Genomic DNA, 288358 nt, shown 5'->3' on the forward strand with positions numbered 1-288358 from the left:
TGAGAGAAGAAAGATGGAGGAGAAAGACAAGAAGAAAATTCCTTCTTCTTTGATGGCAGATGCAGCCTGAGACTGCATGGTCAGAGCAACAGCACCATCTCCATGTACAAAGGTTGGGCGGGCGCACCACATACTGTGCAAAAACTCCCTATACCATGGAATCTATTGAGAGCATGGGGAGGCGTGATGGCTTAATACCTTTCCCCATTTTATATACATAAAAATCACTTCCTGGTTTGCTCACATATCTCTCTGTACCACCTAAGCGATGTAAGCTCTGCTGCTACTGTATACCATGTATCAGCATTGAGCAATGTAACATCAGCTAACTTCCCTTATTTTCCTTTCTATGTCATGCCATTCTGCAGCTTGAATTCTGCCGTTCTGATGAATTTCACATACCTTATACCTTCTAAAATTCTTCACGTACTTAACACCTTCATGTTCTACCACTATCTGGTTGGCTGTTTTCTCATCAGGAAGTAAAAGACCCTCCTGTTGCTTGGCCACCTTATTCCCCATTGCAAAAAGAAAAACAAAAAAAAAAAACACAACAAAAAACTTTAAACAAATGGGTATACAAAAACACAAAAAATAATAAAATAAATTAAAAAAATAAATAAAAAAAGAAACACTTCCAAAATATTGTGCAAGATGTTGAAATCAAAACATAAAAAAACCCATCAAAAACTCGGTACACGATCCAAAACTCAGGATCTTTACAGAAAAGGAAAAAAAAACCTTTAAAGCAAAAAAGTGAAGAGGCAGAAAAGAAAAGAAACTTTGAAAAACAAAAATAAAATTAAAACGGCTTCTCTTCTCCCCCCTTTTTTTTCTTATTTCTGTACTCTGCGCCCACGTTGGGCGCCATTTGATATGGAAATTTGGGTTGGATAAATCTATCCCGTGTGTGCTGTGGCCGTTCCCAATAAGACTGAGTATTTTGAGCACTCATCAAGAATGAGTCTGTACACGATTGTGACAGGAAAGCATTTCATCAATACTGACCTTTTATTTCCTGATACATAGTTTTATAATTACATATAGAAAGGAGTGGTTAGGGGTGGTTAGTTAATTAACATATTGTCTAGCTCCTCTGTTATTGGTTATCTGAATATATATGGAATATTGTGATTAATGCACATATGAATGCTGATTAAGCAACTAAAATGAAGTTCTCTGCATCTGGGACAAAGTTGAGACATTTCATCAGCACTTAATACATCTGGAGTTCTTCTGCTTTTCAGGTGGAAAACACCAAACAGTCTATCTGGCTTATATTAGTTTATATCAGCCATTTTAAGCCATTGATTATAATGTATATAGATATATTTGCGTTTATATGAGTATATATGGTTATAGAGGAGTATACATGCAAGTGAGATCTACATGATATAAATATTTCTATCACATCTGCAGCAAAATCCGCAACGTGTGCACATAGCCAAATAAGGTGGAAAATGCATAAAAAAACACAGCAAACATGCAATGATCAGAGAAAATTGTTATTGAATCTTGTGGTGTGAACACATGCAGATGACATGTTCAAAAAGGAGTAAAACAAATGTAGCATTTATGCTATTTGTGAACAACGTTACATTTTTACTATGTTTTATTGGGTTTAATGAAGAAAAAATATTAACCTCCATTTTTTAAAGCCATTTACAGATCACCATTTACTGATCACTGTGTTGCACAGGTGACTGCAATTACAGGAACACAAAATATGTCTGCGTTATTTGCTGATTTGTGATGTTTATGTATTTATTTTACAGTATATTAAAAAAATTACATGTTGTAATTGTTTTTTATAATTTTGTTTAGTTATTTTATAGGGAAATTTTTTTTTGCTAGAGTACAGGTACACAGAAATGCACTGGTATATAAAGATGTATCTCTATGTATCAATGCAATCTACCTATGAGGTGAAAGCCTTTAATGCACATTGAAGTACAGAAAATCCCACCTCACTTGTGAGTGGAGGCTGTGGATCATTGCTTTTTCTACTGCCTACAATGATGCAGGATGGGGGTTCAAATCCAAGGGAGATCAAATCTCAACAAAATAAAAGAATTGTTTAATTAAATGTAAGTATTGCGTATAGAGAGATGCCGGCCCTGTCTTTCGAGTAGGCCGGGGTCACACTTGCGAGTTCAATGCAAATACCCGGCACTGCCGCACACTCTGGTCCGAACCGCTGGCTGCAGTGCCGGGTATTGATGCGACTTTCTCGCATTGAACTCGCAAGTGTGACCCCGGCCATAGGATAAGCTACAGTGCAATGAAGATGTCAGGAGTGAAGATATCGCAAGGAGTGAGTGGAAATCCGGACGTAGCCCTAAGCGCCCTCAAATCAAGACAGTCCTGCTGGATCCGGGAAGAGTGGGAGCTATGCCTAAAACTCCTTGAAATGTTGCAAAGTCGAAGTTGTGCAACCATTTAGTGACTTTTGCTGTTTTTACACTACTCCGGGACAGCTCTGCCAAAAAGTGAGTACAGCTGGGGCTGGATAGGGTGTCATCAAGGGAGCCTGTCAAATGTATAATAATGTTCACCATAAAAGTGACCCCTGGCTGGAGTAACATTTCTGGCACTGGTGTACAGTAGTTCAAGGATTAGCAAATATGCTGCATATGCATGGTTACTAGAAAGGGAGGAGTACCCAGTGTGATGACATAGCAGGGTAGCTCCATTAGTACATACTATAGACCTGCTAAGTTATTTTACAAAGTTTAGATTATCACTTAACCTCTTAACAATGTGCAACATACATTTTCGTCATAGATCAATAAGGAATGTATGAAGCAGGCTAAGCAGCTGCACCTGTCTAATGCCAGGCTGATGCCAGCTGTATTTCGTGGGCCAGTCTCACACGTCCAGATAATTCCGGTACCGGAAAAATCGGCACCGGAATTATCCGTGTCCGTGTGTCCGTGTGCATACGTTGAACATCAGTGTGGCACACGTGCGGCAGCCGTGTGCCGCCCGTGTGCCGACTGAGGACCACACGGACCGTGCAGGAGACAGCGCTAAAGATAAGCGCTGTCCCCTGCGTGCGGTGCTGGAGCCGGTATTCATCCCTTCTTCCCAGCAGCGTTCGCTGGAAAGAAGGAATGAATAATCTTTTTTTTAAATTTATTTTTGTTTTTAAAATAAAGTTGCCGGTAATCTGCCCCCATTCCCCCCCCCCCCCCCCCCCACTCGCTGGCATTAAAATACTTACCCGGCTCCCTCGGCGCTTACATCCTCTCAGCGTCGCAGCTCTTTCCGTATGAGCGGTCACATGGAGCCGCTTATTACAGTATTGAATATGCGGCCCCACCCCTTAAAGTAGCGCTGTCTCCTGCATGGCACACGGAATGCACACGGACAACATCCGTGTGCGGTACGTGTTTTACACGGACCCATTGACTTTAATGGGTCCGTGTGATCCGTGCGCTCCCACGAACACTGACATGTCCGTGAAAACACGCTGACATGTGCAGAGACACATTGATTTTAATGTGTCTACGTGAGTCAGTGTCTCCGGTACGTGAGGAAACTGTCACCTCACGTACCGGAGCCACTGACGTGTGAAACCGGCCTTAGTCAGTGTCTGCCTATTAATCACTTAAAGAGGACCTGTCAGCAGGATTGTGCTGAGTAAGGCCGGCCTCACACTCAGCGTATAAAAATACAGTCCGTTATTTACGGCCATAATACGCAGAAAAGTCCCCAAAATAGTGGTCCGTATGTCATCCGTAGGCCGTGTGTGTCAGCGTATTTTGCGCATGGCATCCTCCGTATGTAATCCGTATGGCATACTGCGCGATTTTCTTGCAGGCTTGCAAAACCGACATACGGACATACAATGGATCCATGTGCTCAAAAAAATCGTAAAAACATATATACTGTCTGTATATATATGTCAGCGAGACACATATATATATATATATATATATATATATATATATATATATATATATATACTAGCTATTGAACCCGTTCTACGCCCGGGTGGCGAGCATTTATATTGGTATATGGTCTCCATCATGTGCTGCTGCCATCCTGCGCCCGTTCTGTCATGTGCTGCTGCCATCCTGCGCCCGTTCTGTCATGTGCTGCTGACATCCTGCGCCCGTTCTGTCATGTGCTGCTGCCATCCTGCGCCCGTTCTGTCATGTGCTGCTCCCATCCTGAGCCCGTTCTGTCATGTGCTGCTCCCATCCTGCACCCCCGTTCTGTCATGCGCTGCTGCCATCCTGCGCCCGTTCTGTCATGCGCTGCTGCCATCCTGCGCCCGTTCTGTCATGTGCTGCTCCCATCCTGCGCCCATTATGTCATGGGCTGCTGCCATCCTGCGCCCGTTCTGTCATGCGCTGCTGCCATCCTGCGCCCGGTCTGTCATGCGCTGCTGCCATCCTGCGCCCGGTCTGTCATGCGCTGCTGCCATCCTGCGCCCGTTCTGTCATGCGCTGCTGCCATCCTGCGCCCGTTCTGTCATGTGCTGCTGCCATCCTGCGCCCGTTCTGTCATGTGCTGCTGCCATCCTGCGCCCGTTATGTCATGCGCTGCTGCCATCCTGCGCCCGTTCTGTCATGTGCTGCTGCCATCCTGCGCCCGTTCTGTCATGTGCTGCTGCCATCCTGCGCCCGTTCTGTCATGTGCTGCTGCCATCCTGCGCCCGTTCTGTCATGCGCTGCTGCCATCCTGGGCCCGTTCTGTCATGTGCTGCTGCCATCCTGCGCCCGTTATGTCATGTGCTGCTGCCATCCTGCGCCCGTTCTGTCATGTGCTGCTGCCATCCTGTGCCCGTTCTGTCATGCGCTGCTGCCATCCTGCGCCCGTTCTGTCATGTGCTGCTGCCATCCTGCGCCCGTTCTGTCATGCGCTGCTGCCATCCTGCGCCCGTTCTGTCATGTGCTGCTGCCATCCTGTGCCACTATTGTATTATATGCCCCCCATAAGACGCTCCAGTGTGTATGCCCCCGTATGCTGCTGCCATATAAAAAAAAATAAATACCATACTCACCTATCGTCCGGCTCTACTGCAGCAGGAATCGGCGCCTGCGCAGTCCGCGCTCTCCGGCGCCATTTTCTTGAAGACACACCTGCAGTGGAGCCGGAGTGTGTCTTCAAGAAAATGGCGCCGGAAAGCGCGGACTGCGCAGGCGCCGATTCCGGCAGCAGGAATCGGCGCCTGCGCAGTCCGCGCTTTCCGGCGCCATTTTCTTGAACACACACTCCGGCTCCTCTGCCTGTGACTGGACTCTGTCACAGCAGAGGAGCCAGGAGACGGAGCCGCACGCAGCGCTGGAACGGAGGACAGGTGAATATACTTACCCTCCCTCCTGGCGCGTCCACGGTCCCTGACTCTCCGGTGGAGATCGCGGTATGCGTTCAGTGCTTACGCATACCGCGATCTCCTGGGAGCGTCACTCTGTGGGGGCCAGACTGCGCCGGCGCTTGCGCCTGCGCAGTCTATAAAGGCTTCGGACAGAGTGACGCTCCCAGCGTTATATTATAGATATACAGGTCCTTCTCAAAAAATTAGCATATAGTGTTAAATTTCATTATTTACCATAATGTAATGATTACAATTAAACTTTCATATATTATAGATTCATTATCCACCAACTGAAATTTGTCAGGTCTTTTATTGTTTTAATACTGATGATTTTGGCATACAACTCCTGATAACCCAAAAAACCTGTCTCAATAAATTAGCATATCAAGAAAAGGTTCTCTAAACGACCTATTACCCTAATCTTCTGAATCAACTAATTAACTCTAAACACATGCAAAAGATACCTGAGGCTTTTATAAACTCCCTGTCTGGTTCATTACTCAAAACCCCCATCATGGGTAAGACTAGCGACCTGACAGATGTCAAGAAGGCCATCATTGACACCCTCAAGCAAGAGGGTAAGACCCAGAAAGAAATTTCTCAACAAATAGGCTGTTCCCAGAGTGCTGTATCAAGGCACCTCAATGGTAAGTCTGTTGGAAGGAAACAATGTGGCAGAAAACGCTGTACAACGAGAAGAGGAGACCGGACCCTGAGGAAGATTGTGGAGAAGGACCGATTCCAGACCTTGGGGAACCTGAGGAAGCAGTGGACTGAGTCTGGTGTGGAAACATCCAGAGCCACCGTGCACAGGCGTGTGCAGGAAATGGGCTACAGGTGCCGCATTCCCCAGGTAAAGCCACTTTTGAACCATAAACAGCGGCAGAGGCTCCTGACCTGGGCTACAGAGAAGCAGCACTGGACTGTTGCTAAGTGGTCCCAAGTACTTTTTTCTGATGAAAGCAAATTTTGCATGTCATTCGGAAATCAAGGTGCCAGAGTCTGGAGGAAGACTGGGGAGAAGGAAATGCCAAAATGCCTGAAGTCCAGTGTCAAGTACCCACAGTCAGTGATGGTGTGGGGTGCCATGTCAGCTGCTGGTGTTGGTCCACTGTGTTTCATCAAGGGCAGGGTCAATGCAGCTAGCTATCAGGATATTTTGGAGCACTTCATGCTTCCATCGGCTGAAATGCTTTATGGAGATGAAGATTTCATTTTTCAGCACGACCTGGCACCTGCTCACAGTGCCAAAACCACTGGTAAATGGTTTACTGACCATGGTATTACTGTGCTCAATTGGCCTGCCAACTCTCCTGACCTGAACCCCATAGAGAATCTGTGGGATATTGTGAAGAGAAAGTTGAGAGACGCAAGACCCAACACTCTGGATGAGCTTAAGGCCGCTATTGAAGCATCCTGGGCCTCCATAACATCTCAGCAGTGTCACAGGCTGATTGCCTCCATGCCACGCCGCATTGAAGCAGTCATTTCTGCCAAAGGATTCCCGACCAAGTATTGAGTGCATAACTGAACATTATTATTTGTTGGTTTTTTTGTTTGTTATTAAAAAACACTTTTATTTGATTGGATGGGTGAAATATGCTAATTTATTGAGACAGGTTTTTTGGGTTATCAGGAGTTGTATGCCAAAATCATCAGTATTAAAACAATAAAAGACCTGACAAATTTCAGTTGGTGGATAATGAATCTATAATATATGAAAGTTTAATTGTAATCATTACATTATGGTAAATAATGAAATTTAACACTATATGCTAATTTTTTGAGAAGGACCTGTATATATATATATATATATATATATATATATATATATATATGTATATATATATGCAGTACAGACCAAAAGTTTGGACACACCTTCTCATTTAAAGATTTTTCTGTATTTTCATGACTATGAAAATTGTACATTCACACTGAAGGCATCAAAACTATGAATTAACACATGTGGAATTATATACTTAACAAAAATTGTGAAACAACTGAAATTATGTCTTATATTCTAGGTTCTTCAAAGTAGCCACCTTTTTCTTTGATGACTGCTTTTGCACACTCTTGGCATTCTCTTGATGAGCTTCAAAACATAGTCACCGGGAACATAGTCACAATCTTAAAGGAGTTCCCAGAGATGCTTAGCACTTGTTGGCCCTTTTGCCTTCACTCTGCGGTCCAGCTCACCCCAAACCATCTCGATTGGGTTCAAGTCTGGTGACTGTGGAGGCCAGGTCATCTTTCGTAGCACCCCATCACTCTCCTTCTTGGTCAAACAGCCTGGAGGTGTGTTTGGGGTCATTGTCCTGTTGAAAAAAAAATGATGGTCCAACTAAATGCAAACCGGATGGAATAGCATGCCGCTGCAAGATGCTGTGGTAGCCATGCTGATTCAGTATGCCTTCACTTTTGAATAAATCCCCAACAGTGTCAACAGCAAAGCACCCCCACACCATCACACCTCTTCCTCCATGCTTCACGGTGGGAACAAGGCATGTAGAGTCCATCCGTTCACCTTTTCTGTGTCGCACAAAGACAAGTTGGTTGGAACCAAAGATCTCAAATTTGGACTCATCAGACCAAAGAACAGATTTCCACTGGTCTAATGTCCATTCCTTGTGTTCTTTAGCCCAAACAAGTCTCTTCTGCTTGTTGCCTGTCCTTAGCAGTGGTTTCCTAGCAGCTATTTTACCATGAAGGCCTGCTGCACAAAGTCTCCCCTTAACACTTGTTGTAGAGATGTGTCTGCTGCTAGAACTCTGCGTGGCATTGACCTGGTCTCTAATCTGAGCTCCTGTTAACAAATGATTTCTGAGGCTGGTGACTCGGATAAACTTATCCTCAGAAGCAGAGATGATTCTTGGTCTTCCTTTCCTGGGGTGTTCCTCATGTGAGCCAGTTTATTTGTAGCGCTTGATGGTTTTTGCCACTGCACTTGGGGACACTTTCAAAGTTTTCCCAATTTTTCAGATTGACTGACCTTCATTTCTTAAAGTAATAATGGCCACTCGTTTTTCTTTACTTAGCTGCTTTTTTCTTGCCATAATACAAATTCTAACAGTTTATTCAGTAGGGCTATCAGCTGTGTATCCACCAGACTACTGCACAACACAACTGATGGTCCTAACCCCATTTATAAGGCAAGAAATCCTACTTATTAAACCTGACAGGGCACACCTGTGAAGTGAAAACCATTTCCGGTGACTACCTCTTGAAGCTCAACAAGAGAATGCCAAGAGTGTGCAAAGCAGTCATCAAAGCAAAAGGTGGCTACTTTGAAGAACCTAGAATATAAGACATAACAAAAAAGTGTGAAACAACTGAAATTAAGTATATAATTCCACATGTGTTAATTCATAGTTTTGATGCCTTCAGTGTGAATGTACAATTTTCATAGTCATGAAAATACAGAAAAATCTTTAAATGAGAAGGTGTGTCCAAACTTTTGGTTTGTACTTTATATATTAATATTTCATACAGCGCTAGATAGCTTAAAAGCCAGTAATGCAATTGCCGGCTTTTCCTATCTCCTTCTCAAACCCGACATGATATGAGACATGGTTTACATACAGTAAACCATCTCATGTCCCTTTTTTTGCATATTCCACACTACTAATGTTAGTAGTGTGTCTGTGCAAAATTTGGGCGCTCTAGCTATTAAATTAAAGGGTTAAATCGCAGAAAAAATTGGCGTGTGCTCCCGCGCTATTTTCTCCGCCAGAATGATAAAGCCAGTGACTGAGGGCAGATATTAATAGCCTGGAGAGGGCCCATGGTTATTACGGGAATGGGAAGAGAGTGGCCAAGTTCCAGAATAGGCGCATCTTCCAGATGTGCCTTTTCTGGTGTGGCTGGGGGCAGATATTTTTAGCCAGGGGGGGGCCAATAACCATGGACCATCTCCAGGCTATTAATATCTGCCCTCAGTCACTGGCTTTACCATTCTGGCGGAGAAAATTGCGCGGGATATGATATGATATGCTCGTGTCCTAAGGCGGGGTTCATGTATGTGGTGCTCTGATTAGATATTCATAATGCAGACTGCTGACAGGTCGCTGCTCTCTCACTGACCTGCCCCCTAGTTTGCATAATGAATATACTAATGTATGCATTTGAAAAAAAACATGTCACTTCATCAAAATAGCGGCGCCTGCGCACTATCACTTGTCAGTTAGTGCCTATTGTATTGCTGTGCTTTTTCAAGCCGGATGTGCGGCCGAAACGTTGCTATCGTATCATGGCTGGAATAAAGATTTTGTCTACTGGATAACACCCGTTTTCCAGGAGGGTTCCCTGGACTTAGAACGAGCGCCCTCAGGAGTGAATGCTGTTGGTCATTTGTATGCTATATGAGCATTAGCATCTATCACGTTCCTAAAGATGCTACTGCACAAGCGCCTGTGCCAGCTCCTTGTTGCTGCAGCCAAAAAAAAAAATCACACTACTTCAACATGGCGCAGTTGGCTGCACCTGCGCATTAGCATCTATTGTGTACTGATAGATGCTACTGCGCAAGCACCTTGTTGCTGCGGCCAAAAGAATTTACACCAGGGGTGTCAAACTTCATTCCTCGAGGGCCGCAAACCATGCGTGTTTTCAAGATTTCCTTAGCATTGCACAAGCTGCTGCAATCATTATGTGTGTAGGTGATTAAATTATCACCTGTGCAGTACAAGGAAATCCTGAAAACATGACCTGTTTGCAGCCCTCGAGGAATGCAGTTTGACACCTCTGATTTACACTACAACAAAATGGAGGCGGAGGCGGCGCATGTTAAGTAGCATCTCTCGCATACCACAAGCTACTGTATCACCACCCTGAGATGTGATACGACAGATAAAAAGGACACCAGTTGTCTCATTCATTTTCTGTGTACTAAAGAGCTGGAAAAGACTGTTCTGTTTTGTTAACCTCAGCAGTTTATGGAGTTTTAAGAAACCAGCCTGGACATTTTAGTGAACCCACTTCCTTGCCTACTAGTGATGAGCGAGTGTACTCGTTGCTCGGGTTGTCTCCGAGTATTTGTAAGTGCTCGGAGATTTCCTTTTTGTTGACGCAGTTGCATGATTTCCTGTCCTGGCCGCACCTTCAACTGTATGAGCGGTCAAGTGGGGCTGCTCATGTACAGTAATGAATATGCGGCTCCACCCCTATGGGAGGTGGAGCCGTATATTCATGACTGTAATCGGCCGCCCCACGTGACCGCTCATACAGTAGAAGGTGCGGCCAGGACAGGAAGCAGCGCCAGCCAGCGAGGGAGCCGGGTGAGTATTTTAAGAACAGCGGGCGGGCGCACAGGGGGTGGGAGGGGGGTGGGGACATGGATCTTTATTGTAAACATGAGAAACAAAAAAAAGGAATATTCATATCTTCTCTACAGCAAACGCTGCTGCAGAGAAGATATGAATGGCGGCTTCAGCACCAGTGGGGGGGACAGCGCTTACTGTAGCGCTGTCTCCTGCACGGCACACGGACTGCACACGGACAACGTCCATGTGCGGTACGTGTTTTAAACGGACCCATTGACTTTAATGGGTCCGTGTAATCCGTGCGCTCCCAGGAACACTGACATGTCTCTGTGTTTGGCACACGGAAACACGGTCGGCAAAAAATCAATGACATCTGCACAGATGCATTGATTTCAATGTGTCTACGTGTGTCAGTGGCTCTGGTACGTGAGGAAACTGTCACCACACGTACCGGAGCCACTGACGTGTGAAACCGGCCTAAGGAGAAATGTTACCCCTTAGACCCCAGTCCATAAGGAGAACATAATTTTACCTCTATACAAGTCACTAGTTCGACCACACTTAGAATAGTGTGCACAGTTCTGGTCTCCGGTGTATAAGAAAGACATAGCTGAACTAGAGCGGGTGCAGAGAAGAGTGACCAAGGTTATTAGAGGACTGGGGGGTCTGCAATACCAAGATAGGTTATTACACTTGGGGCTATTTAGTTTGGAAAAACAAAGGCTAAGGGGTGATCTTATTTTAGTGTATAAATATATGAGGGAACAGTACAAAGACCTTTCTGATGATCTTTTTAATCATAGACCTGAGACAGGGACAAGGGGGCATCCTCTACGGCTGGAGGAAAGAAGGTTTAAGCGTAATAACAGAGGCGGATTCTTTACTGTAAGAGCAGTGAGACTATGGAACTCTCTGCCGTATGATGCTGTAATGAGTGATTCAATACTTAAATTTAAGAGGAGACTGGATGCCTTTCTTGAAAAGTATAATGTTACAGGGTATATATACCAGATTCCTTGATAGGGTTTTGATCCAGGGAACTAGTCTGATTGCCGTATGTGGAGTCGGGAAGGAATTTTTTTCCCCAATGTGGAGCTTTACTCTTTGCCACATGGGTTTTTTTTGCCTTCCTCTGGATCTACATCTTAGGGCATGTTAGGTTAGGCTATGGATTGAACTAGATGAATTTAAAGTCTTCCTTCAACCTTAATACTGTAACTATGTTACTAATTTTCTCCTGCTATCCTTGTGAAAATGAAAGAATATGCTGCTAAAACAACAGTTTTGGGAGAAAAAAAAGTTTTCTTTTTCATGGATCAACATTGCAAAATTCTTGGGATTCAAGGTTCTCACCACACATTTAGATAAATTCCTTAAGGGGTCTAGTTTCAAAAATGGGGTGGTCAATTGTGGGAGGTTCTCACTGTTTAGGCACATCAGGGGCTCTCCAAACACAACATGGTGTCCACTATGATTCCAGACAATTTTGCGTTCAAAAAGTCAAATGGTGCTCCTTCCCTTCCGAGCCATGCCGTGCTCCCAAACAGTTTTCCTCCACATATGAGGTATCTGCATTCTCATACAAAATTGCACAACAATTATTGGTCCATTTTTTCACCTGTTACTCTTGCAAAAATACAAAATTTGGGGCTAAAAGAACATTTTTTTGGAATTTTTTTTATTTTTTGTTTTTTTGGTTTTACGGCTCAACGTCTTAAATTTCTGTGAAGTACCTGGGGGTTCAAGGTGCTCATTACACATCTAGACAAGTTCTTTGAGGGGCCTAGTTTCCAAAATGGGGTCAATTGTAGGAGGTTCCATTGTTTAGACACATCAGGGGTTCTCCAGTTGCGACATGGCATCTGCTAATTGAGATAGCAAATTTTCCATTCAGAAAGTCAAACTGTAAGATGCACCAATTCTGGCACTTAGCTTCTCTTTTCCCATTGCCCTGTAGCGGTGGCATATGGGGTAATAAGAGGTTAATTAATCGATATGGACCGGACAACCCCTTTAATAAAAATGTCAGCATAGTGTGCCAAAACAAGCCCTCACATGTCACTATGGATCCAAGAGTAAATTGGTTACAAGTCTCATAGTGATAAATACTTTTTTTTGTGTGCAAATTTCACAATTTTTTATCACTACCAAAAAAACAATATAAAACTGAACAAGTTCGACATCACCATAATTGTACTGGCCTGTACAATAGTGTCCAGGAAATATTTATCACACAATGAACACTGTAAAAACAAAACCCAAACAAAACAACAATGACAATTGTGTTTTTTTTCACTATTTTGCCGCACTTGAATTTTTTTTCCCACTTTTCTGTACAAGGTAGTAAAATAAATTGTTTTTCAAAGCTACAACTCAACCTGTTAAAAACTAGCTTTTTTCTCTCCTCGGGCAAATTTTTCTTGGTCCCCGCACAATATTGTTCCTCCCCTGGTAAAGTCTTTTTGCTGCTAGGGAAAATTATTCTTCTTCCCAGGGCAAGTTCTTTTTGCTCCTGGTGCAAATTTTTTCTGCTCCCCAAACAAATTTATCTTGCTTGCTGTGCAAATTCTTTTTCTTTCCTGGACAAATTATTTTTACTCCCTGCGAAAATCTTACAGCTCATTGCTAATTCCTCCCTGGGCAATTTCATCTTGTTCCTCTAGGCAAATTCATCATATTCCCCAGGCAAACTTTTTTTTTTGTCTCTGGGCACATTCTTCTTACTGTTACTGGGGATGTACATTATGTTAAAAAAAATGTGATAATGGGGAAACAGCTCACTGTCTCAAGAATTAGCCTTGCTACTAGTGCACTTGGAGTGCCCGCAGGGCCTAGGGGTACTCGGTACCGGGTCCGGTCATCGTTAAAGGGGTGGTCACGGTGGCAGCGACCCCGGCCTGTGGCTCTGGGTGCCCAAATTAAAGGAAATGTCTTTAAAGGGGTTTTTAGAATAAGAAATGTTCGTTACGCCACCTGTGGTCAGAGGTGACCGACGCTGCTTAAAGGGGTCCTCTGGGGAGTGTTGGCACTGCAGCAAGGATGGTATGGCTTCCCACAGGTGAAGCTGGGGTCCCCAGGGCTCCCAGTGTAGTAGGGACAGATAGTAGATGGTGTAGAAAGAACTAGAGGACACAAGGTTGCAGTCTCTTCACCTCTTTACTGGTGTAAGGCAGCAACAGTCCAGGGTACTGGTACGGTCCGGCCGGCTTGGAAGCGACTCAGGAATCCCCCTAACCAGGTGGGGTTGGAAGCCTTCCCTTCTGCCCTTTGTTGTAGTCCCTTGCTGCCTTAGGCCTCACACAAGGTCCTCATGTTCTCTCTGTCCCCCTTGCTGGTAGGACACTAACCGCATGGCAGGTAACTCGAGCCTTTTTACAGAGTTTCTCAGGATGACTCTTGGCTCTATCCGTTACTGTGCCTTCGGGTGTTAATGGTGGACATGCGACCTGCAATCTCCTTTCCGCCGGTCTCTGCCGTAGGGCATAGAGATACCCCCACAACCTCAGTCTTTCAGCTACCGGAATTCTGCGCTTCAGCGTGTAGGAAGCTCAGTTGCAGCTTCCCTCTAGCTCTTTACTTCTCCTGTGCTTCTCTTCCCCTTTCAGTCTCCTACAGACTGCTCTATTCTCGTTCCTTCCAGAAGCTGCAGCACCTCACGTGGCTGCACGACCCCAGCTTTCCTATCAGACTCTCTCTGTCTGCTTCCACTCTCTTCACTCTCCTCTTACCATCTGACAAACTCCTCCCCAGGTCAGAATACTGTATATATATATCTAGGAAAGCTCCCCTGAAACCAAGTTCAAAGCTCCCCCTTCTGGCCTGGAGTCAGAACAGTGTTGAATGTGCTGAATACCTGTTAAAGGGATCCTTCCTCGCTTCCAAGCATGACATCATTCTCCCGTGAGGAAAGCAATGCCACTGTAACAACCTGTTACCTGGGGTGTTACACACTAGTGTGCGGAGTCTTTCACTTTCTACCTGTCCATGTATATTCAGGGATATTTTTTTACCTATCCTCCACATGTAGTGCAGGGTATGTCACTCTCTACCTTCCTATCACTTTCTATATGCCCTCCGTGGGTAGTACTGTGTTATGAACAGGTGATTCAGAACCACAATGGACCTAGTGGTTAAGAGCACACAAAGTGACCTGATAGTTACTAACATAGGACGAGCTCTGAGACGTGGAAACTCTGCTGACTGCAATCCCTAATCCTATCATACCACACTAGAGGTAGCCGTGGATTGCGCCTAACGCTCCCTATGCAACTCGGCACAGCCTGAGAAACTAACTAGCCCTGAAGATAGAAAAATAAGCCTACCTTGCCTCAGAGAAATTCCCCAAAGGAAAAGGCAGCCCCCCACATATAATGACTGTGAGTTAAGATGAAAATACAAACACAGAGATGAAATAGATTTAGCAAAGTGAAGCCCGACTTACTGAATAGACCGAGGATAGGAAAGATAGCTTTGCGGTCAACACAAAAACCTACAAACAACCACGCAGAGGGGCAAAAAGACCCTCCGCACCGACTAACGGTACGGAGGTGCTCCCTCTGCATCTCAGAGCTTCCAGCAAGCAAGAAAAACCAATATAGCAAGCTGGACAGAAAATATAGCAAACAAAAGTAACACAAGCAGAACTTAGCTTATGCAGGGCAGACAGGCCACAAGAACGATCCAGGAGAGAGCAAGACCAATACTGGAACATTGACTGGAGGCCAGGAACAAAGAACTAGGTGGAGTTAAATAGAGCAGCACCTAACGACTTAACCTCGTCACCTGAGGAAGGAAACTCAGAAGCCGCAGCCCCACTCACATATACCAGCGGAAGCTCATAGACAGAACCAGCCGAAGTACCACTCATGACCACAGGAGGGAGCTTGACCACAGAATTCACAACAGTACCCCGCCCTTGAGGAGGGGTCACCGAACCCTCACCAGAGCCCCCAGGCCGACCAGGATGAGCCAAATGAAAGGCACGAACCAGATCGGCAGCATGAACATTAGAGGCAAAGACCCAGGAATTATCTTCCTGACCATAACCCTTCCACTTAACCAGGTACTGAAGTTTCCGTCTCGAAATACGAGAATCCAAAATCTTCTCCACTATATACTCCAACTCCCCCTCAACCAAAACCGGGGCAGGAGGATCAACGGATGGAACCACAGGTGCCACGTATCTCCGCAACAATGACCTATGGAATACGTTATGGATGGAAAAAGAAGCTGGAAGGGTCAAACGAAAAGACACAGGATTAAGAACCTCAGAAATCCTATATGGACCAATGAAACGAGGCTTAAACTTAGGAGAGGAAACTTTCATAGGAATATAACGAGATGACAACCAAACCAAATCCCCAACACGAAGTCGGGGACCCACACAGCGCCTGCGGTTAGCGAAACGTTGAGCCTTCTCCTGAGACAATGTCAAATTGTCCACCACATGAGTCCAAATCTGCTGCAACCTATCCACCACAGTATCCACACCAGGACAGTCAGAAGACTCAACCTGCCCTGAAGAGAAACGAGGATGGAAACCAGAATTGCAGAAAAACGGCGAAACCAAAGTAGCCGAGCTGGCCCGATTATTAAGGGCGAACTCAGCCAAAGGCAAAAAAGACACCCAATCATCCTGATCGGCAGAAACAAAACATCTCAGATATGTTTCCAAGGTCTGATTGGTTTGTTCAGTCTGACCATTTGTCTGAGGATGGAAAGCCGAGGGAAAAGACAAATCAATGCCCATCCTAGCACAAAAGGCTTGCCAAAACCTCGAAACAAACTGGGAACCTCTGTCAGAAACGATGTTCTCCGGAATGCCATGTAAACGAACCACATGCTGGAAGAATAATGGTACCAAATCAGAGGAGGAAGGCAATTTAGACAAGGGTACCAAATGGACCATCTTCGAGAAGCGATCACAAACAACCCAAATGACCGACATTTTTTGAGATACGGAGAGATCCGAAATAAAATCCATAGAGATATGTGTCCAGGCCCTCTTTGGGACTGGCAAGGGCAAAAGCAACCCACTGGCACGAGAACAACAGGGCTTAGCCCGAGCACAAATCCCACAGGACTGCACAAATGAACGCACATCCCGCGACAGAGACGGCCACCAAAAGGATCTAGCCACCAAATCTCTGCTACCAAAGATTCCAGGCTGACCAGCCAACACCGAACCATGAACCTCAGAGATAACTCTACTCATCCATTTATCAGGGACAAACAGTTTCTCCGCTGGGCAACGGTCAGGTCTTTTAGCCTGAAATTTTTGCAGCACCCGCCGCAAATCAGGGGAGATGGCAGACAAAATTACCCCCTCCTTGAGAACACCCGCCGGCTCAGACAACCCCGGAGAGTCGGGCACAAAACTCCTAGACAGGGCATCCGCCTTCACATTTTTAGAGCCCGGAAGGTACGAAACCACAAAGTCAAAACGGGAGAAAAACAGCGACCAACGAGCCTGTCTAGGATTCAACCGTTTGGCAGACTCGAGATAAGTCAAGTTCTTATGATCAGTCAAGACCACCACGCGATGCCTAGCTCCTTCAAGCCAATGACGCCACTCCTCGAATGCCCACTTCATGGCCAGCAACTCTCGATTGCCAACATCATAATTACGCTCAGCAGGCGAAAACTTCCTGGAAAAGAAGGCGCATGGTTTCATCACCGAGCAATCAGAACTTCTTTGCGACAAAACAGCCCCTGCTCCAATCTCAGAAGCATCAACCTCGACCTGGAACGGGAGCGAAACATCTGGTTGACACAACACAGGGGCAGAAGAAAAACGACGCTTCAACTCTTGATAAGCTTCAACAGCAGCAGAAGACCAATTGACCACATCAGCACCCTTCTTGGTTAAATCAGTCAACGGTTTAGCAATACTAGAAAAATTATTGATGAAGCGACGATAAAAATTAGCAAAGCCCAGGAACTTTTGCAGACTCTTCAGAGATGTCGGCTGAGTCCAATCATAAATGGCCTGAACTTTAACAGGGTCCATCTCGATAGTAGAAGGGGAAAAAATGAAACCTAAAAATGAAACCTTCTGAACACCAAATAGACACTTTGACCCCTTCACAAACAAAGAATTCGCACGCAGGACCTGGAACACCATTCTGACCTGCCTCACGTGAGACTCCCAATCATCCGAGAAGACCAAAATATCATCCAAGTATACAATCAGGAATTTATCCAGGTACTCTCGGAAGATGTCATGCATAAAGGACTGAAACACTGATGGAGCATTAGAAAGCCCGAATGGCATAACCAGGTACTCAAAATGGCCCTCGGGCGTATTAAATGTTGTTTTCCATTCATCGCCCTGTTTAATGCGCACAAGATTATACGCACCACGAAGATCTATCTTGGTGAACCAACTAGCCCCCTTAATCCGAGCAAACAAATCAGACAGCAGCGGCAAGGGGTACTGAAATTTGACCGTGATTTTATTTAGAAGGCGGTAATCAATACAAGGTCTCAGCGAACCATCCTTCTTGGCCACAAAAAAGAACCCTGCTCCCAATGGCGACGACGACGGGCGAATATGACCCTTCTCCAAGGATTCCTTTACGTAACTCCGCATAGCGGCGTGCTCAGGCACAGACAAATTAAACAGTCGACCTTTAGGAAACTTACTACCAGGAATCAAATCGATAGCGCAATCACAATCCCTATGCGGAGGTAGGGCTCTGGACTTGGGCTCATCAAATACATCCCGGTAATCCGACAAGAACTCTGGGACCTCAGAAGGGGTGGATGATGAAATAGACAGAAATGGAACATCACCATGTACCCCCTGACAACCCCAGCTGGACACAGACATTGATTTCCAATCCAATACTGGGTTATGGACTTGTAGCCATGGCAACCCCAACACGACCACATCATGCAGATTATGCAACACCAAAAAGCGAATATCCTCCTGATGCGCAGGAGCCATGCACATGGTCAATTGGGTCCAGTACTGAGGCTTATTCTTGGCCAAAGGCGTAGCATCAATTCCTCTCAATGGAATAGGATACTGCAAGGGTTCCAAGAAAAACCCACAGCGCCTAGCATACTCCAAGTCCATCAAATTCAGGGCAGCGCCTGAATCCACAAATGCCATGACAGAATAGGATGACAAAGAGCAGATCAAAGTAACGGACAAAAGAAATTTCGACTGTACCGTACCAATGGTGGCAGAGCAAGCGAACCGCTTAGTGCGCTTAGGACAATCGGAGATAGCATGAGTGGAATCACCACAGTAAAAAAACAGCCCATTCCGTTGTCTGTGTTCTTGCCGTTCAGCTCTGGTCAAAGTCCTATTGCATTGCATAGGCTCAGGTTTATGCTCAGATAATACCGCCAAATGGTGCACAGTTTTAAGCTCACGTAAGCGTCGATCGATCTGAATGGCCAAAGACATAGACTCATTCAGACCAACAGGCATAGGAAATCCCACCATGACATCCTTAAGGGCTTCAGAGAGACCCTTTCTGAAAATTGCTGCCAGAGCACATTCATTCCATTGAGTGAGCACAGACCACTTCCTAAATTTCTGACAATATATCTCTACCTCATCCTGACCCTGACACAGAGCCAGCAAGATTTTCTCTGCCTGATCCACTGAATTAGGTTCGTCATAAAGCAATCCAAGCGCCAGGAAAAACGCATCAACATCACGCAATGTCGGATCCCCTGGCGCAAGGGAAAATGCCCAGTCTTGAGGATCGCCACGTAATAAAGAAATAATGATCTTTACTTGTTGAACTGGGTCACCAGAGGAGCGGAGTTTCAAAGCCAGAAATAGTTTACAATTATTTTTGAAATTCAGAAACTTAGCTCTATCTCCAGAAAATAACTCAGGAATAGGAATTTTAGGTTCTAACATAGGATTCTGAACCACTAAATCTTGAATGTTCTGAACACTTATAGCGAGATTATCCATCAAAGAGGACAGACCTTGAATGTCCATGTCTACACCTACACCAGCGTGATTCAGAACCACAATGGACCTAGTGGTTAAGAGCACATAAAGTGACCTGATAGTTACTAACATAGGACGAGCTCTGAGACGTGGAAACTCTGCTGACCGCAATCCCTAATCCTATCATACCACACTAGAGGTAGCCATGGATTGCGCCTAACGCTCCCTATGCAACTCGGCACAGCCTGAGAAACTAACTAGCCCTGAAGATAGAAAAATAAGCCTACCTTGCCTCAGAGAAATTCCCCAAAGGAAAAGGCAGCCCCCCACATATAATGACTGTGAGTTAAGATGAAAATACAAACACAGGGATGAAATAGATTTAGCAAAGTGAGGCCCGACTTACTGAATAGACCGAGGATAGGAAAGATAGCTTTGCGGTCAACACAAAAACCTACAAACAACCACGCAGAGGGGCAAAAAGTCCCTCCGCACCGACTAACGGTACGGAGGTGCTCCCTCTGCATCTCAGAGCTTCCAGCAAGCAAGAAAAACCAATATAGCAAGCTGGACAGAAAATATAGCAAACAAAAGTAACACAAGCAGAACTTAGCTTATGCAGGGCAGACAGGCCACAAGAACGATCCAGGAGAGAGCAAGACCAATACTGGAACATTGACTGGAGGCCAGGAACAAAGAACTAGGTGGAGTTAAATAGAGCAGCACCTAACGACTTAACCTCGTCACCTGAGGAAGGAAACTCAGAAGCCGCAGCCCCACTCACATATACCAGCGGAAGCTCATAGACAGAACCAGCCGAAGTACCACTCATGACCACAGGAGGGAGCTTGACCACAGAATTCACCTGCTTTTCATGTGTAGTGCCAGGCCTGTTGTTGCTCTTTACCTGGCATGCATGTGTAATTTGGGGTTTGTCACTCTCCTTCTGGCCTCCATTACTAGTACTCCTTTCATTTCTACCTGGCTTCCACAATGTAGTGTGGGATCTGTCACTTTCTACCTGACCTCAATATGTAGTGCGGGGTCTGTCATGGTCTACCTGGCTTCCATATGTAGTGCTGGGTCTGTCCCACTCTAGCTGTCCTCAATGTCTAGTACTGGGTCTGTCGTACTCTAGATGTCCTCAATGTGTAGTACTGGGACTGTCCCACTCTAGCTGTCCTCAATGGGTAGCACTGCGTCTATCGTACTCTAGCAGTCCTGAATGTGTGGTACTGGGTCTGTCCCACTCTAGCTGTCCTCAATGTGTAGTACTGGGTCTGTCGCACTCTAGTTGTCCTTAATATGTAGTACTGGGTCTGTCGTTCTCTAGCTGTCCTCAATGTGTGGTACTGGGTCTGTCCCACTCTTGCTGTCGTCAATGTCTAGTACTGGGTCTGTCGCACTCTAGTTGTCCTCAATGTGTAGTACTGCATCTGTTGCACTCTAGCTGTCTTCAATGGGTAGTACTGCATCTGTCGCACTCTAGCAGTCCTCAATCTGTGGTACTGGGTCTGTCCCACACTAGCTGTCCTCAATGTGTAGTACTAGGTCTGTTGTACTCTGGTTGTCCTTAATGTGTTGTACTGGGTCTGTCGTACTCTAGCTGTCCTCAATGTCTAGTACTGGGTCTGTCGCACTCTAGTTGTCCTCAATGTGTAGTACTGGGTCTGTCGCACTCTAGCTGTCCTTAATTTGTAGTACTGGGTCTGTCGCACTCTAGCTGTCCTCAATGTGTAGTACTAGGTCTGTCATACTCTAGTTGTCCTCAATGTGTAGTACTGGGTCTGTCGCACTCTAGTTGTCCTCAATGTGTAGTACTAGGTCTGTCGTACTCTAGTTGTCCTCAATGTGTAGTACTGGGTCTGTCACACTCTAGCTGTCCTGTCATGATCCCAATGGCAGGGGATCACAAAAGGACAAGCACAAAAAACAAAACAAGCTCTAGGGTGATGGAAACTGAGCTGACCGCGATCCTGAACCTCAACACACAACTAGCTGTAGCCGGGGAACGTGCCTACGATGATTCTAGACGTCTCGCGCCAGCCGAAGAACTAACTTTCCCTATTAGAAGAAACACAGACCGCTCTTGCCTCCAGAGAAACACCCCACAGAAATAGCAGCCCCCCACATGTAATGACGGTGAAATGAGAGGAAAGCACATACGTAGTTATGAAAACAGATTCAGCAAAATGAGGCCCGCTAAAGCTAGATAGCAGAGGATACAAAAGTGAACTGCGCGGTCAGCGAAAAACCCTACAAAAAACCATCCTGAAATTACTTGAACTCATGTTCCAACTCATGGAACATGAGGAGTAATATCAGCCCACTAGAGCAACCAGCAAAAAGGAATCACATATCTGCAAGCTGGACTAAGACAAAAATTAAGCAAAACGTGGAACAGGAAAATCAAAAACTTAGCTTGTCCTGAAGAATACAGAAGCGGGAAGCAGAGGTAACAAGACACACTGATTACATTGATAGCCGGCGAGGAAATGACAAGAAAGCCAGGTTAAATAGGAAACTCCCATATCCTGATAGAACAGGTGGACACCAGAGACCGCAGAGAACACAAGTCACCCAGTACCATCTGTAACCACCAGAGGGAGCCCAAAAACAGAATCCACAACACTGTCCTCAATATGTAGTACTGGGTCTGTCGCACTCTAGTTGTCCTCAATGTGTAGTACTGGGTCTGTCGCACTCTAGCTGTCCTCAATGTGTAGTACTGGGTCTGTCGTACTCTAGCTGTCCTCAATGTGTAGTACTGAGGCTGTCCCACTCTAGCTGTCGCTACACTTTGAATAGATCCGTTCAGTGTTCCTATTCAGCAGCCTCCGTGGCAAAAAACAGTTGATTGATGGGGTTGTTGGGTGTCAATCCCCCAGCCAATATGCATAGGATATTTTCCCACTATGTGTACAACAGAAATATTCTGTTTTGTATAAGCATGTGCTTTGGTTTTTGGGTGCACGTACTTTCACCTTTATTTTTTCAACTTTTTGCAACTTTTGGTATTTTCTGTGCGTTTTTGTGCATATACAATAAAAGTGTATGTGTGTGTTATTTCATATGCATATATATATATATTACCATTACATCAATGACCACAGTGTTGTTTCTCAACTTGACTTTCGTTTTTTCTTTCTTTGTATTTTTGTTCAAATTTTTCGCCACTTTGTGATAATAGGTCCACAAATATAAAAATGACACCCATTGTTTCTACACAATTTTATGCACACTTTGTTGCTCACATTTACACTCGTGATATTTCTTGGTGTGTGTTTTTTTTTGTTTATCCAGATTACATATACTGTTATACACTCACTTTTACTCTTATTTTATACATTTTTTTTTACCCTCTCTTTTTATGTGTCTTGGCACATCCAATAAACTTACTCTTTCGCATTCTTACACTTACTTTGTTCACACACAATGCTTTGTTTATTTTTTTTATATTTATATTCACATTTTTTATTCTATTGACAAATACAATGCACAGCTTAGACACTTATTGTGTTATACACATTTTTTATTTTTATTTTATTTACACTTTTTTTCTGTTACCTTTTATTTAGATATGATTATTCATCATTTATTTATGTACTTCAATTTATTCATTATAGTTTATTGTTGTTTTTTTTTCTTTGTGCCCAGAATTTATTTGTGCTCCTCACATTGCCTTAGGCCGGTTTCACATTTGCGGTTGTGTCCACAGCGTTTCATCCGCAATAATCCGCATGCGTTGTGTATTCCTATGTTTAACATTAGGAACGCAAGGGTCTGCGTTTGATTGCGTTTTGCCATGCGTCGTTTCGTCTGCGTTTCGGCGCGGTAAGTGCTACATGTAGTAATTTTGGCGGAGTCAATTTGCCGCCTAGAAACGTATGCGGTTGTTAGCGGTACAAATGCGGCAAAAAAATGCACTGCTGTCTATGTGAACTGTTGTGAATTCTGTGGCAGAGCTCACTCCTGTGGTCACAAGTGGTACTTCGGCTGGTTCTCTCTGTGAGCTTCCGTTGTGGAGGAAAGTGGTACTGCGGCTTCTGAGTTTCCTTCCTCAGGTGATGTGGTGAAGTCGTTAGGTGCTGCTCTATTTAACTCCACCTAGTGCTTTGATCCTGGCCTCCAGGCAATGTTCTAGTATTGGACCTGTTTCCTCCTGGATCGTTCCTGTGGCCTGCTGCTCTGCATAGCTAAGTTACTCTTTGCTATTTGTTTGCTGTTTTTTTCTTTCCAGCTTGTCAATTTGTTTTTTTCTGCTTGCTGGAAGCTCTGGGACGCAGAGGGTGTACCTCCGTGCCGTTAGTTCGGTACGGAGGGTCTTTTTGCCCCTTTGCGTGGTTTTTGTAGGGTTTTGTGTTGACCGCAAAGTTACCTTTCCTATCCTCGCTCTGTTCAGAAAGTTGGGCCTCACTTTGCTAAATCTATTTAATCTCTACGTTTGTCTTTTCATCTTAACTCACAGTCATTATATGTGGGGGCTGCCTTTTCCTTTGGGGTATTTCTCTGAGGCAAGGTAGGCTTATTTTCTATCTTCAGGCTAGCTAGTTTCTCAGGCCGTGCCGAGTTGCATAGGGAGCGTTAGGCGCAATCCACGGCTGCCTTTAGTGTGGTTGGAGAGGATTAGGGATTGCGGTCAACAGAGTTCCCACGTCTCAGAGCTCGTTCTTGTTTTTTGGGTTATTGCCAGGTCACTGTATGTGCGCTGACCTCTATGTCCATTGTGGTACTGAATTACCTTTCATAACAGTGAACGCATGCGGTCGCAAGCACATGCGTTTGCTTGCGTTCGTTAACGCATGCGTTGCACCAGAGAAAAACATGTCTAGACACTGATAAGCCACCCCCCACATACAAGGTGATAAAGGGAGGGAGTGGACAGTTGCAGGTCACTATGCAGCAGACAGAAAACCAGACCAGACGAAAGCATCTTGGAGGAAACAAGACTAAACAATGTGAGTATATCCTAGCCAATGCCTTTATTTTCTATTTTCTGTCTCTACATGTTCTAATTTCTTCCATTTCTTTCTTTCTGCATGCATCAGAATGTCGTCTTCTTCTGATGAGGAGCAACGTCCTGGGCCTTCTGAAGTCGAACATGTCAGTGAAGTGAGTACTCCCCTCCTCAGATTGGTAAGTATTCACTGTCACATCTACACATATGACAATTTTTTTTCTTCATTTCTTTAGAGCACATCTTCTACTGCGGCAGAGGCTGGGCAGGAGCAGCGGAGTCACGGTCGGGTGGCAAGGCAGCAGCGTGTACATATACAAGGCTAACTGTTTACTACATCCTCACTTTAGTATTCTTGAATCTTCCTTTCTTTACTTTCCTCTTTCTTTACATTTTTCTTCTGGACGTCTTTTGTATCTTGAATTTCCTTATTCATGCCATTTCTCATCCTCTGTTTTCTTTCTTTTCCTTATGTTAATGTATCCAACATTAATGTCTTTATTTAAGTTTTAGGTTCCAGAACGGGATGAAGACCTCATAGAAAATGACCTCCTAATCTCCCTGGTCCAGGAGCGAGTCCCGTTGTGGGACACCCGGGTTCCACAGCACTCGGACAATGTGACGATCCGGCGCCTATGGAATGAGGTGGCCAAAGCGATGTGGGATGGCTGGGACAATGCCCCTACTCGGGTCCGAAATGCATTTTATAAGTATTGCAATGCAGAGAAGCAGCAGAGACCTTGGCCGTGCTCACACAACTGTGTGTGATGAGAGAAACTCTCAGGAGTTTTATAAATTTATAAATTTTTTTGGTTTTATAAATTCTCCCTTAAAAAAAAAGGGAGATTAATATTGGCCTTTGGGCTTGTGTGCCAGTCCTAAGCGTGCCATCTCTCTCTGTCTCTCAGATAGTGGGCCATAGAAAGCCTATTTATTATTTTTTTTATTGGGTTTATAAATTTTCCCTGGAACAAAAAAAAAAAAGTATTAAATATTGGCCTCTGGGCTTGTGTGCCACTCCTGACTCCTGTGTGTGTCATCTCTCACTCAGTGGGCCATAGAAAGCCTTTTTTTGTTTTATTTGTTTTCTAAATTCTCCCTGAAAAAAACATTTTATTTTATTTGGTTTCTAAATTCTTCCTGAAAAAATCATTTTATTCTATTTTTTTTTTCCTAAAGTCTCCCTGAAAAAAAAAAAAAAAAACAAATCAGTGGGAGATTAATATTGCCCTTTCTGCTTGTGTGCCAGTCTTGACTCCTGGGTGTGCCATCTCTGTCTCTCCAATTGTGGGCCATAGAAAGCCTATTATTTTTTTTAGCTTGATTTGGGTTCCAAAATCTACCTGAAAAAATCACTACATCAATCAGTGGGAGATAAATATTGGCCTCTGGGCTTGTGTGCCACTCCTGACTCCTGTGTGCGTCATCTCTCACTCAGTGGGCCATAGAAAGCCTTTTTTTGTTTTATTTGTTTTCTAAATTCTCCCTGAAAAAATCATTTTATTTTATTTGGTTTCTAAATTCTTCCTGAAAAAATCATTTTATTCTATTATTTTTTTTTCCTAAAGTCTCTCTTAAAAAAAAAAAAAAATCAAATCAGTGGGAGATTAATATTTACATTTGTGCTTCAGTGACAGTCCTGCGTGTGTGGCATCTCTCTCATTTGTTGCCACCAACAACAGAGTGTGTAACATTGTGCCTGATTTTCGTTGTGGTCTCACTCACCTGTAAAGGGGTAGCTAAATCATACTGAAGTTATAGCTCACCGTGTAATTTGTGTGACAGCAACAAATACCGTTAGTTTGTTTACGTTTTTAAAACAATGAGGAAGTATGGTGGAAGAGGTCGTGGCCGGGGGCGTTCATTGTCAGCTGGTAATGAGGGTAGTGGTAGTGGTGGAGCATCAGCTGGTCGTGGGAAAAAAAATATTGCACCTAAGTCTGGAGCTGTGGAGCCAGGTTCGTCGTCTGGCTACACAAGGCCTCGAACGCTCCCTTTTCTGGGAGTAGGAAAACCGCTTTTAAAGCCGGAGCAGCAAGAGCAAGTTTTGGCTTATCTTGCTGACTCAGCCTCTAGCTCTTTTGCCTCCTCTCGTGAAACTGGTAAATGTCAAAGCAGCGCGTCGTTAGTGGATGTTCACGGTCAGGGACAAGTCGCTTCCTTGTCCTCTTCAGCAAAAACAACAACAGAGAAGAATGCAGCAGGCGACACAACGGGTTACTCCATGGAGCTCTTTACACATACCGTCCCTGGCTTAGAAAGTGAAGCAGTTAACAGTCCATGCCCATTACAAGTTGAATCTGACATGGAGTGCACTGATGCACAGCCACAGCCAGACTACTATGCTGGTCCTTTGACTCAGACCACAACATTGCCCTCGCAGGGTGCTGATCAAGAATCAGACCCTGATGAGACTATGTTGCCCCATCACGAACGCTATACCACCGACCGACACGGTGACACAGACGAAGTTGCACACGAGCTACAAGAAGAGGTAATAGATGACCCAGTTCTTGACCCCGATTGGCAGCCATTGGGGGAACAGGGTGCAGGCGGCAGCAGTTCTGAAGCGGAGGAGGAGGGGCCGCAGCAGGCATCAACATCGCAACAGGTTCCATCTGCCGGGCCCGTATCTTGCCCAAAACGCGTGGCAAAGCCAAAACCTGTTGGAGGACAGCGTGGCCATCCGGTTAAAGCTCAGTCTGCAATGCCTGAAAAGGTATCCGATGCTAGAAAGAGTGCAGTCTGGCATTATTTTAAACAACATCCAATTGATCAGCGCAAAGTCATCTGTCAAAAATGTTCAACTACCTTAAGCAGAGGACAGAATCTGAAAAGTCTCAATACAAGTTGCATGCATAGACATTTAACCACCATGCATTTGCAAGCCTGGACTAACTACCAAACGTCCCTTAAGGTTGTAGCACCCTCGGCCAATGAAGCTAGTCAGCAACGCAACATCCCTTCCGGCAGTGTAGGGCCACCATTTTCCGCACCACCTGCAGTATCTGTGCAGGTTTCTTTGCCAGGCCAAAGCAGTCAGGGTCAGGGAATCACCAGTTTCGTAGTAGGAAACACTGCATCTAGGGCACCGGTGGCAACAATACCATCTCCCACCGTCTCTCAGTCTGCCATGTCCACCGGCACCCCCGCTAGTTCCACGATCTCCAGCTCTCCAGTCCAGCTCACCCTACATGAGACTATGGTTAGAAAAAGGAAGTACTTAGCCTCGCATCCGCGTACACAGGGTTTGAACGCACACATAGCTAGACTAATCTCGTTAGAGATGATGCCCTACCGGTTAGTTGAAAGCGAAGCTTTCAAAGCCCTGATGGACTACGCTGTACCACGCTACGAGCTACCCAGTCGACACTTTTTTTCCAGAAAAGCCATCCCAGCCCTCCACCAGCATGTTAAAGAGCGCATCGTCCATGCACTCAGGCAATCTGTGAGCACAAAGGTGCACCTGACAACAGATGCATGGACCAGTAGGCATGGCCAGGGACGTTACGTGTCCATCACGGCACACTGGGTAAATGTGGTGGATGCAGGGTCCACAGGGGACAGCATGTTTGGGACAGTTCTGCCTAGCCCACGGTCGAGGAAACAATTGGCTGTAGCCGTTCGCACCCCCTCCTCCTCCTCTTCGTCCTCCTGCAGAAGCGAGAGCTCGTCCACAGACCGCAGTCGCACAACCACTCCATCCGCAGCTGCCACTGTTGCACACCAGGTCTCCCATTTTGGGGCAGCTACTGGCAAACGTCAGCAGGCTGTATTGGCTATGAAGTGTTTGGGCGACAACAGACACACCGCGGAAGTTCTGTCCGAGTTCTTGCAGAAAGAAACGCAGTCGTGGCTGGGCACAGTAGATCTTGAGGCAGGCAAGGTAGTGAGTGATAACGGAAGGAATTTCATGGCTGCCATCTCCCTTTCCCAACTGAAACACATTCCTTGCCTGGCTCACACCTTAAACCTGGTGGTGCAGTGCTTCCTGAAAAGTTATCCGGGGTTATCCGACCTGCTCCTCAAAGTGCGTGGACTTTGCTCACATATCCGCCGTTCGCCCGTACACTCCAGCCGTATGCAGACCTATCAGCGGTCTTTGAACCTTCCCCAGCATCGCCTAATCATAGACGTTGCAACAAGGTGGAACTCAACACTGCACATGCTTCAGAGACTGTGTGAACAGAGGCGGGCTGTTATGTTTTTGTGGGAGGATACACATACACGGGCAGGCAGTAGGATGGCAGACATGGAGTTGTCAGGTGTGCAGTGGTCGAAGGTACAAGACATGTGCCAAGTCCTTCAGTGTTTTGAGGAATGCACACGGCTGGTTAGTGCAGACAACGCCATAATAAGCATGAGCATCCCCCTAATGCGTCTGCTGATGCAAAGTTTGACGCACATAAAGGATCAGGCGTCTGCAGCTGAGGAAGAGGAAAGCCTTGATGACAGTCAGCCATTGTCTGGCCAGGGCAGTGTACAGGACGAGGTAGCGGGCGAAGAGGAGGAGGAGGACGAGGAGGATGATGGGGATGATTATATTTTTAATGAGGAAGCTTTTCCGGGGCCACTGGAAATTGGTGGCGCGGCAAGGCCGGGTTCTGGTTTTTTGAGGGACACAAGTGACGTGGATTTGCCTGAAACTGCCCCTCAACCAAGCACAACCGCAGATTTGAGAACTGGAACTTTGGCCCACATGGTGGATTATGCCTTACGTATCCTCAAAAGGGACACACGCATAACTAAAATGATGAATGATGACGATTACTGGTTGGCCTGCCTCCTTGATCCTCGCTATAAAGGCAAATTGCAAAATATAATGCCACATGAGAACTTGGAACTAATATTAGCAACCAAACAATCAACTCTTGTTGACCGTTTGCTTCTGGCATTCCCTGCACACAGCGCCCGTGATCGTTCTCACACGAGCTGCAGGGGCCAGCAGACCAGAGGAGTTAGAGGGGCAGAAATCAGAAGTGGCGTTGGCCAGAGGGGTTTTCTGACCAGGTTGTGGAGTGATTTTGCTATGACCGCAGACAGGACAGGTACTGCAGCATCAATTCAAAGTGACAGGAGACAACATTTGTCCAGTATGGTTACAAACTATTTTTCATCCCTTATCGATGTTCTCCCTCAACCGTCATTCCCATTTGATTACTGGGCATCAAAATTAGACACCTGGCCAGAATTGGCAGAATATGCATTGCAGGAGCTTGCTTGCCCGGCAGCTAGTGTCCTATCAGAAAGAGTATTCAGTGCTGCAGGTTCAATACTAACAGAAAAAAGGACTCGTCTGGCTACCCAAAATGTAGATGATCTAACCTTCATTAAAATGAACCACAACTGGATTTCGAAATCTTTTGCCCCACCTTGCCCGGCTGACACCTAGCTTTCCTATGAAACGGTCTTGCCTGTGGACTATTCTGAATGCCTTTTCCAATCTCGTAATTTTCTGCACCTGATTGTCCAGCATACGACATGTTTACACCTCACTAAATGGCCAAACTCCCCACACGGGGCCGTGGTATCGACACTTGGCGACAGCACCCGTGAGAGTGCAGTTTGTCTGAAGAGGTGGGTGAGCCCGCTTTTGGTCGACGGCACTGCCACTGGGTCCCTCCTAGTACAATAAAGTGTCTCTGGCGGTGGTGGTGCGCACCCAAAGTCAGACACACCGTTGTAATATGAGGGGCCCTGGGCCTGTACCGCCGGCCACAAGACAGTTTCCCCCCACCCCAGCTCAAACAGTGCTCTACCACTTGCAAAATTATCTCACAGCTCCACCAATGTTTAGTCTATGCGCTGACATCCTTCAATGCCTGCCACTGACAATACCATTGTATTGACATTTTTGTTATGTTAGGCCTTCGATGCCTGTCTGCGGTCACTCCTTCCACTAGGCCTCCACTGACCACACCACTGCTGCCCGTGTACCCCTGGAACCAATTTAAAATTGCCTACAGCCATGTGTTATTATTTTAGGCCTTCGATGCCTGTCTGCGGTCACTCCTTCCACTAGGCCTCCACTGACCACACCACTGCTGCCCGTGTACCCCTGGAACCAATTTAAAATTGCCTACAGCCATGTGTTATTATTTTAGGCCTTCGATGCCTGTCTGCGGTCACTCCTTCCACTAGGCCTCCACTGACCACACCACTGCTGCCCGTGTACCCCTGTAACCAATTTAAAATTGCCTACAGCCATGTGTTATTATTTTAGGCCTTCGATGCCTGTCTGCGGTGACTCCTTCCACTAGGCCTCCACTGACCACACCACTGCTGCCCGTGTACCCCTGGAACCAATTTAAAATTGCCTACAGCCATGTGTTATTATTTTAGGCCTTCGATGCCTGTCTGCGGTCACTCCTTCCACTAGGCCTCCACTGACCACACCACTGCTGCCCGTCTACCCCTGGAACCAATTTAAAATTGCCTACAGCCATGTGTTATTATTTTAGGCCTTCAATGCCTGTCTGCGGTCACTCCTTCCACTAGGCCTCCACTGACCACACCACTGCTGCCCGTGTACCCCTGGAACCAATTTAAAATTGCCTACAGCCATGTGTTATTATTTTAGGCCTTCGATGCCTGTCTGCGGTCACTCCTTCCACTAGGCCTCCACTGACCACACCACTGCTGCCCGTGTACCCCTGTAACCAATTTAAAATTGCCTACAGCCATGTGTTATTATTTTAGGCCTTCGATGCCTGTCTGCGGTCACTCCTTCCACTAGGCCTCCACTGACCACACCACTGCTGCCCGTGTACCCCTGGAACCAATTTAAAATTGCCTACAGCCATGTGTTATTATTTTAGGCCTTCGATGCCTGTCTGCGGTCACTCCTTCCACTAGGCCTCCACTGACCACACCACTGCTGCCCGTGTACCCCTGGAACCAATTTAAAATTGCCTACAGCCATGTGTTATTATTTTAGGCCTTCGATGCCTGTCTGCGGTCACTCCTTCCACTAGGCCTCCACTGACCACACCACTGCTGCCCGTGTACCCCTGTAACCAATTTAAAATTGCCTACAGCCATGTGTTTATATTTTAGGCCTTTGATGCCTGTCTGCGGTGACTCCTTCCACTAGGCCTCCACTGACCACACCACTGCTGCCCGTGTACCCCTGGAACCAATTTAAAATTGCCTACAGCCATGTGTTATTATTTTAGGCCTTCGATGCCTGTCTGCAGTCACTCCTTACAATATGCCTCCACTGACCACACCACTGCTGCCCGTGTACCCCTGGAACCAATTTAAAATTGCCTACAGCCAGCCCAATTTTTTTATTTTAGGCCTTCGATGCCTGTCTGCGGTCACTCCTTCCACTAGGCCTCCACTGACCACACCACTGCTGCCCGTGTACCCCTGGAACCAATTTAAAATTGCCTACAGCCATGTGTTATTATTTTAGGCCTTCGATGCCTGTCTGCGGTCACTCCTTCCACTAGGCCTCCACTGACCACACCACTGCTGCCCGTGTACCCCTGGAACCAATTTAAAATTGCCTACAGCCATGTGTTATTATTTTAGGCCTTCGATGCCTGTCTGCGGTCACTCCTTCCACTAGGCCTCCACTGACCACACCACTGCTGCCCGTGTACCCCTGTAACCAATTTAAAATTGCCTACAGCCATGTGTTATTTTTTTAGGCCTTCGATGCCTGTCTGCGGTCACTCCTTCCACTAGGCCTCCACTGACCACACCACTGCTGCCCGTGTACCCCTGTAACCAATTTAAAATTGCCTACAGCCATGTGTTATTATTTTAGGCCTTCGATGCCTGTCTGCGGTCACTCCTTCCACTAGGCCTCCACTGACCACACCACTGCTGCCCGTGTACCCCTGGAACCAATTTAAAATTGCCTACAGCCATGTGTTATTATTTTAGGCCTTCGATGCCTGTCTGCGGTCACTCCTTCCACTAGGCCTCCACTGACCACACCACTGCTGCCCGTGTACCCCTGGAACCAATTTAAAATTGCCTACAGCCATGTGTTATTATTTTAGGCCTTCGATGCCTGTCTGCGGTCTCTCCTTCCACTAGGCCTCCACTGACCACACCAATGCTGCCCGTGTACCCCTGTAACCAATTTAAAATTGCCTACAGCCATGTGTTATTATTTTAGGCCTTCGATGCCTGTCTGCGGTGACTCCTTCCACTAGGCCTCCACTGACCACACCACTGCTGCCCGTGTACCCCTGGAACCAATTTAAAATTGCCTACAGCCATGTGTTATTATTTTAGGCCTTCGATGCCTGTCTGCAGTCACTCCTTCCACTAGGCCTCCACTGACCACACCACTGCTGCCCGTGTACCCCTGGAACCAATTTAAAATTGCCTACAGCCATGTGTTATTATTTTAGGCCTTCGATGCCTGTCTGCGGTCACTCCTTCCACTAGGCCTCCACTGACCACACCACTGCTGCCCGTGTACCCCTGGAACCAACATCAGAAAATATAAAAATAAGTATTTTGCTTATAAAAAAGAAAATACTGGAGAGATATCAAATGCAGACATTTTAACATTAAAAACAAACACATACAACAAAAATCTGGTACAGTACTAAAAATGGCCACCAGCTACAATAACTTTCTCCTGCAAGTAGTTAACTGAAAGGTTTTTTCAATTTTAAACACAGATATGGCATCCACCGAGTGTTGTCCTGTCGCGTCTTCTTTATATTATTGCCAAGAAGATGCAAAACAATGAAAATAATAAAATCATTATTTACCAAAAAAATAGAGTAAGTCAAAACCACATTGCAAATAAACATTCATTACAAATAAAGAAGCAGGGCGCGTCCGAGGGTGAGTATATACCTAATAAGAATATAATCACCCTCGGACGCGTCCTGCTTCTTTCCGACAGCCTTCCTTCCTAAGAATCAGCCCTTCCGTGGTGTAGAGAGAGGGTTTGTTACACTCCAAGGTGTTCCCCAGGTTGCCTTTCCTGAGCTTCGATCTTCCGGCTCTCGTTTAGTAGTTGTTGGAAACTACGCTGCATTGGGCCTACAAATTGGGTATGGGGTGTAGAGAGATGGTGTGTTCCACTCCAAGGTGTTCCCCAGGTTGCCTTTCCTGAGCTTCGATCTTCCGGCTCTCGTTTAGTAGTTGTTGGAAACTACGCTGCATTAGGCCTACAAATTGGGTATGGGGTGTAGAGAGATGGTGTGTTACACTCCAAGGTGTTCCCCAGGTTTCCTCTCCATTGCTTCGATCTTCCGGCTCTCGTTTAGTAGTTGTTGGAAACTACGCTGCATTAGGCCTACAAATTGGGTATGGGGTGTAGAGAGATGGTGTGTTACACTCCAAGGTGTTCCCCAGGTTTCCTCTCCATTGCTTCGATCTTCCGGCTCTCGTTTAGTAGTTGTTGGAAACTACGCTGCATTAGGCCTACAAATTGGGTATGGGGTGTAGAGAGATGGTGTGTTACACTCCAAGGTGTTCCCCAGGTTTCCTCTCCATCGCTTCGATCTTCCGGCTCTCGTTTAGTAGTTGTTGGAAACTACGCTGCATTAGGCCTACAAATTGGGTATGGGGTGTAGAGAGATGGTGTGTTACACTCCAAGGTGTTCCCCAGGTTTCCTCTCCATTGCTTCGATCTTCCGGCTCTCGTTTAGTAGTTGTTGGAAACTACGCTGCATTGGGCCTACAAATTGGGTATGGGGTGTAGAGAGATGGTGTGTTCCACTCCAAGGTGTTCTCCAGGTTGCCTTTCCTGAGCTTCGATCTTCCGGCTCTCGTTTAGTAGTTGTTGGAAACTACGCTGCATTAGGCCTACAAATTGGGTATGGGGTGTAGAGAGATGGTGTGTTCCACTGTAGAGAGATGGTGTGTTCCACTCCAAGGTGTTCCCCAGGTTTCCTCGCCAATGCTTCGATCATCATGCTCTCATTTAGTAGTTGTTGGAAACTACGCTGCATTAGGCCTACAAATTGGGTATGGGGTGTAGAGAGATGGTGTGTTACACTCCAAGGTGTTCCCCAGGTTTCCTCTCCATTGCTTCGATCTTCCGGCTCTCGTTTAGTAGTTGTTGGAAACTACGCTGCATTGGGCCTACAAATTGGGTATGGGGTGTAGAGAGATGGTGTGTTCCACTCCAAGGTGTTCTCCAGGTTGCCTTTCCTGAGCTTCGATCTTCCGGCTCTCGTTTAGTAGTTGTTGGAAACTACGCTGCATTAGGCCTACAAATTGGGTATGGGGTGTAGAGAGATGGTGTGTTCCACTGTAGAGAGATGGTGTGTTCCACTCCAAGGTGTTCCCCAGGTTTCCTCGCCAATGCTTCGATCATCATGCTCTCGTTTAGTAGTTGTTGGAAACTACGCTGCATTAGGCCTACAAATTGGGTATGGGGTGTAGAGAGATGGTGTGTTACACTCCAAGGTGTTCCCCAGGTTTCCTCTCCATTGCTTCGATCTTCCGGCTCTCGTTTAGTAGTTGTTGGAAACTACGCTGCATTAGGCCTACAAATTGGGTATGGGGTGTAGAGAGATGGTGTGTTACACTCCAAGGTGTTCCCCAGGTTTCCTCTCCATTGCTTCGATCTTCCGGCTCTCGTTTAGTAGTTGTTGGAAACTACGCTGCATTAGGCCTACAAATTGGGTATGGGGTGTAGAGAGATGGTGTGTTACACCCCAAGGTGTTCCCCAGGTTTCCTCTCCATTGCTTCGATCTTCTGGCTCTCGTTTAGTAGTTGTTGGAAACTACGCTGCATTAGGCCTACAAATTGGGTATGGGGTGTAGAGAGATGGTGTGTTACACTCCAAGGTGTTCCCCAGGTTTCCTCTCCATTGCTTCGATCTTCCGGCTCTCGTTTAGTAGTTGTTGGAAACTACGCTGCATTGGGCCTACAAATTGGGTATGGGGTGTAGAGAGATGGTGTGTTCCACTCCAAGGTGTTCTCCAGGTTGCCTTTCCTGAGCTTCGATCTTCCGGCTCTCGTTTAGTAGTTGTTGGAAACTACGCTGCATTAGGCCTACAAATTGGGTATGGGGTGTAGAGAGATGGTGTGTTCCACTGTAGAGAGATGGTGTGTTCCACTCCAAGGTGTTCCCCAGGTTTCCTCGCCAATGCTTCGATCATCATGCTCTCGTTTAGTAGTTGTTGGAAACTACGCTGCATTAGGCCTACAAATTGGGTATGGGGTGTAGAGAGATGGTGTGTTCCACTCCAAGGTGTTCCCCAGGTTTCCTCGCCAATGCTTCGATCATCATGCTCTCGTTTAGTAGTTGTTGGAAACTACGCTGCATTAGACCTACAAATTGGGTATGGGGTGTAGAGAGATGGTGTGTTCCACTCCAAGGTGTTCTCCAGGTTGCCTTTCCTGAACTTCTATCTTCAGGCTCTCATTAAATTGTGGTTAAACGGAACAACTGCATTTGGCGTACTAGTTGGTTTGGGGCCTACTATCGGTGTCTGCCGCTCCTTGCTGTTCTCCTGGTTTCCTGTCCTGAAATTCCGTTTTCAGGCGCTCGTTAAGTAGTTGTTAATGTTAGACTGCATTTGGCCTACTAGTTGGGTTGGGGCCTACTATCGGTGTCTGCCACTCCTTGCTGTTCTCCTCCACTGAACAAAGCTGTGCCGCCTGTTTACTACTGTTGCCAATTTTGAACTGCATTTCGACTACTTACTGATTTGGGCCTACTCTCTGTGTCAGCCTCTCATTCCAGTTGTCCTCCACTGCAATGCCCCCTGATTAGTCCTGTGTTACCAATTTTGAACTGCATTTAGCCCACTTTATTCTTTGGGCCTATATCTGTGTTTCCTCCTCATCCTGCCCATTGCCCAGCCAGTGATAGATGAGTCTGCTGGTACATTGACCCATAATGCAACATTTCCCGTGCACGCTACACTGCAAGATTGTGACCCTGCTGAAAGTCAGGTCCCCCTTCCCGCATACCATACCACCTTACACGGGGACAAACAGGAAGGTGCAGATGAAAGTGCAGGTTCCTTCATCAGGTGGGGGGAGGAATACTAGTTGGCGAAGTCACTGGCACAGGGCCTCTCATGGTACGCAAAAGTGTTGCTGCCGGTGGGAGGCGCCCCCGCCGTGCAAACACACCGCTGTACTTTGAGGGGCCCTGTGCCAGTGCCAATGCCAACGAGTGGGCCCCCCCTGCTTGCTCAGGTTCACAGCACTTGCAAAGTTGAAATACTTACCTCTCCCTGCTCCACTGCCGTGACGTGGTCCAGATTTCCTGGGCCCACTAATTACTTGAACCAGCCCTACCCACCACAACTTTAGCCAAATGACCCCCAATTTCAAATGCCTTCCAATTATTATAAGGTAAATTACGCTTGACAAGCTTCATTAAGAAGAATGGATGGTTTTGACATTAAAATGGGCACTCTAGGTGTTTTCCTGGCCCCCACTCACTGCCGACTATGCTGCCCCATTGACTTGCATTGGGTTTCGTGTTTCGGTCGATCCCGACTTTACGTCATAATCGGCCGATTTCACTCGACCCGACTTTTGAGATAGTCGGGTTTCGCGAAACCCGGCTCGACTCTAAAAAGGTCAAGGTCGCTCAACTCTAGTGCCTAATAAAATGCAGAAAGAAGACAATCGGTAAATGGAGCAGGGGGGAAAGAGGAGAAAGAGGGCATATGTAAGAAAGGTACTTACAAAAAGCGCCGCCACAGCTTGCGTTATAGAGAATGGAGGTAAAATAGAGCTGTGAGGCAGAAAATAAAGGGTATGGATCAGAACCTGCAAAGGGTATCTGAAAGCTAGAGGCCATATATATGTGTGACATAAATAAGGGAAAAAGTAGGTACCTTAGTTAGAGTGCTGTAATGGTGGGGCAATGGCCGCACATCAGGATGTAGCACCCACAAGCTATAGAAAAAAAAAAAAAAAGGGGGGTAAATGCGCCATATAGTTCAAAGGAGTGGCAGCAGGCCAATATGTAGTAACAGTGGGTGAGTAGATGTTACCTGAAAGCGCTGGTGTTCGGGGTGAGGGGCACTGCCTCCAGACACGGTATCCACCGCTAGTCTGAGGAGTGTATAGCCCCATGTGTTTAAATAACCCAGGGAGAGGAAGCTAGGTGAATGGGGGGCGGGACCGCCGAATCAGATGTGACAAAGCACAGCTGTGTGAGAGCTGGGAGAAGGTGTAAATGTGGATTAGCAGCACAGTATGTGTTCCACATAATGTGCAGAGCACACAAGGGGACTAAAAACACAAGGGGGAGTGTAGTATTTGCACAAACTAGCATGCAGAAGATGAAGGACCGGACTAAATGTATTAATAAGGTGTAGTCCTATATAAGATAAATAATGATGAAACATGGGGAAGAAAAAACTCGAAAAAAAAAAAACAAAAAAAAAAACCTGCACATACAGGTCCTTCTCAAAAAATTAGCATATAGTGTTAAATTTCATTATTTACCATAATGTAATGATTGCAATTAAACTTTCATATATTATAGATTCATTATCCACCAACTGAAATTTGTCAGGTCTTTTATTGTTTTAATACTGATGATTTTGGCATACAACTCCTGATAACCCAAAAAACCTGTCTCAATAAATTAGCATATTTCACCCATCCAATCAAATAAAAGTGTTTTTTAATAACAAACAAAAAAACCAACAAATAATAATGTTCAGTTATGCACTCAATACTTGGTCGGGAATCCTTTGGCAGAAATGACTGCTTCAATGCGGCGTGGCATGGAGGCAATCAGCCTGTGACACTGCTGAGATGTTATGGAGGCCCAGGATGCTTCAATAGCGGCCTTAAGCTCATCCAGAGTGTTGGGTCTTGCGTCTCTCAACTTTCTCTTCACAATATCCCACATATTCTCTATGGGGTTCAGGTCAGGAGAGTTGGCAGGCCAATTGAGCACAGTAATACCATGGTCAGTAAACCATTTACCAGTGGTTTTGGCACTGTGAGCAGGTGCCAGGTCGTGCTGAAAAATGACATCTTCATCTCCATAAAGCATTTCAGCCGATGGAATCATGAAGTGCTCCAAAATCTCCTGATAGCTAGCTGCATTGACCCTGCCCTTGATGAAACACAGTGGACCAACACCAGCAGCTGACATGGCACCCCACACCATCACTGACTGTGGGTACTTGACACTGGACTTCAGGCATTTTGGCATTTCCTTCTCCCCAGTCTTCCTCCAGACTCTGGCACCTTGATTTCCGAATGACATGCAAAATTTGCTTTCATCAGAAAAAAGTACTTGGGACCACTTAGCAACAGTCCAGTGCTGCTTCTCTGTAGCCCAGGTCAGGCGCCTCTGCCGCTGTTTATGGTTCAAAAGTGGCTTTACCTGGGGAATGCGGCACCTGTAGCCCATTTCCTGCACACGCCTGTGCATGGTGGCTCTGGATGTTTCCACACCAGACTCAGTCCACTGCTTCCTCAGGTTCCCCAAGGTCTGGAATCGGTCCTTCTCCACAATCTTCCTCAGGGTCCGGTCTCCTCTTCTCGTTGTACACCGTTTTCTGCCACATTGTTTCCTTCCAACAGACTTACCATTGAGGTGCCTTGATACAGCACTCTGGGAACAGCCTATTTGTTGAGAAATTTCTTTCTGGGTCTTACCCTCTTGCTTGAGGGTGTCAATGATGGCCTTCTTGACATCTGTCAGGTCGCTAGTCTTACCCATGATGGGGGTTTTGAGTAATGAACCAGGCAGGGAGTTTATAAAAGCCTCAGGTATCTTTTGCATGTGTTTAGAGTTAATTAGTTGATTCAGAAGATTAGGGTAATAGGTCGTTTAGAGAACCTTTTCTTGATATGCTAATTTATTGAGACAGGTTTTTTGGGTTATCAGGAGTTGTATGCCAAAATTATCAGTATTAAAACAATAAAAGACCTGACAAATTTCAGTTGATGGATAATGAATCTATAATATATGAAAGTTTAATTGTAATCATTACATTATGGTAAATAATGAAATTTAACACTATATGCTAATTTTTTGAGAAGGACCTGTACATACACAATTGCACTTACACACACACACACACACACACACACACATACACACACACACACACACACACTGGCCAGTAATAACGGTGGAGATGTAAAAGCGGGCTGCACCAAAAATTGCAGTAGAAGAAGAATCAATAGGATATGCTAAAAATGCAGAAGGGAAGAACGAAGGTGGAAAATGCAGTAAAATAGAAAAATGCTGAATGAAAAGGTGGCACAATAAGTGAAACACAACATGTTGAACCATAGGTGAAAAATGAGACGCCTGTGGAGAGAAGAGAATGACTATGGACACATAGGTAATCCGTGGTGTGATTACATCAAGAACAAAGTAAGGCGTGATGGATTGTCCTCGGGTAGAAACTAGACTGGTTGAGTGACAAGGTCTCGAGTGGAAGGCCGTGATGTGCCCATCAGATAAATTAGTAGAGGCGACTCTAAGGAAAACAGAAATAGATGTTAGGATAAACACATACTACATCTCTTAAAGACCGTACATCATACATAAGGCATAAACAGTCAAATTAGGTAAATGCAGTTAATTCATATTCTCTGTTCAATCCCTTGGGTGATAACGTGTCTAGTGTATGTATCCAAAATGCTTCTCGCTTTTTAAGGCTCAAAATTCTGTTGCCACCACGGCGTGGGGGTGGTACCTGTTCCAGAACCAGAAATTTCAACTGGGAGATGTTATGTCCCATTGAGGCAAAGTGATGGGGTATTGGTAGGAGAAGATTATTGCAGCGAATGGTCGATTTATGCTTAGACACCCTATCACGGACAGATTGAGATGTCTCGCCTACATATAGCAAGCCGCAAGGGCATTTTATGACGTATACCACATAAGCTGAATTGCATGTGAAATGGCCCTGTATTTTAAATTCTTTTCCGGAATATGGGTGTGTGATTCTATCCCCTTTAAGAACATTATTGCATTGCGCACAATGCAAGCATGGAAAGGTCCCTACCCTAGGTTTATGCAAAAACTGTTGTCGAGACGTGGTACATGAGCCAATATCCGCCTTGACAAAGGTGTCCCTTAGACTAGGGGCCCTCTTAAAACACGACAAAAAAGGTTGCTTAAATTCTGGAACTTCAGGGTAGGCGGTGGAGAGTATGGACCAGTTTCTGCGTATGGATTTATGCAGCCTATATACCGAGGGGTGGAACGAGTGTACAAACGGGATCCGTTTAGTATTATCTCTTTTTTGTGTGTTTGGTGTCAGTCTGGATTTCTCTAAAAGGGGAAGTGGGTAGCCCCTAGCCTGAAATTTATGCGTCATTTCACGGATACCCGACTCTCTAACCTCAGTATCGGACACAATTCGTTGTACCCTCTGGAATTGTGCCCTGGGAATCGACTTCTTAGTCGAAGGGGGGTGGAGACTCCTGAAATGTAAGAGGCTGTTACGATCCGTACTTTTTGAGTATAAGTCGGTACTCAAGACACCCTCCGGGTTTTTGATAACAAGTGTGTCCAAGAAATTCATCCTCACGAGATCGTAATTAATGGTGAAGCCAATGCCCGGCCAAGAGGTATTAAGTACTTCAAAGAAAACGTGGAGGGTCTCTGTGGAGCCACGCCATATACAGAAAACATCATCAATGTATCTCTTCCATATAATGACATTATCCAGGAAGAGAGGGTTCTTATAGATGATGCTTTCCTCAAAATCGATCATATAGGCGTTAGCATACGGAGGGGATGCGTACGATCCCATCGCGGTCCCCCTTACCTGTAAATAAAAAGTTTCTTGGAAAAGAAAAAAGTTAGACGTCAGTATCAATTTGAATAGGTCAGTACAAAGGGAAATCTGGTCAATGTCCATTTCCGTCTTTTCTAGCAAACGTCGTACGGAATCAATACCCTCAATATGGGGTATTGAGGTGTATAAGTCCCTAACATCAAGGGTCACCAAAAGGGCGTCAGTCGGAATTGAATGTGTATCACGGATAAGATGGAGGAAGGCGCCTGTATCCAAGAGAAAGGATTTGGATTGTTGTATCAGTGGGGTAAGAATTCTTTCAAGGTACTTTGCGATAGGGGACAATAGAGAATCTGTGGAGGCCACAATGGGCCTCCCGGGGGGATTATTCAAGTTCTTGTGGACCTTGGGTAATGTATAAAAAACTGGGATAATTGGGTTGGGATGTGTCAGGTAAGTACAGGTTTTCTGGTCCAGAATCCCAAGGCTCATGTATTTATGTAGTATTACCTCAATTTCGTGATGGATGGAATAAGAAGGGTCTCTATCCAGTGGCTGATAGACTGACGTGTCACCTAGTTGTCGTGTGATTTCTGCTAAATACATGGTTTTGTCCATAATGACCAGTGCTCCACCTTTATCGGCTGGTTTAATTACAATTGATTTGTCATCTTGTAGGTTTTTAAGGGAGTGTCTCTCCTCAACAGTAAGGTTGGATGGATAAAAGAGTGTACCTTTCTCCACATCATCTTTAAAGGATAGAAACGAGTCATGTACAAAATCAATAAAGGTTTCCACAGCATGGGAGGAGCGTGGAGGTCTAAAATGACTCTTCGATCGTAGCCCTAGACTAGAGGAAGATAGGAGCCTAGGGTTACATACAGTGGTACTACTATCACCAGTACTGGGTGTGGTAGAGAAATATGCTTTCAGTCTTATCAGGCGGAAAAAACGCTGGAGGTCCATGTCCAAGTCAAATGTCCGGCATCGATATGAAGGACAAATTGAGAGGCCCTTCTGTAAAAGAGAATGTTCTGCAACATTTAGGGTTCTGGAAGAGATGTTGATTACCAGATTTTCCATACCTTCGATCTGGTGGTCCGTCCTGAGTCCTGATTTCTTCTTTGATTTCTGTCCCCGTCTTGTTTTCTTCTGGGATATCGGCGCTGACCTAGAAAAGAAGGGGGAGGTAGCGAGGTAGAGGGTCCCTGTTCGAGATCCGATCCCGAGGTAGAGAGATCTGATGATATGGGTTGTTGGGCCCGTGTGTTCATGCGCCAAGAGCTGTCCTGCCATCGGTAGACTCTGTTATATTTATAATCTTCAGCGTCTCTCGCAAATTTATTGCGCTTCCTTGTCTCGATGTCTCTCTTATGGCGGTTGATGCGTTCCTGGATCTCAGCTTTGAGGGAGCTCAGTTCCTCAGGTGTACCGGTAGTGGACAATTGGGCTTCAATCATTTTGATTTTTTCTGAGTTGTCAGCAATAGCCCGGTGAAGATGCTCTACTGTCAGGGTGATCAGATCCAGAGAACACTTGTTAAGAATATGCTCAAATTTAGCGCAATAATCAGGTGAATCTCTGAAGAGTGTGGGGCGCAGAGGAACCCGTAAACCTCTAGGTTTGGCCTGCTGCCACTCCTTTGAACTATATGGCGCATTTACCCCCTTTTTTTTTTTTTTTTTCTATAGCTTGTGGGTGCTACATCCTGATGTGCGGCCATTGCCCCACCATTATAGCACTCTAACTAAGGTACCTACTTTTTCCCTTATTTATGTCACACATATATATGGCCTCTAGCTTTCAGATACCCTTTGCAGGTTCTGATCCATACCCTTTATTTTCTGCCTCACAGCTCTATTTTACCTCCATTCTCTATAACGCAAGCTGTGGCGGCGCTTTTTGTAAGTACCTTTCTTACATATGCCCTCTTTCTCCTCTTTCCCCCCTGCTCCATTTACCGATTGTCTTCTTTCTGCATTCTATTAGGCACATTCTGTGCATCCCTGCTCTTTCTGAACCCAGCCCTACGGGCTTCTAACGGCACGGTACTTTTTTGTTCCCTTTTTGCTTTCTTCTTGCTATATTGGTCCTCACAACAACTCACTATCACCTCATTTGGCACTGAGCGGAGCTATTTGCTATATATCCACTGCCTTCATATATTTACTCAAATATGATCGTTTATGATGTCCTCATTGTTATCGGCTTTATATGTTTATATGATATTTTGTTTTTTTGTCATTTGTATATACTTTCGTTGTTTTGTACTGGTTGTACTTTTTATTTTGTTTATTTTGTTATGACTTTGTAGTGACTGATGAAAGTCCTTATGGACTGAAACGTTTCGAGTGCTACAAATAAATCAAATCTTTCGCCGCTTAAGTTGAGTGCTAGACTTCTTTCTATTTGTATTGAAGGTCTGGGAACCTAGTCTAAGCACCACAGTATAGCTGTGCACACGGTGTTTTCTCTCACATTTACACAACATTGTCCTGCCATGACACACGTCCAATATCCGAATCAAAAAAGGCAGCAAATTGGTCCCGCATGTGGCCAACTTCAGCTGTTGACCACAGTGGGTGATGCTGGTAATCGGGCAGTGGGTGTGCAACTGGTTCATCCAGTTCAATGTTGGGCCGCTCCTTAGCCATTATGTAATTGTGCAGAAACACACAGGCTTTGACCACCTCGTCGACTGTCTCCATTTTTAGATTAATGGCTGATGCAAGAATGCGCCATTTTGAGACTAGAATACCAAAGGTACACTCTACTGTTCTTCGGGTCCTGGTCAGTCTGTAGTTAAAAATCCTTTTAGTGTGGTTCAAGTCCCGACTGGAATATGGCTTCAGTAGGTTTTCACACATCTGAGAGGCCTCATCCCCAACCATAATAAATGGCATTGGTGGACCTTGATTGTTGGGGAGAGGTCGTGGCCGTGGAAAATTAAAATTTTTGCCATACACACGGCGGCCCATATCTTAAAAGTCTGGAAATCATTGCCACGGCCAAAAGCTCCAATGTCCACGGTGATGAGGCAACAGTCCGCATCGGCTATTGCCATGAGTAGGGTTGAGCGAAACGGATCGTTCATTTTCAAAAGTCGCCGACTTTTGGCAAAGTTGGGTTTCATGAAACCCGACCCGATCCCTGTGTGGGGTCGGCCATGCGGTACGCGACTTTCGCGCCAAAGTCGCGTTTCAATGACGCGAAAAGCGCCATTTCTCAGCCAATGAAGGCGAACGCAGAGTGTGGGCAGCGTGATGACATAGGTCCTGGTCCCCACCATCTTAGAGAAGGGCATTGCAGTGATTGGCTTGCTGTCTGCGGTGTCACAGGGGCTATAAAGGAGCGTTCCCGCCGACCGCCATCTTACTGCTGCTGATCTGAGCCTAGAGAGAGGTTGCTGCCGCTTCGTCAGAAGAAGGGATAGCGTTAGGCAGGGTCCATTAACCACCAAACCGCTTGTGCTGTAGCGATTTCCACTGTCCAACACCACCTTTTGTTTGCAGGGACAGTGGAAGCTACATTTTTTTTCCTCAGCGCTGTAGCTCATTGGGCTGCCCTAGAAGGCTCCGATAGCTGCATTGCTGTGTGTACGCCGCTGTGCAAACCAACTGCTTTTTTCAAAGCACAAATCCTGTTGTTCCTTCCTTTCTGCACAGCTATCTTGTTTGTTTGTCCACACTTTTTATTTAATTTGTGCAGCAGTCCACTCCTTATTGCTGCCTGCCATACCTGGCTGAGATTACTGCAGGGAGATAGTAATTGTAGGACAGTCCCTGTTTTTTTTTTTTTTTCTTTTTTTTTAATTCTCCCTAAAAAAATAAGTTGTGGGAGATTAAGATTGGCATTTCTGCTAGAGTGCCATCCCTGTGTGTGCCATCTCTCTCACATAGTGGGCCATAGAAAGCCTTTTCATTTTTCTGTTTTTTTTGTGGGGTTTATAAATTCTCCCTGAAAAAAAAAAAACAGTGGGAGATTAATATTGGCCTTTGGGCTTGTGTGCCAGTCCTGAGTGTGCCATCTCTCTCTCAAATAGTGGGCCATAGAAAGCCTATTAATTTTTTTTTTTATTTTGTTTCTAAAGTCTCCCTGAAAAAATTAAAAAAAAATCAGTGGGAGATTAATATTGCCCTTTCTTCTTGTGTGCCAGTCTTGACTCCTGGGTGTGCCATCTCTCTCTCTCTCAAATAGTGGGCCATAGAAAGCCTTTTTTTTGTTTTTTTGATTGGGTTTCTAAATTCTCCCTGAAAAAAAAAAAAATCAGTGGGAGATTAATATTGCCCTTTCTGCTTGTGTGCCACTCCTGACTCCTGGGTGTGCCATCTCTCTCTCTCAACTAGTGGGCCATAGAAAGCCTATTTTTTTTTTTATTTGGTTTCTAAATTCTCCCTGAAAAAATCATTTTTTTAATTTGGTTTCTAAAGTCTCCCTGAAAAAATAAAAAAAAAATCAGTGGGAGATTAATATTGCCCTTTCTGCTTGTGTGCCAGTCTTGACTCCTGGGTGTGCCATCTCTCTCTCTCAAATAGTGGGCCATAGAAAGCCTATTTTTTTTTTTTTATTGGGTTTCTAAATTCTCCCTGAAAAAATCATTTTTTTTAATTTGGTTTCTAAAGTCTCCCTGAAAAAATAAAAAAACATCAGTGGGAGATTAATATTGCCCTTTCTGCTTGTGTGCCAGTCTTGACTCCTGGGTGTGCCATCTCTCTCTCTCAAATAGTGGGCCATAGAAAGCCTATTTTTTTTTTATTGGGTTTCTAAATTCTCCCTGAAAAAAATCATTTTTTTTTAATTTGGTTTCTAAATTATTCCTGAAAAAACCTTTTTGTTTTTTTATTTTGCTTCTAAAGTCTCCCTGAAAAAATCAAAAAATAAAGTGGGAGATCAATATTGACATTTGTGCTTGAGTGACAGTCCTGCGTGTGTGGCATCTCTCTCATTTGGTGCCACCGAAAACAGAGTGTGTAACATTGTGCCTGATTTTCCTTGCGGTTTCACCCACCTGTAAAGGGATATCTAAATCATACTGAAGTTATAGCTCACCGTGTAAGTTGTTTGACAGCAACAAATACCGTTACTTTGGTTACGTTTTTAAAGCAATGAGGAAGTCTGGTGGAAGAGGTCGTGGCCGTGGGCGTTCATTGTCAGCTGGTAATGATGGTAGTGGTAGTGGAGCATCAGGTGGTCGTGGGAAAAAAAATATTGCACCTAAGTCTGGAGCTGTGGAGCCAGGTTCGTCGTCTGGCTACAGAAGGCCTCGAACGCTCCCTTTTCTGGGAGTAGGAAAACCGCTTCTAAAGCCGGAGCAGCAACAGCAAGTTTTGGCTTACCTTGCAGACTCAGCCTCTAGCTCTTTTGCCTCCTCTTTTGAAACTGGTAAATGTAAAAGCAGCGCGTCGTTAGTGGATGTTCACGGTCAGGGACAAGTCGCTCCCTTGTCCTCTTCAGCAAAAACAACAACAGAAAAGGATGCAGCAGGCGACACAACAGGTTACTCCATGGAGCTCTTTACACATACCGTCCCTGGCTTAGAAAGTGAAGCAGTTAACAGGCCATGCCCATTACAAGTTGAATCTGACATGGAGTGCACTGATGCACAGCCACAGCCAGACTACTATGCTGGTCCTTTGACTCAGACCACAACATTGCCCTCGCAGGGTACTGATCCAGAATCAGACCCTGATGAGACTATGTTGCCCCGTCACGAACGCTCTACCACCGACTTACACGGTGACACAGACGAAGTTGCGCACGAGCTAGAAGAGGAGGTTATAGATGACCCAGTTGTTGACCCCGATTGGCAGCCATTGGGGGAACAGGGTGCAGGCGGCAGTAGTTCTGAAGCGGAGGAGGAGGGGCCGCAGCAGGCATCAACATCGCAACAGGTTCCATCTGTCGGGCCCGTAGATGGGACAAAATGCGTGGCAAAGCCAAAAACTGTTGGAGGACAGCGTGGCCATCCGGTTAAAGCTCAGTCTGCAATGCCTGAAAAGGGATCCGAGGCTCGAAAGAGTGCAGTCTGGCATTTTTTTAAACAACATCCAATTGATCCGCACAAAGTCATCTGTCAAAAATGTTCAACTACCTTAAGCAGAGGTCAGAATCTGAAAAGTCTGAATACAAGTTGCATGCATAGACATTTAACCACCATGCATTTGCAAGCCTGGACTAACTACCAAACGTACCTTAAGGTTGCAGCATCCTCGGCCAATGAAGCTAGTCACCAACGCTACATCCCTGCCGTCACTGTAAGGCCACCATTTTCCGCACCACCTGCAGTATCTGTGCAGGTTTCTTTGCCAGGCCAAAGCAGTCAGGGTCAGGGAATCACCAGTTTCGTAGTAGGAAACACTGCATCTAGGGCACAGGCGGAAACAATACCGTCTCCAACTGTCTCTCAGTCTGCCATGTCCACCGGCACACCCGCTAGTTCCACGATCTCCAGCTCTCCAGTCCAGCTCACCCTACATGAGACTCTGGTTAGAAAAAGGAAGTACTTATCCTCGCATCCGCGTACACAGGGTTTGAACGCCCACATAGCTAGACTAATCTCGTTAGAGATGATGCCCTACCGGTTAGTTGAAAGTGAAGCTTTCAAAGCCCTGATGGACTACGCTGTACCACGCTACGAGCTACCCAGTCGACACTTCTTTTCGAGAAAAGCCATCCCAGCCCTCCACCAGCATGTTAAAGAGCGCATCGTCCATGCACTCAGGCAATCTGTGAGTACAAAGGTGCACCTGACAACAGATGCATGGACCAGTAGGCATGGCCAGGGACGTTACGTGTCCATCACGGCACACTGGGTGAATGTGGTGGATGCAGGGTCCACAGGGGACATCAATTCCGGGACAGTTCTGCCTAGCCCACGGTCTAGGAAACAGTTGGCTGTAGGCGTTCGCACCCCCTCCTCCTCCTCCTCGTCCTCCTGCAGAAGCGAGAGCTTGTCCACAGATCGCAGTCGCCCAACCACTCCATCCGCAGCTGCCACTGTTGCACACCAGTTGTCCCATTATGGGGCAGCTACTGGCAAGCGTCAGCAGGCTGTATTGGCTATGAAGTGTTTGGTCGACAACAGACACACCGCGGAAGTTCTGTCCGAGTTCTTGCAGAAAGAAACGCAGTCATGGCTGGGCACAGTAGATCTTGAGGCAGGCAAGGTAGTGAGTGATAACGGAAGGAATTTCATGGCTGCCATCTCCCTTTCCCAACTGAAACACATTCCTTGCCTGGCTCACACCTTAAACCTGGTGGTGCAGTGCTTCCTGAAAAGTTATCCGGGGTTATCCGACCTGCTCCTCAAAGTGCGCGGACTTTGCTCACATATCCGCCGTTCGCCCGTACACTCCAGCCGTATGCAGACCTATCAGCGGTCTTTGAACCTTCCCCAGCATCGCCTAATCATAGACGTTGCAACAAGGTGGAACTCAACACTGCACATGCTTCAGAGACTGTGCGAACAGAGGCGGGCTGTAATGTTTTTGTGGGAGGATACACATACACGGGCAGGCAGTAGGATGGCAGACATGGAGTTGTCAGGTGTGCAGTGGTCGAAGATACAAGACATGTGTCAAGTCCTTCAGTGTTTTGAGGAATGCACACGGCTGGTTAGTGCAGACAACGCCATAATAAGCATCAGCATCCCCCTAATGCGTCTGCTGATGCAAAGTTTGACGCACATAAAAAATCAAGCGTCTGCAGCAGAGGAAGAGGAAAGCCTTGATGACAGTCAGCCATTGTCTGGTCAGGGCAGTGTACAGGACGAGGTAGCGGGCGAAGAGGAGGAGGACGAGGAGGATGATGGGGATGAGTATATTTTTAATGAGGAAGCTTTTCCGGGGCCACTGGAAATTGGTGGCGTGGCAAGGCCGGGTTCTGGTTTTTTGAGGGACACAAGTGACGTAGATTTGCCTGAAACTGCCCCTCAACCAAGCACAACCGCAGATTTGACAACTGGAACTTTGGCCCACATGGCGGATTATGCCTTACGTATCCTCAAAAGGGACACACGCATTACTAAAATGATGAACGATGACGATTACTGGTTGGCCTGCCTCCTTAATCCTCGCTATAAAGGCAAATTGCAAAATATTATGCCACATGACAACTTGGAACTAATATTAGCAACCAAACAATCAACTCTTGTTGACCGTTTGCTTCAGGCATTCCCAGCACACAGCGCCCGTGATCGTTCTCACACGAGCAGCAGGGGGCAGCAGAACAGAAGTGTTAGAGGTGCAGAAATCCGAAGTGGCGTTGGACAGAGGGGTTTTCTGACCAGGTTGTGGAGTGATTTTGCTATGACCGCAGACAGGACAGGTACTGCTGCATCAATTCAAAGTGACAGGAGACAACATTTGTCCAGTATGGTTACTAACTATTTTTCATCACTTATCGATGTTCTACCTCAACCGTCATTCCCATTTGATTACTGGGCATCCAAACTAGACACCTGGCCAGAATTGGCAGAATATGCATTGCAGGAGCTTGCTTGCCCGGCAGCTAGTGTCCTATCAGAAAGAGTATTCAGTGCTGCAGGTTCAATATTAACCGAAAAAAGGACTCGTCTGGCCACCCAAAATGTTGATGATCTAACCTTCATTAAAATGAACCACAACTGGATTTCAAATTCTTTTGCCCCACCTTGCCCGGCCGACACCTAGCTTTCCTATGAAAAGGTATTGCATGTGGACTACTCTGAATGACTTTACCAATCTCGTAATTTGCAGCAGCTGATTGTCCAGCATACGACATGTTTACACCTCCCTAAATGGCCAAATTCCCCACACGGGGCCGTGGTATCGCCACTTGGCGCAAGCACCCGTGAGAGTGCTGTTTGTCTGAAGAGGTGGGTGTGCTCGCTTTTGGTCTACGGCACGGCCACTGGGTCCCTCATAGTACAATAAAGTGTCTCTGGCGGTGGTGGTGCACACCCAACGTCAGACACATTGTTGTAACATGAGGGGCCCTGGGCATGTACCGCCGGCCACAAGAGAGTTCACCCACCCCCAGCTCAAACATTGCTCTACCACTTGCACAATTATCTCTCACAGTTACACCTATGTTTAGTCTATGTGCTGACATCCGTAAATTACTGCCACTGACAATACCATTGTGTTGACATGTATGATGGTACTTAACATAGTCAGGGGCAGTGTCCTATATTTACCCAAGTAAATACTTTGTGCCAAATTACTAGGTCTGAAACTACGCAGAGGAGCCAAACCCTGTACCTAATGATTGCACCCTTTTGGTTTTTCTTTTGCGAGACATTAACATGTATTGATTTTTTGGGACTACTAAATGGCAGACACTCATTACAATCGGCCGCCGCTGACAACACCAATGGTGCCCACTGCCTGTGTACCCCTGCAAGAGAATTCAAAGTGCCTACAGCCCAATGTTATTATGTTAGGCCTTCGAAGCCTGTCTGCGGTCCCTCCTTCCACTAGGCCTCCACTGACCAGTCTACTGCTGCCCGTGTACCCCTGGAACCAATGTTAAAGTGCCTACCGCCCTAATTTATTATGTTAGGCCTTCGAAGCCTGTCTGCGGTCCCTCCTTCCACTAGGCCTCCACTGACCAGTCTACTGCTGCCTGTGTACCCCTGGAACCAATGTTAAAGTGCCTACAGCCCAATGTTATTGTGTTAGGCCTTCGAAGCCTGTCTGCGGTCCCTCCTTCCACTAGGCCTCCACTGACCAGACCACTGCTGCCCTTGTACCCCTGGAACCAATTGTAAAGTGCCTACAGCCCAATTTTATTATGTTAGGCCTTCGAAGCCTGTCTGCGGTCCCTCCTTCCACTAGGCCTCCACTGACCTGTCTACTGCTGCCCGTGTACCCCTGGAACCAATGTTAAAGTGCCTACAGCCCTAATTTATTATGTTAGGCCTTCGAAGCCTGTCTGCGGTCCCTCCTTCCACTAGGCCTCCACTGACCAGTCTACTGCTGCCCGTGTACCCCTGGAACCAATGTTAAAGTGCCTACCGCCCTAATTTATTATGTTAGGCCTTCGAAGCCTGTCTGCGGTCCCTCCTTCCACTAGGCCTCCACTGACCAGTCTACTGCTGCCTGTGTACCCCTGGAACCAATGTTAAAGTGCCTACAGCCCAATGTTATTGTGTTAGGCCTTCGAAGCCTGTCTGCGGTCCCTCCTTCCACTAGGCCTCCACTGACCAGACCACTGCTGCCCTTGTACCCCTGGAACCAATTGTAAAGTGCCTACAGCCCAATTTTATTATGTTAGGCCTTCGAAGCCTGTCTGCGGTCCCTCCTTCCACTAGGCCTCCACTGACCTGTCTACTGCTGCCCGTGTACCCCTGGAACCAATGTTAAAGTGCCTACAGCCCTAATTTATTATGTTAGGCCTTCGAAGCCTGTCTGCGGTCCCTCCTTCCAATAGTTCTCCACTGACCAGACCAATGCTGGCCGTGTACCCCTGGAACCCAGCTGAAAGTGCATGGAGCCTCCTTTTTTTCTTTGTTTTATATTTAGAAAGCCCAGATGAACTACGCTGTACCACGGTTCAAGCTACCCAGTCGAAATTTCTTTTGCGAGAAAAGCCATCCCAGCCCTCCACCGGCATGAAAAAGTCTGCATTGTCATAGCACTCAGGCAATCAAACAGTAGAAAGGTGCACCTGACAAGAGACGCATGGACCAGTAGGCATGTCCACAAAAAGTTACGTGTCCATTACGGCGCACTGGGTTAATGTGTTGGATGCATGGTCCACAGGGGTCAGCCTACAAAGTCTGTCTGCAGTCCCTAATTCAAATTGTCCTCCGCTGACCACACCACTGCTGCACGTGTACCCCTGGAACCAATTTTAAAGTGCCTACAACCTAATTTTGTTATGTTAGGCCTACTACGCCTGTCTGCGGTCCCTCCTTCCAATTCTCGTCCACTGACCACACCACTGCTGCCCGTGTACCCCTGAAATCTATTTTTAATTGCATAGAGCATCCTTTTTTTAATTGTAGGCGTACAAAGTCTGTCTTCGGTACACTATTGAAATTGTCCTCCACTGACCGGAGCAATGCTGCCTGTGTACCCCTGTAACCTTTTTTAAACTGCAGTGAGCCACATTTTTGGTTTAAGGCCTACTACCTGTGTCTGTCTGCGCCACTCAATACAGCTGTCCTCCTTTGAAAAAAGCAGAGCGTCAATAGTCTTGTTTTCAGCCTCTAGGAATTTGAAAACTGCATTGGGGCTACTACTTTGGTAGGGCCTACTAAAGGTGTCTGCCGCTCCAAGGTGTGCCCCAGGTTTCCTCTCCATTGCTTCGATCTTCCGACTCTCGTTTAGTAGTTGTTGAAAACTACACTGCATTAGGCCTACAAATTGGGTATGGGGTATAGAGAGACGGTGTGTTACACTCCAAGGTGTTCCCCAGGTTTCCTCTCCATTGCTTGGGTCTTCCGACTCTCGTTTAGTAGTTGTTGAAAACGACACTGCATTAGGCCTACAAATTGGGTATGGGGTGTAGAGACGGTGTGTTCCACTCCAAGGTGTTCCCCAGGTTTCGTCTACATTGCTTCGGTCTTCCGACTCTCGTTTAGTAGTTGTAGAAAACTACACTGCATTAGGCCTACAAATTGGGTATGGGGTGTAGAGACGGTGTGTTCCACTCCAAGGTGTTCCCCAGGTTTCCTCGCCATTGCTTCGATCTTCCGACTCTCGTTTAGAAGTTGTAGAAAACTACACTGCATTAGGCCTACAAATTGGGTATAGGGTGTAGAGACGGTGTGTTCCACTCCAAGGTGTTCCCCAGGTTTCCTCACCATTTCTTCGATCTTCCGACTCTCGTTTAGTAGTTGTTGCAAACTACACTGCATTAGGCCTACAAATTGGGTATGGGGTGTAGAGACGGTGTGTTCCACTCCAAGGTGTTCCCCAGGTTTCCTCTACATTGCTTTGGTCTTCCGACTCTCGTTTAGTAGTTGTTGAAAACTACACTGCATTAGGCCTACAAATTGGGTATGGGGTGTAGAGACGGTATGTTCCACTCCAAGGTGTTCCCCAGGTTTCCTCTCCATTGCTTGGGTCTTCCGACTCTCGTTTAGTAGTTGTTGAAAACTACACTGCATTAGGCCTACAAATTGGGTATGGGGTGTAGAGACGGTGTGTTCCACTCCAAGGTGTTCCCCAGGTTTCCTCTCCATTGCTTGGGTCTTCCAACTCTCGTTTAGTAGTTGTTGAAAACAACACTGCATTAGGCCTACTAGTTGGGTTGGGGCCTTCTATCTGTGTCTGCCGCTCCTTGCTGTTCTCCTCCAGTGAACAAAGCTGTGCCGCCGGTTTACTACTGTTGCCAATTTTGAACTGCATTTAGAATACTTACTGATTTGGGCCTACTCTCTGTGTCAGCCTCTCATTCCAGTTGTACTCCACTGAACAAAACAATGCCCCCTGGTTAGTCCTGTTACCAATTTTGAACTGCATTTAGCCCACTTTATTCTTTGGGCCCATATCTGTTTCCCCCTCATCCTGCCCATTGCCCAGCCAGTAATAGATGAGTCTGCTGGTACATTGACCCATAATGCAACATTCCCCGTGCACGCTACACTGCAAGATTGTGACCCTGCTGAAAGTCAGGTCCCCCTTCCCGCATACCATACCACCTTACACGGGGACAAAGAGGAAGGTGCAGATGAAGGTGCAGGTTCCTTCATCAGGTGGGGGGAGGAATACTCGTTGGCGACATCACTGGCACAGGGCCCCTCATGGTACGCAAAAGTGTTGCTGCCGGTGGGAGGCGCCCCCGCCGTGCAAACACACCGCTGTACTTTGAGGGGCCCTGTGCCAGTGCCAATGCCAACGAGTGCCCCCCCCCCCGCTTGCTCAGGATCACAGCACTTGCAAAGTTGAAATACTTACCTCTCCCTGCTCCACTGCCGTGACGTGGTCCAGATTTACTGGGCACACTAATTACTTGAACCAGCCCTACCCCCCACAACTTTAGCCAAATGACCCCCAATTTCCAATGCCTTCCAATTATTATAAGCTAAATTACGATTGACAAGCTTCTGTAACAAGAATGGATGTTTTTGCCATTAAAATGGGCAGTGTAGGTGTTTTCCTGGCCTCCCCTCACTGCCGACTATGCTCCCCCATTGACTTGCATTGGGTTTCATGTTTTGGTCGATCCCCGACTTTTCGCGATAATCGGCCGATTCCACTCGACTCGACTTTTGAGATAGTCGGGTTTCGCGAAACCCGGCTCGACTCTAAAAAGGTCAAGGTCGCTCAACTCTAGCCATGAGCACAACAGAAAAATATTTTTTATAATTGAAGTACTCCGATCCTGTTCTGGCTGGTTTGATAATGCGGATGTGCTTTCCATCCACCGCTCCCAAACAGTTGGGGAAATCACACACACTCCATTTTTCCGCAATTCCAATCCACATGTCCAAGGTGTGTAGGGGTATAAACTCATCCCGAAGAACGTTCCACAAAGCCCGGCAGGTGTCCACAACTAATCCGGACAGGGTGTATATTCCAAGCCGGTATTGGAAGTGGAGGGATGATAAACTCTCTCCGGTTGCCAGAAATCTGGAAGAAAACAATAAATAAAAAACAGTTACAATCAATTCTATTTATGCTGTTGTCATGCTAAAGACATAAAGGAAAATACAAAAAAAAATGTCTGAACACCCAAAATTAGCACTGGCATTGGTTTAGATTTGTTACGTACCTTAATGTAACCAGCAGACGTTCCTCTGGTAGAATCGCTCTACGGAGCTGGGTGTCCTGTCTCCGTATGGCTCCTTGGACATTACCAAGCAAATTGCAAAACGAGTCTTGCGACATCCTTGTATATTCCGGGAATTTGTCCGGGTTGGGATTAAGCTCGCCATACAGAGTGTGATAGGCTCCACATCTCTCACGTAATTCAATAATGGGGTATCTCCAATAACGCTTACGACATCTCCTTCTCCATCTTTCGCGATTTCTGTCTTGCTCCCAAGCAAACGAACAGGCAAGAAACAGCCTGATACTTAAATTCAGGTTGAAATAAAAGCTCTCCATGCGAAGATCCATCATGACACAGGAGCAAAATCTGAAGATTTCAGCTGTTCAAGGGTCTATATAAAGATATCCCATAATACACGCCCTCTGTTGTCACATTGGCGGTGTCTGGTTATCTAGATTTTTGTCTTGTAAAATTTGTCACCATGCGCACCAAAAACGCAAACGCAGGAAAAAACGCATATAAACGTGTGCAAACTCTGTTTTTTTTAACCGCATGCGTCTAAAAAACGCCGCATTTGTACGTGTTTATATGCGGTTTTTCCTGCACTTGCGGATGCGGATTAAACGCTGCGGATTCTATCGCAAATGTGAAACTAGCCTTAGAGTGTCCTCCCTCTTTCAAATATTTAGAATTGAGAGTCCTCAGTGGTTGATACCTTTTAATGGCTAACTGAAAAGATGGTAACAAATCGCAAGCTTTCGAGACTACTCAGGTCTTTTCATCGGGCATAGACTCATAGAAATTCTGAAGAATCACATATTTATGTCTCCCTCTGTCAGACATTGTGCCCACTATATGCCTCTCCTTGTATTAACAGTGTTTTACAGTGCGCCTGTTCTGACTGCCTGATCTCCATAGTAATGTGTCCTCTGACGTGTATTGTTCACACCTACATCCTGAAGCGTCCAATGACATGTCTCCTCCACACTATGTCTCTTGTGGTGTGCGCTCGCTCTGGCCGCCTGGTGTCTGGTCCTAGGATGCGTCGCCATGGAGACATCTCTTGCTACATGTCTCCATCCTGACGTATCAAATGGGGGTGTGTGGACTGGTGACGTGGGACCCTGAGCTCTGCACATCTGGCTTCCGGTTCTGCCAGTATGAGCGCCATTCTCCCAATTGCCACCTTTATTGGCAAGTCCTGCTATTAAAGGACCAGGCTTCCACCCTATTCCCTAAACCCCGACCCAGGAAGAAGCTAAACGTGAAACATGCGATAGGTTTCTCACTATTGTCATTAAGGTTTGTACTTTTTATTTGTGTGATCTTTTATTTGACTGTCCTTTATGTACCTGTTATTGTCTATTTTGCCTCTGGTATGTGTATGATCTAACGTGCTATATTGCTTGTACTCACCTCACTTAACCCCTTCCCGACCTGTGACACAGCGTATGCGTCATGAAAGTCGGTGCCAATCCGATCTGTGACGCATATGCTGTGTCACAGAATGATCGCGTCCCTGCAGATCGGGTGAAAGGGTTAACTCCCATTTCACCCGATCTGCAGGGACAGGGGGAGTGGTAGTTTAGCCCAGGGGGGGTGGCTTCACCCCCCCCCGTGGCTACGATCGCTCTGATTGGCTGTTGAAAGTGAAACTGCCAATCAGAGCGATTTGTAATATTTCACCTAAAAAACTGGTGAAATATTGCAATCCAGCCATGGCCGATGCTGCAATATCATCGGCCATGGCTGGAAACACTTATGTGCACGCACCCCACCCCACCGATCGCCCCCCCAGCCCTCCGATCTGTGCTCCGCTCCCCTCCGTCCTGTGCTCCGCTACCCCGTCCGCTCCCCCTGTGCTCCAATCACACCCCCTGTGCTCCAATCAAACCCCCCGCACTCCGATCACCCCCGCACAGCGATCCCCCACCCCGTGCTCCAATCCACACCCCCCACCTGTGCTCCGACGCCCCCCCGTGCCCTGATCTTCCCCCCCCTTATACTTACCGAGCCTCCCGGGGTCCGTCCGTCTTCTTTCCAGGGCGCCGCCATCTTCCAAAATGGCGGGCGCATGTGCAGTGCGCCCGCCGAATCTGCCGGCCGGCAGATTCGTTCCAGAGTGAATTTTGATCACCGATATAGGTTATCTCTCAGTGATCAAAATAAAAAAATACTGAATGCCCCCCCCCCTTTGTCACCCCCATAGGTAGGGACAATAAAAAAAATAAAGAATTTTTTTTTTTCCACTAAGGTTGGGGTAAGAACTAGGGTTAGGGGTAGGGTTAGGGGTAGGGTTAGGGTTCGGGATGTGCACACGTATTCTGGTCCTCTGCGGATTTTTCCGCAGAGGATTTGATAAATCCGCAGTGCTAAACCGCTGTGGATTTACCGCGGTTTTTCTGCGCATTTCACTGCGGTTTTACAATTGCGATTTTCTATTGGAGCAGTTGTAAAACCGCTGCGGAATCCGCAGAAATAAGCGACATGCTGCGGAATGTAAACCGCTGCGTCTCCGTGCAGTTTTTCTGCAGCATGTGTACAGCGATTTTTGTTTCCCATAGGTTTACATTGAACTGTAAACTCATGGGAAACTGCCGCGGATCCGCAGCGTTTTCCGCAGCGTGTGCACATACCTTTAGAATTAGGCTATGTGCACATGGTGCGGATTTGGCTGCGGATTCGCAGCGGATTGGCCGCTGCGGATTCGCTGCAGTGTTCCATCAGGTTTACAGTACCATGTAAACATATGGAAAACCAAATCCGCTGTGCCCATGGTGCGGAAAATACCATGCGGAAACGCTGCGTTGTATTTTCCGCAGCATGTCAATTCTTTGTGCGGATTCCGCAGCGTTTTACACCTGTTTCTCAATAGGAATCCACAGGTGAAATCCGCACAAAAAACACTGGCAATCCGCGGTAAATCCGCAGGTAAAACGCAGTGCCTTTTACCCGCGGATTTTTCAAAAATGGTGCGGAAATATCTCACACGAATCCGCAACGTTGGCACATAGTCTTAGGGTTAGGGTTGGGTTGGAATTAGGGTTGTGGTTAGGGTTAGGGGTGTGTTGGGGTTAGGGTTGTGGTTAGGGTTACGGCTACAGTTGGGATAAGGGTTAGGGGTGTGTTGGCGTCAGAATTGAGGGGTTTCCACTGTTTAGGCACATCAGGGGGTCTCCAAACGCAACATGGCGCCACCATTGATTCCAGCCAATCTTGTATTCAAAAAGTCAAATGGTGCTCCCTCACTTCCGAGCCCCGACGTGTGCCCAAACAGTGGTTTACCCCCACATATGGGGTACCAGCATACTCGGGACAAACTGCGCAACAATTACTGGGGTCCAATTTCTCCTGTTACCCTTGAGAAAATAAAAAATTGCTTGCTAAAACATCATTTTTGAGGAAAGAAAAATGATTTTTTATTTTCACGGCTCTGCGTTGTAAACGTCTGTGAAGCACTTGGGGGTTCAAAGTGCTCACCACATATCTAGATAAGTTCCTTGGGGGGTCTAGTTTCCAAAATGGGGTCACTTGTGGGGGGTTTCTACTGTTTAGGCACACCAGGGGCTCTGCAAACGCAACGTGACGTCCGCAGACCATTCCATCAAAGTCTGCATTTCAAAAGTCACTACTTCCCTTCTGAGCCCCAGCATGTGCCTAAACAGTGGTTTACCCCCACATATGGGGTATCAGCATACTCAGGAGAAACTGGACAACAACTTTTGGGGTCAAATTTCTCCTGTTTCCCTTGGGAAAATAAAAAATTGCGGGCTAAAAATCATTTTTGAGAAAAGAAATTTTTTTTTTTTTTCATGGCTCTGCGTTATAAACTTCTGTGAAGCACTTGAGGGTTCAAAGTGCTCACCACACATCTAGATTAGTTCCTTTTGGGGGTCTAGTTTCCAAAATGGGGTCATTTGTGGGGGATCTCCAATGTTTAGGCACACAAGGGCTCTCCAAACGCAACATGATGTCCGCTAATGATTGGAGCTAATTTTCCATTTAAAAAGCCAAATGGCGTGCCTTCCCTTCTGAGCCCTGCCGTGCGCCCAAACAGTGGTTTACCCCCACATATGGGGTATCTGCGTACTCAGGACAAACTGGACAACAACATTTGTGGTCCAATTTCTCCTATTACCATTGGCAAAATAGGAAATTCCAGGCTAAAAATCATTTTTGAGAAAAGAAAAATTATTTTTTATTTTCATGGCTCTGCATTATAAACTTCTGTGAAGCACCTGGGGGTTTAAAGTGCTCAGTATGCATCTGGATAAGTTCCTTGGGGGGTCTAGTTTCCAAAATGGGGTCACTTGTGGGGGAGCTCCAATGCATAGGCACACAGGGGCTCTCCAAACGCGACATGGTGTCCGCTAACAATTGGAGCTAATTTTCCATTCAAAAAGTCAAAAGTCACGCCTTCCCTTCCGAGCCCTGCCGTGTGCCCAAACAGTGGTTTACCCCCACATTTGAGGTATCAGCGTACTCGGGAGAAATTGCTCAACAAATTTTAGGATCCATTTTATCCTATTACCCATGTGAAAATGAAAAAATTGAGGCGAAAAGAAATTTTTTGTGAAAAAAAAGTACTTTTTCATTTTTACGGATCAATTTGTGAAACACCTGAGGGTTTAAAGTGCTCACTAGGCATCTAGATAAGTTCCTTGGGGGGTCCAGTTTCCAAAATGGGGTCACTTGTGGGGGAGCTCCAATGTTTAGGCACACAGGGTCTCTCCAAACGCGACATGGTGTCCGCTAACGATGGAGTTAATTTTTCATTCAAAAAGTCAAATGGTGCTCCTTCCCTTCCGAGCCTTACCTGTGCCCAAACAGTGGTTTACCCCCACATGTGAGGTATCGGTGTACTCAGGAGAAATTGCTCAACAAATTTTAGGATCCATTTTATCCTGTTGTACATGTGAAAATGAAAAAATTGAGGCTAAAATAATTTTTTTGTGAAAAAAAAGTACTTTTTCATTTTTACGGATCAATTTGTGAAGCTCCTGGGGGTTTAAAGGGCTCACTATGCATGTAGATAAGTTCCTTGGGGCGTCTAGTTTCCAAAATGGGGTCACTTGTGGGGGAGCTCCAATTTTTAGGCACACGGGGGCTCTCCAAACGTGACATGGTGTCCGCTAGAGTGCAGCCAATTTTTCATTCAAAAAGTCAAATGGCGCTCCTTCCCTTCCAAGCCCTGCCGTGCGCCCAAACAGTGGTTTACCCCCACATATGAGGTATCCGCGTACTCAGGACAAATTGGACAACAACTTTCGTTGTTCAGTTTCTCCTTTTACCATTGGGAAAATAAAAAATACTTGCTGAAAAATCATTTTTGTGACTAAAAAGTTAAATGTTCATTTTTTCCTTCCATGTTGCTTCTGCTGCTGTGAAGCACCTGAAGGGTTAATAAACTTCTTGTATGTGGTTTTGTGCACCTTGAGGGGTGCAGTTTTTAGAATGGTGTCACTTTTGGGTATTTTCAGCCATATAGACCCCTCAAACTGACTTCAAATGTGAGGTGGTCCTTAAAAAAAATGGTGTTGTAAATTTCGTTGTAAAAATGAGAAATCGCTGGTCAAATTTTAACCCTTATAACTTCCTAGCAAAAAAAAATTTTGTTTCCAAAATTGTGCTGATGTAAAGTAGACGTGTGGGAAATGTTATTTATTAACTATTTTGTGTCACATAACTCTCTGGTTTAACAGAATGAAAATTCAAAATGTGAAAATTACGAAATTTTCTAAATTTTCACCAAATTTCCGTTTTTATCACAAATAAACACAGAATTTATTGACCTAAATTTACCACTAACAGGAAGCCCAATATGTCACGAAAAAACAATCTCAGAACCGCTAGGATCCATTGAAGCGTTCCTGAGTTATTACCTCATAAAGGGACACTGGTCAGAATTGCAAAAAACGGCAAGGTCTTTAAGGTCAAAATAGGCTGGGTCATGAAGGGGTTAACATTATGTCTTGTGTCTGTACAGAGGAATAATTTGATTTTTTTGCACTGCATTTTATATTTATGGCCACTAGGTCATAATGATTAGTCATTTTCTGCTGCACTGTACTTTGCCATTATGACCACTATATCCTTTGGGTATATTACATTTTTATATATTAACCCCTTCATGACCTTGGGAATTTCAGTTTTTCCGTGTTCGCTTTTTGCTCCCCTCCTTCCCAGAGCCATAACTTTTTTTATTTTTCCATCAATATGGCCATGTGAGGGCTTATTTTTTTGCGGGACGAGTTTTACTTTTGAACAACATCATTGGTTTTACCATGTCGTGTACTAGAAAACGGGAAAAAAATTCCAAGTGCGGTGAAATTGCGAAAAAAGTGCAATCCCACACTTGTTTTTTTTGTGGCTTTTTTGCTAGGTTCACTAAATGCTAAAACTGACCAGCCATTATTATTCTCCAGGTCATTACGAGTTCATAGACACCAAACATCAATAGGTTACGTTTTATCTAAGTGGTGAAAAAAAAAATCAGGTTAATGCTTTTTTTTATTGATCGGGCGATTCTGAACGCGGCGATGCCAAACATGTGTAGGTTTAATTTTTTTTATTGTTTTATTTTGAATGGGGCAATGAGGTGATTTAAACTTTATATTTTTTGTATTTTTTTCACTTTTTTTTTTACATTTTTTTTTTTTTAAACTTTTGCCATGCTTCAATAGCCTCCATGTGAGGCTAGAAGCTGGCACAACTGGATCGGCTCTGCTACATAGCAGCGATCATCAGAAGCAGAAATACAGGCTTGCTATGAGCGCCGACCACAGGGTGGCGCTCACAGCTAGCCGAGATCAGTAACCATAGTGGTCTCAAGGACCACTATGGTTACAATGCAGAAGCATCGCTGACCCCCGATCATGTGACGGGGGTCGGCAATGCGCGCATTTCCGGACGCGCGGCTGGAAGTGGTAGTTAAATGCCGCTGTCAGCGTTTGACAGCGGCATTTAACTAGTTAATAGCGGCGGGTGAATCGCGATTTCACCCGCCACTATTGCGGGCACATGTCAGCTGTTCAAAACAGCTGACATGTCCCAGCTTTGATGCGGGCTCACCGCCGGAGCCCGCATCAAAGCGGGGCATCTGACCTCGGACGTACTATCCCGTCCGAGGTCAGAAAGGGGTTAAATTGGAGAAAAAAAAAAAGACTTAAAGCCGCAATGCTCCTCTGGGAAATATGCAAATAGTCTCTTCAGAGAGGAAGAGGACTAGAACTCTAATGCCACCTATTGGGTGTAGCAATCCTAGCAGTCAAATTGTCTCTTCAGAGAGGAAAAGGATTAGAATTCTAGTGTCACCTATTAGAAGTAACAATCCTAGAAGTCACTGTCGACCCTTTAACAAACCTTGTAACATGACTTAGGATAAAAGCCAAACCAGAATCTCCTCTCATGCAGCCAGACCTGATCTCACAGTTGCACTGATGAGGGGCAGTACCCTGAAACACAGTGTCTGAAAATTGAGATTCTGATTTGGCTCTTATCCTAAGTCATATGACAAGGCTCCTTAAAGGGCAGAAAGGCCGTACTGGGCCCCTGGCCATCAAGGGAGGCCGCCATGACGGGGTCATGTGCGAGCATTGGAGCCATAGGGGCAAATAGGGCATTACGGGGTTAAAAGTGCTGCGATGTTAGTTTTTGAATTGGGGAGGGGGCGGGATCAAAAGGGGAGGATAGGAGGAGCTGAGGGATGAGAGCCTTAGGTCGGTTAACAGGGAAAAAAACGCCAATTTCACGTCACTTGGCTGGAGCGTTCACTCACCTGAACGAAGCTCCCACCCACCCTCCCTTATTTTCTGGGTTGGTAAATTTGTTATTCTTTTCTCTGGGGTTGTTCATGGTATGTTAAGGTTTTACGTGAAAGGTAATTTCTGTCATAGCAGTAAGGTGGGGGAGGGAGGTCCTCGAAGTTGGTGGAAAGGGGATGGCGGATTGCAGGGGGGGGGGGGATCTCTATTGGTCCTGGACTCCCCCTGAGTGGATTATGAGTGGATGTGGTTGATCATTCCGTGGAACGGATAATTATGGGACTGCGTTTTTGTTGGTTTTGGCCGGGCTGGTCATTATCTGCCTCCGAGCTGGTGCTTTGCGGCTGGGGTTAAGACTAAGCCTGGAGGCCAAAAGGAATAGAAATTGGAACATTGGAAATGCTTAATTTGTGGCTTCGCGGACCACCCCTTCCTAGTTTGGGATGTTGTTTAATTTTTTGTAATTGTATGTTTATAAAAGGCTGCTGTGGCCATTTAATCCAAAATCTGGTGTAATGTCATTTTTGGGTGTTTACAATTAATTCTATCATAGGTTGGGGGGTGGTTTAAATAAAAGGATTTTGAAGAAAGTGTTTAGTCATCAAAGGCGTTTGTGAGTCAAGTGTACCGCACGCGTCATGACATTGACTTCTAGGATTGCTACTTCTAATAGGTGGCATTAGAATTCTAATCCTTTTCCTCTCTGAAGAGACAATTTGCATATTTCCCAGAGGAGCATTGTGGCTTTAACTCCGGAGTCACACTAGAGAGGAATACGGACGAGTGCTATGCGAGAAAAAAAATTGCATAGCACTCGGACCAATGTTAATTTATGGGGCAGCTCCTATCATCCGATATTTTCTCGGCCGTGTTATACATGTGAGTGAAATCGCAGCATGCTGAGATCTGCACCGGATTACGGCTGAGACTCGCCGATGCAAGTCTATGGGTGAGAGAAAAACTCACTCACCACACGGACCAGCAGTGTGACTTGCGAGAAATACGCACCGGTGTCCTTTGAAAGCTGGCAATTCAGCGGGGTGTACGGTAAAATCACACTGACAGGTTACAATAGAATATAAATATACACATATTTATGTCACTTTCCCACACTCAAGAGTTCACCTCGGGTCAGGCTGGGAGGCTGCGCTGACTTCACTGATGCTGACGCCGGCAGCTCCTCATTCATTCCCCAGTAGTTTACAGCCGGGCCGGCCACATTAGCACCCCTCCCCATTGTAAACTATATATTCCCCAGATATGCATTACGGCGTGGGACTGACTGTACGCTGGACACGTATGGGTATATTGTTGTCTTTTAATTTTTTATGTATTACAGGAGATCGAGGGCATCACTTGGATTGGCAGAAGAATAAAGAAGGCAAAATGGTGTGTTCTTTCATTTCCTTAAAATGCTTTATTCTGCATGTGTGTGTTTATTTAACCCCTTAAACTTTAAGATTAGTAATGGATAGGTGTCTTATTGACACCTCTCCATTACTAAGCCAGGCTTAATGTCACCTTACAATACAAAGGTGACATTAACCCCTTACTACCTGATACACCACGGCTACAAGGCAGTGGGAAGAGATAGGCCCAGTGCCTTTTCTGGGGTGGCTGGGGGCATATGTTTTCAGCCGGAGGGGGGGGGGGAGGGCAATAACCATGGTCCCTTTCTAGGCTATTAATATCTGTCCTCAGTCACTGGCTTTCCCTCTCTGGCACAGAAAATTGCCAGCTTTTTCCGTGAATACATTCTTTTAGTAAATACATACAGGTCCCAAATTTTACACACACATACTGTACTACTTACAGTAGTAGTCTTTGACATCTATAAATCTATCTGTTCTGCAATGGTTTACTGTCTGTATACCATGTCTCCTATCCTGCCGGCTTCTGCAATGATTTTATAGAAGCCGACAAATGAATTATCGGCTATTCTTCTACCTCTCTATGAAAAATATATGTGATATATATACTGTATATATATATACATACATATATTTTATATACACACCTATTCTACGTGTATATATCTATTCTATTTTATACTGTACGTGGCAGATCATTTGTCGGCTTTTAATCTATATATATATATTTTTTTTTGAAGATTGTTTTAATACCAATGTTTACAGTAGTGTTTTACAATGCGATTTTAAAATGAGCTTTTACATAGAGAGGACTGCTGTATGTAAAAGCTCATGTTAAAACAGCATTGCATACGGATGCCATACGGATGTCACACTGTTACTAGATGCGAGGAAATCACATCCTCGCATTGCAAACAGATTACATACGGATCACTGTTAGGGAACATTTGTGCTATTCTCGGCCATCAAAATCAGATCGATCTTTTTATACGGCAAGTGTGACTCTAGCCTAAGTCTCCTCATCTCGGCATGTTTAACATGTCACTCTCCAGAAGGAGAAACATTACTACTTGGATCACCTTTAGGGTTTTTTGTTGCGTTTTTTTTTCCTCTGTCCATGCTAATGTCCTTGGATTTTCAGCAGCAAAAATGCAGCAAATAATGATACCTGCATTTTTTCAGGACCCATTCAAGTCAATGGGTGAAAAAACGCATCAAAAACGCTGAAAGAAGTGACATGCTCTATGTCCAAAAAACGCAGCAAAGCACAAAATACCGATCAAACAAAAAACCAATGTGTGTGCATGAGATTTCTGAAATCTCGTAGGCTTTTCTGGTATTGTAAAAAGCAGCAGGAAATTAGCATAAAAAGCGCAGCAAAACGCCCTGTGTGAACTTACCCTTATATTTCCAAATTCCTTCTATTTTTTTCCCATTCCTTTTGCAAGCATCAAAAACTGCATGTGTAATCTAATCTTTTACTGTCCCTTCTCTCTGCACCTGTTACTACCTTTGGCCCAAAAACTGCAGAAAAAATGGTATAAATCCTGCATGTGTGAATGGAGTATTCTGTCCTTTTTCAGCTGTCTTTATCATTGTTACACAGGTTGTCAGTCAGTCTTATTGCGGTCCCTTGTCAGGCTATGATTCATGTGGACTTCGGCAGATTCACTAAAATTTAGATTTTTTTATTAACCATTCATTTCAAACTTCACATCATCCATGGTGAAAATAACTTGTACATGTTGTACTTCTGAAACATGTCTAAGTATCACGGGGAACATGCAACCCATACCATCCACTCAAATGTGAATCACCTCAGTAAGTCTAGTTGTGACCTTCCCTATAGGATTTTGTTCTGGCTTTGTATGCTCGGCTCAATACCCTGTTCCTCCCTGTTATTATGCTTATCCCTTTCTTTACACTGTGTCTTAGGCTTTATTCACACATCAGTATTTTTGATCAGTAATTTGCCAGTATTTGTAAGCCAAAACCAGAACTGTCTCCAATACACAGAAGAGGTGTCTATGTTTCAATTATACTTTTTCCCTATAAGCTCCAATCCTGGTTCTGGCATATAAACACTGATGTAAAATGCCGACCATATATAGACTGTGTGACTAAGCCTTTACTGTTATTTTATGCAGTAGATGAATCAGTACACATGGACTGCACATCCAAAATGCAAACATTCATCCATTGCAGCTAAGCAAACATTTACAAAACTGAACTCGAGGTTCTTAGTTTAGTATTTTGATCAGACTGTATGAAGTGCACTGCCACGTCACGGTGAACCGCTCGGTGGGTCCCTTTTGGATGTGCGGTCCATGTCTTTTACTCCAGGCCTGTTATATTATGTTCTGACCCTATATGGATTTGATGGCACTGACATGAATGGTTGACTTCATTGTTTGCCTCATAGCTCTAACATTCTAATAATTTATCTTAAAAGGGTTTTTCCACTACCATTAAAGAGTTTATGAAGGGTAGGAATTCATATAATAAAAAGAAGCAATATTTATCCGCTTCCGCCCTAGTGCTATACCTCGGTCTCCACTGGATAGAGAAGCGATAACATCCTAAAATTAGTCACCTGACTGCTGACACTACTGATTGGCTGCAGGATCAGATGACTTGTGGTCAGGGTGTCATCAGTTCCCATCCCAATGTGGTGGAATATAACAGAAAGTTCTTTTTCACTTTCTTTAAGGCCACGTTCACACATCAGTATTTGTAAACCAAATCACGAGTGGAACAATCAGAGGAAAAGTATAGTAGAAACATATGCACAACTTCTGGATTTATCACTCACTCCTGGTTTTGGCTTACAAATACTGATGTAAAATACTGACCAAATACTGGACGTGTGAGCATGGGCTAAAAAGGATTTCTACCAACGGAGGATTGGTGAATACAAATATCTATTAAGATTACTAAGCTATAAACCATCATAGTAAACCTGCTAGGATATGGTAAAACATTATGATAGGTGGGGACCACCTCTGGGACCGCTGCCAATCAAAAAATCTGAGTAGGTTACCAAGGAGTGGGGGAAAATGGATGCGAATATGACTACTGGGTCCAACTATAGAGGGTTTCTAGTCAACAGCCATAAAATCAATAATTGGTTGTGATTGTGGACCTTCCCTTTAAACTGTATAAAACATCCTATCATCTTGACATTACCTTTATAATACACGTAGGCTGCGGTAGATCACATTCTTGTAGAAGAGCAGAAAGTACTTAGCAGAACAAGTAAATGTGTAAAAAGTACAAATATATTTTATTTCCCCTTGCACAGTTTTTTGCTCCCATGTAATAAATTGTAAACATTCTTCCATTCCACGCCATGGATATATTGTTATTCGGTTGGAGATTCACTACAATGTTACATTTTAATAAGCTTTTAGACTGTAAAAAGTAAGGATCATTGTAGCGGGAACCCAAGATACAGCCTTTAAAGGGACTCTGTCACCTGAATTTGGCGGGACTGGTTTTGGGTCATATGGGCGGAGTTTTCAGGTGTTTGATTCACCCTTTCCTTACCCGCTGGCTGCATGCTGGCTGCAATATTGGATTGAAGTTCACTCTCTGTCCTCCGTAGTACATGCCTGCACAAGGCAATCTTGCTTTGCGCAGGCATGTACTATGGAGGACAGAGAATGAACTTCAATCCAATATTGCAGCCAGCATGCAGCCAGCGGGTAAGGAAAGGGTGAATCAAACACCTGAAAACTCCGCCCATATGACCCAAAACCAGTCCCGCCAAATTCAGGTGACAGAGTCCCTTTAAAGAGTTGTCCTGTCACAACCTACTGAAGACCTACCCATATACTGGGTCATCCATTTAAAATCGGTGGGGGTGGGACACCCAGGACCTCTGGCAGCTTGATGTAGACATTAAAATGAGCTGAACTGCACAGTTCCATACAATTTGCAGAGGCCAATGTTGGGTACCCAAGATCACCTCCTGTTTCCATAAGGTTGGTTTCTTTCATGGTCCAGGTACAGACTGCTTTTCTGGTTCGGCCACGTTTTTCCTAACCCGATCTCAATATCCTCATTGACATATATGAGACTGCTTAGTTCGGGACAGATGCTCAGCTGATCCGTGCTTGGACCATGAATTTTAGACATGTAAAACAGGCCTAAATAAGAGATGATCTTCACCCTGCTTTTTGCAATTTGATAAAGTATCCTAACTATATGCCCAGATAGCTCCTTTAACAAATGTACATTAAGAATGATATTAAGTATATAGTCATCTTTTATCCTACTAATTTGCTTCAGGCATCCAAAGGATTGACTAAACACAACAGATCTGTTATTTTTTTCAGAAAAAATTATGGAAAGGTGTCCAGAAACATGAGATCACGGTCAGCTATTCTTCCCAACGCCCTCATTCATACAAGCTCTGCTCACTGCTAGGCGCCTCTGGCATGACTTAGTCCCTGTGGGGGACATGTTAAAACTCAACATGCCCAATATCTGCCTTGGTTCAGTCGGGCAGTCACGACAAGTTCAACTGACCTCTCTTTGAAGCATTTGAGCACCATAAAGTGATATTTCAGTTAATAGATGTTATCAGTTATCCACAGGAAGAATGATTCCTACTAGATCGGCAGGGGTCCAAGCGATAACACCCTCATGGATTGTCAGAATGAGGGACTTGTGTTCCCACTTTGGCTAGAGCAGCATAGAGTATAATATCGATAGAGATAGCCGAAGTCAGCCACTTCTGGCAGTAACAGACTGAATAGAATGGCCCTCAAGTTCCTTTTCTAGCAATCGATGGGGGTCATAGTATTTGTACCCCAACAGATCTAGTAACTCTCTTTCAAATGCGATACCAGTTTAGTATTGGTTTATTACCTGATGGATGACGTGCTAACAAATCTATATATCTACCATTAATGTTGTGGATTGCGTGGTGACCGGAATCTAAGAGTCAGGAGCAGGACCTGGGCTCAGCTGTAAATCTATGCAACTTGGAATGTTTCCTGTGCATTATGTTATCTGTCAGTTAATAATGTAATCACTGATCGCACTCTCCAAGAATAACGATATCTTCGTCTTTGTATAAAATAGATAACACAAATATAATAATGCAAATGTCCAGTTCTGATGTATGTATCCTGGTCCCAGCAACGTCTTCGGAGTCTTCCCCGCTGCAGATCATCTTCTCATTGTTTGCCTTTTTATCTGAGACTAGAACAGTAAGAGGACATATTAAGAATGGAAGCGCTGTAACCAAAGATATATGTAGCTACTGTATGCCTGTGCAGTAACAAAAGAGCAGAGGGAGTTTTCCAAAGTGGGAAGTGTTCGGCATCCTGCTGCAGGGAAGCGGGGTGGGAATACTAATTATGAGGTCATATATTATATACCGTAGGATATATGGGTGTATGTGTCTCCTGCAGCTCAGTACTATGTATAGAGGTGTGCAAGAGGGACGTTTTCCAAGACTAAACTATGTACAGCTGGGAGTAACCAAATGACAGAGCTGATTAAACCCCTGACGAAGGCAGGACCGAAACACGTGTTGGGGCGAGTGCGCACCCCCTGGGGACCATTACTGCTTCCCTGTATAGGTTTGACCCTTCACACTAAATACCTGTCTGCACATGGCCATGATGGCTACTCATTATAGTTTATAATGTGCTGACTGGATTGTGGGATGAATTGTTCGCTATACAGAGTATGTACTGCTTTACTGTTTCTTATCATGAAAGACATATTTATATGCATTACATGTCCTTTTCTAAGGCAAATCATGATCTATCCTTGGCCACATGCAGTCATACCCAGGGTCATGTGCCATTGTTTTTTGCAATGGTTTTTGTTATATGTGTGTCACCCCCTACACCTTATTTGTAACTGTACAACTAATAAATCGAGTATAATTATTTATATTATTGACCATAGTATCGTTTCTATTCCTTGCTTCCATGTTATATGACGATAGGTCCTTATTAGTCCACGTTACATTTACATGGCCCCAGGCGGTGTATAATGTTATTAGCAATTAGCATTCACTTGCCATGTGTTTGGGTCATAAGAGCTCCATTTATAATGGGTATATAAAACCAGACAAGAGAAAGTGTATGCATAAAAATTGGGATCACCACACCAATACAAAAATAATAAGCAAAATACAACTTTATTAAGGGAACATCATACAAAACACATAAAAACATTTAAAAACCCCATAATGTGACCTGGGGTAACGGGTCCATACAGATAACAGATAAATGCTATAACACAGCAAACAACATTGTACAGCTCATATGCATCAGTAAATAAATCACAAAGTCAATATTCCCAACATATGGGCATGATATATTATAATGTACTACCACACACCAAATCCAAGATCCTGTATATCTTACCCTCCCTAAGTATACTGACCTTGAGGAAGACGCTAGAGGCGTCGATACGCGTGGGTCTTAAACAACTGCACAGCCTGGTCCTGCTTTAGTGCCACTTTACCTATTCTGCTAGGATCCATACCACTGCCTAACCTATTTAGGGAGGGTAAGATATACAGGACCTTAATATCAGGGGCTAGGGATTCAGATGTCATTTACTATTTCTTGAGGGGAATTTTATTATCTTTTGTCTCTCCTCTGGACCCTTTTTGTAGGGGGCATTATTACGTGTGCCTGGATTTATTCCAGGATCTTGGATTTGGTGTGTGGTAGTACATTATATTATATCATGCCCATATGTTGGGAATATTGACTTTGTGATTTATTTACTGATGCATATGAGCTGTACAATGTTGTTTGCTGTGTTATAGCATTTATCTGTTATCTGTATGGACCCGTTACCCCAGGTCACATTATGGGGTTTTTAAATGTTTTTATGTGTTTTGTATGATGTTCCCTTAATAAAGTTGTATTTTGCTTATTATTTTTGGATTGTTGTGGTGATCCCAATTTTTATGCATACACTTTCTCTTGTCTGGTTTTATGTCATATGAAGTATGCAGGTGGTGATCCCCTAAAAGTGTACTATATATGCAGATGGTGCCCGCTCATTAAGTGTGTTTTTGGTTATAATGGGTATATGTGGCATCCGGGAAAAAAAACAGAAACCAGGCGTACTGGAAACAGGGACAAGAGAAGGGGCCTTAGAGGAAGTACAATGGAAGACTATGTTCACACACACTGTTTTGCACGGTTTTTAACTGCAGTTATCTTATACAAATAAAAAGCTGCTTTTTACAGTAAAACCTATGAGACGTCAGCAATCGTTTTTTTCCTGCTTGAATTTGAGAACTTCCTTTTTTTAAAAAAAATCAAATGAGAAAGTAAAAAAATGTTCGTTTTTGGTGAATAAAACGAACATTATTAAAAAGAACACATGTAATCCGCACCTAAAAAATACTGCAAATAACACAACAAAAATTCCACAAAACAGGTGTTTTGAACGCAGCGATTTTACTGCCAAGAGGGCAGGTTTCGGCTGCAGAAAAAAAAAAGCAGCAAAAACACTGTGTGAGAACATAGCCTAAGAATTCATTATCGGTCACTTCATATGAACTGTTTTCAAGATTTGTAGCAAGAGCCAAGTAAGACTAGAGTCAAAAGCCATTTGTGTAAATTCACCATTACTTACCATTTTCCACCTTATTATCTTTATCCATTCGTCTGCTTCGGCCCCAGTCTTCGCACACAGGTAATACGTCCTCAGAGGGAACACTAAACTACAAGGAAACAGCAGGTACTTTGCCATTATCTTAATGAAGAAGTTGGGCGGAACTGACTATTTTTACTAAATCCTTAATCTCATATTTATCAATCTAAAGTTGCCAAAATTCTGGAGTAATTTGCACCAAAAAAACTCATCACTTGCACCATATTTATAATTAATTTAAGACACTTTTTACAACTTGTCAGACTAGGGGCTTGGACACACTGAAAAGGGAGTACAGATTATGGGGAAATAAGCATGGCTTCTTGTGCGGCACAATGGGTAAAATAATGCGGCAAAATTATGGCGCACAGTTGTCACATTGTCTGGGCTCAATCAGACGTCAGTTTTTCTCGTACGAGATCTATCTGCGATTTTCGCGGATAGCGCTTGTACATGTTATAGTCTATGGAGCTGTTCACAAAATCACTGAGACTTGTCCGATTATTTGAGAATGCAAGTATATGGGTCCGTGAAAAAAATTGGACGGCAATCAAATGCCATCCGTGTGTGTTGTCCATTTTTCAGACTTTTTATTATGAGAAGCTTTCGAAACCTCCATTTTTTTTTTATCAGAGAAAGATTTTGGTGAAACTCTGACGAAACACTGATGAAAGTCTGATTAAAAGCATTGATGAAACTCAGACTGTTATTTGTATATGAGAAAATCACTGACGTCTCAAAGAGCCCTTAACCGGCTCAGAGGTGATGTGAACGTAGACAAGTCAGTCTTAAAATCAGACAGATTTCTCAAACAGCATGCATCAACGCTTTGATAAAATTGACACATTTTACGTCTAGTTTAGTCTAAGTTTGTACCTTTGAAGAATGAGCTTTTATAAATATGCCCCATTGTGTGTGTGGGACTTCTGAAGGTGGCCCAAATATGCCATTTCTAAGTTTATTCTTGTAAGAGGCACAGGACTGCAGTCGTGGGTGAAAGGCTGCCGTTCTCCCACACCCTGGCCCCCTACTAACAAATAGTGTCCTGTCTGTCTTATGGTTTGGGTGACTTTTGGGTTTGTAGTCTCCGCTGTACTTCCCATTTACCAACTATCCTTATTACTTTATCTTATTCTATACTCTTTCCTAATGTTCTTATCCTGATGCTTTCCCCATCCTTAGCACATTGATACACTGCCAAAAAATAGATTTAAGTAATAAACAGGAATCATCCATCCTGTTCCTCTCCATTAAACCGTTATGAAACTATATAAGCATTCCACAGCATTATTTACATCCGTTACAAAAGCGTACCCATATTATTAGGAAAGGACGAAGAGCATGCCTGTCCCTGACATACTCTTACGTTCTCAACATTAAAAAAATGTAAATTGGTTGTAAAAACATGCAACTTTCCAATTTACTTGCTATTAACCCCTTAACTACCAAAGGTATTTTCGGTTTTGCTCCCCTTCTTCCCACAGCCATAAATTTTAATTTTTTGGTCAATGTGGCCATGTGAGGGCTTGTTTTTTGCCAGACGAGTTGTACTTTTTAACACCACCATTGGTTTTACCATGTCGTGTACTAGAAAACGGGAAAAAAATTGCAAGTGCTATGAAACTGCAAAAAAGTGCAATCCCACAGTTTTTTTTTTTTTTTACCATGTTCACTAAATGCTAAAACTGACCTGCCACTATGATTCTCCAGGTTTATAGACACCAATCATGTCTAGGCTCTTTTATTTAAATGGTGAAAAAAAAATTCCAAAGTTTGTAAAGAAAAAAAAAATTGCGCCATTTTCCGATATCCGTAGCGTCCCCATTTTTCATGATCTCAGGTTGGGTGGGTTATTTTTTGTGTGCTGAACTGGTGTTTTTAATGATACCATTTTGGTGCAGATACGATCTTTTGATTGCCCGTTATTGCATTGTAATGCAATGTTGCGGTGACTCAAAAAACCCCCCCTAATTTGGGGGTTTTGATTTTTTTTTAATCTCGTTACGCCGTTTAGCGATCGGATTATTTTTATATTGTTAGATTGGGAAATTCTGAATGCGGCGATACCAAATATGTGTATATTTGAATATTTTTTTAATTGTTTTATTTTAAATGGGGCGAAAGGGGGCTGATTTCAACTTTTATTCATATTTAAAAGATTTTTTAAAAATTCATTTTCTACTTATGGCATGCTTCAATAGTCTCCATGGGAGACTAGAAGCTGCCATAATCCGATCGGCTCTGCTACATACAGGCGATGATCAAATCGCCTGTATGTAGAAGAATTGCTCACTTGCTATGGGCGCCGACCACCTGGCAGTGCTCATAGAAATCCGGTAGTGACAACCATAGAGGTCTGCTGGAGACATCTGGTTGTCATGCCAACCCATCGGTGACCCGCAATCACGTGACAGGGGTCACCGATGGGCGGGATTTCTGTCACTATTGCCGGATGCGCGAGTTAAATGCCGCTGTCAGAGACGGACAGCGGCATTTATCTAGTTAACAGCTGCGAGTGGATCGTGATTCCACCCATGGCTGTTAGAGGCACATGTCAGCTGCTCAAAATAGCTGACATGTTCTGGAAAAGATGTGGGCTCAGCGCCGGAGCCCACATCAAAGGGGGAAGAGTCCGACATCGGCGTACATTTACACCCGATATCAGAAAGGGGTTAACAGTTCTCTCTGTTCTCAAGAAAGCGGGATTTTAATATAGTTTACTGCTATTGTCTATCAGAGGTGGTTGGTCTCATAGGTAAAAAGGGCAACACCTGAAAATCTGCCCAGCTTCAGGGCGCCTGTTCTCCAATGCTGCAGAGGTAAAACTGACTGTGCGTGCCCATGGGAGAGTGCACACTTTGGGCAGCAACTTAGCTGTGCCACTGCTCTGAATTGTCAATAATCAGGGGCGCACTGGGTTAACAGTCTTATAATTGGGAATTTAGTTATGTTCAGAATGAGTCAATCACATTTAAAGTCATGTTAAAGGGGTTGTCAAGTCCAAATCGATAAGTCTTCAGTGACTCTGTGTGACTGCGGACCTATGACTCCCCCCAGCGCACGCACAGTCATCTGTGTGCGAGTGTGCAGCACGCATCTAGTCCATGCTGCTGATAAAAAACTGACATGTCTGCGGGTTCTTCACATGGACACACTGTGTTGGTGAAAAACCTGACATGTGCGCACCACCATTGAATACAGTGGGTGTGCACATGTCTGTACTTGCAGTCCTAATAAAGCGGATGTGTGAAGAAAGCCTAAGGAGGAGTGGGCAAATATTGCCAATCTACATGTGCCATGTTGATAGACTCCTACCGAATGCTGTTGTGGCACCCCTAGGGGTATTTGCCACAAAAATAGTTACTGACACTAAATACAAATATTAAGATAGCAAAACTGCACTACCACCTCCGGCCAGAAGGGGGAGCTCCAGAGACTCCCCTTGATCCATTCTGGTCTGAGAGAAGAACTGGCAGTTGGGCTAAGGAGCTGAAAGTGAGAGGTCATACAGCTGAATTTCTAACAGCCCTGTGACTGTTTCCAGGCCTAAATCACTGGCCTGAGGAGAAGAGGGACAGAGAAAAAGGACATTGTGAGAACCGGGTAGCATTAATCACTACCCAGAAAAGGCGCAAAGACGGATACCGGATCCGTGGCTGTATTCATTATATATAATACAGCAGCCGGAAAAACGTGAGGTGATATCAGCTTCACTAGGGCCGGACGCAGCAACAGATACAGAGTTCAGCGGTACTCCTGGAGGGGGTAAGCCGATAAAAGGACTCGGGTTGCCCGTTGAACCAGGACCCGGAGGGGACAGATTGGGCCGGAAGCCAGTTCACATACAGCAGCAGGGCCACATAGAAACTGCGTACAATAAGAGGCGAAGACCCCGGCAGGGTCAAAGTAATTCAGAATTCCCATACAGACTCCGGTGACAGGACTGGTTGTAAATCCCTTTATGTTGAAGTAAACTGGTTAAACGTTTCAGTGCCTCAGACTTTCATTTGGACAATAGCTATCTATCCAGGATCAGGATCATCACCGCTGAGAGAACCTGCTGCTGATCAAGTAAGTGCCTGTCCCCTCACGATACCCCTTACACTGTGCATTGCCTGAGGCCACAGCACCGGGTCAAGCCACCCGTGACATACCCCTCAAGAGACAGACCCCATTGGTCCGGTGCTGGGTACCCCGGTCTCCTGCGCGTCACACTGTAAAATTCAAAGGGTGTAAAAAGTATAAGTTTAAGGGCGTGCATATTTATGCAGCTCCATTATTTTTATTTCTTTTTCTACCCAAAAAGATTTCTGTTTATTTTTTAATAGATTTGTACACAGTATGGGTGACATTAAAGGTTAAAAAAGGTGAAATTATTCTTTTTCCAGGAATGTGTACACTATTTATGTATTTTAAGGCAAGATCATTATTGAAATGGCGCATGGTTGTTACAATTTTTCCGGTGACACCAAGGAGTCTGTGAATGTGAAAATTTCATAAAAGGTTCATGGTTGATCACCAGTTTATTGACATAAATTGAAGAGTCGTATCAAGAGTTATTAGTACAAAACAGTGATAAAGGCAATATATTAAGTACATACCAAAAACAATTCACTTTTGCCTGTGAGTAGTCGAATTGTACTGCACTACACTCATTAAGGTCCAGTGTCTTTATTGGCTCTTGGGACTGCAAAAAAAGAAAAAGAGTAAAAAAAGACACTTTTACCGTTATAGCATAGAAATAATAGTGGCAGCTCTAAATGTAATAGTAATTTGACCATCTATAATATAACGCTGGGAGCGTCACTCTGTCCGAAGCCTTTATAGACTGCGCAAGCACCGGTGCAGTCTGGCCCCCACAGAGTGACACTCCAAGGAGATCGCGGTATGCGTAAACACTGAACGCACACCGCGATCTCCAACAGAGAAGCAGGGACCACCAGGAGGGTAAGTATCGGCTATATTCACCTGGCCCCGTTCCATCGCTGCGCGCCGCCATCTTCCGGGTCCTCTGCCTGTGACGTTCAGTTCAGAGGGCGCGATGACACGCTTAATGCGCCCTGCCCTCTGACTGACCAGTCACAGCCAGAGGAGCCGAATGATGGCGGCGCGCAATCATGGCGGTGAAACGGGGCCAGGTGAATATAGCAAGTGCTGGGGGGCCTGAACTAGCGGCGATACCGGCACCTGACCCCCACAGCGCGCCGGAGTCCCCGCCTGCTCAGGCCCCCCAGCACTCGGCGCCCAGCGACGATAGGAGAGTATGGTATTTTTTATTTTTTTTCATATATTGCAGCAGCATACAGGGCATATACCAAGGAGCTTCTTATGGGGCCATAAACCATAATGGAGCAGTGTACGGGGGCATATACAATGGAGCATCTTATGGGGCCATAAACCATAATGGAGCAGTGTACGGGGGCATACACTATGGAGCATCTTATGGGGCCCATAAACCATAATGGAGCAGTGTACGGGGGCATACACACTGGAGCGTCTTATGGGGGCCATAAACCATAATGGAGCAGTGTACGGGGGCATATACCATGGAGCATCTTATGGGGGCCATAAACCATAATGGAGCAGTGTACGGGGGCATATACAATGGAGCATCTTATGGGGGGCCATAAACCTTTATGGAGCAGTGTACGGGGGCATATAATATGGAGCATCTTATGGGGCCATAAACCATAATGGAGCAGTGTACGGGGGCATATATTATGGAGCATCTTATGGGGCCATAAACCATAATGGAGCAGTGTACGGGGGCATATACCATAGAGCATCTTATGGGGCCATAAACTATAATGGAGCAGTGTACGGGGGCATACACTATGGAGCATCTTATGGGGGCCATAAACCATAATGGAGCAGTGTACGGGGGCATACACACTGGAGCGTCTTATGGGGGCCATAAACCATAATGGAGCAGTGTACGGGGGCATATACCATGGAGCATCTTATGGGGGCCATAAACCATAATGGAGCAGTGTACGGGGGCATATACAATGGAGCATCTTATGGGGCCATAAACCATAATGGAGCAGTGTACGGGGGCATATACCATGGAGCATCTTATGGGGCCATAAACCATAATGGAGCAGTGTACGGGGGCATACACTATGGAGTATCTTATGGGGGCCATAAACCATAATGGAGCAGTGTACGGGGGCATACACAATGGAGCATCTTATGGGGCCATAAACCATAATGGAGCAGTGTACGGGGGCATATACCATGGAGCATCTTATGGGGGCCATAAACCATAATGGAGCAGTGTACGGGGGCATATACAATGGAGCATCTTATGGGGCCATAAACCATAATGGAGCAGTGTACGGGGGCATATACAATGGAGCATCTTATGGGGCCATAAACCATAATGGAGCAGTGTACGGGGGCATATACAATGGAGCATCTTATGGGGCCATAAACCATAATGGAGCAGTGTACGGGGGCATATACCATGGAGCATCTTATGGGGCCATAAACCATAATGGAGCAGTGTACGGGGGCATACACTATGGAGTATCTTATGGGGGCCATAAACCATAATGGAGCAGTGTACGGGGGCATACACAATGGAGCATCTTATGGGGCCATAAACCATAATGGAGCAGTGTACGGGGGCATATACCATGGAGCATCTTATGGGGGCCATAAACCATAATGGAGCAGTGTACGGGGGCATATACAATGGAGCATCATATGGGGGCCATAAACCTTTATGGAGCAGTGTACGGGGGCATATAATGTGAAGCATCTTATGGGGCCATAAACCATAATGGAGCAGTGTACGGGGGCATATACCATGGAGCATCTTATGGGGCCATAAACCATAATGGAGCAGTGTACGGGGGCATACACTATGGAGTATCTTATGGGGGCCATAAACCATAATGGAGCAGTGTACGGGGGCATATACAATGGAGCATCTTATGGGGCCATAAACCATAATGGAGCAGTGTACGGGGGCATATACCATGGAGCATCTTATGGGGGGCATAAACCATAATGGAGCAGTGTACGGGGGCATATACAATGGAGCATCTTATGGGGGCCATAAACCTTTATGGAGCAGTGTACGGGGGCATATAATGTGAAGCATCTTATGGGGCCATAAACCATAATGGAGCAGTGTATGGGGGCATATACAATGGAGCATCTTATGGGGCCATAAACCATAATGGAGCAGTGTACGGGGGCATATACCATGGAGCATCTTATGGGGCCATAAACCATAATGGAGCAGTGTACGGGGGCATATACAATGGAACATCTTATGGGGCCATAAACCATAATGGAGCAGTGTACGGGGGCATACACTATGGAGCATCTTATGGGGCCATAAACCATAATGGAGCAGTGTACGGGGGCATACACACTGGAGCGTCTTATGGGGGCCATCAACCATAATGGAGCAGTGTACGGGGGCATACACTATGGAGCATCTTATGGGGGCCATAAACCACAATGGAGCAGTGTACGGGGGCATACACACTGGAGCATCTTATGGGGCCATAAACCATAATGGAGCAGTGTATGGGGGCATATACAATGGAGCATCTTATGGGGGCCATAAACCATAATGGAGCAGTGTACGGGGGCATATACCATGGAGCATCTTATGGGGCCATAAACCATAATGGAGCAGTGTATGGGGGCATATACAATGGAGCATCTTATGGGGGCCATAAACCATAATGGAGCAGTGTACGGGGGCATATACAATGGAGCATCTTATGGGGCCATAAACCATAATGGGGCAGTGTACGGGGGCATATACAATGGAGCATCTTATGTGGCCATAAACCTTAATGGAGCAGTGTACGGGGGCATATACCATGGAGCATCTTATGGGGGCCATAAACCATAATGGAGCAGTGTACGGGGGCATATACCATGAGCATCTTATGGGGGCCATCAACCTTTATGGAGCAGTGTATGGGGCATATACTATGGAGCATCTTATGGGGGCCATAAACCTTTATGGAGCAGCGTATGGGGCATATGGATGGGAGCAGCAAATTAAAGAATGGTGGCGCAGGATGGGAGCAGTACATGACAGGATGGGGACCCAGGATGGGTGCAGCACATGACAGGATGGGGGCGCAGGATGGGAGGAGCACAAGACAGGATGGGGGCGCAGGATGGGTGCAGCACATGACAGGATGGGGGCGCAGGATGGGAGCAGCACATGACAGGATGGGGACGCAGGATGGAGCAGCACATACCAGGATGGAGACCATATACCAACATAAATGCTCGCCACCCGGGCGTAGAACGGGTTCAATAGCTAGTAAATATATATGGTTACATATAAGGTATTTCAATGTGGATAGTTATTTGCAGCATAGTCCAGTATATAATATATATACAGTGTAAGTGCAGCGCCCCAGGGTCCTGGTCGTTGCAGTAATATCATTCTCCTCTAGGGGGGACTGACCAACACCAACACACAACACATTTCATACTCCAGTCCACCAGGGGGAGCTATGCTCCTATTTATTAGGGAACTCTTGATAATTAAGTAAAACTGGTGGTCTGGAGAGGAAGTTAGTCAGTTGCTGGCTGAGCTTCGGCTCAGGTAGTTGGTCCCTGATAGGGGTAGGAGGCTGCCAGAGGCCTAGACAGAAAGCCACGGAGCTGCGCCTGCCCCACGTGCGGCAGTTCCTAAGGAAGAGACACGAACAGAGAACTGTATTGTAGAGAGTGAGAAGAAGTCTTAGCAAAAGGAGAGGAAACCAGAAGGAGTTCTGCCCTACATAGGCTGCCTCCTTCTGAGGCGCAGGATCCCGGTAGCCAGAACACCGAGGGAGCAACAGTCCTTTATGCATTGCTCCAGAGACCCGCAGGACAGCTAATTTCACGTTACCTGCCCACCCTATTCCCAGGAGGCAAGGTGGCACCCACGAGAGGCTGGGGCATGATAGAGTCCCTGAAAAAAGCCTCACGCCACCAGTCATACGGGTTTGTCCTATCCATCTGGGGGACAGAGAGATACATAACATCTAGAACATCTACAACAGTTGTGAGGACCTTATGAGAGGCTCAGCAGTAAAGTACTACAACACCCAGGCGCTAGAGCAGGGGTCTCCAACATGTAGCTCGGGAGCCACATGTGGCTCGCGGTCCCAGGAATTATGGCTCGTGACTATCTGCCAGGTTGGTGCATTAGGTCCAGGTCTAGCAAACAGGTATGAAGAGTACATATCAAAATTGTGAATTTTTGAGTAGCCCAGCACAGAAGATCAGATCTGGATGCACATATACTGGTCTTAGGGGTTTAGAGATGTTTTAGGTATGGTACACTGAAGGATGATACTACCTATTAGAGGAGGTTCTTGAAGCTGGATGCAACAGCGTGTTAGGAGTCCTTTATTGGGATAATACTGAATTGGGGCATAGTGGGAACCCCTGGATCTCAGTGTACTGCTTTGGAGTGATTTCTGTGGAAAATGTTCGGTTATCATTATACCCATAATGGTGGCTTTGGTTGACATGACTTTGAGGGGGACAGAAGCAGAATGTTGCTCGTGACCACCTCTCAGAGCTGAATGTGGCTCTCAAGGTCAAAAAGGTTGGGGACCGCTGCGCTAGAGGAAGGCTACTGATTTCCACCTGGATAAGGGGACTCTGGATTTGCCTCCAAACCAGCCGGACTCTGCCTGCCCTGTGATCTGGTGCTCTGGACTGTGGATGCTGAAGTCTTCAGTAAAGGTAAAGAGACTGCAACCTTGTGTCCTCGTTCTTCATTGCGCCTCACACATCCACCACCTACATACTGGGAAGCCCTGGGGATACACTTCACCTGTGGGAAGGTATACCATCTAGCTGCCATAACATCACCCCAGCAGACCCCTAAGCAGCGTCGGTCACCCTGACTGAATACCACAGGTGGCGTCACGAACATATCCCTTTAAAGACCTTTCCCTTTTATATGGACCTCCCGAGGACCGGGTCAGCCACAGTGTCATCCCCCTTGAGAACCAAAGAACCCGGTACCGAGTACCCCTTGCCCTACACGGGGGCGATCCATCTATACACGTGTATATGCATCTACATATTTTATAAATCAATTTGTGCGTATTTTATATATTATAGTACGGTTATTGCCTTATTATTATTATATAACATGGAAAGTGAGTTAACAAAAGAAAAATTTAAATCAAATCAATAATTGGGGTCACCACTTTTTGTCTTCAAATCAACATCAATACTTCCAAGTACACTTGCACACAGTTTTTGAATGTACTCTGCAACACTGCAGGGAAGTGTTTCCAAACATCTTTGAGAGCTAACCACATATCTTCTAAGGATGCCTTCCACAAATCCCTCTGTCTTTTCAGGACAGAACTGCTAATATTGAAAACAAGGCTCTGTGGATGCCATATCATCACTTCCAGGACTCCTTGTTCTTATTTTTTTTTCTCTTTCAAATTTTGATTTATCAGTCCAGCGTGCCTGCTGCCATTTTTCTGCACCCAGTTCCTATGTTTTTGCGCAGAATGGTTTGAATGTGGAAGGTTCAAGAGGTGGCGGCCAGGCTAGGGTGGAGCCTGGGTAGAGTTTCATGGGGGCCCCGAAAATGTTGCCAGTATGGGGCCCTGAAATTCCTAGTGGCAGCCTGGCACCAAAATACCTTGCCCCGGCCCCGCCTATGAGGCTGCAGAGCTCCGGTCAGGAGAACTGCTACCAGTCTGTGCATCTCAATCAAAGTTTGGATTCTGATAAAAGGATGTGTGAAACTGTGATGAGGCTTAAAGAGGTTGCCCACTACCTTTACATTGATGGCATATCTTTAGGACAGGTCATCAATGTCTGGCAGGGGTCCGGCACCCCCACTGATCAGCGGTTATCGGTGGCGGCCGCCGGCTGGAAGTACTTGCTTGTAGTGCTGGCCGTTAACTTTCAGTGGCCGGGGCTTGTTACTGCACATCCGCCTCCTGTTGATTTGTATAGGAGGCGGATGTGCAGTACCCTGCGACGGTCACTACAAGTAGACGGCCAGCACTGCAAGCAACTACTTACATCCGGCAGCCACCACCGATAACAGCTGATCGGCGGGGGTGCCGGACCCCAGACACGCATTGATGACCTATCCTAGGTAAAAGTAGTGGACAACCTCTTTAATATTTTGAATCCAGAGCAGGGCTCTTGCCGGAGACTACCATAGATGTGTATAATCATTACTTTTCTGCTATTGAAGCTAATCCTTTACTAGTGAGGTCTACACTTTTGGATCAACTTACCAACTGTTCCTTATAATATTTCAGCTCGTTCCGTGTCAGTATAAACCATCTGGTTTTCCAGCTCTATCAGACATAAGAGGAGAATTGTCACATTGTTGCAATTAATAGATACAAGTAAAACTCCATGGCTTAGATTCGTCACAGAGAAAAAAGCGTTTCAGCAGAAGGAACACAACACTCACAACGACTGATGGCCTGCAGCAAAAATATCACGGGGTGAAAGATTACATTTCAGCCTGTTCTAATGATGATGGCCAGCAGTTTTACTCTTTCACCACTGATAATATATGTGCAAGTGCGAAAACATAATATACTTCTTAGCCGTAGACTTAAAAGCAGGAACCTGAAACTTAAGATCAGACTTATGTCTAAGAGGTTCCCGAATCTCCAATAGGCATGAAATTGCTAGATATGTTGTATTGGATTTAAGAACGGATACTTGAATAGAGAAATTGTGGATTAATTACAGCACACAGCAGAACACAAATGCATTTTAAGGGAAGTCATGATCAATTTTTTTGTGTTACATTTACAGTACTTTTTTTCTTAATTTTGACAATTTTTTTTTTCATAAATCCATATACGTAAAGTAATCTACCATTGCAAATTTTTTAACACTGGTCACTGGGGCTTTGTTTTAGACTCATGTTTCCTGTCCTTTCACAAAGGGTTTTCACCAGCCTCCTTATCGATGGCAGGATTACAAAGACGGGTAACATGTTTATACATAGAATATAACAAATAAACGACTTCACAGACCTTTGCACAAGCTCATTAGACGCTTCTCTATAAAAGACGGTCAGGTCCAACCAATGTGACTATGTACAGGTGTTATTTCCTACAACAGCAAGTTAGTCTAAAAAAAAAACCCCTAGTGACCAGTGTCAAAACTGCAAGATTTGTATTGTTAGTTTTTTTTTATACAGATTGTGATACGGCAAAGAGACACTTACAAAACTAAAAACACAAAACAAAACCTTTAAGCAATATGTTATTTTCTTATTATAGCTTCCCATTAAAGGCGTATTCCAATTTACAAAAATGATCACTTGACTTTTCAATATGTGATAATTGTTAGATTGTTGTGAGTACAATCTAAAACCAGAATGGAGGACTTCTGTTTCTTATTTTTCCTGGTTTTCCTTTGACAGCAAGTGGATTGGAGCAGCCAGTCACATATGTGTCCTACCCATTCATTCCTTGACTGTTACAGTAATTATGAAATGCTGAGCTTAAATGGACACTGTCACCTGAATTTGGAGGGAACAATCTTCAGCCATGGAGGCGGGGTTTTGGGGTTTTTGATTCACCCTTTCCTTACCCGCTGGCTGCATGCTGGCTGCAATATTGGATTGAAGTTCATTCTCTGTCCTCCGTAGTACATGCCTGCACAAGGCAATCTTGCCTTGCGCAGGCGTGTACTATGGAGGACAGAGAATGAACTTCAATCCAATATTGCAGCCAGCATGCAGCCAGCGGGTAAGGAAAGGGTGAATCAAAAACCCAAAAACCCCACCTCCATGGCTGAAGATTGTTCCCTCCAAATTCAGGTGACAGTGTCCCTTTAACTGCTTTTATTAGTTTCATAACTTTCAAGCAGCAGAAGCTTCTCCATTTAAGTACAATTATAATTATGCAGTGGATAGCTGTACATTTTTGTAGACTGGATACCCCTTTAAAGGCTTTATCTAAATACTGCATCATACACTGTGAGCTACTTGGAATCAAGATTATTACCTTTACACGTCCGCCTTGTTTTGTAAGATAACCTTCTTTTGTTCCCAGCTGAAAACAGAAACATATATAAATTATATTTACTAACTTAAAGGGTTTCTACAAAAATGCTAATTCAAACAGTAGCCAGTCCTAGTTACGTGTCAGGACGGGCTGCAGTCTAAAGAAACACTGCTCCATAGATCTGTGTCTCAACTGACAGAGGATCTGCAGTGTAAAACACACATAACAGTGAGCTGCCAGAAAAAGTCTATGACAGGGATAACAACAAATATTCTCATCGACTGAGTGAGCACAGACAATTTTTTTGTTGCAGCCTCAGTCCTCTGTGCTCAGTCAGCCAAGAAGATTTATTTCTTCTCCTGTTAAACACTCCTCCGGATGTTTACAGCTATGATGCTGTTATTTCTGCCTACTATTATGCTACAGGAAAGATATATATTTTTGTACTATCTTTGTACTATTATGCTGTGATTTGTGTTTTGTGATACTGCTCCTCTGTTATTGAGACACAAAGTTTTGGGAGCAATGTTTCTTCAGACTGCAGCCTGTTATGCCTCAGGATTCCATTTAGTGTGTTCAATTTGCTATTTTGCCAATCCTATTACTCTGCAGGGTCTTCTATTTAAACGTCATTGCTTTATCTGTTCCCTGCTGGTGATAGCTTACAACTACCCAGTTTGATGGTGAAGGAGTAGTGCTTATTTGTGACTGTTAGTTGGCGTTTTCTCTAGGAGTTTTCTTCATGGTTTTTGTAGTGTGTGTATTTCTTTATCTCCCATTTGGTTGGTCGCTCTTACTGTTCCCTTGTTTTCCACTTTGTCGTTGCTTGAACGTTTTTGTATGATTGCAGTTTGCTTTCAACCTAGTCTGTTTCCCCAGTCTGTCCAGTTTGTGCTATCCATTTATCATCAGTCCCATACCTTCCTGGCTGGGGGAGGAATTAGCTCAGTGTGCATTCAGGAGCATAGTAAGGTTGGAGACCCAGGCCTCTCTACCTTCAAGAGTACCCCTTGGACAGGGATAGTAATTTAAAGGACAATGTGATTTATTACTAAAGGTTACTACGTAATTAAGAATTCAATAAATTCAATTCTTAGGCTGTACGGATTTTTCACGTTTTTTCTGCGTTTTTCGCTATAAAAAAAGCATACATTATGCCTCCCATCATTTAGAATGCATTCCGCAATTTTTGTGCACATGATGCGTTTTTTCCGCAAAAAAAAACGCATCGCGGTAAAAAAAGCAGCATGTTCATTAATTTTGCGGATTTCCTACTATATCATTGCATTGGGAAATCTCTGGGGGAAAAAACGCAAAAAAAAAACGCATGCGGATTTCTTGCAGAAAATGTCCGGTTTTGCTCAGGAAATTTCTACAAGAAATCCTGAACGTGTGCACATCGCCTTAATCTGTAGAACACATGTCCACATATTAATGGAGCTTTGGATAAAGCCATGAAATCAATAGTCTGCAAGCAATCAGTGAGAATGCAATCATGAAATACCTGTATACCTTAACAATTTAAGTCCCAGGCAATTTTTCATTTTTTGCATTTCCGTTTTTCCCTCTCCTTCTTCCATAACTTTTTTATATTTCCGACAATATGATTATGATGATTGTATGTTGTCTTTTAAAACCACAACTCATCCCACAAAAAGTATGTCACCATATAATGTACACTGTAAACAAAATTCAAAAATCAATGTTAGCATTGCGTATTTTTCACCAATTCACAGCACTTGGAATTTGCTTCCTGTTTTTTTCAGTACATTGCATGGTAAAATGATGATTGTATGGTAAGCTGCCACTCATCCCACAAACACAAAGCCCTTTACCCACACAATACACTGAAAAACAGGAGTGCTGTGAATTGGTGAAAAATGTGCAATGCTAATATTGAGCTTTGGATTTTGTTTTTACAGTGTACATAATATGGTAAAAAAAATAAACTTGCAAAGATTTTTTTGTCCATTTAAGTGGTGTCCTGTAACATTTTTTCTATGTTTTAAATTTTTTTTTTTGGAGGGGGGAAGGGATTTGAACCTTTGCTAGTTCGATCACTTATACTTTATACTGTAATTTCAAAGTATCGCAGATTATAGTTAAAATCATGGTCTCCAATTGAGCTTAGTCTTTGGCTGAGATTCACAGGATTAAACATATAGCAGTGATAGGGGGCTTCAGTATCCCCTGACTGCTATGGCATCCATCTGTGCGTCGCAATAGTATCGCTGGGGGCTTATGGGAGCACCAGCCAGCATTCCATTTAAACGCCAGTGTCGGAGATGGACAGCCGTAACAGCAGCAATTCGAGCTCAGCTCCGGTTGCTGCTGTTAGGCAGAGATACCGGCTTTGAATATTTCCTACATCTACCACACGTGGAGAGAGCTCACGCTCATCTCCTGCTCTCTCTCCACATGATGTCACTCCCGCAATCACACACACATGTGATCATGCATTTAGGGTTTTAAAAGAAAACATGTAATCACCAATCCACAGAACAGGTGACAACTTATTTATCGCTTTGGGTCCAATTACTGTGACTTACACCGATCAGCAGCAAGGGGTTTGTATGTTCTCTCCGTATTTGCGTGGGTTTCCTCCAGGTTCTCCGGTTTCCTCCCACATTCCAAAGACATACTGATAGGGAATATAGAATGTGAGCCCCATCGGGGACAGTGATGATAATGTGTGCAAACTGTAAAGCGCTGCGGAATATGTTCTCCCTATTAGAATAGAGTAGCAGTGCGCACTCCCTACCATCACTCCATTCATGGTTTGCAGGACTGCCGCAAATACCGGAGCACTCGGCAGCCCAATAAAGAATGAATGAAGCGGAGGTAGAGTATACATACTGCTGCTCAATTCTTACTGTGATAAAAGGATAAACGTTATTCTGTGCTCAATAATACTGATAAGTACGATATCCTGTGGGCAGGGGATAACTTGCTGTCATTGAGCAGTCCCTTGAAGGAAGACCTGTCATTATCCCACAAGAAGATGCCCATAGAACAGTTTAGGACCATGTCCGCTTGGCTCAAAAACCTAAATTTCCATTTTGGGAAAAGGAGGCCATATCTCAAGAATGAAGAACACCATCACAAGATTCAGGAGGACAGTGGCATTTACACCAGGTGATATCCAGATTTATGACAAGTTGCCTTTAGGACCGGTGTTCTCAAGTGATAGCATGTACTTACAGAAGGGGCCAGAGGCACCAGGTCGTTCTCAGAGCGTCCCGTCTGCATGGCAGTATGAACTCTGACAGATTCGTATATTGATGGCTCTTCTACTGCTCGAGGATATGGGTATTTCAATAGGATTAAAGTGCCTGCAGTGAAGAAGAGAACCACACGTCAGTCTCCGTGCCCGCCGAGGTTCATCTTGGAGCAGTATGAAACTCTACAAATCTTCAAAAACTCAAAACCTTAATATTTCTGCTCAGTTTCAGCACCAAAAAGGATTTGGGATGTTTTGGCTCAGTTTCCGCTTGATCCCTGCTCCAAAACTTCCTAAAACAAACTGCACCATAATAGATGAAACCATCTGCTGCAATCATAAATGTTTCCAGCAGATGGCAGCACGGCACACAGTTTACCTATGCCAATATTTACATGCTACCACTGCACGATTTGCCAACATAATTTTTTTCTTTCTTACAACTTGTCTAAAAATCACAGACAGCCAACATTCTTCACTAACATATTTGAAAACCATCATAAATCAATAACATTTTAAATCATAGATATCTACAGCGTATAACAATATGCACACTGTGAAAGTATTTACTACGAACTGCACAATGGTGAAAATAGCTGTCAAAATATTCTGTATCTCCAGCTTTCAAAAATAAAGACACATTAATTTTCTTCAAGGGAATAAGCAGGCAGGTTTTTGCTATGTACGGTAATCTGAGGACATTACGAGGTAGGGGTTAAAACACAGAATTCAACGATGTGTCACATGTCAGGCTGTGTGCTGTGGTTTACTTACACTGAAGGTTTTATCACCAGGACATTATCATTGGTGTGACTAGCTGGCGCGAGGGCACTTGTGCAACTGCACCCCCTTCTGTAATAAGCAGCTTACTGTCTATTGACGTTGTATATACAAAGCCTGGTGTGGGCAGGGTTAGCTTCCTCAGCCCTGCTGCATTGCTATAGCTATTGTGTCAAGACTGCTGCACCCAGTAAACTAAGTGATACATCATTGGATTTAGGGTCTCTTTTCCTACACTATGCTGCTCTCAGATGAGGTAGCAAAACCGACAGATTCCCTTTAAGGCGAAGGGAAAAATGCCCTGTTTTTACCGACTGGCTTTCTGCACGGTTGGCAACACTGCCCCCAAACTACCCACCAGCATCACTCTGGTGCCATCTTGAAAACACATTTTAAGTAAAGATTAATTTCTTGCGAATTATACATCCAGTAATCAATGACATATTTCATTAGAGTGGGAACAAGTGAAACAGTAAACACGATTATGCTATAAATCTTGGCACTGAAATATAATACTAGTAATGGAAATAATATTACATGGCTTTGTATGGATTAAAGCTCTCCTTGGAGCAGAAACTGAACTATAAGCCATTAACAATGTTGTGACCTGATTGTTTAGTGACAGATTGAGAAAATTAGTGAAGATATTTAATGAATTAATAAATTATTTCATTTCCTGCTGTCTCTGACAGTAGAATGGGCCTTTCCGAGCTGGTAAGGGTTAACAGGCAGGCAGTTGGAGAAAGCAACTTTCACCTCTAGGAATCAACTTCACATTGGAACCTCCTGAAGTGCAGAACAAAATTAGTAGCGGCCGACAGCTGCTTTGTGACCTGTGTGCAATGAGTGTGATGGCCGCCCAGTCCCCGTCCAACAGGTGCCTACGCTATCTGCTGGCAGCTCGTAACCCGCAGCCAGCCACTGGGGCTTGGGAGAGAAACCACTCACTCAATGCCGGGGTTGATCCTCTCTAAAGCAGCATTTCAGCGGAGAAGCACGGTGTCCCGAGACCGATAGGAGGCAAATGGATTCTCAGGGCGAAACGTAATACTCTGCCGACCCGAAAGAAAAAATCCTTGGACTATGTTCTAATGGCTTCAGCACGCCAACGCTTAACTAATATGTTTTAGCATGACATTTCTATTGTTCCTATTACATGCCCCAAACAGTCACTCGTTATGTCTTAATGAAGGGTATCGTCTCATTTCCTTAGCACAGATCCACCCTAAGACTCCAACTAATCTTGTGAAAAGCCAATTGCTTTAATAAGTCTACTTTCTAACTATGCGAGGAAATCAAGTGATCTCCGCTAAACTTGGTGCAAGCTTAAAATGTTTAGATTTTTAGGATCTGAAAAGGTTTATTCGCATTATTATAGCGCCAGGATGTCATGGACTTCAGTTTCCCGCACCTCTGGCGGCAATGATGTTAGGGGGGGGGGGGAAAGATGTGGCATGTTGAATTTCAGAGGCAAAGAAAAAAAGAACACATCTGCTCAACCCTGTCCAGGTATTGGTCAATCTAAAAAAAGGTGCAGTGCACGAATAGAAACCACAGGTCGGCTCCCGGGTGAAAATCATCAGGTAGAAGGCAGAAAGACATCCCGCAAGCACAGTGGAAAGGGCTATAAAAACATTTGTTTGCAACTATTAAAATATCAAAAGGAGAAAAACAAAAAAAGAAACAGACTAGGCCTACATGTTTCAAGCAATAGGACTCGGCTTGAAACGCGTAGGCTTAGTGGGTTTTCATTTTTTTTCCCCGTTTGATATTTTAATAGCTATTAACCTCTTCCCGAAATCTTCCCCTCTGCGGGGGGCTGCATTCCCACAAACCACCATACATATACTTCTTAAATCAATCGTGCGGGCTCACACTGAGTGCCGCCACAATCAAATGCGGGTGTCCGCTCTATAGGAGAGCTGACACCCTGCAGCACTGCGCTTGTTTAACCCCTTTGATGCCGCTGTCAATAGCGACAGCGACATCGATGGCCATCGCATTGCAAAATCACAAAATACAAAATAAAGAACAAAAAAAAATATGAATCCAATTAATGCATTTATTTACCGTATGTAAAAACGAAAGCAAAAAAAGCTGACATTTGGTATCACCGCTTCCAAACAACCCAACCTATAAAACTGTCACACTACTTATCCCCTTCAGTAAACACCGTAAAAACAAAAAAAAGGCAAAAAACAATATTTTATCATCATGCCACCAAAGAAAAAGTGAAATAAAAACGCGATTAAGATGAATGCGAATAAAAATGGTATTTCTGAAAAAGCCATCTTGTCCCACAAAAAAGAAGCCGCCATACAGGTCCATCAGCGGAAAAACAAAAATATTACAACTCTCCAATAAAAGAAAGGCAAAATATTTTTTTTCCTAAAAAATAGTTCTATAAATTAGTATTTATTCTGTAAAAGCAGAAAAACATAAAAAAAACTATATAAATGTGGTATCGCTGTCCTGAGGAATAAAGCTGCCTTATTGTTTTTTTTTCACACACGAAACGGCATAAAGAATAAACCCCCCAAAAATTACTGAATTGCTGTTTTTTGTTCATTCTGCTTCCCAAAAATCGGAATAGAAAGTGAAAAAAAAAACAAAGCCCTCACATGACTGTTGGCAGAAATATGTAAAAATTATAGCCATCAAAGTCTGGGGAGGCAAAAACTTGTTTTTGTAATAATAAGTGTCTTTTAGTTTGTGACAAAACATAAAAACCCCGACATGAATCTGTTATAGCTGTAATTTCTCTGAAGAATAAAGTCGTCTAATCACTTCTACCGCATGAGGAATGGGGTAAAAAAGAAATAAACCAATTCTTCACCAGCTGTTCATTTTTTCACTCTGACTCCAAAAGATCGCAGTAAGGCTCAGCGCACATTTATACTGCGCTCTACGATGAGCGCTTTCACTGGGGTTTCCAAGTAAATCTCTGAAATACGTCATTCAGACAGAACCTCCAATGGAAGATAGCCTATATTGAGGCAGATGGTGATACTGTGGATGCCGTCTAACTTGTCATCTGGTGTTATGCGTCTTTTTAGGCGTGCATAAAAGCATGGTCCGCCACAGTTTTGTGCACTTCTAAAAAGAAGGGCAATGCTGAGCAGAGGCCAGCCTCTGCTGTCTCACTAGAGTGAGTGGAGATTTAGGAAACCCCGATATAAGTGCTCAGCGTAGAGCGCCGGATATATGCGATCCCAAACATTATGTGTAAATTGTTGCCAATAAAAGCTTCAACTCAATCCACAGAAAAAAGTCCCCAATCAGGTGGTCAGTCATCTGAAATATAGGGGGCTTCCACGTTACTGGTAGTGCAAATGCTCTGGAAAAGTGAAATGGCTCCTCGTCCCCCCCAAAAATACAGTAAATTCTCCGCTCCCAAATTCAAATACCCCCCTCCCTTCTGAGCCCCAGTGTGCCTAACCACAATTAGCGTCCATGTTTGGCATTTCTGTAGCGATGAGAGCTTGATTAATTTATGGGTGCATGCCTCCAGAAGCATGAGCTGGGAACAATGTACTTGGCACAACAACTTACTGGTGACTACAAAGTACTGGACATTACAACAGCAGGTTGCAATTTTCACTCAGCAAAATCCACTGCTGCTTGCTTCTGGAAAACACCCATGGAGTCAAAATAGTCAATAAACCAGTAGATAAAGTTCCAAAGAGGTATCATTTCCAAAATGGGGTCAGTTGAAGAGGGATCCTGCTCTTCTAGCAATTAGGGGCTCTGTATATGGAGTCTGCAAACTATTCTAGGAAAATCTGCCTTCCAGGAGGCAAATAGCATTCTGTCCTGCCCGAGTCTCTTCGCAAGGCTAGTACTGTACAGCCACATATGGGGTATTTCTACATTCAGCAGAAATTGTGGGACACATTTTGGTTCCATTTTTATTTATTTCCTCTTGTGGAAATACACAATCTGGGGCTAAAAGAAAATTTTGGTGGTCAAAATGTAATTATCTTTTCTTCACTGCCCAATGGTATAAAATTCTGTGACATATGGAGTGTCCCGGTAGGGCAGTGGGGTGCTCGGTACCGAGTCCTTCGGTTCTCAGGGGGGATGTCACGGTGGCTGACCCGGCTTGTGTTCCTCAGGAGGTCCGTTGAAAAAGGTGGAAAGGTCTTTAAAGGGATAATGTTCATGACGCCACCTGTGGTATTCGGTCAGGGGGACCGACGCTGCTTAGGGGTCCGCTGCGGTGATGTGATGGCAGCTAGATGGTAGACCTTCCCACAGGTGAAGTGTATCCCCAGAACCCACAGTGTAGATGGTGGATGGTGTGAGGCGCAGTGAAGAACGAGGACACAAGGTTGCAGTCTCTTTACCTTTACTGAAGGCTTCAGCGTCCACAGTCCAGAGCACCAGATCACAGGGCAGGCAGAGTCCGGCCGGTCTGAAGGCAAATCCAGAGTCACCCCATCCAGGTGGAAATCAGTAGCCTTCCTCCAGCGCCTAGGTGTTGTAGTGTCTTCCTGTTAAGCTTCTCGGTAAGGTCCTCACAACTGTTGTAGATGTTATGTCTCTCTCTCTGTCCCCCAGATGGATAGGAACAAACCCATATGACTGATGGCCTGAGGCTTTTTACAGGGACTCTAGCACGCACCAGCCCCCACAAGTTGCCACCGTGCCTCCTGGGTATAGGTCGGGCAAGTAACGTGGAATTATCTGTCCTGCCGGTCTCTAGAGCAAGGCATGGAGACGATTGCTCCTTCGGTGTTCCGGCCACCGGATTCTGCGCCTCAGAAGGAGGCAGCCTTTTACAGGGCAGAACTCCTTCTGGTTTTCCGGTTTTCCTCTCCTTTTGCTATCTTTTCTCAGCCTCTACAATACAATTCTCGTTCGTGTCCTTCCTTAGGATGCTGCCACACGCCGGGCCGACGCAGCTCCGTGGCCTTCTGTCTAGGCCTCTGACAGGATCCCACCCCTGTCAGGGACCCTCCTGTCTGCAGCTGCTAGATGTTCCTCCTTTCCACTGGCTGCCTAACAGGTTCTGCCTGGGTCAAGCCCAGTCAGCTTCTCACTAACTTCCTATACAGAAAACCAGTTTTACCTAATTGTGAAGAGTGCCCTACTAGATAGGGGCATAGCTCCCCCTGGAGGACTGGAGTGTGAAGTGTGTTGAATGGTTTGTGATACCTGGTAAAGTGATCTCCTTTATTGCCTTCAGACATAACATCACTCCCCCTGGTGGAAGAATGACATTACTGCAACGACCAGGACCCTGGGGCGCTGCACATATCTGTGGCATCAACACGCTCACTGCACCTCTAGATGAATTCATTTAGAGGTGTAGTTTGTAAATGGGGTAACATAGTAACGTATAGTTTTTTTTTTTGCTGTTCTGGCACCTCAGGGGCTCTGCCAATGTGACATGGCACTCTCAAATCAGGCCAGCAAAATCTGAACTCAAATAAGGTGCTTCTTCCCTTCTGAGATTTGCGCTGTGCCTCAAAAGTAGTTTTTCACCACATATGGGGTATCTGTGTACTCAGGAGAAATTGCACAACACATTTTGGAAATTGCACAACATATTTTTCTACTGTTTCTCTTGTGAAAATAAAAATTTATTTTCACAAGCTATCCTTGTGAAAATTACCGTAAATTTTTTGGGACTAATAAAATATTTATAAGGGAAAAATATTTTTTTTTCATTCTCACTGATCAACGTTGTAAAATTCTGTGAAGCACCTGTGAGTTGAAGGTGCTTACCACATTTCTAGATAAATTCATTGAGGGGTCTAGTTTCTAAAGTGGGGTCAATTGTAGGGGAGTTTAAAATGTTCAGGCACATCAGGGGCTCTCCAAATGCAACATGACACCCACAGACCATTCCATCAAAGTCAGCTTTCCAAAATTTTCTCTTCCTTTCTGAGCCCTGCCATGCGCCTAAATAGTAGTTTCCCCCCATATATGGGGTATCTGTATACTCAAGAGAAATTGCTAAACAAATTTTGGAAATTGCACAACATATTTTTCTACTGTTTCTCTTGTGAAAATAAAAATTTGGGGCTAAAAACATTTTTCTGGGAAAAATTTGATATTTTTTTATATTTTTATTTTCACAGGTCTACATTATAAACTTGCAATGACACACAGTGTGTGTCACCTGAGAAGCCTAGGGGGCGCTTGCTGGGGGGCTGGAACCAAGTGCAGGGAGTGTGAGAGCTAAAGCCCGCAGTGTGCACAGGACCTGACACTAAACAGTCACGTGATTGCAGGGGCAGAGCAACCATGCATAAGGATGGATAAGCAACTGAGAGGGCGGAATATGGGGCACAAAACGTAAACATAGTCAAGTGGAGAGCCAAGGGTCAAAGCCAAACGAAAGCAAGGTAACTAGGGATGATACAGCAAGTGAACCGAGATGAGCCAAGGGGTCAGAGAACCAGGAAGGACAGGGCAGTACAGAGCAGAACACAGAGGTATAAGTCAGGGGACGAACCGGGTCATACACAGAAAAGCTCACACGCAGAAAGGCACAACAATAACAGATGAATAACCTGGGTCAGCAATCTAAGCTGAGTAAACGGAAGTATCACTGACACTGGACCTAGGAACTACCAGCATTAAATAGCCACCCTAGCAATAAAGAGGCGAAGCATCTTAACCCTGATCTGCCCAGGATGGAGCCAGAACCCTCCCCCCCCATCCTGAGTCATGACAAAACTTTTGTGAAGCAGAAGTGCTCAAGGTGCTCACCACACATCTAAATACATTGCATGAGTGGTCTAGTTTCCGAAATGGGGTAACTTGTGGGCGTTTCCATTGTTTAGGCACATCAGGGGATTTCCATACACGACATGGCATCCGCTATTGATTCCAGTAAATTTTGCATTCAAAAAGTCAAATGGTGCTCATTCCCTTGGGAAAATATAGAAATTTTGGTCTAAAGTTTTGTGTAGTTAAAATGTTCATTTTTTCCTTCCACATTACTTCAGTTCCTGTGAAACACATGAATGGTTAATAAACTGTGAATGCGATTTTGAGTATCTTGAGGGGTGCAGTTTTTAGAATGGTGTCACTTTGGGGTATTTTCTGTCATATAGACACCTCAAAGTCACTTGAAATGTAATGTGATCCCTAAAAAATATGGTTTTGTAAATTTTGTAAAAATGAGAAAGCACTGGTCAACTTTTAACTCTAACTTCCTAACAATTTTTTTTTCAAAATTTCTGCTGATGTAAAGTAGATATGTGAGAAATGTTATTTATTAACCATTTTATGTGCCATAACTCCCTGATTTAAGGGCATAAAAAAGTGTGGTCATGACATACTGTTATGGGGAAGCTACTGCTGACAGTGTTATATGGGTAGTATTCCCCATCCTGGTGTATATCCCCCATCTTGACATATATGTCCCCATCCAGGTATACATGGCCACCATGCCCATCCTGGTATACATTGCAATGCTCACCGATGTATGCTGCTAAGATGTCAGTACCCCCCTGATGAATATTATTATGAAACGTTGGGAGACATCAGCTCTAGAGGGATTGAGGAACGGAGTGCTACGTTGCACTTATCAAAGAGAAGGATCCCTGGCACTCTGAAAAGGCACCGCTGGGAAGACCCGGTCCCATGGATGAGTATAAACCTTAACATATTTTGATATAAATCCATTCGATGCACCAATTGAACATATACCTACCAGTGTATTGAGAGGGGTATATATGTATTCCGGAAGCATCTATGGTTTAATAACATGAGAGAGGTTTCTGTATTCCTCTGTTTATTTGTGGAGCATGCGTTTTATGTGTAAACACCATATGCAGTAATAAGTGACAGCAAGAGGATCCGCTGTGTTTTCTGGGTATATGCCAGCATGTACATTGGTTTGTTGGTCTAAACCAGACGGATTTTGGTCACATTATTAGGTTAACTGTGGGGTGAAATTTATAGCACTCTTTCCGTGTTCAGGGAAGGTGCTGAAAGAAAAAACGCCCCTCAGAGGTAACAAGCAATAATAAAGGGGACTGATGTAGTATCTCCATTATCTGCTATACCCAATAAAGGGCTAAAATTCTACTAACCCTGGGAAAGAGGCATATGTGTGGTTTGCCAAGATTTTCTTACGGTTTTATGTTTTGCACTATGTTGTGAGCACCGGCACTTTGTAACCACGTGGTAATATAGTGATTTTAGCGTATAATAATAAAAGCTATGTTTTAATAGTATTTTCTAACCAGCTGCAAATATCTGTAGACTATACGGGTTGTATTACAATATTGTCCTTCGCTGATAAAGATATACATTGCCCCCAACCCATCCTCCTATACATGGCAACCATCCCCATCCTGCTATACATGGCCCCCATCATGCTGCACACATAAAAAATAAACAATTCTACTTACCTCCCCTCCCTCACAGCGGCGTCCTGTCCTGATGCTAGCAGCTAATATCATGTGCAGAATACTCACTGCACTCCACACCCATGATTATGGGCGAGCAGTGAATATTCATCTTCTTTAATGGCAGACACAAGGTTAGCTGCAGCTGCCGGCTCCTGCAGTGGCTTGGTGATCATGTGTGCCCGCTATCAAAGAGAATGAATATTCACTGCTCACCCCTAATCCCGGGCATGGAGCGCAGTGAGTATTAATTCCATTTAATAGCAGGCACATGTGATTGCCCGGCGGCTGCGGCTAACACTGTGCCCACTATTAAAGAAAATGAATATTTTATGGCACTGCCACTCTCTCTATACACGTGTATGGAGCGAGGCCATGCCCTCAAGTCAGACACACCCACTTGCCGGCCGCGTCACTAGATAGGGTGCAGCCTCCACTCCATACAAGCGTATGGAGCGAGGCCGCGCCCACTTGGCGGGAGTATGTATAACTCATATGTACCCTCTGTCTGAAACAGCATGCGTGCGATGGGGGAGTCATAAGTCTGCAGTCACACAGAGTGATTGCAGGCGTATCGATTTTGTATACTGTAAACATCAGGTTTTAAAATACGGATCTGTGTGTCCAATTTATGAGACTCGGCAAGTCCTATTACATCTGTTTTCACATTAGAATTAAAATTTTAAAAAAATTGATGAGGATTCATTAAAACTGGGCGAATAGCTGAAAACGTACTTTTACTTCAATGTTCCATTCGTGTGTCATCCATTTTGAAACTGACCCACTGTGTCGATGGCCCAGATTCATCAAGACCGACATTGTTCAGGTGTGCCTGTGAAGTGTGCTGGTGCCTCCGTACGCCTCGCCACCAACTTTACTACCGTAAGAAAATGGAGTAAGATTTATAATGTAAGGTATGCCACAGGTTGTCATGAATTTGACAAGTGGGCGTCACCATTCTCCATCACGGCTTGCTTCGGCCAATATTCGCCCATTTTGGTGAAGTTGGCCAAAACTGGTGTGAAAAATCAAAAGTCGTAAAAATTGTTCTGCATTGAGCAAAAATGTTGAGAGTGAGACTTTTCAAAGCATTTTTTTTGAACAGCAGAATTCTGATGTAATCACTTTGATTATTGAGGGTATGTGAACACGTTGCAGATTTTCTGCAGATCTGCGTTTTTTTCCGCGCAGAAACGCTGCAGATCTGCAAGTGAATTATAGTACAATGTAAATCAATGGCAAAAAAGAAACACTGTGCTAATGGTGCGGAAAAATCTGCACTGAAAACGCAGAAGATTAAAAAAAGGAGAACGTCACTTCTTTTGTGCGGATCTGCAGCGTTTCTGCACCCATTCCATTATAGAAATCCGCAGGGGTAAAAACGCAGGAAATCCGCACAGAATCCGCAGTAAATCCGCAGGAAAAAACGCATCAAATCTGCACCTGCGTTTTCTGCAAATCTGCAACGTGTGCACATACCCTAAGGGCCATAGGATAAACAAAAGTTCAGTCTACACCCATCAGGCTTTAAAAAAAAAAAAAGAGGAGGCAAAACAGATGACAAATGAGAGAAAAACGGACCGTTTTACACCGATGAAAAAATGAAACGTGTAATCGTATACTATGTTGCTCTTATCGGAGTCTGATCACTCACTTTGTTTTATAATCAGAGAAATTTTGCAATGGAGATCTCTGCTCATTTTGTTGTCCGCTGCAAAATCTCACATTATACTGGATTTCTGTCCTAACGGCCAAATTATCACAGCGATTGGGGCAACATATACCCCAACATATACCCTGCTCCGAAGTGTCTAGAATTTCATTGATTTTAAGTACCACGATCAATGTGATTGAGAGCCTATATGGACTGATCATATAACTTATGGTTAATTTAAACACCCCAGGCTATTAGACCATATTCCTTGTTTTTTAGGGCGCCCTCGGTATGTGTACTAATACAAACTAATATACTAGTAATGGTAATTTCATTCTTTTCTGAATTTCTAAAGAACTTGCTTCTGTACAGAAAAATTTCCAGCATTGTGTAACGCTGTGATAAACCATTTTCTTCCCTTTTCTCAGAAATTAGACAACCATTATTCACCACAGATGTACCACAATGCAAAAAAGGAGCCAAAGACTGACTGATGAGCAAATAGCGTAGCTGTCCATTTAATTCCAGCTTATGGTATTCAGACGGGTGTATTATAACACCACGACCACATCCCCTGTGACCTACATTCTGATCCGTAGAACCAGAGGGTCCAAGTGATATACCGTACATACAAACCGTTAAAGAGAACCTGTCAGTTTCCCCAGGCCTCCCAAACCGCCCCCATGTCTTCACTCATCCCTTACTATACTTTCATTCAAGCCCCTTATGGTGGCTTCTTGCTTTGCCTAGCACCATTAAATCGGTTTTAGAACTTGTACTGTGGTATGTTAATTAGTGGCTGACTAGTGGTTGGGGAGTTTTCCTCCTCAGACTAAGGGCACATGCGTATTTTCGGACTGAATGCGATCGAACAAAACATCGGACCGCACTCGAACCATAGTTGTTCTCTGAGGCCGTGCACATGTCCAAAGAAAAAAGTCCCAACATGCATGATTTCCATCGGATATTGGGATTTCGCCCAGCCATGTAAGTTAATGAGACAGTGGGAAACATCGGACTGCGCTCAGATGATATCTCCGATGCGACTTTCATTGGCTGACAGAATGGAGAAGATGGAAGCATTTTTTTTTACCTACTTCACATTTGAAAAAATTAGATCGCACTGATAAAATTCTGATCACAGAGTGTGATTCACATAATCGTCCGGTTCTCTCGGATGAGAGAAAATACTGTGGTGTGGCCCTGGCCTCATCCCCACTAATCATGTTATCACATACCTGTGGGCGTGAGAGAGATGATTTGCAAGAGCGCGGTCGTCACCAATTCTTTGCAAATCTCTGCCTCCCCGACTATGCCCACTACAGGTAGGTGGTTACGTAGGACACAGCCAGCCACGAGAGTCCTGCATCACCACTGCCCCCTGGGCATGCGCAGTGCGCTGATGAGCCTAGGGTGCATACTCCCAGCTTACTGCGTGTTGTCAAGGAGGCAGACATTTGCAAAGACTCAGCCGTGAGTAAACTTAGGATTAGTCTGGGGGAAAAACGCCCCCACGCCTAGTCCTCTTACTATTTAGCATATCACCACCGCAATTATAAAAATGAGTTTATGGTGATAGACGAAGCAATAGGACATCCAAAGGGGATTGTTTGAAAGTTTATTAAGGGTTGAATGAAGACATGGGAGTGGTTTAGGTGGCCTGAGGAAGCTGACAGGTTACCACCGTCTGAAATAGGTCTGTAGTATTAAAGGGACTGTCCTGTGAATAACACCAATATACAATCGGTCATTAATAATTCTGGTGCTTTTTACTTTGGCACTACATTTATCCATGGCTTCTTCTCTAGAAAAGAGACTAAACTGTCAGCATTGTGGTGCATTTGCCATAGCTATTCTGATCCAGTAAGTCCAGTCTTGGTAGTCACAAATTCCCGATAGCCCAGTCAGACTGCCTGTATATTCTTGCAATTTTGTCGGATCTCGATTAACCTCTTTAAACAGCTTCTTCCTTATTTTCAAAGTGTATGTGATGTAATCACTAAATTCAAGGTATCCATCATGACAGGTTAAACAGGCCTCATAATTGGAATGACTTGATGACACCTGCTGTAAAGAATTTTCATTCTGAGTGAGTGTATTGTTGTCATTGTTGCTCCAGGTTTACGAGGATGTTTGCATAGATTACTACATCTGCAATTAACGCAAGGTCTGTGGCTTGTGCTTGTCCACGAAGAACAAAAATAAGTCTCCGGCATTTGCCATTAGAATAAACCACATTCTAGGCAGTGTTCCTTTTTGTGTTCTTCTGAATGGAAACGTGTAGTAGTCTGTTTATTCAGATACAGAAATGGGCTCTTGAATATGCCAAAAAAGACACTATTTTGATATATTCTTTGAGGCCTATGGATATGTCTGATATATGCACCAGGAGCTTTTACAGTTCATACACTTAACATGAATTAAAGATCAGATGTGAACTAAATATTTCATTTTGTGGTGTCCGGCCATCTAATGTGCTTGCGGGGTCTCCTGACCCAACCTCAGTAGATAACATAAGCATAAATAAGTGTCAGGCAGGTTGAATGCTAAAATTGGATCCCTTTGTTCTCCGGAGCCCCCCACAGTAATAACGAAAGAGCCGGGAGCCCTGTCCAGCTAAGCACCGCACACCAGCCTAAGAGCCAGGGCAGAGTTCAGGACTGTTTGCTGCTGCCCTAGTAATCGGACTGTGGTCTGCAGTACCCCGCCGGAGAAGCAGCGCCCCAGTGGTTGTCGGTGTTTCAGTCTTGGCAGGAACAGGCAGCATGCAGCATAGAGAGAAAAGTGCAGCTTCGAGGTGCCGTGTGCTTCGTGACCATAAGTACAGCGCACGTGCCGCAAAGAGAGAACAGAGTACTGGATAGACACTTGTAACCCAGCTTACCAACATATACTTTCCCGCCCACGGGAGACCCCGATTGTGCTGCAGCCTTGTTTGCTCCGGCCGCATATGGTCATGGACTAGGGACTCAGTGGAAGGTACCGGACACCGACAACTGCTGCCAGAAGATAAACTACAGATATCAGCAGGACATTCTTGGACAAGCACCACACCATCTGTTTTTGGCGCTACTGTCTTTCAAGCAGCATCTACAGTCGGTGAAACTTCTGACACAATAAGTGCACAAAGGAACTGCCATTACTGAATCTACTGTTTTTCAACCATGCATATCCTTTTGCCATTTAACTGTTCATTCTGCCATGTTACTGTTTATTTCCCCGTTAACTGTTTGCCTCCCTGCGTGGAGCATTCCCCTGTTAAAGTAAAACTGTTAACCCTTGCTCTGCCTCCTGTCCGTCACTGCATCCCGCAACCTTCTTACGGGCACAGTGAGGGAAATGTAAACATTCAAGTAACTTTTCAGAATGTGTTGTCATGTGTGTACATAAGGAATGACACCATCTCTTGCCATTATCTGCCTTGCATCCTGTATTTTTGATCAGTTTTCCCCTACGCAAGTCCTGTCTAAATGGTTATTGATTCTGAGCTATTAGGACTAGCTGCTATGTTGTCTTCCATACACTAAACACAGAGGGTTTTGTTTCCTGCTCTTTTTTTTCCTTTGTTAGTGCACACACAAGAGGCATGGATGACATTATACAGCAGTACTGACTAGTGTAGCTGTGAATCCAGTTGTGGTGAGATAAATTACTTGTTCCTCTTGAGAAAGATGGAGTTGGGCTGTTTTTTTCAGAGTTAATAAAGAGCTCAGGAGGCGGGAGCAGGGGGATGGGTCAAAGTCTGAAAAATGGAGAAAGAAGCGGTTTTCTCTGAGTAGATGCACTACTAGGTTTCTGATATTGTATTCACTTGTACTATTGATCTATGAAAAGTACAATTCAAATGTGCAGTCTATTTTTATAGCAGACAGTACACAGGTCCATAGAGTTTAACAGAACTATTTACATATTTTTTTCATGGATCCATATCCATTCTGTTAAACATTTTCTCCTCTGGTCCAGTTTTGTGGATTAGCCACTACCATTCAAGTCTATGCTGAGCCATTAAAAATTTAAGACATCTGTTTTTTAACACCTTTCCATCTATATTTAACTGTTCCTTTGCTAAGTGACCATGAAGAAAAGGTCCACTCCTTATTTGGGCTTTTAAATGGTGGAACATGACATGTTAATATGCAAATGATGAAAAAAAAAATGGAAAGAAAATTTTGAAAACATCTTGATTTACTCAATATCAAATATGAGTGCCATGTGTAGACAAAGACACAACTACATGACTTGGCTGCTATCAATGAGATTATTAATGGTTGAAAATCATAAAGGTCCGCTGCTGGCAGCTGCCTTTGCAATTCCTTACCAATGATGTCCCAGATGTGCTTGGTGGGAGACAAGCCCAGAGCTGCTGCAGGCTATGTTAGAACATTTAGGCCACACAGGCTGCGTTCATATTTAGGAGTGTATTTGCAATTTTCTGTCCACAAGTTTCTTAAAGCCTAATTACACTGCTCGATTATAGTGAACGACTGCACCTAAGAACATTAATTTCCCATTAATCATGCAGTTTAAACAGGCTACTGTTCACCCAACCAATGAGAAAAATGTTGGACAAAGGGATGTGTAAACAGGACTCACGCTGCCAAAAGAAACAGTGGACATCTGAAATGGGGTGTGTTGGTTGATGCTGAAGCGTGTGGCCGATTGGAGTTCATTTAACACTGCACGTCGCCCAGTGTAAACAGAGCTTTACAAAGCCTTTCAACCTTTGATTGTATGTAGTACTGCAGATAGAATAATCCCTGTACTGTGTGGCGTTTTAAGACAGCGTGAGAACAATAGAATGTACCAACACAATAAAACATTACCAGATCCAATGAGGCATACCTGATTCGCTTCCAATCAAGGGCTGATTAGCAAAATGTTCGATAAAATCTTTTACAGATAAGAATTCATTGAATCCGAACTTGATTGATGTCCCACACTGATGGACTTGAAAATGTTTAACAGAGTCCTTGGCCCTAAAATAGAGGCAGCCAGAAGGTTGTGAGTATATTTTCATTGCTTGGAGAACATATTATAAATGCATGTAAATTCAGTATCCACATATACAGTACCATCAGTTTTGCTGTTTCCATGGTTATTCATTTTTAACATGACGTTATTTGTATGGGGAACATAATAAAAGGCAAGAGATAGTGATGTAACTTAAAGGGAACTTGTCAGCAGGATTGTGCCCAGTAACCCTACACACAGTGTCAGTTCGGTGCCGTTATACTGATTAAAATGATACCTTGGTTGATGAAATCAGTCTTGTGGTTGTTGTTTAATCTTTATTTTCAGCTTTCAGTTAATGAGATTCTTATGCTTCAGGGTAGCGTGTGTGCGTGTGTGTGTGTGTGTGTGTGTGTGTGTGTGTGTGTGGGGGGGGAAAGGATTTCATGTTGAGCTCTGCTTAGATATTCATCTGCATGGCTTATGACAGGTCACTGATCCCTCACTGACCTGCCCCTTATTTTACATAATGAATACAATAGGTTTTGAAAAAAAAAAAAAAAATGTACATGCAGCAGGCTGGCAGTGACGCTTGCGCAGTAGCATGATCCCATGTATAATGTCCATGTATTTATTTCATTTGGTGATATACATGTATTCAGAAAAAAAAAATTATCTCTCAAGATGGCGCTGGCCGCGCCTGCGCAGTAGCATCCATCTGCGATCCAAAAAGCAGGAGAATCTCATTAACTGAAAATAAAGATTAAACAACAACCACAAGACGGATTTCATAAACCAATGTATCATCGTAATCAGTATAACGGTGCCGACCTGACACTGTCAGTAGGTTACTGTGCACAATCCTGCTGACAAGTTTCCTGTAAAATCTACCAGTATTAATCTCAAAAATGATTTTTAGGTGGGTTATGAAGGGTGAATACCAACAATATAAACCACTGTGGGAAAATTAATTAACATGAATAATATTATAAATAACAAAACAATTCATACACATTCACCACTAATTTGACAGTATCACACTACAGAACAATTAGTCTCTGATAATATTTAAGCGAATCTGGCATTAGAATTCATCATGATTCATCGTACAATGTACAGTAGCATGCAAAAGTATTGGCACTCCTGGTCAAAATTACTGTTATTGTGAACAGCTAAGCAAGTTGAAACTGAAAGGGCTGAAGTTAAAGAGAACACATTTCCTTTGTATTTTAGACAAAAAAATATATATTTGTCATTTTTCCATTTTAAAAATTACAAAAAGGAAGGTGGGTTGATGCAAAAGTTTGTGCACTCTTGGAGATTTGGGTGCGCAGATCATTTTGACCAAGGATTTAAACCTCAATTAGCCTGTTAGGGTTATGGCTTGGTCACCATCATAGTTGGGAGAGTCTAGATAATGGAAATTTCCCAGCTTTATAAAAACCCAGCCTTCTCTAACCTTTTGTCAAAATACTGCAGCCATGGGTTCTTCTGAACAACTGCCTAGCACTCTGAAAACGAAAATGGTGGAGGCAGACAAAGCAGGAGAAAGCTATAAAAAGATAACAGAGTTTTCAAGTTACCCTTTCCTTAGTTCAAAAAGTTATTAAGAAATGGCAGTTAACAGGAACAGTGAAGGTCAAGATAAGGTCTGGAAGACCAACCAAAATTTTAGTGAGAGCTGCTTGTAAGATTGCTATAGAGGCAAATCAGAACCTAAGCTTGACTGCAAAAGACCTTCAGAAAGATGTAGCAGACTCTGGACACCTGCACAAATATGGCCTTCATGGAAAAGTCATCAGAAGAAAACCTCTCCTGCTTCCTCACAATAAAATTCAGTGTCAGAAATATGCAAAAGAACACCTAAACATGCTTGATGCATTTTGGAAACAAGTTCTGTGGACCGATGAGGTTAAAATATAACTATTAGGCCATAATGATCAGAGGAACGTGTGGAGAAAAAAAGGGCACAGAATTTCAGGAAAATAACATCTTGCCAACCATTAAGCATGGGGGTGGATCATTCATGCATTGGGGTTTTGTTGCGGCCAATGCCATGGGGAACATTTCATGGGTAGAGGGAAGATTTGATTCAATGAAATGTCAACAAATTCTTGATGCAAACATAACACCATCTGTAAAAAAGCTGAAGTTGAATAGAGGATGGTTTCTACAAATAAACAATGATCATAAACACACATTAAAATCCACAAAAGACTACATCAAAGGCGCAAGCTGATGGTTTTACAATGGCAGTCACAGCCCCTGATCTGATCATCATTGAAAATCTGTGGCTTGATCTCTAAATAGCAGTGTATGCGAGACGAACCAGGAATCTCACAGAACTGGAAGAATTTTCCAAGGAAGAATGAGGGATTTTCACCCAAACAAAAATGGAAAAACTCTTGTCTAGCTGCAAAAACCATTTACAAGCTGTAATGCTTTCAAAATAGGGTGCTACTTGGTAGTAACCATGAAAGGAACCCAAATGATTACATCAGTCCAATTTACTTTTTGTAATTTTAAGGCTGTGTACACACGTTGCAGATTTCTCGCGTTTTTTTCACATTTTTTTGCTATAAAAACGCATAAAAAATGCATACATTATGCATCCCATCATTTAGAATGCATTCTGCAATTTTTGTGCACATGATGCATTTTTTTCCACGAAAAAAATGCATCGCGGTAAAAAATGCAGCATGTTCATTAATTTTGCAGATTTTTCGCGTTTTTCACGCTATTTAATGCACTGGGAAGCTCCGGAAAGAAACGCGGCAAAAACGCGCAAAAAAAGTCTGGTTTTGTTAAGGAAAATTCTGCATAAAATCCTGAGTGTGTGCACATAGCCTTAAAATGTAAAATATGACAACATATTTTTTTTGAGTAAAAAACAAAGGAAATGTATCAACTTTAGGTCATTTAGAGATAATTTCATCTTCAACTTGCTTAACTGTTCACAATAACAGTATCGTATATACTCGAGTATAAGCTGACCCGAGTATAAGCCGAGGCACCTAGTTGTGTCATGAAAAACTTGGAAAATGTATTGACTCAAGTATAAGCCGGGTATGCATTGTCCCCTAATCCCCATCCTTGTCTGCATGGCTCCTCATCCCTATCTTTGTTTGCATGGCTCCTTATCCCCTTCCTTGTCTGCATGGCTCCTCATTCTTGTCCCGGTCCTAGTATGCATGGCTCCTCATCCCCAGCCTTGTATGCATGGCTCCTGATCCCTGTTCTGTTATGCATGGTTCATCATCCCTATCCTTGAATGCATGGCCCCCCTATGAGAAAAGCATAAAAAAAAACAACCTTCTACTTACCTTTTCTGTGCGCCCTCGCAGCATCCTGTTCCATATTCCAGCAGCCGAGCGATCACGTGACTCTGTTCATTAAGGTAATGAATATTCACCTCTCTCCACTCACCGGGAACATGTGATCCTTGCCGCAGGAGCTGCTGGAAGACTGTACAGTATGCTGTGAGGGTGCACACTGAACTGAGGGAAGGCAAATAGGAGGGTAGTGTTTTTTTGTTGCTTTTTTTGTTTTTGTTTTTTAACAGCTGCTGGAAGACAGCGGCTACGGCTGTAACTGTGCGTGCTATAAGAGAAATGAATATTCATTACCAATGTAGTGAATATTCATGTCTCTTTAGCAGTGGGCACAGTTACAGCCACAGCCGCTGGCTCCTGCTGGCTGTGACCCGCTGCTCCCCCTCCCCCACCATAAACTGGGACAATAACTCGTGTATAAGTCGAGGGGGAGTTTTCAGCACAAAAAAAGGTCTGAAAAACTCTGCTAAATACACGAGTATATATGGCAATTTGTGGTGGTCCTGAAGAAGGAGTCAGATGGACTTTGAAATGCGTGGACATTATACCACTTTCTCCTGAGATCATTTGGATAGTGTTTAAATCAGCAACGCATTTTCATAAACCTTTTCTACTCTGGTATCTCTCTGGCATGGAGTAGAGGCATTGGTGTAGCAGTTGGAGAGGAATATTATCCTGGCTGCTGCATTCAGAACAGATTGGAGATGGGAGAGTTTAGTAAGAGGGAGATCGATCTGTAGAGAGTTGCAGTAGTCCAGAAGAGGACAAATAAGAGAAACAGTAAGAGTTTTTGCAGAGTCAAAGGCATGAAAATGTCAAATTCTAGAGATGTTTTTGAGGTGTAGGTAATATGAACGAGCAATTGATCAGATGTGGGGAATGAAGGAAAGATCTAAGTCAAATATAACCCCAACACAGCAGGCATGCTTCAGGGGTGTAATGGTAGAACACGGAAATGGCAATATTGGGTATAGGTAGCTTAGTAGAGGGAGGAAATACAAGGAGTTCAGTTTTTGACATATTCAGTTTTGGATATAACGAGGACAATGTTAGAGGTGACGGAAAGAATCACCGGTATTTTGTAGTAATTCAGGGGTGATGTCAGGAGAAGATGTGGCTATTCCTACCTCTCCCTATTGCTACCACTGAGCAGGGTCGGTTTTTCATCTGAGCTAAGGATTCACTGGATACTTCAACATGGGTGAGCTGGACCACGCTTTTTTACTCTCAGTATCTGTCAGATCCTCTGTTTAACATATAATGTATGTTGGAACTTTTTGCAGTGTATACATCTTAACCACTTCCAGACCTTCCACTGTACTTAAAAGTCGGCACTTGTAGGGCTGTGAGGGACGAGGGAGACTATTTTGAATTTATTAATTCAAGCCCAATAGATTACCCAGAGATCCCCTTCTGCCCCCGGACCTGTGGCTCCAACCTATGGGATGAGTACACAAATTCCCAAAACAAAAGGGATGTGCCACATGGCCAGAGAAGAGGCCAAATGTTAATTAAGGCGAGGTGGAACAAAGCTGGGACCCCCTGCTGTCTTTTGTGCAAGGCGGCCAACATCAATCAGCTATCAATGGAAAGCATAGACACTTGGGCACCAAAACCTACAGATGAATTATTATTAGTAGTACCATGCACCTCAGGGTTAAAGGGAACCTGTCACCTGAATTTGACGGGACCGGTTTTTGGTCATATGGGCGGAGTTTTCGGGTGTTTGATTCACCCTTTCCTTACCCGCTGGCTGTAAGTGCTGTGTAAACATGTACAGTGCAAAATGTGTGTTAAAAAGGCAAGTGCCCCTAATGGTATGGTCACTGAAGTTCCTAACAACCAGAGCGACAGTGCTCCAAGTTGTATAAATTTAATAAGTAAATAACACTGATGGCAATTGCATAGTGCAAGGAATATATAATAAAGGGTATGGAGGATCAAGTGTTAGACTGCTTGTAGTTAGCAACACATAGCAGTATACTTAATAAAGGATGTATAAAAGAATGAACAGTCCATGAGACATGCCTGCAAACATAAGGCTTACCTAGTGATGTCCAGAGCCCCGACGCGCGTTTTACCCTGTTTCCTCAGGAGGCGTGGGAATTAGAAGAGGTAGTGGGTTGAGTCTTATATCCATGTGTATGGAATATGAAGTGCGTGGCAAATGTGAGAGAAATACTGTATGGTCTAAAAAGCTATACAAATTTTTATCGTTCAGATATGAAGTAATTTTTGCACTTTTTTTGTGACGCATGGGGCTTCGTTATTATTGTCACTTATGTCTTATTTTTGCTGATATCAAGCGATAGTGTAAAAATAACTGAAATAAGTGTGTTTTTTCCCCCTCTTCACGACCACATATGGTTACAAAAATATGCTCCGCATTATGTAATAAACATTTTCTATATCAGACATTGGGTGGGGGGGGGAGGTCGTAACAGGGAATTAAATTGATAGTGCCATTTATTGACTTTTTACCTGTCTTTTTTCCCCATTTACTTTACACATTGCTCCCACTGTAAGATCAACAAAGACCTCTTGTGGGGTGGGGGGGGGGGGGGCAGTTAAATATTGCTGGCATATTACCCTTAGTTACAAGGAAAATGCAGCCTCCTAGCTCCTTAGCAGAGCTGTCTTGGTCTCCTATAAAGGAGCAGTTCCTGCTCCCTTGCTATAGACACTGATCACATTGCCACTCTATATGTAGGAGAAAGCGCCAGCAGTTACTTCCTATTACTGATTACACAGCAATCTATAACACTGTGTACACAGTGATGGAGAAGGCACAGAGGGTAATAAGCTGTGTAAGGCCGGCGTCACACTTAGCGTAATAAAAATCTGTCCGATTCAGCCGAGAGTCGCACGAGTCTTCTCCTTATGGTTATCCGTGTGTAATCCATTTGCAATGCGATTTCCTCACATCTATGTATCCGTATGACATCCGTATGCAATGCAATATTAACATGAGCTTTTACATACAGCAGTTCTCTATGTCATTCACACATCGTTTTAAAACGAAATATTCTTCAAAACACACACATTACACACACATATATATATATATATATATATATATATTGCACAGAAAGATAGAAGAAAAGCTGGTAATGCATCAGCCGGCTTCTGTAAAATCACTGCAGGAGCCGACAGGATAGAAGAGATGGATTACATACAGTAAATACATATAGAATAGGTAGATATATAGATGTCAGTGACAAATACAATTAGTACAGTGTAAGTGCAAATTACTGGACATGTATTTAATTAATAAAAGATTATTTTTGGGAAAAAAATGGCGTGGGCTCCCGCGCAATTTTTGCAACCAGCAGAGGGAAAGCCAGCGACTGGGGGCAGATGTTTATAGCTTGGGAAGCTCCATGGGTTTAAATACCCATGGAGCTTCCCAGGCTATTAATATCAGCTCACAGCTGTGTGCTTAGCCTTTACTGGCTATTAAAATAGGGGAACACCCCCCAAAACGGCGTGGGGTCTCCCTAGAATTAATAATCAGCAAAGGCTATGCAGACAGCTGTAGAATGAAATTAATAGCCTAGAAGGGGCCATGGATATCCCCCCCCCCCCCGGCTAAACATATCAGCACTCAGCCACCCAGGAAGTGTGCATCTCTAAGATGCGCCAATCCTGGCACTTAGCCTTGCTCTTCCCACTTGCCCATTAGAGATGGCAAGTGGGGGGCTTCCTAAGCGTTTAAAATGGTCCCTTAGTCTGTTTCGGTAGGCTCCTCAATCATGGGGAAGACTGCTGACTTGACAGATGTCCTGAAGGCAGTCATTAACACACTCCCAAGGAGGGTAAGCCAAAAAAGGTCATTGCTAAAGAAGCTGGCTGTTCAAAAAGTGCTGCATCCAAGCATATTAATCCAAGCATATTAATGGAAAGATGAGTGGAAGGAAAAAAGTGTGGTAGAAAAAGGTGCATAAGCAACCGGGGTAACTGCAGCCTTGAAAGGATCATTAAGAAAAGGCCATTCAAAAATTTGGGGGAGATTCACAAGGTGTGGACTGCTGCTGGAGTCATTGCTTCAAGAGCCAACACACACAGATGTATCCAGGACATGGGCTACAAGTGTCGCATTCCTTGTGTCAAGCCACTCATAACCAATAGACAACGCCAAATGCATCTGACCTGGGCCAAGGAGAAAAAGAACTGGACTGTTGCTCAGTGGTCCAAAGTGTTGTTTTCAGATGAAAGTACATTTTGCATTTCATTTGGAAATCAAGGTCCCAGAGTCTGGAAGAAGTGTAGAGAGGCCACAATCCAATTCCTTGGATATCTGTTTTATATAGTTCAACTTCCTTTTCCTGTAGATCTGTTGACAATTCTTTTGCTTTCTCCATGACTCACAATCGAGAAATGTCAGTGGCTGGATGAAAGATGCAACAGTCTGTCTGGATCCCAGAAACTCACTCAGCTGCAAGTGCACACACACTGATTACAAGCAAACAGGTCACAGGTGAGGATGTTACCTTTAGTAGCCATTCAAACCATTTTGTGTCAACTTCTGTGCATGTTATCAGGCCAGAATTACCAGGGTATGTGAACTTTTGATCATGGTCATTTGGATGTTTTGGGTTGTCATTATGATTTAAAAAGAGAAAGCACAATAGTTTCACAATAAATGGCTTCACCCAACCATTAATCATGAGTGGAGAAAAAGTATTGGTGTCATCTTTCATTTACTCTGAAAAAAGGCAAAGAAAGCAAAAATTCTGCCGGGGTATGTAAACTTTTGAGCACAACTGTAGTTTCTCAATGCCAGGGGCTATGCCCTATAACAATGCCAACTATAGTACTCCCATAATAGTGTTCAAGTAAGAGCACAAGTGTGGTCACAGGGCAGGACTCAAGAGAAAATGATTTTAAAATCTAGCAGGAAACTTCTAAAAGTTACCCTGACACTTTAATATAGATTTGCAGAGTAATCACATTAGGACTAAGACTTCTAATTTTCTGGCAAGGAAGTATCTGGTTTTAAAAGTTTTGATTATTGCAAAGCAACACTGTGCATTTATTTAAGTCATTTTGCATTTAAAAAAATGCCGTCTTACTTCTTATAGGAATTCTTTTAGCCATAGGCAAAATAGAATACATTGCTATGTATGGCTGCTGTGTTGGAAAGTGTTAAAATAACAGCATTGCCTATGCATACTTGTGCTTTTTAGCTGGTTGATCACACGGTGTTCAGAGGTCTCTTGTACCGCCTATCACATACATGGAGCAGTGAGTTGACAGTTTCCTACTCCACTGTTCAGACCAGATAGATACTGAAGGACCTGTAAAGCCTTTCAAGTCACATGAAATTCTCATGTCATGTGACTGGCAGAAGATACCTGAGGAACAGGACCATAGGCAAGTGGGATGCTTGTGTGGACACTGGGGGATTCATACTATGTGTGGGGGCTTCATACTGCTTGTTGGGGGCTGTAAGGGTATCACACTATATTGTGTGGGGATCATCAAGCTTTGTAGAGGCATTGTAATGTGTGGGTGTGTACTGTGAGGGGTTCATTTTTTGTGTAGGGTCATCTTACTGTGTGTGTGTGTGGGATTGTGGGGTCATCATACTGTGGTGGGGGAAATGTGGGGGCATCATACTATTTGGAGAGTTGTGGGGGGACATTATATTGTGTGTGTGGCCAACATACTGTGTGGTGGGCTGTGCGGCATCATACTATTTGGGAATCTTACCAAGTGGGATGATCAAATCATACTGTATGGAGTTGACTGTTGGGGCATAATACTCTTTGTTGGTGGTGACGGTTCGGGCATCTTACTATTGTGGGATACTTAACTAGGATAAATATTTATGTGTGATCATACTTGTTTAAGCATAAAGCCCCTTTGAACACTATACGAAAGTAGTTTTGAAAATGCATCTGCTTTACAATTTTTAAACTATGTATTTATTTAGCCAAAAATGTCTCCTAAATACAAACGCTTGGACACGGTTAAGTCCGGTGGACGGCACAGCATATAACTAAGACAGGATGGAAAAACGAAGGGAAGGACCTAACGGTAGGGAGTGGGGGGGTGGGACACATCCTGACACCAACCTGTGCCTGTTCATAAGCTTCCCTAATGCCTTGTGCGGGTCCTTCCCCCCGCTGCGGTCACGTGCCTAGTCCCGGTCACCTCTATGTACTACATGTTCTCTATATATGAAGAGAATGGTAAAACCAAAAACACTCAGTTTGAAAAAATGTTTGCAGTAATCCGCAAGTGCTAGTAAAAGATGTAAATAACAGGGTATTTGGTTGATACGTTTTTTGCAAAAAATGTATACTAAGCTGCTCTACCAATCTTCACGGTATACCCATATCAGAGCAGTCCTAACTAATGTATGCAATCCCTATCTGATGTATTTAAAAACCTGATCATCTGTACATTACCTGTGTGAACAGGGTTCAGAGAGGAAAAATCCATGTGTGCATACAGGGTAGAACAGCTTTTGTGCAGCTAGCCCAAGAGGAGTGGTGGAACTCCCCAGTCTTGTAGACACAAGAGAACAATTATGGAAACAGGAACACATGGGCTACCTGCACAGAGAACAAGTCTGTAAGAACATGTTCACACACCACCAAGAAACCAGAAGACACAAAAGAGAATGGTAAAACCAAAAACACTCAGTTTGAAAAAATGTTTGCAGTAATCCGCAAGTGCTAGTAAAAGATGTAAATAACAGGGTATTTGGTTGATACGTTTTTTGCAAAAAATGTATACTAAGCTGCTCTACCAATCTTCACGGTATACCCATATCAGAGCAGTCCTAACTAATGTATGCAATCCCTATCTGATGTATTTAAAAACCTGATCATCTGTATATAACCTGTGTGAACAGGGTTCAGAGAGGAAAAATCCATGTGTGCATACAGGGTAGAACAGCTTTTGTGCAGCTAGCCCAAGAGGAGTGGTGGAACTCCCCAGTCTTGTAGACACAAGAGAACAATTATGGAAACAGGAACACATGGGCTACCTGCACAGAGAACAAGTCTGTAAGAACATGTTCACACACCACCAAGAAACCTGAAGACACAAAAGAGAATGGTAAAACCAAAAACACTCAGTTTGAAAAAATGTTTGCAGTAATCCGCAAGTGCTGGTAAAAGATGTAAATAACAGGGTATTTGGTTGATACGTTTTTTGCAAAAAATGTATACTAAGCTGCTCTACCAATCTTCACGGTATACCCATATCAGAGCAGTCCTAACTAATGTATGCAATCCCTATCTGATGTATTTAAAAACCTGATCATCTGTACATTACCTGTGTGAACAGGGTTCAGAGAGGAAAAATCCATGTGTGCATACAGGGTAGAACAGCTTTTGTGCAGCTAGCCCAAGAGGAGTGGTGGAACTCCCCAGTCTTGTAGACACAAGAGAACAATTATGGAAACAGGAACACATGGGCTACCTGCACAGAGAACAAGTCTGTAAGAACATGTTCACACACCACCAAGAAACCTGAAGACACAAAAGAGAATGGTAAAACCAAAAACACTCAGTTTGAAAAAATGTTTGCAGTAATCCGCAAGTGCTAGTAAAAGATGTAAATAACAGGGTATTTGGTTGATACGTTTTTTGCAAAAAATGTATACTAAGCTGCTCTACCAATCTTCACGGTATACCCATATCAGAGCAGTCCTAACTAATGTATGCAATCCCTATCTGATGTATTTAAAAACCTGATCATCTGTACATTACCTGTGTGAACAGGGTTCAGAGAGGAAAAATCCATGTGTGCATACAGGGTAGAACAGCTTTTGTGCAGCTAGCCCAAGAGGAGTGGTGGAACTCCCCAGTCTTGTAGACACAAGAGAACAATTATGGAAACAGGAACACATGGGCTACCTGCACAGAGAACAAGTCTGTAAGAACATGTTCACACACCACCAAGAAACCTGAAGACACAAAAGAGAATGGTAAAACCAAAAACACTCAGTTTGAAAAAATGTTTGCAGTAATCCGCAAGTGCTAGTAAAAGATGTAAATAACAGGGTATTTGGTTGATACGTTTTTTGCTTTTGATTACTGCAAACATTTTTTCAAACTGAGTGTTTTTGGTTTTACCATTCTCTTTTGTGTCTTCAGGTTTCTTGGTGGTGTGTGAACATGTTCTTACAGACTTGTTCTCTGTGCAGGTAGCCCATGTGTTCCTGTTTCCATAATTGTTCTCTTGTGTCTACAAGACTGGGGAGTTCCACCACTCCTCTTGGGCTAGCTGCACAAAAGCTGTTCTACCCTGTATGCACACATGGATTTTTCCTCTCTGAACCCTGTTCACACAGGTAATGTACAGATGATCAGGTTTTTAAATACATCAGATAGGGATTGCATACATTAGTTAGGACTGCTCTGATATGGGTATACCGTGAAGATTGGTAGAGCAGCTTAGTATACATTTTTTGCAAAAAACGTATCAACCAAATACCCTGTTATTTACATCTTTTACTAGCACTTGCGGATTACTGCAAACATTTTTCAAACTGAGTGTTTTTGGTTTTACCATTCTCTTTTGTGTCTTCAGGTTTCTTGGTGGTGTGTGAACATGTTCTTACAGACTTGTTCTCTGTGCAGGTAGCCCATGTGTTCCTGTTTCCATAATTGTTCTCTTGTGTCTACAAGACTGGGGAGTTCCACCACTCCTCTTGGGCTAGCTGCACAAAAGCTGTTCTACCCTGTATGCACACATGGATTTTTCCTCTCTGAACCCTGTTCACACAGGTAATGTACAGATGATCAGGTTTTTAAATACATCAGATAGGGATTGCATACATTAGTTAGGACTGCTCTGATATGGGTATACCGTGAAGATTGGTAGAGCAGCTTAGTATACATTTTTTGCAAAAAACGTATCAACCAAATACCCTGTTATTTACATCTTTTACTAGCACTTGCGGATTACTGCAAACATTTTTTCAAACTGAGTGTTTTTGGTTTTACCATTCTCTTTTGTGTCTTCAGGTTTCTTGGTGGTGTGTGAACATGTTCTTACAGACTTGTTCTCTGTGCAGGTAGCCCATGTGTTCCTGTTTCCATAATTGTTCTCTTGTGTCTACAAGACTGGGGAGTTCCACCACTCCTCTTGGGCTAGCTGCACAAAAGCTGTTCTACCCTGTATGCACACATGGATTTTTCCTCTCTGAACCCTGTTCACACAGGTAATGTACAGATGATCAGGTTTTTAAATACATCAGATAGGGATTGCATACATTAGTTAGGACTGCTCTGATATGGGTATACCGTGAAGATTGGTAGAGCAGCTTAGTATACATTTTTTGCAAAAAACGTATCAACCAAATACCCTGTTATTTACATCTTTTACTAGCACTTGCGGATTACTGCAAACATTTTTTCAAACTGAGTGTTTTTGGTTTTACCATTCTCTTTTGTGTCTTCAGGTTTCTTAGTGGTGTGTGAACATGTTCTTACAGACTTGTTCTCTGTGCAGGTAGCCCATGTGTTCCTGTTTCCATAATTGTTCTCTTGTGTCTACAAGACTGGGGAGTTCCACCACTCCTCTTGGGCTAGCTGCACAAAAGCTGTTCTACCCTGTATGCACACATGGATTTTTCCTCTCTGAACCCTGTTCACACAGGTAATGTACAGATGATCAGGTTTTTAAATACATCAGATAGGGATTGCATACATTAGTTAGGACTGCTCTGATATGGGTATACCGTGAAGATTGGTAGAGCAGCTTAGTATACATTTTTTGCAAAAAACGTATCAACCAAATACCCTGTTATTTACATCTTTTACTAGCACTTGCGGATTACTGCAAACATTTTTTCAAACTGAGTGTTTTTGGTTTTACCATTCTCTTTTGTGTCTTCAGGTTTCTTGGTGGTGTGTGAACATGTTCTTACAGACTTGTTCTCTGTGCAGGTAGCCCATGTGTTCCTGTTTCCATAATTGTTCTCTTGTGTCTACAAGACTGGGGAGTTCCACCACTCCTCTTGGGCTAGCTGCACAAAAGCTGTTCTACCCTGTATGCACACATGGATTTTTCCTCTCTGAACCCTGTTCACACAGGTAATGTACAGATGATCAGGTTTTTAAATACATCAGATAGGGATTGCATACATTAGTTAGGACTGCTCTGATATGGGTATACCGTGAAGATTGGTAGAGCAGCTTAGTATACATTTTTTGCAAAAAACGTATCAACCAAATACCCTGTTATTTACATCTTTTACTAGCACTTGCGGATTACTGCAAACATTTTTTCAAACTGAGTGTTTTTGGTTTTACCATTCTCTTTTGTGTCTTCAGGTTTCTTGGTGGTGTGTGAACATGTTCTTACAGACTTGTTCTCTGTGCAGGTAGCCCATGTGTTCCTGTTTCCATAAATGTTCTCTATATACACCAGCTAGTGCACTGGCCAGCAAGGACGCTAGCCTCGCCACTTCAGATGGTAACACACAAAGGAAGACACAAATGGGACAGACAAAAAGAAAACTACCAAGCATAGGCTCTGCTGCTAAGCTACACAGCAGCAGAGTAAACGACACCAGGATAGCTGAACTCCCACAACAGCAACACCACCATCACAGCCTGGTCTGCATAGAACAAAAATTCTATAACCGACGATCAGCTGATTGGTCAAGTGACTATTTAAAGGAAGGTGGGAGTGGTTGCAAACTAACATCAGCTGATCAGCCTAAAAGACAATTTCCATCAAGAGACGGACAATAACTCTTGCTGGACCAAAGGGAAAAAACAACACTTAAAGGGACACTGTCACCTGAATTTGGAGGGAACAATCTTCAGCCATGGAGGCGGGGGTTTTGGGTGTTTGATTCAACCTTTCCTTACCCGCTGGCTGCATGCTGGCTGCAATATTGGATTGAAGTTCATTCTCTGTCCTCCGTAGTAAATGCCTGCACAGTGCAATCTTGCCTTGCGCAGGCGTGTACTATGGAGGACAGAGAATGAACTTCAATCCAATATTGCAGCCAGCATGCAGCCAGAGGGTAAGGAAAGGGTGAATCAAAAAACCCAAAACCCCGCCTCCATGGCTGAAGATTGTTCCCTCCAAATTCAGGTGACAGTGTCCCTTTAAATTTCAGCAGACTCAGAGCTGCCACAAATCCCTTAATGATTTGTGACATTGGGGTTGTTTTACAATGCTACATCTAATATATAAAGCTGAATGTGTGTGTGTGTATGTGTGTGTGTGTGTATGTATGTCCGGGATTGGCATCTGCACCTTCGCAGCTACAGACACAAAATTTTGCACAGTCACACATCTGGACCCCGAGAGCATCATAGGCTATGTTGTGAGGTGAAATTTTAACCCCGCGCTTTCCAATTCACCAAACAATTTTGCCCCTATCTACATAAGGGGGAAAAAGTGAAAGGAAAAGTGTTGGAGGCGTCGCAGCTACAGCCACAAAATTTTGCACAGTCACACGTCTGGACCCCGAGAGCGTCATAGGCTATGTTATGAGGTGAAATTTTAATCCCGCGCTTTCCAATTCACCAAACAATTTTGCCCCTATCTACATAATGGGGAAAAGTGAAAGGAAAAGTGTTGGAGGCAAATTGACAGCTGCCAGATGTGAACAAAGGGGACTTAAAGAGTGAGAGCGAGGTGGGGCCCCGACATGGGATACTCACCACACACGGGGATATGAACACACACACAAAATGCGCCACACACTACCACGTGCTTGAACACATATTACCCTCAGCACACATTTCACCACACATACACCAACCTCGCCACATAAAAGTCGAAACACAAAAGTCGCTGCTCAGAACTCGCCACCCGCAAAACTCGCCACATGCAAAAACTAAAAATTGACAGCTGCCAGATGTGAACAAGAGGGACTTAAAGAATGAGAGCGATGGCGCCAAAGAGTATATACCGTACAGTTGCTAAGGTGGGGACCCGAAATGGGATACTCACCACACACGGGGATATGAACACACACACAAAATGTGCTTGAACACATATCACCCTCAGCACACATTTCACCACACATACACCAACCTCGCCACATAAAAGTCAAAAACACAAAAGTCGCCGCTCAAAACTCGCCATGCGCAAAACTCGCCACATGCAAAAACTAGGCTCACGCAAAACTCAACACAAGTGCAAAACTCACCTCATGGAAAACTGGCCACACGCAAAACTTGCACACGCAGAAAAATTGCCACATGCACAAAAGTTGCAACACATGCAAAAGTTGCCTCACACAAAACTTGCACATACTCAAAAGGCACCAGACATAAAACTCACCACGCGCAAAACTCGCCATGCGCAAAACTTGCTGCACACAACTTGCTACACTAACCTGTCACATGCAACTCGACACACAAAAAGTTGCTACACGCATGTTGCCACACAAAACTCATCTCACAAAAGTCGCTACATGCATGTCGCCACACGCAACTCAACACACACAACTTGACAAACGAAACTCGCCCTAAAACACACACAAGTCTGGTATTATCCTTCAAAAATAAAAATCTGATTAATAAGCAGACAAACTACAAGAGCAACAAATGTACCATATAGGAAATACGGCAGCTGTCAGTCACATGACCTGTCTATTATGTGTATGTGTGAGCTAATATATACTGCCAGGAGGGAGGGCTTCCTGTTGGCTGGGGATTTATCAGGCTACCAATTTAGCTTACAAATACTGAGGTAAAAATACTGACCAAATAACGTGTGAATGCGGTCTAATACAGGAGGAGATGACACACAGGTATATACTATATACAGGAGAGATGGCACACATATATACTATATACAGGAGGAGATGACACACAGGTATATACTATATACAGGAGGAGATGACACACATATATACTATATACAGGAGGAGATGACACAGATATATACTATATACAGGGGAGATGACATACAGGTATATACTATATACAGGAGCAGATGACCTACAGGTATATACTATATACAGGAGGAGATGACACACAGCTATATACTATAAACAGGAGCAGATGACCTACAGGTATATACTATATACATGAGGAGATGACACACAGGTATAAACTATATACAGGAGCAGATGACCTACAGGTATATACTATATACAGGAGGAGATGACATACAGGTATATACTATATATAGAAGGAGAAGACATACATGTATATACTATATTTAGGAGGAGATGACATATAGGTATATACTATATACAGGGGAGATGACACACAGCAGGTATATACTATATACAGGAGATGACATACAGGTGTATACTATACAGTATATAAGGGAGATGACAAACATGTATATACTGAGGTGAAAATGAGAGGTGTGAGGTGAAAATGAAAAGGCGTGATTGCAAAATGAGAGGAGTGAGGGAAAATAGTGGAGTGATCGGAAAATGACAGATGTGAGGTCGAAATGACAAGTGTTAGGGGGGAATGAGAGGAGTGAGGGAGAAAATGAGAGGTGTGAGGGAGAAAATGAGAGATGTGAGGGGGAAAATGAAAGATGTGATTGGGAAAATGAGAGGCATGATGGGAAAATAAGAGAAGTGAGGTGCTATAACTAACCACAGATATTTTCTATGCCCAGGCAACGCCGGGCTCTTCAGCTAGTATACCATAAATTGCAAAATAAAGTACAACACATTTTCAATGTTCTTAATGTGCTGTAGGGTTTCACTCTCTCTGGTAGGCATCAGTTCTTAAGTACAGTTCACACAGGAAAAGACAGGCTGGAGCGAGCCGCCCGCCCCCCTCCCCCGGGCGGCGTACGTGGAAGCCGCCATGACAGGGGGTTTGGAGCAGGAAGAGGGGGGCGTGGGGTTCGTTCCAGGGGGAGGGGTATCTGCCGGCGAGGGGTATTGTGGGAGCGGGGGGGAGGTGAGGTTCACTTCCCGCTCTGCGGAATCGAGAGCAGTAGCGAGCGCTGGTACCTGCGCCGAATATGGCGGAGATCGACCGGGTGCTGACACAACTGCGAGCGGCGGCGGCGTCGCAGCCTCCCGGCTGGCTGGAGGCACAATTGACAGGCATCCTGGGCGGCAGCAGCGGCGCTGTTCCCCCCGATCCATCGGCGGCTGGGCCCGGTGAGCGGCGCTCTAGGCGCGTGCGCCCCCCTCAGCGGCTATCCCCGGATGCTGCCCCGGCGCCGGCGCAGGAGCCCCTCATGGGACCCTCCGGGCCGCGTGCCTGCGTGCAAGCGCCCCAGCAGGCCGCGGTCCGGGAGGAATCCACCCGCTGCGCTGGGGCCTGCGGCGGCATTTGGGCCCTCTCTCTCACCTACCCGGGGGGTTGGGCCCACGCGCGCCAGAGCGGCTGCAGGACGCGGAGTGAGCACGGCGGGCCGCGGCGGTTATGCCTGTCCCGGGCGGCCTGGTTCCGGCGGCACCACGAGACGGCGGGGGAGCATCCCAGCGGCAGGCGGCTCCCCAGACTCGGTGGGGCTGCCAGGCTCAGCCGGGGTACGTCATTCCCCCCATGCAGCTGCGACCGGGCCCACACCTACCCATGGGATGGCGGCAGCTGGCAGCGTTGCGGACGGCGGGTCCGGGCCCGACGGATTCCTGGCAGCCTCCTGGAGCAACGGGGTCGGCACGGTCCCCACTGCAGGGGTCGGAGCAGCTGGAGCAGTGAGGAGCAAGGTCCACGTCCGGGTGGACGCACAGACGGCTTCGAGTGCAAGAGACGGCGGGACAGCGACAGCGGCTGGGGGGACCGGAGCTCCCCTGCAGCCTGGTGAGAACCATTCCATGTTTTGTTTGTCCCCGGCGTTGTCGACGCCAACCATGACTTCGGGGGATCAGGTTGGGGGGTATGTGGAGCGGGGGGGCGGATATGAGTCGTGAGGGGGTGAGTGAGTTGTTGTCGGGGGTGCGGGAGTTGTTGTCACGGTTGAGCAGTGGTAGGCCAGGGCCGTCCCCATTGTCAGCTTGGGTCGGATCGTCCGACTCGGGGTTAGCGTTGTTAGATGGCGGTTCGGGTGAACAGAGTAGGTCGGCCGTGCTGGTCTCGGTGTCCGTACAGATGGAGAAAGAGAAGGAAGGGGGCATTCGGCTAGATGATAAGGCACGTGGTGAGGTGTATGTGTGCTTTGAGGGGCCGTTGGGGGCGCATTTGAAGAAGGAAGTGCGCGAGAAGATTTGGAAGGATGAGTATGTGGAGATGTTTTCACTGTTACCACTGGAAAAATTTAACTTGGACAAGAGTAAAAAAGAGGATAGTAAGAAGGAGGATGACGAAAAGCGGCGATGGCGCCTTATTCCTCAGACGTTTGTGAACTGGCTTCAGGCATTTGCGATTTTGGCAAGTGTTATTGGCGAAAAAGCTCCCGAGAATTGCTCAGCCTTGTTTTGTTATATGGATTCCATAGGGGAGGCGCATAGAGCCTATGGTGGTCAAGCATGGTTACGATACGATGAGCAGTTCCGGCAGCGGAAGGCGGTTCGTCCAGCGATCAGATGGGATCAGAAGGACATCGGCTTGTGGTTGCGTGTGATGGCACCAACGAAGTTTGGTCACTCCTTTCAAGGGGGGGCCGGAACTTCCGGCCAAGGCTCTGGGCAGGGTTCCTCTTCAGGAGCCGGGGGTCAGGCGGGTCAATCCGGCAGTCAGAAACATGGCGTGTGTTGGCAGTTCAATGAGGGCCAGTGTAAGTTCGGGGCAACTTGCAAGTTCAAGCATTTGTGCTCGCACTGCAATGGCGCCTCACACGGAGCCTCCAAATGTTTTAAGAAGAAAGGGAAGCCAGAGGGTAATCCCAAAGGATGCGATGGCCCCCTATCTAGATAGGTACCCCGATAGGGAGAGGGCAGAGTTACTTTGGGCCGGGTTTGATGTTGGCTTTTGTATACCGGCCCCGGGTTTTGCGGTACCACCGACGTTGAAGAATCTTAGATCGGCTGAGTTGCATGCATCGGTCGTGTCTGAAAAGTTGGGCAAAGAGGTGGCGTTGGGTAGGATGTCAGGTCCGTTTCCCACTCCCCCCCTTTGGATGATTTGGTGGTGTCACCTTTGGGCGTAGTGCCAAAGAAGGAGCCGAATAAGTTTCGGCTCATTCAGCATTTGTCATACCCGAAGGGGAGGTCAGTTAATGATGGGATTGATCCCGAGCTTTGTTCGGTGGTTTATACGTCGTTTGATGAGGCAGCCAGGTGGGTGCGCAGTTGTGGTAGGGGTGCATTGTTGGCCAAGACCGATATTGAGTCGGCCTTTCGTTTGTTGCCTGTTCACCCCGATAGCGTGAGGTTGTTAGGCTGTTATTGGGACGGCGGGTTTTATGTTGATCGATGTTTGCCGATGGGCTGTTCACTGTCATGTGCTTATTTTGAGGCTTTCAGTTCCTTTCTGGAGTGGGCGGTGCGGGATGTGTCCGGTTTGGACTCGGTAATTCATTATCTGGATGATTTCTTGTGCATTTCCCCTGATCAGTCTCAATGTTGTGAGGTCCTGTTAAGGACGGTTGTTTGGGTCGCGGAGCGCTTTGGGGTCCCGTTGGCACCGGGCAAGATGGAAGGTCCATGTATGAGCTTGTCCTTTTTGGGTATTGTCATCGATTCTGAGATGTGGGAGTTTAGGTTACCGGTTGACAAGGTGTTGGGTCTGAGAGACGAGGTGGCCCGTGCTAGACGGTTGAAAAAATTGCCACTGCGCGATGTGCAGTCGCTTTTGGGGAAGTTGAATTTTGCGTGTCGAATTATTCCCATGGGGAGAATTTTTTCACGAAGACTGGCCAGTTCTACAGCCAGGGTCACTGCCCCGCATCATTTTGTGCGTTTGTCGGCCGAGCACAAGGCTGACTTGGAGGTTTGGGACCGTTTTTTGGCGTGTTACAACGGGCGTTCGTTGTTGATGGAGGAGGCAGTGGGCAATGCTGATTTGGACTTGTTCACTGACGCCTAGGGCGGTATTGGTTTTGGGGCCTTTTTTGGGGGCCATTGGTGTACGGCCAGATGGCCGGAAGCCTGGTTTGAAACAGGTTTAGTGCAGGACATCACGTTGTTGGAAATTTTCCCGATCTTGGTGGCGGCGCAGCTTTGGGGCGATGATTTTCGGAACAAAAGGGTGCGTTTTAACTGTGATAATATGGCGGTTGTGTGCGCCATTAACAGTTTGACGACGGCGTCTCCCCCGGTGATTAGAGTTCTTAGGCAGTTGGTTTTGTCTTGCTTACACCTGAATGCTTATTTCACAGCTTCACATGTGCCCGGTGTTAATAACTGCATTGCCGATTCTTTGTCTCGTTTCCTGTGGGAGCGTTTTCGGTCGCTGGCGCCAGATGCCGAGGAGACGGGCCTGGAATGCCCGGCGGAACTCTGGAGCGTGGTGTCCGGGCTGCAGAGCCTTTAATTCAAGCGTCCTTGGCTCCGAGTACGTGGTCGGTTTATCAGGCGGTATGGAGCAGTTGGGAGAGTTGGCTGGCGGCTTGCGGAGCTGCGAGTGCGGGTTCGGACCAGGTGGGGGCATTGTTATTGTGGTTGAGACAGGGGGCGGATCAGGGATGGTCGGCAGCGAAGGTGGATAGGACGATAGCGGCTTTAGCCTTTGGTTTCAGGCTACGTGGTCTTCAGGACGTGACAAAGTTCTTTCTGGTGAGGCAGGCGGCGAAGGGGCTGAGAAGATCATGCAGCCGAGGTGATTGTAGACGCCCGGTGTCCTTTGAGATGTTGAAGCGGTTGGGGTTCTGGTTGGGTGATGTATGCGTTTCCAGCTTTGAGGTTGCGCTGTTTCGCTTAGCCTTTTCGTTGGCCTTTTACGGAGCGTTGAGGATAGGGGAGTTGGTCTCACCCACTACGGTTCGTCAAGGGGGCCTGTGGGCGGGGGACGTTTTTGCTTCCGAGGGGTCGCTGCAGTTTTGGATTCGGAAGTCTAAGACGGATCAGATGGGGCGGGGCAAAAAAGTAGTTTTGGGTGCTGTTTCTGGTTCTGTTATGTGTCCGATCCGGTGCTGGCAGGCTTTTGATAGGTGTCACCCGCGTCGTGACGGGCCTTTGTTGCGTCACGAGGATGGGTCTTTCCTGTCCAAATATCAGTTCGTAGCAGTTTTTCGGCAGTGTTTAAAGGCCATTGGGGTAGATTCTGCCAGGTTCGCTTCTCATTCTTTCCGGATCGGGGCTGCCACCGAGGCGGCAAGAAACGGATTGGCTCCCGAGGTGGTGCAAAGGATTGGGCGGTGGGAATCCGGCCGTTATCGGAGTTACGTGAGGCCTTGAGCAGTTGGGATTGGTTTGATCTTTTGTTTGTGTTGGCGATTGTCTAAGTTGTTTATGTTTTTCAGGTTCATCCTCGATGTTGGTGTGGGTTGTCGGCCACTCATATGTGTACTGGGGCGCGAGACGGGCCGACGTCAGACAGGATGGAAGACAGCTCGGGTTTTCCAGGGACGTGGCCGTCATCAGGTGGTTGGGGTTTCGGGGTTTAGGTTGGAACAGAGTCCTGGAGGAAGTACATAATGGCATTCGACTGGACAGGCCTCCTGATATTTTGGTTCTGCACGTCGGGGGAAACGACTTGGGTACTCGTCCGTGTCGGGAGTTGATCCGGGACATTAAACACGACATGCTCCGGTTATGGGTTTCGTTTCGGGAGATGTCCATAGTGTGGTCAGAGATTGTTCCTCGGACATCTTGGAGGCACGCCAGGTCGGTGGAAAAGATAAATAAAGCCCGAATTAAGGTTAATCGGGCCGTGTCGGGTTTTGTTGTGCGGAACGGTGGTATGGCCGTGCGCCATTTTGAGTTGGAGCGTGGGGGGGACCAATTCCTTTTAGGTGACGGGGTTCATCTGAATGCGGTGGGCATGGATTTGTGGGCTCTGGGGTTGCAGTCTGGAATTGAGCGGGCCATAGCGGTTAAGGTTGGTGGGGTCTCGAGTACTTGAGGGGGTCAAGTATCCTCGTGGTGGCGGGGGGAGGGGTCCTTGGAGTTGGTGCTAAATTGGCCTGGGGGGTCCGTCGGGATACGGATTCTCCAGTTGGTTTAAGTATTGGTTGCGGGTCTGGTGATTTGGGGGAATCTTGGTAACGGTGGGCCAGATTCCTAAGTTGGAAGTGGACAAGGGTAACCCTTCGGGGTATTTTTGGTGCTCTCGAGCCTGTGGGGTAACGGCTGAGAGTAATCTACGGTTGGTCTCTTGTCCACTTGTTTATACTATGGGTGACACCAGATTTTTAGCTTCAAGGACCCCTTCCCAGCTCATTTATGGTTATATGTTTTGTTTGTTATAATAAAGGCCGCTGTGGCCAATTATATCCAATTTGAGACTCATGTCGTTATTCGGAGGTTGGGAAGGAAAAGGGGGTCGGTGATCCCTTGGGAAGGCACTTAATCAGGGTAGTCGACAATACCAATGTCATGCAGTTTGAATTGCTTTCCACAGGTTGCACAGCACTAAAACTCAAACATGAATCCCTAGATAACTAAACAGAGACACCCTGGCTACTCATACATGGCTGAGCTATCCCCAGCTTGGTCAAACAAAACCGCTATTGTCCATTGCAACCACTGATACTGGTGGTTTTCTGCACACAGCCTGTGCAGACTCTTCTCAAAGAGGGATTCTGACTTGTCTCTCCTTTCAGCTTCAAGACACATCCAGTCTGGTCAGCCTACCTGCGCTGATGGACTCAGATGAACACCTAAGCTTGTTTATATGCAGGGTCAGCCAAGTACACTAATCAAAGCCTGCAGAGCTAGTATTTAACCCTAGATTATCTGGAGTTTCTACAGTGCCTAGTAAAATAAAGAAGCATTCTTAGACCCTAGACCAGATCTTCCACTAGGATTATGTCTCCCAATGATTGTATGATATCGTTTATGTTAAGTGAACGCTGAAGTCTATCCCAAACTGAGAAGGCTGCAGGCCATCAGCAGCCACTGATGGGCTACAGCGCTCATGTGACATAAGTAATAGCTGGTGATTACATGTGATATTTAACTATTACTAAACTTATGGTGCTTGTCGATTGTGTTAGAAGTTAAACATACACGGTTCTTATTAAATTTTAATACAGGTAAACATTTAATAAACATTGAGGCCTATTTTATAAAAAACAGTGTATTGTCTGTAAATATATATATATAAAAAATATACACACACACACACACACACAGTTATATGAAAAAGTTTGGGCACCCCAATTAATCTTAAGCTTAATGTTTCATAAAAATTGTATTTTTTGCAACAGCTATTTCAGTTTCATATATCTAATAACTGTTGGACACAGTAATGTTTCTCCCTTGAAATGAGGTTTATTGTACTAACAGAAAATGTGCACTCTGCATTCAAACAAAATTTGACAGGTGCATAAGTATGGGCACCCTTATCATTTTCTTGATTTAAATACTCCTACCTACTTTTTACTGACTTACTAAAGCACTTTTTTTGGTTTTCTAACCTCATTGAGCTGTGAACTTCATAGCCAGGTGTATGCAATCATGAGAAAGCTACTTAAAGTGGCCACTTGCAAGTTGTTCTCCTGTTTGAATCTCCTCTGAAGAGTGGCATCATGGGCTCCTCAAAACAACTGTCTAATGATCTGAAAACAAAGATTATTCAACATAGTTGTTCAGGGGAAGGATACAAAAAGCTGTCTCAGAGATTTAACCTGTCAATTTCCACTGTGAGGAACATAGTAAGGAAATGGAAGAACATAGGTACCGTTCTTGTTAAGGCCAGAAGTGGCAGGCCAAGAAAAACATCAGAAAGGCAGAGAAGAAGAATGGTGAGATCAGTCAAGGACAATTCTTGCTGCAGATGGTGTCACTGTGCATCGGTCAACTATACAACGCACTTTGCACAAGGAGAAGCTGTATGGGAGAGTGATGTGAAAGAAGCCGTTTCTGCAAGCACGCCACAAACAGAGTCAGCTGAGGTATGCAAAAGCACATTTGGAGAAGCCAATTTCTTTTTGGAAGAAGGTCCTGTGGACTGATGAAACCAAGATTGAGTTGTTTGGTCATACAAAAAGGCGTTATGCATGGCGGCCAAAAAACACAGCATTCCAAGAAAAACACTTGCTACCCACAGTAATATTTGGTCGAGGTTCTATCATGCCTTGTGGCTGTGTGGCCAATGCCGACACCGGGAATCTTGTTAAAGTTAAGGGACGCATGGATTCCTCTCAGTATCAGCAGATTTTTGACAATAATGCTCATGATTCAGTGACAAAGTTGAAGTTACACAGGGGATGGATCTTTGAGCAAGACAATGATCCAAAACACCGCTCCAAATCAACTCAGGCATTCATGCAGAGGAACAATTACACTGTTCTGGAATGGCCATCCCAGTCCCCAGACCTGAATATCATTGAACATCTGTGGGATCATTTGAAGAGGGCTGTCCATGCTCGGCGACCATCAAACTTAACTGAACTGGAATTGTTTTGTAAAGAGGAATGGTCAAAAATACCTTCATCCAGGATCCAGGAACTCATTAAAAGCTACAGGAAGCGACTAGAGGCTGTTATTTTTGCAAAAGGAGGATCTACTAAATATTAATGTCACTTTTCTGGTGGGGTGCCCATACTTATGCACCTGTAAAATTTTGTTTGAATGCAGATTGCACATTTTCTGTTAGTACAATAAGCCTCATTTGTAGGCAGAAACATTACTGTGTCCAACAGTTATTAGATATATGAAACTGAAATAGCTGTTGCAAAAAAAACAATTTTTATAAAACATTAAGCTTAAGATCTATAGGGGTGCCCAAACTTTTTCATATATATATATATATATATATATACACACACACACACACACATACATATATAAAATGTACCTTAATTTAAGGATAGGCATTAGGCTTCCATGGCTGGGGTTTATAGACTCATACTTATGGTGCTACTATCAATTTCGTGACAGCACAATGAAATGTGAATCATTTCTCTTGAAGAAGCCTGCCATCAGTTAACGTAATAAAAGTACAATTATATACTGTCCCTCTCTCTTTTCCATAGAAATATGAATATATGAATTACTGTTTTACCAATGTCTGTTCTGAGTGTCATTAGTCAGCTCCGACTATATCCTTCCTATATCCATTGGGTCAGACAAGTCTCGCTGTTACCCAATTTCCACAGTCTATGGTTACAAAAGATAAGCCTCTCAAGTATGTCTAAACCAATACGAGTGTAAATAAATCTTGGTGATGATGCTGCTAGCAGAACATTACACTGTAGCAGCAGGATCTATTCATGCCATATTACTTAACCCTAGCAAAAAAAAAAAAAACAACACAAAAGAAAACCAGCCATGCCTCCCAATACCTGGATACATACTAATGAACTGCAGGACGCAGCAAGCCCTCATGAAGAAAGGTGGATGTAGCACAAGTGCAAAATATTGATGTACAACCATTCACACACCTATCATTTTTGGGGATGGGGTGGATGCCTAGTAGTAACCCAGTTTCATGGATCCGTGTAGTACACCACGCTCGTGTCACCATTAGGCTGTAAGTCTGCATGTAATATGCGGTAAATCGGCATGGGGCACTACACATGTGTGACTGGTACTTTATACAGTTTGACCAGGAGATACATGTTGTGTATATTTTTGTAGGGTTTTGTTTTTCCCACATTACTAGTAGTGTCAGACTGTAGCCAAAGTGGCACGTAGTCTAATAAGGAACCTGTCTGGAGATTCATGCCACTAAAACCGTGGGCATCACAAATCTAGAACAGGCTCCCTCACTGGAAATATCTAGTGACTTCTCCCTGCCCACCTCTGTATCATTGGCAGGTCTCTCCTTACTCATGTATAGAGAGAGACCAGTCAGTCTAGCTGGGAGACGCTGGTGGTGACCAGCCTTGGTGACTAGGCTCCTTGCTCCCAGCCTTGCTTCTCAGAAATGCTTTTCCAAGTAAAATATACTGTAGGTAAACATGGTCTCATAACGTGTTATCCGAGCACGCTCTGGTGTTATCCGAGCTTCTGGGCATGCTCGTATATTATGTTTGAGTCTCTACGACTGCATGATTTGTGGCTGTTAGTCAGCCTCACCACATGTGGCACATGCGTAGCAGCTGCCTAACAGCCACCAATTATGCAGCTGCAAGGAGTCAAACATAATATACAAGCACTGCCAGATGCTCGGATAACACCAGAGCGTGCTCGGATAACACGTTATACAAACACGTTCCATCATCACTAGTAGGTAACTGAAAATAAGGTAGATTCCAACAGCAACTACTGACGGCTAATAGATGGTGGTTCTAAAATGAGATCCTAGAATCCATAAGCTGAGTTCACAGTTGGCAATGATGCAGTACCATAAAACAGATATAGGTCCGGACAGGCAGCGATCCAAAAGTGATAAAAAAAAATAGTCCAGGTAAAACAGCAACAAATACCTTCACGTATAAACCAGATACAAGGCTAACCAGGTTGTTTTTAGCAGATTTATCTGCCTAGAGGTTGTCCCATTATAATTTTGTGTCTGGTCCTAGTGGTCAGTGGCATCGTCAATATTCCAGGACATGTTTGTCGGCGACACAGATTGCATCTAAGAAGGTGGCTGACAGCAGAATATATGGCCCATAATGATAAGTCCCACTAATCAATGGCAGCCAACAAATTACTCTGCAAGAATGTATCCGTTTTTATCTATGGTGCAGATTTCAGAAATCTCGTGCACAGTTTTTTTTCCTGACCGAGTTGGAAAATTGCAGCGTTTTTTTTTTCAATCTGCAGCATGTCACTCTTCTTTCAGCGTTATTTTTTTCACCATAGAAAGCAATGAGAAAGTGAAAAAACTGCTGCAACCATGTATTTGTTTCTGTTTTCTGTGTTTTTCGTGAATAAATCTAACATTACTACACATGTACTGTGCGCAAATGAGACATTCAATCTGTAGAAAACAGCAAAAACACACCAAAAAAAAAAAATCAGCAAAAATGCAGCATAACAGGTTTTTTTGTTAGCAGCTTCATTGCTGCAAAGAGAGCAGGTTGTGCCAGCAGGAAAAAAAACGCAATGTGTGAACATAGCCTTAGAAGGCTCCAGGAGAATCTGTAAAGCACCTCTATCGCCAGGTCTTTGCTGCCATGTCATGCTTGTCTTTTCAGCTTTATCCCTCCATGCTAAGGCTACTAGTTATAATGAACAAGCAGGGTACAGGCTTGGGTAAAATGATCCCTGATTAATCACATACTGTTACTCTTTATAGACGCTTCATTATAAAATCATTTCAGTACTATACATGCCATCGGACATATCTGAAAATCGGGAACTGGCAACCAAGATTAGACACATTGAAGAATGTTTACTTATACGGGTATTCCCTTCTCCAACTTCCCATCCTGATATGTAGTAGGTGTAATAATAACATTAGCAAATACTTCCAATTAGAATTGTAGCATAGTTCTCCTGATTCAATATGTCACTTGCCCCATGTGCAGGGCATTGCTGTAGCTTAGGTATCTATGGTTACGACCACTCAGTGACAGCGGTTATTAATCGTAACCATAGATACCTAAGCTACTGCAATGCCCTGCACATAGGCTAAGCAACATAGCGAATCAGAAGGACTAGGTTACATTCCTAATTGGAGGCATTTGCTAATATTACGATTATCACACCTACTACAAATTGTGATAGGATCTTGGACATGGGAATATGCCTTTAAATTTACTGTACTGTATATCTATGTACTCCACTTAGTACACCAATGTGCGTTATTTTGTGAAGACATCCATCCATATCGACCTGCACTCAGTCACTGTACCTACCTCACTGACAATGAGTAGACATTTTCCTTTGAGTCGCTGTTCCTCAGGAGATAACTCCCATCCTGGCCATTTGTAAGCAAAAGTGCTTCTGCTGCATGTCGGGACAGATTGTCATGGAACCACCTGGTTAAAAAATAAATTGGGAGTTAGGAACCTGCAGTTTGTAACATGCGGACAGCTATTGTTGATACATCCACATTACTTGATTTCAAGGCAGCTGACAAAGTGAAGTCTGCTATGAGATTAACCATACTTAACACTAAAGAGGAAACAAGACTGACGCGTCACCGGAAGACATGATGACATACCGTGAAACCTTCTTTTGCAAGATCGTTAAGTTTTAGGTAAATAAACAGATCATTGCAAAAGTTACAAGTTTGCACTTACACATACAGATGTCTGATCAATTTCTATTTCTATCCAATCAGACCAAATCTGTGTGAGTATAAACAGGTATATGTAAGACAAGTACATAAGGCATAGAAAAGGTTTATATTGTAGGGCAAGAGGAAGAAGAGAACATTTGTTGGCATAAATAACCAATTTCATCATCGGACTGGTCAGAAATCAGTGTGTGAACACATCTTTGAATTCTTCACAATTTTTTTTCATTTACGCTGTGTTCCAATGTCTGACCAGTTTTAAAGGGAACCTGTCACCCCGAAAATCGTGGGTGAGGTAAGCCCACCGGCATCAGGGGCTTATCTACAGCATTCTGTAATGCTGTAGATAATCCCCCGATGTTACCTGAAAGAGGAGAAAAAGACGTTAGATTATACTCACCCAGGGGCGGTCCCGCTGCTGGTCAGGTCGGATGGGCGTCTCTGGTCCGCTGCGGCGCCTCCCATCTTCATTCCATGACGTCCTCTTCTGATCTTCAGCCACGGCTCCGGCGCAGGCGTACTTTGTCTGCCCTGTTGAGGGCAGAACAAAGTACTGCAGTGCGCAGGCGCCGGAAAGGTCAGAGAGGCCCGGCGCCTGCGCACTGCAGTACTTTGTACAATTCTGACCACTGTCCCTTTATGAGGTTATAACTCTGGAACACTTCAACGGATCCTGATGATTCTGACATCGTTTTCTCATGACATATTGTACTTCATGATAGTGGTAAAATTCTCATTTTTACAACACCATTTTTTTTTAGGGACCACATCACATTTTAAGTCATTTTGAGGGGTCTATATGATAGAAAATAATGAAGTGTGACACCATTCTAAAAACTGCACCCCTCAAGGTGCTCAAAACCACATTCCAGAAGTTTATTAACCCTTCTGGTGCGTCACAGGAATTTTTGGAATGTTTGAAAAAAAAAAATGTTCATTTTTTTTTTTTTTTTTTTACAAAAAATTTACTTCAGCTCCAATCTGTTTTATTTTACCAAGGGTAATAAAAAGTTGTTGTACAATTTGTCCTGAGTACCCCGATACCCCATATGTGGGGGTAAACCACTGTTTGGGCGCATCGCAGAGCTTGGAAGGGAAGGAGCACCATTTGACTTTTCAATGCAAAATTGGCTGGAATTGAGATGGGACGCCATGTCGCATTTAGGGACCCACTAATGTGCCTAAACATTGAAACCCCCCACAAGTGACACCAATTTGGAAAGTAGACTCCCTAAGGAACTTATCTAGATGTGTGGTGAGTAGAGTTGAGTGACCTTGACCTTTTTAGAGTCGAGCCGGGTTTCGCGAAACCCGACTATCTCAAAAGTCGGGTCGAGTGAAATCGGCCGATTATGACGTAAAGTCGGGATCGACCGAAACACGAAACCCAATGCAAGTCAATGGGGCAGCATAGTCGGCAGTGAGTGGGGGCCAGGAAAACACCTAGAGTGCCCATTTTAATGTCAAAACCATCCATTCTTCTTAATGAAGCTTGTCAAGCGTAATTTACCTTATAATAATTGGAAGGCATTTGAAATTGGGGGTCATTTGGCTAAAGTTGTGGTGGGTAGGGCTGGTTCAAGTAATTAGTGGGCCCAGGAAATCTGGACCACGTCACGGCAGTGGAGCAGGGAGAGGTAAGTATTTCAACTTTGCAAGTGCTGTGAACCTGAGCAAGCAGGGGGGGCCCACTCGTTGGCATTGGCACTGGCACAGGGCCCCTCAAAGTACAGCGGTGTGTTTGCACGGCGGGGGCGCCTCCCACCCGCAGCAACACTTTTGCGTACTATGAGAGGCCCTGTGCCAGTGACGTCGCCAACTAGTATTCCTCCCCCCCACCTGATGAAGGAACCTGCACTTTCATCTGCACCTTCCTCTTTGTCCCCGTGTAAGGTGGTATGGTATGCGGGAAGAGCAACCTGACTTTCAGCAGGGTCACAATGTTGTTGTGTAGCGTGCACGGGGAATGTTGCGTTATGGGTCAATGTACCAGCAGACTCCTCTATCACTGGCTGGGCAATGGGCAGGATGAGGAGGAAACACAGATATAGGCCCAAAGAATAAAGTTGGCTAAATGCAGTTCAAAATTGGTAACACAGGAATAACCAGGGGGCATTGCAGTGGAGGACAACTGGAATGAGAGGCTGACACAGAGAGTAGGCCCAAATCAGTAAGTAGTCGAAATGCAGTTCAAAATTGGCAACCGTAGTAAACAGGCGGCACAGCTTTGTTCAGTGGAGGAGAACAGCAAGGAGTGGCAGACACCGATAGTAGGCCCCAACCCAACTAGTAGGCCAAATGCAGTCTAACATTAACAACTACTTAACGAGCGCCTGAAAACGGAATTTCAGGACAGGAAACCAGGAGAACAGCAAGGAGCGGCAGACACTGTTAGTAGGCCCCAAACCAACTAGTACGCCAAATGCAGCTGTTCCATTTAACCACAATTTAACGAGAGCCTGAAGATAGAAGCTCAGGAAAGGCAACCTGGAGAACACCTTGGAGTGGAACACACCATCTCTCTCCACCCGATACCCATTTTGTAGGCCTAATGCAGTGTAGTTTTCTACAACTACTAAACGAGAGTCGGAAGATCGAAGCAATGGCGAGGAAACCTGGAGAACACCTTGGAGTGTAACACACCATCTCTCTCCACCCCATAGCCAATTTGGAGGCCTAATGCAGTGTAGTTTCCAACAACTACTAAACGAGAGCATTAAGATCGAAGCTCTGGAAAGGCAACCTGGAGAACACCTTGGAGTGTAACACACCATCTCTCTCCACCCGATACCCATTTTGTAGGCCTAATGCAGTGTAGTTTTCTACAACTACTGAACGAGAGTCGGAAGACCGAAGCAATGGCAAGGAAACCTGGGGAACACCTTGGAGTGTAACACACCATCTCTCTCCACCCCATACCCAATTTGTAGGCCTAATGCAGCCTACTTTCCGACAACTACTAAACGAGAGCATGAAGATCGAAGCTCAGGAAAGGCAACCTGGGGAACACCTTGGAGTGTAACACACCATCTCTCTACACCACGGAAGGGCTGATTCTTAGGAAGGAAGGCTGTCGGAAAGAAGCAGGGCGCGTCCGAGGGTGATTATATTCTTATTAGGTATATACTCACCCTCGGACGCGCCCTGCTTCTTTATTTGTAATGAATGTTTATTTGCAATGTGGTTTTGACTTACTCTATTTTTTTGGTAAATAATGATTTTATTATTTTCATTGTTTTGCATCTTCTTGGCAATAATATAAAGAAGACGCGACAGGACAACACTCGGTGGATGCCATATCTGTGTTTTAAATTGAAAAAAACTATCAGTTAACTACTTGCAGGAGAAAGTTATTGTAGCTGGTGGCCATTTTTAGTACTGTACCAGATTTTTGTTGTATGTGTTTGTTTTTAATGTTAAAATGTCTGCATTTGATATCTCTCCAGTATTTTCTTTTTTATAAGCAAAATACTTATTTTTATATTTTCTGATGTTGGTTCAAGGGGTACACGGGCAGCAGTAGACAGGTCAGTGGAGGCCTAGTGGAAGGAGGGACCGCAGACAGGCTTCGAAGGCCTAACATAATAAATTGGGCTGGCTGTAGGCAATTTAAAATTTGTTCCAGGGGAACACGGGCAGCAGTGGCCTGGTCTGTGTAGTAGTAGTGGAAAGAACGGGCCGCAGACAGGCTTCGAAGGCCTAACATAACAAAAATTGGGATGTAGGCAATTTACAATTGGTTCCAGGGGAACACGGGCAGCAGTAGACAGGTCAGTGGAGGCCTAGTGGAAGGAGGGACCGCAGACAGGCTTCGAAGGCCTAACATAACAAATTGGGCTGGCTGTAGGCAATTTAAAATTGGTTCCAGGGGAACATGGGCAGCAGTGGCCTGGTCAGTGTAGTAGTAGTGGAAAGAACGGGCCACAGACAGGCTTCGAAGGCCTAACATAACAAAAATTGGGCTGTAGGCAATTTAAAATTGGTTCCAGGGGAACACGGGCAGCAGTAGACAGGTCAGTGGAGGCCTAGTGGAATGAGTGACCGCAGACAGGCTTCGAAGGCCTAACATAAGAAAAATGTCAATACAATGGTATTGACAGTGCCAGGCATTGAAAGATGTCAGCGCATAGACTAAACATTGGTGGAGCTGTGAGAGAAAATTTTGCAAGTGGTAGAGCACTGTTTGAGCTGGGGGGGGGGGGACTGTCTTGTGGCCGGCGGTACAGGCCCAGGGCCCCTCATATTACAACGGTGTGTCTGACGTTGGGTGCGCACCACCACCGCCAGACACTTTATTGTACTATGAGGGACCTAGTGGCAGTGCCGTCGACCAAAAGCGGGCACACCCACCTCCTCAGACAAACAGTACTCTCACGGGTGCTGGCGCCAAGTGGCGATACCACGGCCCCGTGTGGGGACTTTGGCCATTTAGGGAGGTGTTAACATGTCGGATGCTGGACAATCAGGTGCTGCAAATTACGAGATTGGAAAAGTCGTTCAGAATAGTCCACAGGCAAGACCTTTACATAGGAAAGCTAGGTGTCAGCCGGGCAAGGTGGGGCAAAAGATTTCGAAATCCAGTTGTGGTTCATTTTAATGAAGGTTAGATCATCTACATTTTGGGTAGCCAGACGAGTCCTTTTTTCTGTTAGTATTGAACCTGCAGCACTGAATACTCTTTCTGATAGGACACTAGCTGCCGGGCAAGCAAGCTCCTGCAATGCATATTCTGCCAATTCTGGCCAGGTGTCTAATTTGGATGCCCAGTAATCAAATGGGAATGACGGTTGAGGGAGAACGTCGATAAGGGATGAAAAATAGTTAGTAACCATACTGGACAAATGTTGTCTCCTGTCACTTTGAATTGATGCAGCAGTACCTGTCCTGTCTGCGGTCATAGCAAAATCACTCCACAACCTGGTCAGAAAACCCCTCTGGCCAACGCCACTTCTGATTTCTGCCCCTCTAACACCTCTGGTCTGCTGGCCCCTGCAGCTCGTGTTAGAACGATCACGGGCGCTGTGTGCAGGGAATGCCAGAAGCAAACGGTCAACAAGAGTTGATTGTTTGGTTGCTAATATTAGTTCCAAGTTCTCATGTGGCATTATATTTTGCAATTTGCCTTTATAGCGAGGATCAAGGAGGCAGGCCAACCAGTAATCGTCATCGTTCATCATTTTTGTTATGCGTGTGTCCCTTTTGAGGATACGTAAGGCATAATCCGCCATGTGGCCCAAAGTTCCAGTTCTCAAATCTGTGGTTGTGCTTGGTTGAGGGGCAGTTTCAGGCAAATCCACGTCACTTGTGTCCCTCCAAAAACCAGAACCCGGCCTTGCCGCGCCAACAATTTCCACTGGCCCCGGAAAAGCTTCCTCATTAAAAATATAATCATCCCCATCATCCTCCTCGTCCTCCTCCTCCTGTTCGCCCGCTACCTCGTCCTGTACACTGCCCTGGCCAGACAATGGCTGACTGTCAACAAGGCTTTCCTCTTCCTCAGCTGCAGACGCCTGATCCTTTATGTGCGTCAAACTTTGCATCAGCAGACGCATTAGGGGGATGCTCATGCTTATTATGGCGTTGTCTGCACTAACCAGCCGTGTGCATTCCTGAAAACACTGAAGGACTTGACACATGTCTTGAATCTTCGACCACTGCACACCTGACAACTCCATGTCTGCCATCCTACTGCCTGCCCGTGTATGTGTATCCTCCCACAAAAACATAACAGCCCGCCTCTGTTCACACAGTCTCTGAAGCATGTGCAGTGTTGAGTTCCACCTTGTTGCAACGTCTATGATTAGGCGATGCTGGGGAAGGTTCAAAGAACGCTGATAGGTCTGCATACGGCTGGAGTGTACGGGCGAACGGCGGATATGTTAGCAAAGTCCACGCACTTTGAGGAGCAGGTCGGATAACCCCGGATAACTTTTCAGGAAGCACTGCACCACCAGGTTTAAGGTGTGAGCCAGGCAAGGAATGTGTTTCAGTTGGGAAAGGGAGATGGCAGCCATGAAATTCCTTCCGTTATCACTCACTACCTTGCCTGCCTCAAGATCTACAGTGCCCAGCCACGACTGCATTTCTTTCTGCAAGAACTCAGACAGAACTTCAGCGGTGTGTCTGTTGTCGCCCAAGCACTTCATAGCCAATACAGCCTGCTGACGTTTGCCAGTAGCTGCCCCATAATGGGAGACCTGGTGTGCAACAGTGGCAGCTGCGGATGGAGTTGTTGTGCGACTGCGGTCTGTGGACGAGGTCTCGCTTCTGCAGGAGGACGAGGAGGAGGGGGTGCGAACGGCTACAGCCAACTGTTTCCTAGACCGTGGGCTAGGCAGAACTGTCCCAAACTTGCTGTCCCCTGTGGACCCTGCATCCACCACATTTACCCAGTGTGCCGTGATGGACACGTAACGTCCCTGGCCATGCCTACTGGTCCATGCATCTGTTGTCAGGTGCACCTTTGTGCTCACAGATTGCCTGAGTGCATGGACGATGCGCTCTTTAACATGCTGGTGGAGGGCTGGGATGGCTTTTCTGGATGTCGACTGGGTAGCTCGTAGCGTGGTACAGCGTAGTCCATCAGGGCTTTGAAAGCTTCGCTTTCAACTAACCGGTAGGGCATCATCTCTAACGAGATTAGTCTAGCTATGTGGGCGTTCAAACCCTGTGTACGCGGATGCGAGGCTAAGTACTTCCTTTTTCTAACCATAGTCTCATGTAGGGTGAGCTGGACTGGAGAGCTGGAGATCGTGGAACTAGCAGGGGTGCCGGTGGACATGGCAGACTGAGAGACGGTGGGAGATGGTATTGTTGCCGCCGGTGCCCTAGATGCAGTGTTTCCTACTACGAAACTGGTGATTCCCTGACCCTGACTGCTTTGGCCTGGCAAAGAAACCTGCACAGATACTGCAGGTGGTGCAGAAAATGGTGGCCCTACACTGCCGGAAGGGATGTTGCGTTGATGACTAGCTTCATTGGCCAAGGGTGCTACAACCTTAAGGGACGTTTGGTAGTTAGTCCAAGCTTGCAAATGCATGGTGGTTAAATGTCTATGCATGCAACTTGTATTGAGACTTTTCAGATTCTGCCCTCTGCTTAAGGTAGTTGAACATTTTTGACAGATGACTTTGCGCTGATCAATTGGATGTTGTTTAAAAAAATGCCAGACTGCACTCTTTCTAGCATCGGATACCTTTTCAGGCATTGCAGACTGAGCTTTAACCGGATGGCCACGCTGTCCTCCAACAGGTTTTGACTTTGCCACGCGTTTTGGGCAAGATACGGGCCTGGCAGATGGAACCTGTTGCGATGTTGATGCCTGCTGCGGCCCCTCCTCCTCCGCTTCAGAACTGCTGCCGCCTGCACCCTGTTCCCCCAATGGCTGCCAATCGGGGTCAAGAACTGGGTCATCTATTACCTCTTCTTGTAGCTCGTGTGCAACTTCGTCTGTGTCACCGTGTCGGTCGGTGGTATAGCGTTCGTGGTGGGGCAACATAGTCTCATCAGGGTCTGATTCTTGATCAGCACCCTGCGAGGGCAATGTTGTGGTCTGAGTCAAAGGACCAGCATAGTAGTCTGGCTGTGGCTGTGCATCAGTGCACTCCATGTCAGATTCAACTTGTAATGGGCATGGACTGTTAACTGCTTCACTTTCTAAGCCAGGGACGGTATGTGTAAAGAGCTCCATGGAGTAACCCGTTGTGTCGCCTGCTGCATTCTTCTCTGTTGTTGTTTTTGCTGAAGAGGACAAGGAAGCGACTTGTCCCTGACCGTGAACATCCACTAACGACGCGCTGCTTTTACTTTTACCAGTTTCACGAGAGGAGGCAAAAGAGCTAGAGGCTGAGTCAGCAAGATAAGCCAAAACTTGCTCTTGCTGCTCCGGCTTTAAAAGCGGTTTTCCTACTCCCAGAAAAGGGAGCGTTCGAGGCCTTGTGTAGCCAGACGACGAACCTGGCTCCACAGCTCCAGACTTAGGTGCAATATTTTTTTTTCCCACGACCACCTGATGCTCCACCACTACCACTACCCTCATTACCAGCTGACAATGAACGCCCCCGGCCACGACCTCTTCCACCAGACTTCCTCATTGTTTTAAAAATGTTACCAAACTAACGGTATTTGTTGCTGTCACACAACTTACACGGTGAGCTATAACTTCAGTATGATTTAGCTACCCCTTTACAGGTGGGTGAGACCACAACGAAAATCAGGCACAATGTTACACACTCTGTTGTTGGTGGCAACAAATGAGAGAGCTGCCACACACGCAGGACTGTCACTGAAGCGCAAATGTAAATATTAATCTCCCACTGATTTGTTTTTTTTTTTTTTTTTTTAAAGGGAGACTTTAGAGAAAAAAAAATAATAAAAAAAAATGATTTTTTAAGGAAGAATTTATAAACCAAATAAAATGAAATGATTGTTTCAGGGAGAATTTAGAAAACAAATAAAAAAAAAAATAGGCTTTCTATGGCCCACTGAGTGAGAGAGGACGCACACAGGAGTCAGGAGTGGCACACAAGCCCAGAGGCCAATATTTATCTCCCACTGATTGATTTATTGATTTTTTCAGGTAGAATTTAGAACCCAAATCAACCAAAAAAATAAATAAATTGGCTTTCTATGGCCCACTATTTGTGAGAGAGACGGCACGCTTAGGACTGGCACACAAGCCCAAAGGCCAATATTAATCTCCCACTGATTGATTTATTGATTTTTTCAGGTAGAATTTAGAACCCAAATCAACCAAAAAAAAAATAGGCTTTCTATGGCCCACTATTTGTGAGAGAGATGGCACGCTCAGGACTGGCACACAAGCCCAGAGGCCAATATTAATCTCCCACTTTTTTTTTTTTTTCCAGGGAAAATTTATAAACCCAATAAAAAAAATAATAAATAGGCTTTCTATGGCCCACTATCTGAGAGAGAGAGATGGCACGCTTAGGACTGGCACACAAGCCCAAAGGCCAATATTAATCTCCCACTGATTGATTTATTGATTTTTTCAGGTAGAATTTAGAACCCAAATCAAGCAAAAAAATTAATAGGCTTTCTATGGCCCACTGAGTGAGAGATGGCACACACAGGAGTCAGGAGTGGCACACAAGCCCTGATGCCAATATTTTTCTCCCACTGATTGATGTTGTGATTTTTTCAGGTAGATTTTGGAACCCAAATCAAGCAAAAAAATAAATAGGCTTTCTATGGCCCACTGAGTGAGAGATGACACAGACAGGGATGGCACTCTAGCAGAAATGCCAATCTTAATCTCCCACAAAAAAAAAAAAAAAAAAAAAAAAAAAAAAAAAGGAACTGTCCTTCAATTACTATCTCCCTGCAGTAATCTCAGCCAGGTATGGCAGGCAGCAATAAGGAGTGGACTGATGCACAAATTAAATAAAAAGTGTGGACAAACAAACAAGATAGCTGTGCAGAAAGGAAGGAACAAGAGGATTTGTGCTTTGAAAAAAGCAGTTGGTTTGCACAGCGGCGTACACACAGCAATGCAGCTATCAGGGAGCCTTCTAGGGCAGCCCAATGAGCTACAGCGCTGAGGAAAAAAAAAAATGTAGCTTCCACTGTCCCTGCACACCGAAGGTGGTGTTGGGCTGTGGAAATCGCTACAGCACAAGCGGTTTGGTGGTTAATGGACCCTGCCTAACGCTATCCCTGCTTCTGACGAAGCGGCAGCAACCTCTCCCTAAGCTCAGATCAGCAGCAGTAACATGGCGGTCGGCGGGAACGCCCCTTTATAGCCCCTGTGACGTCGCGGACAGCAAGCCAATCACTGCAATGCCCTTCTCTAAGATGGTGGGGACCAGGACCTATGTCATCACGCTGCCCACACTCTGCGTTTACCTTCATTGGCTGAGAAATGGCGCTTTTCGCGTCATTGAAACGCGACTTTGGCGCGAAAGTCGCGTACCGCATGGCCGACCCCGCACAGGGGTCGGATCGGGTTTCATGAAACCCGACTTTGCCAAAAGTCGGCGACTTTTGAAAATGAACGACCCGTTTCGCTCAACCCTAGTGGTGAGCACTTTGACCCACCAAGTGCCTCACAGAAGTTTATAATGTAGATCTGTAAAAATAAAAAATAATATTTTTTCACAAAAATGAAATTTTCTCCCCCAATTTTTTATTTTCCCAAGGAGAAGAAATTGTACCCCAAACGTTGTTGTGCAATTTGTCCTGAGTACGCCGATTCCCCATATGTGGGGGTAAACCACCGTTTGGGCGCATGGCAGAGCTCGGAGGGGAAGGAGCGCCATTTGGAATGCAGACTTAGATGGAATGGTCAGCAGGTGTCACAATGCATTTGCAGAGCCCCTGATCTACCTAAACAGTAGAAACCCCCCACAAGTGACCCCATATTGGAAATTAGACCCCCCAAGGAACTTATCTAGGTGTGTTGTGAGAACTTTGAACCCCCAAGTGTTTCACTACAGTTAATAACGCAGAGCCGTGAAATACAAAATAATTTTTTTCCACAAAAATTTGTATTTTCCCAAGGGTAACAAGAGAAACTGGACCCCAGAAGTTGTTGTCCAATTTGTCCTGAGTACGCTGATACCCCATATGTTGGGGTAAATCCCTGTTTGGGCGCACGGGAGAGCTCAGAAGGGAAGGAGCACTGTTTCACTTTTTCAACGCTGAATTGACTAGAATTGAGATTGGACGCCATGTCGCGTTTGGAGAAACCTGATGTGCCTGAACAGTGGAAACCCCCAATTCTAACTGAAACCCTAACCCAACCACACCCCTAACTCCAAAACACCCCTAACCCAAATCCCAACCATAACCCTAACCACACCCCTAACCCTAATCCCAACCGTAAATGTAATCCAAACCCTAACCCTAGCCCTAACCCTAATGGGAAAATTGAAATAAATACATTTTTTTATTTTTCTTTAACTAAGGGGGTGATGAAGGGGGGTTTGATTTACTTTTATAGCAGGTTTTTTAGCGGATTTTTATGATTGGCAGCCGTCACACACTAAAAGACGCTTTTTATTGCAAAAAATATTTTTTTGCAATACAACATTTTGAGAGCTATAATTTTTCCATATTTCATTCCACAGAGTCATGTGAGGTCTTGTTTTTTGTGGGACGAGTTGACGTTTTTATTGGTAATATTTTCAGATATGTGACATTTTTTGATCGCTTTTTATTCTGATTTTTGTGAGGCAGTATGACCAAAAAACAGCTATTCATGAATTTCTTTTGGGGGGAGAGCGTTTATACCGTTCCGCGTTTGGTAAAATGTATAAAGCAGTTTTATTCTTCAGGTCAGTACGATTACAGCAATACCTCATTTATATCATTTTTTATGTTTTGGCGTTTTTATACGATAAAAACTATTTTATAGAAAAAATAATTATTTTTGCATCGCTTTATTCTGAGGACTATAACTTTTTATTTTTTCTCGGATGACGCTGTATGACGGCTCGTTTTTTGCAGGACAAGATGACGTTTTCAGCGGTACCATTGTTATTTATATCTGTCTTTTTGATCGCGTGCTATTCCACTTTTTGTTCAGCGGTATGATAATAAAGCGTTGTTTTTTGCCTTTTTTTTACGGTGTTCACTGAAGGGGTTAACTAGTAGGACAGTTTTATAGGTCGGGTCGTTACGGACGTGGCGATACTAAATATGTGTACTTTTATTGTTTTTTTTTATTTAGATAAAGGAATGTATTTACGGGAACAATATATATTTTTTCTTTATTTAGGAATTTTTTTTTTACACATCTAAATATATATATATATATATATATATATATATATATATATATATATATATATATATATATATATATATATGTATATATATATATATTTTTTACCTTATAACATTGCCCCGGGGGGAACGTCATGTTATTAGGGTAGATCACTGATCTGACACTTTGCAGAGCACTGTGTCAGATCAGCTATCTGATATGTAGGGCTGCAGGCTTACCAGCGCTTGCTCTGAGCAGGCGCTGGTAAGCCACCTTCCTGCAGGACCCAGATGTAGCCCCGCGGCCATTTTGGATCCAGGGCCTGCAGGGAGGAGACGCTCGGTACAAGGTGAGCACATCGCCTTGTACCGAGGGTCTCAGGGAAGCCTGCAGGGAGCCCCTCCCTGCGCGATACTTCCCTATGCCCCTGGAACACTGCGATCATGTTTGATCACAGTGTGTCGGGGGTTAATGTGCCGGGGGCGGTCCTTGACTGCTCCTGGCCCTTAGTGCTGGATGTCAGCTGACAACCGGCCATGCTCCCCCCGTGAGCGCGGCCGATCCACTATGACGTACTATCCCATCCCTGGGAATTAAGTCCCAGGTCACCTTGACGGCATAGTATGTCATATGGGATTAAGGGGTTAAAGCATAGTCTGCCAATCTGTTCTTTTTTGTGATACAAATGTAACAATGAGAGGGATCTGTTAAAATGCTAATCTATCATGTAGGAGTATTTTAGTTGCTTGCTGCTGTAGTTTAAGTCATTTATGTGGAGAGACAGATCTGCTTCCCATTAATGAAGCCTGAATAAGGGCACATTGGGTAGAATTTGTCACAAGGGAAATTTTAAAGTCAGTTTTGCTTGAGCTAGGTTGTCTTAATTTATACCAATGTGTGGCACCCCAGGAGTCCGGTTGCCACAATGGCATTGCCTACCTCTTGGGGGGGTGAGGTCATGCCTGGATGCAAGGAGGGATCCTCTTATCAGGTAATACAAACATACAACACCTTCCTAACTCCAGACCAGAAGGGGGAGTTCTAAGCCCGGTTTCAGGGTAGCTTCCATTAAAGTTCTGGTCTGGAGGCAGGGTTAGTGAGTTTAGTGTGAGACACTGAAGGGAAAGGAATCAAGAGATGACCCTGGGGTCTGGAGCTACGATTGGGCTCACCCCAAGATAAAGCGCAAAGGGACTGGACACCAGAGTCTATGGTTTGAGAGGATTTCATACTCAGCCACAGAATCCAGAGGGCAGGAGATTCCAAGTCTCCTGGCCCCAACTGATATCCAGAGGCAACACAGCAGGTCAGGAGCCTGGTGCTGCCAGTGAGAAGGCAATGCCCAAGACAGGCTCATGCTGTCAGCCATACGGATTGGAAGTACAGACACTAAGAGGACTTGTGCAGAACTTCAGGCAGCAAGGGTCAGAGTACAAAGTGCAGAAGGAAGGCCTCCGAACCCACCTACTTAGGTGGATCCCAAGCTGTTTCCAGGCTGCCCGGACCATCACCACCTGCTACCTGTACCCTGGACTATGCCTGCATTTCATCAGTAAAAGGCAAAGGATACTGCTACCTCTGTGTCCCTTAATTATTTCCTGCACCCTCAGTCCTGTCAACATCACCATATTACAATCTAAGTGCCCTGGGACTAAAGCTCTGCCTGTGGAGAGCTGTACCAACACTGCTTCATCACCATCAGCCCCAGCGGTTTCTTCAAGCAGCATTGGCTAACATCTCTCATTTGCCGAATACCACAGGTGGCGTCACGAACACTTATCCCATAAACTTTAATCCCCGTTTATTCGATGCCCAGGGGCATGGACCGGGTCACTGCTGCCGTGACACGTCCCCTTTAAGGACCGGCCCGGTACAGAGTATCCCCATGGCCTCAGCGGGCGCTCCAACTGTTTAATATATTTGGGACATTTTTAGTTATAACATTTCTGTCTAGAACGTTTTTTCTACATTTTATGTCACCTCTCCACACTAGTGAAAAATAAAACAAAAAAAAAATCATGACTCATAAATCTGATAATTACCCTTTTGTATAGCTAACTGTACCCACTTTCTCATCCATTTTTAAAAGTATTGAGAGTGACATAAAAATACAAAAAAGAAACACATTTTTGGACAAAAAGGATAAGATTTCCTGCAAATTAGTAAATGTTTAATACCAAATAAATCTTAATCAATAGAACGGTGAATCTTTGCTGTGTCTCGCTTGTAAGACACTGAAAGCGGACTCATCACCCTGTCACCAAGTATGGTGCTAGAATGTCGCGTGGCATGGCCCCTCTGTTAATTTGTGTAATATGCTGTTCCACTTAACCCCCTTACAGGAGAACATGTCCCTGTGACTCTAGGGCTTTCGACTCTTTCCACTTGGAATCATGCTTAGTGCACTAGTTCATGTTACTCGTATATTATCTGATCCTCTTCATTACCGCATTCTGTGTATTCTATATATACTGTGTGTCCGGTGAAAGTGCTAATTATACAAATACTGCAGCAGTACCCTTAGTTAGGGGCAATGGTGGGTTAATAGCGGCAGACCACACGGCCGCTATGAGCACCGTGAGTCGGGGGACCCGATGCCAGCGGCAGCACCCCTCTGAACAACATTGCACTTCTATCCAGGATACCGATGCAGTTGAAAGTAATATTGAGGGAGAATGTGTCAGCTCCCTCCTCCACCATTCTCCCTGTGTGTCCGACGTATCAGCTCAGCGGGCGCGATAACGTCACTATATAAATAAAATGCAAATAAAATTTCTTGGCATTCAATGCAATTACGGTAATTAATGCAATTTATTTGAAGAGGATTCTTTACTGTCAGGGCAGTGAGAATCTGGAATTGCTTGCCTGAGGAGGTGGTGATGGCGAACTCAGTCGAGGGGTTCAAGAGAGGCCTGGATGTCTTCCTGGAGCAGAACAATATTGTATCATACAATTATTAGGTTCTGTAGAAGGACGTAGATCTGGGGATTTATTATGATGGAATATAGGCTGAACTGGATGGACAAATGTCTTTTTTCGGCCTTACTAACTATGTTACTATGTATGTAAAATTCTACATTTTTGTAGAATTAATGATTTTTTTTTTTTTTTATTGAGTTGCGGGAAAAATTAATGGAACCCAGAGAACACAAATGTCAAAAGATCCAATCATGTCCAGTGCTAGGTTAGCCACAGTGCCCTACATTAGTGTCACCAGCTATGGTGCTCTCTGTTAATGCTGCTAGCTACAAAATCTCCCAATTAGAATTCCCTTAATTTGGGGCTTTTCTGTTGGTTTAAATCACATCTTACCCTGATAAATAAATAAATGAAGCCCTGATAACAGTGTCCCGGTGAAAATGATCTCCTTGCATCTCATACGTGTGTGATCATCCACAATGAAACTCCGCCATGACATTTGATAAAGATTGTGAATACGAAACTTTAGTTTATCCATGTTAAATATGGTTGAAGTGACAAACATTAAATGAAAAATAACCACTAATCAGCAATTCACGAGGTTCAAACACAAATCAATGGAGATAAACAAGTTCCATTTTCTTTTTAATTTAGACCCATAAGAGTATGAATATTTAATGTAAGAATCAAACAACCTTACCAAGCAAACATTTCTTGACCTTCTTTTGGCCCTATCAACCTCAAAATATATACACTGTGTACAGAATAATTAGGTAAGTGAGCATTTCAACAAAATTGTCATTTGATGCAGATTCTCCAACTCCAACCTGTATAAACTTGAATACTTGTTGGAGGAAGCAGATCAGATGATGTGCATTTGTGTGATAAGGAGGGCTGTGGCCTAAAGGTACCGTCACACTCAGCAACTTTGCAACGAGAACGACAACGATCTGTGACGTTGCAGCATCCTGGATAGCGATCTCGTTGTGTTTGACACGCAGCAGCGATCTGGATCCCGCTGTGCCATCGCTGGTCGGAGCTAGAAGTCCAGAACTTTATTTCGTCGCCAGGTCGGCGTGTATCGTCATGTTTGACAGCAAAAACAATGATGCAAGCAACGTTTTACATGGAGCTAACAACCAACAAGAACGAGAAGTGAGTCGCCGTTACGTCACTGGATCGCTCCTGCATCGTTCTGGAGTTGCTGTGTTTGACGTCTCTACAGCGACTTAAACAGCGACGCTCCAGCGATCTAGTTTAGGTCTGCTCGTTGTCTATATTGCTGCAGCGTCGCTGAGTGTGACGGTACCTTAAGGATTTCAACACCCTTTGTCAAAGTGTGCAGAATTATTAGGCAGCTTGTTTTCTTAGGCAAAAGAGGCCAACAAAACAGTATGTGACTAATTCTGAAAAATGAAAATGTTAAAAGTGTTTAAAGAGGGATGCAGCGCTCCTGAAATTGCCAAGATCAAAAATCAAAAGTTTTGTTGCAAAAAGTCAGAGTTTCAAGAAATGTTTTGAGAAAAAAAAGGAGCAATAACTGCTAAAGAGTATCCTCCTGTGTGATCATATTCCTCAATCTCACTGCCGTACAAGGTGTTCAAGCTCAGAGACAAGGCCAAGGTAAGAAAGCCTGAAACCCAACAACCACTGAAACAAGACACAGAAGGTGAAATGTCAAGACTGCGCCAAGAAATAGCCAAGAAAAAGACAGATTTTTCAGAGATTTTATAGACTGAAGATATGAGAGCGACTCTTAAGGGACCAGATGGATAATAAGCCCATGGCTGGATCAGTAATGGGAACAGACCTCCACTTCGACTCATACGCCAACAAGATGGAGTTGGGTACTGCTATCAGCTGGTTTCATTAAAGATGAGCTAATTGAACCTTTTCAGATTAAAGATGGACTCAAAATCAATTCACAAACCTATTGTCAATTTTTAGAAGACACTTTCTTCAAGCAATGGTAGAGGAACGTGTGTGCATCTTTCAAGAAAATCATGATTTTTAGGCCTTAAATATGAAACAATAATGACATGACCCTGTCCTCATCTTACAAACCCTACTGAGAACTTGTGAGCTGTTGCTAAGGGGTTTTACCAAGAACAAAAGTACACTTCAGTCAATAGATCTTGGAATAATAATAAGTGCCACAATTGGATGTGTTTAAATAAAATGTTCCTGTGCTGAGATAATCTCATAAATGTGCCCTTGTTGTATACTGTGTAATGGCTGTGTCTGACCGTACAGTGACATGGTCTGATCATACCATAGATCCTACACAGGGGTAGGTGGGGGGGAGGAGGGAGAAAAAAAAAAAGTATACAGACAATTCAGCAGGGGATCGCAAATGATTCTTTTTTTTTTGAAGCTTTGATCCCCCCCTGCTGTAATGTCTGTATACTCTCATTTGTTTCCTCCCCTGCCCCGGAGCTGTGGTATGATCAGATCACATCCCTGTACAGTCAGACACAGCCATTACACAGTACATAGCTGGGGCACATTTATAAGATTATCTCAGCACAGGAACATTTTAGTTAAAACACATCCGATTGTGGATGTTATTATATTATTATTCCAAGATCCATTGATTAAAATAAACTTTTGCTTGTGGGAAGGAAACAGACTCTATTGATGTAAGGCTTATGAATCTTATTGAAAAGAAGGAAAGCTAAATTGGTCATGGATTTTTTTTATATTAGAAATCTATTTTTGTACATTTTAAGTTGTTAAGTTGTTTGGTTATTATTCTCAGTTAAACAGATGAAAATATATAATTGATACGAGAACATTTACATTTTTCATTTAGTTGCATAATAGTTATGCTCATTAATAGTTGACCAATAATTACGTACACAGATATTCTCCTAAGAAAAACAAAACCTCACTTTTACTTTCTTAAATATTCAGATTTCAGCTTTTTGGCTGCAGTTGTTCAGTAATAACTAATAAAATTAATCATGAAAAGTACAAATCGCCTAATAATTGTGCACATAGTGTAGTACAGGCTTAGATCCGACACTGGCATTGTTTTAATTCTTGGCTTTATATACTGTATGGAATTGTAATATACGGTTTATTCCAAGAGCTCACAGGTTAGAATAAAGTGGTGGCACAACAGACGCTAACAGGAGGAGAAGAACATGAAATTACCGTGTGCAAAAATATTCTATCATACAGAACATCACTGTATGAAGATACCATCGGGGGCCACATTTACTTGTAGAAGGATATGATCCAAGTGTGAAGCCCTGATACCAGAGTCCAGGTGAAAACGATCTGCTTACACCTGATGAGACTGTGATAATCCACAATGAAGCTCCGCCATGATATTTGGCACACTTTGTGACACCCACAGCTGTGGCCCCAAGCATGAGGCCAACTGGCTGAATTAGTTGTGAAAATCCTGTTATCAGAGAGTGTCCTCCACCATGGAAACATCTATTTAATGAGAATTAGGCCCAGCAGGTTGGCTTGCTCTCAATTTGGAACGTATTGCTGACATTTAATAGCATCATCTTGAGAAACTGGTTTCTATCATGTGACTAGAAGAGCAGAACTGGAAGGTCCGGGATTCACTGCACTGTTTGTCCATATTCTGAACAGGATCTTGAACACATGGAAATGACCTCTGGCTGGAGAACAGCGATGATGGACACGTGCGGAAAGTCTTCTCCTAATGTGGCCTCCACAGCTGAGTGAGCTCATTTGGATGCGGCTTATCTGTACATTGTGCAGAAGGCTGTAAGCAATATGCTGCTCACTTTGTACTCGCTCTAGGACATGGTTTATCCTGTGTTGACAGATGAAAACGGCAGACATTTAATACCTGGTAACTTTTTTTTGTCTTGGGTCTGCTGCTCTCCCATAGTTAATTTAGAAACCTGCAGGCCACTTTCTAGTCTTCTGATCTAGTTAAAAACTTACAATAGTGTTGACAAGTACAACACAATCTTCACACTTTGTCTTTGTAAATCATGATATTAACATCGATATTTTATTATTATGTGATCCGTCAGCTGAAAGAACAAACTTCTTCCTCATTCCATCACTATAGAGATATGAAGGCACTAATGGGTGTTAGTAGCTGCCCGGGCGTGATAAATGCAGACCTAGGCAGCCAATTAGTCTGCATGGAGAATGCAAATCAATGCAGTTTGGGTGCCCAGGTAAATAATATTGAGCGATGAGCGAGTGGCTTTACACAGGGTAAAAAAAAAAGAAACTAATATCAAACCAATGTTTTTTTATACAGTTGTTTTGATAAGCACAGACTGCTGGTCTTTTCAGTACAGTTTGTGCTGCAGGAAACTATCAGTCTTTCCAAAGTGTCAAAAGCAGCCATTATTAAAGGGAACCTGTCAGCAGGATTGTGCTCAGTAACCTACACACAGTGTCAGGTTGGCGCCATTAAACTGATTACAATGATACTTTGGTTGAGGAAATCTGTCTTGTGGTTGTTATTTAATCTGTATTTGCAGTTTTCAGTTAATGATATGATCGTGCTTTGGGGCAGCCTGTGGGGGGCTTCATGTGGTGCTCTGATTAGATATTCATCCTTATGGCTTATGACAGGTCACTGATCCCTCACTGACCTTCCCCCTATTTTACATACTGCATAGAATTATGGTTTGAAAAAAAAAATTCACATTCATCAGGCATGCGCCTGCGCTGTAGCATGATGCAGTGAATAATATGGCTGTTTTCATGTTATTTGGAAATATAGTTTTGTTGTAAATAAAAATAAAAAAAATTCTTATCAAAATGGCATCGGTGGCAGCACTTGCGCAGTAGCATCTATCTCATTCCGATAAATGTTATTGCACAGGCACCACTGGCACCTTCTTGATGGAGCTTCACTTTTTTTTCTCCAGCAAAATCTCACCGACTCCAGAGCCTGCGCAGTAGCATCTATCAGAACACGATAGATGCTACTGCACAGGCCCAGCCACCGGTGCCATTTTGATTAAGAATTTTTTTTTTTATTTACAGCAAAACTATATTTCTAAATACTATGAAAACAGCCATACTATCTACCTTATGCTACAGCGCTGATGCCACCGCCTCCCTAATAAATGTGAATTTTTTTTATTAAAACCATAATCTATACAGCACGTATGTTGTTATTATTATTATTATTATTATTATTATTATTATTTATTGTTATAGCGCCATTTGTTCCATGGCGCTTTACATGTGAGGAGGGGTATACATAATAAAAACAAGTACAATAATCTTGAACAATACAAGTCATAACTGGTACAGGAGGAGAGAGGACCCTGCCCGCGAGGGCTCACAATCTACAAGGGATGGGTGAGGATACAGTAGGCGAGGGTAGAGCTGGTCATGCAGCGGTTTGGTTGATCGGTGGTTACTGCAGGTAGTAGGCTTGCCGGAAGAGGTGGGTCTTCAGGTTCTTTTTGAAGGTTTCGATGGTAGGCGAGAGTCTGATATGTTGTGGTAGATTGTTCCAGAGTAGGGGTGATACGCGAGAGAAATCTTGTATACGATTGTGGGAAGAGGAGATAAGAGGGGAGTAGAGAAGGAGATCTTGTGAGGATCGGAGGTTGCGTGTAGGTAAGTACCGGGAGACGAGGTCGCAGATGTATGGAGGAGACAGGTTGTGGATGGCTTTGTATGTCATGGTTAGGGTTTCATATGTAAGCAGAGCACCACATGAAGACCCCCCACAGGCCGCGCCAGAGCACGGGCATATCATTAACTGCAAAATACCAATAAAGATTAAACAACCACAAGACAGATTTAATCAACCAAGGTATCATTTTAATCAGTATAACGGTGCCAACCTGACACTGTCTGTAGGTTACTGTGCACAATCCTGCTGACAGGTTCCCTTTAAGTATGTGCAATAAAGTGCATCAGCATCATAGATGAGGATAGATAGATAGATAGATAGATAGATAGATAGATAGATAGATAGATAGATATTCTGATCTATCTATCTAGGAAGATCTGGAAAATGTAGGCAGCACCTAGGCAATTACATGATGCAAAAAGTGAGAAGAGTTTATTGGTCCATGAGAAAAAGAGGCAACACCTTTTGTCTGGAGGTCACAGAGATTTTGTCTAGCCTTTGTGTGTGTCCTTGAATGGAAATGTTGCCCATTTTTACATCATTTAATTCCTGGAGTGCTACAGACATTTTCTACATTCTAAATTTTAATTATTGGGATAGCACCACATGCTGAATTGTTTATTTGATTGTGCTACTTCACCTTTTTTGTTTTATCTATTACATATCTATCCATCTATATATCTATCTAGCCATCTTGTTAGGGTTATTACTGTGATTGGCTGGCCGCATTACCTAATCAGAGGTTATAAAAGGACAGGCGCCACCACACTCCACTCACGGATGCCGTTGTACAGCTCAGGGACAGTCCTGATTAGGTTGAAAGAGCAGTTATCCAGGCCTTTGTGTGCACAGTTTAACTAATCAGAGTCCTCATGCTGATACTGGTACTCATGTGAACCATCATACTAGCAGTCCTTCTAAGGGCTAATTTTGTGCTTTGCGGTTTGTATCGGATACATTCTGCAGTTAGCCTAAGGACAGTTGCAAGAGTAGGGAGAGTGGCGGAATACAGCGTTTAGGCAGGGCTTAGGACTTTGCAAACCATTGCTAAACATATAGCTGCGCAAATGACCATATTTTTTTTTGGGGGGGGGAGAAAAAAATTAACTATATTGTCATCCATACAGATTAATGTTCTTAGTGCTACATTACGGTGATATATAAACTGCCAAAACCAGTTCAGTTTTTGTGTCATCCATAGAGTTTAACGGGCCTTCAATGGTCTATGGATGACTCATTTTTTACAGGCTTTGCACTGTGTGCAAAACCTTTATGAGTGTAGAATTTCCACAACTAAAAACTTTCTTAATGTTTTATGAGGCACTCCAATTGGTGCCTTCAAGGGTGTATGGATGATCCTGCTTGTAATTTGTGACAAGTTTTGCACTATGTGAAGAGCTTTTATGAGTGTAGGACTACCACCACTACTCTTTGTTCATAATATTTTAATTATATACCATAAATACTTGAGTATAAGCCGAACCGAGTATAAGCTTAGGCACCTAATTTTGCCACGGAAAACTGGGTAAGCTTATTGACTCAAGTATAAGCCGGGTATGCATTGTCCCCTTCCTATCCCGGTATGCGTGGTTCCCCCATCCTGTCCTGCTCGGTGTGGTTCCCCCTGTTGTATGCATGGCTCCCCCATCCCATCCTTGTATGCGTGCCTCCCCCGTCCCATCCTTGTATGCATGGCTCCCCCATCCAATCTTGTATGCATGGCTGGGCTCCCCCGTCCCATCCTTGTATGCATGGCTCCCCCGTCCCATCCTTGTATGCATGGCTGGGCTCCCCCTTCCTCCTCCTTGTATACATGGCTCGGCATCCTCCCCCATCATACTCACCCTCCTCACGCTGTCACTGAATGTCCCTGCATCCTCATTGCCCTGGCGCAGCAGCTTCTTCCTGTGCTGAGCAGTCAAGTGGTACCGCCCATTAAGGTCATGAATATGCGCTCCACGCCTAAGGGAGTGGAGTCGCGTACATATTCATTACCTTAATGAGCGGTACCACCTGACTGCTCAGTACAGGCACAGGAAAAGAGCTGCCGGCACCGGGACAGAGATGCAGCGAGGGTGGGTGAGTATTGATGTCTTCTGGAAGCTGACAGCTGCAGCTGTTACTATGCTACAGCTGCCAACTCCCCCTCCCCCTCCGGCTTTCTGGACCATGACTCGTGTATAAGCCGAATGTGCTGAAAATCTCGGCTTGTACACGAGTATATACGGTACTATAGTTGGTGCCTTGAAGGGTGTATGGGTGACCATACTTGTAATTTTAGTCATCATTTGACCTTAGTACATAGCTTTTATGGCTGTAGGAGTACCACAACTACACCTTGTTTACAATATTTTAATGAGATACTACAGTTGGTGCCTTCCATTCAGCACTTTTTCCATCCATTTCAACCTTTTCACTGCCTACTAGACCTACTGTAGGGTGTTCTGGGAAAATGCTTTTATTTCCCTTTGAGGCTACGGTCACACTATCAGTATTTTGGTCAGTATTTCACATCAGTATTTGTAAGCCAAAACCAGGAGTGGGTCAAAAATACAGAAGTGGTGAAGTGTTTCTATTACAGCTTTCCCCTCTTTGTTCTACTCCTGGTTTTGGCTTACAAATACTGGTGTAAAATACTGACCAAATACTGATGTGTGACCGTAACCTTACTCCCATTATACTCGTTACTCGAAACTAGCATCTGAGCATTAGGAATTGCTTGGTTCGAGTAGCAAGCATCCAAGTATTTTTAGTGCTCGCTCATCCCTAATATCTATCTATTTATAAATAACATATCTATCCATCACATATTGATCACATACTGTATCTATCGATAACATATCTATCACATATTGATCTATCATACATCTATCACATATCTCACTCATGTCACTCAAAAAAGCAGCGAAATAGGATACCTGTGTTTTTTGCTGCATTGTTGCATTTACTCATTACTTTCCATGGGTGAAAAATGCAGAAAACCGACATGCTGCAGTTTTCCAATTCAGTCAGGAAAAAAAAAAACAATGTGCGCCTGAGATTTCTGACATCTCATAGCTAGAAAATGCAGCTTAAAATTTGGTTTAAAAAATATACCCCCCCCCAAAAAAAAAAAAAAAAAAGAAAGAAGCAAAAATGCAACATGTGAACATAGCCCAAAAATACCACAATGGTATTTATTTATACAATAACAGGTCAGCGACACAAATCTGCCTTCTCGTCTGATATTTTGCTACAGTGTATCAATGCAGGTAAAATGGAAAGAACTTAAACTCAGAAAATAAATTATGGCTTTTGATGCCTTCATCGAGAAAGAGGAAGACTCTCAGGGTTTGTTTGTACAAAGGTGGTAACCACACTAAAGTCTGGTTCTGCAGCCAAAAGGTGTCTACAAGCTTTGCAGACAAATATGTACACACATCAGAGCATTTTAGGGATCTTCAGTCTCAATTCCAAGCAGAACAAATCAGTTTGGCCAAGTTCACATTTGCGTTGTGCGGTGCTGCGTCGGCGATGCAACGCACAATGCATGCAAAAACGTATGCAAAACGCAGCCTTTTGTGACGCATGCGTTCATTTTTGCATGATTTTTGGTGCAGAAAAAAATGCATCATGTAGTGTCCTCTGCGCCCCGACAGTTGCGCCAAAATGACGCATGCGTCACAAAACGCAAGACAACGCATGTCCATGCGCCCCCTATGTTAAATATAGGGGCGCATGACGCATGCGTCGCCGCCGCTGCGCTTGATGCTGCCCCGCACAACGCTAATGTGAACGTAGCCTTTGACAGCAAACTCAATTTTAAGAATTCTGTTTCTTTTAAAAGAATGGCAAGTAATTCTGATTACATATGGCAAAAGGTGCCATTATTTAGAAATCAATGTGCCACCATAACTAGTTATTTGCCATGGATTTCTAGGAGAAGCGCATTAAACATTTCCATTAACTATTTTCTCGGCTAAAAGAGAATGCAGATCACTATGTACAACAGAAGACCCAAACTTATTTTGGCTGCAAGTCATTTTGGTGCTTCCCAAGTGAGTGACGGGGCATGCTGACTGGCTCATTTCAATTAGCTAAGCCACAGACTGAGCACATGGCCAAAAATGAAGCTGGTCTTGTGACCAAGCACTGTGCCAATTATTATTTATTATTATACATTTTTATAGCGCCATTTATTCCATGGCACTTTACATGTGAATACGGGCAAATATAGACAAATACAATAAACATGAGCAGATAACAAGGCACACGGGTACATAAGGAGGGATCACAGTCTGCAGGGGATGGGTGAGTAATGACTTACAGGCACCCGGTCACCAGGTTTTTACTACCTTATCTGAGGGCAGCATGATGTTGGAAAAGATAAAAAAAAACTGACCGTCACTCACATCTACTATATAATTGTCTAAGGGTCACTTCTGTCTGTTTGTCTGTCTGTCTGTCTGTCACGGAAATCCCGCGTCACTGATTGGTCGCTGGGGAGCACCTTGCAGCAGGCAGGAGAGCCATGCATCTCCCGTGTCACTGGTTATGGATCACTGGGATACAGATTTATTTTGACTTTGACTTTCAAGTCCTAGGTGAGTGAAAGTTTTCATGTATAACAGGCTGGACATGATCTACAGGTCTCTGACTTGTTGAATCAGGTGATAAAATGTACGTCTGTGTGTAGTGGAATTGGCAAATGAAATGCTAGAAAACCATCACTACTGGTACATAATCTTGTCAGAGTACAGCTGCTCACACTCTATAATTGACAAGTCAAGAAATGAAAAATAAACCCCAAGTTTAATAACATCTGTTGCCATATTGGTACACCTGTGAAGCTCAGCCACTATGGAATTGCAGTATAAGTGATCAGACAATTGCTAGTTCAAGGCCCCTAATGGGACAAAAAAAAAAAAAAATAGAGTAAGAAAATTAAAAAAAAGTTTTTCAAAATAAAAAAACACTTCCTAAAACTAAATCCCTTCCTAATTAAAAATAAAGAAATTAAAAACATAAAACAAACATATTTGGTACTGCCGCATCCAATCTATCAAAATGTAAAATTAATTAACCTATATGATAAATATAGGTGAAGAGAAAAGAAATCTATTGCAAGCATTATGTTGTTTTTTTTGGTCACCACACCTCAGTAAAAAAAAAAAAAAGGTATAAAAAAAAAAATCAAATGTCATATGTACCTTAACCCCTTAAGCCCCGAGGGTGGTTTGCACGTTAATGACCGGGCCAATTTTTACAATTCTGACCAATGTCCCTTTATGAGGTTATAACTCGAACGCTTTAACGGATCCCGGTGATTCTGACATTGTTTTCTCGTGACATATTGTACTTCATGGTAGTAGTAAAATTTATTCGATATAACTTGCATTTATTTGTGAAAAAACGGAAATTTGGCAAAAATTTAGAAAATTTCGCAATTTTCCAACTTTAAATTTTTATGCCCTTAAATCACAGAGATATGTCACGCAAAATACTTAATAAGTAACATTTCCCACATGTCTACTTTACATCAGCACAATTTTGGAACCAAAATTTTTTTTTTGTTAGGGAGTTATAAGGGTTAAAAGTTGACCAGCAATTTCTCATTTTTACAACACCATTTTTTTTTTAGGAACCACATCTCATTTGAAGTCATTTTGAGGGGTCAATATGATAGAAAATACCCAAGTGTGACACCATTCTAAAAACTGCACCCCTCAAGGTGCTCAAAACCACATTGAAGAAGTTTATTAACCCTTCAGGGGTTTCACAGGAATTTTTGGAATGTTTAAATAAAAATGAATATTTAACTTTTTTTCACACAAAATTTATTTCAGCTCCAATTTGTTTTATTTTACCAAGGGTAACAGGATAAAATGGATGCCAAACGTTGTTGTACAATCTGTCCTGAGTACGCTGATACCCCATATATGGGTGTAAACCATTGTTTGGGCATATGGCAGAGCTCGGAAGGGAAGGAGCGCCATTTTACTTTTCAATGCAAAATTGACTGGAATTGAGATGGGACGCCATGTTGCGTTTGGAGCGCCCTTGATGTGCCTAAACATTAGAACCCCTCACAAGTGACACCATTTTGGAAAGTAGACCTCTTAAGGAACTTATCTAGATGTGTGGTGAGCACTTTGACCCAACAAGTGCTTCACAGAAGTTTATAATGCAGAGCCGTAAAAATAAAAAATCTTATTTTTTCACAAAAATGATTTTTTCGCCCCCAATTTTTTATTTTCCCAAGGGTAAGAGAAGAAATTAGACCACAAAAGTTGTTGTGCAATTTGTCCTGAGTGCGACGATACCCCATATGTGGGGGTAAACCACTTTTTGGGAGCATAGCAGAGCTCGGAAGGGAAGGAGCGCCATTTGACTTTTCAATGCAAAATTGACTGGAATTAAGATGGGACGCCATGTTGGTTTGGAGAGCCCCTGATGTGCCTAAACATTAAAACCCCCCAGAAGTGACACCATGTTGGAAACTAGACCTCCTAAGGAACTTATCTAGATGTGTTTTGAGAGCTTTGAACCCCCAAGTGTTTCACTACAGTTTATAACGCAGAGCCGTGAAAATAATTTTTTTTTTCACAAAAATTATTTTTTAGCCCCTAGTTTTGTATTTTCACAAGGGTAACAGAATAAATTGGGCCCCAAAATTTGTTGTCCAATTTGTCCTGAGTACGCTGATACCCAATATGTGGGGGGGAACCACTGTTTGGGCGCATGGCAGAGCTCGGAAGGGAAGGAGCGCCATTTGGAATGCAGACTTAGATGGATTGGTCTGCAGGAGTCACGTTGCATTTGCAGAGTCCCTGATGTACCCAAACAGTACAAACCCCCCCACAAGTGACCCCATAATAGAAACTAGACCTCCCAAGGAACTTATCTAGATGTGTTGTGAGAACTTTGAACCCCCAAGTGTTTCACTACAGTTTACCACGCAGAGCCATGAAAAAAAAAATCCTTTTTTTTCCCCACAAAAATGATTTTTAGCCCCCAAAATTTTTATTTTCCCAAGGATAACAAGAGAACTTGGACACAAAAAGTTGTTGTCCAATTTGTCTCGAGTACGCTGATACCCCATATGTTGGGGTAAACCCCTGTTTGGGCGCACGGGAGAGCTCGGAAGTGAAGGAGCACGGTTTTACTTTTTCAATGCAGAATTGGCTGGAATTGAGATCGGACGCCATGTCGCGTTTGGAGAGCCCTTGATGTGCCTAAACAGTGGAAACCCCCCAATTATAACTGAAACCCTAATCCAAACGCACCCCTAACCCTAATCCCAACTGTAACCCTAACCACACACCTAACCCTGACACACCCCTAATTCTAATCCCAACCCTAATCCCAACCGTAAATGTAATCCAAACCCTAACCCTAGCCCTAACCCTAATGGGAAAATGGAAATAAATACATTTTTTTTAATTTTATTATTTTTCCCTAAGGCTAGGTTCACATTGCGTTAGGGAAATCCGTTTAGCGCTAGCGGATTGCGCTAACGCAATGTCTTTTTAGGTGTCGCGTTTAGTGGTCGCGTTAACGTCCCCGCTCTGGAAGAACGGGGATCGGACCTCGGGCGCGCCACGGACGCTGCAAGCAGCGTACGAGGCGTGCCACAAAAGAACGGCACCTTGCTAGCGCGAGCCGAAAATGGCACGCTCTAGCGATGCGCTACACCCGAAAATCACATTGCTGTCAATGGGTGTGCTAACGGACCCGTTGCACGGCGTTAATTGTGACATTTTCGCCGTGCAACGCTGTCCATTAGCATTAACCCATTAACGCAATGTGAACCTAGCCTAACTAAGGGGGTGATGAAGGGGGGTTTGATTTACTTTTATAGCGTTTTTTATATCGGATTTTGATGATTGGCAGCCGTCACACACTAAAAGACGCTTTTTATAGCAAAAAAGTTTTTGCGTCTCCACATTTTGAGACCTATAATTTTTTCATATTTTGGTCCACAGAGTCATGTGAGGTCTTGTTTTTTGTGGGACGAGTTGACGTTTTTATTGGTAACATTTTCGGACACGTGACAGTTTTTGATCGCTTTTTATTCCGATTTTTTGTGAGGCAGAATGACCAAAAACCAGCTATTCATGAATTTCTTTTGGGGGAGGCGTTTATACCGTTCCGCGTTTGGTAAAATTGATAAAGCAGTTTTATTCGTCAGATCAGTACGATTACAGCGATACCTCATTTATATCTTTTTTTATGTTTTGGCGCTTTTATACGATAAAAGCTATTTTATAGAAAAAATAATTATTTTGGCATCGCTTTATTCTGAGGACTATAACTTTTTTATTTCTTTGGTTATGATGCTATATTGCAGCTCGTTCTTTTCGGGACAAGATGACGCTTTCAGAGGTACCATGGTTATTTATATCCGTCTTTTTAATCGCGTGTTATTCCACTTTTTGTTCAGCGTTATGATAATAAAGCGTTGTTTTTTGGCTCGTTTTTTTTTTTTTTCTTACGGTGTTCACTGAAGGGGTTAACTAGTGGGCCAGTTTTAAAGGTTGGGTCGTTACGGATGCGGCGATACTAAATATGTGTACTTTCATTGTTTTCTTTTTTTTTTTTTTTAGATAAAGAAATGTATTTATGGGAATAATATTTTTTTTTTTTCTTCTTTATTTAGGGATTTTTTTTTTTTTTTTTTTTTACACGTGTGGAAATTTTTTTTTTACTTTTTCACTTTGTCCCGGGGGGGACATCACAGATCACCGATCTGACAGTGTGCACAGCACTCTGTCAGATCGGTGATCTGACATACAGCCGGGCAGGATTAGAGCTGCAGCCTGATCCTGACCCGGAAGTGCTCCCTGCAGGACCCGGATGCAGCCCCGCGGCCATTTTGGATCCGGGGACTGCAGGGAGAAGACGCTCGGTACACGGTGAGTACATCACCGTGTACCGATCGTCTCAGGGAAGCCCGCAGGGAGCCCCCTCCCTGCGCGATGCTTCCCTGCACCGCCGGCACATCGCGATCATCTTTGATCGCGGTATGCCGGGGGTTAATGTGCCGGGAGCGGTCCGTGACCGCTCCTGGCACATAGTGCCGAATGTCAGCTGCGATAGGCAGCTGACACCCGGCCGCGCTCCCCCCGTGAGCGCGGCCGATCGCATATGACGTACTATCCCGTCACTGGGAATTAAGTCCCAGGTCACCTTGACGGGATAGTACGTCATATGGGATTAAGGGGTTAAATTGGTGTTTTTACTAACAGTCAGCTTGCCAAAGCTGAGTCGATGGAAAAATAAAAATGTTATGGATCTTGAAAAATGGCAATATTAACCAATTTTTATTTTTTTTTTACAAAATTAAAAAAATATTTCAGCTCTTTAATTATAGAAATTTTTTTTGAAAGTTTTGTATCAATGTAATCAGACCGACTTGGAAAATCATGTTTTACCATACAGTGAATACCTTTAAAGTAAAATCCCAAAATCAATGTTAACATTTTTTTCACCATTTCACCCCACTGATTTTCCCATTTTTCAGTACCACTTTTTTAACCCCTTTGAGACCTTGCCCTATCTTCCTAGAGCCCCAACCTTTTTTGTTTTTCTGTCAATATGGCCATATTAGGGCTTGTTTTTTGCAAGACAAGTTGTACTTTTGAACGGCACCATTGGTTTTACCATGTAGGTGTACTCAAAAATGGATTTTTTTTACCATGTTCACCAAATGCTAAAACTGACCTGCGATTATGATTGTCCAGGTCATTATGAGTTCATTGACACCAAACATGTCTAGGTTCTTTTTTATCTAAATGGTGAAAAAAAAAATCCAAAATTTGTTAAAAAAAAAAAAAAAAAAAAAAATTGCACCATTTTCCGAGACCCGTAGCATCTCCATTTTTCGTGATCTCCATTTGGGTGAGGGCTTATTTTTTGTGTGCCGATCTGACATTTTTATTGATACCCTTTTGGTGCAGATATGATCTTTTGATTGCCCGTTATTGCATTTAATGCAATGTCACGGCGATGGAAAAAACTGCCATTTTGACTTTTTTTTCTCACTACGCCATTAAGCAATCAGGTTAATCCTTTTTTTATTGATAGATCGGGCGATTCTGAGCGCTGCAATACAAAATATGTGTATTTTTTATTGTTTTATTTTGAATGGGGCAGAAGGGGGGTGGTTTAAACTTTTTTTGTATTTTTTAATATTTTTAAAAACATTTTTTTTTTAAATTGCTGAGCAGAGGAGAATGACGAGAGCTGTGTTCAGCACCCGGCGCCGGGGAGCAGCGCTTACTGTAACGCTTCTTCCCTGGCAACAGTCCTTGTGGTACTGATGCGGCACACGCATGCCACACATGTGCCGCAAGTATTACACACACAGACACTGACATCTCCGTTACCGGAAATATCAGAACGTGTGAAAGAGACCTTATAGCGGAATTTTGTTTGGCTGCTGTCACACACCAAGGCCTCTTTCACACTTTAGTGTCTCCAGTATGTGTAAAAACTGTCGCCACACGTACTGGAGACACTGACACGTAGATCCATTCAAATGAATGGGTCTGTGTGTGCACATATCGGTGTTTTTTCACCGACCGTGTGTCCGACTGACCCATACATACACATGTCAGACAGGGGTTAAGTAAAATAGATTACTAGCACTTTTTTCGAAAACATGCAGTATAAAAAACTCAGCAAAAACTCATTGTGGGAATGTAACCCAAGTATATGATAGTCTATTTCTGCTACCATTCATCTGGTATGTGATCACTAAGGCTAAGTTTACGCTGGGTGTTTTTGCTGTGTTTTTTTTTTCTGCAGCAAAACCTGAGAGACTGGAGCCCTCCCAAGGACTAGGGGTACTCGGTACCGGGTCCTTCGGTTCTCAAGGGGAATGTCACGGTGGCTGACCCGGTCCATGGCCCTCAGGAGGTCCGGTGTAAAATAAAGGGAAAGGTCTTTAAAGGGGATATGTTCGTGACGCCACCTGTAGTATTCACTCCGGATGACCGACGCTGCTTAGGGGTCCGCTGTGGTCATGTTATGGCAGCTAGATGGTAAACCTTCCCACAGGTGAAGTATGTCCCCAGGGCTTCCCAGAGGTGTAGATGGTGGATGGTGTGAGGCGCAGTGAAGAACGAGGACACAAGGTTGCAGTCTCTTTACCTTTTTACTGAAGGCTTCAGCATCCACAGTCCAGAGCACCAGACCACAGGGCAGGCAGTGTCCGGCCGGTTTGGAGGCAAATCCAGAGTCCCCTTATCCAGGTGGAAATCAGTAGCCTTCCTCTAGCGCCTGGGTGTTGTAATACCTTACTGCTGAGCCTCTCATAAGGTCCTCACAACTGTTGTAGATGTTCTAGATGTTATGTCTCTTTCTCTGTCCCCCAGATGGATAGGACAAACCCATATGACTGGTGGCCTGAGGCTTTTTACAGGGACTCTATCATGCCCCGGCCTCCACAAGTTGCCACCATGCCTCCTGGGTATAGGGCGGATCAGTAACTTGAAATTAGCTGTCTTGCCGGTCTCTGGAGCAAGGAATAAAGGACTGTTGCTCCCTCGGTGTTCCGGCTACAGGATCCTGCGCCTCAGAAGGAGGCAGCCTGTGTAGGGCAGAACTTCTTCTGGTTTCCACTCCTTTTGCTATGACTTCGTTTCTCACCCTCTACAATACAGTTCTCTGTTCGTGTCTTTTCTTAGGGGCTGCCGCACGTGGGGCAGGTACAGCTCCGTGTCCTTCCGTCTAGGCCTCTGACAGGATCCCACCCCTGTCAGGGACCAACTAACTGAGTGGAGCTCAGCTAGCAGCTGCTTGAGTGAAGCTCAGCCAGCTTCTGCCTAACTTCCTATCCAAACCACCAGTTTTACCTAATTGTGAGCAGTGCCCCAATAGGAGCATAGCTCCCCCTGGTGGACTGGAGTATGAAATGTGTTGCATGTTTGTGATACCTGGTAAAGAGATCTCCTTTATTGCCTCCAAACGTAACATCACTCCCCCCTAGAGGAGAATGATATTACTGCAACGACCAGGACCCTGGGGCGCTGCAAGTGCTTGGCAGGAAAGAAGCTGTGGCAAAAACGCCAGTTTTGCTGCGTTTTTGGGGCGGTTTTGCTATTTTTTTTTTCATTCAATAGGTGAAAAATGCTGAAAGAAGTGACATGCTCTGTACCAAAAATCAAGCAAAGCTCAAAATCCTGATGACAAATAAGAAACGTGTGTGCAGCTGAAAATTAGCATAAAACCGCAGCAAAAACAGTGTGAACTTGGCCTAAATCGTGTCCGCAGGAAAACAGGTGCAGCAATGCCAGAAATGCAGTTGGTTAGCTTAGTTTCCCATGTCAGCAAAGACATAATAGTCCAAAATATCCATTATAGATGGTGACAAAGATGATAGATGAGAACTTAGCGTTCCAAGTCTTGGGTGGTACATTCATCCCCAACCTCCAAATGTATCTCTAATGGCCTATTTTTACCTTACGGCCTCATACACACAATTTTTATCATGACTCTGCACATGAATTATATGTAATAGGCTGCTATAATATGACTTATTCTGAACACTTTCATATAGAGGTTATTTTTAATTCATGAAAAATCCATTATAAAAAAAAAGATTAAAAAACCCTTTCTAGCAGTGCTTATACAGGAACGAGACATGAGAGAACCTGGGTGCCTAAAGGCTCTGTGCACATTTTTTCTCGGTGATCAGAATACATGTTGCAGTCACAACAATTAGGATAGTTAGGATAATTTGTGGACTAAAAATACAACAGAACAAATGGAAGAAGCAAGAAGACAATCTAATGTCATGAATACTTTTGGTTATACTGTATATTGGATCTCTAAGAGATGTACAAAGACTTAGCACAGGCCACCACCAATGCCAGATCAGTCGAGGTCTGACTCCTGGCTATCAACTGATTGAAGGGACTAGTCATAAATCGTTTGAGATTCAAATTCTTCGAGTTCGCCAAATTTTGCCAAGGAATAATACGTTTATAGTGAACTGAATGTTCCTTATTCTCTGGAGTCTCTACAGACCCCACAACACAATAAATGTAAGATGTAAATAACCTAATACTCCCATCATTGTTCTGGCTGCCCCACTGCCAGCTGTCCAGTCTTCTTTCTGCTGTCTTGTGCCTCATCGTGGTCTTCTTCACCATAGGTCTGGACTTCTAGCCCTGTCACTGTGTCTTTTAAGGCATATCCTACATTGTACAAAGACTTAAAAAGACCCGATTGTGGTCAGAAGCTCTGTCCTATAGCGCTGTCTATAGGAAGAGAGTTGAAATGTGACTTGCAACGGTGGAAAAACCAGGCCCGGATGAAGGTCAGCAAGTAGTAGGGCGGCCGGAGATTTGAGCAGTGAGGTGAGAATTTGGGCAGGGAGAATTTAACCATTTGCTGGCACTAAAACGTTCACAAAAATGGCAGACATACATTTTTCTTTTTAGGCGAATTGTGAACCTGCAAAGTGTTTGAATTCGCGTGGATTGAGCCTCATCTCTAGAAGGGACTACTACACTCCAGTGAAAGCCACGTCCTTGTCACTGTACATTTTGTATTAGTTATTCCTGAAATTAGAGCTCTCTAAAGCTCTGTCTGTGCAATACCATGTATAGCCACTACCAAATGTAAGGTGCTGTGCTTTGTAAGCAGAGGAGGTGACATGGTCTCAGTCAGATGACAGTGGGTGTCTGAGTCTCAGCACCCTTTCAATGCTTAAAGAAAAGCCTTTTAATATATTACCGTATATATTCGTGTATAAGCCGAGATTTTCAGCACATTTTTTGTGTGCTGAAAACGCCCCCCTAGGCTTATACATGAGTCATGGTCCAGAAAGACGGTGGGGAAGAGGAAGCAGGGAGCCGGCGGCTGTAGTACAGTGACAGCTGCAGCAGCCGGCTTCCAGAAGACATCAATACTCGCCATCCGTCGCTACATCTCCATCCCTGCATCTCTGACCCGGCGCCGGCAGCTCTTTCCTGTTCATGTGCTCAGCGGTCAAGTGGTATCGCACATTAAGGTCATCAGTAGAGATGCCACTCCGCTCCCATTGGCGTTGAGCGCATATTCTTAATGAGCTGTACCACACGACCGCTAAGCACAGGAAGAACTGCCACGCCGGGACAATGGAGATGCAGGGACATTCAGCGACAGAGTGAGAAGGGTGAGTATGATGGGGGAGCCATACATAGAAGGATGGGACCGAGGGAGCTGAGCATACAAGGATGGGACCAGGGTAGCCGCACATACAAGGATGGGACTGGGGGAGTCGCGCATAAAAGGATGGGACCGTGGGAGCCGAACCATGCAGACAAGGATGGGACCAGGGGAGCCGAGTATACAAGGATGGGACCGGGGGAGCCGAGTGTACAAGGATGGGACCGGGGGAGCCATGCAGACAAGGATGGGACCAGGGTAGCCATGCATACAAGGATGGGACAGGGGGAGCCATGCATACAAGGATGGGACATGGGGAGCCATGCATACAAGGATGGGACATGGGGAGCCATGCATACCCGGCTTATACTCGAGTGAATAAGCTTACCCAGTTTTCCGTGGCAAAATTAGGTGCTTCGGCTTATACTCGAGTATAGACAGTATATTAAAATGATCAGAATTCAGGTTATGTTTTACAAACAAAGTAATAAATTCTAGTAATCGGACTCAGAATGATTCCTTCTAATCTAGCATGCAATAAGAATCATCCCAATGACGGATTGTATGATGATCCACCACTGGGCTTCTTATGCTTGTTTTTGGCTACAATTAAAGAAGTATACTTGTGCTCCAGTGTAAAAAAGGGACTGGTCTTCCTAATGTTTCTGTCGTTTTCATATTAAATCTTTATACAACATACACAACTACAACTAATACATTACAGGTTTAAATGTCAAAGAGTCACTGTTAAAATATCTATTGGCAAAAAGTGGGTTTGCAAAACCCAGGTTAATGAACAGTTAAAGGTCACATATCCATATCAAAGCAGAGGACTTATTAGTTCCAGTGCAGGTTCTCGGTAGAGACTAAAAATACTTTACATCCTACCAGGGATGAGGGGATTAACAAAACTCATACAGGATTGCGGGAAAACCCCACGAACTCTGCGAATACAGAGAACCCTGTGAGGCCTCACATAGTGCTAAAGGATTGATAAATCCACGAAAGAGAGGAGATCTGATCTGTGCGCCATTGCAGACATTAGGAGAAAGGAGAGGACAGTGGATGAACTGTATCTTGTTGTTTCAGGAGAACTTGCAAAGGAAAATTGGTCTGTCTCTAGCTCATCCTTCATCCATAAAATGTTAAAAGCACCAACTGTCATCTCCTGTCTCAGTGATGGGAAGGCTGACTTTACTGAATACAGATTTTACCCATGAATTGAAAGTAAAAGTTTAGTCCAGGAGGTGAAAGAAGCAGATTTCTCTGATAAATTACCTTTTCATGGATGTATGAAACAAAAATTTAAACAACAGTTTAAAGTACAGTCACACCACAGTGGAGAACAGTTATCTGTTTGATACATCATTCATTGAATGAGTTATATATATATATATATATATATATCTTGTAGACTGTGCGCTCTCGTGGGCCGGTCTCCTCCTGTACCAGTTGGTGACTTAAATTGTTCATGATTACTGTACTTGTTTTTTTATGTATACCCCTCCTCACATGTAAAGCACCATGGAATAACTGGCACTATAACAATAAATAATAATTTCTGAGGAGGCCCATGCTTTGGTGCCTGTGCTTGGTTTATCATTTTTCACCTTAGTTCCTGCAGTTGCACTGTGGTTTCCTGGTTCTGGTGCGTTTGCCAGGTCTGCCGTTTGTTCAGTTGTGGTATCCCAGTACCCGTTCTACTGCTGCTGAATGAGACAGTTGTCGTGTGGCAGTAGATTTGTTCCAGTGTATCAGAATTAGTTTGGGCACTGTAAGTTAGGAGATGTAATACATTGCATACCAACGATTCATATGAAAGTCAAGTGATTATTCTCCTCACATGCTGCCATAGAAACGGCTGGGAGGAAATTCCCAGCTCAGGTCTCTCACACTTCCTGAGGTTCAAGCAGCCTACGAAGGCAGAGGAAGCAGACACTACTGCTCCCAGCAAAGTTTCCATGCCAGTCCACGCTGGGGGACATTTTTCTCCACATAATCTCCTGCACAAAGGATTGAAGCCTCATCCAGTCAGGAGAGATAAGCAGCACATGTGCTCTCCTGCATGCTGGCTATCCTGTTTGCTACTAGCCAGACCCACGTGGCTGCCACGCCACTGACTTTGTTTAACCTACCCCCTGTGAAAGGGAACGATAGGCTCAAAATGTTGAGTACTTCCACACTTTGTGTTTCCACGGAGCGCCAATCTGTGAAGGTCCCTCCAGCAGTGTAAAATTCCTTGGACTGCGCATAACACTTCCTCCAATAGCAAGTGTAGAGAACTCTGCTCCAGCCACCCGGAGAGGCCATAACCTTGCTTGTCTCAGGAGGAGAGAACCATTACATTCATATTCACAATATACTGTGAACTTTGCCTTTAAGAGAGAGACTGTACCCAGTTAGCTCTGTCAGTAAAATTGTTAGGTTTACAAGTTCACCTGCGTGTCTGGCTGTTTGAGATTGCACAAACACCACGGGCGCTCCAAAACCTGCACTCAGACACCACGGCTATAGGAGTGCCCCTGGAGGGGTCCTATACCATCCACAAGTGCCAACTCCCACTATTGACAATTGTTGTGGACAAGTGGGAGCTGTTGAGAAGGTCCAGCGACCCACTTCAACTACAGTGACATCATGATCTGCTGCCATTGGGACTACATGCTCCAGCTGGCCTCTCCCTAGTGGCCCACCACACGGTCACCAGCTGCTCGATGCCCGAGAAGAGCTCTGCTAAAGTTCCCCCTTGCCAGGATCGAGGCAGGTAAAGAGTATACTCGGCTAGCACCAAGTGTGACCTACACACTGCTCTTCCTGGCTAGCAGTAGGTCATCACACCATCACCCAGCAGTACATATACCTAACACTACAGTAATATACTCGTTCTATAATCTCAGACAGAATCAACTTCTAAGTTACATCTAGAAATTACATAACTCTCAACCATCATCATAGCTCCCTTAGTAGTATGGAAGCTGAGTAAAATGTAACGCATCTGTTTATAAATGAAAGACCCCCATGGTCTGACTTTATACTGTATATCACTGGTATACCTCTCATTCATATGGACACGAAGTCGGTATAGAAGTGCGTAGAGGACAGGGGATTCCTTTGATGTGTATGTCAATTCTTTTCAATGTATGTTAAAAAATATATATATATATATATATATATATATATATATTGTCCTGTAGAGAAAATCCACTTATAGTGAAGCAAAGCACGAGTATGAATGCAGAGAGCAAATGAAGTCTACTGGTACATATATACCTCCAATAGATGTCGGTTAGGTTTTCATTCACCAAAAAGACTCCCCACACATGTGTTTTCAGTATGGAGATGGGAATACCCTTATCTCCCATGGGAAATAAGCATACCCAGTTAGTCTTTCTATCCTTATACTCCAAACCACCCCATGGTAGGTTAGTGTTGCCAAAAGTGGTTCCACTAATGTGTATGGACACCATAATGCTAAAAATATTCTTTATTCACCGTTTACATTGGCAGATGTCCAGATGGTGCTCATATTTGCCATAGACTGCCATTCAGAAGAGGTACTCTGCTTTTATTTATTCTTTTTTTAATTTCCATTAAATGCATAACTAACTGGGTGTTTCAATATATAAAAGATATACCAGTCAAATATATGTTAAAAGAACATTCTTTTGTTATACATTAAACCACTGTATTACAGATATATGCTTTTATCATAGCAATATTTCCAAGGGAAAAACGCATCACTATCTGCCTTTTGCAAAAAAAAAAAAAAAAAATCATAAATTTTGTCACTCTTAGGCTAGGGTCACATTGCGTTAGGGCAGTCCGTTTAGCGCATAGCGCTACGGACCGCGCTAACGCAATGTCCCAAAGGGGATCGCGTTATCTGATCCTGCTAGCGCAGATCCCCGCAAGCAACGTTCGCGGTTCATCACTCAAATGACGGCACATCGCTAGCACACGCCCAATGTGGGCGTGCGCTAGCGATGCGTTCGCCATTACAGGCTATGGCGGCGTTAACGGACTACGTTACACTGCGTTATGCAGCAGTGTAACGTAATCCGTTAAACGCGGTCACATAATGCAATGTGACCCTAGCCTTAGTTTATGTTCATATAGAGTTTTCTCCTACCACCAGAGGCTCTGTCAGGGCTGACGTTCAGGTGGCAGGTGGTCAAGGGGGTGCTCCACAAGTCTTTGCATCTCCAAGGCTTGAGGGACAAACCTCTGTATCCATCACTTCTTCTGCCTCCTCCACCTATCTAGGGCCTCCACCTGTGCCTTCAACCTCTCCCTTAATCAAACACGCGTTCCAACATTGCAGATAGAATATCCCCTTCCTCCGTACTGTGCAGCCAAGGCTCACTGCAATCAGGCAGTGTTTAAATTAATATGCTGCTGTGGAGATCACAGTCACACTGTTCAAGACAGATACCTGTGGACAGGTATCCAGGCCGAGTTAGAGCAATGGCTGTCTCCACTAAACCTGGAGCCAGGGAAGGCCGTGTGTGATAGCAGTGCAAACGTGGTGGCAGCCATACGTCATGGCGACCTCACACATGTGCCTTGCATAGCTCACATCCACAAACCGGTGGTACAGCAATTTCTCCTCCACTATCCCAGCCTTGATGTGCTGCTGAAGAAAGCACAGTCGCTGTGTGCTCACTTCAAACAATCGCACCCCACAGGTCTTCAACTTGCATCATTACAGAGGTCTTTCAGCCCACCAGTTAACCATTTGATTAGCGATGTACTGACACTGTGGAATTCCACTCTGCACATGTTGGAGCCTTGGTGCAATATGGTGCATAGCCTGGGCCAACGCAGTCCGAACGTGGTGCAAATCACGCTTGTAGAGTGGGAAAGGTGAAGGACCTCTGCACCCTTCTTCACAGTTCTGAAATTGCTACCAGGATGGTTAGCGCTGACAATGGCATCATCAGGATCACTATTCCGGTCATCTGCATGATGGAGTACCCTTTGAATAGTCTGAGTAAGGAGGTGATGGTCCCAGAGGTAGAGTTCGAAGCAGAGGAGGATGCGGAAGAGATAACAATATCTCAAATTTCCGGACTGTCGTTGGGAGGGTGGTTTACAGGGATCAAGGGGGCCTCATGGTACCAAACTGTTAGATAAGATGTAGGAGCAAATAAATTGAGGAGGACAAGGTTATGGATGTGCAACAGTCAGGAAATCAAAAGGATAATGATCTGCTCTCTGTTGTCTATGGTTAGCAGAAGGAGATTGAGGAAGCAACCTTGAGTGTTACACCAACACACCATGGACTTGGACCTCATGGAGGCGCCCGACATATGAGCGCCTTTTTACTGCACTATCTTCAAAATGATGCCCGTATTCTTATGGTTAGAAATAGTGCTGACTACTGGGTTGTCACTCTATTAGATCCACGGTACAAGAGTAAATTTAGCCAGATGCTTCCCCCCCGGAAAGGGAAGCGCGCATGCTGGAGTATTGAAACACGCTTGTAGACAATCTTAAGAGTGGTTTCCCCCAAAACAGTAGTGATGTACACAGTGTGCACCCCAGTTCTAGACATCCAACCCCGGGAACATCAAGGCATCATGGCCAAAACAATAGCAGCAGCAGCATGAGTGGCATAAGCAATTTCTGTGAGTTGGTTAACATATTTTTTAGACCAGCAGAACAGGATACAAGTGATTGTGAACGACTGGAGAGGATGATGCAGGAGTATCTGGAGCTCAATATCAATGTCATCAGGGGGGTTTGGACCCTTTTACATTTTGATCTTCAAAAATGGTAGAGTGGCCTGAGCTGTCCTGTCACGCCTTGGAGTTGTCATTTCTGGCATCCAGCATCCTCTCAGAATGTGTCCTCAGCACGTAAGCGCATCTGACTGTCCCTTGAAAGATGAAGTCTGACCCTGCTCTCCTCTAATGCCCTAAGTGAGTCCTTCCCCCCCACCATCGTGAACCTCGTCCCTCGCCGTCACCGCACTGCCCGACAAGGGACGCCAGCCTCCAGGTTTGGTCACTGTAGATTGCTCTATCACTGCCAGTCAGCTGATGCATCAGGTGACCATTAAAGGATGGTGAGAGTGGTCACTACCCAAATCAGCTGACCTAACAACACTGCAGTTACAACAGATTGCCAGCGAGGGAAACTGATATTCAGCCCCGCTGATCCTGAAAGGAAAAAAGCTGCCACAAATCCAAAAATGAATCGCGACACAATGAGTGTGGTGCTAAATGGAAAACAACTAACATTCCAACTATAAATGTTATTATTAGTAAATTCTCTGGCCACAGCTTCTTCAAATTAGCGCTTTGAAAAAAAAAAAACTCTCTTCCTAAATATGTCGCTAGGTGGTCGAGAGGGAGGTCAACTTACCCTTCCTATCCAAACAACTTGACGTGCTAAAACTTGATATTTAGTCAGTATGTATTACTCTTTGTGTGTATTCTGTGTGTTAATTTATACTCCATGTTTATTATGTTTCAGATTATCTTTGTCCCTCCAATTTTTCTTTTGCTCCTTTACCCTCCATATTACTTTCCTTTACCCCTTTTTCACCTGTTCCTCTCCCATCTATCCTCTAAATTAGGGAAAGGAAGGATAATAAATATTTAGACAGCCGGGTTAACAAGTTTTGTTATTTTGATATAACTACTTTGGAATGCCTTTGATTACCCTCTTTTGTTTTCCCCTTACCCATTATGTAAAAAAAAAACCTTAATAAAAATGACTTTAACAAAAAAGAGAGATATAATGAGTGGTGGAATTGTGAGTCTATCAGGGGTTAAGAAATTAAACACAGTATATTAGAACGTTAAACTTGATGTATATAAAACATGGTGAAACCTTTTAAACAAATAGACACAAGAATAAATCAGAAGAAGCTTTCGTCAATGACAAAACGTAAGGGAAGCTAAAGGAGGACTTCATTATGAGAGTATGACAAAAAAAAAAAAAAATCTTCACATCAAAACTTCCTGGTTGCAGTTGGTTTATTTATTCCTGAATGATTGCTTTACAGATTGGTATCACTTCTTCAAGAAATGTCACACATGAGCAGCACACTCCAGGTGTAGATTTGTATAATGTCACAGATGGGGTTGCGGTAAATGGCACTATAAATCGCCTTCACATTTCCGGTTAACATTAGCTTTAAAAAGAGAACTTTTTGGGGAGCCCCTTCAACACTTCTGCAATTCCAAAGAAACATTTTAATTAATCACAGTTTATTCTTAGTGGCCAAACTTTCAAATGTGAACAGAAATTTGTGCCACTCAAAGAACAAAGCAACCGGGTACCTCTAGCTACCTACCTCAACCTACAATCCAAACCTTTACTACAAAAGATGCCGATTACAATCCATATTTCCAGACCACCCCATTTCTGTGTTTTAGGCATCCCCTAAATCAAAGAAACATCATTGACAGAAGCTCCCTGTCCTTTCCAATAGCTACAGGAACCTTTCCTTGCAACCAGAAAAAAAAAAAAAAATTATATATATATATATCTAAAACCTGTCCATTTATAATGACCACGGACAAGATAAAGATCCCCAACTCACATCAGAACTACAAGATCCCAGGTACTTTCAGCTGCATTACATCTAACGTGGTGTACATAATATGTACCAAATGTCCAACTGGGGGTCTGTGTTTGGGGGAGACAATGCAAAAACTTCGAACAAGGATGAGTTCTCATTGCTACACAATAAAAGAATAAAGAATAGATCTACCTGAGGGCAAACATTTTCATATCCCTGATCACAGCATCATGGACATGAAATTACTAGTATTAAAAGGTAACTTCAAATGTCATAGAGACAGAAGAGTCTGGGAGTATAAACTCATGACAACCTTTGACACACTCAGTGCAGGAATTAATGTGTCGCATGGATTTATATATCATCTAATGAATTTGCTCCTCAGACCTTGTGGGTGCATTACAATGGGACCAGACCTCAATCACAGGACAATAATACACACACTCCTTGTCTATGAACTGTTCCAATATTTACGGCCACAACGGTTTAATCATTTCCCAAAATGATAGTTCTGCTTCACGTCACTTATCTTATCGAATGCACTATTCCTGTGTCCTGTTGTGTAAAAATGTGAGTCTTCGGATTTTGTGTTATTCTATGCTTGATGAGACCCGAGTAGTGTCGAAAGCTTGCAATTTCTTACCAAAGATTCAGATTCAAAGATTCAAAGAAGCTTTATTGGCAGGACCAAATACCCATCAGTTTTGCCAAAGCAAGTGTATAAAAGGCAATAGGGATAGGGACTGTGGGGATGTTGGGTAGGAGCTGTAGGGAAGGTGGATGGGGGCAGATCCAGGGTAGGGGCTATAGTCCATGGCATAGGGAAGGTGGATGGGGGCAGATCCAGGGTAAGGGCTATAGTCCATGGCATAGGGGAGGTGGATGGGGGCAGATCCATTGTGGGGGCTATAGTCCATGACACAGGGAAGGTGGATGGGGCAGATCCAGGGTGGGGGCTATAGTCCATGGCATAGGGGAGGTGGATGGGGCAGATACATTGTGGAGGCTATAGTCCATGGCCATACCATCTTTTTCAGTTAGCCATTAAAAGGTATCAACCACTGAGGACTCTCAAATCGTAATATTTTTCTATCTACTAGCTAACACGGTACAAAGATATATATCTTTCCTGTTTCAAAACGATTATTGAAATTATACAGGGAATTCTAAGTCTTTAGCAATGGAAGTTATCAAAAAAAGGAAGAAAGAAGCAGATTTCTAACACGGTCTTATGCGACTATTAGGATACCCATAAGGCTGCATTCACACATGCATGTGAAATGGTCATGTGTGGTCTGATTTTTTTTCCCCTCAGACAGTACAGTTTTTGCACACGCATTGACTCCATAGGCTTTTTCTTGCACCATACTTTGAACTCTTTTGCATGACCTTTGGTGGAGGATTTTGGTGTCATTAGAAATTTATGGACGCTGTGCTGCATTTGGCTGCTGTGGGCAGATAAGATTTCCTTAACCCAGCTGCCAAAGAGTGTGGTGGTGTCCATAGCATCCAATCATAGCATATCTTTCATTTTTCCTCAGCAGTATAAGAAATGAAAGGAGCTCTGTGATTGGTTGTTATGGACAGTAGAGATTTTTTTTTGTCATAGTTCATAACAGTGTGGTGGTGTTTATAGCAACCAATGAGAGCACCGCTTTCATTTTACCTCAGCAGTATAAGAACTGAAAGCTGCACTTTAATTGGTTGCTCTGGGGAGCAAAGGCAGGTTTTCTTTTAGATCGTGCTCATAAGAGTGTGGCGGTGTGCTTACTATAATTCCTTTCAGTATTCAGTGGTTGTGATGGATTAAACTTCTGTTTCTAACAACATGATTGAAATGGCTACAAGGTGGTGTCGCAATTCACCTGACAAATTTTGCTAAATTTGCAGCTGTTTTGTAGTGAAGAAACAATGAAGGAACATTACAGACATTGTTAGAAAAGTGTATTATGCGTACTGTGGTGTAAAACTAGGTTATCAGGACAAATCGTGGGCTCCACATGTAGTGTGCTCTGTTTATGGAGAACTACGACAGTGGTCTAAAGGGAGGAAAGGGAGGAAAAAGGGCTTTCGTTTTGGCATGCCTATGATGTGCATTGTACGTGCAACGTGGAGGGGTTCAACCTTAAAAATAAGGAAATTATATACCCGGCCTCCCATCAGTGATTTGCCCTGTGCCTCATGGGCCATTGTAATGATGCCGATGCAGGAGGGGGATATTTAACAGACGTTTCATATTAATCCTTTCTATTAGAAAAGAATTCAGTCTGGGACAATCCCATTAAATTAATAAAATACTTGACAGCTCTCCTGAAATGTCCGGGAGACTCCTAGTTTAATTGGAGATCGCGTTGCTTCGGGCATCATTAACTATAAATTCAGCCCTGGTGGTAGCCAGTATATACTGCGGAGTTATCAGATTTCACATTTATACATAATTTTAATCATTGGTCTTGTAAAACTGTTTGTCAATTACTGTAATTATTATACCCATATGATCAATTGTTCTAACATAGGCATCGGAAATTGCCAGCACATACACAGAATTTTTCCATCTGTCTTTGGTTGTTCTATATCACTGCAGGGAACCTTCTCTAGGATGTTTTTTTTTCCGCATTGAATATGAAAACTCCTTCCTGCTGCCCAAGAAGACTCAAAACAAGATACCCCTTTGTGTGTTGTGCCTGGTTCTCAACCATGTGCTACCCCAGTATTTTTTGCAGTGCAACTGAAGATTTGAACTCTTGAGTGTCTCGTTGCAGTGAGATTACTTCTTTGGCTCAGATGCCTTCATTACTTATTCTTCTTTCCTGGTGGAAATGCCCAAACACCTTACTTTAGCCAGGTGCATTTCAGCCTCCCTTTCTTGGTAAGCCTCCAAGACCTATTTTTGGACGTGTACACAGAGTCATCTTACGACAACTTTTTTTTTTAACTGCTTCAGGGTTCATAAACTCTGGAGAGATTAAAAGAAGTGATATTCTCATTTTAGCGGAAGATGCCCTCTCTTTAGAGTTATTTCTATCTCCAAGATCCTATCCCAATATGTAGTAGGTGAAAAATCAGCAAATACATTCAATTAGAAATTAAATGTAGCATAGTTCTTCTGATTCACCATGTCGCTTACCCCATGTGCAGCTTCACACACTGACACTACAGTGCATACACACATTTAGAAGAAAACAATACCTAATGGGAGGCCTCTTTAGCACAAAACCTGATTTAATCAATAGATTATTTTCTGATGATAGCTTTAACGCACCACTTCAGCGGTTTTTTTTTCATTTCAGTGCTAACGTACTGTCTATGACCCTAGTATTACACTCGCCAACTGCTGTCTTCAGCTTTTCCCAGCATCGCTCCTGTCACACACACCGCCATCTTGTGACCATTACTTCTGAAAGACCATAAGTCAGCGGTAACAGTCACAGGCTCTCAATATAAGTCTATGAGAGCATCCTTCTGGCCTAATTCTGGCTCTCATAGACTTCCGTTGTGCTGCGACGTCCCATCAAGCACTGGAGCAATCCACCAGGTCACAAACTGCAGGAAACTGACCGAAGTGGCGCCATGAAGAGATGAAGCAGCAGCTGTAAAGTATAATATTGGAGACAGGGAGCATAAATTAGTGATACCTCACCAGTAGTAAAATAAAAAAAAGTGTTGGAGTAATGCTTCAAGTTCCTGCACAGTGTGAGTGATGGCGAGACATTGGAATTTGATATTGGCGATCACTCCCCTTCTTCCCAGAGCCATAACTTTATTTTTCTGTCAATATGGCCATGTGAGGGATTATTTTTTACGGGACGAGTTGTACTTTTGAACGACATCATTGGTTTTAACATGTCGTGTACTAGAAAACAGGAACAAAATTCCAAGTGAAATTGCAAAAAAAAAAGTGCAGTCCCACACTTGTTTTTTGTTTGGCTTTTTTGCTAAGTTCAATAAATGCTAAAACTGACCTGTAATTATGATTCTCCAGGTCTTTATGAGTTTACAGACACTAAACATGTCTAGGCTATTTTTTTTTATCTACGTGGTAAAAAAAAAAATTCAAAACTTTAATAAAAAAAAAATAAAAAAAAAATTGCGCAATTTTCCATTGCCCCTAGCGTCTCCATTTTTTGTGATCTTGGGTTGGGTGAGGGCTTATTTTTTGCGTGCCGACCTGATGTTTTTAATAATACAATTTTGGGGCAGATACATTCTTTTCATCACCCGTTATTGCAGTTTAATGCAATGTTGTGGCGATCAAAAAAACGTAATTCTGGCATTTTGAACTTTTTTCTCACTACACCGTTTAGCAATCAGTTTAATCCTTTTTTTAAATTGATAGATCTGGCAATTCTGAACGCGGTGATACCAAATATGTGTGCGTTTGATTTTTGTAATCGTTTTATTTTTAACGGGGCGAAAGGGGGGTGATTTAAACTTTTAAATTTTTTTTATTTTTTTCAGAATTTTTAAAACTTTTCTTTTTTTTTTTTTTTTTTACTTTTGCCGTGCTTCATTAACCTTCACGGGGGGGGGGGGTAGAAGCTGGCATAGCCTGATCGGCTCTGCTACATAGGAGCGTTGCTCAGATCGCTCCTATGCAGCTGAATCACAACATTGCCCTGTGGTCGGCGCTTACAGCAATCTGGCATCAACAGAATTTGACAGCGGTACTTAACTAGTTAATAGCGGCGGGTGGAGCGCGATTTCACCCGCCACTATTGCGAGCACATGTCAGCTGTACAAAACAGCTGACATGTCCCGGCTTTGATGCGGACTCACCGCCGAAGCCCGCATCAAAGCGGGGATTCTGTCTTCTGACGTACTGTTCCGCCCGAGGACAGAAAGGGGTTAAATGTATTTTTTCAAGAGTGTTGGCAATATTTTTTTTTACAAATCGTATTCTCACGCCCTTTACACTTTTTTTTTAGATTGTAGCTTGTTGTTGTTTCGGGAAACAATACCTGTACATAGCCACAATGGTGTGATTAAGCATCTAATGACCCTTAGCAAAGGTCATTGTGAAGGAAGGGTGAGCAGGGTCAGATGTGACATATTCTGATTGGTGGATACGGTGTATCAACTGTGTATAGAGGTGTTTTCTCTCAATGTAATCCTGCCTCTGATGATAAGAAAACTTCTGTAATCTATTCTAGAAATTCTAAGAATCTAGAGTCTAAAAAAGACCCAGTGGCCAGTGTGAAAATTGCTAAATCACTAAAAATGTTTTTCTTGTTTTTAAAAAATAAAAATAGTGAGATGAAAATTTTTTTTTTGTTTAAATACTTTTGACAAAATACTGATTTAAACAATGTCATTCTCTGATGATAGCTTCCCTTTAAATGGATTTTTTAACCTCTTGATGGATTTGGACATAACATGTCTGCATTGGGTTCCGCATGTGTGGATCAAATGCTGGCTGTGTTATACAGTCGGAATTTTCTTGTTGCTGTTTAGCTATTTAACTGTTCCGATTGTAATTGTTGCTTTTTAATCATAAATCAGTGACATATACTGTAAATAGATCGATCGTAGGCTCCCATTGGCCTCTTGCAAGTGGGGTGCCAGTGGGTTGTGAAGCTGGGGTCTGCTGGCTGCTCTCCTGATTCACCTGTGAAACCCATCATTTACAATACATGCTACAATAATGTTGTATTGCAGTATACAGAACAAGCAACCAAATGCCAACCAAGTACTCAAAAATAAATAAAATATAAAAAAAAAAATTGAACTTTCACAGTTTAAACATTAATAAAAAAAAAAAATATATAATAATAAATATATATATATATATTTCCACAGCCATAAAAATCTATCAAAATATAAAATTCACCTGTATGCTAAACAAGTTGCTGTTTTTCTGTTGTCCTGCCACTCTAAAAAAATGCAACAAAAACTAAAAAATGGTATTAAGCTCTCATACAGCTCCATTCCTGGAAAAGTCAAAAGGTTATGGCGCAGGCTAGGACTGGCTCACAGGAGAACAGGAGAATCCTCTGGTAGGCCCCTATGAAGGAGTGCTAATGAATAGTGCTATTACACTTGATTCACAATTTACAGAAAAAGGTATAGACAAGGTAGCCAAGTCAGTATTACATAGAAGTAAAAGTACATTTGTGTACTAGGGGCAGTTTTTTTTTTTTTGCACGTAGCTAACAGTGGGCACCAAGAATCAATGTTACTGGTGGGCCTTTTGCCAACCCAGTCCAACGCTGATTAATGGGTCTCAAAAACTGTTTATAAAAAACATTTATTTTTTTTTAACAAACTTCAGAATTTTTTAAACCTCTAAAATAATAAAAAAACGTTATACAAGTTTGCTATTGCTGTATTCATACTGGCCTAAAACATCATATTGGCAGGTCATTTTGTAACACGCAATGAACGCCGTAAAAACGAAACCCCAAAAATATTGGCAGGATTGCATTATTTTTTTTTTTTTCATCATTGTATCCAACTTGTTTTTTTCCCCATTTTTCAGGACATTATATAATTAAGTGAATTGGGGTACCATATTTTTCGGATTATAAGATGCACTTTTTTCCCCCAAAATTTGGGGAAAAACCGGTTTTTACGTACCGGTAATAGGATTTTACGGAGCCACGACAGCACCCCTACGAGAGAGGGGATCCGCCCACCTTCCGGACAGGAACCTACAGAATTTAAAGGGGCGGTCCCCCTCACCACTCCAGTTTGTGTTTCAGAGTATAAGGGACACCGCCATTGAGTTAGTACATAAACATATATACTTAAACATTACTAAATACCATCACCTTCTAAAGAGTGATTTTTAACAAGCACACTTTCCCCAAAGGGTGCAGAAACCAGTGCTGTCGTGGCTCCGTAAAATCCTATTACCGGTATGTAAAAACCGGTTTTCCTATCGCCACGACAGCACCCCTACGAGAGATTTTCAAAGATCAATCACCTGGGAGGGACTACAGCACTAAGTACTGTACGGCCAAAAACTAAATTGGCCTCTGAAGATAAATCAAGGCGATAATGTCTATAAAATGTGGAAGGAGATGACCAAGTTGCCGCCTTACATATTACGTCTATGGAGACGTCCGCTCTTTCCGCCCAGGATGAGGCCATGGCTGGAGTGGAGTGGGCCCTGATGCCATCTGGTGGTGTCTGGCCTTTAGCAGTATAAGCAAGATATATGGCATCTCTTATCCATCTGGCGATAGACGCTTTAGTTACACTCACCCCTTTCCTTGGATTCTGAAAGGAAACAAACAGAGCCCTACTCTGCATCCATGGTTCTGTTCTATGTAGGTACTCTAATAGAGTTCTTCTGACATCTAACATGTGATATTTCTGCTCGTCAGCTGAATTCGGATTGTCACAGAAAGATGGTAAAATTATTTCCTGACTTCTATGAAATTTGGAAGCTACTTTTGGTAGGTATGCTGGATCAGGTTTTAACACTACCCTATCCTGAAAGACCATTAAATAAGGAGGGTCTATCGACAAAGCTTGTAAGTCACTCACTCTCCTAGCAGAGGTCAGGGCTACTAGGAAGGCTGTTTTTAAAGTTAAATTTTTAATGGAGACAGAATCTATTGGCTCAAAGGGGGCTTCTGTTAAGGCGTCTAAAACCAAATTTTGATCCCATGGTGGTAATCTAGGAATATACACTGGTTTATTACGTTCAGTGGCCCTGATAAATCGGGAAACCCATCTATTTCCCGCCACATCACTGTTATATAATGCCCCCAAAGCTGATACTTGGACTCTAAGGGTATTTACCGCCAAGCCCAATTCTCGGCCTTTCTGTAAAAACTCAAGAATAGCCGGAATTGGAACCTTGCCAGAAAAGGGATTTTGGTAGAAGGCAAGGAACTTTTTCCAAGTTTTAGCATAGATCTTAGTGGTGACTTCTTTCCGACTATTTAAAAGGGTAGATATGAGAGCCTCTGAAAACCCTCTTCTCCTCAATGACTCCCTCTCAAATTCCACGCCGTCAGATGCAGGGATTCCACATTGGGGTAACTGAATGGACCCTGAGAAAGAAGCTCCGGGCTGGTCGGCAGTACCCAGGGGTCGGACACAGACATTGCCCTGAGTAACGAGAACCATGCCCTCCTGGGCCAAAAGGGGCAATCAGGATCACTCTCGCCCTGTCCTCCCTGATCTTCCTGAGGACTAACGGGATCAGACACATTGGAGGGAACGCGTAAGCTAGAGGAAAATTCCAGTGTATTTGAAGGGAGTCTATTATACAGGGCTTGTCCGCCACCCGAAGAGAAGCGAACTTCCTGGTCTGCCTGTTCTCTCTCGTTGCGAATAGATCGATTACTGGCAATCCCCACAGGTCCACTATTTGTCTGAACACCCGTCGATCTAGAACCCATTCTCCCTGACGTAGAGAATGACGGCTGAGGTAATCTGCCTCTGTGTTGAGCTCTCCCCGAATGTGCACAGCTGATAGAGAGCGAAAGTGGGCTTCGGCTATTTCGAGTATGTCTGTGGCGGTGTTCATTAGGGATCTTGACCTTGTACCCCCTTGATGGTTGAGATACGCCACTACTGTTGTGTTGTCTGTCTGGATTCTTACATGTGAATCCTGCAGAGATGGAAGCAACCTGAGTAAGGCTTTCTTTACTGCCGTGAGCTCCTTCCAGTTTGAGGACTCTTGAGCCTCTAAGAGAGACCATTGCCCTTGAGTCCAGACATCTCCTATGTAAGCTCCCCAACCTATAGGACTGGCATCGGTTGTGACCCTGTTGTCTGGTACTATACTCCAGCGTACTCCTTTTCCTAAATGTCTTCTGTTCAACCACCATCTCAGACTGTGTAGAGTGGCGGTGGACAGCCTGAGTCTTCCGCCTAATTGCCCTTGAAGACTCCTCTCTGCATCCAAGACTTGGGCCTGCAACACTCGAGTGTGGAATTGAGCCCACTGGACGGCTGGTATGCAGGACGTTAGGGATCCCAGAAGGGACATAGCGTCTCTTAAAGTCAGATCTGGCTTCTTTGTTACCGTACTGACTTTGTGCCCAATCCTCTGCTTTTTCTCTTCCGGAAGGAAACACTGTTGCACTTCCGAATCCAGTAGAATACCTAGGAAAGTCTGAGTCGTTGATGGTTCGAGTCTTGACTTTTCCATATTGACTATCCAACCCAAGTCCTGTAAGGAAGATATTACATGATTTAGGCGAGTACTACACTGGCAAAAGGAATTTCCCACTACCAGGAAGTCATCCAAGTAGGGTATAATTAACGTATCCTGTTCTCTGACATAGGCCATTACTTCTGCCATGACTTTAGTAAACACCCTCGGTGCCATAGATAGACCAAAGGGCATTGCAGCAAACTGAAAGTGTCTGACCTGGTCGTTTAAGCGCACCGCCATTCTGAGGAATTGTTGATGATCCTGGTGAATGGGCAGATGGTAATACGCATCTTTTAAATCCAGGACTGTCATATAACATCTGGGAAAGAGAAGTTTAGTTGCCGTTTTAATAGACTCCATCTTAAAGGCATGATACTCTAGATGTTTGTTCAATCTCCGTAAGTTTATGATGGTTCGAAAGGATCCATCTGGCTTGGAGATTAAAAATAAAGGGGAATAGAACCCTTTCCCCTGCTGATGTTTTGGAACCTCCACTATGACTTTCTTCCGTCTTAGCATTTGGACCTCTTTTTCAAGGGCCTTTTGTTGGTCTAAGGAATCAGGGGCAGTCAAGATATAAAATTCAGAAGGTCTTTCCCGGAACTCTAATTTTAACCCTGAATTAATTATACCCAGAACCCAATTGCTCGAAGTTATTTTGGCCCACTGAGCATAGAAGTAATTTAATCTGCCCCCTACTGGAAGATCATTATTAACGATAATTCCTTCTTCTTCTTGAGGAAGATGTTGAAGCATTAAAGTCCGAACCTTTCTTTTTCGGGTCTGATGGTTCCCAGTCTCGGTTTTGGTAGGGTCTTCTGTATTGGAAGCGTCTCCTGAAGGTATTCCTAAAGGTAGGATTGAAAGCTTTAGGAAAACCTTTCTTCCTATCCTCAGCCTTAGCCAGGATATCATCCAATACCGGGCCAAACAGGTACTCACCCCTACACGGTATTGTACACAGTTTAGCTTTCGCCTGGGCATCCCCTTTCGAGGTCTTAAGCCATAAGGCTCGGCGAGCAGCATTTGAGAGACCTGCTGATCTTGCCGCCAATTTTAATGAATCCACTGATGCGTCCGCTAAACACGCCACCCCTTCACGTATTTGCGAAAGGGAATTCAGCATCTTGTCTCTGGGCACCTTGGACTTCAGCTGTTCTTCCAGTTGGGATATCCACACCATGACGGATCTAGCTGTACATGTGCTAGAGATAGCAGGTTTGAACGCCCCGGCAGTTGACTCCCATGTTTTTCTCAAAAACATGTCCGCCTTCCTATCTGACGGGTCTTTCAAAAGGCCCACGTCCTCCAGCGGCAAAGTACCGGCTTTAGATGTTGACGCCACCGCTGCATCCACTTTCGGGACTTTCATCCACTCCGCCAGCTCATTGTCATCAAAGGGATACCTTCTTTTGGCTGATGACGGAAGGAAACCTTTGTCTTGCTTATCCCATTCTCTCTTTATAAGAGTCTTGACCGTATCCACCACTGGAAAAGCCTTACGACTCCTCTGGCACAAGCCCGCAAACATTATGTCCTGTGCGGACCTTGGTTCTTTGCTCTCTGCAACACCCATGGTAGCTCGGACTCCTTTAACATGTCCATGTTGTCCACCGAGAAACAAGGCCTTCCCTCTTCATCTGAGGAGGATGGGGATGAAGATCTGGAACATTCCCCTTCTTGCAGGGACAGACTAGATCCTGGCGATATGTCCCTGCCCGACCTTTCCTGGCGGCTGCCTCTAAGGGAATAGCTTATTTCCTCCCTGATGACCACTCTAAGGTCTGATGACCGAAGGGGAGCTTCCTCTTCTAAGGTCTGAGATATGCAAGCCTGACACAGCCTTTTGGTGTAACTGTCAGGCATTGGAGTCATGCATAGAGCACATTGCTTGTGCTTAGATTTAGTGGTCTTTTTCCCCTAAAACAAAGCACAAATAACAGACCATATCAGCACCAGGTGTCTGATTTAACACTCACCATAAGGCTGATCCTGTGAATACCGGTTCTGGAGGAGTAGGATCCAAATGTGACGCTGAGGCGCTTGCACGCTGCTGCCCCCGTACCACGCTGCTGCTGCTTCTCCCTGAGCGACTACCATTCTTACTGCGCTGTTCTGTTCCCTCTCCATGAGGGTGCTCGGCGTCCCCTACTGAGGACATGGTTGCGCGCCTCCTACCATCAGCGTCGCTCTTTTACAGCGCTGCAGCGCTCCTCCCCTGGCTTACCCCGGAAGCGTATCAACTACTTCCGGGTTCACCAGCGCCGGTGTGGACGCTGCACACCGCGCTTCACCGCGGACCAGGACGGCACTGCCCGACTCCTGGGACGCGCTCCTCACGGCCAGACGAGGGGGGGTCTGCACGCAGGACACCCCCGACGCTGCTTCCGAACCCCCGATACCGCCGTTCCTAACAGACACCACGCGGAGGCATGGAGGCCCGGGTAAGACTGCTGCTGCAGGCTCCCGCCGTCCGGACAGGAACCCAAACTGGAGTGGTGAGGGGGACCGCCCCTTTAAATTCTGTAGGTTCCTGTCCGGAAGGTGGGCGGATCCCCTCTCTCGTAGGGGTGCTGTCGTGGCAATAGGAAAAATGGGGTTGCATATTATAATTTGGATATACCTTACGGCCGCGGAGGAGCAGGGTCTCTGCTGGAGGAGTGGAGCGTTGCTGCAGGCTGGGATGAGGGGGGTGTTCGGATCTGCGCCTCTGCCGGTTTTCAGTGGTGCAGGGGCTCTGCCGACTTTTTGTGAAAGCCCGAAGCCCGCACTTACATGGTTTACTATGTGGTTAACTCGGGGAAAATGGCTGCCGGGGGCGGCACATGCACAGATGGAGATCTCGGCACCAAGATCTTGGGAGATGAGATCTCAGTGCTGAGACTGGACACCCGCAGCGGCGCACATCCGAACACCCCCCTCATCCCAGTCTGCAGGAACGCTCCACTCTTGCCTCCTCTAGCTGCGACCCTGGGACCCCGCTTCACCGCAACCACCACCCTCGGTAAGCAATAAGACGCATTGATTATAAGAAGCACCACCATTTTATTAAAAAAAGTTTTTTCTCCTATTTTCCTCCCCAACATTTGGGGTGCATCTTAGAATCCGATGCGTCTTATAATCCGCAAAATACAGTAATTCAAAACTTCAACTCATCCTGCAAAAAAAAAGCCCTCCTATGGCTTTGTTGAGGAAAAATAAAGTTTATTGCTCTTTGAAAAAGACGAGGAACAAAATGAAAGAATGAAGACTCAACATCGTCCAGTCCTTAAGGGTTTATAGCCACGTACTATACAAAGACATCTTTCTCATTATCACTGGTTGACAAAACAATACCTATGTAGAACATTAAACCTCTTGATCATTCCACAAATGCCGGCGGTAAGACTATTATTTTGGGTCTCCATATTTTTCAGTCTATTGTTTGTGCCTAGGTGGTTGTTCCCCACAACTTAGGCATTAGATTTAACCCCTTTCCGACCTCGGACGGGATAGTACGTCCAAGGTCAGATCCCCTGCTTTGATGCGGGCTCCGGCGGTGAGCCCGCATCAAAGCCAGGACATGTCAGCTGTTTTGAACAGCTGACATGTGCCCGTAATAGGCGCAAGCAGAATCGCAATCTGCCCGCGCCTATTAACTAGTTAAATGCCGCTGTCAAACGCAGACAGCGGCATTTAACTACCGCTTCCGGCCGACCCCCGTCACATGATCGGTGGTCGGCGATGCTTCAGAATTGTAACCATAGAGGTCCTTGAGACCTCTATGGTTACTGATCGCCAGCAGCTGTGAGCGCCACCCTGTGGTCGGCGCTCACAGCACACCTGATTTTCAGCTACATAGCAGCGAACAGCAGATCGCTGCTATGTAGCAGAGGAGATCGTGCTGTGACTGCTTCTAGCCTCCCATGGAAAAAGTAAAAAAAAAAAAAGTTAAAAAAAAATGTGAAAAAAATGAAAAAAAATATAAAATTTTAATCACCCCCCTTTCGCCCCAATCAAAATAAATAAAAAAAAAAAAAAAATCAAATCTACGCATATTTGGTATCACCGCGTTCAGAATTGCCAGATCTATCAATTAAAAAAAGGATTAAACTGATTGCTAAATGGTGTAGCGAGAAAAAAATTTGAAACGCCAGAATTACTTTTTTTGGTCGCCGCGACATTGCATTAAAATGCAATAACGGGCGATCAAAAGAACGTATCTGCACCAAAATGCTATCATTAAAAATGTCATCTCGGCACGCAAAAAATAAGCCCTCAAGCGACCCCAGATCATGAAAAATGGAGACACTACGGGTATCGGAAAATGGCGCAATTTTTTTTTTTTTTTTTTAGCAAAGTTTGGATTTTTTTTTCACCACTTAGGTAAAAAATAACCTAGTCATGTTAGGTGTCTATTAACTCGTACTGACCTGGAGAATCATAATGGCAGGTCAGTTTTAACATTTAGTGAACCTAGCAAAAAAGCCAAACAAAAAACAAGTGTGGGACTGCACTTTTTTTTGCAATTTCACCGCACTTGGAATTTTTTCCCATTTTCTAGTACACGACATGCTAAAACTAATGATGTCGTTCAAAAGTACAACTCGTCCCGCGAAAAGTAAGCCCTCATATGGCCAAATTGACGGAAAAATAAAAAAGTTATGGCTCTGGGAAGGAGAGGAGTTAAAAACGAACACGGAAAAATGAAAAATCCCAAGGTCATGAAGGGGTTAATGTTGATGATTATGGCTTACAGCAAATGAAAACCCAAAAGTCATTATCTCAGTAAATTAGAATACTTTATGACACCAGCTTGAAAAATGATTTTAAAATCCGAAATGTTGGTCTACTGAACGTATTTTCAGTAAATGCAATGAATCATTGAATAACAGTGGTCCAAAAGCAATCCAATTTTTTTTTTTATCTGATTACATTCATCAGATATCATTGCAGGTGTGACAGAGCCCTTACAGTTACATCCACCAGAAATACCCTAAAAACTTTCTGCTTAAAAAACACTGAAAAAATGCTGAAAGAATTGAAAAATGCAGTGTTGAAAGACAGTCAGGAAAAAAAAACAATCATTTGCATGAGACTTCTAAAATCTCGTAGCTTTTCCTAGAATCATAAAACGCAGGTTTAAATTTGCATTAAAAAATGCAGCGAAAACACCCTTTGGCTATGTTCACACGTTGTCTTTTTGTTGAGTTTTTTCCCCCCACAGGCAAAACCTGCTTTCTTGGCAGTAAATAAGCTGCTTACGAAAAAGAGGTTTTGCTACTTTTTTGCTGCATTATTGTTGTCTCTTGTGCATGATAAAGTAAAGTTTAGTGGCTTAAACCCCCCCCCCAAAAAAAAACAATGATTTAGCCTCCTTAGGTTTTTGCACCAAAAACACAGCAAAAACTGATACCTGTGTTTTTTGCTGCATTTTTGCACTTGCCCATTGTTTCTTATGGGTGAAAAAAAATGCTAAAAATACGCTAAAAAAAATGTTGAAAGACGTGACATGCTGCCGTTTGTAAAAACGTAGCAGTTTTCCAAATCAGTCAGGAAAATAATACCTATGGGTATGTTTCCACGTGCAGGAAACACTGCGTGTCTGACGCTGCATAGAGCCGCAGCGTCAGACACGCAGCGTCCAGATGTTACAGCATAGTGGAGGGGATTTAATGAAATCCCGTCTCCACTATGCGTGGTAACACGCACGTGGCGGCCCTGCGACTCCGGACATGCTGCGCGTATTTTCAGATCGCAGCATGTCCGTATATCTTGCGGCGACGCTGCGTCGCCGCAAGATATAGCACAGGGCCCTATGCGATGGGTGCGATGATGCCGGATGTGTGCTGTGAACACATCCGGCATCATCGCGTCCCAGAAGGGGGCGGGGCTTAGCGCAGAGCGGCAAAGCCGCTCCGACAATACCGCCGGCCATCCTGATCGTGGACACGCAGCCTATGTGTGTGCATGAGATTTCTGGAATCTTATAGACTTTGATGGTACTGTAAAAACGCAGCTTAAAATTTGCATAAAAAAGTAGCAAAAAATGCTGCCAAAACGCGTGAACATAAACGCCTTCGTTCACACATTCAGTATTTGGTCAGCATTTTACATCAGTATTTGTAAGCCAAAATCAGGACTAGAACAATTGGAGCGCCCCCAAACGCAGGACCGTGGGGTACTCGGTACCGGTCCTCTCTGTCCCAGTTCTGGGGTTGTCACGGTGGCTGGACCCGGTCCGTGACCCTGCTAAGGGGCGTCCAATGAAAGGTGATGAAAGTTTGTCAAGTGTTCGTGACGCCAACTGTGGTATTCGGTCAGGGTGACTGACGCTGCTGAGGAGTCCACTGGGGTGATGTAATGGCAGCTAGATGGTATACCTTCCCACAGGTGAAGTATATCCCCAGGGCTTCCCAGTACTGTAGGTGGTGATGATGTGAGGCGCGGTTAATAACGAGGATGCAGGGTTGCAGTCTCTACCTTTTTACTGAAGACTTTGGGATCCGCAATCCAGAGCACTGCTAACTGGGCTGGCTGAGACCGGCCGGTCGCAAGGCACATCCAGAGTTCCCTTTGCAGGTGGAAATCAGTGCCTACCTTCTAGCGCCTGTGTGTTGTAGTCCTTCCCTGCTGAGCACCACGGGATAGTCCTCACAACTGTCGTATCTGTTCTTTCTCTCTCCGTCCCCCAGATAATATGGCTAGGACACACCAGTATGACGGGTAGGCCTGGAGTTATTCTGGGACCCTAGAGACGCCCATCTCCCACGATTGCCTCCTATGTCTGCTTAGGTGATTGAGGTGAGAAAGCCAACCTATAATTAACTGTCCTGCCGCTGTTTGAAGTAATGCTTGAAGTCTGTTACTTCCTCGGTGTTCCGGCTACCGGCTACGCGCCTCAGTAGGATGTTGCCTGTTATGAAAGGCAATTCAGTACTACAATGGACATAGCGGTCAGAGCACATACAGTGATCTGACAATAACCCAAAATCATAGAACGAGCTCTGAGACGTGGGAACTCTGCAGACCGCAATCCCTAATCCTCTCCAAACAACACTAGAGGCAGCCGTGGATTGCGCCTAACTCTGCCTATGCAACTCGGCACAGCCTGAGAAACTAACTAGCCTGAAGATAGAAAATAAGCCTACCTTGCCTCAGAGAAATACCCCAAAGGAAAAGGCAGCCCCCCACGTATAATGACTGTGAGTTAAGATGAAAAGACAAACGTAGAGATGAAATAGATTCAGCAAAGTGAGGCCCGACTTTCTTAACAGATCGAGGATAGAAAAGGTAACTTTGCGGTCTACACAAAACCCTAAAGAAAACCACGCAAAGGGGGCAAAAAGACCATCCGTACCGAACTAACGGCACGGAGGTACACCCTTTGCGTCCCAGAGCTTCCAGCAACAAATAAGACAAGCTGGACAGAAAAAATAGCAAACAAATAGCAAAGAAGAACTTAGCTATGCAGAACAGCAGGCCACAGGAATGATCCAGGGAAAAACAAGTCCAACACTGGAACATTGACAGGAAGCCAGGATCAAAGCATTAGGTGGAGTTAAGTAGAGAAGCACCTAACGACCTCACCAGATCACCTGAGGGAGGAAACTCAGAAGCCGCAGTACCACTTCCCTCCACCAACAGAAGCTCACAGAGAAAATCAGCCGAAGTACCACTTGTGACCACAGGAGGGAGCTCTGCCACAGAATTCACAACAGTACCCCCCCCTTGAGGAGGGGTCACCGAACCCTCACCAGAGCCCCCAGGCCGACCAGGATGAGCCACATGAAAGGCACGAACAAGATCGGGAGCATGGACATCAGAGGCAAAAACCCAGGAATTATCTTCCTGAGCATAACCCTTCCATTTAACCAGATACTGGAGTTTCCGTCTAGAAACACGATAATCCAAAATCTTCTCCACAATATACTCCAATTCCCCCTCCACCAAAACCGGGGCAGGAGGATCAACAGATGGAACCATAGGTGCCACGTATCTCCGCAACAATGACCTATGGAATACGTTATGTATGGAAAAAGAATCTGGAAGGGTCAGACGAAAAGACACAGGATTAAGAACCTCAGAAATCCTATACGGACCAATGAAACGAGGTTTAAACTTAGGAGAGGAAACCTTCATAGGAATATGACGGGAAGATAACCAAACCAGATCCCCAACACGAAGTCGGGGACCCACACAGCGTCTGCGATTAGCGAAACGTTGAGCCTTCTCCTGGGACAAGGTCAAATTGTCCACTACATGAGTCCAAATCTGCTGCAACCTGTCCACCACAGTATCCACACCAGGACAGTCCGAAGACTCAACCTGTCCTGAAGAGAAACGAGGATGGAACCCAGAATTGCAGAAAAATGGCGAAACCAAGGTAGCCGAGCTTGCCCGATTATTAAGGGCGAACTCAGCCAAAGGCAAAAAGGACACCCAAGTCATCCTGATCGGCAGAAACAAAGCATCTCAGATATGTTTCCAAGGTCTGATTGGTTCGTTCGGTCTGGCCATTAGTCTGAGGATGGAAAGCCGAGGAAAAAGACAAGTCAATGCCCATCCTACCACAAAAGGCTCGCCAAAACCTTGAAACAAACTGGGAACCTCTGTCAGAAACGATATTCTCTGGAATGCCATGTAAACGAACCACATGCTGGAAGAACAATGGCACCAAATCAGAGGAGGAAGGCAATTTAGACAAGGGTACCAGATGGACCATCTTAGAAAAGCGATCACAGACCACCCAAATGACTGACATCTTTTGAGAAACGGGAAGATCAGAAATAAAATCCATAGAGATATGTGTCCAAGGCCTCTTCGGGACCGGCAAGGGCAAAAGCAACCCACTGGCACGAGAACAGCAGGGCTTAGCCCGAGCACAAATCCCACAGGACTGCACAAAAACACGCACATCCCGCGACAGAGACGGCCACCAAAAGGATCTAGCCACCAACTCTCTGGTACCAAAGATTCCAGGATGACCAGCCAACACCGAACAATGAACCTCAGAGATAACTTTATTGGTCCACCTATCAGGGACAAACAGTCTCTCCACTGGACAACGATCAGGTTTATTAGCCTGAAATTTTTGCAGCACCCGCCACAAATCAGGGGAGATGGCAGACACAATTACTCCTTCCTTGAGGATACCCACCGGCTCAGACAAACCCGGAGAGTCGGGCACAAAACTCCTAGACAGAGCATCCGCCTTCACATTTTTAGAGCCCGGAAGGTACGAAATCACAAAGTCAAAACGGGCAAAAAACAGCGAACAACGAGCCTGTCTAGTATTCAACCGCTTGGCAGACTCGAGATAAGTCAAGTTCTTATGATCAGTCAATACCACCACGCGATGCTTAGCTCCTTCAAGCCAATGACGCCACTCCTCGAATGCCCACTTCATGGCCAGCAACTCTCGGTTGCCCACATCATAATTTCGCTAAGCAGGCGAAAACTTCCTGGAAAAAAAAGCGCATGGTTTCATCACTGAGCAATCAGAACCTCTCTGCGACAAAACAGCCCCTGCTCCAATCTCAGAAGCATCAACCTCGACCTGAAACGGAAGAGAAACATCTGGTTGACACAACACAGGGGCAGAAGAAAAACGACGCTTCAAGTCTTGAAAAGCTTCCACAGCAGCAGAAGACCAATTGACCAAATCAGCACCCTTCTTGGTCAAATCGGTCAATGGTTTGGCAATACTAGAAAAATTGCAGATGAAGCGAAGATAAAAATTAGCAAAGCCCAGGAACTTTTGCAGACTTTTCAGAGATGTCGGCTGAGTCCAATCATGGATGGCTTGGACCTTAACAGGATCCATCTCGATAGTAGAAGGGGAAAAGATGAACCCCAAAAATGAAACCTTCTGAACACCAAAGAGACACTTTGATCCCTTCACAAACAAAGAATTAGCACGCAGGACCTGAAAAACTGTTCTGACCTGCTTCACATGAGACTCCCAATCATCCGAGAAGAATAAAATGTCATCCAAGTACACAATCAGGAATTTATCCAGGTACGCTCGGAAGATGTCATGCATAAAGGACTGAAACACTGATGGAGCATTGGCAAGTCCGAATGGCATCACTAGATACTCAAAATGACCCTCGGGCGTATTAAATGCAGTTTTCCATTCATCTCCTCGCCTGATTCGCACCAGATTATACGCACCACGAAGATCTATCTTGGTGAACCAACTAGCCCCCTTAATCCGAGCAAACAAGTCAGATAACAATGGCAAGGGGTACTGAAATTTAACCGTGATCTTATTTAGAAGGCGGTAATCTATACAAGGTCTCAGCGAACCATCCTTCTTGGCTACAAAAAAGAACCCTGCTCCTAATGGTGACGATGACGGGTGAATATGCCCCTTCTCCAGGGATTCCTTCACATAACTGCGCATAGCGGCGTGCTCAGGCACGGATAAATTAAACAGTCGACCTTTTGGGAATTTACTACCAGGAATCAAATTGATAGCACAATCACAATCCCTATGCGGAGGTAGGGCATCGGACTTGGGCTCATCAAATACATCCCGGTAATCAGACAAGAACTCTGGAACCTCAGAAGGGGTGGATGACGAAATTGACAGAAATGGAACATCACCATGTACCCCCTGACAACCCCAGCTGGACACAGACATGGATTTCCAATCTAATACTGGATTATGGGCTTGTAGCCATGGCAACCCCAACACGACCACATCATGCAGATTATGCAACACCAGAAAGCGAATAACCTCCTGATGTGCAGGAGCCATGCACATGGTCAGCTGGGTCCAGTATTGAGGCTTATTCTTGGCCAAAGGCGTGGCATCAATTCCTCTCAATGGAATAGGACACTGCAAGGGCTCTAAGAGAAACCCACAATGCTTAGCATACTCCAAGTCCATCAAATTCAGGGCAGCGCCTGAATCCACAAATGCCATGACAGAATACGATGACAAAGAGCAGATCAAGGTAACGGACAGAAGAAATTTTGACTGTACCGTACCAATGGTGGCAGACCTAGCGAACGGCTTAGTGCGCTTAGGACAATCAGAGATAGCATGAGTGGAATCACCACAGTAGAAACACAGCCCATTCAGACGTCTGTGTTCTTGCCGTTTAACTCTGGTCAAAGTCCTATCGCACTGCATAGGCTCAGGTTTAAGCTCAGGTAATACCGCCAAATGGTGCACAGATTTACGCTCACGCAAGCGTCGACCGATCTGAATGGCCAAAGACAGACTCATTCAAACCAGCAGGCATAGGAAATCCCACCATGACATCCTTAAGGGCTTCAGAGAGACCCTTTCTGAACATAGCTGCCAGCGCAGATTCATTCCATTGAGTGAGCACGGACCACTTTCTAAATTTCTGACAATATACCTCTATCTCATCCTGACCCTGACAAAGAGCCAGCAAATTTTTCTCTGCCTGATCCACTGAATTAGGTTCATCGTACAGCAATCCGAGCGCCAGGAAAAACGCATCGATATTACTCAATGCAGGATCTCCTGGCGCAAGAGAAAATGCCCAGTCCTGAGGGTCGCCGCACAAAAAAGAAATAACAATCAAAACCTGTTGAACTGGATCACCAGAGGAGCGAGGTTTCAAGGCCAGAAATAATTTACAATTATTTTTGAAACTCAGAAACTTAGTTCTATCTCCAAAAAACAAATCAGGAATAGGAATTCTTGGTTCCAACATAGCTTTCTGATTAATAGTGTCTTGAATCTTTTGTACTCTTGCCGAGAGCTGATCCACAAATGAAGACAGACTTCTAATGTCCATCGCTACACCTGTGTACTGAACCACCCAAATGTCTAGGGGAAAAAAAAGGCAAAACACAGTGCAAAGAAAAAAAAATGGTCTCAGAACTTCTTTTTTCCCTCTATTGAGAATCATTAGTACTTTGGGCTTCCTGTACTGTTATGAAAGGCAATTCAGTACTACAATGGACATAGCGGTCAGAGCACATACAGTGATCTGACAATAACCCAAAATCATAGAACGAGCTCTGAGACATGGGAACTCTGCAGACCGCAATCCCTAATCCTCTCCAAACAACACTAGAGGCAGCCGTGGATTGCGCCTAACTCTGCCTATGCAACTCGGCACAGCCTGAGAAACTAACTAGCCTGAAGATAGAAAATAAGCCTACCTTGCCTCAGAGAAATACCCCAAAGGAAAAGGCAGCCCCCCACATATAATGACTGTGAGTTAAGATGAAAAGACAAACGTAGAGATGAAATAGATTCAGCAAAGTGAGGCCCGACTTTCTTAACAGATCGAGGATAGAAAAGGTAACTTTGCGGTCTACACAAAACCCTAAAGAAAACCCACGCAAAGGGGGCAAAAAGACCCTCCGTACCGAACTAACGGCATGGAGGTACACCCTTTGCGTCCCAGAGCTTCCAGCAACAAATAAGACAAGCTGGACAGAAAAAATAGCAAACAAATAGCAAAGAAGAACTTAGCTATGCAGAGCAGCAGGCCACAGGAATGATCCAGGGAAAAACAAGTCCAACACTGGAACATTGACAGGAAGCCAGGATCAAAGCATTAGGTGGAGTTAAGTAGAGAAGCACCTAACGACCTCACCAGATCACCTGAGGGAGGAAACTCAGAAGCCGCAGTACCACTTCCCTCCACCAACAGAAGCTCACAGAGAGAATCAGCCGAAGTACCACTTGTGACCACAGGAGGGAGCTCTGCCACAGAATTCACAACAGTTGCCGATCTGGTATTTGTAGCCGGGGGGGCCAATATCAGCCCGCAGCTGTCTGCGTAGCCTTTCTGGCTGTAAATTATAGGGGGACCCCACATCATTTTTTTGGGGGGTCCCCCTATTTTTATAGCCAGTAAAGGCTACGCAGACAGCTGCGGGCTGATATTCATAGCCTGGGAAGCTCCATGGGTATTAACCCCTTCCCCGGCTACTAATATCAGTCCCCCAGTCGCTGGCTTTCCCTCTCTGGTGCAGAAAATTGCACGGAAGCCCACGCCATTTTTAAACATTTTTTTTTTTAAATTAAACATTTTGCATTTAAGGCCAGGGTAAATACTCGACACTGTCGCGGGCACTCAGGACCGGAGCGTTCAGCTGCATAGAAATACATGCAGCCGCACACTCCAGTCCCGAGTGCCCACGGCAGTGCCGGTTATTGAAGCGAGAGACTTGTGGGAGTTTCTCGTGAGTGTGACCTTGGCCTAACGCAGATTTCATGGGTGTATGTGTCTTTATTTAAGGCCGGGATCACACATGCGAGAAACTCGGACGAGTCTTGCATCTTAATACCCAGCATAGATAGATACGATAGATATCTATCTATCTAGCTGTGTGTGTAAACATTATTCTTCAATGGAGTATGTAAATGAAGAGGTTCGACAAGAAATGGCATCACAATTCTTTTTTTTTGTATATCTTTATTTAGCTTACAAAAACGCACACAAATCCACATGGAACAAAACGCATGAAAAACGCATCAAAAACGCAGATGACCTCAGGTGCAGATTTTACCTGCGTCAAATCCTGAGCAAATCTTTATGCAATCCTGAACGTGGACACATACCCTAAGGCATCACTCACACATCTATGTTTAACCCCTTTCCGTCATCGGCCGTAATAATACGCCAATGACGGACTCCCTCCCCCTGATGTGGGCTCCGGCGGTGAGCCCACATCTTTCCTTGCACATGTCGGCTGCTTTGAACAGCTGACATGTGCTCGGAACAGCCATGGGTGGAATCACGATCCACCTGTGTCTATTAACCCGTTGTTTTTTTTGTTTGCTTTTTTTTTTATATTTTTAAAAAGAGTTCAAATCACCGCCCTTTCCCTCATTCAAAATAAAACAATAATAAAAAACAAACACACATATTTGGTATCGCTGCTTTCAGAATCGCCCGATCTATCAATACAATAAAAGGATTAACCTGATCACTAAATTGCATAGCGAAAAAAAAGTTAAATCTCTAGAATTACGTTTTTTTTGTTCGCCGCAACAAGGAACTAAAATGCAATAACAGGCGATCAAAAGATCTTCTCTGCACCAAAATAGCATCAATAAAAACCTCAGCTCAGCACGCAAAATAAAAGCCCTCACCTAACCCAATATCACGAAAAATGGAGATGCTACGGGGTATCGGACAATGGCGCAAGTTGTTTTTTTTAACAAAGTTTGGAATTTTTTTTCACCACTTAGATAAAAAAAAAAAAAAGAACCTGGACATGTTTGGTGTCTATGAACTCGTAATGACCTGGAGAATCATAATGGCAGGTCAGTTTTACTATTTAGTGAACATACAAGAAAAGCAAAACAAAAAGCAACTGTGGGATTGCACTTTTTTTTGCACTTTCACTGCACTTGGAATTTTTTTTTCCAGTACACAATATGTTAAAACCAATGGTGTCGTTCAAAAGTACAACTCATCCCACAAAAAACAAGCCCTCCCATGGCCATATTGACAAAAAAAAGTTATGTCTCTGGGAAGAAGGGGAGCAAAAACGAAAATACCTCCAGGGGTTAAGGGGTTAAACACAGTGATGGTACATGGGTACATGGGTTTTCACAGACCCATAGGCTTGTATTGGCCCTTTTCATCCATGCTACTGGAAAGAAAATGGGCATGTCTCCATAAGTTTTGCCTGGGCTGTTAAAAAAATGGACACGCTATCAGTACTATAAAATATAATAGATACGCATTGTATCTATTATTTTTCACGCATACAACACGTATAGGTGCAATACAGACGTTTGAAATGGAGAAATCGGTGGCCATAAGCAATGAAACTAAAAACATATAGTAATTGTCTTGCACATGAATTCATATGTCTATTTGACATTTTTGGTTACCAAGACCTCCATCAGATTACATGGATTGCATGAAGAAGAGTAGACATTTGAAAATCGCACACATCAGAAAAGCGACACCGTCACTATAGAGAAGTGTGCTCATGTTCTGATTTGTAGGCGAGATATCACTGTTGCAGTTTATGACAACATCGTACCAGGCCTACAAATCAGAAAAGGTATCCTGGAAGCTGGCAGGCAGGAGTTGGTTGGCAAGGCTATCGTCCAGCGGCAAAGGAATACGAACGATTCACTTATCTCAAATTTTCCGTAATCACATGTGAACCAGAAGCTCAGGTAAAATGGCTGACTATGAGACAAGCCCTTCTAAAATTACAACTAATAACTGAATAATGTTGCTTTTGCACGGATATTGCTTAACCTTTGGCTTGCACAATCCTTGGCTATAGTAAAATGTAGGAAACTATAGCACTGATCATGGTATGTAGACTCCCCCGTCCTTATCTAGCCTCCAGATGTCGATTGACAGGTTTCTCCTGATTCCCAATAATACAGGAGAACCTGTCAGTCAGCATCTGGAGGGAAGGGGGAGGACATTAAATCAGGGCCTCTGTCACTACAATGGGCAGCACTCAGAGGGACATCACCAATACACAATCTTCTGTACAAATTGTCACTGGCTACAAAATAGAAAGACCTCAAGAGCAATGGAGGGGCATTGGAGAATTTCGAATCTAGTGACCCTTCTTATATTCCTGGATAGCCTCTTTACACAGTAATTAGCGGCATAAAATCTGCCCTGTACGGCTACTGTGTTTTATTACCAGGACTATTTCATGAGTGGTTGGTGAGAATAAAAATTGATGTGTAAAAATGTGGCTTTAAGGACCACATCCACTATCAAGTAGTAATTTTCTAGCGTGGTACAGACACGTCGTAGTGTGTACACAACCATACGAGTGCCGAAATGTATCTACACATGCATCCAAAGCTTTACTCTAGTGACTGAGTAGGTTGTTTTACATTACCCCAAAGACTCCAGGTCATCCACTTCCATCTGGTCATCTTCCATACCGTCTTGCCCCTCCACGATATTCTTCCAGCTCGCCCTGTGCACCCGATAGGTCATGCCTGGCTGTCATGTATCTGTCTGTCAGTGATAACACCTGAGATCCACTCTGTGGAAAAAAAAACTGTGTGAAACTCAAGCAAGTCAGACCTGTAACACAAAGCAGGAAGCCAGCCTGGCCCATCCCATAATAAAAGCAGTGAAACACAGCATGAGGAATTGTTTGCTACACTGGCGTCAGTGGGGGTGTGGAAATAAATGCGAGGAACGAAAAGCAATCACTAGTAGAATTCACTGCATTGTTCTGTTTGTTTTTTTGGGCCTTCACAATCTGTAGCTTTTTGACCATTAATTTTTTTATTTCAAGTAGCTGTCCATGAGGTAATATTATTTAATACCTTTAAAGTCTAGAAGGAGTTTCCCATAAACAACTTTTATCATCTATTTACAAGACAGAAAATAAATGCATGATCTGGGGGAGTTCTGACTGCTCGGACCCCCACCTATTATGAGAACTGGCTCCCGAATCCTCTCTGTTAATGGAGCAGTAGTGTGCATGTGCAAGCATCGCTCTTTTCAGAATCTGTGGGACTGATGGAGAGCACTGCACCTGAAGTGAATGTAGCACTGGTAACGAAGGTGCACTACTGCTCCATTAACACAAGAGACCTGAAGACACAAAAGAGAATGGTAAAACCAAAAACACTCAGTTTGAAAAAATGTTTGCAGTAATCCGCAAGTGCTAGTAAAAGATGTAAATAACAGGGTATTTGGTTAATACGTTTTTTGCAAAAAATGTATACTAAGCTGCTCTACCAATCTTCACGGTATACCCATATCAGAGCAGTCCTAACTAATGTATGCAATCCCTATCTGATGTATTTAAAAACCTGATCATCTGTATATTACCTGTGTGAACAGGGTTCAGAGAGGAAAAATCCATGTGTGCATACAGGGTAGAACAGCTTTTAGCCCATGTGTTCCTGTTTCCATAATTGTTCTCTTGTGTCTACAAGACTGGGGAGTTCCACCACTCCTCTTGGGCTAGCTGCACAAAAGCTGTTCTACCCTGTATGCACACATGGATTTTTCCTCTCTGAACCCTGTTCACACAGGTAATATACAGATGATCAGGTTTTTAAATACATCAGATAGGGATTGCATACATTAGTTAGGACTGCTCTGATATGGGTATACCGTGAAGATTGGTAGAGCAGCTTAGTATACATTTTTTGCAAAAAACGTATTAACCAAATACCCTGTTATTTACATCTTTTACTAGCACTTGCGGATTACTGCAAACATTTTTTCAAACTGAGTGTTTTTGGTTTTACCATTCTCTTTTGTGTCTTCAGGTTTCTTGGTGGTGTGTGAACATGTTCTTACAGACTTGTTCACTGTGCAAGTAGCCCATGTGTTCCTGTTTCCATAATTGTTCTCTTGTGTCTACAAGACTGGGGAGTTCCACCACTCCTCTTGGGCTAGCTGCACAAAAGCTGTTCTACCCTGTATGCACACATGGATTTTTCCTCTCTGAACCCTGTTCACACAGGTAATATACAGATGATCAGGTTTTTAAATACATCAGATAGGGATTGCATACATTAGTTAGGACTGCTCTGATATGGGTATACCGTGAAGATTGGTAGAGCAGCTTAGTATACATTTTTTGCAAAAAACGTATTAACCAAATACCCTGTTATTTACATCTTTTACTAGCACTTGCGGATTACTGCAAACATTTTTTCAAACTGAGTGTTTTTGGTTTTACCATTCTCTTTTGTGTCTTCAGGTTTCTTGGTGGTGTGTGAACATGTTCTTACAGACTTGTTCACTGTGCAAGTAGCCCATGTGTTCCTATTAACACAAGAGACAAGGGTATGTGCACACGTTGTGGAATGGTGTGCGGATTTTTCCGCACTGATTTTGGTAAATCCGCACTGCGGAATTACCGCAGATTTACCTTAGTTTTTCCGTGGATTTCACTTGCGGTTTTACACCTGCGGATTCCTATTGAGGAGCAGGTGTAAACCACTGCGGAATCCGCACAAAGAATTGACATGCTGCGGAATAAACAACGCAGCCTTTCCATGCATTTTTTTATGCAGCATGTGCACTGCGGATTTTGGTACTGTACAACGCATGGAAAACTGCTGCAGATCCGCAGTGGCCAATCCGCTGCGGATCCGCAACAAAATCCGCAGCGTGTGCACATAGCCTTAGACCTCATTCAGACTTCTGATTCTAATAAGTGTGGTTTTCAGGGACAGCACTTGTACCTGTGATAGTCTTTGGGCTATTTATATGTTCGTGATATTTCGGGGACCATGCAGTCCACAGAAAATACGTCTGACTTTGATCTAAGTGTCAGATCAAATCAGCAATGCAAGTCAATAGGTCCATGACAAAATCAAACTATACTGAGATGTCATCTGAGTGTCGTCCAATCTTAACGGACTGTCAGAATGGAGAAACCTTTTTATTTTTTCCATGTACAAGAAAAACTGATGACACTCACACACTGATCAAAGCTTGATCAAAACAATTGGTCCGTTTTTCTTGTACGTGGAAAAGTCAGATATCTCCATGAGGCCTTAGAAACCCCATTGTCATGATTAGTATGAATTGTTCTTGGTACCACAGTTCCCATTGCAGTCATTGGAAGCTGCAGTAACTTGATATATAATAATAATAATAATCTTTATTTTTATATAGCATTAACATATTCCGCAGCGCTTTATAGTTTGCACACATTATCATCACTGTCCCTGATGGGGCTCACAGTCTATATTCCTTATCAGTATGTATTTGGAATGTGAGAGGAAATCGGAGTTCCCTGTAGGAAACACACACAAACTCGGAGAGAACATACAAACTCTGTGCAGATGTTGTCCTTAGTGCGGTTTGAACCCAGGACTCCAGCGCTGAAATGCTAACCACTGAGCCACCGTCATCAATATAATAACAATAATAATAATAATTTTATTTATATAGTGCCAACATATTCCGCAGCGCTTTACAAATTATAGAGGGGACTTGTACAGACAATAGACATTACAACATAACAAAAATCACAGTTCAAAATAGATACCAAGAGGAGTGAGGGCCCTGCTCGCAAGCTTCCAATCTATATTCGATCCATGTGGTCTGACACTCAGCACCCGACAGACCCGATATTGCTGAATTTTGCTAAGGGCTTATGCAGATCAATGTATTATTTGTCCAAGTGCGATCTGACAAAACATTGTATCGCAATTACATAGTTACATAGTTATTAAGGTTGAAGGAAGACTATAAGTCCATCTAGCTCAACCCATAGCCTAATCTAACATGCCCTAACATGTTGATCCAGAGGAAGGCAAAAAAAACCCCATGTGGCAAAGAGTAAGCTCCACCTTGGGGAAGAAAATTCCTTCCCGACTCCACATACGGCAATCAGACTAGTTCCCTGGATCAACGCCCTATCAAGGAATCTAGTGTATATATCCTGTAACATTATACTTTTCCAGAAATGTATCCAGTCCCCTCTTAAATTTAAGTAATGAATCACTCATTACAACATCATACGGCAGAGAGTTCCATAGTCTCACTGCTCTTACAGTAAAGAATCCGCGTCTGTTATTATGCTTAAACCTTTTTTTCCTCCAAACGTAGAGGATGCCCCCTTGTCCCTGTTTCAGGTCTATGATTAAAAAGATCATCAGAAAGGTCTTTGTACTGTCCCCTCATATATTTATACATTAAAATAAGATCACCCCTTAGTCTTCGTTTTTCCAAACTAAATAGCCCCACGTGTAATAACCTATCTTGGTATTGCAGACCCCCTAGTCCTCTAATAACCCTGGTCGCTCTTCTCTGCACCCGCTCCAGTTCAGCTATGTTTTTCTTATACACCAGAGACCAGAACTGTGCACAGTATTCTAAGTGTGGTCGAACTAGTGACTTGTATAGAGGTAAAATGATGTTCTCCTCATGAGCATCTATGCCTCTTTTAATGCATCCCATTATTTTATTTGCCTTTGTAGTAGCTGCCTGACACTGGCCACTGAATATGAGTTTGTCATCCACCCATACACCCAGGTCTTTTCATTGACGGTTTTGCCCAGAGTTTTAGAATTAAGCACATAATTATACATCTTATTACTTCTACCCAAGTGCATGACCTTACATTTATCCCCATTAAAGCTCATTTGCCATTTATCAGCCCAAGCTTCTAGTTTACATAAATCATCCTGTAATATAAAATTGTCCTCCTCTGTATTGATTACCCTGCAGAGTTTAGTGTCATCTGCAAATATTGAAATTCTACTCTGAATGCCCCCTACAAGGTCATTAGTAAATATGTTAAAAAGAAGAGGGCCCAATACTGACCCCTGTGATACCCCACTGCTAACCGCTACCCAGTCCAAGTGTGCTCCATTAATTACCACCCTTTGTTTCCTATCCCTGAGCCAGCTCTCAACCCACTTACACATATTTTCCCCTATCCCCATTATTCTCATTTTATGTATCAACCTTTTGTGTGGCACCGTATCAAAATCTTTTGAAAAGTCCATATACACTACATCCACTGGGTTCCCTTGGTCCAGTCCGGAACTTACCTCTTCATAGAAACTGATCAAATTAGTCTGACAGTAGTAAACCCGTGCTGATACTGGGTCATGAGGTTATTCCTCTTCAGATACTCCAGTATAGCATCCCTTAGAATGCCCTCCAGGATTTTACCCACAGTAGAGGTTAAGCTTACTGGCCTATAATTTCCGAGTTCAGTTTTTGTCCCCTTTTTGAATATTGGCACCACATTTGCTATACGCCAGTCCTGTGGTACAGACCCTGTTATTATGGAGTCTTTAAAGATTAAAAATAATGGTCTATCAATGACTGTACTTAATTCCTGCAGTACTCGGGGGTGTATCCCATCCAAGCCCGGAGATTTGTCAATTTTAGTGAATTTTAGACGCCGTCGCACTTCCTTCTGGGTTAAGCAGGTGACATTTACCGTATATACTCGAGTATAAGCCGAGATTTTCAGCCCAAAATTTTGGGCTGAAAATGCCCCTCTCGACTTATACTCGAGTCAAGGTGGGTGGCAGGGTCGGCGGGTGAGGGGGTGAGGGCGCTGAGGCATACTTACCTAGTCCCAGCGATCCTCGCGCTGTCCCTGCCGTCCCACGGTCTTCTGTGCTGCAGCTTCTTCCCCTCTTCAGCAGTCACGTGGGACCGCTCATTACAGAAATGAATAAGCGGCTCCACCTCCCATAGGGGTGGAGCCGCCTATTCATTCCTCTAATCAGCGGTGCCGGTGACCGCTGATAGAGAAAGAAGCTGCGGCACCGAAGACCAGGCAGAGGGACAGCGCGAGGATCGCCAGGACTAGGTAAGTATAGCATATTCACCTGTCCTCGTTCCAGCCGCCGAGCGTCGCTCCATCTTCCCGGCCGGCGCCTCCATCTTCCCGGCGTCTGCGCTCTGACTGTTCAGGCAGAGGGCGCGATGACGCATATAGTGTGCGCGGCGCCCTCTGCCTGATCAGTCAGAGCAGAGACGCCGGGAAGATGGAGGCGCCGGAACGAGACGCCGGGAGCTGCAATCAAGGGAGGTGAGTATGTGTTTTTTTTTTTTTATTGCAGCAGCAGCAGCGGCGGCGGCAGAGATTTATGTGGAGCATCTATGGGGCACAGTGAACGGTGCAGAGCACCGTATATGGCACATCTATGGGGCACAGTGAACGGTGCAGAGCACCGTATATGGCACATCTATGGGGCACAGTGAACGGTGCAGGGCACATCTATGGGGCACAGTGAACGGTGCAGAGCACCGTATATGGCACATCTATGGGGCACAGTGAACGGTGCAGAGCACCGTATATGGCACATCTATGGGGCACAGTGAACGGTGCAGAGCACCGTATATGGCACATCTATGGGGCACAGTGAACGGTGCAGAGCACCGTATATGGCACATCTATGGGGCACAGTGAACGGTGCAGAGCACCGTATATGGCACATCTATGGGGCACAATGAACGGTGCAGAGCACCGTATATGGCACAGCTATGGGGAAGTATGAACAGTGCAGAGCACCGTATATGGCACATCTATGGGGCACAGTGAACGGTGCAGAGCACCGTATATGGCACATCTATGGGGCACAATGAACGGTGCAAAGCACCGTATATGGCACAGCTATGGGGAAATATGAACAGTGCAGAGCACCGTATATGGCACATCTATGGGGCACAGTGAACGGTGCAGAGCACCGTATATGGCACATCTATGGGGCACAATGAATGGTGCAGAGCACCGTATATGGCACAGCTATGGGGAAATATGAACAGTGGGGCAGCACGGTGGCGCAGTGGTTAGCACTACAGCCTTGCAGCGCTGGGGTCCTGGGTTCTAATCCCACCCAGGACAACATCTGCAAAGAGTTTGTATGTTCTCTCCGTGTCTGCGTGGGTTTCCTCCGGGCACTCCGGTTTCCTCCCACATTCCAAAGACATACTGATAGGAATTCTAGATTGTGAGCCCAATCGGGGACAGTGATGATAATGTGTGCAAAACTGTAAAGAACTGCGGAATATGTTAGCGCTATATAAAAATAAAGATTATTATTTATTTATTAACAGTGCAGAGCACTGTATGGCACAGCTATGGGGAAATAATGATCTATTTTTATTTTTGAAATTCACCGGTAAATGCTGCATTTCCACCCTAGGCTTATACTCGAGTCAATAAGTTTTCCCAGTTTTTTGTGGCAAAATTAGGGGGGTCGGCTTATACTCGGGTCGGCTTATACTCGAGTATATACGGTAATTTGGAATTTTTATCACTAGTCATTTTGTCTGCCATGGGATTTTCTGGTGTAAATACTGATCAAAAAAAGTCATTTAGCATATTGGCTTGTTCCTCATCCTCATCCACCATTTCACCCAGACTATTTTTAAGGGGGCCAACACTATCATTTTTTAGTTTCTTACTATTTATGTAGTTAAAGAATATTTTGGGATTATTTTTACTCTCTCTGGCAATGAGTCTCTCTGTCTCAATCTTTGCTGCCATGATTTGCTTGGTTTTTCAGAATGTATTTAATTTTCTGTATTTATTTAATGCCTCCTCACTACCTACTTCCTTTAATTCTCTAAATGCTTTCTTTTTATCACTTATTGCGCCCCTTACAGCTCTATTTAGCCATATTGGTTTCCTCCTATTTCTAGTATGTTTATTCCCATACGGTATATACTGTGCACAGGTCCTATCCAGGATGCTAATAAATGTCTCCCATTTTCTTTGTGTATTTTTGTGTCTCAGGATACTTTCCCAGTTAATTGCACCAAGATCCTCTCTCATCCGTTGGAAATTTGCCCTCCTGAAGTTTAGTGTCCTTGTAACCCCTCTACTACACATCTTATTAACCCCTCTGTGACCTTAGACGTACTATCCCGTCGAGGTGCCCTGGGCTTATCTGACCCTGGACGGGATAGTACGTCATAGCCGATCGGCCGCGCTCACGGGGGGAGCGCGGCCGATCGCGGCCGGGTGTCAGCTGCTTATCGCAGCTGACATCCGGCACTATGTGCCAGGAGCGGTCACGGACCGCCCCCGGCACATTAACCCCTGGCACACCGCGATCAAAGATGATCGCGATGTGCCGGCGGTGCAGGGAAGCACCGCGCAGGGAGGGGGCTCCCTGCGGGCTTCCCTGAGCCCCCCGCAGCAACTCCTCACCTCCCTCCCTGCTCGAGCCCCGGATCCAAGATGGCCGCGGATCCGGGTCCTGCAGGGAGGGAGGTGACTTCACAGAGCCTGCTCAGAGCAGGCACTGTGAAGCATGCAGCGCTGCATGTCAGATCAGTGATCTGACAGAGTGCTGTGCAAACTGTCAGATCACTGATCTGTGATGTCCCCCCCTGGGACAAAGTAAAAAAGTAAAAAAAAATTTTTCCAAATGTGTAAAAAAAATAAAAAAAAATATTCCAAAATAATGAAAAAAAAAAAAAATATTATTCCCATAAATACATTTCTTCATCTAAATAAAAAAAAAAAAACAATAAAAGTACACATATTTAGTATCGCCGTGTCCGTAACGACCCGACCTATAAAACTGTCCCACTAGTTAACCCCTTCAGTAAACACCGTAAGAAAAAAAAAAAAAAAACGAGGCAAAAAACAACGCTTTATTATCATACCGCCGAACAAAAAGTGGAATAACACGCGATCAAAAGGACAGATATAAATAACCATAGTACCGCTGAAAGAGTCATATTGTCCCGCAAAAAAAGAGCCGCCATACAGCATCATCAGCAAAAAAATAAAAAAGTTATAGTCCTGAGAATAAAGCGATGCAAAAATAATTATTTTTTCTGTAAAATAGTTTTTATCGTATAAAAGCACCAAACCATAAAAAAATGATATAAATGAGGTATCGCTGTAATCGTACTGACCCGAAGAATAAAACTGATTTATCAATTTTACCAAATGCGGAACGGTATAAACGCCTCCCCCAATAGAAATTCATGAATAGCTGGCTTTTGGTCATTCTTCCTCACAAAAATCGGAATAAAAAGCGATAAAAAAATGTCACGTGCCCAAAAATGTTTTCAATAAAAAGTCAACTCGTCCCGCAAAAAACAAGACCTCACATGACTCTGTGGACCAAAATATGGAAAAATTATAGCTCTCAAAATGTGGTATTGCAAAAAATATTTTTTGCAATAGAAAGGGTCTTTCAGTGTGTGACGGCTGCCAATCATAAAAATCCGCTAAAAAACTCGCTATAAAAGTAAATCATACCCCCCTTCATCACCCCCTTAGTTAGGGAAAAATAAAAAAAAATGTATTTATTTCCATTTTCCCATTAGGGCTAGGGTTAGGGCTAGGGCTAGGGCTAGGGCTAGGGTTAGGGCTAGGGTTAGGGCTAGGGCTAGGGTTAGGGTTAGGGCTAGGGCTAGGGTTAGGGCTAGGGCTAGGGTTAGGGTTAGGGTTAGGGTTAGGGTTAGGGTTAGGGTTAGGGCTAGGGTTAGGGTTAGGGCTAGGGTTAGGGCTAGGGTTAGGGCTAGGGTTAGGGTTGGGGCTACAGTTAGGGTTGGGGCTAAAGTTAGGGTTAGGGTTTAGATTACATTTACAGTTGGGAATAGGGTTGGGATTAGGGTTAGGGGTGTGTCAGGGTTAGAGGTGTGGTTAGGGTTACCGTTGGAATTAGGGTTAGGGGTGTGTTTAGATTAGGGTTTCAGTTATAATTGGGGGGTTTCCACTGTTTCGGCACATCAGGGGCTCTCCAAACACGACATGGCGTCCGATCTCAATTCCAGCCAATTCTGCGTTGAAAAAGTAAAACAGTGCTCCTTCCCTTCCGAGCTCTCCTGTGTGCCCAAACAGGGGTTTACCCCAACATATGGGGTATCAGCGTACTCAGGACAAATTGGACAACAACTTTTGTGGACCAATTTCTCCTGTTACCCTTGGGAAAATACAAAACTGGGGGCTAAAAAATAATTTTTGTGGGAAAACAAAAAGATTTTTTATTTTCACGGCTCTGCGTTATAAACTGTAGTGAAACACTTGGGGGTTCAAAGTTCTCACAACACATCTAGATAAGTTCATTGAGGGGTCTAGTTTCCAATATGGTGTCACTTGTGGGGGGTTTCTACTGTTTAGGTACATTAGGGGCTCTGCAAACGCAATGTGACGCCTGCAGACCAATCCATCTAAGTCTGCATTCCAAATGATGCTCCTTCCCTTCCGAGCCCTCCCATGCGCCCAAACGGTGGTTCCCCCCCACATATCGGGTATCAGCGTACTCAGGACAAATTGGACAACAACATTTAGGGTCCAATTTCTCCTGCTAACCTTGGAAAAATACAAAACTGGGGGCTAAAATATAATTTTTGTGGAAAAAAAAATATTTTTTATTTGCATGGCTCTGCGTTATAAACTGTAGTGAAATACTTGGGGGTTCAAAGCTCTCACAACACATCAAGATGAGTTCCTTAGGGGGTCTACTTTCCAAAATGGTGTCACTTGTGGGGGGTTTCTACTGTTTAGGTACATTAGGGGCTCTGCAAACGCAATGTGACGCCTGCAGACCATTCCATCTAAGTCTGCATTCCAAATGGCGCTCCTTCCCTTCCGAACCCTCCCATGCGCCCAAACGGTGGTTCCCCCCCACATATGGGGTATCAGCGTACTCAGGACAAATTGGACAACAACTTTTGGGGTCCAATTTCTCCTGTTACCCTAGGGAAAATACAAAACTGGGGGCTAAAAAATAATTTTTGTGGGAAAAAAATTTTGTTTTATTTTTATGGCTCTGCATTATAAACTTCTGTGAAGCCCTTGGTGGGTCAAAGTGCTCACCACACATCCAGATAAGTTCCTTAGGGGGTCTACTTTCCAAAATGGTGTCACTTGTGGGGGGTTTCAATGTTCAGGCACATCAGTGGCTCTCCAAACGCAACATGGCGTCCCATCTCAATTCCTGTCAATTTTGCATTGAAAAGTCAAACGGCGCTCCTTCCCTTCCGAGCTCTCCCATGCGCCCAAACAGTGGTTTACTGCCACATATGGGGTATCAGCGTACTCGGGACAAATTGGACAACAACTTTTGAGGTCCAATTTCTTCTCTTACCCTTGGAAAAATAAAAAATTGGGGGCAAAAATATAATTTTTGTGAAAAAATATGATTTTTTATTTTTACGGTTCTGCATTATAAACTTCTGTGAAGCACTTGGTGGGTCAAAGTGCTCACCACACCTCTAGATAAGTTCCTTAGGGGGTCTACTTTCCAAAATGGTGTCACTTGTGGGGGGTTTCAATGTTTAGGCACATCAGTGGCTCTCCAAACGCAACATGGCGTCCCATCTCAATTTCTGTCAATTTTGCATTGAAAAGTCAAACTGCGCTCCTTCCCTTCCGAGCTCTCCCATGCGCCCAAACAGTGGTTTACTGCCACATATGGGGTATCAGCGTACTCAGGACAAATTGGACAACAACTTTTGAGGTCCAATTTCTTCTCTTACCCTTGGAAAAATAAAAAATTGGGGGCAAAAATATAATTTTTGTGAAAAAATATGATTTTTTATTTTTACGGTTCTGCATTATAAACTTCTGTGAAGCACTTGGTGGGTCAAAGTGCTCACCACACATCCAGATAAGTTGCTTAGGGGGTCTACTTTCCAAAATGGTGTCACTTGTGGGGGGTTTCAATGTTTAGGCACATCAGTGGCTCTCCAAACGCAACATGGCGTCCCATCTCAATTCCTGTCAATTTTGCATTGAAAAGTCAAATAGCGCTCCTTCCCTTCCGAGCTCTCCCATGCGCCCAAACAGTGGTTTACTGCCACATATGGGGTATCAGCGTACTCAGGACAAATTGGACAACAACTTTTTGGGTCCAATTTCTCCTGTTACCCTTGGTAAAATAAAACAAATTGGAGCTGAAGTAAATTTTTTGTGTAAAAAAGTTAAATGTTCATTTTTATTTAAACATTCCAAAAATTCCTATTAAACACCTGAAGGGTTAATAAACTTCTTGAATGTGGTTTTGAGCACCTTGAGGGGTGCAGTTTTTAGAATGGTGTCACACTTGGGCATTTTCTATCATATAGACCCCTCAAAATGACTTCAAATGAGACGTGGTCCCTAAAAAAAAATGGTGTTGTAAAAATGAGAAATTGCTGGTCAACTTTTAACCCTTATAACTCCCTAACAAAAAAAAAAATTGGTTCCAAAATTATGCTGATGTAAAGGAGACATGTGGGAAATGTTACTTATTAAGTATTTTGTGTGACATATCTCTGTGATTTAATTGCATAAAAATTCAAAGTTTGAAAATTGCGAAATTTTCAAAATTTTCGCCAAATTTCCGTTTTTTTCACAAATAAACGCAGGTACTATCAAAGAAATTTTACCACTATCATGAAGTACAATATGTCACGAGAAAACAATGTCAGAATCACCAGGATCCGTTGAAGCGTTTCGGAGTTATAACCTCATAAAGGGACAGTGGTCAGAATTGTAAAAATTGGCCTGGTCATTAATGTGCAAACCACCCTTGGGGGTAAAGGGGTTAAAGGATACATGAAAACTTATTATTTTGTGATCGCTATTTCCCAAGTGACCCCCAACCCTTATATTTGATATGCGGTCTGGCCTGTTGGTTAATATTAGGTCTAGCAGTGCCCCCCTTCTTGTTGGGTCCTGAACCAGTTGTGAAAGGTAATTGTCTCTCATAATTGTCAAAAACCGATTACCTTTGCTGGAACTGCAGGTTTCTGTTCCCCAATCTATTTCAGGGTAGTTGAAGTCCCCCATAATAATGACTTCTCCTTGAGTCGCAGCTTCATCTATTTGCTTTACGAGGATATTCTCCATTGCTTCCATTATTTTTGGAGATTTATAACAAACCCCTATCAGTAATTTATTATTTTTCCCCCTCCCCTTATCTCTACCCACAGGGAATCTACATTTTCATTAAATTTACGCAGGATGGGTTTTAAGGACGATTTTACATATAGACACACCCCACCCCCTCGCTTATCTGTACGGTCATTTCTGAACAGGCTATAGCCCTGTAAGTTAACAGCCCAGTCATGGCTCTCGTCCAGCCATGTTTCAGATATCCCCACCATGTCATAATTATGCTCCAACAACATTAGTTCTAATTCGTCCATTTTGTTGGCGAGGCTTCTAGCATTAGTATACATGCACTTGATGTTCCTCTCTGTACCTCTATTTCTTAAATTATTAACTGTTCTAACCCCACCCCCCATGCCACCGCCACCTCCAACTTCCTTATTTGTGCCCAGGTCTCTGTCTGCACTATCTTCCCCTCCTATAAATTGAATACCACGTTGGAGGTCCTTGCTTTCAGCTTGCAGCCTAATTCCCTGAAATCATCTTTAAGGACCTTCCACCTACCTCTAACTTTGTCATTTGTGCCAATGTGCACCATGACCGCTGGGTCCTCACCAGCCCCTCCCAGTAATCTGTCCACCCAATCAGCGATCGGACTCGAGCGCCAGGTAGGCAGCACACCTTTCGACGATCCCTGTCTTTGTGACAGATTGCCCTATCTGTTCCCCTAATAATTGAGTCGCCCACTACCAGCACCTGTCTGGCCTGCCCTGCTCTCCTATTTCCCTCCTTACTGGAGCAGTCACTCCTCCGGCTTTCAGAGGACATGCCTGGCTGCAGCAGTGCTACCCCTGTACTGGCACCCCCCTCATCTGCCAACTTAGCAAACTTATTGGGGTGTGCCAGATCAGGACTAGCCTCCCTGGCACTCTTCCCTCTACCCGGCCTTCTAACTGTCACCCAGCTTGCTACTTCGTCCTGCAGCTCCATCCTACCATCCCCCCACCCCATCTATCCCATTGAGAGTCTGCTCAGTGAGCAGAAGACTCCTCTCCATGTTGTCTATGGATCTCAGTGTTGCCAGCTGCACATTTAGGGCTCCTTTCCACTTGTGAGAAAAAAAAAACGGTCCGTAATCTGGACCGAAAAAACGGATGTAACACATGCGATTGTCATGCGAGTGCAATGCGATTTTTAATCGCATCATCCGTTTTTACATCCGTATGCAATCCGTTTTTTTTCTCTGCAACTATTTTTATATACAGTCATTTACAGGACTATTTACAGTGTTTTGTGCCACAGAATGGTAAGGTATCCGTGAAAAACGGATGGAATATGGATGGTCCATATTCCATGCGTTTTTTTTTCTCGCACCCATTGACTTGCATTGGCGAGTCTCGTCCGAGACTCGCAGCAAATCGCAGCATGCTGCGATTTTTTTCTCAGTCTGATTTCGGCAGAGAAAAAAATCGCAAATGAGATGTAACCTATTGAAAAACATTGGTCCGAGTGCAATCCGATTTTTTTTATCGGATTGCACTCGTCCGTTTTTCTCACAAGTGGAAAGGAGCCCTTAGATTCAGAATCTGGGTTTCCAAATGCACAACGTGCTCACATATCGCACAGCAGTATGCACCCTCGACCGGCTGATCAAGGATTGCTTACATGTGGCAAGATGTGCACTGGATGGCATTAACAATAGTGGAGCACATTTCCTAATGGGGATTGCACCAGACAGAAAAGTTAAATAATAATAAAAAATATATACCGTATATAATAAAAAAAATAAATCAATACAAAGTATTAATAAAAAGCAAACAGCAATACCGCCGTTCACACTTACGCTCAGCTCACACTCAGCTCGCTCACACTCGCTATGCTGAAGATTTATAGATTTTTTTGAACTAGCTTTTGAATTGAACTAGTCTATGAGTCTATGAGGCCTTCATCCAGATGTTCGATTTTTTTTTTTTTTTCTCAGACGGGGTCTGTCCAAGGAAAAAAAAATCACTGCATACCCGAGTTTGATCCGATATTCAGATCACATTGGGCCATGCAAGTCAATGAGTGCGTGTAAAACATTGAACTGCACTTTGATGACATCTGAGTGCAGTCTGATTTCCATGGACTGACAGAATGGAGTCATTTTTTTTCTCCATCTTCTTCTCATCCAAGAGAATCGGATCATACTATGCTCACATGCTGATCAAATTCTGATCAGAGTGTCATTTGCATAATCGGCCCCAATCTCACAGATAAGAGAATATACACTGGTGTAACCCTAGTCTAAGTATAGGATATCATGATCTAAGTACTAAAGACAATGCCCTTAAAGGGAACCTGTCACCCCGAAAATCGCGGGTGAGGTAAGCCCACTGGCATCAGGGGCTTATCTACAGCATTCTATAATGCTGTAGATAAGCCCCCAATGTTACCTGAAAGAGGAGAAAAAGACGTTAGATTATACTCACCCAGGGGCGGTCCCGCTGCTGGTCCGGTCGGATGGGCGTCTCTGGTCCGCTGCGGCGCCTACCATCTTCATTCCAAGACGTCCTCTTCCGATCTTCAGCCACGGCTCCGGCGCAGGTGTACTTTGTCAGCCCTGTTGAGGGCAGAGCAAAGTACTGCAGTGCGCAGGCGCCGGGCCTCTCTGACCTTTCCGGCGCCTGCGCTCTGCAGTACTTTGTTCTGCCCTCAACAGGATCCTTTTAGGGTTAGGGTTAGGGTTAGGATCCCTTTATCACCTTTATGGTGGGGGGTGGCATATCAGTGTGTTTTCTGTTTTTTTTCTATAAAAACGCATGCGTTTTTAACGCAACCAAACGCATGTGCTTAAAAACGCATGCGTTTCCATTGACTCCAATGCATTTTTTGCCGCAAAAAAACGCATACGAACGCATGCGTTTTTTTGCGTCAAAAAAAGCCTCTGAAAATTACTACATGTTGCCTTTCTGCAAAAGAACGCATGCAGCAAAAAAAGCATGCGTTCAAAAACGCGACCAAACGCGTATAAAAAAACCGCATGCGTTTTTAATGTTAAACATAGGGAAAAATACGCATGCTTTTTTTTGCGGTACAAACGCTGCAGATAAAAACGCAAGTGTGAAACCAGCCTTAAAGCCAGCGCTTAGGGTGGTTTCACACTTGCGTTTTTGTCTGCAGCGTTTTTTGCACAAAAAAACGCATGCGTTTTTTCCCTATATTTAACATTGAAAACGCATGCGTTTTTTTTGTACGCGTTTGGTCGCGTTTTCAATCGCATGCGTTTTTTTACTGCATGCGTTCATTTTCAGAAATGCAACTTGTAGTATTTTTGAGAGGCGTTTTTTGGACACATAAAAACGCATGCGTTTTCATGCGTTTTTTTGGGGCCAAAAAATACATTGGAGTCAATGGAAACGCATGCGTTTTTTTGTGCATGCGTTTGCATGCGTTTTTGAACATGCGTTTTTTTAAGATAAGGTTGACTAGAATGTAGATGAGGTTGTCTAGACACTGATAAGCCTCCCCCTAGCAGCAGGGTGATAAAAGGGAGGTTGGGGGAAGTTTCTGGTCACTTCTCATCAGACTCCAAAGAAGACAAGACACTGCCAGGACGCATTTAGGTGGACAAGACCCAGAGCAATGTGAGTATATCCTAGCCAATGCATTTATTTTCAATTTTTTGGATCTACATGTCCTAATTTCTTCCTTTTTTTTCTTTCAACATGCATCAGAATGTCTTCTGCGGAGTCTTCATCTGATGAGGAGTTTGAGCCACGTCTGTCAGAAGTGGATCATGTGAGCGGGGTTAGTTTTTTGTCCGTCAGCTTGGTAAGTATTGACTGTCACATCGACACATGAGACAATTTGATTTTATTTTTTTTATATAGAGCACTTCTACTGAGGGACAGAGAGGGACGGAGCAGCGGAGTCAAGGTCCGGTGGAAGACGGCAGCGCGTATGTATACAAGGCAGACTGTCCTCATTGTAATATTCTTGAATCTTCCTTTTTGTACCCTTGTATTTCTTTTAATTTTTCTTGTAGAATCCTTTTCTGAGTTGACTTTCATATTCATGCCATTTCTCATCTTCTGTTAATTTTTTTTCCTAATGTGATTGAGCAAACTTATATGATTTTCTTTTAATTTTAGGTTTCACAACGGGACGATGACCGGATAGATAATGACCTCCTGATCACCCTTGTCCAGGAGCGAGTCCCGTTGTGGGACAGCCGGGATCCACAGCACGCAGTCAACAGTACGCTCCGTCGGTTGTGGAGTGAGGTGGCCCAAGCGTTGTGGGATGGCTGGGAGAATGCCCCGCCACGGGTCCGTAATGCATTTGGTAAGTATTGCAATGCAGTGTGAAGCAGCAGAGACCTTGGCCGTGCTCTCTTGACTGTGTGTGATGAAAGAAAGTTTTCGTAGTTTCTGTCATCACACACAGTCAAGAGAGCACGGCCAAAAATCCATTTTCTGACCATTATATTTTATTTTTATTTCACAGTGGAGAAAGTAAGAACACGTTGGCGTTCCATGAAGGACCGCTTCAACAAGGACTTTCGCGCAGAGAATCGTGCTGCAAGTGGTTTCAAAGCAAGGCACCGGCTGTACAAATACCACCGTGTGCTGTCCTTTTTAAGACCGGTCCTTCTCATGAGAACGTAAGTATTTCTCACATGCCTCCGGTTGTATTGCATTGACATAATATGTAATTTTAAATTCCACAGGATGTACCGTCTTGTTATATTTTGGTATTAATTTTCTGTTTTCTTTTTTCACAGCACACACAGCACGACTGTCGCACCAGGTTCTGGAGCGGTCCTTCAGCTGGCAGCCACGGACCCGTCCCAGCCATCCAGCAGCGCAGCAGCTCACTAGAGACCAGGGAGCTGGCCCATCAGGTATTCCCCTTTCGCAGTCCTCTTTCACTGCACCCATTTTTGCGGGCTCATCCCGGCAGCGACAGAGGGCTTCAGATAGGTCACTCATGCCGAGTTTTTGCACTTGAGCTCGGTTTTACATGAAGCAATCAAGGCTTTAGGTGACAGAATGGATGTGTCCCATAACCTCTTAAATTGCCGGATCCAAGATGTCACCAAAAGCCTTGATCAAGTTAAAGCTGACCTCCAGAGGCCAGCTCATAATTTTTTTAACCAAATAGAGCAGGGCATGTCGGAACACCTTAGCCCTGATCTCCAGCTGAGTGTGATGCAGGCCTGCAATGTTGCTTTTGTGCAGGCTATGCAGCAGAGTCGCAATGTACAGTAGACAGTGGTGGCATATCCAACTGTGCCGTCACTGTCACGATTAACCTCCATTCCTACCTCTGCTGCATACCACTGCACGGCCACCTCTATTCCATCCACAGGTGTACTCCACTACAGCGCCAACACGATGACGAGTGCTGTTGGACATCCCACCGCCACCACCGTGACAACCGCTGCTCCGGCTTGGACCTCCTCCGCTGACACCACGATGCCGCAGGACCCTGGCGTGGCTTTTCGGCCCGGCCCCCCCCCCCCCCCCCGATGCAGCAGGACCGAGGCATTGATTTCCGGGCAGGACACCCCCCGATGCAGCAGGACCCAGGCATGGCGTATAAGACCGCCCCCCCATGCAGCAGGACCCAGGCATGGCGTATCGCACCGGCCCCCCCGATGCAGCAGGACCCAGCCATGGCTTTCAGGGCAGGACCCACCCCAATGCAGCAGGACCCTGCCAGGGCTTTATGTTCCCCCCACCAGCAATGCAGCGGGACCCTGGGAGGGCATTATGTTCCCCCCCTCCAGCAATGCAGCGGGACCCTGGGAGGGCATTATGTTCCCCCCCCCAACGATGCACCAGGACCCTGGCAGGGCTTTATGTTTCCCCCCCACTACGATGCAGTTGGACTCTGGCGTTGTCGAGCGATCCACAATGGAAACGGACTGTGAAATAGTAGAGCCGGACCCTGACGTGTCTCCCGCCAACACGCAACAACATATTTGCCCAAAAAGACATCCCCCTACCAGGAAAACACAAAAGAAAACTCCAAAAACACATAAAAAACAAAAAACTCTTAGTATTCCTCCCCCATCACCTACCGATGTGTCTGTATTGTCTGTTGTGTCTCACCCTTCCACTGCGTCTCAAGCCTCTCATGTGTTAAGCCCCATCCCCGAACTTCCAGACCCTTCCAGTTTTATTGCCCCTTCTTCTGCCACCTCTGACTCCTCCACGGTGAGCCAGGATTCAGTTCTTAACACCCCCCGGTTACGTCACTCTACCCCAAGCCGTCGCGGTACAACCCGTCGCGGTACAAAAAAATAAAAGTTTAAATTTGTTCGTTAACTCAATAAAAAAAAGTTAATTTGCAACAATTATGTTTGGTTTATTGTATCTTTCACTGTCATTGGTTTAGATTTGGAACGCACCGTAATGTCACTAGCAGACATTCCTCGGGTGGAATCGCTCTACGGAGCCGTGTGTCCTGTCGCCGTATGGCTCCTTGGACACGAGACAGCAAATCCCGGAACGATTCTTGCGACATTCTCGTGTAATCCTGGAATTTCTCCAGGTTGGCATTCAGCTCCGCATAGATCGTGTGATAGGCTCCACGGCTCTCACGCACTTCAATGATTGGGTGCCTCCAAAAACGCCTACGCTGTCTCCTTCTCCATCTTTGGCGGTTTCGGTCTTGCTCCCAAGCAAAAGCACAGGTCAGGAAAATCTTGAAGCTGAAATCCAGGTTGAAATAAAAGCTCTCCATGGAAAGATCCATCATGACACCGGAAACAGTAGCAAGCTGTAAAAATTTCTGTACCTCTAGGGTCAATATATAGAGAGACAATCATATACGCCCTCTCTATTCCCATTGGTTGTGTCTGGTTATCTTTTTTTGGCTCCTATTTTTTTGGGGGGAAATGTTAAAAAATGCAAACGCATGCAAAAACGCGTGTAAACTCTGCGTTTTTTGGACGCATGCGTTAAACGCATGGGTAAAAAAAACGCAGCGTTTACACGCGTTTACATGTGTTTTTTCACCATGCGTTTTTTTTTTTAAACGCATGCGTTTTGAAACGCAAGTGTGAAACCAGCCTTAGTAACCCGATATTTACCCTGGTTACCAGTGAACACATCGCTGGATCGGCGTCACACACGCCGATCCAGCGATGACAGCGGGTGATCCAGCGACAAAATAAAGTTCTGGCCTTCTAGCTCCGACCAGCGATGGCACAGCAGGATCCTGATCACTGCTGCGTGTCAAACACAACGAGATCGCAATCCAGGACGCTGCAACGTCACGGATCGCTGTTGTTCTCGTTCAAAAGTTGCTGAGTGTGACGGTACCTTAAGGCTATGTGCACACCTTGCAGATTGCATCGTTTTTGCCTTGCTTTTTCACAGCGAAAACGCATACACAACACAGCCCATTGAATTCAATGGGATTCCGCTATGCTGTGCTAATGCTGCGTATTTTTCCGGGGCAGAATCGCATCGCGGAAAATTACACAGCATGCTCATTTTTGTGTGGAATTGCAGCGATTCCGCACACATAGGAATGCATTGATCGGCTTACTTCCCGCATGTGGCTATGCCCACCATTCGGGAAGTAAGCGGATCATCTGCAGATGGTACCCAGGGTGGAGGAGAGGAGACCATATACCTGTAAAAAAAAAAGAATTAAAATAAAAAATCGTGATATTCTCACCTTCCAGCGGCCCTTGCAGTCTTCCCGCTCCTCGCAATGCTCCCGTTCCCAGCGATGCCTTACGACAATGACCTGTGATGACATAGCGGTCTCGTGTGATGCTACGTCATCTGGGGTCATTGTTGCAAAAGCATCACTGGGAACGGGAGCATCGCGAGGAGCGGGAAGGCTGCGGGGGCTTCCGGAAGGTGAGAATATCACAATTTTTTATTTTTTTTAATTATTTTTAACATGATATCTTTTTACTATTGATGCTGCATAGGCAGCATCAATAGTAAAAAGTTGGTCACACTTGTCAAACACGATGTTTGACAAGTGTGACCAACCTGTCAATCAGTTTTCCAAGGAAAACGCTAGCATTCTGCAAGCTAATTATGCTGGCAAAAGGCTAGTGTTTAGCGGAAATACACATGCCAATTCTGCATGCGTATTTCCCGCGGCAGGGAGTTGCCGAATTGCCATGGAAATTTCCGCAGCAATTCTGCAACGTGTGCACATAGCCTTACATCACATTGTGAGTGTTGTCAGTGTCCTCAGTTTTTTGTTTTTTCTTTGCATTGAATCTTTAAATTATCCCTTCATAGCAGAGCAACTCCTTTTGAAAAAATAAAAAAAAAACAATAGCAGAGACTGATGCAAATACTGTAGCTCAGAAGTTATGCCATCACACTGAATGGGTGTAAGGCTATGTGCACACATTGCTAATTTTGCTGTGGATCTGAAGCTGTTTTCCATGCGTTGTACAGTACCATGTAAACGTATGGAAAACAAAATCAGCAGTGCACATGCTGCCGAAAAAACACGCGGAAACGCTGTGGTGTTTTTTCTACAGCATGTCAATTCTTTGTGCGGATTCTGCAGCGGTTTACACCTGCTCCTCAATACGAATCCGCAGGTGTAAAACCGCAGGTGGAATCCGCACAAAAAACGTGGTAAATCCGCCGCTATTCCGCAGTGTGGTTTACCTGCGGATTTTGCAAAAACAGTGTGACACCAATCCGTGTGTACATGATAATGTGTGCAAACTGTAAAGCGCTACGGAATATGTTAGCGCTATATAAAAATAAAGATTATTATTATTATTATAGCCTTAGGGTAAAGTAAAACCCGGACTGTGATATATAGGAGCTAGAAAGTAGGCCACCATGACTAGGAAGCATGCCTAAACAATAGAAAATAGCCGACAGCACAACTGATATAGGGATGCCTGTCCTAGTTCCACTGGACCCAAATGGAAAAGTACATACCGCAGCAAAGTGAAGGACAGCATCCAATCCAGGTGAAGTATAAAAAGTCCTTTATTGTGCCAAATGCAACTTTTCAACCATATAGGTCTTTTTCAAGCATTGAAAAAGACCTATATGGTTGAAAAGTTGCATTTGAAAAATTGTATTATTATACAATATAATCACAATTACAAGACACAACAACACAATGACTCTTAATCCCCCACCCCATAAAACCCAATTAAAGGAAGAATGGGCAGTGTGGTCAAAGGAGCATGAAAAATACATAGAGTAACTGCAGACAATATTATTAAGTTGGTATAGTTATGAAATTATATATCCCAAAAATACCAGGAGCATAAAGTACACATGACAACTATTAAAATGGCAATATAAATTGTCCCTGGAAGAATGTGGCACCAATTCCAAAAACAAGACTCTCCTCCCTCCCCCCGCCTGATGTCGAATCGGAGGTCGCACTGCACGCACATGCGCAGTGTGACTTCTGGCACGCCGGCCATGGCTAGAGACGCGGTGACCGACAGCAGACCTGGGTCTAATTACACAGGGGCATCCAATTATGCAGGCAACATGGGCATTATATAAATAGCACTCCCCTAGTAACACATGACAAAGCTGACGTGAAACATAATGGCACATAGCGGGTATGAGAACTTATGCACATATTCCACTATATTGGTTCCTACAGATAAGGTCATTATTTCCCAATACTTTTTGTTATAAATACTTATAATACAATTGTTTTTTGAATTGGAGCCACATTCTTCCAGGGACAATTTATAGTGCCATTCCCTATCCTATCATATTGTGCAGCGCTTTAATATTATTATTATTATTATTGTCATTATTATTTATATAACACCATTAACCCATTCATCCCAAAGCCTGTTTTCACCTAAGTGACAGAGCCAATTTTTACAATTCTGACCACTGTCACTTTATGAGGTCATAACTCTGAAACGCTTCAACGGATCCTGGTGATTCTGACATTGTTTTCTCGTGACATATTGTACTTCATGATAGTGGTAAAACTTCTTCGATATGACTTGCATTTATTTGTGAAAAAAACAAAAATTTGTCAGAAATTATGAAAATTTAGCAATTTTCAAACTTTTAGTTTTTATGCCCTTAAATTAGAGAGTTATATCACATAATATAGTTAATAAACAACATTTCCCACATGTCTGCTTTACATCAGCACAATATTGGAAACATAATTTTTTTTTTGTTAGGGAGTTATAAGGGTTAAAAGTTGACCAGCGATTTCTCATTTTTGCAACAAAATTTGCAAAACCATTTTTTTTTACGGACCACCTCACACTTGAAGTGACTTTGAGGGGTCTATATGACAGAAAATGCCCAAAAGTTACACCATTCTAAAAACTGCACCCCTCAAGGTACTCAAAACAACATTCTAAAAGTTTATTAACCCTTCAGGTGCTTCACAGGAATTTTTTGAATGTTTAAAAAAAATTGAACATTTAACTTTTTTTTCACAAAATTTTTACTTCAGGTCGAATTTGTTTAATGTTACCAAGGGTAACAGGAGAAATTGGACCACAAAAGTCGTTGTAGAATTTGTCCTGAGTACGCCGATACCCCATATGTGGGGGTAAACCACTGTTTGGGCACATGGCAGAGCTCGGAAGGGAAGGAGCGCCATTTAACAGTGGAAACCTCCACAAGTGACACCATTTTGGAAAGTAGACCCTCTAAGGAACTAATCTAGATGTGTGGTGAGCACTTTGAACCTCCAAGTGCTTCACAGAAGTTTATAATGTAGAGCAGTAAAAAAAATTCCATATTAATTTTCACAAAAAATTATCTTTTTGCCCCCAATTTTTTTTCCCCAAGGGTAACAGGATAAATTGGACCCCAAAAGTTGTTGTGCAATTTGTCCTGAGTACGCTGATACTTCATATATGGGGATAAACCACTGTTTGAGCGCATGGCAGAGCTCGGAAGGGAAGGAGCGCCATTTGACTTTTCAATGCAAAATTGGCTGGAATTGAGATCGGAACCAATGTCGCATTTGGAGAGCCCCTGACGTGCCTTAACAGTGGAAACCCCCCACAAGTGACCCCATTTTGGAAAGAAGACCCCCTAAGGAACTTATCTAGATGTGTGGTGAGCACTTTTAACCCCCAATTGTTTCACTAAAGTTTAGAATGTAGCGGTGTGAAAATTAAAAAATCATTTTTTCTTTCCACAAAATGATGTTTTAGCCCCCAATTTTTTTCTCCAAGGGTAACAGGAGAAATTGGACCACAAAAGTTATTGTCCAATTTGTCCTGAGTACGCTGATACCCCATATGTGGGGGGGAACCACCGTTTGAGTGCATGGCAGAGCTCGGAAGGGAAGGAGCGCCGTTTGAAATGCAGACTTAGATGGATTGGTCTGCAGGCGTCATGTTGCATTTGCAGAGCCCCTGATGTACCTAAACAGTAGAAACCCCCCACAAGTGACCCCATATTGGAAACTAGACTCCCCAAGGAACTTATCTAGATGTGTTGTGAGAGCTTTGAACCAACAAGTGTTTCACTAGAGTTTATAACGCAGAGCCGTGAAAATAAAAAATATTTTTTTCCACGAAAATGATATTTTAGCCCCCACGTTTTTATTTTCCCAATGGTAACAGGACAAATTAGACCCCAAAAGTTGTTGTCCAACTTGTCCTGAGAACGCTGATACCCCATATGTTGGGGGGAACCACTGTTTGGGTGCACAGGAGAACTCGGAAGGGAAGGAGCACTGTTTTAGTTTTTCAAAGCAAAATTGGCTGGAATTGAGATCGGATGCCATGTCGCGTTTGGAGAGCCCCTGATGTGCCGAAACAGTGGAAACTCCCCAATTCTAACTGAAACCCTAATCCAAACACACCCCTAACCCTAATCCCAATGGTAACCCTAACCCCAAACCTAACCCTAGCCCCAACCCCAACCCTAACCCTAGCCCCAACCCTAGTCCTAACCCTAACCCTAATGGGAAAATGGAAATAAATACATTTTTTTACATTTTATTATTTTTCCCTAACTAAGGTAGTGATGAAGGGGGGTTTGATCTACTTTTATAGCGTTTTTTTGGCGGATTTTTGGGGTTGGCAGCTATCACACACTAAAAGACGCTTTTTATTGCAAAAAATAGTTTTTGCATCACCACATCTTGAGAGCTATAATTTATCCATATTTTGGCCCACAGAGTCATGTGAGATCTTGTTTTTTGCAAGACGAGTTGACGTTTTTATTGGTACCATTTTCGGGCAGATGACATTTTTTGATCGCTTTTTATTCCGATTTTTGTGAGGCAGAATGAACAAAAACCAGCAATTCCTGAAATTCTATTAGGGGGGCGTTTATACCGTTCCACGTGTGGTAAAATTGATAAAGCAGCTTTATTCTTCAGGTCAGTTCGATTACAGCGATACCTCATTTATGTAATTTTTTTATGTTTTGTCGCTTTTATTTTACACAATAAAAACTATTTTATATAAAAAAGTAATTGATTTTGCATCACTTTATTCTGAGAGCTATAACTTTTTTATTTTTCTGCTGATGATGCTGTATTGTGGCTTTTTTTTTGCGGGACAAGATGACGTTTTCAGCGGTATCTTGGTTATTAATATGCGTCGTTTTGATCGCGTGTTATTCCACTTTTTGTTCGCTTGTATGATAATAAAGCAATGTTTTTTGCCTTGTTTTTTTTTTTTTTGCGGTGTTCACTGAAGGGGTTAACTAGTGGGATAGTTTTAAAAAGCGGGTCGTTACGGACGTGGTGATACCAAATATGTGTACTTTTATTGTTTTTTTTAATTTACTTAAATAAATGGATTTACTGGGAAATGTTTTTTTTTCTTTATTTGGGGACTTTTTAATTTTTTTTTATACATTCTATTGTTTTTTTTTTTACTTTCTACCATTGTCCCAGGGTGGGACATCACTGTATTAGATCAGATCGTTGATCTGACAGAGTGCATAGCACTCTGTCAGATCAACGATCTGACAGGCAAGTTCAGGAGGCTTTCCGGCGCCTGCTCTCAGCAACTCTCAGTAGGCGCCGGCTAGCCAGGTCATTTCATGACCCGGAAGGAGTGCTGCGGCCATCTTGGATCCGGGGACTCCTTCCGGATCACCGGAGCAACGCGATCTTATCGCATTTCTCCGGTGGGAGAGCGCAGGGAGCCCCCGTCCCTGCGCGATCCCCCTCTATGCCGCTGTCACTGCTGACAGCGGCATCAGAGGGGTTAAATGCCCGCGATCGGCGCTACAGCTGATCGTGGGCATTGCTGCGGGGTGTCAGCTGTCATATACAGCTGACACCCGCACCCGATCACCGCGGCGCTCAGCGTGAGACCGCAGTGATCGGTGCGCCGTACTAGTACTGCTGCTGGCACAAATGCAGTGCCGGCAGCGCAGTACTAGTACGGCGCATGTCGCGAAGGGGTTAATTCCATGGTGCTGTACATGAGAAGGGGTTACATCAAAATACAGATATCACTTACAGTAAGCAAACTAACAATGACAGACTGATACAGAGGAGCGAGGACCCTGCCCTTGCGGGCTTACATTCTACAGGGCTTTACAGACAATACCATTGCTGTCCCCATTGGGCCTCACAATCTAAATTCCCTATCCTATCAAATTCTGGAGCGCTTTTCAGACAATACCTTTGCGGTCGACATTGGGCCTCACAATTTAAATTCCCTATCCTATCATATTGTGCAGAGCTTTACAGACAATACCATTGCTGTCCCCATTGGGCCTCACAATCTAAATTCCCTATCCTATCATATTGTGCAGCGTTTTACTGACAATACCATTGCTGCCCCCATTGGGTTCACAATCTAAATTCCCTGTGGAGTGTGGGAGTAAACCGGATTTGAGGATTTGAGCCCAGGAACCCAGTGCAACACTACTAAATACTGATCCCCCATGTTGCCTGTATGTTTTTTTAAAGGGAATCTGTCACCCCTTTGACTTTTTTTTACCAATTAATATGGGCATACAGGTAATAGAATGGTTAAAATAGTCCTACGTGTATGCCCATATCTAGATGTGTAGAAATCGTCTTTTATTCTGTTATGGTAATGAGTTCTTCCAGGCTCTGGGGCGTGCGGTGCCTGGAAAAAAACTCAGCCTCCGGTCTTCATTTGAATGCCACCCCCTCCCATCAGCGTCACACTGCCCTATGAAGCATAGTGGTAGCCCCAAAATCCAGCGCCTGCGCCCTGCAATTGCAAAATATATATTTACCTTTTCCACCCTTCTATGGGCATTGGCATCATCTTTCTTTTGCTCCAGTGTCGGCTAGTCATGACGGGGCTTTATTTCAGTAGCAGTAACTCGCCGGCACCTGAACAGAAGGACAATGATACCAATGCCCATAGAAGGGTGAAAAAGGTAAGTATAATTGCGCCATTGCAGGTGCGGGATTCCGAGGGCCACCATTACATGTCATAGGGCAGTGTGGCACTGATGGGAAGGGGCTGGTATGATAACGAAGACCAGAGGCCAAGTTTTTTTCCAGGCACCTCACATGCCAAAGCCTGGAAGAACTCATTACCATAAAAGAATAAAAGATGATTTTTGCACATCAAGACCTCAGATATGGGCATACACGTGGGGCTATTTTTACCATTCTTTTACCTGTATGCCCATATTAATAGGTAAAAAAGTCCTGGGGGGACAGATTCCCTTTAAACTGGACTCCTAAGGGCTATGTATCCTAGACCAGAGCAGTATCTTCTGAGCTGCCCTATTATACGACAGAGAATAGTGACAAGGGATAATAAGTGCAGTCACAGGAGGAAAGCAATGGGGATATAACTCAATTCTGTCATAGGACAGCCATTCTGTGACACTGAAGTACTCTTTAATTCTTTGGTCAGGAATTTTTACACAGTGCAGACTAATATGTGCCTATATGACTCATTCATCGCTAGTAAAAAAAAATATATATATTTCAAACAGTCAATATATTATTAACCTACTGAATAAACTGTATGTCATGTATTACTAATTCCGACTATTCGTCATTTGTGATTCTTGCAGTTAAAAGATGGTAATGGAAACAAAACTGATGTTATTCCTGAGGATTTGAAAATGTTTTTGAAAGTTCTGTGTCCATTGAAGCAAAAAGAGGAAGCGAAATCTGGTGGCACAAACATAGCGGCAGCGAGTTCTATTATCATTTTCCATGCCGGAAGTGAGTTGCACAATAAACATGTGAGGCTTGTAGATAAAGAAAAAATGTATTTTAGTCTTCATTTATTTCTCACATTGAGTGCTTAATGGACACTGAAAGTAAAAATTCACCCACATAAACTTTAAGATAAAAATAAGCATACTTAGCAAGGTTTAATACTTTCCCATCTATTAGGGCTCATTCAGATGGCAGTTATTCACATGTCCATGCGTGAGTGGTCCGCACAAAATCATGGAGACATACCCAATTTTGATCCGAGCCATGGATCAATCTCATGAATGGCAGTATATTGCTTTGTGAAAGAATCGGATAGCACTCGGATGCCTTCCTTATGCTATCTGTTTTTTATGGACTGTTTGATGTAAGGAGGATGAGAAAAACTGATGGCAAAAACTAACACAGTGTTCAAGCTCTGATAAAAAAAAATATTCCCGTAAAATTGACTGTCTTTTGAGCGCAAGAAAAATCACAGAGGTCTGAGTGCACCTCTGCAGATCAACCTGCCAAATTGTACACAGTTTTATCTAAATAATCTAACAACTGTATATTATGAAGTTATTTGACTTTTTATTATATTTCTATTTAAATTATTCATGTTTTTATCATTGCTGTTTGTAGTCAGTGAATAGAAGAATTAGTTTTTTTTTTTACAGATGGAAAAGTGGTAAAATACACAGTGTCTTTGTCTTTGGAGGATCCAAGTGGTAGATCTAGAATGACATTAGTGGAAGAAATGGGAGGCAGAACCACTGTGTGAGTAGAGACTTGTTGATCAGGACTGGGGCAACAAGCTAAGCTGTGAAACAGTGCTTCACCGACCCTGGAGTATACTACAGAGGAAGGGTACTGTGTGTCTGAAAATGCTTTACACTGTGAAGGAAATGTCCAGAAGACTTTGTACCTGCTATCCCTTGTACATAGCCCTTATGAAGTTCCCAGTCAGTAAAGACTGTGTTTTAGAATGAGAGTTTCCATTATTGAACACTGAACCCTACAGTCCAGGCCAACCAACACCTCCGGCTACAGGCGGCCTGCACGGGCACAATGCCCTCACAACACCAATACCAACACCCAGTCAGGACCCACAAGTTCATGTGGCGAGCCGGGGCGACACAGAAGGAGACGAGTGCCTCGTCCACAGCTACCAAACTGTGCCACACTACCGTGGGATTAACTTCTTTAAAGGGAACCTGTCGGCAGGATTGTACACAGTAACCTACAGACAGTGTCAGGTCGGCGCCGTTATACTGAATAAAATGATACCTTGGTTGATGAAATCCATCTTGTGGTTGTTTCTTAATCTTTATTTTCAGTTTTGTGTTAATGATATACTCGTGTCCAAAGGTGGGGTTCATGTATGTGGTGATCTGATTATATATTCATAATGCAGACTGCTGATGTGGCATCCCAGGAGTTCAGGTACCACAGTGGTATTGCCTTCCTCTTGGGGAGGGTAATGCCATGCCTGGAGGCAGGAGGGATCCCTTTGGCAGGTAATCTTACATGCAACATATTCTGACTCCAGGCCAGAAGGGGGAGCTCTAAACCCAGTTTAAGGGGAACTTCCCATTTACATCCTGGTCTGGAAGAGGAGTCAGTTTGTCTGGTGCAGACAAGCAGACAGTTGACAGTTGGTAGCAGACAGCGAAGGAGCACAGAAAGACTTAGGAGCTAGAGGAGGCCTGTGACTGGGCCTCGCTAAGCTGAGTGCAGAAACTGGGCACCGGAAGCCCGTGGTCGTGAGGAACTACAGGTCCCACAGCAGAACCGGAGGGCAGGAAACTAAAAGGGACTTGCCCACATAATACCTGAAGTACAGCAGCAATCAGAGCCAGGAGTCACCGTGGACAGAGACCCCAAAGAGATGGCTCAAGTTGCAGGTACTGTCCCTGGACAGGGAAGAAAGAGGGCCTTGTTAGACAGCTTCAGGTAGCAAGGGACTACAGACCAGCACATAGTGGAAGGCTCCCAAACTGACCTGTCAAAGGGATTTCCACTTGTCCTCAGGCTGCCTGGACTCCATCTACACCTGTTGCCAGTACCCTGGACAGAGGCTGCTTAACACCAGTAGACCAGGTAAAGACTGCAACCTTGTGTCCTCCATTTATTTGCCGGCATTCACCATCCCTGCTAAACACACCGGGAGGCCTGGGGACCCCGCTTCACCTGTGGGAAGCGACACCATCTTTGCTGCAGTACCATCGCCCCCAGAGGACCCCTTTAAGCTGTGTCAGTCACCTCTGACCGAAAACCACAGGTGGCGTCTCAAACTTTCATTATTTCCACAACCCCTTTAAAGACCGTCCCTTTTAATTGGGCGCTGAGGGCCACAGACCAGGTCGCTGCCACCGTGACCACCCCTTTAATTGCGACCGGACCCGGTACCGAGTAACCCACTGCCCTGACGGGCGACTCACTGACAGGTCGCTGCTCCCTCACTTACCTGCCCCCTAGTTTGCAAAATGAATACCATCACATACTGAATTAAAAAAAAAAATGCTTCTGCTTATTTAAACGCCTTTGCTTATCTAATTGTGCGAGGAAAAAAAAAAGTCAATTTGAAAATGGTGCAGCACCTATCGGTGTATATAGAGATCCAATAGCTGCTATTGCACAGGCGCCGGCGGCGCCATCTTGCTGGAGAAAAAAAATATTTCCTCCTCCAAGATGGCACTGCCCGTGCCTGCAGAGTAGCAGCTATTGGATCTCTACACACACCGATAGCTACTACTGCGCAGGCGTGGCAGGTGCCATTTTCAAATTGACTTTTTTTTCCTTCGCTCAATTAAATAAGCAAAAGGGATTACGTGCACAGTAAACATGTGATTATGATGCAGTGCAGGGGCCGCGGCCGGCACCTGCCTGCAGAAGCGTTTTTTTTCTTCAGTATATGCTGGTATTCATTATGTAAACTAGGGGGCAGGTCACTGAGGGATCAGTGACCTGTTAGCAGTCTGCATTATGAATATAAAAATTCAGAGCACCACATAAAGACCCCCTCCAGACCCGCCCCGCAGAACGAGCATATCATTAACACAAAACTGCAAATACAGATTAAACAACAACCATAAGACAGATTTCATCAACCAAGGTATCATTTTATTCAGTATAATGTTAGCCCCCCCCCCGCCTAAAAAAATAAATATGGCGGGAGTTTCATGGCCTCATAGACCCTAGAATACTTTTTCCCTTTGGCTGCTTCACATACAGTTAGGTCCATATATATTTGGACAGAGACAGCATTTATCTAATTTTGGTTATAGACATTACCACAATGAATTTTAAACAAAACAATTCAGATGCAGTTGAAGTTCAGACTTTCAGCTTTCATTTGAGGGTATCCACATTAAAATTGGATGAAGGGTTTAGGAGTTTCAGCTCCTTAACATGTGCCACCCTGTTTTAAAAATGGAATCTAGGCTTCCTGACGATAAAGGTATTAAACTGCGCAAGGCTTTATCTAATTTTCTGTCTAAAATGAAGGTTACGCTTAGAGAGATTCAATCCTTATTAGGACTTTTGAATTTCGCTTTGCACATCATACCAATGGGCCATGCTTTTTCTAGAAGCCTTTATGATGCTACTTAGGGCCTGTCGTCCCCTAACGCTCATGTTAGAATCCGTTCTGAACTAAAGGAAGATGCTACAATTTGGCTTTCCTTTTTGTCAGAATATAATGGTAGATCGTGTTGGCAGTCCTCTTTTGTTTCAGCCGATTCTCTCCCTTTCCTTTTTTCAGCAGATAGTGTTTCTGGCTGCGGTATTCTATTTTCTTCCCATTGGGTTTCTGTCAGATGGCCAGACACCTGGGTGACAAAAAAAGTAACTTTGAATGCAACAGTTTTGGAGCTTTTTTCAATTTTTCTGGGCATATATTTATGGGGCCCCTCTATGCAGAACTCTAGGATTTTATTACTTTCTTCTAACCAGGCCGTAGTTTTTTCCATTAATACCTTACCTTCTTAAAACAATTGGGCTGCAAACATTCTAAGACAACTGTTCTGGCATGCTTAAAATGTAATATTTGGCTGAAGGCGAATGTAGGTAGAAGCAAATTTATTTTCTTAGTTGATACCCTTCGCACTCGTCAGTGGTCGTTGTTTTAGCAACAGGTGCCCAACGCAGATGCAGAAGCAACCGTCTTCCCCCTTGCACTTTGGGACTTAATTTCAATTTAATTCCTTATTTTATCGAACAATCTTTATCTAAAAGATCATGGGCTAACTATTCGGCCGCATGGCGTAATTAAAATAATTTTTGTAATTTACACGGCTGTAACCCGTCGATTTCTAGCCCTGTAGCGGCTTTAATTTTTGTGGAATCTATGGTCAATAACGGCTTGTCTTACTCTGCAATAGCAAAGTGCCTGGCAGGAGTATCCTTCTTCCTAAAGTTTTTTTGGTAGCACTGCACTGACTAGTCTTTTTCCCGTGAAACAATTTTTAAAGGGCTTCAGGAAGGCCAATTTTTCACCGGATAAAAGACGCCCTATCTCTCTTCCTTTACTAAAGGACATTTGTTCTTCTCTGGCGCATGTTTGTTTAAATTCTGATGACGAGGCCTTGTTGTTTGCCTCGGTTTTTTCTCTTTCTTTTTTTGGAGCTCTTCGCATTAGTGAAGTGGTTTCCTCAAAGAAATCTGAGCCTCCGGGCTCATGATTTCAGATATCCAGATACATTCAGATTCTTTTATTGTGCGATTCATAAGAAGTTAGTCAGGGGATCTAGTTTAAAAATTAATTTGTTTCCTGACTCAATCATTTGCCCAGTCACTAACATGTCAAAATGGATTAAGTTAAGGCCTATTGGACAGGGCCCATTATTTATGCATAGGGACTCCACTCCGGTTACCATTTTCCAATTTAATTTTATCCTAAAAAATGTTTGAGTTTTTTGGGCAAAGAGAACCTTAAAATTACCTCACATTCCTTTAGAATTGGGGCAGCCACTGAGGCCTCGAGGGCTGGTCTACCTGATTCTGGTATAACGAAGTTAGGTAGATGGGATTCAAAACGGTTCAAGCTGTATATAAGGCTTGGTTTTCTCTCAGGTCCTTTAGTTATTTGGATCGTTGGACATTCTTTTATCTTCTGGGCCCAGAAGAGGGCTGGCCAACGCTCTTACTCTGAAAATTTATCTTTTAATCCTTCTGATATCCAGGTTTTTTGGTTTAGCGTTCGAGGTTTGAAATGGTCCTCTCTAGTTTTTGAAGTTAAGAGATGGTTATCTAAATTTCCTTTTCCTGATTTGCTTATTTTTCATTTGGCTGGGAATGACCTTGGTAAAATCAAGACATTAGAATTGATGTCATTAATGAGATACGACTTTATTTGTCTCAGGCAGCTTTTGCCCGATTCCTTTTTTGTTTTTTCCGAGATCATTCCCAGACTTTTATGGAGTCAGAACCAATTTTCATTTTTAGATAAAATCCACAAAAGGGTCAATCGATCTATGGAAATTTTTTTACCGCTTGTCTCTGGTTTTTCTTTTAGGCATACGGAATTGGAAGGATTTTTGCCAGGTTTGTTCAGGCCAGATTCGGTTCATTTATCCGACATTAGCCTGGATATTTTTAATTTGGACTTGCAAACTATTATTGAGAAATGGCTGTGTAGTTTTGGGGGGGCCACGACTCGTTGAGTCTTGGCCTGGTGGGTAAAATCACCCATTTATGGGTGGATTGGTCTTATTGGAGATTTTTGGAATTTTGGTTAGTGATTAGTGTTGAGCGATACCTTCCGATATCGGAAAGTATCGGTATCGGTTTGGATCGGCCGATATTCAAAAAATATCGGATATCGCCGATACCGATACCCGATCCCAATGCAAGTCAATGGGACCAAAATATCGGAATTAAAATAAACCCTTTCTTTCCTTGTAGGTTCATTCTACCTGAAGGAAAACAACTAAGAATAATGTAGGATGTATGGGGGAGGTGGCGGAGACATTAAAGGCAATGAGGATTAGTCCAATCAAATAGAATAGCATGTTTTTTTTTTTTTTTTAAAGAAGTTCGGATTGAAAAAGATATTGAGTATGTAAATTTTTTTTATTTTGTCAGATATTGATGTTTCACTATTCCACGCCCTTCCCCTTCTTTTTTTTCTTTTTTTTTTTTTTCTTTTCCCACACTTTCATCTTCATCATCATCAGCATCCTTGACATCAACTTCTTCACCTTATTCATCTTCTTCTTCATCTTCTACCTATTTTTTTTTTTATTACATTCTTCATATTCATTTTCTTCAACTATTATTATTCTTCCTATTCTACATATTCTTTTTATTCCACTGTTATTATTCTTCCTATTCTACTTCTTCATCATATTCTCATTTGTGACAGGCATTCCCGTAGTTGTTATCTATAAAAGTTGGAAGATTACACCTTCCGTTCTGCCAGTCACAAAAGTTACATTTGTCCGCGTTCAGTTTGGCCTGCAGCATCAGGCTTTATCCAGGGGCACCACGAGGAGGAACGGACTCACCCCCATACACTGCTTAGTCTTCTTCTGCATATAATTTAGATAATATCTTTTGCTCTGATATTAAGTCTTATGCTTAATGTTCTTCTGCTCTTTGTTCTGCAGCCTCTTGTTCTTCTGCTTCTCGGTCTTCCATGTTGTCGTCTCCAGGGTCTTCGTCTCCAGTGTCGTCATCTCCGCCGTCGTCGTCTCAGCCGTCGTCGTCTCCGCCGTCGTCGTCGTCGTCGTCATCGGGGTGGTCTTCCGGGTCGTCGTCATCGGGGTGGTCTTCCGGGTTGTCGACGTTAGGGTCTTCAACTTGGAAATGTAGCAGAAGGTACAAGAAGGCTGAGAAAATGCCAAGAACCAGCTGATGGAACTGGAACTCGGATGGCTACCCGAAGGTTCAAGAGCCTATGGAACTACCGAGGACCAGCTGACGTTACTGGAACCCGGTTACTAAGCAGGAGGTACCCGTGCTAAAAAGCACTACCAAGGACCGCCTGACGTTGGCGGAACTCGGATACCCAGAAGGAGGCACCTAAGCCAAAGGCTCTGCCCGGAACCAGATGACGTTACTGGAACCAGGATGGGGAGCAGAAGGTACAAGAGCAAAAGACACTGCCGAGAACCAGCTGACGGTACTGGAACCCGGATGGGTAGCCGAATGTCCAAGAGCCAATGGAACTACCAAGGACCAGCTGACGTTACTGGAACCCGGTTACTAAGCAGGAGGTACCCGTGCCTGAAAGCACTACCAAGGACCACCTGACATTGGTGGAACTTGGATACCCAGAAGGAGGCACCTAAGCCAAAGGCTCTGCCCGGAACCAGCTGACGGTACTGGAACCAGGATGGGGAGCAGAAGGTACAAGAGCAAAAGACACTGCCGAGAACCAGCTGACGGTGCTGGAACCAGGTGGTGGACCCGAAGGCCCACAGGAGAGGAGAGAACAGCTAGGCCGTGAGGCAGCCGCAGTTACCGAACCCCAACAGTCCTACAGGGGGAGCTGGGCCTACTGGCACTACAGAACCAGCCTTGACTACCAGTTCACGCAGCCCACATAGGAAGCTCCTAAACTGGAGGCACCCTGGAGTTGGCTAACTCGACCGCCCCACGACGGGGCAAGCATAGGCGTCTCAGTGAAGTTGACACAACCCGGAAACAGCTGACGGTGCTGAAACCAGGCTTGGCACGAGGGAGTACCTGTGACAAGAACACTGCCGAGAACCAGCTGGCGGTGCTGGAACCCGGATGCGTTGCCCCAGTGTGCAAGAGCCAATGGCACGACCGAGGACCAGCTGACGGTGCTGGAACCCGGTTACTAAGCTGTAGGTGCCCGCGCTTAAAAGCACTACCAAGGACCGCCTGGCGTTGGCGGAACTCGGATACCCAGGAGGAGGCACCTTAGCCAAAGGCTCGGCCCGGAACCAGCTGACGGTGCTGGAACCAGGTGGTGGACCCCAAGGCCCACAGGAGAGGAGAGAACAGCTAGGCCGCGAGGCAGCCGCAGTTACCGAACCCCAACAGTCCTACAGGGGGAGCTGGGCCTACTGGCACTACAGAACCAGCCTTGACTACCAGTTCACGCAGCCCACATAGGAAGCTCCTAAACTGGAGGCACCCTGGAGTTGGCTAACTCGACCGCCCCACGACGGGGCAAGCATAGGCGTCTCAGTGAAGTTGACACAACCCGGAAACAGCTGACGGTGCTGAAACCAGGCTTGGCACGAGGGAGTACCTGTGACAAGAACACTGCCGAGAACCAGCTGGCGGTGCTGGAACCCGGATGCGTTGCCCCAGTGTGCAAGAGCCAATGGCACGACCGAGGACCAGCTGACGGTGCTGGAACCCGGTTACTAAGCTGTAGGTGCCCGCGCTTAAAAGCACTACCAAGGACCGCCTGGCGTTGGCGGAACTCGGATACCCAGGAGGAGGCACCTTAGCCAAAGGCTCGGCCCGGAACCAGCTGACGGTGCTGGAACCAGGTGGTGGACCCCAAGGCCCACAGGAGAGGAGAGAACAGCTAGGCCGCGAGGCAGCCGCAGTTACCGAACCCCAACAGTCCTACAGGGGGAGCTGGGCCTACTGGCACTACAGAACCAGCCTTGACTACCAGTTCACGCAGCCCACATAGGAAGCTCCTAAACTGGAGGCACCCTGGAGTTGGCTAACTCGACCGCCCCACGACGGGGCAAGCATAGGCGTCTCAGTGAAGTTGACACAACCCGGAAACAGCTGACGGTGCTGAAACCAGGCTTGGCACGAGGGAGTACCTGTGACAAGAACACTGCCGAGAACCAGCTGGCGGTGCTGGAACCCGGATGCGTTGCCCCAGTGTGCAAGAGCCAATGGCACGACCGAGGACCAGCTGACGGTGCTGGAACCCGGTTACTAAGCTGTAGGTGCCCGCGCTTAAAAGCACTACCAAGGACCGCCTGGCGTTGGCGGAACTCGGATACCCAGGAGGAGGCACCTTAGCCAAAGGCTCGGCCCGGAACCAGCTGACGGTGCTGGAACCAGGTGGTGGACCCCAAGGCCCACAGGAGAGGAGAGAACAGCTAGGCCGCGAGGCAGCCGCAGTTACCGAACCCCAACAGTCCTACAGGGGGAGCTGGGCCTACTGGCACTACAGAACCAGCCTTGACTACCAGTTCACGCAGCCCACATAGGAAGCTCCTAAACTGGAGGCACCCTGGAGTTGGCTAACTCGACCGCCCCACGACGGGGCAAGCATAGGCGTCTCAGTGAAGTTGACACAACCCGGAAACAGCTGACGGTGCTGAAACCAGGCTTGGCACGAGGGAGTACCTGTGACAAGAACACTGCCGAGAACCAGCTGGCGGTGCTGGAACCCGGATGCGTTGCCCCAGTGTGCAAGAGCCAATGGCACGACCGAGGACCAGCTGACGGTGCTGGAACCCGGTTACTAAGCTGTAGGTGCCCGCGCTTAAAAGCACTACCAAGGACCGCCTGGCGTTGGCGGAACTCGGATACCCAGGAGGAGGCACCTTAGCCAAAGGCTCGGCCCGGAACCAGCTGACGGTGCTGGAACCAGGTGGTGGACCCCAAGGCCCACAGGAGAGGAGAGAACAGCTAGGCCGCGAGGCAGCCGCAGTTACCGAACCCCAACAGTCCTACAGGGGGAGCTGGGCCTACTGGCACTACAGAACCAGCCTTGACTACCAGTTCACGCAGCCCACATAGGAAGCTCCTAAACTGGAGGCACCCTGGAGTTGGCTAACTCGACCGCCCCACGACGGGGCAAGCATAGGCGTCTCAGTGAAGTTGACACAACCCGGAAACAGCTGACGGTGCTGAAACCAGGCTTGGCACGAGGGAGTACCTGTGACAAGAACACTGCCGAGAACCAGCTGGCGGTGCTGGAACCCGGATGCGTTGCCCCAGTGTGCAAGAGCCAATGGCACGACCGAGGACCAGCTGACGGTGCTGGAACCCGGTTACTAAGCTGTAGGTGCCCGCGCTTAAAAGCACTACCAAGGACCGCCTGGCGTTGGCGGAACTCGGATACCCAGGAGGAGGCACCTTAGCCAAAGGCTCGGCCCGGAACCAGCTGACGGTGCTGGAACCAGGTGGTGGACCCCAAGGCCCACAGGAGAGGAGAGAACAGCTAGGCCGCGAGGCAGCCGCAGTTACCGAACCCCAACAGTCCTACAGGGGGAGCTGGGCCTACTGGCACTACAGAACCAGCCTTGACTACCAGTTCACGCAGCCCACATAGGAAGCTCCTAAACTGGAGGCACCCTGGAGTTGGCTAACTCGACCGCCCCACGACGGGGCAAGCATAGGCGTCTCAGTGAAGTTGACACAACCCGGAAACAGCTGACGGTGCTGAAACCAGGCTTGGCACGAGGGAGTACCTGTGACAAGAACACTGCCGAGAACCAGCTGGCGGTGCTGGAACCCGGATGCGTTGCCCCAGTGTGCAAGAGCCAATGGCACGACCGAGGACCAGCTGACGGTGCTGGAACCCGGTTACTAAGCTGTAGGTGCCCGCGCTTAAAAGCACTACCAAGGACCGCCTGGCGTTGGCGGAACTCGGATACCCAGGAGGAGGCACCTTAGCCAAAGGCTCGGCCCGGAACCAGCTGACGGTGCTGGAACCAGGTGGTGGACCCCAAGGCCCACAGGAGAGGAGAGAACAGCTAGGCCGCGAGGCAGCCGCAGTTACCGAACCCCAACAGTCCTACAGGGGGAGCTGGGCCTACTGGCACTACAGAACCAGCCTTGACTACCAGTTCACGCAGCCCACATAGGAAGCTCCTAAACTGGAGGCACCCTGGAGTTGGCTAACTCGACCGCCCCACGACGGGGCAAGCATAGGCGTCTCAGTGAAGTTGACACAACCCGGAAACAGCTGACGGTGCTGAAACCAGGCTTGGCACGAGGGAGTACCTGTGACAAGAACACTGCCGAGAACCAGCTGGCGGTGCTGGAACCCGGATGCGTTGCCCCAGTGTGCAAGAGCCAATGGCACGACCGAGGACCAGCTGACGGTGCTGGAACCCGGTTACTAAGCTGTAGGTGCCCGCGCTTAAAAGCACTACCAAGGACCGCCTGGCGTTGGCGGAACTCGGATACCCAGGAGGAGGCACCTAAGCCAAAGGCTCGGCCCGGAACCAGCTGACGGTGCTGGAACCAGGTGGTGGACCCGAAGGCCCACAGGAGAGGAGAGAACAGCTAGGCCGCGAGGCAGCCGCAGTTACCGAACCCCAACAGTCCTACAGGGGGAGCTGGGCCTACTGGCACTACAGAACCAGCCTTGACTACCAGTTCACGCAGCCCACATAGGAAGCTCCTAAACTGGAGGCACCCTGGAGTTGGCTAACTCGACCGCCCCACGACGGGGCAAGCATAGGCGTCTCAGTGAAGTTGACACAACCCGGAAACAGCTGACGGTGCTGAAACCAGGCTTGGCACGAGGGAGTACCTGTGACAAGAACACTGCCGAGAACCAGCTGGCGGTGCTGGAACCCGGATGCGTTGCCCCAGTGTGCAAGAGCCAATGGCACGACCGAGGACCAGCTGACGGTGCTGGAACCCGGTTACTAAGCTGTAGGTGCCCGCGCTTAAAAGCACTACCAAGGACCGCCTGGCGTTGGCGGAACTCGGATACCCAGGAGGAGGCACCTTAGCCAAAGGCTCGGCCCGGAACCAGCTGACGGTGCTGGAACCAGGTGGTGGACCCCAAGGCCCACAGGAGAGGAGAGAACAGCTAGGCCGCGAGGCAGCCGCAGTTACCGAACCCCAACAGTCCTACAGGGGGAGCTGGGCCTACTGGCACTACAGAACCAGCCTTGACTACCAGTTCACGCAGCCCACATAGGAAGCTCCTAAACTGGAGGCACCCTGGAGTTGGCTAACTCGACCGCCCCACGACGGGGCAAGCATAGGCGTCTCAGTGAAGTTGACACAACCCGGAAACAGCTGACGGTGCTGAAACCAGGCTTGGCACGAGGGAGTACCTGTGACAAGAACACTGCCGAGAACCAGCTGGCGGTGCTGGAACCCGGATGCGTTGCCTTGCCTATTAAAGATTGTCTTCCTAGAGCCCCAACTAGCGGTGTTGGAGCAAAGGGTAAGCAGGGGGAGATGAGTGTAGGCCGAAGCCTGCACTGGAGGCAGCTTTGTGTCTGCGTTGCGTTTGCAGGACACTTTGCCGGCTACACACTGGGGGAACAGCTGGCGTTGCTGAACCCCACTAACACAATGGCGTGTGTTTTTATCTGTGCAGCTAGCACTTGCGGGCAAAAACTTGCGATGTTAGAGCCCGTGTTGAAGCAGGAGGAGGAGGAGAGGAGCAGAGTGTAGGCCGAAGCCTAGTTGAACCAATTTCAAAGGAAACCTTTAACCCCCCCCTCAGGTGTTACAAAGTACAAGAGCCACACCTTGTGCAGTATTAATGCTGCACAAGTGAAAGGTTGCTCTATTAATTTGTCTACTTGCACACGCTGAATGAAAGACATACACAATTTACCCCATTCTACAGTAAAACTGTAGTGGATGCGTGACTTGGTTTTTTGATGAGACGCAGCACAGGTGTCCAAAATAACGCCTTGGTGCTTGGCGCAGCTTCCTGAGCGTTGTTATTTGCTGTACAGGAGTCTGCGCTCTTGTGTTATCCCTTGGCAATGCCCTGTTAGCGCTGCCCATCTTATGACCTCATTTCATGTTGGCCGGTGCGGTTAACGATGGCCATAAATCCCAGACCCACAGTGGCTTTTCCTAAAGTCACACTGCGGTGCTGGGATTCGTGGCCTTGAGCAGTAAATATTTTGGCCGCTCACACACGTCCTTACACCTGCTTCAGACTGGGCGGCCTCTGCTGATCCCTTCTCGCATGCCGCGGCCATGAGGCTGCACAGTCTGAAGAAGGCGGAAGGAGATGAGTTAAGACAGGCGAAGATATGCACTGCTCGTGCCCATCAATCACACCCTCGCAGTCAAAATAATTAAGACAACGAGGAGCATTTTATTCAGGCAGGGCGGACGAACAGGCGCAAGTAGCCAACCAATGATGTCAGAAGACGGGAAGCGCTACCAAGGGGGGTGCTGCGTATCATTAGAAAGGAAAGTCACACCTCAGGGACAGTGGAATGGTCTCAAAGAGACACATTTTGTACGTGTTGAGTTCCACGTGGGCAAGGAGAAAACGTCAGCCACCTTGTACAAATGCAGCAGTACTGCTGTACAAGGTGGCTGTTATACATAGAAACACCTGGGGGTGGTGGCCAGGCTCCCTTCAATTTCAGTTCATGTGCCTGCGTGGCGTTTGCAGGTCACGTTGCAAGCTACACAGCAGGGGAACAGCTGGCGTTGCTGAACCCCACTGACACATTGACTGGTGTTTTTCTCTGTGCAGATTGCATGTCCGGGCAAAAACTAGCGGTGTTAGAGCCCAGGGTCAGCAGGAGGAGGAGGAGAGGAGCAAAGTGTAGGCCGAAGCCTGCACTGGTGGCAGCTTTTGGTCGGTTGTGCCAGCGTGGCTTGTGCTGGACACGATGCCGGCTACACAGCGGGGGAACAGCTGGCGGTGCTGAACCACACTAACACATTGGCTGGTGTTTTTCTCTGTGCAGCTAGCATGTCCGGGCAGAAACTGGCGTTGTTTGAGCCCAGGGTCAGCAGGAGGAGGAGAGGAGCAAAGTGTAGGCCGAAGCCTGCACTGGTGGCAGCTTTTGTTCTGTTGTGCCAGCGTGGCTTGTGCTGGACACGTTGCCGACTACACAGCAGGGGAACAGCTGGCGGTGCTGAACCCCACTAACACATTGGCTGGTGTTTTTCTCTGTGCAGCTAGCATTTCCGGGCAAAAACTAGCGGTGTTTGAGCCCAGGGTCAGCAGGAGGAGTAGAGGAGCAGAGTGTAGGCCGAAGCCTAGTTGAACCAATTTCAAAGGTTACCTTTAACCCCCCCCTCAGGTGTTGCAAGGTACAAGAGCCACACCTTGAACAGCATTAATGATGCACAAGTCAAAGGTTGCTCTATTTAATTTTGCTCCTTGCACACGCTGAATTAAACACGTACACTATTTAGCCCATTATACTGTCAAACAGTTGTGGAGGCGTGACTTGTCTTTTTAACGAGACGCAGCACAGGTGTCAAAATTTGCACCTAGGTACTGGGCGCAGATTCCTGAGCGTTGTTATTTGCTGTACAGGAGTCTGCGCTCTTGTGTTATCCCTTGGCAATACCCTGTTAGTGCAGGCCGTCTCATGACCTCATTTCATGTTGGCCGGTGCGGTTAACGATGGCCATAAATCCCAGACCCACAGTGGCTTTTCCTAAAGTCACACTGCGGTGCTGGGATTCGTGGCCTTGTGCAGTAAATATGTTCGCCGCTCACACATGTCCTTACACCTGCTTCAGACTGGGCGGCCTCAGCTGATCCCTTATCGCATGCCGCGGCCATGAGGCCGCACAGTCAGAAGAAGGCGGAAGGAGGGGAGTGAAAACAGGGGAACATATGCACTGCTCGTGCCCATCAATCACACCCTCGCAGTCAAAATATATGAGACAACGGGGGGCGTTGTGTCGGGCAGGGGGGACGCACAGGCACAGCCAGCCAACCAATGATGTCAGGAGACGGGCAGCGCTAACAATGGGGGTGCTGCGTGTCATTACAAAGGAAAGTCACACCTCAGGGACATTGTAATGGTCTCTAATGAGACACATTTTTTACGTGTTGAGTTCCACGTGGGCAAGGAGAAAAAGTCAGCCACCTCGTACAAATGCAGCAGTACTGCTGTACAAGGTGGCTGATATACATAGAAACACCTGTGGGTGGGGGGCAGGCTCCCTTCAATTTCAGTTCATGTGCCTGCGTGGCGTTTGCAGGTCACGTTGCAAGCTGCACAGCAGGGGAACAGCTGGCGGTGCTGAACCCCACTAACACATTGGCTGGTGTTTTTCTCTGTGCAGCTAGCATGTCCGGGCAGAAACTGGCGTTGTTTGAGCCCAGGGTCAGCAGGAGGAGGAGAGGAGCAAAGTGTAGGCCGAAGCCTGCACTGGTGGCAGCTTTTGTTCTGTTGTGCCAGCGTGGCTTGTGCTGGACACGTTGCCGACTACACAGCAGGGGAACAGCTGGCGGTGCTGAACCCCACTAACACATTGGCTGGTGTTTTTCTCTGTGCAGCTAGCATTTCCGGGCAAAAACTAGCGGTGTTTGAGCCCAGGGTCAGCAGGAGGAGTAGAGGAGCAGAGTGTTGGCCAAAGCCTAGTTGAACCAATTTCAAAGGTTACCTTTAACCCCCCCCTCAGGTGTTGCAAGGTACAAGAGCCACACCTTGAACAGCATTATTGATGCACAAGTCAAAGGTTGCTCTATTTAATTTTGCTCCTTGCACACGCTGAATTAAACACGTACACTATTTAGCCCATTATACTGTCAAACAGTAGTGGAGGCGTGACTACTAGTCTTTTTAAGGAGACGCAGCACAGGTGTACAAATTTACACCTAGGTGCTGTGCGCAGATTCCTTACCGTTGTTATTTCCAGTACAGGAAACTGCGCTCTTGTGTTATCCCTTGGCAATACCCTGTTAGTGCAGGCCGTCTCATGACCTCATTTCATGTTGGCCGGTGCGGTTAACGATGGCCATAAATCCCAGACCCACAGTGGCTTTTCCTAAAGTCACACTGCGGTGCTGGGATTCGTGGCCTTGTGCAGTAAATATGTTCGCCGCTCACACATGTCCTTACACCTGCTTCAGACTGGGCGGCCTCAGCTGATCCCTTATCGCATGCCGCGGCCATGAGGCCGCACAGTCAGAAGAAGGCGGAAGGAGGGGAGTGAAAACAGGGGAACATATGCACTGCTCGTGCCCATCAATCACACCCTCGCAGTCAAAATATATGAGACAACGGGGGGCGTTGTGTCGGGCAGGGGGGACGCACAGGCACAGCCAGCCAACCAATGATGTCAGGAGACGGGCAGCGCTAACAATGGGGGTGCTGCGTGTCATTAAAAAGGAAAGTCACACCTCAGGGACATTGTAATGGTCTGTAATGAGACACATTTTGTACTTGTTGAGTTCCACGTGTGCAAGGAGAAAAAGTCAGCCACCTTGTACAAATGCAGCAGTACTGCTGTACAAGGTGGCTGTTATACATAGAAACACCTGGGGGGGTGGGGGGCAGGCTCCCTTCAATTTCAGTTCATGTGCCTGCGTGGCGTTTGCAGGTCACGTTGCAAGCTACACAGCAGGGGAACAGCTGGCGTTGCTGAACCCCACTGACACATTGACTGGTGTTTTTCTCTGTGCAGATTGCATGTCCGGGCAAAAACTAGCGGTGTTAGAGCCCAGGGTCAGCAGGAGGAGGAGGAGAGGAGCAAAGTGTAGGCCGAAGCCTGCACTGGTGGCAGCTTTTGGTCGGTTGTGCCAGCGTGGCTTGTGCTGGACACGATGCCGGCTACACAGCGGGGGAACAGCTGGCGGTGCTGAACCACACTAACACATTGGCTGGTGTTTTTCTCTGTGCAGCTAGCATGTCCGGGCAGAAACTGGCGTTGTTTGAGCCCAGGGTCAGCAGGAGGAGGAGAGGAGCAAAGTGTAGGCCGAAGCCTGCACTGGTGGCAGCTTTTGTTCTGTTGTGCCAGCGTGGCTTGTGCTGGACACGTTGCCGACTACACAGCAGGGGAACAGCTGGCGGTGCTGAACCCCACTAACACATTGGCTGGTGTTTTTCTCTGTGCAGCTAGCATTTCCGGGCAAAAACTAGCGGTGTTTGAGCCCAGGGTCAGCAGGAGGAGTAGAGGAGCAGAGTGTTGGCCAAAGCCTAGTTGAACCAATTTCAAAGGTTACCTTTAACCCCCCCCTCAGGTGTTGCAAGGTACAAGAGCCACACCTTGAACAGCATTATTGATGCACAAGTCAAAGGTTGCTCTATTTAATTTTGCTCCTTGCACACGCTGAATTAAACACGTACACTATTTAGCCCATTATACTGTCAAACAGTAGTGGAGGCGTGACTACTAGTCTTTTTAAGGAGACACAGCACAGGTGTACAAATTTACACCTAGGTGCTGTGCGCAGATTCCTTACCGTTGTTATTTCCAGTACAGGAAACTGCGCTCTTGTGTTATCCCTTGGCAATACCCTGTTAGTGCAGGCCGTCTCATGACCTCATTTCATGTTGGCCGGTGCGGTTAACGATGGCCATAAATCCCAGACCCACAGTGGCTTTTCCTAAAGTCACACTGCGGTGCTGGGATTCGTGGCCTTGTGCAGTAAATATGTTCGCCGCTCACACATGTCCTTACACCTGCTTCAGACTGGGCGGCCTCAGCTGATCCCTTATCGCATGCCGCGGCCATGAGGCCGCACAGTCAGAAGAAGGCGGAAGGAGGGGAGTGAAAACAGGGGAACATATGCACTGCTCGTGCCCATCAATCACACCCTCGCAGTCAAAATATATGAGACAACGGGGGGCGTTGTGTCGGGCAGGGGGGACGCACAGGCACAGCCAGCCAACCAATGATGTCAGGAGACGGGCAGCGCTAACAATGGGGGTGCTGCGTGTCATTAAAAAGGAAAGTCACACCTCAGGGACATTGTAATGGTCTGTAATGAGACACATTTTGTACTTGTTGAGTTCCACGTGTGCAAGGAGAAAAAGTCAGCCACCTTGTACAAATGCAGCAGTACTGCTGTACAAGGTGGCTGTTATACATAGAAACACCTGGGGGGGTGGGGGGCAGGCTCCCTTCAATTTCAGTTCATGTGCCTGCGTGGCGTTTGCAGGTCACGTTGCAAGCTACACAGCAGGGGAACAGCTGGCGTTGCTGAACCCCACTGACACATTGACTGGTGTTTTTCTCTGTGCAGATTGCATGTCCGGGCAAAAACTAGCGGTGTTAGAGCCCAGGGTCAGCAGGAGGAGGAGGAGAGGAGCAAAGTGTAGGCCGAAGCCTGCACTGGTGGCAGCTTTTGGTCGGTTGTGCCAGCGTGGCTTGTGCTGGACACGATGCCGGCTACACAGCGGGGGAACAGCTGGCGGTGCTGAACCACACTAACACATTGGCTGGTGTTTTTCTCTGTGCAGCTAGCATGTCCGGGCAGAAACTGGCGTTGTTTGAGCCCAGGGTCAGCAGGAGGAGGAGAGGAGCAAAGTGTAGGCCGAAGCCTGCACTGGTGGCAGCTTTTGTTCTGTTGTGCCAGCGTGGCTTGTGCTGGACACGTTGCCGACTACACAGCAGGGGAACAGCTGGCGGTGCTGAACCCCACTAACACATTGGCTGGTGTTTTTCTCTGTGCAGCTAGCATTTCCGGGCAAAAACTAGCGGTGTTTGAGCCCAGGGTCAGCAGGAGGAGTAGAGGAGCAGAGTGTAGGCCGAAGCCTAGTTGAACCAATTTCAAAGGTTACCTTTAACCCCCCCCTCAGGTGTTGCAAGGTACAAGAGCCACACCTTGTGCAGCATTAATGCTGCACAAGTAAAAGGTTGCTCTATTTGTTTTGCTCCTTGCACACGCTGACTAAAACACGTACACTATTTAGCCCATTATACTGTCAAACAGTTGTGGAGGCGTGACTTGTCTTTTTAACGAGACGCAGCACAGGTGTCAAAATTTGCACCTAGGTACTGGGCGCAGATTCCTGAGCGTTGTTATTTGCTGTACAGGAGTCTGCGCTATTGTGATCCCTTGGCCATGCGCTGTGAGCGCTTCCTGTCTTCTGACCTCATTTCATGTCGGCCGTTGCGGTTAGCGATGGACATGAATCCCAGACCCACAGTGTGTTTTCAAAAAATCACACTGCGTGGCTGGGATTCGTGGCCTTGTGCAGTAAATAGGTTTGCCGCTTACACATGTCCTTACACCTGCTCCAGACTGGGCGGCCTCAGCTGATCCCTTATCGCCTACCACGGCCAGGAGGCCGCACAGTCTGAAGAAGGCGGAAGGAGATGAGTTAAGACAGGCGAACATATGCACTGCTCGTGCCCATAAACCACACCCTCGCTGACAAAATAAATATGACAACGAGGGGCGTTGTTTCTAGCAGGGCGGATGCACAGGCGCAGCCAGCTAACCATGATGACAAAAGACGGGAAACGCTACCAAGGGGGGTGCTGCGTATCATTACAAAGGAAAGTCACACCTCAGGGACAGTGGAATGGTCTCAATGAGACACATTTTGTACGTGTTGAGTTCCACGTGGGCAAGGAGAAAAAGTCAGCCACCTTGTACAAATGCAGCAGTACTGCTGTACTAGGTGGCTGTTATACATAGAAACACCTGGGGGGGTGGGGCCAGGTTCCCTTTTAATTTCAGTTCCTGTGCCTGCATGGCGTTTGCAGGTCACGTTGCCGGCTACACAGCAGGGGAACAGCTGGCGTTGCTGAACCCCACTAACACATTGGCTGGTGTTTTTCTCTGTGCAGCTAGCACTTCCGGGCAAAAACTAGCGGTGTTTGAGCCCAGGGTCAGCAGGAGGAGGAGAGGAGCAGAGTGTAGGCCGAAGCCTGCACTGGTGGCAGCTTTTGTTCTGTTGTGCCAGCGTGGCTTGTGCTGGACACGTTGCCGACTACACAGCAGGGGAACAGCTGGCGGTGCTGAACCCCACTGACACATCACCTAGTGTTTTTTTCTGTGTAGACAACACTTCCAGGTGGCAACTGACAGTGTTGAAACCCAGGGAATCAAAGAGGAGCAGAGTGTAGGCCGAAGCCTGCAGTGGAGCAAGTTGAAAGGGAACCTTTAACCCCCCCCCCAGGCATTTGTTGCTGAAAGAGCCATCTTGTACAGCAGTAATACTGCACATGGAAAATGGTGGCTCCGAAAATTATGCTCCTTGCAAACGCTGAAGTACACACTCATATAATGTGTCCCCTCACACCGTCAAACCATCCCGGAAGTGGGACTTTCCTTTGTAATGTGACACAGCACAGCCGTCATTCCAACCCCCTTGGTGCCGGGCACCACCTCCTCAACGTTGTTTGGTTCTGTCACGGAGCCCGCACTGTAATGTTATCCCTTGGCCATGCACAGTTAGCGGTGCCCGTCTTCTGACATCATGTAGGTGTCAGGCTGGCAGTGCCTGTGCGTCCAAGCTGCCCGAGATCCAACCTTGCAGTGTCATCTAATGTAGTCCCACTGCGGGCCAGGGATCCATGGGCATGCGCAGTGCATATCATCGCCTCTCACTCACCTCCTTCCTGCTTCTTCAGACTGTGCGGCGTCACGGCCGTGGCATGCTATTAGGGATCAGCTGACGCCGCCTAGTCTGAAGAAGCGTGAAGAAGGGGAGTGAGAGGCTAGTATATGCACTGCGCATGGCCATGGATACCAGGCCCACTGTGGGATCACATTAGACGACACTGCGAGGTGTGATTTCGGGCAGCGTGGACGCACAGGCGCAGCCAGGACGACAACAAATGATGTCAGAGGACGGGCAGCGCAAACTGTGCATGGCCAAGGGATAACATAACAGCGCAGGGTCCATGACGGAATCAAACAACGCTAAGGAGGCAGCGCACGGTGCCAAGGGGGTAGCAATGACGGCTGTGCTGCGTCACATTACAAAGGAAAGTCCCACCTCCAGGACGGTTGGACGGTGTGAGGGGACACATTACATGAGTGTGTAGTTCAGCGTTTGCAAGGAGCATAATTTCAAGAGCGACCTTTCCCTTGTGCAGTATTAGTGCTGCACATGGTGGCTCTTTCAGTAACAAACGCCTAGGGGGGGGGGGGGACAGGTCCCCTTACATTTTAGTTGTGCCAGCGTGGCGGTCGCATGACACGTTGCCGGATACACAGCTGGGGATCAGCTGACGTTACTGAACCCCAATAACAGAGGAGCGACTGTTGACTGTGCACACAGCACTTCCAGGCACCAACTGGCGGTGTTAGAGCCCAGGGACAGCAGGAGGAGCAGATTGGAGGTATTGCCGCACACACAGCTGGGGATCAGCTGACGTTACTGAACCCCAATAACAGAGGAGCGACTGTTGACTGTGCACACAGCACTTCCAGGCACCAACTGGCGGTGTTAGAGCCCAGGGACAGCAGGAGGAGCAGATTGGAGGTATTGCCGCACACACAGCTGGGGATCAGCTGACGTTACTGAACCCCAATAACAGAGGAGCGACTGTTGACTGTGCACACAGCACTTCCAGGCACCAACTGGCGGTGTTAGAGCCCAGGGACAGCAGGAGGAGCAGAGGAACAGAGTGTAGGCCGAAGCCTGATTGGAGCAAGTTGAAAGGAAACCTTTAACCCCCCCCCCAAGACGTTTGTAGCTGAAAGAGCCATGTTGTGCAGCACTAAGGATGCAAAAGGAAAAGGTTGCTCTTTTAATTATGCTCCTTGCAAACACCGAAGTAAACACTAAAAATGTGTCCCTTTATACCGTTAAACCGTTCCGGAGGTGCGAATTTCCTTCGTAATGGGACACAGCACAGCTGTCATTCCTATCCCCTTGATGCCGTGCGCTGCCTCCTCAGCGTTGTTTTAAGCTGCCACGGAGCCTGCGCTGTTCTGTTAGCCCTTGGCCATGCCCAATTAGCGCTGCCTGTCTTCTGACATAATTTGGTGTCAGGCTGTCAGTGCCTGTGCGTCCACGCTGCTCCAGATCCCACCTCGCAGTCTCATCTAACGTAATCCCACTGCGGGCCTTGGAACCATGGGCATGCACAGTGCATAACCTCGACTCTCACTCCCCTCCTTCCCTCTTCTTCAGACTGTGCGGTGTCACGGCCGTGGCATGCTAGGGATCAGCTGACGGCGCACAGTCTAAAGAAGGCGGAGGGAAATGAGCGAGAGCCCGAGGGGAAGATATGCACTGCGCATGCCCATGGATCCCAGGCCCGCAGTGTGACTCAATCAGAAGACACTGCGAGGCGGGATCTCGGGCACCGCGGCCGCACAGGCGCAGCCAGCCTGACACCAAATTATGTCAGAAGACAGGCAGCGCAAATAGGGCATGCCCAAGGGATAACAGAACAGCGCAGGCTCCGTGACAGCTTAAAACAACGCTGAGGAGGCAGCGCATGGCACCAAGGGGGTAGGAATGACGGCTGTGCTGCGTCACATTACGAAGGAAAGTCCCAGCTCCGGGACGGTATAACGGTATCAGTGAACACATTTTATAAGTGTTAAGTTCTGCGTGTGCAAAGAGCTAAAAAAAAAGAGCTACCTTTTCCTTGTGCAGCATTACTGCTGCACAAGATGGCTCTTTCAGTAACAAACGACGGGGGGGGGGGGGGGGACAGGTTCCCTTACATTTAGGTTGTTGTGCCAGCGTGGCGGTCGCAGGACACATTGCCGGCTACACAGCTGGGGATCAGCTGACGTTACTGAAACCCAATAACACTGGGTCGTATGTTTTTACTGTGCAGCCTGCACTTCTGAGCCGCAACTGGCGGTGTTGGAGCCCAGGAATAGCAGTTCAGGTGGTAGAAAGATGAACACAGCAGGAGACCTGGATGACACCCAATTACTTAATCAGGCAGAGGAGTGGCAAATTCCTGCGAGATCCAGGCCTGGTTCATTTTCAGGAAAGTAAGCCGGTCAACGTTATCGGAGGATAGTCGCATGCGACGGTCTGTTAGTACACCACCTGCGGCACTAAAGACACGTTCCGATAAGACACTAGCCGCAGGGCAAGCCAGCACCTCCAATGCATACTGGCTTAGCTCTGGCCATGTATCCAGCTTAGAGACCCAAAACTTGAACGGGGAAGAGCCGTCTGGGAGTACAGTAAGAGGGCAAGCCATGTAGTCTGTCACCATCTGACGGAACCGTTGCCTCCTGCTGACTGGAGCCGCCGGTGATGGTGTAGACATTTGGGGCGGGCACACAAAAGTGTGCCAGAGTTGTGCCATACTGGGCTTGCCTTGGGCAGAGGCACTGCTTCTGCTCCCTCTTTGGGCAGAGCCTCCCCCACTGCCTCGACGCACTGAGCTGCTTTGTAAAGCACTAGCAGCACTCCTCTCAGTTGGACAGGAGAAGATGATGGAATTCACCAGTGTGTCGTGGTACTCCCGCAATTTACGCTCCCGGGTCAACGCAGGGATGAGGTTTTGGACGTTGTCCCGGTAGCGAGGATCGAGGAGGGTGAACACCCAATAATCAGGCATGTTGAGAATGTGGTCGATGCGGCGGTCGTTTCTCAGGCACTGCAGCATGAAATCCACCATGTGCTGCAGAGTGCCAACCGGCCCAGAAACGCTGTCCCCTGCTTGAGACATGATCTCTGCCCGCTCGTCATCACCCCACCCTCGCTGTACACACTGACCACTGGACAATTGTGTCGCTCCCTCCTCTGGACGGAGCTCTTCCTCCTCCATTGACTCCTCCTCATCCTCCTCACAAATTGGCCCCTGCGTACCCCTTTGTGAGGAACCACGTGGCGCTGACTCTCCAGAAGCTGATGGAAAAGGTGACTCCTCATCCTCCACCTCTTCCACCACATCATCCCTTAACCCTTGCAAAGTTTGCTGAAGCAGGCAGATAAGGGGGACAGTCATGCTGACTAGTGCATCATCTGCACTTGCCATCCGCGTGGAATAATCAAAAGGACGCAAAACCTGGCAGACGTCCTTCATAGTGGCCCACTCTGTGGTTGTGAAGTCTGATCGGCGCTGACTGCGACTTCTTTGCGCCTGATGCAGCTGGTACTCCATAACTGCTTGCTGCTGCTCACACAACCGCTCCAACATATGTAACGTGGAATTCCACCGGGTAGGTAGGTCACATATGATGCGGTGTTCCGGAAGGCGGAATCGGCGCTGCAGAGCAGCAATGCGGGATCTGGCCAAGCTGGAACGCCGCAAGTGAGCACACTCTAGGCGGACCTTGTGCAGCAGGGCATCAAGATCCGGATAGTCCCTCAGAAAACTCTGCACAACCAAATTGAGCACATGTGCCAGACATGGGATGTGAGTGAGGTTGCCAAGGGCCAAAGCTGCCACCAGATTTCGGCCATTGTCACACACTACCATGCCTGGCTGGAGATTCGCTGGCAGTAACCACACATCGCTCTCCTGCTTTATAGCATTCCAGAGCTCCTGCGCTGTGTGGCTTCGATGCCCCAATGAAACTAGTTTCAAGACGGCCTGCTGACGTTTGGCCACGGCTGTGCTCATGTCGGTCATAGGTAAACGTTCACGGGTCCATGTGGGGGTGGACTGTGACGGATCCTGCAGAGAGGAATCAGAGGAACTGGTGTAAGAGGAGGAGTCGATGCGTACAGACTGGATTCCTGCAATCCTTGGAGTGGGCAGGACACGTCCTGCGCCACTCGCACGATCTGTACCTGGCTCAACAACATTAACCCAATGGGCAGTGAGGGAAACATATCGCCCCTGTCCATGCTGACTGGTCCACGCATCGGTGGTGAGGTGGACCTTGCTACTGACGGCGTTCAGTAGCGCATGTTTTATGTTTGCCTCAACATGCCTGTGCAGGGCAGGGACAGCCTGCCTGCTGAAGTAAAAGCGGCTGGGCACCTTGTACTGTGGGACTGCCAATGCCATCAAGTCACGGAAGCTGTCAGTCTCCACCAGCCTGAACGAGAGCATTTCCAGGGACAACAGTTTGGCAATGCCTGCATTCAGAGCCTGTGCTCGGGGGTGGTTGGCCGAGAATGCCCGCCTTTTCTCCCATGCCTGTACTACCGATGGCTGTAGAGTAGACTGGGAGTGTGAGGATGACTGGGAAGGTGGTGCTGTGGGTGGAATTACACAAGGTCTCTGGGAGGAAGCCAAACCAGCTGTGCGTGAGCTGGAGGAAGAGGCAACACGAGCTGAAGAGGTGGTAGCTGCCGCTGTTGGTTGGCCTACATCTTCAGTGTGTTTCTGTAACTCCACCGCGTGCCTGGTCCGCACATGTTTCCACATATTTGTGGTATTGAGGTTGCTGACATTTTTCCCTCTTTTTACTTTATGATGACACAGCTTGCATTTGACAAAACAAATGTCATCTGCAACTGTGTCAAAAAAGGACCAGGCACTGCAAGTCTTGGGAGCGCCCTTTTTGGCTTTGGAAAGAGACAGGCTCCTAACGGGTGCCAAAGTGGAGGCTACAGGCTCCGCAGTCTTCCCCCTCCCTCTCCCTCTTTGGCCCGTAAGAGGAAGCTCTTCCTCTGAGCTGCTCCCACCACCTTCCTGTTCCTCACGCCACGATGGGTCAAGGACCTCATCATCTCCACTACCCTCTGCCACCAACTGCTCCTCCTGGGTAGTCTCAGCAGCACAGTACGCACGAGAAAGCGGCACCTGAGTTTCATCATCAGATGCGTACTGCGCTGTGGTCACCGGAGGCACTGGCCCACCTGCCTCTTCAGAGTCAGAGAGAAAAAGGTGTTGGGCATCACTGCACACTGCCTCTTCTTCCATTTCTCCAATGCTGCTTGGCTGGCCCCCTGTTTCCAAGCCAAGAGATTCAGAGAACAGAAGTAGAGACGGCTCCTGTCCTGGGCTCTCTGACTGCCTGGCCAATTTGGCAGGTGGTGAAGAGACAGATGGCTGCTCTCCAGTGCTCTGTGCCTGAGAGGATGTGGCACTAACTGAAGTCGATGCCGAGGCGTTAGCTGCCATCCACCCGACAACGGCTTCAATTTGGTCTTCACGCAGCAGCGGTGCACGGCGCTCTCCGACAAAGCTGCGCATGAAGGACTGTTCCCTGCTGAAACTGAGTGACGACGAGTCACCGGCGCCCGCAGCAGGCACAGAATCACCACGTCCTCTCCCTGCTCCTCTCCCTGCTCCGCGCCCACGCCCACGTGCCTTACTCCCTGCCCTCTTCATCTTGGTTGACAGATAAAGATAAGCAGAAAAGTACTAAGGCCTTAGTGTGCTTATTCCTGTAATGCTCCTCCTAACAGGTGTAAGAAACACTAATGTTGTAAATTGTGGACTAAACTTTATTATTTTGCAAATGTGGCCTACACAAGTGTAAGTTGTGTTTGGTGAACTTAACCTTTTTTTTGGTGCAGATCGGGCTACAGAGCTAGTTTAAATCACACGGAGACCGTGCAGACAGCCGTAAACGGCGCTGCAAGGCCAAGAAACCCTCCTCTCGGTTATCCTATATAGTGTTTTTCCACTATTTAGCTGGATACGAGTGGAAAGACACTAATAGGAATTTTTTTTTTCAAATTTTAAACTGGCTGCACTATTTGAAAAAAAGGAAATTGTTTTTCAAGGTATGAGGCAGTAACGCACCCTGAGCTGAATCCAACCGGCTATGGCTGCACACAGACTACAGGGCGAGCTGCGCTCACACAGAGACCGTGCAGACAGCCGTAAACGGCGCTGCAAGGCCAAAAAACCCTCCTCTAGGTTATCCTATATAGTGTTTTTCCACTATTTAGCTGGATACGAGTGGAAAGACACTAATAGGAATTTTTTTTTTCAAATTTTAAACAGGCTGCACTATTTGAAAAAAAGGAAAATTTTTCTCAAGGTATGAGCCAGTAACGAACCCTGAGCTGAATCCAACCGGCTATGGCTGCACACAGACTACAGGGCGAGCTGGGCTCACACGGAGACCGTGCAGACAGCCGTAAACGGCGCTGCAAGGCCAAAAAACCCTCCTCTCGGTTATCCTATATAGTGTTTTTCCACTATTTAGCTGGATACGAGTGGAAAGACACTAATAGGAATTTTTTTTTTCAGATTTTAAACAGGCTGCACTATTTGAAAAAAAGGAAAATTTTTCTCAAGGTATGAGCCAGTAACGAACCCTGAGCTGAATCCAACCGGCTATGGCTGCACACAGACTACAGGGCGAGCTGGGCTCACACGGAGACCGTGCAGACAGCCGTAAACGGCGCTGCAAGGCCAAAAAACCCTCCTCTAGGTTATCCTATATAGTGTTTTTCCACTATTTAGCTGGATACGAGTGGAAAGACACTAATAGGAATTTTTTTTTTCAAATTTTAAACAGGCTGCACTATTTGAAAAAAAGGAAAATTTTTCTCAAGGTATGAGCCAGTAACGAACCCTGAGCTGAATCCAACCGGCTATGGCTGCACACAGACTACAGGGCGAGCTGGGCTCACACGGAGACCGTGCAGACAGCCGTAAACGGCGCTGCAAGGCCCAAAAACCCCCCTCTAGGTTATCCTATGTAGTGTTTTTCCACAATAGAGCTGGAGACTGGTGGAAAAACACTAATAGGAAATTTGAGAAAAAATGTGCAGCAGGCTGCACTAAGAGCAAAAAAGAACAACTGTGTGAGGCAGTGTGAACCCCCCCTGAGCTGAATACAACCGGGTATATGGCTGCACACAGACTACAGAGTGAGCTGCACACACACACACACACAGAGACCTTGCAGAACGCTGTTAAAACAGCGCTGCAAGGCAAGAGCAAGGTGAACAGTGAAGAACACACAGCGTTTTGCTAAATTAGCCTTTGGAAAGGAAAATAAAGCAATTAGCTAGCTCGACTGGCCCTCAGTTAGAACACAGCGTCCTGTCCCTAACTGAAATCACAGCAGAGTGAGCGCAAAATGGCGGCAGCGCTTTTTTATAGTGCAGAGTGACATCATTTCAGCAGCCAATCCCAGCCTTGCCAGTACTTACATGCCCACCATGCTAAACAGGATGTGCCCACACTTTCATTCATTCCTCATTGGCTGCTGCGTTCAATTTGAATTCTGGGAACTTCCGATTCCGGTATCCGATACGCGGGAAGTATCGGAATTCAGTATCGGAATTCCGATACCGCAAATATCGGCCGATACCCGATACTTGCGGTATCGGAATGCTCAACACTATTAGTGATATGACTATTTAATTTATTTATTGGACATTTTAAGGAAATTGATGTAACCCAAAATAAACTGCACGGCCATTTTATCCAACAATAACATTTGTTATTTCTCTTTATTTGTCTCAATGGGTTTTATGGGGCCATGTTATCCCCCCCCGCCTAAAACGTAAAAAGAAATATGGCGGGGGTCTCATGGCCTCATAGACGCTAGAATACTTTTTCCCTTTGGCTGCTTCACATAGAAGGGTCAGAAGAAGGTCAGGTTATTTTTATGATTTTTTAAGATCCAGTTATAACCACTTTCTGCTTGCTTGTTTGGCGCCTCTATTTAACGCTTTTCATTGGCTAATAGTGTGTTTGGCGCTCTTTTGTGAAGTATTTAAACCCCTGTTTACTGGAATTTTCCCCATTCCGTCGGCGGAAGAAGAAAAGAAGAGCCCACCCCCCCCCCTCGTTAAATTTTACTTTATTTTTATTGTCGTGTAGTTTACTTGTGGGTAAAATCACCCATTTATGGGTGGATTGGTTTTATTGGAGATTTTTGGAATTTTGGTTTGTGATATGACTATTTAATTTATTTATTGGACATTTTAAGGAAATTCATGTAACCCAAAATAAACTGCACGGCCATTTTATCCAACAATAAAATTTGTTATGTCTCTTTATTTGTCTCAATGGGTTTTATGGGGCCATGTTAGCCCCCCCGCCTAAAACGTAAAAAGAAATATGGCGGGGGTCTCATGGCCTCATAGACGCTAGAATACTTTTTCCCTTTGGCTGCTTCACATACAAGGGTCAGAAGAAGGTCAGGTTATTTTTATGATTTTTTAAGATCCAGTTATAACCACTTTCTGCTGGCTTGTTTGGCGCCTCTTTTTAACGCTTTTCATTGGCTAATAGTGTGTTTGGCGCTCTTTTGTGAAGTATTTAAACCCCTGTTTACTGGAATTTTCCCCATTCCGTCGGCGGAAGAAGAAAAGAAGAGCCCACCCCCCCCTCGTTAAATTTTACTTTATTTTTATTGTCGTGTAGTTTACTTGTGGGTAAAATCACCCATTTATGGGTGGATTGGTTTTATTGGAGATTTTTGGAATTTTGGTTTGTGATATGACTATTTAATTTATTTATTAGACATTTTAAGGAAATTCATGTAACCCAAAATAAACTGCACGGACATTTTATCCAACAATAAAATTTGTTATGTCTCTTTATTTGTCTCAATGGGTTTTATGGGGCCATGGCGCCAATTTGACACTGTGTGTAGGTTAGGCTGCTTTCACACTAGCGTTGGCACGGGGCCGTCGCTATGCATTGGCTCGACATGCCGACGTGCGTTGTGAAAATAATGCCTGACGTGAGCAGCGGAAGCAGTCTTACGACGCTTCCGCTGCCCCATTGTAAGGTCCGGGGAGGAGGGGGCAGAGTTTTGGCCGCACATGCGCGGTCGAAAATGGCGGACACGACGCGCAAAAAAAGTTACATGTAACGTTTTTTGTGCCGACGGTATGCCAAAACACGACGCACGATGGTTGCGACGTGTGGCCATACGTCGCAATGCGTCACTAATGCTAGTCTATGGGGAAAAAATGCATCCTGCAGACAACTTTGCAGGAAGCGTTTTTTCTCCTAAACGACGCATTGCGACGTACAGCCAACAACGCTAGTGTGAAAGTAGCTTACTGTGCACAACCCTGCTGAAAGGTTCCCTTTAAATAGAATCTGTTGGCAAGTTTTTGCTATTTAATCTGAGAGCAGCATGATGTAGGTGCAGAGATTATGATTCCAGTGATGTATCACTTGGCTATTTGTTGTAGCTTCAATAAAATCACTATTTTGTCAGCAGGACATTATCACTAGAGGACTATTTGTCTCGTGCATGCATTAGGGTATGTTTCCATGGTCAGGATTGCATCAGGATTTGACGCAGGCAAAATCTGCACCAAACCTGCACCTGAGGTCACCCGTGTTTTTTATGCGTTTTTCATGCGGATTTCTGTGTGTGTTTTTGTAAGCTCAATAAAGATATACAAAAAAAAAAGAATGGTGATGTAATTTCTTGTCCACCCTCTTCATTTACATACTCCATTGAAGAATAATGTTTACAAACAAAGACAGATAGATGATAGATGATAAATAGATATGGGATAATAATAATAATTTTTATTTATACAGCGCCAACATATTTCGCAGCACTTTACAATTAAGCGGGGACATGTACAGACAATAAATTCAGTACAAGTTAAGACAATTTAAACAGTGACATTAGGGGTGAGGTCCCTTCTCGCAAGCTTACAATCTACAAGGAAATGGGGGGACACAATAGGTGAAAAGTGCTTGTTATTTCAGGTCTGGCAATTATAATAAATAGGGATTTTCATACAAAGCTGCATGATCCGGTCATCAGCCCATGTGTTTAAGTGCAATAGTCAAGTATCAAGTGCAGTTATCATGTGCATGGAGGGTGTGGAGACAGATGAATAGTAGGGTGCAGATTCACATGCAGATAATATTTGGAAGGAGGGAACAGGACAAAGTTAGTTTACTGAGTAGTTGATGTGGTAGGCTTCTTTGAAGAGATGGGTTTTTAAAGCGCGCTTGAATAGGTCGGGGCTAGGTATCAGTCTGATCGTCTGGGGAAGTGCATTCCAGAGAGCTGGGGCAGCACGAGAGAAGTCTTGGAGACGGAGGTGCGAGGTTCGGATTACGGAGGAGGTTAGTCTTAGGTCATTTGTAGAACGGAGGGCACGTGTAGGGCGATAGACGGAGATGGGAGTGGAGATATAAGGCGGTGCTGAACTGTGGAGAGCTTTGTGGGTGAGAGAGATGAGTTTATACTCGACCCTGTATCGAATGGGTAGCCAGTGTAATGACTGGCACAAGATGGAGGCATCAGTGAAGCGGCTGGACAGAAATATGACCCTGGCTGCCGCATTCAAGATGGATTGGAGAGGAGAAAGTTTGGTAAGAGGGAGACCGATCAGAAGAGAGTTGCAGTAGTCCAAACGAGAATGAATAAGAGCAACAGTAAGAGTCTTAGCAGTTTCAAAGGTGAGAAAAGGTCAGATTCTGGAGATGTTTTTAGATGCAGGTGACAGGAGCGAGTGAGTGATCGGATATAGGGAGTAAAGGACAGTTCGGTGTCGAATATGACCCCAAGACAGCGGGCATGCTGCTTGGGAGTTATGGTTGAACACTCCAGGGTAATTTCGATGTTGGGTAGAGTGAGGTTAGTAGAAGGGAAAAACACAAGAAGTTCCGTTTTGGAGAGATTTAGTTTCAGGTAGAGGGAGGACATGATGTTAGAGACAGCAGAAAGACAATCATTGGTATTTTGAATTAGGGTAGGGGTGATGTCGGGGGAAGAAGTGTATAATTGGGTGTCGTCAGCATAGAGATGGTACTGGAACCCAAATCTGCTGATTGTTTGTCCAATAAGGGCAGTGTATAGAGAGGAAAGTCTGGGGCCAAGGACTGAGCCATGCGGAACCCCGATAGTAAGGGGACGAGGAGAGGAAGAGGAGCCGGCAAAAGATGCAGTGAAGGAGTGGTCAGAGAGGTAGGAGGAGAACCAGGAGAGAACGGTGTTCTTGAGGTCTATGGAGCGGAGCATAGTGAGAAGGAGCTGGTGATCCACAGTGTCAAATGCGGCAGATAGATCCAGGAGAATCAGCAGAGAGCAATGACCTTTGGATTTAGCTGTTATTAGATCATTAGAGACTTTAGCGAGGGCAGTTTCAGTGGAGTGTAAAGAGCGGAAACCAGATTGTAAGAGGTCGAGAAGAGAGTTATCCGAGAGATAGCGGATTAGATGGGAGTGGACCAAGCGTTCCAGGAGTTTAGAGATGAAGGAAAGGTTAGAGACAGGTCTGTAGTTAGCCGTGCAGTTCTGGTCCAGGGATGGCTTTTTAAGTAAAGGGGTAATGATGGCATGTTTAAATGAGGAGGGAAAGATGCCTGAAGAAAGAGAGAGGTTAAATATTTTAGTCCAACAGAAATATTCCACCTGGAATTCTGCAAGCACCTTCTCCAGGTCCATCGGAGCACCTCCAACAGTGCTTGTCGGGCCGAGCTGGGCAGATTCCCTCTACACCTAACAGTTCTAAAGAGGGCACTGTCATTCCGGGCTCACCTGCATAGGAGCAATCCAAGCTCCCATCACCATAAAGCCCTGATACATGTAGGTGAAACAGAAAAACCAGAACCCTCAGAACAGCCCAGCCAAACCCAACCGGACCAGAACACCAATCACAACAACCTGACAAAAGCGGGAATCAGGAAGATGGCAGACGAAGGCCAGGAGAGGTATGTCAGTGACTGGAAGAATGATATCATCAGCTCACAGAAACTGACCATATACCGGAGCCTACAGAGAGACTACAGGCTGGCCCCATATCTGGAGAAACTCCCGGACCCCAGAGACCGCCAGATCCTGAGCCGATATAGACTCAGTGCCCACAGTCTGGCCATCGAATGTGGCCGACACAGGCAGACCTACAAGGGGGACCTACAAGCCCAGGGAGGAAAGACTGTGCCAAAACTGTGACCAGGAGGCCATAGAGGACGAAACCCACTTCCTGCTACACTGCTCCAAATACTCAGCAGTGAGGGACACTCACTTCAGGAGACTCTCACATCTCTTCCCAGACTTCATCACCATGAAAGAGGAAGAGAAAACATATATCCTGCTGGGAGAAGAAGAGAGAGCAGTGGAGATAGCAGCGCGGTATGTGAGCGAATGTCATAGACTGCGAGAAAGAGAACTATGATGCCATGGACTATAGCCCCCACAATGGATCTGCCCCATCCACCTCCCCTATGCCATGGACTATAGCCCCCATCCTGGATCTGCCCCCATCCACCTCCCCTATGCCATGGTCTATAGCCCCCACAATGGATCTGCCCCCATCCACCTCCCGTATGCCATGGACTATAGCCCCCACAATGGATCTGCCCCCATCCACCTTCCCTACAGCTCCTACCCAACATCCCCACAGTCCCTATCCCTATTGCCTTTATACACTTGCTTTGGCAAAACTGATGTGTATTTGGTCCTGCCAATAAAGCTTCTTTGAATCTTGAATCTTGAATCTTGAGTGGTGACCACTGGTGAGAGAGACTGCAGGAGAGGTGAAGGAATGGGGTCACTGTTGCAGGTTGTAGGCCGAGCAGAAGCGAGGAGCTTGGAAACTTCTTCTTCTGAAACAGGTTCAAAGATGTCTAGTGAGCTTGAGGTGCGGCAGGGAAGGGGGGATCCAGGCACTGAGGAGATTGGGATAGATAGATAAATAATAGATAGATAATATATAGATAGATCTATCGTATCTATTGTATCTATCTATCGTATCCATCGTATCTATTATCTATCTATAAATATATCTATCGATAGATACTGTATATCTATAGATAGCAAGTTAGATATATCGATAGATAATAGATATGATAGATGATATTTACGATAGATAGATAGATAGATAGATAGATAGATAGATAGACAGATAGAAAGATACGATAGATAATAGATAGATACGATAGATAGATAGTAGATACGATAGATAGATAGATAGATAGATAGATAGATAGATAGATAGATAGATAGATAGTGATAGATAGATAGATGATAGATAGATATTAGACAGAAGATGGATAGATAATAGATAGATGATAGATAGATAGATAATAGAAAGATAGATCGATAGATAATACCAAGCCCAATGTTTAGTATATCTATGTTGTTGGCATATGCAACAGATTGGGACTTATTATAAGTGAAAGGAGGACTTTATACTAACCAGACAGCAGATGGCGATAGTGTGTAAAGTCATATACTTGCTGTAATGTGGGGAGGGAAGCTCTCAGTGGTTGGTTGCTTTTTTACTTTCGGTTTTGCTTTTCTTCATGAATGTGTTGTGTTCAGTGCACGGACTGTGTGACACTGAATTGTATCTCAAGTTTATCCAGTATGAAGTAAATACTGTTTACTCAAGATATCTTGCTGATTGAAGCTCTCCTAAGTACAGCGGTGACTGCAAGAAGACCACTCTGCAACAGGTTATGGGCCCAGGCATCCCAGATCATCCCAGGCACCCCAGATAACCCCAGACACCCCAGGCACCCCAGATAACTCCAGATAACCCCAGGCAATCCAGGCACCCCAGACACTACAGGTCTGCACTACAAGCTCAGGCAGAAGGATCCTGGTTTATAGCCCAGATAACGGAGCACACAGATAAGCTCTGTAAACAGAAGGAACTAAATCCAGATACAGAGTGACAGAGGAATTCAGCATCCCAAGAGCTGGATATAATTGCAGAGAATTCACAGGACATACAGGAGAATATCTTCAGTACAACTCTCTAAACAAGTAAGACTATATAAAGATGATGAGTAACACAGAACTGAAATTTACAGTAGCTAAACTGAATAGTGAAAATTATCAGTTATGGAAATTCAAAGTAGAGATGTTGTTATCTAAGGATGATCTATGGGAAGTAATTGTTACAGCAAGACCAGATCAAGATAATCAGACATGGGATAAGAAGGATATACAAGCGAGAGCCACCATTAGCTTATTAGTGGATGATGCTCAATTAATACATATAAGAAATGAAGAAACAGCTAAGGGAATGTGGGAAGCATTAAGAAAACTGTATGAAAGACCTAGCTTGAATCACAAGTTATTTTTATTAAGAAAGCTGTACAGTATGAGATTGAGTGCAAATGACGATATGCAGAAGCACATATTCTCAATGATGGAAGTGATATCACAGCTAAGATCTATTGGTGAAGATATTAAAGAAAGTCATGTAGAAGCTATATTGTTGTGCAGTTTACCAGATTCGTATACAGCCTTGATAAATGCCCTTGAGACGAGACCAGAAACTGACATTACATTAGATTTTGTGAAAACAAGACTAATAGATGAATATCAGAGAAGAAAAGAACAAAGACATGATTCTTCTACTGAAAAGGACAGTGAAACCTATAATAAAGAGACAAGAGAAGGCTTCAGATGTAAGAAAAAAGGTCATTTAAAGAAAGACTGTACCATATGGAAAGCAGAACAACAAAAATTACAACATAAAAAGCATACAGAGAAAGTAAAAAACACAATTTCCGATTCATGTGAGAATAATTGGAATGGCACATTTAAAGTAACAGACAAGAAATCATCACTTGGTTGGTTTATTGATTCAGGAGCAACGAGTCATATGACAAGTGACAAGAATTTCTTTACTGATCTTGATTTAGATAAGAAAGAAGCCATTTATCTCGCAGATGGAAGCAAAATAACCGCAGAAGGTATCGGACAAGGTATGCTAAATTGTTCAAACAAGTTCGAACAAGATTCAAAGATACTTGTACAAGATGTGTTGTATGTTCCAAAATTGGAAGGCGGATTATTATCTGTGAAACGTTTAACAGCAAAAGGACTTACAGTGAAATTCAAAGACAATGAGTGTGCAATTATTGCAGGAAACAAGGTGATAACCAAAGTCAAGGCAGATGAACAATTATATGATTTTGACACACCAAAGGAACAGATGAAGGTATGTACACATGATCACAAAAACTGTATTCACATGTGGCATAGACGTCTAGGACATAGACACCCTGACAGTATAAGGGAACTACAGAGAAAAGAATTGACAAAAGATTTAAAGATATCAGATTGCTCAATTACCATAAGATGTGATTGTTGTATAAAATCCAAAGCCACAAGGATATCTATTCCAAAAGAAAGTGAGATGAAAAGCGAAAGACCACTTGATTTGGTGCATACTGACGTATGTGGACCCATGAAAGTGACTACATCAGGAGGCAATAGATACATGTTGACTTTTATAGATGATTACTCAAGATACACAGTCACATACTTAATTAAAAACAAAAGTGAAGTTTTTGATAAACTTGTAGACTATGTAACAAGATCATGTAACAAATTTCAAAGGAAGCCAATTGTCATCAGAAGTGATAATGGAGGTGGATTTACAGGTCACAGAATAGAAGACTACTTAAGACAAAATGGGATAGAACACCAGAAAACGGTTCCATACACACCTGAACAAAATGGAGTAGCAGAAAGAAAAAACAGAACTCTAACAGAGATGATAAGATGTATGCTGACAGATTCCAAACTACCAGAGAAATATTGGGGTGAGGCAGCAATGACAGCTACTTATCTACAGAACAAACTTTTTTCCAGAAAACTGACGAAAACTCCATATGAACTGTGGCAAGGTATGAAACCAAGTGTCAATCATTTAAAAGTTTTTGGATGTAAAGTTTTCATATTCATTCCAACAGAAAAACGTTCCAAACTTCAAAACAGATCCATGGAAGGAATATTTGTTGGATATAGTGAAAATTGCAAAGGATACAGAATCCTAGATCCCAAAACAGACAGAGTTACGGTGAGTAACAGTGTGACATTCATTGAAGATTTGAATGAAGACATTATGATTTCAGTTGAAACAAAAAATGAGAAAACCAATAATGACACAACTGAAGAAATATCTGATGAGAAAGAAGCAGAAGTTAATGAAGAACAAAATACTGAAAGTGAAGAATCACAACTACAAACAGACACAGAACCAAGACGTTCAATGAGAGAGAACAAAGGAAAACCACCAAAACGTCTCTCATACAAGACAATCACAAGAAAAATCTATGAGCCTACTTCTTGGGAAGAAATATCTAAACTGCCTGTAGAAGAAGCTAATAAATGGATAGAAGCAACAGAAACAGAAATAAAATCCATGCAAGATTCAAATACATGGACACTGACAGATTTACCAGAAGGAAGAAAAACCATAGGATGTAAATGGATTTTTAAAGTTAAATACCAAACAGATGGCACAGCTGAAAGATACCGAGCAAGACTCGTAGCTAAAGGGTATTCTCAAAAATATGGAGAAGACTATGATGAGACATTTGCTCCAGTTGTCAAACACACTACAATAAGAACTTTACTTACAGTTGCAGCAATGAAACAGATGCAACTGAGACATCTGGATGTAAAGACAGCTTTTCTCAATGGAGATTTAACAGAAGACATTTATATGGAACAACCTCCAGGATTCAAAGATGAAAGAAATCCAAACAAAGTTTGTAAACTACAGAAAAGCATATATGGTTTAAAGCAAGCAGCTAAAGCGTGGAATGACAAAATCACGGAAGTACTTACAAATGAAAAATTTCAAAGAAGCAAAGCTGATCCATGCTTATACACAAAAAGGCTGATTAATAGATGGATTTATATACTCATATATGTAGACGACATTTTGATTTGTTTTGAACAAGAAAGGGATAACGAAAACATTCTAAAAATCCTGAAGCAACATTTCGAAATCAAAGACTTGGGAAATGTAAAACAATATCTAGGAATACAAGTAGAAAGAGAAGAAGATGGAAGTTTCCTACTGAATCAAAATCACATGATTCACGACATAACAGAAAAATTTGGATTAAAGGATGCAAAAACAGTAAAGTCTCCAATGGAAACTAATTATCTCAAAGAGATGAACAGTGAACAAAATATGCTACAAAATAATGAAGAATACAGAACAGCAATAGGAAAACTACTGTATCTAGCAACCGTTACAAGACCAGACATTGCAGCAGCAGTAGGAATCCTGAGTAGAAAGGTATCAAAACCAAATAAAGCTGATTGGAATGCCGTGAAGAGAGTAATGCGTTATTTGAAAGGAACTAGCAATGTTAAGCTGAAACTACCCACAAGCGATGATTGCATTTTAACAGGATATGTTGATGCAGATTGGGCTGGAGATCCAACTGACAGAAGATCTACCAGTGGACATATTTTTTTCCTCTCAGGTGGACCAATAAGTTGGACAAGTAAGAAACAGTCAATTGTGACACTATCTTCAACAGAAGCAGAATATGTTGCCGCAGCACATGCGAGTCAAGAAGTACTGTGGTTAAGACAATTGTTGACAGAATTAGGACAACCACAGTTGGCACCAACAAAACTAAAAGAGGACAATCAAGGATGTCTTGTTCTTGCTCAGATGGAAAGAGTCAATCCAAGAACCAAGCATATTGATGTGAAATATCATTTCTTGAGAGATCATCAGGAACAAGGAGTCTTGAAGTTAGAGTACTGTCCTACTGAAGAAATGACAGCAGACATTTTCACGAAGGCGTTGAATGCTGATAAACATCAGAGACTAATAAAAAAGTTGGGTTTGATTGAATAAGTCCTTACTGTTGAGAAAGGGTGTTGGCATATGCAACAGATTGGGACTTATTATAAGTGAAAGGAGGACTTTATACTAACCAGACAGCAGATGGCGATAGTGTGTAAAGTCATATACTTGCTGTAATGTGGGGAGGGAAGCTCTCAGTGGTTGGTTGCTTTTTTACTTTCGGTTTTGCTTTTCTTCATGAATGTGTTGTGTTCAGTGCACGGACTGTGTGACACTGAATTGTATCTCATGTTTATCCAGTATGAAGTAAATACTGTTTACTCAAGATATCTTGCTGATTGAAGCTCTCCTAAGTACAGCGGTGACTGCAAGAAGACGCACTCTGCAACATATGTATCTATAGATATATCTATAGATAGATTATCCATCTATATATATAATTGGCTAAGGGTCTGTTTGTCTGTAAAAGAAATCCCGCGTCGCTGATTGGTCGTGCCAGCCACCCGCGACCAATCAGCGACAGGCACAGTCCGCCCGCAAATTGGCGTGGGATTTAAACCACGCTGCGCTGTCTGGTTGCGCCTGGCCGGCCGCGACCAATCAGCGATATTGCAGTGGGATTTAAACACACCTTCATAAATAAACTACATACATATTCTAGAGCAGAGGTCCCCAACTCCAGTCCTCAAGGCCCACCAACAGGTCATGTTTTCAGGATTTCCTTTGCATTGCACAGGTGATGCAATTATTACCTGGGCAAGACTAAGGAAATCCTGAAAACATGACATGTTGGTGGGCCTTGAGGACTGGAGTTGGGGACCTCTGTTCTAGAGTACCCGATACGTTAGAATCAGGCCACCATCTTGTAGATATGTAATAGCAAGGCTGATGTTTATTAATGAACGTTTCATTTGAAAAACAAAGTGGGAAAAAAAATGGCATGGGCTGCCGCGCAATTTTCTGCGCCAGAGGGGGAAAGCCAACGGCCGGGGGCCAATATTTGTAACCTGGGAAGGGGGTAATACCCATGGCTCCTCTCTAGGCTATGAATATCAGCCCGCAGCTGTCTGCGTAGCCTTTACTGGCTATTAAATTAGGGGGATCCCCCCCCCCAAAAATGACGTGGGGTCCCCCTATATTTTATAGCCAGAAAGGCTATGCAGATAGCTGCGGGCTGATATTCATAGCCTAGAGAGGGGCCACGGTTATTGGCCCCCCCGGCTACAAATACCAGCCCCCAGCCACCCCAGAAATGGCTCATCTGAAAGATGCGCCAATTCCGGCACTTAACACCTCTCTTCCCACTCCCTTGTAGCGGTGGGATATGGGGTAATAAGGGGTTAATGTCACCTTGCTAATGTAAGGTGACATTAAGCCTGGTTAGTAATGGAGAGGCGTCAATAAGACGCCTTTCCATTAATAATCCTATAGTAGTGAAAGGGTTAAAAAAAAGACACAGCCAGAAAAAAGTATTTTAACCCCTTCCCGACATGCCCCGTACTAGTACGGGGCATGTCGGGTCCCCTGCTTTGATGTGGGCTCCGGCGGTGAGCCCACATCAAAGTCGCGACATGTCAGCTGTTTTGTACAGCTGACATGTGCACGCAATAACGGCAGATGAAATCGCGATTCACGCACCGCTATTAACGCTGACAGCGGCATTTAACCAGCGCTTCCGGCCGCGCGGCCGTAAGTGAGCGCATCGCTGACCCCGTCACATGATCAGGGTTCTTCGATGCATCAGGATGGTAACCATAGAGGTCCTTGAGACCTCTATGGTTACTGATGCCGGCCTGCTGTGAGCGCCCCATTGTGGTCGACGCTCATAGCAAACCTGCATTTCAGCTACATAGCATCGATCTGATGATCGCTGCTATGTAGCAGAGCCGATCATGCTATGTCAGCTTCTAGCCTCCCATGGAGGCTATTGAAGCATGGCACAAGTTAAAAAAAAAGGTTTTTAAAAATATGAAAAAAATAAAAAATATATAAAAGTTTAAATCACCCCCCTTTCGCCCCATCCAAAATAAAACAATAAAAAAAAATCAAACCTACACATATTTGGTATCAACACGTTCAGAATCGCCCGATCTATCAATAAAAAAATGCATTAACCTGATCGCTTTACGGCGTAGCGAGAAAAAAAAATTCGAAATGCCAGAACTACGTTTTTTTTGACGCCGCGACATTGCATTAAAATGCAGTAACGGGCGATCAAAAGAAGTTATCTGCACAAAAGTGGTATAATTAAAAACGTCAGCTCGGCACGCAAAAAATAAGCACTCACCCGACCACAGATCACAAAAAAAGGAGACCCTACGGGTATCGGAAAATGGCGCTTTTTTTTTTTACAAAGTTTTGAATTTTTTTCACCACTTACATAAAAAATGACCTAGACATGTTAGGTGTCTATGCACTCGTAATGACCTGGAGAATCATAATGGCAGGTCAGTTTTAGCATTTAGTGAAGCTAGCAAAAAAGACAATAAAAAAACAAGTGTGGGATTGCACTTTTTTTGCAATTTCACCGCACTTGGAATTTTTTTCCCGTTTTCTAGTACAAGACATGGTAAAACCAATGGTGTCATTCAAAAGTACAACTCGTCCCGCAAAAAATAAGTTATGGCTTTGGGAAGGAGGGGAGCAAAAAACGAAAACACAAAAATGAAAAAGGGCCGTGGTGGGAAGGGGTTAATATTCTTAATTTCACCATACTTACCATACTTGAACGCCCGTACTTGAACGCCCGCAATAAATTAAAAATAATAAACCAACTGTGTACTACATTTCCGCCGTAGTCCAATTAATAACGAGTGTCCCATGATGATCTCCCCTATAGAACAGTGACATCGGGTGTCTATAGACCTTCAGTGACACACTGACAGGAGACAATGGCTCCTTCAGTGCATCAGTGAAGAGGTTACGTGAGTTCAAGGTCTCACTTCATGGCAAAGCTGTGTGGGAATTTTCCCACACTGTAGTGCCAGAAGTGAGACTAGGGACTATTTTTTCACAGGGGCGTAGAAATACATTGTGGGGAATACATTGTGGAAGGATACCTTCCATCATTGTATTCCTGGAGCCCCTGGAGAGCGGTCACAACAGCTGATGTGGCTGCTCTCCACCGGAGATCGTCGAGGGACACTCCATGTCGAATGGTGCATGTTGTATGTCGTATGTCACATGTTACATGGTGCATGTTGTATGTCGCATGGTGCATGCTTTATGTTGCATGTTGCATGGTGCATGCTTTATGTTGCATGTCGCATGGTGCATGTCACATGTATGTCGCATGTCGCATGGTGCATGTTGTATGTCGCATGGTGCATGTCATATGGTATGTCTTATGGTGCATGTTGTATGTCACATGTTGCATGTCACATGGTGCATGGTGTATGCTGCATGGTACATGTTGCATGTTGCATGGAGTTTTATGATCCGGTGACCTTGGAGCCGCATGGAACTTTCTCTGAGTTGGTGGAAACTGTACTGACCGCAAATCCTGAACTTAACACCGCAACTGGAAATAGCCGTGGGGTGTGCCTAACAAATCCTAGACACCTCGACACAGCCGGAGGACTAAATACCCCTATAGATGGAAATAGGAATTCTTCCTTGCCTCAGAGCAGAAACCCAAAGGATAGGCAGCCCCCCACAAATATTGACTGTGAGTAGTAGAGGAAAAGACACACGCAGGCAGGAAACAGGATTTAGCAAAAGAGGCCACTCTAGCTAAAATAGGAAAGCATAGGACAGAATACCAAGCGGTCAGTATTAAAACCCTTCCAAAAATATCCACAGCAGAAGATACAAAAAATTCCACCATCTAATTAAAGATGTGGAGCGTATATCTGCAACTCCAGAGAATCCAACAAGACTGAAAAAACACTGACACAATCTAAGCTGGACAAGAGAAAACACATGAATAGCACAGAATTATTAGGCACACAGCATGTGTGCCACAGCAACAAAAACCAGACACTTATCTTTGCTGAATTGGCAGCAAGGCAGGAGTAACCAGACAAAGATCCAAAACCTCCCAGAACAATGGACAACTGGAAAGGACTAATGAATCCTGCACACCTAAATATCCCAGTCAGAACTGCAATCAGCAGATACACCTGGCCCAGACTGTTGTGAATTCTGTGGCTGAGTTCATTTCTGTGGTCACAAGTGGTATTGCAGTCTCTGGGCTTCCTCCCTCAGGTGTTTTGGTGAGCTCGTTGGCTGCCTTGCTATTTAGCTCCACCTGAGTCTGTCTTCCTTGCTCCTTGTCAATGTTCCAGTGTTGGATCTGAGCTACTGCATCTTTCCTTGGGCCTGCTGCTCTGCTAGATAAGTGCTTCTAGTTTGTTTTCTGTTTTTTCTGTCCAGCTTGCTATTAACTTTTGCTGGAAGCTCTGAGAAGCAAAGGGGTGCACCGCCGTGCTGTTAGTTCGGCACGGTGGGTCTTTTTGCCCCTTTGCGTGGTTTTCGTTTTAGGGTTTTTTGTAGACTGCATAGTTCTCTTTGCTATCCTCGCTCTGTCTAGAATATCGGGCCTCACTTTGCTGAATCTATTTCATTCCTACGTTTGTCTTTTCATCTTGCTAACAGTCATTATATGTGGGGGGCTGCCTATTCCTTTGGGGTATTTCTCTGAGGTAAGTCAGGCTTGTATTTCTATCTTCAGGCTAGTCAGCTCCTCAGGCAGTGCCGAGTTGCATAGGTAGTGATAGGCGCAATCCACTGCTGCTTATAGTTGTGTGAGGATAGATCAGGTACTGCAGTCTACAGAGATTCCACGTCTCAGAGCTCGTCCTATTGTTTTTGGTTATTGCCAGATCTCTGTATGTGCGCTGATTACTGCACGCTGTGTTGCCTGATTGCCAGCCATAACAGTACAAGGAGCCACACCAATGATTCCCAATAGAGGGAAAAAAGAAATCCTGACATCATTTTTTTTTCTTAGCTCTGTCTTCAGTCTTTTTTTTCCCCTAGACATTAGAGTGCTTCAGGACACAGCTGTGGACATGGATATTCAGGCTCTGTGCTCCTCAATGGATAATCTCGTTGTAAATGTACAAAAGATTCAAGATACTATTGATCAGAAATCGATGCTAGAACCAAGAATTCCGATTCCTGATTTGTTTTTTGGTGACAGAACTAAGTTCCTGAGCTTCAGAAATAATTGTAAGCTATTTTTGGCCTTGAAACCTCATTCTTCTGGTAATCCTATTCAACAGGTTTTGATTATTATTTCTTTTTTGCGCGGCGACCCACAGGACTGGGCGTTTTCTCTTGCACCAGGAGATTCTGCATTGAGTAATGTTGATGCATTTTTCCAGGCGCTGGGATTGCTTTACGATGAGCCTAATTCAGTGGATCAGGCTGAGAAAAATCTGCTGGCTTTATGCCAGGGTCAGGATGATATAGAAGTATATTGTCAGAAATTTAGGAAGTGGTCAGTACTCACTCTGTGGAATGAATCTGCACTAGCGGCTTTGTTCAGAAAGGGTCTCTCTGAAGCTCTTAAGGATGTAATGGTGGGATTTCCTATGCCTGCTGGTTTGAATGAGTCTATGTCCTTGGCCATTCAGATCGGTCGTCGCTTGCGCGAGCGTAAATCTGTGCACCATCTGGCGGTATTGTCTGAGAGTAAACCTGAGCCTATGCAGTGCGACAGGACTATGACTAAAGTAGAACGGCAAGAACACAGACGTCTGAACAGACTGTGTTTCTATTGTGGTGATTCTACTCATGCTATTTCTAATTGTCCTAAACGCACTAGGCGGTTTGATAGCTCTGCCGTTATTGGTACTGTACAGTCCAAATTCCTTTTGTCCATTACCTTAATGTGCTCTTTGTCATCGTATTCTGTCATGGCGTTTGTGGATTCAGGCGCTGCCCTGAATCTGATGGATTTGGATTATGCTAAACGTTGTGGATTTTTCTTGGAGCCTTTGCGGTGTCCTATTCCGTTGAGAGGAATTGATGCTACACCTTTGGCCAAGAATAAGCCTCAGTACTGGGCCCAGCTGACCATGTGCATTGCTCCTGCACATCAGGAAGTTGTTCGCTTTCTGGTACTGCATAATTTGCATGATGTGGTCGTGTTGGGGTTGCCATGGCTACAAACCCATAATCCAGTATTGGATTGGAACTCTATGTCGGTAACCAGCTGGGGTTGTCAGGGAGTACATGGTGATGTTCCATTTTTGTCTATTTCGTCATCCATTCCTTCTGACATCCCAGAATTCTTGTCGGACTTTCAGGATGTATTTGAAGAGTCCAAGTCTGATGCCCTACCTCCGCATAGGAATTGTGATTGTGCTATCGATTTGATTCCTGGTAGTAAATTCCCTAAGGGTCGTTTATTTAATTTGTCCGTACCTGAACACACCGCTATGCGCAGTTATGTGAAGGAGTCCCTGGAGAAGGGACATATTCGCCCATCGTCGTCACCATTGGGAGCAGGGTTCTTTTTTGTAGCCAAGAAGGATGGTTCGCTAAGACCGTGTATTGATTACCGCCTTCTTAATAAGATCACTGTTAAGTTTCAGTATCCCTTGCCATTGATTTCTGACTTGTTTGCTCGGATTAAGGGGGCTAGTTGGTTTACTAAGATTGATCTTCGTGGTGCGTATAATCTGGTGAGAATCAGGCAGGGAGATGAATGGAAAACGGCATTTAATACGCCCGAGGGTCATTTTGAGTATCTGGTGATGCCGTTCGGACTTGCCAATGCTCCATCTGTTTTTCAGTCTTTTATGCATGACATTTTCCGTGAGTATCTGGATAAATTCTTGATTGTTTACTTGGATGACATTTTGATCTTCTCAGATGATTGGGAGTCTCATGTGAAGCAAGTCAGAATGGTTTTCCAGGTACTGCGTGCTAATTCCTTGTTCGTGAAGGGATCAAAATGTCTCTTCGGTGTGCAGAAAGTTTCATTTTTGGGGTTCATCTTTTCCCCTTCTACTATCGAGATGGATCCGGTTAAGGTTCAGGCCATCCAGGATTGGACTCAGCCGACATCTCTAAAAAGTCTGCAGAAATTCCTGGGCTTTGCTAATTTTTATCGTCGCTTCATCTGTAATTTTTCTAGCATTGCCAGACCATTGACCGATTTGACCAAGAAGGGTGCTGATTTGGTTAATTGGTCTTCTGCTGCCGTGGAAGCTTTTCAGGAGTTGAAGCGTCGTTTTTGCTGTGCCCCTGTGTTGTGTCAACCTGATGTTTCTCTTCCGTTCCAGGTCGAGGTTGATGCTTCTGAGATTGGTGCAGGGGCGGTTTTGTCACAGAGAGGTTCTGGTTGCTCAGTGTTCAAACCATGTGCTTTCTTTTCCAGGAAATTTTCTGCTGCTGAGCGTAATTATGATGTGGGCAACCGAGAGTTGCTGGCCATGAAGTGGGCATTCGAGGAGTGGCGTCATTGGCTTGAGGGTGCTAAGCATCGCGTGGTGGTTTTGACTGATCATAAGAACCTTACTTATCTTGAGTCTGCCAAGCGCTTGAATCCTAGACAGGCCCGTTGGTCGTTATTTTTTGCTCGTTTTGATTTTGTGATTTCATACCTTCCGGGCTCTAAAAATGTGAAGGCGGATGCTCTGTCTAGGAGTTTTGTGCCCGACTCTCCGGGGTTATCTGAGCCGGCGAGTATCCTCAAGGAAGGAGTCATTGTGTCTGCCATCTCCCCTGATTTGCGGAGAGTGTTGCAGAAATTTCAGGCTAATAAACCTGATCGTTGTCCGGCCGAGAAACTGTTCGTCCCTGATAGGTGGACTAGTAAAGTTATCTCTGAACTTCATTGTTCGGTGCTGGCCGGTCATCCAGGAATCTTTGGTACCAGGGAGTTGGTTGCTAGATCCTTCTGGTGGCCATCTCTGTCGCGGGATGTGCGTGCTTTTGTGCAGTCCTGTGGAATTTGTGCTAGGGCTAAGCCCTGCTGTTCACGTGCCAGTGGGTTGCTTTTGCCCTTGCCGGTCCCGAAGAGGCCTTGGACACATATTTCGATGGATTTCATTTCTGACCTTCCCGTTTCTCAAAAAATGTCGGTCATTTGGGTGGTCTGTGATCGCTTTTCTAAAATGGTCCATCTGGTGCCCTTGGTTAAATTGCCTTCCTCCTCTGATTTGGTGCCTTTGTTCTTCCAGCATGTGGTTCGTTTACATGGCATTCCTGAGAATATTGTTTCTGACAGAGGTTCCCAGTTTGTCTCGAGGTTCTGGCGAGCCTTTTGTGGTAGGATGGGCATTGACCTATCTTTCTCCTCGGCCTTCCATCCTCAGACTAATGGCCAGACCGAACGAACCAATCAGACCTTGGAAACATATCTGAGATGTTTTGTTTCCGCTGACCAGGATGATTGGGTGTCATTTTTGCCGTTGGCTGAGTTCGCCCTTAATAATCGGGCCAGCTCGGCTACTTTGGTCTCTCCATTTTTCTGAAATTCTGGGTTCCATCCTCGTTTCTCTTCAGGACAGGTTGAGTCTTCGGACTGTCCTGGTGTGGATTCTGTGGTGGACAGGTTGCAGCAGATCTGGACTCAGGTAGTGGACAATTTGACCTTGTCCCAGGAGAAGGCTCAGCTTTTCGCTAATCGCAGACGCCGTGTGGGACCCCGACTTCGTGTTGGGGATCTGGTTTGGTTATCTTCTCGTCATATTCCTATGAAGGTTTCCTCTCCTAAATTTAAACCTCGTTTTATTGGTCCGTATAGGATTTCTGAGATTCTTAATCCGGTGTCTTTTCGTCTGATCCTCCCAGACTCCTTTTCCATACATAATGTATTCCATAGGTCGTTGTTGAGGAGATACGTGGCACCTATGGTTCCATCTGTGGAGCCTCCTGCCCCTGTTTTGGTGGAGGGGGAATTGGAGTATATTGTGGAGAAGATTTTGGATTCTCGTGTCTCTAGACGGAAACTTCAGTATCTGGTCAAATGGAAGGGTTATGCTCAGGAAGATAATTCCTGGGTTTTTGCCTCTGATGTCCATGCCCCAGATCTTGTTCGTGCCTTTCATGTGGCTCATCCTAGTCGGCCTGGGGGTTCTGGTGAGGGTTCGGTGACCCCTCCTCAAGGGGGGGGTACTGTTGTGAATTCTGTGGCTGAGTTCATTTCTGTGGTCACAAGTGGTATTGCAGTCTCTGGGCTTCCTCCCTCAGGTGTTTTGGTGAGCTCGTTGGCTGCCTTGCTATTTAGCTCCACCTGAGTCTGTCTTCCTTGCTCCTTGTCAATGTTCCAGTGTTGGATCTGAGCTACTGCATCTTTCCTTGGGCCTGCTGCTCTGCTAGATAAGTGCTTCTAGTTTGTTTTCTGTTTTTTCTGTCCAGCTTGCTATTAACTTTTGCTGGAAGCTCTGAGAAGCAAAGGGGTGCACCGCCGTGCTGTTAGTTCGGCACGGTGGGTCTTTTTGCCCCTTTGCGTGGTTTTCGTTTTAGGGTTTTTTGTAGACTGCATAGTTCTCTTTGCTATCCTTGCTCTGTCTAGAATATCGGGCCTCACTTTGCTGAATCTATTTCATTCCTACGTTTGTCTTTTCATCTTGCTAACAGTCATTATATGTGGGGGGCTGCCTATTCCTTTGGGGTATTTCTCTGAGGTAAGTCAGGCTTGTATTTCTATCTTCAGGCTAGTCAGCTCCTCAGGCAGTGCCGAGTTGCATAGGTAGTGATAGGCGCAATCCACTGCTGCTTATAGTTGTGTGAGGATAGATCAGGTACTGCAGTCTACAGAGATTCCACGTCTCAGAGCTCGTCCTATTGTTTTTGGTTATTGCCAGATCTCTGTATGTGCGCTGATTACTGCACGCTGTGTTGCCTGATTGCCAGCCATAACACCAGACTGCGACTCAGGGACAGCTGCATTCCCACCTACAACTACTGGAGGGAACCCAAAAGCAGAATTCACAACAATGGAGTATGGAGTATGGTGCAGGGTGCATGGTGCATGGCTTATGTTGCATGGTGAATGTTGCTGTTAGGGTTGGCGGAATGCACCAAATATATATTTATTAGAGGAAGTTGGTGCGTTCGCAACCCGGGATCCACCGTGCAGGAAAGCACCTGCAGCTAGATATGGCGGTACTATATAGTGGTATAAACAGACTCTGTTACTTCACAGAGTCTGTTAGCAAAGATAACGCTGTGCCCTGTGTGGCTCACAGAGGCACACAGCTACTTAGTAGAGCAGATGGTGGTCATGCAGTCAAATGCAAACATGAAACTCCTCGCCGGAGGTGCCAGCATTCTAGGGGCTTATTTCAGCCAGGTCCCGGAATACAAACACACACAACTCCTCGCCGGAGGTGCCAGCATTCTAGGGGCTTATTTCAGCCGGGTCCCTGACTGCATACAAAACATGACCACACTGGCGCTGAGCTCATATATAAATTGACACTAGCGCATGGCCGTGCGGTCATGAGAGCCCTTTATAGTTGTAGCACCTACAGGACCTTCCAAGAAGGACCAATGGAAGGCTGCCACAGAACTTGATCAGGTACAGGGCCTTCCTGGAGAACCAATGGAAGATGCTGCAGTACCTGAGCATGTGACCCTTGATCTCCACTGAGAGATCTTGCCCTGGGCATGCTCAGTGTGTGCAAAGCAGGACTTAGTCCCAGAAAAGCCTGCTCGCCGCAGACTAGTGCAGGGTACAATAGTAAAGCCTGGAGAGGCAGCAGTAACCCTTTGCACAGTATCAGATTCAGTGAGACGCTGAGACCGACGTCTCCGCTGAGCAGGCTCCACTGCGGCCGATGCAGAATGGGAGACTGCAGCAGACATGGTTCGAGATTCCCCCTGTGCAGCAGCGGGAACTTGACTCCTAACAGTTACATGCTGCATGTCGCATGTCGCATGTCGCATGGTGTATGTCGCATGGTGTATGTTGCATGGTGTGTGTTGTATGCAGGGCTGGACTGGGACTAAAATTCAGCCCTGGCATTTGAAGTTACACAGTCCCACTTGTCACATGGTGACTGTATAACATCTTTGTACACTTGTAGGCAGGGCCGGTTTTAGGCAAAGTGGGGCCCTAGGCAAAGTTTAAAATGGGGCCCCAAATGCTAACATCTTGCACATCACACAAAAGCATTTCGGCTGTATTTACAAGCGCTGAGTTCAGGCCGCTAAATGAGTTTGATCGACAATACTGAAGTTGTTCAACTCTTGTTTCCTGGCCTCTTTCCACCAGCTGAGGAATAATGATGGGACAGAACGATCATTAATAGATCACTAACAGATCACCATACAGTATCATGTTATCAGCAGCACATCTACAGTTTACACCAGCGATGTGCTGCTGAGAGCAATGATTTTTGTTCCAGCAAAAGCAATCTGAATATGCAGCATTTTACTTGTTTAGTAAAATACACCCCATAGTCCTCCATATATTATAATGTGCACCACAGTCCTCCATATAGCAGGGGTGTCAAACTGCATTCCTCGAGGGCCTCAAACCATGCGTGTTTTCAAGATTTCCTTAGCATTGCACAAGGTGCTGGAATCATTCTCTGCAGGTGATTAAATTATCACCTGTGCAATGCAAGGAAATCCTGAAAACATGACCTGTTTGCAGCCCTCGAGGAATGCAGTTTGACACCTCTGCCATATAGTATAATACACTCCCTATAGTCCTCCATATATTAAAATACACTGCTCAGTCCTCCATATAGTATAATACACTCCTCATAGTGCTCCATATAGTATAATGCACCGCCATAGTCATCCATGTAGTACAATTCACTTCCCATATTATAATGCACCCCATAGTTCTTCATATAGCATAACGTATTCCCCATAGTCCTCGATACATTATAATGCAGCCCACATATAGTATAATGCAGCCACCACCCTACAGAATATAATGCAGCCACCCCAGAGTATAATGCAGCCACCCCATAGAATATAATGCAGCCCCCTCATAGTTTAATGCAGCCCCCTCATAGAGTATGATGCAATCACCCCTCAAAGAATATAAATATAATACAGCCCCCCATAGAATATAATGCAGCCCACCTCCCCACAGAATATAATGCAGCCCCATCAAAGAGTATGATGCAATCATCCCTCATAAAATCTAATACAGCCCCCATAGAATATAATACAGCCCACCTCCCCATAATATATAATGTAGCCCCCATAGAATATAATGCAGCCCCCCATAGTATATAACAGCCAACCCCATAGAATATAATATACCCCCAATAGTATATAACACAGCCTCCCCCATAGAATATAATATACCCCCATAGTATATAACACAGCCTCCCCTATAGAATGTAATATACCCCGTGTTGTGAATTCTGTTGTCGGGCTCCCTCCTGTGGTCATGAATGGTACTTCGGCTGGTTCTGTCCATGGACTTCCTCTGGTGGGTGTTTCTGAGTTTCACAGGTGACGAGGTTAATTCGTTAGCTGCTGCTCTATTTAACTCCACTTAGATCTTTGCTCCATGCCACCTGTCATTGTTCCAGTATTGGTCTAGTTCACTCCTGGATCGTTCTTGTGACCTGTCTTCCCATCAGAAGCTAAGTTCCAGCTTGTATTTCTTTGGTTTGCTATTTTTCTGTCCAGCTTGCTATTTAATTTTTTGTCTTGCTTGCTGGAAGCTCTGGGACGCAGAGGGAGCACCTCCGCACCGTGAGTCGGTGCAGAGGGTCTTTTTGCGCCCTCTGCGTGGTCTTTTTGTAGGTTTTTGTGCTGACCGCAAAGTAACCTTTCCTATCCTCGGTCTGTTCAGTAAGTCGGGCCTCACTTTGCTAAATCTATTTCATCTCTGTCTTTGTATTTTCATCTTTACTCACAGTCATTATATGTGGGGGCTGCCTTTTCCTTTGGGGAATTTCTCTGAGGCAAGGTAGGCTATATTTTTCTATCTTCAGGGCTAGCTAGTTTCTTAGGCTGTGCCGAGTTGCATAGGGAGCGTTAGGCGCAATCCACGGCTATTTCTAGTGTGTTTGATAGGTTTAGGGATTGCGGTCAGCAGAGTTCCCACGTCTCAGAGATCGTCCTTATTATCAGTAACTATCAGGTCATTCCGTGTGCTCTTAACCACCAGGTCCATTATTGTCCTGACCACCATGTCATAACAGTACAGGTGGCCCAAAGTACTAATGCATCTCAATAGAGGGATAAGAGAAGTTCTGAGACCATTTTTTTTTCTTTGCAGTGTGTTTTGTCTCTATTTTCCCCTTTACCTCTGGGTGGTTCAGGACACTGGTGTAAACATGGACACTCAAGGTCTGTCCTCTTGGATGGATAATCTCACTACAAGGATACAAAACATTCAAGATTTTGTGGTTCAGAATCCGATGTCAGAGCCTAGGATTCCAATTCCTGATTTGTTTTTTGGTGATAGATCTAAGTTCTTGAATTTCAAAAATAATTGTAAATTGTTTCTTGCCTTGAAACCTCGCTCCTCAGGTGACCCTGTTCAACAAGTAAAGATCATTATTTCTTTGTTACGTGGTGACCCTCAAGACTGGGCATTTTCCCTTGCGCCAGGAGATCCGGCATTGCGTGATGTTGATGCGTTTTTCCTGGCGCTTGGATTGCTTTATGGCGAACCTAATTCAGTGGATCAGGCAGAGAAAATCTTGCTGGCTCTGTGTCAGGGTCAGGATGAAGCGGAGATATATTGTCAGAAGTTTAGAAAGTGGTCTGTGCTCACTCAGTGGAATGAATGTGCCCTGGCAGCAATCTTCAGAAAGGGTCTCTCTGAAGCCCTTAATTATGTCATGGTGGGGTTTCCCATGTCTGCTGGTCTGAATGAGTCTATGTCCTTGGCCATTCAGATCGATCGACGCTTGCGTGAGCGTAAAGCTGTGCACCATTTGGCGGTACTATCTGAGCATGGGCCTGAGCCTATGCAATGTGATAGGACTTTGACCAGAGCTGAACGGCAAGAACACAGACGTCGGAATGGGCTATGTTTTTACTGTGGTGATTCCACTCATGCTATCTCCGATTGTCCTAAGCGCACTAAGCGGTTCGCTAGGTCTGCCACCATTGGTACGGTACAGTCTAAATTTCTATTGTCTGTTACTCTGATTTGCTCTTTGTCATCCTATTCTGTTATGGCATTTGTGGATTCAGGCACTGCCCTGAATTTGATGGACTTGGAGTATGCTAGGCGCTGTGGTTTTTTCTTGGAGCCCTTGCAGTATCCTATTCCATTGAGAGGAATTGATGCCACGCCTTTGGCCAAGAATAAGCCTCAGTATTGGACCCAATTGACCATGTGCATGGCTCCTGCACATCAGGAGGATATCCGCTTTCTGGTGTTGCATAATCTGCATGATGTGGTCGTTTTGGGGTTGCCATGGCTACAGGTTCATAATCCGGTATTGGACTGGAAATCTATGTCTGTGTCCAGCTGGGGTTGCCAGGGGGTACATGGTGATGTTCCATTTTTTTCTATTTCGTCTTCCACTCCTTCTGAAGTTCCAGAGTTTTTGTCGGATTATCGGGATGTATTTGATGAGCCCAAAGCCAGTGCCCTACCTCCTCATAGGGATTGCGATTGTGCAATTAATTTGATTCCTGGTAGTAAGTTTCCTAAGGGCCGATTGTTCAATTTATCTGTGCCAGAACACGCCGCTATGCGGAGTTATATAAAGGAATCCTTGGAGAAAGGCCATATTCGCCCGTCGTCATCACCATTAGGAGCAGGGTTCTTTTTTGTGGCCAAGAAGGATGGTTCTTTGAGACCTTGTATTGATTACCGCCTTCTTAATAAAATTACAGTCAAATTTCAGTATCCTTTGCCGCTGCTGTCTGATTTGTTTGCTCGGATTAAGGGGGCTAGTTGGTTCACCAAGATAGATCTTCGAGGGGCGTATAATCTTGTGCGTATTAAACAAGGCAATGAATGGAAAACAGCATTTAATACGCCCGAGGGCCGTTTTGAGTACCTGGTTATGCCATTCGGGCTTTCCAATGCTCCATCAGTATTTCAGTCCTTTATGCATGACATCTTCCGAGAGTACCTGGATAAATTCCTGATTGTGTATTTGGATGATATTTTGGTCTTTTCGGATGATTGGGAGTCTCATGTGAAGCAGGTCAGAATGGTGTTCCAGGTCCTTCGTGCTAATTACTTGTTTGTGAAGGGGTCAAAGTGTCTCTTTGGAGTTCAGAAGGTTTCATTTTTGGGGTTCATTTTTTCCCCTTCTACTATCGAGATGGACCCTGTTAAAGTCCAGGCCATTTACGATTGGACTCAGCCGACATCTGTGAAGAGCCTGCAAAAGTTCCTGGGCTTTGCTAATTTTTATCGGCGCTTCATCGCTAATCTTTCTACTGTTGCTAAACCGTTAACTGATTTGACCAAGAAGGGTGCTGATGTCGTCAATTGGTCTTCTGCAGCTGTAGAGGCTTTTCAGGAGTTGAAGCGTCGTTTTTCTTCTGCCCCTGTGTTGTGCCAGCCAGATGTTTCGCTCCCGTTTCAGGTTGAGGTTGATGCTTCTGAGATTGGAGCAGGGGCTGTTTTGTCGCAAAGAAGTTCTGATGGCTCGGTGATGAAGCGATGTGCTTTCTTTTCTAGATAGTTTTCGCCTGCTGAGCGTAATTATGATGTTGGTAATCGTGAGTTGTTGGCCATGAAGTGGGCATTCGAGGAGTGGCGTCATTGGCTGGAAGGAGCCAAGCATCGCGTGGTGGTCTTGACAGATCACAAGAATTTGACTTATCTTGAGTCTGCCAAACGGTTGAATCCGAGACAGGCTCGATGGTCCTTATTTTTCTCCCGTTTTGATTTTGTGGTTTCGTACCTTCCGGGATCTAAGAATGTGAAGGCTGATGCCCTGTCAAGGAGTTTTGTGCCTGACTCTTCGGGTGTTCCTGAGCCGGCGGGTATTCTCAAAGAGGGGTTAATTTTGTCTGCCATCTCCCCTGATTTGCGGCGGGTGCTGCAAAAATTTCATGCTGATAGACCTGACCGTTGCCCAGCGGAGAAACTGTTTGTCCCTGATAGATGGACTAGTAGAGTTATCTCTGAGATTCATTGTTCGGTGTTGGCTGGTCATCCTGGAATCTTTGGTACCAGAGATTTGATGGCTAGATCCTTTTGGTGGCCTTCTTTGTCACGGGATGTGCGTTCTTTTGTGCAGTCCTGTAGGACTTGTGCTCGGGCTAAGCCCTGCTGTTCTCGTGCCAGTGGGTTGCTTTTGCCCTTGCCGGTCCCGAAGAGGCCCTGGACGCATATTTCTATGGATTTTATTTCGGATCTCCCCGTCTCTCAAAAAATGTCGGTCATTTGGGTGGTTTGTGATCGCTTTTCTAAGATGGTCCATTTGGTACCTTTGTCTAAATTGCCTTCCTCCTCTGATTTGGTGCCTTTATTTTTCCAGCATGTGGTTCGTTTACATGGTATCCCGGAGAACATCGTTTCTGACAGAGGTTCCCAGTTTGTTTCAAGGTTTTGGCGATCCTTTTGTGCTAGGATGGGCATTGATTTGTCTTTTTCCTCGGCTTTCCATCCTCAGACAAATGGCCAAACCAAACGAACTAATCAAACTTTGGAAACATATCTGAGATGCTTTGTTTCTGCTGATCAGGATGATTGGGTGTCCTTTTTGCCGTTGGCTGAGTTCGCCCTTAATAATCGGGCCAGCTCGGCTACTTTGGTTTCGCCGTTTTTCTGCAATTCTGGTTTCCATCCTCGTTTCTCTTCAGGGCAGGTTGAGTCTTCAGACTGTCCTGGTGTGGATACTGTGGTGGATAGGTTGCAGCAGGTTTGGACTCATGTGGTGGACAATTTGACATTGTCCCAGGAGAAGGCTCAACGTTTCGCTAACCGCCGGCGCTGTGTGGGTCCCCGACTTCGTGTTGGGGATTTGGTTTGGTTGTCATCTCGTTATGTTCCTATGAAGGTTTCCTCTCCTAAGTTTAAGCCTCGTTTCATTGGTCCGTATAAGATTTCTGAGGTTATCAATCCTGTGTCATTTCGTTTGGCCCTTCCTGCTTCTTTTGCCATCCATAATGTGTTCCATAGGTCGTTGTTGCGGAGATACGTGGTGCCTGTGGTTCCATTCGTTGATCCTCCTGCCCCGGTGTTAGTTGAGGGGGAGTTGGAGTATGTGGTGGAGAAGATTTTGGATTCTCGTGTTTCGAGACGGAAACTCCAGTACCTGGTCAAGTGGAAGGGTTATGGTCAGGAAGATAATTCCTGGGTTTTTGCCCCTGATGTTCATGCTGTCGATATGGTTCGTGCCTTTCATTTAGCTCATCCTGGTCGGCCTGGGGGCTCTGGTGAGGGTTCGGTGACCCCTCCTCAAGGGGGGGGTACTGTTGTGAATTCTGTTGTCGGGCTCCCTCCTGTGGTCATGAATGGTACTTCGGCTGGTTCTGTCCATGGACTTCCTCTGTTGGGTGTTTCTGAGTTTCACAGGTGACGAGGTTAATTCGTTAGCTGCTGCTCTATTTAACTCCACTTAGATCTTTGCTCCATGCCACCTGTCAATGTTCCAGTATTGGTCTAGTTCACTCCTGGATCGTTCTTGTGACCTGTCTTCACATCAGAAGCTAAGTTCCAGCTTGTATTTCTTTGGTTTGCTATTTTTCTGTCCAGCTTGCTATTTAATTTTTTGTCTTGCTTGCTGGAAGCTCTGGGACGCAGAGGGAGCACCTCCGCACCGTGAGTCGGTGCGGAGGGTCTTTTTGCGCCCTCTGCGTGGTCTTTTTGTAGGTTTTTGTGCTGACCACAAAGTAACCTTTCCTATCCTCGGTCTGTTCAGTAAGTCGGGCCTCACTTTGCTAAATCTATTTCATCTCTGTCTTTGTATTTTCATCTTTACTCACAGTCATTATATGTGGGGGCTACCTTTTCCTTTGGGGAATTTCTCTGAGGCAAGGTAGGCTTTATTTTTCTATCTTCAGGGCTAGCTAGTTTCTTAGGCTGTGCCGAGTTGCATTGGGAGCGTTAGGCGCAATCCACCGCTATTTCTAGTGTGTTTGATAGGTTTAGGGATTGCGGTCAGCAGAGTTCCCACGTCCCAGAGCTCGTCCTTATTATCAGTAACTATCAGGTCATTCTGTGTGCTCTTAACCACCAGGTCCATTATTGTCCTGACCACCAGGTCATAAGAACCCCCCAAGTATATAGCAAAGCCCGCATAGTATATAGCACAACCCGCATAGCATACAGCACAACCCGCATAGCAGATAACACAGCCTACGTAGTAGTATACAGCACAGCCCACACAGTAGTATACAGCATAGCCCACGTGGCAGTATACAGCACTGCCCACATAGCAGTATACAGCACAGCCCATGTAGCAGTATACAGTAGCAGTATACAGCACTGCCCACATAGCAGTATACAGCACAGCCCACCCAGCAGTGTACAGCACAGCCCACGTAGAAGTATACAGCACAACCCTCGTAGCAGTATACAGCACAGCCCACGTAGCAGTCTGCTTAGATGCTGTTTTACCGCATTTAATGATAGTCTATGGGAAATTTATGGCGCGGCGACGGAGCGTCGCCGCCTTTTAAGCAGACATGCTGCGTTCTGAAAAGACGCGCCGCATGTCCGTTTACGCGGGTCTGCCGCCTGTGTGTTTTAAAGCATGGTGGAGACGGGATTTCATGAAATCCCCTCCACTATGCTGTAACATCTGGACCCTGCGTGTTTGACGCTGCGGCTCTACACAGCATCAAACACGCAGCGTTTCCTGACCGTGGAAACACACCCTTACTCCTGCTATGTGTAATCCCACCCACCCCACTGATTAGCAGTTTTCTACCTATGCACAGTGTACACAGAATGCTGCCATTTAGTGGTCTGGGTGGGGTTACACAGCGCTCAGCATTCAGAGAACTGATAAATCTTCAGTAGAGTAAACAGTGATTCCATCAAATTGAAAGCAGGTTGTCCAGTAGGTAACATTGCTGGAATCGGGGTTGCTGTCCCTACATCATTTTGATTTCAAAAGAGATAGCAAAAACCTGATGTCAGTTTCCCTTTAACCCCTTCATGACCCAGCCTATTTTGACCTTAAAGACCTTGCCGTTTTTTGCAATTCTGACCAGTGTCCCTTTATGAGGTAATAACTCAGGAACGCTTCAACGGATCCTAGCGGTTCTGAGATTGTTTTTTCGTGACATATTGGGCTTCATGATAGTGGTAAATTTAGGTCAATAAATTATGCGTTTATTTGTGATAAAAACGGAAATTTGGCGAAAAATTTGAAAATTTCGCAATTTTCACATTTTGAATTTTTATTCTGTTAAACCAGAGAGATATGTGACACAAAATAGTTAATAAATAACATTTCCCACATGTTTACTTTACATCAGCACAATTTTGGAAACAAAATTTTTTTTTGTTAGGAAGTTATAAGGGTTAAAATTTGACCAGCGATTTCTCATTTTTACAACGAAATTTACAAAACCATTTTTTTTAGGGACCACCTCACATTTGAAGTCAGTTTGAGGGGTCTATATGGCTGAAAATACCCAAAAGTGACACCATTCTAAAAACTGCACCCCTCAAGGTACTCAAAACCACATTCAAGAAGTTTATTAACCCTTCAGGTGCTTCACAGCAGCAGAAGCAACATGGAAGGAAAAAATGAACATTTAACTTTTTAGTCACAAAAATTATCTTTTAGCAACAATTTTTTTATTTTCCCAATGGTAAAAGGAGAAACTGAACCACGAAAGTTGTTGTCCAATTTGTCCTGAGTACGCTGATACCTCATATGTGGGGGTAAACCACTGTTTGGGCACACGGCAGGGCTTGGAAGGGAAGGAGCGCCATTTGACTTTTTGAATGAAAAATTGGCTCCACTCTTTAGCGGACACCATGTCACGTTTGGAGAGCCCCCGTGTGCCTAAAAATTGGAGCTCCCCCACAAGTGACCCCATTTTGGAAACAAGACGCCCCAAGGAACTTATCTAGATGCATAGTGAGCACTTTGAACTCCCAGGTGCTTCACAAATTGATCCGTAAAAATGAAAAAGTACTTTTTTTTCACAAAAAAATTCTTTTAGCCTCAATTTTTTCATTTTCACATGGGCAACAGGATAAAATGGATCCTAAAATGTGTTGGGCAATTTCTCCTGAGTACACCAATACCTCACATGTGGGGGTAAACCACTGTTTGGGCACATGGTAAGGCTCGGAAGGGAAGGAGCGCCATTTGACTTTTTGAATGAAAAATTATTTCCATCGTTAGCGGACACCATGTCGCGTTTGGATAGCTCCTGTGTGCCTAAACATTGGCGCTCCCCCACAAGTGACCCCATTTTGGAAACTAGACCCCCCAAGGAACTTATTTAGATGCCTAGTGAGCACTTTAAACCCTCAGGTGCTTCACAAATTGATCTGTAAAAATGAAAAAGTACTTTTTTTTTACAAAAAAATTCTTTTTGCCTCAATTTTTTCATTTTCACATGGGCAGTAGGATAAAATGGATCACAAAATTTGTTGGGCAATTTCTCCCGAGTACGCCGATACCTCATATGTGGGGGTAAACCACTGTTTGGGCACTCGGCAGGGCTCGGAAGGGAAGGCGCACCATTTGACTTTTTGAATGGAAAATTAGGTCCAATTGTTAGCGGACACCATGTCGCGTTTGGAGAGCCCCTGTGTGCCTAAACATTGGAGCTCCCCCACAAGTGACCCCATTTTGGAAACTAGACCCCCCAAGGAACTTATCTAAATGCATATTGAGCACTTTAAACCCCCAGGTGCTTCACAGAAGTTTATAATGCAGAGCCATGAAAATAAAAAATAATTTTTCTTTCCTCAAAAATGATTTTTTTAGCCTGGAATTTCCTATTTTGCCAAGGATAATAGGAGAAATTGGACCCCAAATATTGTTGTCCAGTTTGTCCTGAGTAGGCTGATACCCCATATGTGGGGGTAAACCACTGTTTGGGCGCACGGCAGGGCTCGGAAGGGATGGCACGCCATTTGGCTTTTTAAATGGAAAATTAGCTCCAATCATTAGCGGACACTAGAGTTGAGCGACCTTGACCTTTTTAGAGTCGAGCCGGGTTTTGCGAAACCCGACTATGTCCAAAGTCGGGTCGAGTGAAATCGGCCGATTATGACGTAAAGTCGGGATCGACCGAAACACGAAACCCAATGCAAGTCAATGGGGCAGCATAGTCGGCAGTGAGTGGGGGCCAGGAAAACACCTAGAGTGCCCATTTTAATGTCAAAACCATCCATTCTTCTTAATGAAGCTTGTCAAGCGTAATTTACCTTAAAATAATTGGAAGGCATTTGAAATTGGGGGTCATTTGGCTAAAGTTGTGGGGGGTAGGGCTGGTTCAAGTAATTAGTGGGCCCAGTAAATCTGGACCACGTCACGGCAGTGGAGCAGGGAGAGGTAAGTATTTCAACTTTGCAAGTGCTGTGATCCTGAGCAAGCAGGGGGGGCCCACTCGTTGGCATTGGCACTGGCACAGGGCCCCTCAAAGTACAGCGGTGTGTTTGCACGGCGGGGGCGCCTCCCACCGGCAGCAACACTTTTGCGTACTATGAGAGGCCCTGTGCCAGTGACGTCGCCAACTAGTATTCCTCCCTCCACCTGATGAAGGAACCTGCACTTTCATCTGCACCTTCCTCTTTGTCCCCGTGTAAGGTGGTATGGTATGCGGGAAGAGCAACCTGACTTTCAGCAGGGTCACAATGTTGTTGTGTAGCGTGCACGGGGAATGTTGCGTTATGGGTCAATGTACCAGCAGACTCATCTATCACTGGCTGGGCAATGGGCACGATGAAGTGGAAACACAGATATAGGCCCAAAGAAGAAAGTGGGCTAAATGCAGTTCAAAATTGGTAACACAGGAATAACCAGGGGGCATTGCAGTGGAGGACAACTGGAATGAGAGGCTGACACAGAGAGTAGGGCCAAATCAGTAAGTAGTCGAAATGCAGTTCAAAATTGGCAACCGTAGTAAACAGGCGGCACAGCTTTGTTCAGTGGAGGAGAACAGCAAGGAGTGGCAGACACCGATAGTAGGCCCCAACCCAACTAGTAGGCCAAATGCAGTCTAACATTAACAACTACTTAACGAGAGGCTGAAAATGGAATTTCAGGACAGGAAACCAGGAGAACAGCAAGGAGTGGCAGACACCGATAGTAGGCCCCAAACCAACTAGTACGCCAAATGCAGTTGTTCCATTTAACCACAATTTAATGAGAGCCTGAAGATAGAAGCTCAGGAAAGGCAACCTGGGGAACACCTTGGAGTGTAACACACCATCTCTCTCCACCCCATACCCATTTTGTAGGCCTAATGCTGTGTACTTTTCTACAACTACTAAACGAGAGTCGGAAGACCGAAGCAATGGCAAGGAAACCTGGGGAACACCTTGGAGTGTAACACACCATCTCTCTCCACCCCATACCCAATTTGTAGGCCTAATGCAGCCTACTTTCCGACACCTACTAAACGAGAGCATGAAGATCGAAGCTCAGGAAAGGCAACCTGGGGAACACCTTGGAGTGTAACACACCATCTCTCTCCACCCCATACCCATTTTTTAGGCCTAATGCAGTGTACTTTTCTACAACTACTAAACGAGAGTCGGAAGACCGAAGCAATGGCAAGGAAACCTGGGGAACACCTTGGAGTGTAACACACCATCTCTCTCCACCCCATTCCCCATTTTTTAGGCCTAATGCAGCCTACTTTCCGACACCTACTAAACGAGAGCATGAAGATCGAAGCTCAGGAAAGGCAACCTGGGGAACACCTTGGAGTGTAACACACCATCTCTCTCCACCCCATACCCATTTTGTAGGCCTAATGCTGTGTACTTTTCTACAACTACTAAACGAGAGTCGGAAGACCGAAGCAATGGCAAGGAAACCTGGGGAACACCTTGGAGTGTAACACACCATCTCTCTCCACCCCATACCCAATTTGTAGGCCTAATGCAGCCTACTTTCCGACACCTACTAAACGAGAGCATGAAGATCGAAGCTCAGGAAAGGCAACCTGGTGAAAACCTTGGAGTGTAACACAACCTGTCTCTACACCCCATACACAATTAGTAGGCCTAATGCAGCGTAGTTTCCAACAGCTACTAAACGAGAGCCGGAAGATCGAAGCTCAGGAAAGGCAACCTGGGGAACACCTTGGAGTGTAACACAACCTCTCTCTACACCACGGAAGGGCTGATTCTTAGGAAGGAAGGCTGTTGTAAATAAGCATTGCGCGTCCGAGGGTGATTATATTCTTATTCGGTATCTACTCACCCTCGGACGCGCCATGCTTCTTGATTTGTAATTAATGTTTATTTGCAATGTGCTTTTGACTTACTCAATTATTTTTTTAATTATTGATTTTATTAAATTAATAGTTTAACATCTTATTGGAAATAATTTAAAGGAGACGCGACAGGACAACACTCGGTGGATGCCATATCTGTGTTAACAACTCCAAAAAACTTTCAGTTAACTTCTTGCAGGAGAAAGAAATTGTAGCTGTTGGACCTTTGTAGTACAGTTCCAGATATTTGTTGTGTGTTTGTTTTGATTGTTAAAATGTCTGCATTTGAGATCTCAACACGATCTTATTTTTTATAATCAAATTAATTTTTTAAATATTTTATTAGGTTGGTTCAAGGGGTACACGGGCCGCAGTAGACAGGTCAGTGGAGGCCTAGTGGAAGGAGGGACCACAGACAGGCATCGAAGGCCTAAAATAATAACACATAGGCAATTTTAAATTGGTTCCAGGGGTACACGGGCAGCAGTGCCCTGGTCAGTGTAGTAGTAGTTGAAAGAATGGACCGCAGACAGGCATCGAAGGCCTAAAATAAAAAAATTGGGCTGGCTGTAGGCAATTTTAAATTGGTTCCAGGGGTACACGGGCAGCAGTGGTGTGGTCAGTGGAGGCCTAGTGGAAGGAGTGACCGCAGACAGGCATCGAAGGCCTAAAATAATCACACATGGCTGTAGGCAATTTTAAATTGGTTCCAGGGGTACACGGGCAGCAGTGGTGTGGTCAGTGGAGGCCTAGTGGAAGGAGTGACCGCAGACAGGCATCGAAGGCCTAAAATAATAACACATGGCTGTAGGCAATTTTAAATTGGTTCCAGGGGTACACGGGCAGCAGTGGTGTGGTCAGTGGAGGCCTAGTGGAAGGAGTGACCGCAGACAGGCATCGAAGGCCTAAAATAATAACACATGGCTGTAGGCAATTTTAAATTGGTTCCAGGGG

General features: G+C 44.9%; 1 protein-coding gene across 1 annotated transcript; it reads right to left on the reverse strand.

The window, feature by feature from the left end:
• Positions 1 to 67226: 67226 nt before the first annotated feature.
• On the reverse strand, positions 67227 to 199022 carry DAPP1 (dual adaptor of phosphotyrosine and 3-phosphoinositides 1). The gene is made up of 9 exons (XM_069743613.1): positions 198813 to 199022; positions 131601 to 131723; positions 103459 to 103592; positions 87795 to 87925; positions 84594 to 84641; positions 82857 to 82919; positions 76206 to 76291; positions 71587 to 71674; positions 67227 to 69174 (listed from the first exon to the last, which is right to left on the reverse strand). The coding sequence occupies exons 1-9, from the start codon at positions 198911 to 198913 to the stop codon at positions 69142 to 69144; spliced, it is 807 nt and encodes a 268-aa protein (XP_069599714.1). The 5' UTR covers positions 198914 to 199022; the 3' UTR covers positions 67227 to 69141.
• Between the last annotated feature and the right edge of the window lie 89336 nt (positions 199023 to 288358).

Source organism: Ranitomeya imitator, chromosome 1, assembly GCF_032444005.1.
Source record: "Ranitomeya imitator isolate aRanImi1 chromosome 1, aRanImi1.pri, whole genome shotgun sequence".
Taxonomy (NCBI): Eukaryota; Metazoa; Chordata; class Amphibia; order Anura; family Dendrobatidae; genus Ranitomeya; species Ranitomeya imitator.

Excerpts from the sequence above, each read along its gene's own strand:
- DAPP1 (XM_069743613.1), bottom strand. The coding sequence starts at position 198,913 with ATGACCTATCGGGTGCACAGGGCGAGCTGGAAGAATATCGTGGAGGGG. Across the intron at positions 131,724-198,812 it reads GATGACCTGGAGTCTTTGGG|GTGGTTCCATGACAATCTGT; the intron begins GTAATGTAAAAC and ends TTTTTTAACCAG. Across the intron at positions 87,926-103,458 it reads CTTGATTGGAAGCGAATCAG|GCACTTTAATCCTATTGAAA; the intron begins GTATGCCTCATT and ends TCTTCACTGCAG.